At 40.9% G+C, this 288358-nt stretch overlaps 1 protein-coding gene across 1 annotated transcript; it reads right to left on the bottom strand.

The window, feature by feature from the left end:
* Positions 1 to 90424: 90424 nt before the first annotated feature.
* On the bottom strand, positions 90425 to 239749 carry LOC124719991 (DEAD-box helicase Dbp80-like). Its single transcript, XM_047245218.1, has 10 exons — positions 239455 to 239749; positions 221627 to 221883; positions 191643 to 191735; positions 173963 to 174065; positions 153596 to 153710; positions 135493 to 135670; positions 117525 to 117762; positions 111763 to 111925; positions 99495 to 99686; positions 90425 to 90846 (listed from the first exon to the last, which is right to left on the bottom strand). Exons 1-10 carry the CDS (start codon positions 239509 to 239511, stop codon positions 90785 to 90787), a joined length of 1458 nt encoding a protein of 485 aa, XP_047101174.1. The 5' UTR covers positions 239512 to 239749; the 3' UTR covers positions 90425 to 90784.
* Positions 239750 to 288358: the final 48609 nt, after the last annotated feature.

Raw genomic sequence — 288358 nt, 5'->3', positions numbered from 1 at the left:
CTGTCTTCACTTAATTTTTTAATTATTACTGGAAATAAGTGTTACAGTTGAGCACGAAGGTCTCCATTGTGCACTGTCATGAAACTCAGCTAATCTGTACGCTGTGAGAGTGTTGTGGGCAGTAAATAAAAGTATATCTCGATTTTCCATTGTCTACAATGAGTTTTAAATGTGCGCTGGTGCATTGAATGTGGCTTACTTATAATTTTGTGAGTTTTGAGGTGTAAAAGCATAGTGAAACCTCAAATATATGGATGAAAAGTCATAGTAATTGGACAGCTGGAGAAAATATAGACCTCGCCAGTACCTCAACTGGTTTTGAGTGCTTGGTAAAACGAATAGTTGTCAACCGGTCACTATTTATGAAATCGAAAATTGCGTTGTAGGAAAGGAGAATGACGATTTGCTGACCCCAAACGAAAATGTTACTTACTGATTACTTCATGAAGATAAATGACAGTACTAATGAAAAATTCTGTGTAAAGCATGTTATTTACAATATTGCAAAAAGAGCGATCAAATGTATCAGAACAGCATCCACTGGGCACAATGGTATCACACACCAAATCACTAGCCATTACTGCCCATTATGCATTTTCAACCACTCCTTAACCACATGTGTTTCACTTGAGGCTTCATAACAGAGACTAGTAAAGGCACCACCTAAAAAGTACATTGCCACAGCGCCCTCTCATTACTGACCAATTTCAATCCTTCTAACATTGTTCAAGACCTCACACTACGTAGTCTGCAACCAGCTAACCCTCTACATAATTACAAACAACCGTCTAGTGGAATACCAATCAGGTTTCCATAAATATCACAGATTGTCACCCCACTTAGATATCAAGCTTGCCAAAGATAGACAAGAGGCGACTCTCAAGCGCTTATTAGACTTCAGTAAAGCCTTTCTCGATGTTGTCATCGATATTTTACTTGGCAAACTCAGTGTCTAATTTTCTGGCCCAGTGCAGTGCAGTGATTACTCACGCACCCAAAATCTTGTGTCCAGCACTATAATGCGACAATGGTGTTAGGCAATAACATGTATTCCCCCCATCCCCTCCCTTCCCTCCCGCCCTCCCCCGACTGTTCAGCGTTAGGTCCTGTACTCTTTTCATTGTATGTCAATGATGTATCATCACTTTTGTCATGCTGTAAATACCACATGTATGGTGGTGACCTCCAATTATATCTAAGTGCAAAACTAGTAAATTAGAAAAAAGCTGTGGAGAATTTAAATATCGACATGTGTGCACTTTCAAAATGGACACTGAATGAATATAAGGTTAAACTTCAACCCATACGAAAACCAAGAGGTCCTGACTGTCTCCTGGGCTCATTACACGAAATATCGGAAACCTTCAAAGTTTTTAATCCTAAATTTCACAAATGTCAACTGCTCTGTCTCAGCAAAAATTCTAGGAGCAATAAAACACAAAGATATGAGCACCCAAATGCAGTGTGCAGGAGAGCATCACTGTGTATCCATGTCCTCATCTCCCCTTACACCCCAAAAAGGAGCTCGTATAAACACTTATACTTCCCATAGATTGATGCAATGTTTTGCTGCAAGGTCATTCAAAGAAGAGCTCAAGACTCTTGTTACTGGCTATGAACGCCTGTGAATAGATGTACATTGGGACACAAGCGCAGTTTTACAAATAGGGACTTTTATACACAAATAATATAAAAAATCAAAAGCCCCAATTTTTTAATTAAAACAATAGGCAAATATGCACACAGAAAACGGCATTTTCATATTAAAAAACCTCATAAACGCAATTTACGCGCTCATGCCATCATATGAGAGAAAATTCACAGGTATAAATTTAATAAGGTAGTTCAAAATATACTTTCAAATACACTTGAAGTAAAGTAATGCACAGTCAGATTCTGAATAAAAATTTTAGATCATGGAACTCGTAATCATTATTTTTTGGCTTCTTCGTTCCTTTATACTTCAGTTTAATAATACCATCATCAAGAACTGGAAGTTCCAACCAGTAATAAATTTTCAGTATCGATCAGGCAAAATGATTTTAAACCCTTTATTAAGCTTCACACCAATTTTCTCCCCATATCGAGTTTTTAAATATACTGTAACATACTGTAATACAGTTCATTTACTTCTATCTCTCTTATCTTTTTAAACAAATTGCAATAACTTACGTCATTAAACTTCTTCAGTAGAATATTCATTTTTATAAATTAAAAATTTAGTAAGTTTATAAGTTTTTAATCTTACAAACATGACTAATGTAACGGAGGAATTGTAATTTGACATTTTTGTTGAGAGAAAAAATCATTCAGGAGAGAGACAAGTTTAATGTAATATTTGTAGAAAAATATTTTAAATCGCCTTTAATTATAGAACATTTGAGAAGTCAGGACCATGCTAACAGTATTGATACACTCCTGGAAATGGAAAAAAGAACACATTGACACCGGTGTGTCAGACCCACCATACTTGCTCCGGACACTGCGAGAGGGCTGTACAAGCAATGATCACACGCACGACACAGCGGACACACCAGGAACCGCGGTGTTGGCCGTCGAATGGCGCTAGCTGCGCAGCATTTGTGCACCGCCGCCGTCAGTGTCAGCCAGTTTGCCGTGGCATACGGAGCTCCATTGCAGTCTTTAACACTGGTAGCATGCCGCAACAGCGTGGACGTGAACCGTATGTGCAGTTGACGGACTTTGAGTGAGGGCGTATAGTGGGCATGCGGGAGGCCGGGTGGACGTACCGCCGAATTGCTCAACATGTGGGGCGTGAGGTCTCCACAGTACATCGACGTTGTAGCCAGTGGTCGGCGGAAGGTGCACGTGCCCGTCGACCTGGGACCAGACCGCAGCGACGCACGGATGCACGCCAAGACCGTAGGATCCTACGCAGTGCCGTAGGGGACCGCACCGCCACTTCCCAGCAAATTAGGGACACTGTTGCTCCTGGGGTATCGGCGAGGACCATTCGCAACCGTCTCCATGAAGCTGGGCTACGGTCCCGCACACCGTTAGGTCGTCTTCCGCTCACGCCCCAACATCGTGCAGCCCGCCTCCAGTGGTGTCGCGGCAGGCGTGAATGGTGGGACGAATGGAGACGTGTCGTCTTCAGCGATGAGAGTCGCTTCTGCCTTGGTGCCAATGATGGTCGTATGCGTGTTTGGCGCCATGCAGGTGAGCGCCACAATCAGGACTGCATACGACCGAGGCACACAGGGCCAACACCCGGCATCATGGTGTGGGGAGCGATCTCCTACACTGGCCATACACCACTGGTGATCGTCGAGGGGACACTGAATAGTGCACGGTACATCCAAACCGTCATCGAACCCATCGTTCTAACATTCCTAGACTGGCAAGGGAACTTGCTGTTCCAACAGGACAATGCACGTCCGCATGTATCCCGTGCCACCCAACGTGCTCTACAAGGTGTAAGTCAACTACCCTGGCCAGCAAGATCTCCAGATCTGTCCCCCATTGAGCATGTTTGGGACTGGATGAAGCGTCGTCTCACGCGGTCTGCACGTCCAGCACGAACGCTGGTCCAACTGAGGCGCCAGGTGGAAATGGCATGGCAAGCCGTTCCACAGGACTACATCCAGCATCTCTACGATCGTCTCCATGGGAGAATAGCAGCCTGCATTGCTGCGAAAGGTGGATATACACTGTACTAATGCCGACATTGTGCATGCTCTGTTGCCTGTGTCTATGTGCCTGTGGTTCTGTCAGTGTGATCATGTGATGTATCTGACCCCAGGAATGTGTCAATAAAGTTTCCCCTTCTTGGGACAATGAATTCACGGTGTTCTTATTTCAATTTCCAGGAGTGTATAATGACAGTAGAGCAGCTGACTGAGTGAGAAGTAGTGGTTTCAAGACCTGCAGATCCGTGAATGACTTCAAGAGTGGTTTGCTGACCCACCCCCTCCCATAGTGCATGCACATGCACATGTCCTTCATTCTCGATTGGCCCATCTGCATCCAGAGTGACAAACCTTTGTTTTGCCTGGATGAATAAATAAATAAAACAAACAAAAAATAAACAGTAGATCCCCATACTCTCATCTACTGAACAAAATACAACTTACCAGAACATCGGATTATCTGGACTCAAGAAATCCTAGCAAGTGGAAGATACAGCTCAACATGTTCTTAACACGACAAAAACTTTGGATGTAAAAATACCGCCCGGTTTACCCTAAGTCGTGTGAGGCAGTTTCCCAGTGATGGAATTGTATACAGAGAAGTTAGTACATCCGGTAATTGTGGGGAAATTGTTGGACACTTGCACAGTGTCGAAACATAATACAAGGACTAACTCTTCACTCTCAACTGCAAGTCTAACATACAGTGCACAATCTAGCGGGCACATTCATTATCATTAGAGCATACAACTGGTAATCAATCTCAGTAAACAATAACGACCGTAAAATACCTACCAGTAACCACTCAAGACGATCTGAATTGTAATGGTGACATAAGATAACTGTTGGAAAATCAGATGCAAGAATGACAGTCATTAGTAGAATCGTAAGTGAACGTGAGTCATCAGTGAAAGAATTGATTTACGAAACAACCAGATGATCGATTCTCGATTAATGTTCATATGTGTGGAATCCCTACCAAGTAACATTAAGAGAGTTGTCAAATGGGAAACAACATTCTTCGAAATCTTTCAGTTACCTCATGGGAAACTAATGCTTGTATTTTAAGATCCACTGTCATAGCCTTGTTGAATACTGCTGTTCAGCCTGGATCAGTAGTCCGCACACTGTTTAGATAGATGTACAATGCAGTCAGGCAATACAAAAAATTACAGGATGTACGGGACATCTCAATCCTTTTGGGTCAAAGTGAAAAAGATGATAATGGGTCAACAACCGATTATATTGAGATAAGAAACTAATTAATGGTCGGCAATGCATATTTATTGTGCTATAGACGTACACAATGTACATCTCATAACAACAATGTAACTCACAGTAATTGTTTGAACCGACAATGACCAGTCTCAATGAACATATAGCAATGGTGCAAAGATCCCAGATGTCTGTCGTACAATGGAAAAGGCAGAGGGTGATAAACAGCACACACCTGTTACAACCAAACAGATATACTGTACCCAACTTAGTTTATAGCATGTGTGTCATGTGATGACCACATGCATCACATTGACCCATTAACCTGTGCTGCGTGCATAACCACTACCCCAGGTGTCAGTTGTCCATTGCCTCGGACAGTTTGTGATGCATTGAGTGTTACTGTGTACAGTGTATAACAACACATAGTCCAAGCTGGAACTTTACTTGTCATGAGAGTTGGCAGGCATGCATTCAATGTATGGTGCAGCAGGATGTAGTGCCCTGCAAAACACCTGTGATGCTCACATTCTGATGAAGAGGCAGAAGTCTCGTACGAAGAATTAGAGGTTCGTAAGTGTAAGTAAATCCAACCACAGAGTTGATCTCTGCACAGAACACGCAAGCCCACACAAGATGTGATCTATCACCAGCCAGTAGGCGTGTCGCCATGTTAGAGCATTCATATGGGATATGCCCCAATGTGACGCATGCAGCAGCTGAGCCATCCTGTCTGGAGTGCTGAGACGAGTTTCTGGAAAAGCAGATAAATACCCAAGGAGGTCACAACCGCTTGCGCTGTCAAAAAAAAATTCCGGTAGCATTTGCAGCAAGGTATTGTTCAGTGTAAAACAGAAAGCTTCATGTAGATCAAACTCAGGGGTGACTCCCACTAACAACCACAATTGTGCATCAGTATTGGCTCACTGAGTGGTGAAACAGTAACGAAAAGTAAGAAAAACGTACGCCGTACTGAATCTGCTACTGAAGAAGTGCACTCGGGCAACCCCATCTGGACTGCACAGATAATTTCCTGTATAAGTGAGTCGACATCTGTCTTAGCTGTGCAGACCACTTACTGAACTGCAGTGGCTGCACGGGCCAACCGCCATGCCACACAGGCCTGTGCAAGCCACCTGCCATACTGCACAGGTTAAGCAGGCTACAGATATTTGTATCAGAATAGGACTGCTAAAATTGTTACATCTGTAGTGGTTCAGCTGCCATTCATTTTTTGTTTATTGAAACTCTAGCGAGTATCCAGTTTTACTGACGATTTCAACATGTTGCTGGTCTACTATAACATCTGTTCAAACAGAACCACCTCAATGCATTATTTTTGGGCTGCAGATCGACAAGAGAGAGAATGTGGTTCAGGATTCCACGATGTTTGAGAACTGCAACGTAACTACAACAAAAGTATTCCTGAATTCAGTATATTATGCATACCATAAAGTATAACTTGACTGGAGCAATGACAATGTCAGTCTGCTGTACGATATGTATTCAGAGCTTCACTCTTCTTATGGTGAGAGCAACAAATCTGGATGTAGACTGAGCCAACAGAAGTGTAAAGTATTAGCACCAGTTCTCATCATTGATTTCTCAGGCAAAACAAAGGTATCAAGACGTCCTATAGACTGTGTGGGTCACCAGCCACAACGCAACAGCACATGGGACCTGAACCACAGAATGTCGCACATATAAATCTTTCAGGCAGACTCACTTATTATGGAAATGAGCCACCATGATGAGCTAGCTGCACAGATCGCCTGCCATGCTACACTGGTGTCGCCAGAAGAACTAGGTACAAGCAGTTTTTCCATGAATAGAAATACAACAGCAGATAGCAACAGCCTGTAGCACACACAAAAGTTTCAGACAGGCCTCACGTGTTACAGATATATATCATCATACCACACACACTACATGATGGACTGCCACGTCTGCTGGTTACACGGGCTGCTGGTTACATCGTGCTAGTTGCACAGGATGCCCGCTATGCCACACTGGCTGCACAGGATGCACACCATGACACGCTGACTCTCCTGGCAGCCAGCCACACCGTGTACGCTGAATGTCGTGCCACACTGGCCCAGCAGGCCCTCTGCCGTGCAGTGGACGAATGCCGTGCCGTGCCATGCCGTGCAGGCTGCACAGGCCACCCGAAGCACCACAGTGGTAGCACGGGCTGACCACTGCACCATGCTTGATATATGGGCCACTCACCACGCACGCTGCACGCATGATCCGCCACCCTGTGCTGGCTGTGTGGGCCTCTCGCCACACCGCAGTGGCTGTAGGAGCCTCCCACTGCGCTGCAATGGCTGTGCGGGCCTACTGCTGTGTGGTGCTGACTGTGCAGGCAAGTCGCCACACCGCACTGGCGTGTGGATGCCCAGCACGCTGCGCTGTACTTTCTACAGGGCTATTACAAATGATTGGAGCGATTTCATAAATTCACTGTAGCTCCATTCATTGACATATGGTCACGACACACTACAGATACGTAGAAAAACTCATAAAGTTTTGTTCGGCTGAAGCCGCAATTTAGGTTTCTGCCGCCAGAGCGTTCGAGAGCGCAGTGAGACAAAATGGCGACAGGAGCCGAGAAAGCGTATGTCGTGCTTGAAATGCACTCACATCAGTCAGCCATAACAGTGCAACGACACTTCAGGACGAAGTTCAACAAAGATCCACCAACTGCTAACTCCATTCGGCGATGGTATGCGCAGTTTAAAGCTTCTGGGTGCCTCTGTAAGGGGAAATCAACGGGTCGGCCTGCAGTGAGCGAAGAAACGGTTGAATGCATGCGGCAAGTTTCACGCGTAGCCCGCGGAAAATTGGATCATGCCACAACTGGAGACCGACAGCGCCGACTTCATCTTTCAACAGGATGGTGCTCCACCGCACTTCCATCATGATGTTCGGCATTTCTTAAATAGGAGATTGGAAAACCGATGGATCGGTTGTGGTGGAATCATGATCAGCAATTCATGTCATGGCCTCCACGCTCTCCCGACTTAACCCCATGCGATTTCTTTCTGTGGGGTTAAGTGAAAGATTCAGTGTTTAAACCTCCTCTACCAAGAAACGTGCCAGAACTGTGAGCTTGCATCAACGTTGCTTTCGAACTCATTGATGGGGACATGCTGCGCCGAGTGTGGGAGGAACTTGATTATCGGCTTGATGTCTGCCGAATCACTAAAGGGGCACATATCGAAAATTTGTTATCCAGTCCCAAACATGCTCAATGGGGGACAGATCCGGAGATCTTGCTGGCCAGGGTAGTTGACTTACACCTTCTAGAGCACGTTGGGTGGCACGGGATACATGCAGACGTGCATTGTCCTGTTGGAACAGCAAGTTCCCTTGCCGGTCTAGGAATGGTAGAACGATGGGTTCGATGACAGTTTGGATGTACCGTGCACTATTCAGTGTCCCCTCGACGACCACCAGTGGTGTACGGCCAGTGTAGGAGATCGCTCCCCACACCATGATGCCGGGTTTTGGCCCTGTGTGCCTCGGTCGTATGCAGTCCTGATTGTGGCGCTCACCTGCACGGCGCCAAACACGCATACGACCATAATTGGCACCAAGGCAGAAGCGACTCTCATCGCTGAAGACGACACGTCTCCATTCGTCGCTCCATTCACGCCTGTCGCGACACCACTGGAGGCGGGCTGCACGATGTTGGGGCGTGAGCGGAAGACGGCCTAACGGTGTGCGGGACCGTAGCCCAGCTTCATGGAGACGGTTGCGAATGGTCCTCGCCGATACCCCAGGAGCAACAGTGTCCCTAATTTGCTGGGAAGTGGCGGCACGGTCTCCTACGGCACTGCGTAGGATCCTACGGTCTTGGCGTGCATCCGTGCGTCGCTGCGGTCCGGTCCCAGGTCGACGGGCACGTGCACCTTCCGCCGACCACTGGCGACAACATCGATGTACTGTGGAGACCTCACGCCCCACGTGTTGAGCAATTCGGCGGTACGTCCACCCGGCCTCCCGCATGCCCACTATACGCCCTCGCTCAAAGTCCGTCAACTGCACATACGGTTCACGTCCACGCTGTCGCGGCATGCTACCAGTGTTAAAGACTGCGATGGAGCTCCGTATGCCACGGCAAACTGGCTGACACTGACGGCGGCGGTGCACAAATGCTGCGCAGCTAGCGCCATTCGACGGTCGACACCGCGGTTCCTGGTGTGTCCGCTGTGCCGTGCGTGTGATCATTGCTTGTACAGCCCTCTCGCAGTGTCCGGAGCAAGTATGGTGGGTCTGACACACCGGTGTCAATGTGTTCTTTTTTCCATTTCCAGGAGTGTATCTCAAATAATAAAGTTATTGTAGAGCTGTGAAATCGCTTCAATCATTTGTAATAACCCTGTATATGAGTATACTGGCGCAAAGTGCTTGTTATGTGGTCGAACCACAACACCACATTTCAGGACACGCCGCCCACTGCACTGAGGTGGTTGCGTGAGCTCACAGATTGCATGCCCACTCGCAAAGGTTGCAGATGCTGAGAAGACTGCCCAACTGGTGGACCGTGTAGCCTGCGTGGTGCACTGGGCAGCCTGTGCTGCCAGCGTGGCACTGAGGTGGCTGTGGGAGCCGCCTGTTGTACCTTGCTGGCAGCACAGGCCTATGGGCTCCATGGTCTGCCCACCTAGGCACTGGCCACCCACCACACCAGCTGTTTGTATCACCCAACATACAACCTGCATAGGCCATGTTCCCCACTATGTCAGCTGCACAGGCCATAGCCACAACAGCTATGCCTCTCGCACACCGCACCTCAGTGGCTGCAACACTTGCTCTGTGAGTCCCCCACAGTGATGTGGTTGCTATGCAGTCGGCCTACAATGTTGAACTGATGTGTCACTCTGCGCGTTCTCTTGAGTAAATTTATTTTTCTTTCTTTTCTTATATATAAGCTATATGTAAACTGAATGAGCCATAAACGAAAGACACCGCCAAAAGTAAATTAATGAGTTGTTTTGTGGCAAGGGTAATGTTTCGATACATCATTAAATATATGTATGAAACAAAGTACGAAAAACGCTCTTCAATTTATTAATTCATGTATCTTCACCCTTTTGTTTTGGGAAGTGGCAGCATATGGATGTATGCTTGGATCTGTCGTACCAGCATTCCTAAAAACGTGTATTTTAACCACTCATTAAAAGGATTATAAAAGTTATTAGAAAAGGAATATTTATTTGCACAGTTGTAAGTTCAACTCCTATCTGTTCATCATTTTACTCACCACCGAGATCCTGCATCAAAAGGTTCAGTGCGGAGAACAATAATTAACGCCATATCTGGAGAAGTATTCCTGCATTGACATTGTCACACTCAAGACTAAACACAATGAAATTAAGGGGAAGTTAATGACTCAGACATGATAGGCATATATTGAACTTGATTTGCTTAAAATAAAAATATTGTGCTTTGTGTGTTTAAGAAATTATAGCCAGATAGACAATTTCAATTGTTGCAGTGATTATTTGGTTCTGCACACTACTGGAAGCAGTAGTACGTAATGCAAATTACGTTTATTGACCTTGAATGTAATGATATTCGATTTCTGTTGATATTGGTATCATTTGAAGTTCATCCAAGACAGTGTACAGATTCTTAAAGTACCTTCAAAATTTTCTCAACATTTCTATCCAATCAATTTTTCCAATTATTCAGGCAATTATTAATCCATTTCAATATCCACATTACTATTCAATGGCGACTGTGACAGGACAGCGCCAAGCGAAATATGGACACACCTTTCAATAGTTGAGATAAAAACTTTTGAGATAAATGATTCATATTATTGTTATAAAGTACTAATGAAACTTTCATTGTATTTGTTGCATGTCCACAAGATTGGGAATGATAAAACCATTGAAGGAGCAAATTAAAGTTAAATTCAGCTTACAAAAGAGACAAACGAGGAATGCTGATTTCAGCAGTAAAGGTAGGAAACTCCTACACTGTGTGCTTATATGGCCGCACTTGGCACTCTTTCTCTGGAAGTAGAAAATCTCTTTTCCTTCCAACTGATATCTTTTATGGAAAGTGCATTTCTACAGAAAAGATGAAAATTTGTACAAAGTCATTTAAATTCTATAAGACTGTATCAGATAATAACAAGGTTCATTAGTGAAAACGCAGCTAACTCTGCTTTAATTGAAATGTAAGGATACAGACAAAATTTAATTTTTCAAAAATTTTAGTCATAGTTTTGTTAAAAACTATTCGCAGTGGAGTCAAAGTAAATGGCCATTGTTGAAAATTCATTACAAAATGCAATATGCCAAGATGTCGGAAATCCTAGTTTGGCAACAGTTGAAGGTAATGCACCAACTTGTAAATTGGCCGATGGTTACGAAAACAATCAGGTTAGCATCCCATTATCAATAAATGATGACACTGGTAATATAACTAGTCGTGATATCAGTTGTTACGCTCGATGAGACAATTTCTCTGTTCTCACAGTGAAACATTTATTCAAATAGTGAAACTTAAGGGCACGATAGCGAAAATTCCTTTGATTACTTGCTCACAGCACTGCAAACCGAAGTACAGAAAACAATTAAAAAAAACAACGTAAATACTAATGAGACACAACTCATGCAACAAACTGAACAACAGTTTACAAAACAGCAGGAATTTCAGGAAAGTGTAACACAACAATGCAGCAGTTCACAAAACAGCTGGTAAATATAGGACAACAGTTTACACAGCAGAATCAGGCATTTATCAAGTTCAACATTAGTCAACATTAGTCAACAGTTCTGTAAGGTGATCAAAATTATATGTACTGAATTATCTGACGAACTATCTGGGAAGTTGACAGAGCTAGGTAAACAACTAAAACAAGAAATAATTACCGACATATCCCGCAATATAAATATGTTAATGAAAGAGTATCATCCATAGATGATAAACAGGAACAACTTGCATGTGAGTTACAAAACCTTAGTGAAACATATTCTCAAATTCAGGCGACACAACCCCAAGTGGATGCGTTGGTAAAAAATGTGACAGACGCAGTCAGTGAGCTGCAAGATACGTGCAAAAACTTACCTACAGAAGTACAAAAGTTAAGTCTATGAGTGGACTAGTTAAGTTTAGAGTCAAAATTTGCCAAAAAAAGCAGAGATAAGATATGTACAGACGTAAAGGAAATAACTGAGAAAGCTGAAGCCAGGATGCCGGATAAGGGCACCACCCTTGTTGAAAAAATGGTGTCAAAGTGCAAAATTTATGTAGATACAGTAAAAAGAAGCACAAAAAGAGAAAGAAAGTCAACTTCTAGCTAAAATAAATACAGGTTTAAAGGAGGCAGAGGAAAGGCTATGAGGCAGTATTGCTAAAACTACTGACATTCCAAAACAACATTGGCAGAAAACAAACCCATGCTTTTAGAGAAGTTGGATACTTTCACTGCTTATCCACAATACGTGACTAGCCCTTCGAAGGAAAATAGCGAAGGTTGCAGAATGCAACAACACTTGCTGGCAGCTGTACTGTTAATCAGGTGCAGTTGCCATGTGATACCCCACAAGCGAACATAAACATGGCTGTCATGACAGTGCGGCATGTTTGTCAACATTACTTGCAGATGAAGGATTGCTTAGGCATCCACAATTTCAGGTATTTATTTCTGAAGGGGGAAAACTGCACATCCTGTGGTCTTCATCAGAGGATTTCGAAATATTTTACCTTGCACCTGGACTGAAGCCCAGAAAATTAGATCTGTAGTTGGATACACACAGGGTGACGTTCTGCTATGGGCTACAGACATGGGAGAACGTTGCCACTACTATGAACAGTTTGAGAGAGCCTTTCTGTATAAATATTGGTCTGAGGCCATACAAGAGAGTCTCAGACGTGGAGTATTCAACTCAGATCCATTCAATAGCAAACATGGAAGCTTAAGGGGCTATTTTGAAAAATATTTGAATAAAACCAGGTACTGGACGAACCCTGTATCTGAATTAGACATGCAGGAAATTTTAAAGAGCCATCTATCTTCCCACATTACGGAAAACGCATTACCATTCCGGAATACGACACCAAATACTTTCTGTCTGTACTGGAGTCAATAGATTTGATATACGAAGAGAGACCAGTGCAACCCAAGCCTGTTAATACACAGACAGTTCCACAGGGATTTACGGACCAACAAGTGAACAACGGATTCGTAGTACAACATGAATGGCAACCTTACCCCACACAGACCAATGGTAACAGTAACGGTAACAGTAGTCATAACGGCAATGGCAAAAGCTGTAAATTCAAGGGTAGATATAAAAGAAATGGACAAAAATTTAACAAAAACAACTACAACTGGCAAGTAGCATATAGCCAGCCTGTACAATATTTACAGACACAAGCTACCAGCAATAATCAGCCGGTCGCTTGGCAAACACAAAACAATAACAGACAGCCGAATAATCCACAGACAGTGGTATTGGGCCAGCAAAGTAATGCACATCTGCCAAATAACATGCAAAGGCAAAGAGAATTTGAGTCACGAGCCTCCCAGTATACTAACTGTAGTATGCAAACAGCTACAGTCTATATAATAGAAGTTATGGCTAACCCAGAGACTGATGCCACCCTGATGCCAGGAAACTTGAACCAGGCACAGTACGCCCCCATTCTGTGGCCTGGGAGAAGAGTGGCGCACAAGCTTGATCGACACTTGTTTCATCAGATATGATCAAGGTGGTGATGTGAAAGATGATCTGTATCAAAGTAAATGGGATACACAGGAAAAAAGGTACAAGCTACTATTAAAGCCAAAATATTTGACCTTGATGTATCAATTATGCTTGATACTGGTGCTATGACTAATGGTGCTTCGAATTTCAAGTATTGCCGTTTCGACTGAACATAAGTGCAGGTTTATTTATCGCTGCTCTGAACAAAGTACTAGGACCCATACTTTTGAGTAAGGTAACAGTATACGTGGATGACCTTTTAGTCACCACACCCACTTGGGCAGAACACTTAAGATTAATTGAACAATACTGAACCCCTTTTATGAACGTGGAGTAACAGCAAATCTCAAGAAATCTAATTTTGGACAAGAAAAGGTAAAATTTTTAGAACACATAATCTCTTCAGAAGGCATCCTGCCATATCTTAAAAAAATTGATGCCATTAGGAACTGTCCTGTTCCACAAAACAAAAGGCAATTAAAGTCATGCTTAGACTTAGTCTCATTTTTCAGGAAATTTATCGCTAAGAAATTTATGAACAGTGATGCTTTACTCAATCTTCTTCAGAAAAACGGGCTTTGGTTATGGGACAAGCAATGTCAAACCATTTTTCAGAATATCAAGCAACCCTTATTAAATGCTAATATTTTGCATCAACCAGACATGAAGAAGGATTTTTGCTTATGCGATGATGTATCTTCTCAAGGTTTGGGTGCATGCCTCTGTCAAATGGTAGAAGAAGAGGAAAAACTCATCGATAAAGTAATTAGCTTCGTCAGCCACACCTTAACCGAAGCTGAATGTTCATATTCAGTTGTGGAGCTACAGGGGTTGGCTTTAATTTGGTACTTTAAAAAGTTTGAATTCCCTTTGTGGTAAACACACAAAAGTGTGTTGTTTTGTTAACTTGTAAACTGGTACACCAACAGATAGCCAGGTGGTGTATGTATATTCAAGAATCCGATTTTGAACTAATGTACATAAAAGGAAATCAGAACATAATAGATGATGCTCTTTCTCCATTACAACAAGGCTTAGGGGAATTAAACAATCTTTTAGAGCAGGAAGGTGAAATAATAGCTATGTTATGGAAGACAAAGCGCTCCGACCTATGTCCACATGTGTAAAAACATGGAGCAATTACATCAGGAAGACACATGCTGGAGTAAGGTAAGAGTGAAACTTATGCAAAATGTCGATGAAAAGTTAAAAACGTTTTTCACTGTTCACAGATATGTTCTGTTCCATAGGAACCATCCTGAACAAGAACAATGGCATGTATGTTTGCCAGACAAATATGTGGATGATTTTATCTTGTACACACACAATACTTGGTGCCATTATGACACTGTGAAGTGTACTGACAAAATAGGTAAATATTGTTATTTCCCCAACTATAGATGAAGAGTAATACAGGTGGTAAGAAAGTGTATTGTCTGCCAGAAAAAAAAAACATTGTAACATCTTCAAACATATTTTCCTACATCCCATTGTGGCTAAAGAAACCTCTAGAAAAGGTGCCTTTGGCTGTGACTGTACCCTATCCCAGAGCTAAGGATGGCATAACGTATACAGTAGGTGTGTATGATATTTTCACCAAATATGTAAAATTGTATGTTGTACAGAACATTATAGACAGTTCAATTATAAGACAAATCAAAGAGGATTGTTTTAGTACCCAATTTCATCACGAAGCATATCCCATAGAAAGGATGTTTAAGGAATTTAGCAGGTTTGTAAGAACCTATGTACCTCATGAACATACCGAGTGGACCAAGTATGTCACTCCCCTCTTACAAGTTGTTAACAACCTTCCCCATACATCAACTGGATCTATACCAAATGAGCTTATGTTCGATTGCAAACAAGTAGACGAGTGGGAGAAAACTTTGCCAAGATACTGATACAGGAATTATCTCTGGATGATAAAATACAAGAAACAGTAATCAACATTTAAACCTGGGCTAAACACAGGAAGGGAATTTATGACAGAAAGCTGAAACTTACAACACAGTTCTTATAGGACAAAAGGTGTTATTTAGAACACATTCCAAATTCACAAAAATTGGAAAAATGGACCATAAGGGCAACTACTATACACCAGACCACACATAATTACTAAAATACCCTACTCGGGAGCATACGTATTGGTACACACAAACACAGGTGAAGACATGCGCCTTTATGCACACAAAGACTTGATACCATTAATATATTGAAATAAGGGTTGTATACCCTCTAAGTTGTATATATGTATAATAATATTAGATTCAGGTTGCTTCAAAGTCACATTCCAGAATTTATGTTGTTAGTTGGTAAGAAAAAATTTTTATTGTATTTTTTCATAATGTCAAATGTGTAAACGCTAAGATGAGTGGTAGTAACAAGGCAGAATTTTATTTTTATGTGTCTAGAGACCATGATACTCTAAATACAACACTTCGCCTTGCACGTAGCCCAGTTATAAACAAATAAATGAACTTGTGGTATGCATGGTAGCATGCAATGCAGTACACAACCCGCTGTGACACAATTGGTATCAGAGCAATACAGCGCATGTGCATTGAGGAGCAAGCTGGTCAACAAACCACAAGTGTGTGCGCGCCAGACAGGCACAGCTGAAAGTATTGGAGTGCCCAAAACAAACATATCTGATGAGCTACAGCCCGCATTAGCATTTGTAAAGCCTATCAAATAAACAGAGCCATAGAAAATTAAGGGAGAGTCTATACGACAACCACGACTATATACACAATACATACACACACACAAAGATAAGCTAAGGGATATATACACAGAAAAGGGACGCTAAAGTACGATATTTTTTGAAGCTACGCTACTACACACATTATATATATATATATATATATATATATATATATATATATATATATACAAATTTACAAATTTAAGTATTGGAAGTGCAAACACTAATCATACTTGATAGTCGAGAAAAGTCTTGCTGAAGGTAAACAAGTCAGTACAGTATAAGTGGCAAACTGAATAAGAGGTAGCACCAGGCCTCTAATACACTTTAGCTTTCACATTTATAAGGCAAGTAGAATGCACGCATGACATGAGATAAATTTTGTGATAAACGACTCCACACTGAAGTGAATGAATACATGGTTGAATATGTGAAAAAAGTATTAGTAGCCATCGAGCCACTATACACTTCTCTAAGAAGATATAGTTTTAAGTTGGTATTAAGTTTTTTCTTCCAGGAAAGGAAGCATCGACACACTCTAAACTGAAGAAATATAAATGCTTGTAGAGTGTTAGATACCATATAAACATAAGAAAGGGTCACAGTACAAGTAAATATAGTTGTAAGTTTATGAAATGTATGAATGTGATAGTGTGAAAGTATGTGAAGAAGAAAACAGTTGCAGTACATCCCATATCACGATGCTGAACTAAGGTTGACTACTACCAAATAATCAAGAGGTCGCAACCTAACTACTGTGAGCATCGACTATCCATAAAAGTGTCAAACACCTGAATTATGCTGAAATTTTTCTGCACGTTTGTTACTTATGTAAATATTTTTTACGCTCATTATGCTTAACATATCGTATTGATGAAACAACTTTGTTGGGTTGTTTTGGGGGAGGAGACCAGACAGCAAGGTCATCAGTCTCATCGGATTAGGGAAGGACGGGGAAGGAAGTATTCTGTGCCTTTCAAAGGAACCATCCCAGAATTTGCCTGGAGCGACTTAGGGAAATCACTGAAAACCTAAATCAGGATGGCCAGATGCGGGATTGAACAATTGTCCTCCTGAATGCGAGTACAGTGTGCTAGCCACTGTGCAAATAACTCTGTAAACCACAGCCTATGAAATGGTTATCTTTTACACAATGAACATAACAAGTAAACAGTGAGCTCCACTTTCAAACACTAAATAAATATCTGATACTATTTTTATCGTCTGATTCGAGTTGTTCTTAGAAATAACAAACAATTTTGTTCTTGGGATCACAGTTAAAAACAAGACGTAACTGACGACATAAATGCCTTTCAGTGGAATTTCCAGAATCTTGTAGAGTGTATATCCATCCTGTAGAATGCTAGAGAGGCGAGGCCATGCATAGTTATGTGAGCGGCGAGTAGTATCTATTGTAGCGACTATTGTTTACTTCTTCAATTGTTTTTGAATTGATAAATATGCTCTGAGAAGAAGTCATTGTAAACTGAAATGAAATGTATGTCAATATAAATGAAAATAGAATCTATTATTGTATGAGTTTTATGTGAAGCATGTATAATCAAACGACAGTTAAATGTGTACTCAGATAACTGGACTCGAATAATGTAACGAAAATGAAATTTGACAAAATGTACTAAAACCAAATGACAAGTAATGACCCAATACATAAAAAGTGGAGAGAATATGTTACAGGCTGTAAGGTATATGAGTGATGATATCAGCAAATGAATAGGTTAAGTGTATTTTGTAATTGTATTTTATTATGTTATGTGTACAGTATGTGGAAAGGACACTGCAGAAACTTTATGTAATGCAGTTGTATGGAAGGAGCCCAAAAACAAAGCGCAAAATATATCAAACCTGGCTGCAAAGTGTTAAGTGTAGATGTGTTAAAACATTACATGGGTGTGCATGCGGTAAACTAAAAATGGCAATACATTGTGTAACATGAATTTTATGTGCTCAACAAAGTCGCCAAATGAGCAAGGAACTTACCTTGTCGACGGATGTCAAATGTACAGCTGGTCTCCTCACTGAATTGTGAGAGCGACGAGGTGAAATAAATTCCTCGGGCCACTGACATGGAAAACAGTTGTCACTGCATTGAAGATTTCACAAAGGCACAAAGAATCACGTTGCTGAACACAAGCTTCACGAATTTGTGCAGTGAAAGCCACTGTAAATGCACAACATGAAAACTCTGGCCTCATACTGAACATGCGAGTGCAAACTGTGACAATAACGGACATTGTATTGTGCGCGCATACTTCAGAAGTTAAACACTGTGTAGATGCTGGCTGACAATAATCGTACTATGTAGTTACAGCATGAACTTTGTTAGGAACAAAAACTTATATATGTATCTCTTAAAAGAAGCTGACATGCCCGTATAAATTTATGACCATTCAGGATAACTCCAATGGCCAAAAATAAAGGCTATGCCCATACCAGCCAATATTATTAAACCTCAAAAAGGAATATAACCTCAGCCACTGTGCACCTCTGTATGACATCAGGGCACAGTGGGGGGCAATTGTATTACATTATATTATTTTTCTTTCTTTTCTTTTCTAATATGCAAGCTATGTAAACTGAATGAGCTAGGAACCAAAGACACGGCCAAAAGAAAATTAACAAGTTGTTTTGTGGCAGGGATAACGTTTTGATACATCGTTAAATTTCTGTATGAAACAAACTAAGAAATACTCTCTTCAATTTATTAACTATGTATCTTCACCCTTTTTTGTTTCCAGATGTGGTAGCATATAGACGTATGCTTAGATTCGTTGTACCACCATTGCTAAAAATGTGTATTTTAACTGTTCAGTAAAAGTATTATAAAAAATTATTAGAACAGGGATCTCTATTTTCACAGTTATAAGTCCACCTTCTATCTGTTCCTCATTACACTTGCCACTGAGATCCTGCATCAAGAGGTTCGGTGCAGACAACAATAATTAACGCTATTCCTGAATTGACATTTTCACACTCAAGACTAAACACAATGGAATTAAGGCGAAGGTAATGACTCAGACTTGATAGGCACCTACTGAACTTGGTTTACTTCAATTAAAAATATTGCGCTTTGTGTGTTTAAGAACTTATAGCCAGATAGAGAATTTCAATTGTTGCAGTGATTATTTGGTTCTGTACACTACTGGAAGCAGCAGTACATAATGCAAATTATGTTTATTGACCTTGAATGTAATGATATTCAAAGTCTGGTATCAGTTGAAGTTCACCCAAGATTGTGCACAGATGCATAAATTACCTACAAAATTTTCTCAACCATTCTTTCCAATCAATTTTTCCAATCATTCAAACAATTATTAATCTATTTCCACATCCACATTTATAGTCAGTGTGTAGCACGAGTGGCATACATATCTATGTGAGGCCAGGTCTACGTAAACCTGTCGCATGTTGAGCTGCCAGTCCCAGTCGTGCTACTGTGATCAGTCTCTTCCCATATTGTGACTCAGCGAGTTATCCATGGAGCTCTGTGGGCAGCCCTCATGGCCTCCATTTGAGTGGCAACGCGGCATCTGAATGTACCATACATTAAAGTTTCCCATAGGCCTCATCTAATAACGATATGTGGCACCATGCTGTAGACACGATGTGAGTTGGAAAGGCAGAGAGAGAGAGAGAGAGAGAGAGAGAGAGAGAGAGAGAGAGATAATCGATACCATGTATACTGTCGATTCTTGCATAGGTTAAAATTATCTGAGCTGTTTCACTAAAAGTACTCATATGATTTTGTATATGATGTATTATATTTCAGACTAAAATGTATAAAAAACAAATTAATGTGTTACAATAAATATGTGCTATTAGTTAAAATTACTCTTCTTCTAAGAATAATTGAAATTACAAAATTTCTGGCATACTTAAAATTCATGTTATTAATTGCGCTATCAAATGCTAATTATTAAATTTGTTTCTAGATTTATTTATGAAATAATAATATAATTTGGTAAAGATTCTTCTCCTGTCGAGAAAGTTTGTAAACGCTTTTGCTTTGTAAACTTTTTGGAAATTGTGAGTACTGCAGAGTGATGGGCTAAACTGCAATTTTACGATATCAGTGATTTCGGTGAATGCTACTTTTCAGTATCTGTTATTCTTAACTGTGATTTGTCGCAGTTAAGAGTCGCAGTTAAGGAACATAGGTCGTGTATCCCCCCGCCACTGCTATTTCTGCGATTTCTGCTACTTCTGCAATTTCTGCTACTTCTGTGATTTCTGCGACTTCTTCGATTTCTTCTACTTCTGCGATTTCTGTGACTTCTGCTACTTCTGCGATTTCTGTGACTCCTGCGATTTCTGCAACTTACCACCGTATGAAAAAGTTACATCTGTCCACACAGAAAATTGCATCTCAACAAACCTGTCATTGGTAAATATGTTTTACGTTTTTTCTTCCGTTGGCTTTAATTTTGTATTAAAGAAACAACTGTGAAAATATTAATAGTGTAATTAATATGTAAGTAGCCGTACAGTACCGTAATAGTTCCTGTTTAGAAAATGAATTCTAACATATTGTTATGTTCACAGGTACCTTAACTACATTTCAATCACTCAGTAAAGTGATAACTCAAAATATCATTGTCAACAGATCTGAAGAAATTGTCACTGCGTCTTTAGACCGTTTTCGTCAGATGAGAGGTTAGTTTCTAAGCGTTTCGATGGACTTAATTACTTCAGTGAGATCGTTCTTGCAAATGTGATATTCATTATAGCAAATATTAGCAATCTACTCTGTCAATTATATTGCTAGTAATTAATGACAGCAAAAATTGTTTAATAATCCTTGTGTTTTTGCAGACGCAGTTCTGACTCTGATTACTGGTTGCTGTACGTATCTATCCACATCAAGGCTGTTGAGAGAGACTCGTGAAGATTCAAGACAGCTCTTAGAGGATTTGCAGTTTAAAAGTGAAATAATTGTGAAATAAGTGTGTGAGTGATTAAACTGTGTTTTATTGAAGTTGTGCGATTTTAAAGGAATAATAAATGTTAAATACAGTGAGTGAATAATAAAAATCTCATTTTCCACATGTTAAGCCGTCCAATACCCGTAATTTTCCGCCACTTACTTATTGGTAAACACTTGTTGGAGAGTGACATGCTGCCCCCCCCCCTTTCTCCACAATATTGGTGTGGCACTGACCTGTAACATATCCCGAAGTCTACAATATGCATTTTGAGGCTGTTGATATAAAAGTGGGAAGTACAGATCTTCCAGTTAAATCAGGAATAGCTTAAGTGCATTACTTGAAAGTAACACAGGAAAAGCTTACTTATGTAGGTGGTAGTAGCGTCGGCAAAAAGTTCTTGTGTGTGAAATTGCCATGTAGAACACCAGGTGTAAAACTTTTCTCCCGAGTCTTAAACTGTGTTGGAACAAAAGTGAGGCATTCATATGACTCAATAATACTGTTTTCATTTCACTACACTTATACAGATGTCTGAGTTCTGCTGTGTTAACATTGCAAAGTCCTGTAGGCATGTGGAGTATTAACCATAACAGTCATATTGGAAGCAGAATCAAACACATTTGTTTCGTTACTTGATATTTTCAGGAGAAAAAGGCAATGTTGCTTCTTATTAATGTAATACATTCACAGTCACAGCAGTATTTGACCAACCATAACTGATGCTGAATGTGCATGTCGTCATATAATATGAAGGGCTTATTTCAATAGTGGTACAATTCCATTACCTCCACTTTTCTGTCTATAATGCTTCTGAAATTAATGATCCAAACAAACATAAATAAAAGTTCATCTCTAGCAAGAAGCCATATGCTTGAATATTTATGGTATCTCAACTGCAGATTTTTCAGCGCTCATTTAACTTTACAACTCTGTATCTCAAAATGAACAAAAATGGACTTGTGCCACTATTGAAATAAGCCGTTCATTTGCACAAACAGCACATCGATCTCGTGAGGCACAAGGCTCTCATAACGAAGTACGTACGTTAGTCAACAGATGGCACTAGAAAAAGTATGTTAACTGCGCTTTTTAGTTGCTACTTGCGACTCTTAGTTGCGATTTGTCACAGAAATCGCAGTTTGACTCGGTAGCGAATAGCGTAGTATGAACTTTGCTCAACAGATGGCAGTGCTAACTGCGCTTTTTAGTTGCTACTTGCGACTCTTAGTTGCGACTTGTCACGGAAATCGCAGTTGGACTCGATCACAGCCGCCTGTATTAGAGGCCAGAGGACTGAAATGTGGCAACGTTACGTTAAGGCCTACCGCATGGCTGTGGCTATAAGGTAGCGAACGGAAGCAGTTGTTTACGTACTTCCGCGGTGTCTGTTTTATCTGACATTTCAGTGTAATTATGCTATACTGGACTTCTGTCATTTCAGAAGTTGTTGAATATTCTTTCAGTGGTGTAGGGATGCAGTATCTTCTGATGGGAAAACTACAAATTGATAATTTGGAATCACAGTTTAGTAGGTATCGTCAATTATCGGGTGGAAACTACAATGTTTCTGTAATGCAGGTATTTGAATCTGAAAAGAAGTTGCGTATAATGAGTGTTTTCGGAATAAAGTCTGCAAAATATGGCCCAGTAAAATTTTCTCCAGAAATAATGAACGACATAAGCACCTCAGATGTAATGTCTATGGATGTTGACGTGAATCCGTTTGTAAGTGTTTTGAACAACATAGGCAATGAATATGTTGATGTACACCAATCTGTGCTTCTGTATGTTTGTGGTTATGCAGCACAATTGCTCAGTTGTACAACATGCACTGATTTTGTTTTAGGCACACACACCACAGATAAATATCCGAAGTGGATTGAATGTGCCATCAGATATTGTTGTGGAAATTGGCACTTTTGTATATACAATTATGCAGCTTTTAATATCTGAAGAGTATAAAACAAAATTCCTCACTTGTCAAAATTAAAAGCAGTTACTACTCAATCTGGTTGACCAAGGAGTTGAATCACATGTTTCTCTGCAAATATTTGTAACAGATTCATGTCTCTGTGGCAGGCCACTTACGGATATCTACAAAAAGCTGGTTTCCATTATGTGTAACATTTTGTTAAATAATTATACCAAACTCCAAAATGATCATTTAATATGTTCCAAGAAGGAGGGAGTTAATAGAAAATTAAAAGCATTACATAACTTTTGACACAAAATTATGAAACTTCTTTCTTACCCACAACCTCAGTCCTTAAATGCTCTGATTAGTACTCGCAAGGAGGAGGTGGCCACTATGAAATAAACTTTAATGCACTGATAAATTTCAGTCATGCTTCTTATGCAAATCCTACAGCAAGGTCACCAGTTCATTCTCAGAAAGATGTGTGAAAGTATTTAAATAGATTGTGTATGACCTGTGATTTAAAAAAAAATCTAACATACTAATGAACAATACACAAAAAACGTTCGTTAAAAATTATTATTATTATGCCACCGTCATATACAAAGGTGTGAAAGATATGTTGCAGCTGTCAGAAACTTTTATATTAGTTTGTCATTTGTATAGGAAGGGACATGATAATACATTTCAAATAACAAACTGAAATAATTGCAAGTCTGCAAATAATGTTAGTAGGCATCTCACAAAATTGTTTGCTGAACTTGTATCTCCAAATCACGGGTAAGAAACGTCATAATATACTGCTATGAAGCACATGTGAGTTATTGAAAACTTTATCATTGCAAGGAAACGAGAATAAAATGCGTAATTCCGACATAAAGTCGGCGTAATACGTGATTGCGTATTTATATCTGACACGTCGCCTGCATTTGACGAAATCTAAACTTCAGTCTCGGACTAGCTGGTCACGCTAGCCGGCCTACTGACGTCACAGGCTATGACGTTGTCAGCTTGACGACTCCGGCCTCTAATACAGGCGGCCGTGACTCGATTGTTTGTCGCAGAGATGAGCGTAGTACGAACTTTGGCCAACAGATGGCACAGCGCTTTTTAGTTGCTACTTGCGACTCTTAGTTGCGACTTGTCACAGAAATCGCAGTTGGACTCGATAGCGTGTCGCAGAGATGAGCGTAGTACGAACTTTGGCCAACAGATGGCACTGTTAACTGCGCTTTTTAGTTGCTACTTGTGACTTCTAGCCGCGACTTGTCACTGAAATCGCAGAAAGGAGTATGGAAATCGGCCAACAGATGGCTCACGGCGTTGAATGTGAAATGCTACTTGCGACTTCTAACTGTGACTGAAATCGCAGTTAGATTTTGTAAAGTTGTTATTGTGATATCTGTGACTTCTCAATCACTGTGATTTCTAACAGATACGCGATTTCCTGCCCACCACTACTGCAGAATGTAAGTAATAGTGGGCATGCCTCTGATGGAAATAGACTTTTTGTAAGTTTGTCAGCAACAATGTAATTATGGGTTTTTTGAATGTGTAAATAATAAAGTCGATGTGATTTAGAAGAATGGGATTAAAGCCAGTGAGGCTAATTAATAATTATTTTCGACAGAGAGTAATGAGTTCGAGAATATAACTTTATTTTTGCATGTAGTTGAAAGCAGGAACAATACCAAATCCAAGATATATAAAAAGAGATGGCACAGCACTAGAACAAAACCAAAGAATAAACACATCGTAAATAACATTCTTCACAGATCAAACGCCAAAGTCCACTGTGCGATTTCGTTGTGTCGCCAGGCGGTTCCTACACAGCCCCCCTTTTGTAGATGGGATCTCTGGGCACATAAGGATACTTGTATTTTATAATTCAGCCCGCCCTAGAGCACTTCTCTGAGAACAGTGGGTCTTCCGGTCTGGTTTCCTGCTTATAGCTTGGCGTGTTGCTCTCTGCGGGTAACACCTCTTCGTCATATTGTGTAGGTGGCGGTTCTTCACTAGTGTCTTGATTTTCTTCGTCTGCTGGTGGCCACATGCGCGCCGGTTTAACTTTCTCAGTGGAAACTGTTTGTCACTTCCCGTCATGATTTATCTGCGGCGTATGTTCATCTCCCGCGACTACTTTATACGGCCCAGTATATGGCGTCTGAGGAGGTGTTCGTGTGCAGCGCCCATCCTCAGCCACACAAAAGGGTAGTCGCTAAGTAGCTTGTGAATGAATGGCATGTTGGCGCCACGTCGAGTACCAGGTGTCGGTCGTGGCTGTGCCATGTGGTCGCGGGCTTGTTGTAAGACGTAAGGCATGTCGCTCGCTGTCGTTTCCGGTGGTTCAACGAAAAATTCTGCCGGCAGCCTGAAGTTCTCTCCGTAAACCAGTTCATCTGTGGATGCACCTAGGTCTGATTTGCAGGCCGCTCGGAGACCTAGCAGCACCACTGGCAATGCTGAAGTCCAGCTGTCCTTATGTCACATCAATGCTGTCTTTAATGTCCTGTGCCACCGCTCAAACATGCCATTGCCCGCTGGGTGATAAGCGATGATGTGGTGACGGCGGAATCCATAAAGCTTGGCTAATTGTTGGAATAAAGTAGGATTCAAATTGTCTTCTTTGATCGGTTGTCACGTATAGTGGACATCCAAAATGGGATATCCAAGAAGCCAAAAATACTCGAGCTACCAACTCTGCTGAAAGGTCTGATAGTGGAGAAGCTTCTGCCCATCTTGTATACTGGTCCACCAATGTCAACAAATACTTGCAACCTTCCGAAGGTGGTAGAGGGCCCACAATGTCCAAATGAACGTGGGAAAACCTCTTTGTTACTGGGGGAAAATCTTCAACTGCTTTCTGTACATGCCATCCAATCTTGTTCCTTTGGCACAGCATGCATGTTGTTAGCCAACCGCGGCAATCCTTCCTTATACTCGGCCAGACAAAATGTTTCGTGAGTAGTTCGATAGCTGCTCTGCTACCTGGATGACTGAGTCCATCTATGCTGTCGTAAACCTCTTTCCATAGTTGTCTTGGGATGAAAGGTCTGGATTTGTTCGTAGCTATGTCGCACCATATCTTCACATTCGCGCCCACCGGCTGGATTAATTGTAATTGAAGTCCGGTTGTTACGTCATGTAAGAACTGTTGGAGTTGTGTGTCATTAACTCGTGCTGCGACTAATTTATCTTAGTCTGTGGTTTGTGAAATAACCGAGACCCATGACAGGGAATCAGCGACTATGTTTTCGGCTCCCTTGAAACGCTTGATATTTGTAGTAAATTGACTGATATATTCTAAGTGGCGAAATTGATGTGGAGAAATGTTATCCTGCGACTTACTGAATGCAGAGGTTATTGGTTTATGGTCGATGTATACAGTAAATGCTCTTGTCTCTACATACGGGAGAAAATACCAGATAGCTTCATATATCGCTGATTGTTCTCTGTCATGTGTACTCTTTTTCCTTTGTGGGTTTGTAGGTTTTCGTGAGAAAAAAGCCAAAGGCTACCATTTGTCGTTCACTTTCTGGTGCAGTCTGGCTCCCAACGCGTCTTGGCTGGCATCGACTACTATTGGCAGAGGTGCTTTTGGTACCGGATGAGTAATGAGTACTGCTTTTCGTAAGTCGGCCTTTATGTGTTGAAATGCTCTCTCCATGTCCACGTTCCGTGCGATTTGCATTTTTACGTGCGAAAGCGTCTGTCAAGGGCGCTTGTACTAGTGCAGCTCGCGGCAAATGCTGTCTATAGAAATTTACCGCACCTAAAAATGTTCTGAGTTGATGGTAAGTCTCGGGGCGGTTCATGTTGTCGATTACTGCTACCTTGTCCTCTCGCAGGCGTATGCCCTCCGCCGAAACTTCATATACTAGAAACGTCACTTGCCGTGTTCGCAGTTCGCGTTTTGATTTGTTGAATATTTTTCTGTACTGGTTTATGCGGGCGAACACTGCGGACAGTTGCTTCTCGTGTGCTTCTGCCGTCGCTGATGAGAGTAATATGTCATCAAAGTACGTGAAGCATCCTTTCAACCCGCACAACACTTCATCAATAAATCATTGCCATGTTTGAGCTGCATTCTATAACCCGAAAGGCATTCATACATATTCGAAGAAATGGAAAGGCGTAGAATGAAATTTTCACTCTACAGCGGAGTGTGCGCTGATGTGAAACGTCCTGGCAGATTGAAACTGTGTGCCGGACCGAGACTCGAACTCGGGACCTTTGCCTTTCGCGGGCAAGTGCTCTACCGACTGAGCTACCCAAGCACGACTCACGCCCCGTCCTCACATCTTTAATTCCGCCAGTACCTCGTCTCCTACCTTCCAAATTTTACAGAAGCTCTCCTGCGAACCTTGCAGAACTGCCAGGAAGTTTCATATCAGCGCACACTCCGCTGTAGAGTGAAAATTTCATTCTAGAAACAACCCCCAGGCTGTGGCTAAGCCATGTCTCCGCTATATCCTTTCTTTCGGGAGTGCTAGTTCTGCAAGGTTCGCAGGAGAGCTTCTGTAAAGTTTGGAAGGTAGGATACGAGGTACTGGCGGAGTTAAACCTGTGAGGACGGGGCGTGAGTCGTGCTTGGGTAGCTCAGCCGGCACGGTAGCTCAGCGTGTTCGGTCAGAGAGCCGGTTGGCCTCTGTAATAAAAAACTGAGTGGAAGGATCAACCACCGAACTTGAACAGGATGTCTTGCGACGTCCGCAACGACTAAACACAACGATCGATAACGAAAAAAAGTAAAAAAAAAAAAAAAAAGTCGGTAGAGCACTTCCCGCGAAAGTCAAGGTCCCGAGTTCGAGTCTCGATCCAGCACACAGTTTTAATCTGCCAGGAAGTTTCAAATGGAAAGGTGTTGTAACTGCTGTTTTTGGTATGTCTTCTTCTGCGACTGGTATCTGGTGATAAGGTTTTTTACAATCAATAATGCTAAAGATCGTTGCCCCAGCTAATTGATTTGTGAAATCGCGAATATTAGGCACTGGGTAACGATCTGGTATAGTACGTGCATTTAACTTCCCTCCGCCACACACCGTCAGGTGGCTTGCGGAGTATGGATATAGATGTAGATGTAGATGTAATCGCTGCATGGTCTCCACGACCCATATTTTTTCTTTACCAAATGTATGGGTGACGCCCACGGGCTGTCGGATCTATGTATGACACTTTATGCTAGTAATGCCTCGAATTCTGCTTTTGCTGCCACGAACCGATCGGGTGCTAACCTGTGTAGTCGTTGATGTATTGGCTCACCAGGCGTGGTGTAAATGCGGTGAACAGTTTTGTGAGTTACTGCAGATTTTTCTGCGACGGTGTTATCATTTCTGGCTTGTGACACCGCATCACAGTTATGTTTGCCAGCGTGGTAAGTGTCACGTTCCGTGACGCCATCTACTGCCTCTCGATTTCGTTTAATCCGTGCATTAGCAAGATCTATGGTAATGTGCATGTCACAAAGAAAGACTGCACCCAATATCGCCTCTAACACCTCTGCCAGAATGAAGGTCCAATGACAGCTTTGTGAGAAACCTAAAGTGACTTCGATTTTAAGTCTGCCATGAGCAACAATGGGCGACTTACAGGGTGTTTCAAAAATGACCGATATATTTGAAACGGCAATAAAAACTAAACGAGCAGCGATAGAAATACACCGTTTGTTGCAATATGCTTGGGACAACAGTACATTTTCAGGCAGACAAACTTTCGAAATTACAGTAGTTACAATTTTCAACAACAGATGGCGCTGCGGTCTGGGAAACTCTATAGTACGATATTTTCCACATATCCACCATGCGTAGCAATAATATTGCGTAGTATCTGAATGAAATTACCCGAAACCTTTGACAACGTGTCTGGCGGAATGGCTTCACATGCAGATGAGATGTACTGCTTCAGCTGTTCAATTGTTTCTGGATTCTGGCGGTACACCTGGTCTTTCAAGGGTCCCCACAGAAAGAAGTCACAGGGGTTCATGTCTGGCGAATAGGGAGGCCAATCCACGCCGCCTCCTGTATGTTTCGGATAGCCCAAAGCAATCACACGATCATCGAAATATTCATTCAGGAAATTAAAGACGTCGGCCGTGCTTTGTGGCCGGGCACCATCTTGCATAAACCACGAGGTGTTCGCAGTGTCGTCTAAGGCAGTTTGTATCGCCACAAATTTACGAAGAATGTCCAGATAGCGTGATGCAGTAATCGTTTCGGATCTGAAAAATGGGCCAATGATTCCTTTGGAAGAAATGGCGGCCCAGACCAGTACTTTTTGAGGATGCAGGGACGATGTGGGACTGCAACATGGGGCTTTTCGGTTCCCCATATGTGCCAGTTCTGTTTATTGACGAAGCCGTCCAGGTAAAAATAAGCTTCGTCAGTAAACCAAATGCTGCCCACATGCATATCGCCGTCATCAATCCTGTGCACTATATCGTTAGCGAATGTCTCTTGTGCAGCAATGGTAGCGGCGCTGAGGGGTTGCCGTGTTTGAATTTTGTACGGATAGAGGTGTAAACTCTGGCGCACGAGACGATACGTGGACGTTGGCGTCATTTGGACCGCAGCTGCAACACGGCGAACGGAAACCCGAGGCCGCTGTCGGATCGCCTGCTGCACTAGCTGCGCGTTGCCCTCTGTGGTTGCTGTACGCGGTCGCCCTACCTTTCCAGCACGTTCATCTGTCACGTTCCCAGTCCGTTGAAATTTTTCAAACAGATCCTTTATTGTATCGCTTTTCGGTCCTTTGGTTACATTAAACCTCCGTTGAAAACTTCGTCTTGTTGCAACAACACTGTGTTCTAGGCGGTGGAATTCCAACACCAGACAAATCCTCTGTTCTAAGGAATAAACCATGTTGTCTACAGCACACTTGCACGTTGTGAACAGCACATGCTTACAGCAGAAAGACGACGCACAGAATGGCGCACCCACAGACTGCGTTGTCTTCTATATCTTTCACATCACTTGCAGCGCTATCTGTTGTTGAAAATTGTAACTACTTCCTTGATAGTCAGTAAAGGGGAGCACACTCACGTCGGATCCCGATTCTATTAGGTAGCAACAGTTCGACTTGACATCTCTGACATAAAGCCTTTTGGAGGTGGTAAGAAAATCACTGACGTTGCTCACCCGTCCGTAGTCTGCGTCGACCTCGCATCGTTGCTGCGGGCGCTCTCCTGTGCTAGCGCGGCCGGCTGCGCCTTCGGCTGGGTTCGCACGTGGCTGCCAACACGTTACTGCTCTTTCCGCGAAGCGTTAATGGTACCAGCATACCCATCCTTGTTGAATTTCGCCGTTGGCCTTGCAGTTTTCATTCTGTAACAACTGTGAGATCTGTTGCTGCAATAACATCACCTGTCGTGTTAGTTCTTGCGTTGGTTGTTGACGTCCGCATGCCTGTTGCTGCTATCACTTCCGACGCAAGTGCCTCCAAAATTCCGACGGTGTCCTGTCGCCTACAGCTTCTTCTTTAAGCGTTGATTCGACGGTTTACGCATTCTGGTCAGTAATACATTTTTCAACGCCGTGTACGTTCGTTGTGCTGGATGTCGGAGTATTACACCTTCTACTGCGGTTGGTTGCTGCTCTAGCATCCAGCGCATTCACAGTTATCGCAAACTTCATCTGCCCATCACGAATCTTGCTTTGGGCAAACGTGAGCTCAATCACTGCAAGCGATAGCTGCAGTTTGTCCGGCAGGAACTACGGTGTTCGATTTTTTACGTGCTGCATGTCTTCAGTTGGTCTGTTGGTTTGTACGGCCACATGCGTGTTTGACGTTGGAGTAATAGTCATCTCGAATGCTATCTTCAGTGCTTTAAGTTGCTCATGTATCTGTTCTTAAAGGTTCATGAGCTGCAGCTCTTCATTCCTCTGTGAACTTTCTGAAGTCGCTAAATTCTCTTGTTTGTACATCGTAATTTTCCTTATCTTCAGTGTTTGGGGTCACCACTAAAGCCACTGAGGCTAATTAATAATAATTTTCGACAGACAGTAGTGCGTTGGAGACTATAACTTTATTTATGCATGTAGTTGAACACAGGAACAATACCAAAGCCAAGGTATATAAAAAGAGATGCCATAGCGCTAGGACAAAACCAAAGAATAAACATATCGTAAATAACATTCTTCACAGAATAAATGCTGAAGTCCACTGCGCAATTTAGTTGTGTCACCAGGGGGTTCCTACAGCATAAAATAAATATTCATAGCAACAAGCAACTCTTCATCAGTTATTTCATCTTCAAGAACCCACAACGTTAAATCAAAATTTTCAGCAGCAAGAATGCACTCCTACACACAAAAGGTTTTGAGCCAGCATCGACCACAACAACGAGATAATCAAGAGAAGAAAAACAACTACTTATTTTTTAATCTTACTCCTATCGAAGTTTTCAAAATTTGTGCAAAATGAGAATTTTAATGGTGACATGTAGGAGGATAAGATTACAAGTCAGTTGTGATCTGTTGACTGATAACGAAGTTTTGTCTGTTGCAGAAGAAGAAAGAACAATAATTCGTGTCAGTTATAGTTATAAAACTCCAATCATCTTAAGAAAGAAGACTATAGAGCAGCCCAACAAAGTCGTATCAACAGCGACGAGAATTTCATATGATGTCAACAATGACGGATCGGATTAATTGAAAGAGAACTTGAAAACTATGATGAAGGACATCAGAAAAGATAAGTGCAAACTATTTGTGAAGTTAATGTTTTTGGTGGACTCGTGTGATTGCCAGGAAAATGAATAGAGACGAGGGTAGTGATGTAGATGTGAAAGCTGTAAGATCCAGCCAAGACATTTTTAAGCCAAGTGAAAGTGTAGAAAGCAAAGAAACAGTTAAAACTGAAGTTGATTCTGGCAAAACTGAGTGCAGTTACTGATCAGTTAACAGAAATACGAACTGAAAACAATGATAAAATGGACAGGGTACAATACCAAAAGGACCAACTTAGTAATCAGGTTTTGGAACTAAACAATGGTTTGTCAGAGGGATTAAAAAGTGTGAATTACAATATCGATGTCTTAGAAAACAAATTTATTGTTTACGAAAATGAGTTAGTTGCACAATTTTCGCAACAGGAGAAGAATGTTAATTACGTCAGAGCTCAGCAGCAGCTTGTAGCGGAAAATATGGATCAGAACTTCAGTAGTTTAGGTCAAAAAATTTTAAATGTTGAAAGCAGTATGCTAACTAATGGAAACGTTTTAGATAAAAAATCTCAGTAGTTCAGGAAAATTGCGTTCACAACAATCTATATTCAAATAATGGTATTGCGTGGTCCAATAGTCCCATAAAAAGTTTTCCATCAGACAATTTACACCCAGTGGATTTTCTACACCACCGTAGAGATAGTTTTGTGTCACGCACGTGTGAAGACCAAAAGATTAAATTTGTGAAAAGATGTCTTGCAGATTAAGCTCTGTATTGGGTAAATCTGAATTTAAGTCAGTGGGAAACATGCCAAAGTTTCGAAAAAAGTTTTTTAAAGAAATTTTGGTCAGAAGCTGAACAAGGGAGGATTAAAAGTGAATTTCTGAATGATCCAAATTATAGGAATAGGGATGGTACACTGAAAGAGTTCTGTAAGACTCAACTTAAGAAATTAGCACACCTTGACAGCCCATTTAACGAAATGACATTAATTGATGCACTAAAAAGGAGGTTACCAGAAAGGTTGCAGTGAAATTTAGTACAAAGACCTGACAGGGCAGTAGAAAGAAGCGTGTACCATAGATACTATCGAAGACAGTGCTGCCAAAGCAAAGTTACTAAACACAGCCTTCCGAAATACCTTCACAAAATAAGACAAGGTAAATATTTCAGAATTCGAATCGAGAACAGCTGCCAACATGAGTAACCAAAAAGTAAATAACCTCGGAGTAGTGAAGCAACTTAAATGACTTAAAAGCAAGTCTTCTGGTCCAGACTGTACACCAATTAGGCTCCATTCGGAGTATGCTGATGCATTAGCTCCATACTTAACAACCATATACAACCGTTCGCTAGACGAAAGATCCGTACCCAAAGGCTGAAAAGTTACACAGGTCACACCAATATTCAAGAAAGGTAGTAGGAGTAATCCACTAAATTACAGGCCCATATCGTTAACGTCGATATACTGCAGGATTTTGGAACATATATTGTATTCGACCATTATGAATTACCTCGAAGAAAACACAGTCAACATGGGTTTAGAAAACAACGTCACTGTGAAACACAACTAGCTCTTTATACACATGAAGTGTTGAGTGCTATTGACAAGGGATTTCAGATCGATTCCGTATTTCTGGAAGGCTTTTGACATGGTACCGCACAATCGGCTCGTAGTAAAATTGCGTGCTTATAGAATACCGTCTCAGTTATTTGATTGGATTTGTGATTTCCTGTCAGAGAGGTCACAGTTCGTAGTAACAGACGGAAAGTCATCGGGTAAAACAAAAGTGATTTCTGGCGTTCCCCAAGGTAGTATTATAGTCCCTTTTCTGTTCCTTATCTTTATAAACGATTTGGGGGATAATCTGAGCACCCGTCTTCGGTTGTTTGCGGATGACACTGTCGTTTATCGACTAATAGTCATCAGAAGATCAAAACAAACTACAAAACGATGTAGAATAGATTCCTCAATGATGCAAAAAGTGGCAGTTGACCCTAAATAACGAAAAGTGTGAGAAATGGAACTCGTTAAACTCCGGTACACAATAAGTAGTCTAATCTAAAAGGCGTAAGTTCAACTAAATAAGTAGGTATTACAATTACGAACAAATTAACCCTTAACCGGAATCGATATTTTGACAAACATAACTGGAATCGCGGGTCAAAAAATTCAACATAATCCCCATAAAAGATATAATTCATATGTAAATATGTAATGATTGTATTAAAATAAGTTTTGTTTCAAACATAAATCAACTTTTATTCAGCAAAAATTTTTCATAGTATTATTTTTTAATCTTTAAGTCCTACGTCTCATATTTTACAAGAATTTCTAGTACCTTACTTTGGAATGCTACATGATTACAAAAAAGGCTTAGATTAAAAAACCTAGATATAGCATGGGGTTTCTCATAACTTCCCCCTAACATAAATAGGGATTCTTTATGCTATCATTCAGAAACAAAAATAATGAGAACGAAACTTGGAAGTGTCCAAATGTTATCTACATCAGTACCTGAACTAACAATGGCACTTGGTACACAACACTTTTTTTTCTGCATGTCGTTTACAAATGAATTTAAGACATCTGTCACATTTTTGTGTTTGCTGTCAGCTTTAGGACCACATAAATAACATCTTTGTCTTTTTCATGAGCTACTTTGATTGCAAGGTGAATTTTCTAGTCGTAGGTCGTTTTGTGGTTCATCAGCTGCCCCTAGAAAATTATCAATTCTACTCTTCAAATCTACTGAAAATGAAGAATAATCCATCTTCCTTTCTGTGATAAATGGCCTTATCAAATTCAGTCCAATTTATTTTACGTAATGATTACGTTTCATACGTTTTCCACTATTTGATGCCTTCCATAATACGAATCCATTTGTACACGCAATATTCAATATTGCTGAAAAAATGACACATGGCCATCGTTGAGTTCTGCTAGAGACTGAATAATTGGCGCATTTCTGATCTAATGTATCAACACCACCTTTTGTTCTGTTGTAAAATTCAATTATCTCAGGTTTTCCACTGCTTTCATTGACTGAATTGTCATGGTGCATTGATGAGATTACCACTACGTTTCGATTTTTTTTGGGACATAAGATACCAATGTTTTATCCTTCACAAAATCAAATAATGTAGATCCTACCACCCGTCGTTTATTGGCTAAAAATTCTGGTGGTATTTCCCTTTTATTTTTGCGCATCGTTCCAACATAGGTCAAACCATTTTCAATCAGTTTGTCAACCAACTAAACAGAAGAGAACCAGTTATCAGCAGTTATATTTCTGTTTGTTCCAAAGAAAGGTTCTGCAAGCTGCAGTACATTCTGTGTTGGAACTGAGAGTTGGTTTGTTTTATTAGTGATAGCTTTGCCCGTATAGATAAAAGCATTGTATAAATAGTGTGTTTTAGCGTTGCAAAGGCACATAATCTTGATGCCATATTTTGCAAGCTTCGATTTCATATAAACCCTGAAAAAACATTTCCCTTTAAAAGGGCAAAGCATTTCATCAAGTGTGGCTCTGAGCACTATGGGACTTAACTGCTGTGGTCATCAGTCCCCCAGAACTTAGAACTACTTAAACCTAACTAACCTAAGAACATCATACACATCCATGCCCGAGGCAGGATTCGAACCTGCGACCGTAGCAGTCGCGCGGTTCCGGACTGAGCGCCTAGAACCGCTAGACCACCGCGGCCGGCATTTCATCAAGTGTCAAATATTCTGAGCAGCTATAGTTTTGCTGACAGTTCTGAATGAAATTTCCAAATATTTCTGAGACGAGACCAGCGCGATCATTAGTTCTTTCTTCCCTAGAATTCACATCATCAAATCTCAAAGCAGATAACAGGAACATAAATCACTTTACCGACATCGTTATTCTGAATATATCTCGGCCAGTTCTATCAGTTGCCCATAAACTTTCTATATCTTCATGGCCAGATTTGAATACACCTGATAATAGCAACAACCCAAAGAATGCTTTCATTTCCATAATACTCACATGGTTAGTGTAAGTAGCATTAGTTTTATAGCTTTCTGAATATTCTGTTATTTTCTGATCAGTGTGAGTGCAAATAATTGCGAAAATTTCATCTGATATGAGCAACTGCCGTGATTCAACTGGTGACATGTTCCGTTTTTCACGAGCTGTACCGATGAGACCAGGCAGGTAAGTGAAGATGTTGTGGCTTCTGACTCTGAACCTAGCGGTGGATGAGTATACCACTTGAATCGATTTTTGCCACGAAAATATGCACTACTTGACAGCCAGCTATCTCTCTCTACTGAATCATCAGATGATGAATTACCTGAATCAGAAGAAATTTCTTGTTGTGTATTTTCATCGTCACTTATGTTCTCTTCATCACAAGGTTGAAAATCACTTAAAGATTCTGGAGTCTGAATAATTTTCGTCTAATTATAGTTCACAGATTTATTTTTCAGTGAGGCCCCGCTGCATTGTGGCAATAAAGTGCCTGAAACACCACAAAATAAATCGGTATACACTGACTTCAAAAATCCCGTATCTGGAATCGCGGGTCAAATTGGACCCAGCGATGGCACTTACCTCCACTTCTAGTAAATTTCAAGCAGCGAGCTCCCGGGCCCTGGTGCACCTCACAATGTACTAGACTTGGCTACTGTTTCTATGTTTCGATACAGTGTATCGATACGTGGAACTGTTTCAGTGTTTTGGAACGGCTGTGGTTCACTGTTTCGAAACAGTGCTGTTTCATTCCACCCCTCTCATGGATATCCGGACCAGATTCGATCTCGAGCCAGACACAGAAACTGTATCGTTGTTTCAAAATAAGGCTGTTTCAGTCCACCTGTGCTTGGAACGGACTGATTGTATCGAAACAGTGATGTTTCATTGCCGGCCGTGGTGGTCTAGCGGTTCTAGGCGCTCAGTCCGGAACCGCGGGACTGCTACGGTCGCAGGTTCGAATCCTGCCTCAGGCATGGATGTGTGTGATGTCCTTAGGTTAGTTAGGTTTAACTAGTTCTAAGTTCTAGGGGACTGATGACCACAGATGCTAAGTCCCATAGTGCTTAGAGCCATTTGATGTTTCATTCCGCTCTGTGTCGTACGAGATTCGGGCTCGGCACAGGTACTGAAACACAACATACCACTTCGTGAAACACTTTCAAGAGCGTCGAAATCGTTTTGACAAGCAATAGCATGAAGCTTAAGATATCCGAAAATAAAGCTTCGTTTCTAGATGACTGTCCTATTCCGAAATGGCGTAACATCTGGTTTATAAACATTAACCAAAGAATAAAACGACGCATACTATTCACATTCAAAATAATAAATATGTGAAAATCATTCAGTTAAATTACACTTTTTTTATAACATACGTTTCTCTGTTCAAGTACAGTAATCATATTAAGAAACGCAAGTAAGCCTGGAACATTTTGAATAAAAAAAAGGCGTAGAGTGACAGTTATTATACATATACATAAATTTAATGTAGGTATAATTGCAAGCAATCTGTTTGACATATCACTGATAGTGTAATGGTGAACGGGAAGGGCTGGGAAGCATGGTGAATTTATAGTTACGGTTCGAAACACCTTGAAAGACAAAACTTTTTCTGTTATATTTTGTTATTTATTAGAATTATTTGGCATTATTTGTGAGTCTATAGTCACTGTGCCTATTATCCACAATGATTCCCTTTGTGTGCATGGGAATTAGCAGGATGGGTATATTCCCATACTAGCAGAATGTGGGAATCCCAGTACCATATCCGTTGTTTCTGCAGTTCGCTCCCACCTCCAGTTCCGTTCGTGGTGGTTCTTCTGTCTTCAGCTATGGCTGTCCTCAGCCAATTGAAAAGTATGAAAGTCACACGACACGCAAGCAGCGCATTTGCTGCATGAAATACGAAACTGCCAAGACGCCTAAGTGATAGTTTCATACTTTCTGCGATATGATTAGCGCTCTCGCACCTCATTTGTGTTTATATGGACATACCTATACAGTAGATATTCAAGATGATAAAATGTCTAGGTTTATTAGATTACAAAGCACAAACTGTTTCACTGTTTCGAAACAGCGTATCGAAACATTACATTGTACTGTTTCATTTGTTTCGAAACAGTTACGTGTTTCAGTTTGCCCATCTCTACAATGTACTGAGATGACACTGGCACGCGAAACAGGAACTCCGCGCGTTTCCATTGTTAGGCAGTTTTATTGTTGTCGGTGGGTCCAAAATGACCCATGATTCCGATTAAGGCTTAAAGTGGAAGGAACACATAGAAAACGTTGTGGGGAAGGCTAATCAAAGACTGCGTTTTATTGGTAGGACACTTAAAACATGTAACAGACCTACTAAGGAGACTTCCTAGCCGGCCGGTGTGGCCGAGCGGTTCTAGGCGCTTCAGTCTGGAACCGCGTGACCGCTACGGTCGCAGGTTTGAATCCTGCCTCAGGTATGGATATATGTGATGTCCTTAGGTTAGTTAGGTTTAAGTAGTTCTAGGGGACTGATGACCTCAGATGTTAAGTCCCATAGTGCTCAGTGCCATTTGAGACTTCCTACACTACACTTGTCCGTCCTCTTTTAGAATACTGCTGCGCGGTGTGGGATCCTTACCAGATAGGTCTGACGGAGTACATCGAGAAAGTTCAAAGAAAGGCAGCACGTTTTGTATTATCGCGAAATATGGGAGAGAGTGTCACAGAAATGGTACAGGATTTGGGCTGGACATCTTTAAAAGAAAGGCGTTTTTCGTTGCGACAGAATCTTCTCACGAAATTGCAATCACCAACTTTCTCCTCCGAATGCGAAAATATTTTGTTGACACCGATGTACATAGGGAGGAACGATCACCACGATAAAATAAGGGAAATCAGAGCTCGTACGGAAAGATATAGGTGTTCATTCTTTCCGCGTGCTATACGAGATTGGAATAATATAGAATTGTGAAGGTGGTTCGATGAACCCTCCTCCAAGCACTTAAATGTGATTTGCAGAGTATCCATGTACATGTAGATGTAGATAGAGATCACAATGGTAAAAACTACAAAAATAGAGATGGTGGTAACTTTAATCATGGTCAACATGGTAATAGAGACAGAATTTTTGAACCGTATCAGAACAGGAATAATGGGGGTAACCATGGGCAATATAACAGGAGAAACAATCATACAGGCAACTATTTGGGAAACGATGGTCTGCCTCAATGAAGTTCCACAGTTTTGGGGTGAGGAGACACAAGTAGTACAGGACCCTCAATTTACACATACATTTAGACAATAATAATAGTATTAATCATGTAGCGCACGTATCTGAAGTTAATCAGAAGGAACATCAGATTTATCGTTTATGTTTTGATCAATAGTTTTGAAATACTTTGTTTGATTACGATGATGTAGATACTAATTACAAACCAGAATTTGAGAGTAATGAGAATTTTGATATAGTAGGTACTAATGATTTCTTCTCATGGTCAAAAAACTATGTTATTGATATATGTGAAACAGTTAATAATTGCATTGGATCTGAATTAGGTGGTGTTTATGATGTAGATGTGAATGACAGCTGTGAAATGGCTAAGGTTGGTGAGTCTGAGACTGGTAGCTTACTGCAAATTAATGTAGGTGTAGCACGTGACTTTGATAGTGATGAGAATTGTGTTGTTAATGATGTTATTGATGTAGTTTTGGAAGAATATGATGATGATGGTGAAGATGATGACAAATTTCAGGTTTTTGCAGAATTTAAGAATAATGATGCTTCAGAGTTGTTTGTGAATACAGGTAAGGTAAGTGATGTTTGTGATGATGTAAGTGAAAGTCTTGGAGTACCAGTCCAGTCAAAGCAGTTTTTCGTTAATGTAATGCAGAGTAATGATCCAAATAGTAAAGGTGAGTTATCTGTAAGGCTAGAGAATAAAGGTGAAAACTTTTTGAAATTTGTTTGGGACCATATTGATGCTCTTGTAGATAAATGTGCATTCTGGAATAAGTTAGCTGTGGTTAGTCAAAATTTGTATCCAAATCATTGGAATAAAGTGAAAGAAGATCCAAGTAGGAAATGTAATTTTGACAGTAATATACTTTGTGTTTCTTCTGTAATAAGTGATGTTAATTGTGCTATAGAACCCATTCAGTGTGTTCAATCTTTACCTGACAACATGTGTAACCAAAGTAATACTATGATACCAGTAAAGTTGATAAAAGCCTCCAAAAACAGTATAGATGTAGCATTTGATGAAATTGAAAGTGATCTTTTACTTGATTCAGATTCTGGCTGTCCATACATCAAGATTATGATTGATCACTGGGAACGGAACTGTTTGACTGATACAAGTAGACCAAACTGTGGTATATCTGAACAATTTAGAGACAAAATCCAGTATAGTAAGAATTTTGAGAAAATACCCATTGTAGGTGTAAAGATAAGAGGAGCTACAGGTAAGCAAAGCAAATTGGTAAAATCTCAGGTACTTTTAATGTTTAGGATAGAAGGCATGACCTTTGAACACTGATGCTTAGTGATACCCAGTTTCAAAGAAAATATAATTCTCAGTATGGATTGATAGTGAAAGTTGAGGCTTGTTTTGGATGGAACGCTAAAGAATTACTTGTTTTGGAAACTAATTTCTGCATCTTTAACTGTGAGAAAAGTTGTAACTATTTGCAAAACTTTGTGATCCAAGGTAAGTACCAGGTGTTTGATGATGATATAGATTTTGATGAGACCGAGGATCAGGATTTTGAAAGTGCAGTGGATTCTAAAGTAAATGAAACTACAACTCTTAATGACATACTTAGAAATTTGTTATTGGATTTAGAAATGTGTTTATCCAAAAACCAGGGAGAGTGAAAGGCTATCAGTGCATGCTTTACCTTAAAGATCATCAAACATTCTTTCTCTAGCCATATAATATACCATTTTCATCAAGAAAAGAAGTAGATAATGAAATTGAGAAAATGAAACATGGGGTGTAATAGAGAGAAATTGGAGTGCTTACAATACTCCTTTAGTTGTGGAAAGGAAAAGAAATGGTGAAGTGATAATTGTTTTGGAGTCTAGGCATCTTAATAAATTTCTTATCAGAGAGAATTACCATCCTGAGAACATGGACAAACTGTTACACAAATTTGATTATGTAAAATACATGAGAAGTTTAGACTTGACCTCTGCATTTCACTAGATCCCACCTGAAATTAATTGTGGAAAGTATTCAGCATTTTTGTATGGAGGTAAGTGTTTTCAATATTGTGTGGTGCCATTTGGGCTAAATTCATGAGAGGTCTGGATTCTGCCATGAGAAGTGAAGTGAGTTAAGCTCAAAATTAGTTGTGCATGTTGATGTCATTTTGGCTGCTGAAAAGATTTGGGAACAACATGTGAATGTGTTAAGAGATGTGTTTTCAAAATTAGAATCAGGAGGCATGACTTTGAAAACAGGTAAGTGTAAATTTGGTGTGGAAGAAGTTAAATTTTTAGGACAGGTTATATCTGAAAATGGAATTGCACATGATAAATAGAATCTTGATGCTGTTGCTAATTTTTCCCCACCTCACAATAAAAAATGGCTTAAATCATGTTTTGGGTTAACTAGATTTTATAGAAAATTTTGTAGCAGCCGTGCTTTGAATGCACCATGCTTGTGTGAACTTTTGAAGAATACAATTTGGGATTGGAATAAGGAGTGTCAAGATGCTTTTGGTGAGATCAAATGACAGTTGTGTCCAAGTCAGATATTGTTCAGACCAGATTTGTTTCTTCCCTTTTGTATTATGACAGACAGTAGTGATGTTGAATTGGGTGCTCATTTATTTCAGGAGGGTTGATGGTGTTATTGAGCATAGTTCTCTTGCATTTCTATTAGAGTATTGCAGAAACATGAAAAGACATACACTGTTACAGGGAAAGAACTTTTGGCTGTACAATGGGCATTCAACAAATTTAAAAATTATTTACTAGGTCACAAAGTCATCATCTATACTGACCACAAAGTATTACGTTATCTTCAGGTGTGTAAACTGTACCATAATAGATTTACTCATTGGGCCTTGTTTCTACAGCAGTTTAATTATAAAATCATATACATTAAGGGCACGGACAATATAGTTGCTGATGCTTTGTCAAGGCTACCTTTAGCAAGTTTCATGTTTCATATGTTTATTTATTATCTGTTCAGCATGTTTACCACACAATTGGCTTCGTCAAATACATTTTACACATTTCATAAAAGTATAGTCGTTACTAATTTTTACATTATACACTATGCATACATATACATACATCTTTTTAGTAGTTAGTAATTTGTACATTTTACTCACATCATAATTTTACGTATACATAAATACATATAAAAACATAGACTTCTTACTAATCAGACAGTTTCGGGAATAATCATTATACAGTTTATGTTCAAGAATTAACTGTACAAATTTACACATTTAGTTAATGATAGTTTCATTATTTCATTTTTTATATGTTCCTTCCAAGTTACTTCCAAGATATTCTTCAACTGAGCAGTATGTTTTATTTTTAAGCCATGTGTCTAATACCTCCTTAAATTTAAAGAGGATGAGGGTTTTGACTGATTGTGGCAGTTTATTATACACTCCTGGAAATGGAAAAAAGAACAAATTGACACTGGTGTGTCATACCCATCATACTTGCTCCGGACACTGCGAGAGGGCAAAAAAGAACACATTGACACTGGTGTGTCATACCCACCATACTTGCTCCGGACACTGCGAGAGGGCTGTACAAGCAATGATCACACGCACGGCACAGCGGACACACCAGGAACCGCGGTGTTGGCCGTCAAATGGCGCTAGCTGCACAGCATTTGTGCACCGCCGCCGTCAGTGTCAGCCAGTTTGCCGTGGCATACGGAGCTCCATCGCAGTCTTTAACACTGGTAGCATGCCGCAACAGCATGGACGTGAACCGTATGTGCAGTTGACGGACTTTGAGCGAGGGCGTATAGTGGGCATGCGGGAGGCCGGGTGGACGTACCGCCGAATTGCTCAACACGTCGGGCGTGAGGTCTCCACAGTACATCGATGTTGTCACCAGTGGTCGGCGGAAGGTGCACGTGCCCGTCGACCTGGGACCGGACCGCAGCGACGCACGGATGCACGCCAAGACCGTAGGATCCTACGCAGTGCCGTAGGGGACCGCGCCGCCACTTCCCAGCAAATTAGGGACACTGTTGCTCCTGGGGTATCGGCGAGGACCATTCGCAACCGTCTCCATGAAGCTGGGCTACGGTCCCGCACACCGCTCACGCCCCAACATCGTGGAGCCCGCCTCCAGTGGTGTCGTGACAGGCGTGAATGGAGGGACGAATGGAGACGTGTCGTCTTCAGCGATGAGAGTCGCTTCTGCCTTGGTGCCAATGATGGTCGTATGCGTGTTTGGCGCCGTGCAGGTGAGCACCACAATCAGGACTGCATACGACCGAGGCACACAGGGCCAACACCCGGCATCATGGTGTGGGGAGCGATCTCCTACACTGGCCGTACACCACTGGTGATCGTCGAGGGGACACTGAATAGTGCACGGTACATCCAAACCGTCATCGAACCCCTCGTTCTACCATTCCTAGACCGGCAAGGGAACTTGCTGTTCCAACAGGACAATGCACGTCCGCATGTATCCCGTGCCACCCAACGTGCTCTAGAAGGTGTAAGTCAACTACCCTGGCCAGCAAGATCTCCAGATCTGTCCCCCATTGAGCATGTTTGGGACTGGATGAAGCGTCGTCTCACCCGATCTGCACGTCCAGCACGAACGCTGGTCCAACTGAGGCGCCAGGTGGAAATGGCATGGCAAGCCGTTCCACAGGACTACATCCAGCATCTCTACGATCGTCTCCATGGGAGAATAGCAGCCTGCATTGCTGCGAAAGGTGGATATACACTGTACTAGTGCCGACATTGTGCATGCTCTGTTGCCTGTGTCTATGTGTGTGATCATGTGATGTATCTGACCCCAGGAATGTGTCAATAAATTTTCCCCTTCCTGGGACAATGAATTCACGGTGTTCTTATTTCAATTTCCAGGAGTGTATAACTTTAGACTTACGTGTTTGTGACTGTTGTGTGTCATTGACAGTATATCAAGCATGCAGTTGTTTCGAGTGCTGTGCAAATGTAAATTCATTCTCTGTGTAAATTGTTGTATATTTTCTTTTATGTATGTCAAGCAGTTATACATATAGAGACTTGGGAGGGTCATTATGTTTAATATACAGAAGTGCTCCTTACGGGTTCCTCTTGGACCCAATCCTTGTATACACCTAATTGCTTTTTTTTTGCCATTTGAATACACAGTTTGTGCCTGGTGAATTACCCCATAACAGAATCCCATATTGAAGCTGTAAATGAAAGAATGCATAGTAGCAAAGCATCGATAAACTTTTACTGATAGAATATCTTAGTTTATACAGCAGGAATATCAAGCAAGCAAGTTTGCCTGTCAGATAGTTTATATGGTCATCCCATGAGAGCCTTTGGTCTATTTTTAGTCCCAATAGTTTGACACTTTGATTCTCTTCTTTCCATACCTCTATATTAAAATAAATTTCCTCAATTTTTGTGTTGTTTATACATAACTGGTTAGCAATACGCCACACCCTACATTTTTCAAATAGGTCATTATGTTTGTTTACCATCTCTTGCATACTCTCACCTTTCTTAATTTTCATTAGATATGACCTTTCATTGTTCATATACACTAACTGTTGCCTGTTACTTAGGTATGACTTAATCAAATTAAGTGGTTTGTCTGCAGTACCATAATATTACAATTTTTTTCCAATTATCTCATGTGATAGTGAATCAAATGCTTTGATTAGGTCTACAAGTGTAGCACAGGTGGTCAGTTTCCTTTCAAAAGCATTGTGGGTTTCAGTTACCAGGCTTCCATTAGTTCTAAATCCAAACTGGCTGTCATTAAGTAATTTATTGCTCTCAAAATACATGTAAATCTATGTGTGTGAGCAGCTCTATATGAGTTTGGCCAGTATAGGGACAATTGATATTGGTCTATAGGTATCTGGCATTTCTCTGTCACCCTTTTCGTATATGGGGAGTGTAACCGTAATTTTAAGGCAATCAGATAAAATGCCATCATCAAGGCTTTTATTTGCAAGGTAGAGTAAAGGAGTTCTAATTTCCTTAATTATAGTCTTTATGACAAAGTTACTGAATCCATAGTAGTCTTCTGTTCTAGAGTTGTTCAACTTGTTTACAGAGTTATTTATATCAGTAGCAATTATTCTACTCCATTTAAATCTTTTATTTGTTTTATTCTGTGATTGTGAAAGGAAAGCTTCTGCATCAGTTAAATCGTTACTTTTTGGTACATGGGTATTTACAGAATTTATGAAGTGTTCATTGGGAGTGTTGCAATTTATTGGGTTACTGATTTCTTCCTTTCCCATGTTTATCTCACTTTTAACTATGTTCCAGGCAGTTTTACATTTGTTTTTATAATTTAAAATATACAGGGTGATTCAAAAAGAATACCACAAATTTAAAAATGTGTATTTAATGAAAGAAACATAATATAACCTTCTGTTATACATCAGTACAAAGAGTATTTAAAAAGGTTTTTTTTTCACTCAAAAACAAGTTCAGAGATGTTCAATATGGCCCCCTCCAGACACTCGAGCAATATCAACCCGATACTCCAACTCGTTCCACACTCTCTGTAGCATATCAGGCGTAACAGTTTGGATAGCTGCTGTTATTTCTCGTTTCAAATCATCAATGGTGGCTGGGAGAGGTGGCCGAAACACCATATCCTTAACGTACCCCCATAAGAAAAAATCGCAGGGGGTAAGATCAGGGCTTCTTGGAGGCCAGTGATGAAGTGCTCTGTCACGGGCTGCCTGGCGGCCGATCCATCGCCTCGGGTAGTTGACGTTCAGGTTTTCGTAGGACTCTCCATACAGTTGATTGTGGAATTTGCAGCTCTCTGCTAGCTCTGCGAGTCGATTTTCCTGGGCTGCGAACAAATGCTTGCTGGATGCGTGCTACATTTTCATCACTCGTTCTCGGCCGTCCAGAACTTTTCCCTTTGCACAAACACCCATTCTCTGTAAACTGTTTATACCAACGTTTAATACACCACCTATCAGGAGGTTTAACACCATACTTCGTTCGAAATGCACGCTGAACAACTGTCATCGATTCACTTCTGCCGTACTCAATAACACAAAAAGCTTTCTGTTGAGCGGTCGCCATCTTAGCATCAACTGACGCTGACGCCTAGTCAACAGCGCCTCAAGCAAACAAATGTACAACTAAATGAAACTTTATAGCTCCCTTAATTCGCCGACAGATAGTGCTTAGCTCTGCCTTTTGTCGTTGCAGAGTTTTAAATTCCTAAAGTTGTGGTATTCTTTTTGAATCACCCTGTACTTCTCATTTGTTTTCATTTTTGCTGCTTTAATTTCAGATTTGTATATTTCTCTTAAGTTTATATATCTATTATTGTTTTCTTGACTGCCTTCAGTTTTGTCCTTCAGCATAAGGATTCTAATTTTCTTTATGAATCATCTAACAACTTTGGAGAAGGAGAAAAGGAGTTTAAAATTATGTACTTGAAAGGTGTGAAAGAGGAAAATGAGATCTTGAAAATTTGCAGTAGGTATCAAAATCATGATCAAAATTGGAAATTGGTTAAGAGCGTGTTGGGTATGGAAGAAGGAGAAAAGACAGAACAGTATTATAAGGTACACAAGAGTGTTTTATTCAGGAGACATAAGACTGACTCACAGGATTGGAAACTATGTTGGCCAGAACAGTCTATTGATACTTTAATTACTTATATACATGAGAGTGTGGTCATTGTGGAACAACCAGACACACACAAAAGAGTCAGGAAAATATCTATTTTTATAACATAGGAAGAAGAGTCAAGAATAAGATTGACAGATGTCAAAGAGTGAAGGTAAGTAACAAACCAAGTAGAGGCGAAATGCAAAACATACTGCTTAATAGTAATCTTGACCTCATGTCTATGGACGTTTATGATCCTTCACCTAAGTCTAAGAATAGATTTGTTATGTTTTTGTGGTGCTTGATGTATTTTGGAAGTTCATTAATAGTGGTTCTCAGCTTACATCATAAGCTTGGAAAGATTTTGTTGATCATGCCAAATTATGGCATATTCTAACCTCGGTGTATCATCCTTTGACTAACCCTGCATAAAGATATGAGAGAGATTGGAAGACCGTTTAGAACATATTGTAGTAAGAATCATACCAGTTGGATAGATTATGTCAATGACTTTGAGGATATTATGAATAGCTTACAAAATTGTTCAACAGGTGTTTCACCATTTGAAATCATGTTTCATTGCAGAATGTTGAAAATGTTGATTTTCCACCATGTAAAATTCTGTCTCCACAAGTGTGGAAAGAATATGTTATGGAGATGATGAAAAAACAGGGGGATAGGAGAAAGAAGAGACATGATGGTAAAGGTGTATGAGAGTGTGTGTAAATCTTTTTTATTGCATTTAACTCTGTTTATTAATGTTTCATACGTGAATACGTTTTAATCACACCTGACCTAAATCCCATATCATCGACTATGAAAAATATCCAAGGAGAACATATCTCGTGTGATGCGAAGGAGGTATTGAACAGCATAGTAAGTACACAAAATAATGTTTCAGGATGTGATGTGAATGCTAGACAGGTAATTACTTATCCGTTTTAGCGTGTGATGAGAACTCTAAGGAGGAAGCTGAAAGATGTCGTCAGATCCACTCCCCACACTCGTGTATGGCTGTACCATCAGTCATCTTGTGAGAGATGCTGGGTAATGTACTCGAGCACCAATCAACTGGAATGTGTGTTGTGTCTAATATTTGTGAATTGTTAGCCAAGACTGCTAAAGAAGGTGTTATTCAGCATAAATGCATGGTTTTTTTTTATTGGGGGACTGACTTTCCAATCATTATATAACTTTAAATCAGTATGTACTTTTTATTAATTTTAAATGACTCTTCTAGGTCTTTGTGTTCGTAGGTTCATGTGGAAGGCGTTTCCTAATACTGACAATATAATAAGATGTACACATGTCTACATGTATACAGGGTTATAAATACACAATCAACTAGGAGTAATGCAGGAGTAGGTTCAATAATGAACAAAAAATAGGAGTGTGGGTAAGCTACTACAAACAGTGTAGTGAAAGCATTACTGCGGCCAAGATGGAAATGAAGCCCACACCTAATGCAGTAGTACAAGTTTATATGCCAAATATCTCCGCAGATGACAAAGAGATTGATGAAATGTATGATGAAATAAAAGAAATTATTCAGATAGTGAAGGGAGACGAAAATGTAATAGTCATGACAGACAGGAATTCGATCATAGGCAAAGGAAGTGAAGAAAACATAGTAGGTGAATATCAAATGTGGGTAAGGAATGAAAGAGGAAGCTGCCTGGTAGAATTTTGCACAGATCATAACTTAATCATTGCTAACACATGGTTCAAGAATCTTGAGAGAAGGTTGTATGCATGGGAGAGGCCTGGAGATACCGGAGGTTTCAGACAGATTATATTATGGTAAGACAGAGATTTAGGAACCAGGTTTTAAATTGTAAGACATTTCCAAGGTCAGATCTGGACTCTGACCACAATCTGTTGGTTATGAACTGTAGTTAAAGCTGACGAAACAGCAGAAGGGTGGAAATTTAAGGATATGGGACCTGGATAAACTGACAGAACCAGAGGTTGTAGAGAGTTTCAGGAAGAGCATTAGGGTTCAATTGACAAGAATGGGGGAAAGAAATACAGTAGAAGAAGAATTGGTAGCTTTGAGAGATGAAATAGTGAAGGCAGCAGAGGATCAAGTAGATAAAAAGACGAGGGCTAGTAGAAATCATTGGGTAACAGAAGATATATTGAACTGAATTGATGAAAGGAGAAAATATAAAAATGCAGTAAATGAAGCGAGCAAAAAGAAATACAAAGGTCTCAAAAATGAGTTCGACAGGAAGTACAAAATGGCTAAGCAGGGATGACTGGAGGACAAATGTAAGGATGTAGAGAACCACTCATATCAATATCAAGAGCTATGATGGAAACCCAGTTTTAAGCAAAGAAGGGAAAACAGAAAGGTGGGAGGAGTATATAGAGGGTCTATACAAGAGCCGTGTACTCGAGGACAATAATATGAAAATGGAAGAGGAAGTAAATGAAGATGAAGTGGGAGATATGATACTGCGTGAAGAGTTTGACAGAGCACTGAAAGACCTAAGTCGAAACAAGGCCCCAGGAGTGGACAACATTCCATTAGAACTACTAATAGCCTTGGGAGAACCAGCTCTGACAACACTCTACCATCTGGTGAGGAAGATGTATGAGATAGTTGAAACACCCTCAGACTTCAAGAAGAATACAACAATTCCAATCCCAAAGAAAGCAGGTGTTCACAGATGTGAAAATTACTGAACTATCAGTTTAATAAGCCATGGCTGCAGCATACTAACAAGAATTATTTACAGATGAATGTAAAAACTGGTAGAAGCCGACCTTGGGAAGATCAGTTTGGATTCCTTAGAAATGTTGGAACACGTGAGCCAATACTGACCCTACGACTTGTCTTAGAGATAGATTAAGGAAAGGCAAACCTACATTTCTAGAATTTGTAGATTAGAGAAAGCTTTTGACAATGTTGACTGAAATACTCTCTTTTGAATTCTGAAAATGGCAGGCGTAATATACAGGGAATGAAAGGCTATTTACAATTTGTAGAGAAACCAAATGGCAGTTATTAGAGTCAAGGGGCACAAAAGGGAAGCAGTGGTTGGGAAGGGAGTGAGACAGGGTTGTAGCCTATTCCTGATGTTATTCAATCTGTATATTGAGCAAGCAGTAAAGGAAACAAAATATAATTTCAGAGTATGAATTAAAATTCATGGAGAAGAAGTGAAAACTCTGAGGTCCGCCGATGACATTGTGATTCTGTCAGAAACAGCAAAGGACCTGGAAGAGCAGTTGAGCACAATGGACAGTGTCTTGAAAGGAGAATATAAGATGAACATCAACAAAAGCAAAATGAGGATAATGGAATGTAGTCAAATTAAGTCGGGTGATGCTGAGGGAATTAGATTAGGAAATGAGACACTTAAAGTAGTAAAGGAGTTTTGCTATTTGGGGAGCAAAATAACTGATGATGGTCAAAGTAGAGAGGATATAAAATGTAAACTGGCGATGGCCAGGAAAGTGTTTCTGAAGAAGAGATATTTGCTAACATCGAGTATAGATTTAAGTGCCAGGAAGTCCTTTATGAAAGTATTTGTATGGAGTGTAGCCATGTATAGAAGTGAAACATTGACAATAAGTAGTTTAGACAAGTAGAGAATAGAAGCTTTCAAAATGTGGTGCTACAGAAGAATGCTGAAGATTAGATGGGTAGATCTTATAACTAATGAGGAGGTACTGAATAGAATTTGGGAGAAGAGGAGTTTGTGGTACACCTTGACCAGAAGAAGGGATCGGTTGGTAGGACATGTTCTGAGGCATCAAGGGATCACCAATTTAGTACTGGAGGGCAGCGTGGAGGGTAAAAATCATAGAGGAAGACCAAGAGATGAATACACTATGAAGATTCAGAAGGATGTAGGCTGTAGTAGGTATTGGGAGATGAAGAAGCTTGCACAGGATAGAACAGCATGGAGAGCTGCATCAAACCAGTCTCTGAACTGAAGAACACAACAACATCATACATTTCTGCTTTTATACTCTAATTTTCACAATTACTCTCTGCATGTGATTGAACTCACTGATATGATTATGAACTTTTTTCATTACCTGGTTTGTACCCAGTGTGTTTAGGATTCATGGGTCGATCCCGACATCGTAAACTCAGGCCCTAATATTTTTCCATTATTTTGTTCTTTCATGAGTCAACATATCCTTGGCTACTACCATTTATATGGCTGATTGATTCCTACTCATGATTGATTATATTCTTCTGGTAGGTGCCCATCGTTGTGAGTTTCATTGAGTCAGCTCACTCCTGGTACACTTAGGTTCTGAAATTTTTTCTTTTCTTTTGAAGATTTTGAAGGGTTGATTGAATAGATCTTAACTTAAAATTTTTAAATTCTAGTGATTTACATTGTTTCTGTAATTATTTCTAGAGTTTAGTGATATAATGTTGTAGTTTTCACTTTGTATATTTGTCTTGTGACAGTATGTTCTACGGATCTGAAAGCCGTATCCTGATATATGTATAGATCATGTGATTTTTATATTAGATATTTTTCTTATGTTCTCTATAATATGTTATGTATAAGATACTTCTCTACATCTATGTGCTATCCTAGGCATCATTTTGTACACTGTTTGGAAAAACCTTATAGTCTGTCACAAAATATTGTCAACATCCTTCTTCCAAATTTTGTAAGAGGGAAACCATAATGAATTATCATTCTCTAACATTACCTTTTTTTATATATAGAGATAACCGATACTATGTATACCATCGATTCTCACATAGGTTAAAATTATCTCAGCTGTTCCACTAGATTAGATTAGCCCTTTCGTTCCAATTGATCTGTAGTGAGGAGGTCCTCAAGAGTGTAGAACATGGCAGAAAAACAATAATACATGACAAATATTTACAATTCAAACAAATAAGCTAATGTACCATTCCACAGGTCCCAAGTGGAATGATCATCATTTTTTTAATGAGCACTATGTGAAAGGTTCATTTTACAAACACTAATGCACTGAATTTAAAATAAACAAGTTTTTTTTTATTTATGAGGTAATAAACATGTAATAGAACAACTATAATACTTATTTACAGTGAACGCATTATTGCACTGAAATGGTGCAGAAGTTAGATTGTACAGCACACACACACACACACATACACACACACACACACACACACACACACACACACACACACACACACTTATTTACAATGAAAACATTACTGCACTGAAATTGTGCAGAAGTTATATTTATAAGTACAATATAACTTGATACAAACATTGCAATAAATAGCAAATCGAGTGTAATCTTAGAGAGATCGGCTAATAAAATATTTGTGGACATTAATCACTTGTTGACAGCCAATTCTTTGTCACTAAACTTTGAAAAAACACACTACATGCAGTTCAGAACTTGTAAGGGATGTCCCATGAGTATATGCCTAACATAATTGGCAAACAAAACGAACTTGGCATCTGGTAATGTTACTGATGAAAGGTCATTGATATACACAAGAAAAAGTAAGAGCCCTAAAATGGAAATTTGTGGGACCCCACATGTAATTACTTCCCAGTTGGATGATGCCTGATAGCTTAATACATGCCTCTTTCCTAACACCACCCTCTGTTTCCTGCCAGAGATATAAGATTTGAACCATTTTGCAGCATTTCCTGTTACACCATAATATTCTAATTCACTTAAAAGGATATTGTGATTTACACTGTCAGATGCCTTTGACAGATCACAAAATATACCAGTTGCCTGCAATTTTTTCTCTAATGAATTAAGCACATTTTCACTGTAAGTGTAGATAGCCTTCTCAATATCAGAACCCTTTAGAAATTCGAACTGCAACTTTGACAGTATGTTATTTGAGATAAGATGGTTATAAAGCTGATTGTACATGACTTTTTCTAAAATTTTTGAGAATGCTGGCAAAACTGAAATTGAGCAGAAATTTGAAGCTATTTCTTTCTCTCCCTTCTTAAACAGTGGCTTAACTTCAGCATTTTTCAACCATTCAGGAAATATTCCACTGATAAACGATTGGTTACTCAGCTAGTTTAATATGTTAGTTAACTCAGAATCACATTCTTTAATTAACTTTGATGATATTTCATCATACCCACTAGACGTTTTTGATTTCATTGGTTTTGTGATGGACATTATTTCTGCTGGGGTAGTAAGGGTCAAATTCATATTATGAAAGTTACTTGAAATGTCTGATCTGAGGTATTCCATAGCAGCATCTACAGAACCTGACAACCCCATCTTTTCAGTAACAGCTATAAAATGTTTGTTAAAAAGTTCTGCAGCACTATACACATCTGTTACCAATCTATCATTTACTCTTAATGCTATTTGTCCCTCTTTGTGCCTAGTTCTACCGGTCACCTCCTTTACTATATCCCATATTGTCTTTATTTTGTTACCTGATATGACTATATTTTCCTTGTAATATATTTGTTTTGATATCTTTAATATTTTGCAGTATTTCTTGTAATGTGCTACAGCATCAACACCAGAACTGTTTCAGATTGACAGATACAGTTTTCTTTTTGTTTTACAAGATGCCCCTATTCCTTGACTAATCCATCGCTTCTTTGCAAACTTTACTCTAATCTTGGTTGGTTTTGGGAGAAAACAGTGTTCAAATAAGGTAAGCACTTATATTTTTCATTCATGCCATGAGCACTGTAAATATCAGTCCAGTGAAAGTCTCTGAGGAGTGTCCTAAAATAATCAATTTTTGGCTTATTGATTACCCTCTTGAGCTCAGATTTAACAGATTTTATATCCTGTTCAGTATTAACATTTAACAGAAGGAATTGCACGTCATGGTCTGAGAGGCCATTGACTATTGGATTTGTAATATAATTTTGTTTGTTGGACTTTTCTATATAGATATTACCAATGGCTGTTTGTGAGTGGCAACTTTACAGTGGGAATGAAGTTGAATGATAGCGTTACTAACCCAAATAAGTTCCTATTAGGAAAGTCTGTTTATGCTGACGTAATAAGCTAGAGTTATATTTTTTTGGTTTCATTCTCAAACTGAATGTTTGCTCAGTCCTAACCTCTCTTAAAATTTGGTTTCTTTCTGACCTCCCTACCCTAAAAAATGGTCTTTTCTGAACCCAATAACCACTGGTATTTTATCACTCATGACAGTGCTTCCCCCCTTTAACTTTCCTGCTATTTTCCCAGCCAGTTTACCCTTCCCTTTCCTGTTGAGATGAAGGCCATGCCTAGTATAATCCCACCTATTGAGAGAATCAACAGGAACCACACCAATGTGTGACCCTGCACCTGCACCAAATTAACTCTCTTGATAGAAGAGTTCAAATGAGGTCGGTCATGGCGACCAAGTACAGATACAAACTCAAAACTAGTATGCTTTGATGCTGATGCAATCTTTGCTAGATCACACTCTATACTGTACCCAGGATCTCTGTCAATACTATTACCTACCCCACCCACTATAAGCATGGTGTCTTCCATAGTGAAATCTTTGCAAAGTGATCCTAAATCCTATGTCACCTGCTCCAGATCAGCACTAGGTTTAAAAAAAATTGGTGACCTGGTATTCTGATCTGATCCTAGTTCATCCTCCAAAAGTTGGCCAACACCTCTTCCGTGGGAACTACCTAACAACTACACTTTCATCCTCTTTACTGATTTCCCTACATTCTTACTTTTCAATTTGCTGCTGAAAGTTTGTTGCGCCCAGTCTACACCTGCAACTGCTTGAGGCTCACCACCTTCTAACTGAAGCAACAGGTCAAATCTGTTTTCCACATTCACCACGAAGCTGTCACACAAAGTTCTGGGCCTGTTCCTCCTGTTGCCTGTTGCCACTTCCCATCTCTCTTTACCCTTCTCCCTCCTTAACCTATCAACATCTCCCCTGGCCTTGTCTAACTCAGACTGCAGGGCGGCAATTTTCCCCTCCTGTTCTAGTATCTTCCTATCTCTACTACATATCCTACAAAACCACTGATGACTCTCATTTACTTCCCCTATTACCACGACAGTACAGTCAACCACACGGAAAAAACTACAGCACCTGTCACACCAAAGCCCCGACCTAACAATTCTATGGCAAGTCAAGCGCTTTTCACTCATTATAAACGTAATAGTTTATTGAGAATAAGTCTGTTAAATTACAGATAAACACGAAAATATAGTTTCACAAATTTGGCTTATACGCAACTGTGTGTAAACAAAAAAACAGTGTAAAGTTTTTGAAACAACAACTTAAACTTTACACTACTTTCCAGAAATTTGAGTTAAATAATAAAAAGGTATGCTACAGTTAAATTTCTGGAGAGACCAAAGAACAACTAAACGAAATTCTATAAATTTGCTGCGGCAAAACATAAACGGAAAATACGACCGTACAATCTTTTCAGGGTTTCTGCTATAGTACGTAAATAAAAATGAAACCTTTAATGGTACATTTAAAAGGCACACTAATACACCTATTTACCACGCAATCAGTACTAAACTATATATTTTATAATCTAAAATGACTTATCTTTACGAGAACTCCAAAACTCGAGCTAGTCGCCTGGCTGCAGGGCTGCCATTCATATGATTCTGTCCCCGATGTATTATATTTTGGGCTAAAATGTATAAAAAATAAATTAATGTGGTACAATTGATATGTGCTAACAGTTAAAATTACTCTTCTTAAAAGAACTATTGAAATTTAAAAAAATTATGGCACACTTAAAATTCATATTATTAATTGCGCAACCAAACACTAATTATTAAATTTGTTTCTAGGTTTATTTATGCCTCCCCCCCTCCTCCGCCCCTGTCTGTCTCTCTCTCTCTCTCTCTTGAAAATTGGTGCTCAGCTGTAGCAAAGAGTGTCAAATTAAATTAAAATTTGTTGTAGTACAACACAATAAGTAGATAAAAAATGGCAACTACCTTTAGGTTGCTGGGGTTGTCTGCACAGGTCACCCACCATGCCTAGCAAGCTACATGGGTCACCCGCCATGCCACACAAACTGAGTGTGCCACCCACAATGTTGCATAAGCTGAGTGGTCTGCCAAAAAGACACAGGAACTGCATGGGCCACTATCCACACTATGTGAGCTGTGAAAGCTGACCAACAAGCAACACGAGTTGTGTGGGCTGCTCACTATGCCAAGCAAGCTGCGCAGGCTGCCCACCACAATTAAATTCAGCCTACACAGCAGTGCATGCTGTCCACACAGCTTACACAATTGGGCATGCTCCGCCTGCCACGCTCCTCGAGCTCCACGAGCTGCAGTGGCTGGCCTTCACACCACGTGAGCTCACAGCCCTCTTGCCGGATTTGAGATCAGTTGAATTGTATTACGGTGCCCATGTAGCCTTCAAAGTGGGTTGTGTCGTGCACAGCACCATGTGAGGTGTACAGGCTACCTATCGTGCCTTGACAGCTGCGCGTGCCACCTCTACCGATGTGCAAGCTGTACGGGCCGCCAACCGTGACACACAGATTGTGCAGTCCACCCGCCACACCGTGTAGGTTTCACAGGCCACCTGAGTGGCTGTGCAAGATGTGTGGGCCACTTGCCATGATTAAATTCAATTGAAAAGTACTATGCCACCTGTGCAGCCTGCACAATGGAGCATGGTTATGATTAATGGTGAATCTTATGCAGTGTTTCGTTGCACCAAAAGATGTGGAAGGAGAAGTAATATTTCATTCCACAGGTGAAGCTGTTTTGTGTTGTGTGGTCTTCAGTTTGAAGACTGGTTTGATCCAGCTCTCCATGCTACTCTACCCTGTGCAACCCTCTCCATCCCCGAATAACTACTGTTGCCTGCAACCTTATGAATATGCTTACTGTATTCATCTCTTGGTCTCCCTCTACGATTTTTACTCCCCACACTTCCCTCCAATACTAAATTGGTGATCCCTTGATGTCTCAGAATGTGTCCTATCAACTGATCCCTTCTTTTGGTCAAGTTGTGCCACAAATTTCTTGTCTCCCCAATTCAATTCAGTACCTCTTCATCAGTTATCTGATCAACCCATCTAGCCTTAAGATGTTTCTGTAGGACTACATTTCGAAACTTTTATTCTATTTTTGTCTAAACTGTTTATTGTCCATGTTTCACTTCCATACATGGCAACACTCCAGACAAATACCTTCAGAAAAGACTTCTTAACACTTGAATCTACATTCGATGCTAACAAATTTCTCTTCTTCAGAAAAGATTTTCTTGCCATTGCCACTCTGCATTTTATATGCTCTCTACTTTGGTCATAATCAGTTATTTTGCTACCTGTATACCTTAACTCAGCAATTATTTTAAGTGCCTCATTTCCTAATCTCATTCCCTCAGCATCCCCTCATTTAAGTTGACTACATTCCATTATCTTTATTTTGCTTTTATTGATGTTCATCTTATATCCTCCTTCGAAGACACTGTCCATTCTCCATTCTATTCAACCACTCTTCCAAGTCATTTGCTGTCTTGATAGAATTACAATCTCATTGGCTGATCTCAAAGCTTTTTTTTTCTTTTCCTTCAACTTTAAATCCAACCCTCTCTCTCTCTCTCTCTCTCTCTCTCTCTCTCCCTCCTTTTTTTACTGCTTGTTCATACTGATTGAATAACATTGGGGGTAGGTTACAACCATGTTCCACACCCTTCTCAACAATTGCTTCCCTTTCATGCCACTCAATTCTTACAACTGCCGTCTGGTTTCTATACAGGTTTTAAATAATGTTTCACTCCCTGTATTTGCAGTATCATATCTCCCATCTCCCTTCCATCTACATTGCCTTCCCTTTCTATGCTCTTGCCTCCAAGTTCATCTCCTTAATACAGATCCTCTATACACTCCTTCCACCTATCAGCTTTCCTTTCTTTACTTAGGACTGGTTTTCCATCTGGGCCCTTGATATTCATACAGATGCTTTTCTTTTCCTCAAAAGACCCTCTAATTTTCCTGTGGACAGTATCTATATTCCCCTTATTGAAATACACATCTAAATCCTTATATTTGTCCTCTAGCCAGTCCTGATTAGCCATTTTGCACTTCCTGTCAGTCTCATTGTTTAAATGTTTGTATTCTCTTTGGCCTGCTTCATATGCTGCAGTTTTGTATGTTTTCCTTTCATCAGTTACATTCAATATCACCTGTGTTATCCAAGGATTTCTATTTGGTTTTATCTGTTTACCTATTTGATCCTCTGCTGCCATCACTATTTCACCACCCACTCACCTTCTACTATATTCTTTTCCCCTGTTCTAGTCAACTGCTGCCTAATCCTCCTCCTGAAACTCAACAACTCCTGGTTCTTTCAACATATCCAGGTCCCATCTCTTTAATTTCCTACCTTTTTTCAATTTCTTCAGTTTTAATCTACAGCTCATAATCAATAAATCGTGGTCAGAGTTCACATCTGCCCCTGGAAATGTCTTACAATCTCATTCCTAAATTTCTGAAACCTTCCATTGTCTCCAGGTCTCTACCATGCATAAAACCTTCTTTTATCAAACAATGGAAATTCCAGGATGGAATGTAACAATATTATGAGAAGGAAAGTTGTTACTCACCGTATAGCAGAGATGCATACCCCATGTATTCACATGACCAGAAGTCTTGTTCCTCCTACCACTGAACTTCACTAATTCCCATTACGTCTAACTTCAACCTACCAATTTCACTTTTTAAATTTTCTAATCTACCTGCCCAATTAAGTGCTCTAACATTCCATTCTCTTATCCATAGAATGCTAGTTCTGTTTCTCCTGATGATGACATCCTCCTGAGTAGTCTTCACCCAGAGGTCCAAATTGAGGACTATTTTACCTCAGGAATATTTTACGCAAGAGAGTGCTATTATGATTTAGCCATACAGTAAAGCTGCACATCTTGGAGAAAAATTGTGACTGTAAACCCCCTTCACTTCAGCTGTTCACAGCACTGGCATAGCAAGGCTGTTTTGGTTGATGTTACGAGGTCAGATCGGTCAATCACCTGGTTTGGTGCCCCTACAATTACTGAAAAAGCTGCTGCCCCTCTTCAGGAACTACAGGTTTGCCTGGCCTCTCAGCAGATACCTCTCTGTTGTGGTTGCACCTACGGTACAGCTACCTGGATCGCTGAGATACACAAGCCATCCCACTGATGGCAAGGTCCATGGTTCATGTGGAGGGAGGGGGAATTTGTTTTACAAATGCAAAAAGTATTGTGAACACAATTAATTTGATGTTTACTGTTTCGATTCTCAGCAGCTGAAAGAAGTAGAACTGATTCCAAATTCCTGATCTTCATAAGTTTATTTTGTTCTGAATGCTTTGAATTTAAAAAGATGTCTGAAGGTCAGCTAAAACCACTGCAAGAAAGTCATACATTTCAACAGAAGTAGAAATGCCTACATCTTCAGCTTGCAGTTTTTTCATTACCTTGACAAATTGCAGAAGTCATGAAAGCTACCTCAATACTGCTTAACTTTCTAAGACCTTCAGCTTTGCATATAACTCTACCACTTTCGTTTTCTGAAATTGTTCTTAATGCACAAAACATGCCTTTCCAATTTCATTCAACTCTTATAAGCATCCTCACATGCACACCATTGTGTTGTAGACAGACTTCAGTGTCATACTCACAGAATCAAAAAATGTTTCCAAGGCCTGTAGAATCTGAAAAAGAAGTTGTATAAACCTTGAATTAACTTAAAAGACTGTACTGCAGCTGTGCATCATTGTGTAGATCGTAGGCCAAATATATTCAGTGTGTGACGCGAACATGGAATGAAGCAAATTGGTGAGTTTCAGTCATTGACTCTGGCTTGCACCAGACATGTTGGCTGTGTTATCATATGACTGGCCTCTATAGTTGTGAAATTTCAGTCCATGTAGTTCTAAAAAATTCAAAACTGCTCTAGAATTCTCCTCCTCAGTGTGACCTGCGTTTTTTATAAAACACATATGAAGTAAATCCTCCTCCAGGGTTAGGAAACCTTGCTATATGGTAATCCAAAAAGGAAACATACTCTGCAATTAATTCCAGACACATCACGAAATTTTAATTTTTCACAGAGCCAAACACCTATTCATCTCTATCAAATACTAGACCCCTAGAAGCTAGCTTTTTAACTACAGAAACTACTATACTTAGCACATTTCTTCAATATGTTAATGCTCAGTGAGCAACTATTTGTAAGTTTTATTCATCTCATTTCCTCTACTTTTGCATTTTGCTGCGGGTGGTAGAATTTTCGTGTTCAACTTCTCGGATTCTAGCATGGCTCTAATTACTGAAACCAGATGTTGCAAATTGAGATGCATCACCGAATTACTTTACAACATGTACAAAAAAATTATCCTCGGCTAGGACAATTCACAAGATTTCACAGTTGATAATTTCCCTGTTCACCAAATACCTCTTAGTAAATTTTTTGCTGAAAAACCGCTGAGTTCTGTTGAAGTATCACCACAAAGACATGGAAAAATCTGCATTTTTGTTTTCATTTATACCAGTTTCAACCAAATAATCCAGTGTCTAGTCACTGTTTTCCCAATAAAATGGTCATTGCTAGGAATAGGAAAATTCACTGCTTTAGAGCATGTAGATTCTTGAGATCCTTCCAGAACTCCGAAACTTGGAACTTCCACACATTGCTTGCCGTTTACAACTCTAATTTCCTGTGGACTTACAGAGCTACACAGTTCATTGTTACTGTTCTGAACCGCAACTTCTCCTGTGTGTTCAGAGCCACACGGTTTGTTTGCAGCTACATCCTTACTGCTCCCATGAACTGAACGAGAAAAGAAAAAAACTGCACTGCACTGTATTGGATTAACCTGTCTAATGTGGCAGAAGGTTAAGCTGTCAAAAAAAGCTGAATAGGCTGGGGTTTAACAAATTCTCTCTATCGACGCGAGCAGTACCCTTTTTTGAGTGAAAACCCCATATTATTAACATTTTCTGACTTCCATAATCACTTCAAGTTTTTCCCATTAACAACCCATTTTGAAGTCTCTGATTAAAGCACAAAAGATCGTACAAAATACCAAGTTAACAGTGCTTGCAGTTTGGCTATTTGATATGCAACTGAAGAAAAAATGAAAAAGGGGTTGCCAAGCGAGCTGCTCTCTTCTTGTATTTATTGTTGTTTGTGAGCACTTCTAAGTATCTTTTTTTAAGTATGATTCCCGTAATTTATTCAATATTATAACTGTGACTCTAGATGTGTTAGAAGCACACCAGGATGTCCAAAACATTTTGAAATGACACGCAGCATTGTAGCTGGCACCTGCTTGCTACATCTTTGGAAAAGTTTAGTACGTACAATAAATTAATATTTATTTTATTACAGAGGAGTATTATTGTGATATTAATTAAGTAGATCAGATAGTCTGAAGGCCATTAAAGGCCACTGTACTTCGATTATATCAAATACAACAAAAAACTTCAATATGACCAGTTAGTATTCGAATTACGTACCTTAATTTTAAGTTGAGAACCACGTGACAAGTTGTGTTGTTTATGACAGCAGCATAGCTGCGATGTTTTAAGAGGCTCGCAGGCTATATGATTACACCAAGAATTAAAAGGCTGTGTCAGAGAGCGGGCTGCCCTCACACTCAGAACGCGCTGTTGTACGCTGCGGTCAGAGCGTGTGCAGGATGCAACTATTCAGTTGCTAAATGTCGTTTGTTTCAAGCGAGTCAGCTGCTGTCCTGTAAACTTGAGCACCAGTTCTCACAACGAGAAATTGTTGCCTTTATTTGCACTTGCTTCAAGGAAATGAATAAAGTGGTAATATGAAACTAACAGCAAACAACAGGACGATGGAAAAATTCACCATCTTTGCAAGGAATTGTGGTCTCGTGAAGATCGTTTCTTCAGTTATTTTAGATTCACATGAAAAACTGGAAACGTTACACAAGCTCATTTAACATAAAAATTGAAATGAAGTAGAGAAAGCCCTTAGGTTCAGAGGAAAGACTTGTCAATTTGTTTGCTGCAAGCAGACGATTTATGGTGTTAATTGATTCTTCTGTCACTGCTTGGTAGAGCGTTATTTATGATCGTACATTATTTACGGTAGAAACAATTTATTTTATTACTTACTCTAATATATATTTTCAAAAATAGTAATAATCATAAAACATGTAACTATATAAATAAAACATAAACTGAAAAATATTGTCAACGCCGTGTACAAACAAATGTGAACTACAGGTGAATCGTCTATACTGAAACAAACTTTTGCCTTCTCACAAACTTCTCTAGCACTAGAAAAGTCATTGCAAATTTCCCCTGGTTTCTAAATTGAATGGTGACTTCATTTTATGATACAGCATCAGCACTATGCAGTGGCATCGCTGAACTGGGTGATGGTAGGACTGCAGAAGTTAGGTGTTTCACCGTTCAATACCGCAGATCTCTCCAAATATTATGCCAGATGCATTTTTTAATGAGGTTTTGTTCGATCTAGGAATGTGTTGAACGAGTATGCGTAAATCAGAAGTAAGTTGTCATATGGTCGAGCTTTCACTTCTCTCTCCCGTTACTGACCCTGCTGTGTTGATAATTTGTGACTGCAGCTACATTTCATTTATTTCTTTTCGTTTTGGCTTTTACACTGGACAAACTGAAATTACAGATTCAATTATGCTTCTTCCTCTGGATCCTCATCGTCAGGAAATGATTCCTCTGACTCTTCAGCATTTGATGACTATGGCATGGCAACAATGTGTCAGAAAAAAAAAAAATTGCAGACGACCTGCCTATGGCCAGTTCTGATACTGCTTGCCTGAACCCAGGACTCCCTTTATGAGTTTTAGGTATTTCCTGTATGAGTCTGTCAGATTCTCCCATTTTGCTCAAGCAGCTCAGCCTGTCAGTCAAGCCATACGTAAATTACTTTATTTCATATAATGCATTTATTATTAAAAAAATAGTACTTTTTGCCCCATGTATTTGGCCACTGGTGGTTCACACCACATCTTTCCTATTTAATTCCACATGGGAAGGACAACTCACTTCAGCTTAGCCAAATGTGTGTGTCAAGAAATGTACAACACTTTACAACCACTGTATTTATTTCAACCAGCAGAGGAAATCTGGAAGAAAATTGAGATGGGATTGATGTGATGGTGGCAATTTGCTAGCTGTACTGGCAGTATAGTTGTAAAGCAAGTGAGAATGAAGTGTCCTTGAAGTGGTGTCTCAAATTATTTTTGTTACAGAAATCTGTTTTCAGTTGTCCACTTGCAGTTGTTGATTGCGATTACAGCTCTGCAGTTATTCATGTGAGCAGCTATAAAAGACAGTGCATCAGGACAAGTTTTCAAAATTCTACATTTTTCCACAAATTCTTGTGAAGAAAATGTATTCTGCATCCAAAAGTGCCCGTCCTTCACGTGTTGTCTTCAAAGTAGCTGACAGGTGACCCCTTTTTCTGTATCACTGGCCTTGGAGATGCTTCAAAAAAAATTTTCAAAAAACAAATATGTAAGGGCCGTTAGGTGGTGGAAAATAACTTCGGCATACTTAGCGTTATACCGCAATCTTAAGTGCATTTGGTATAGATTAACTGATTAAATACGTTCATTAGCATTCCCTTCAAGCTTGCCATTAAATGTTTCTCTTTTATGTGTGTATTCTTCCAGTAATCGCAAAAAGTTCGTTTTGGTTACATTCGGCTGTTTAGGCCTAATTTTTTTAACTTGCATATTTAGCGTTATACCACAAATTTAAGTGCATTTGCTAATAGTTTACTTACATATTAGTTTTCAAAACATATTTAGTGTCCTTTTACATCTCTATTTAATATATTATCATTATCACTTAGTAAATCTCTCAACTAATTTCCAAACTACCATAGATACTAAGTGTGTGAGCTGCAGTAGGAAAGTTAGTTCAGGGGTTTTGTGCAGCTGTTGTGACAGGTGGTTTCATTGGGGAAATTGTAGTGGCATGGGAGTTCGGGAAGCAAACGAGACTCTTCCATGAAACTTCCTGGCAGATTAAAACTGTGTGCCCGACCGAGACTCGAACTCGGGACCTTTGCCTTTCGCGGGCAAGCATTCTACCATCTGAGCTAGCTTCGGTAGCTCAGATGGTAGAGTGCTTGCCCGCGAAAGGCAAAGGTCCCGAGTTCGAGTCTCGGTCGGGCACACAGTTTTAATCTGCCAGGAAGTTTCATATCAGCGCACACTCCGCTGCAGAGTGAAAATCTCATTCTGGAGACTCTTCCATTCTTTTGCAAGGTTTTCTCAAGAGATAGGATTATAGCTGAACAGGAGGAGAAAATTGGAGCCCTTCAGACTGATTTAGAGAGAGTGAGGGAGGAACTGAAGAGGTTAAGGGGGAGGAGGGTAAACAGCGATGGGAAGTGGTAGCTGGGAACAGAGGCCACAGAAAGAGAACAATTGGGGTTGGGTTGTTTGGGGAAGGAGACCAGACAGTGAGGTCATCGATCTCATCGGATTAGGGAAGGATGGGGAAGGAAGTCGGCCATGCCCTTTCAAAGGAACCATCCTGGCATTTGTCTGGAGCGGTTTAGGGAAATCACGGAAAACCTAAATTAGGGTGACCGGATGCGGGATTGAACCATCGTCCTCCCAAATGAAAGAGAACAGTGTCTGATAGTTTCACAATTGGCACAACCAATAGATTTGCCTTGCTACCACAGTTAAGTAAGGAAGAGGCTCCAGTAGAAGTAGATGTAATTAAGATGCAGCACAATGTCACTAGGAAACCAACTGTTTCAAAAAAAGTAGAAAGTAAGAGGAAAGTTCTGTTGCTAGGTAGCAGCCGTGGAAGAGGTGTGGGCCAGATTTTGCAGGAAAAATTAGGTGACAGTGAGGCAGGTGTTATGATTAATCAAGGAAAACCCCCAGTTGGGAAACGGGGCCAAAATTAGTTGGTTGCTGTCGAGTTGCAATTTACAATTTCTTTATTGATTACTTCAACCATTAAAAGTCATTGCTTTACCACTTGACCAGGAACAGATTCAAAAAAGCTAGCAGGCATAGTGCCTTTTCAAAACAATTTACTTTACAATTAACAGCCAAGCCATTTTACTTATAACAGGCTTTGATAAAACGTTTGACAATAAATCAAAATTTTCCAAGTAATGAAATTAAAAACTTTACTTTACCGTTAATAGCCAAGCCATTTTACATAAAACAGACTTTGATAAAGCATTTAATAACAAAATTAAAACTTTCCAAGTAATGAAACAAAACACCAATTTGCATACAAGTTTGCTTCCGAACATGTAGGGAGCCAACTTCTTTTAAACTTTGGCACAACAAGATATTAAATTACAAGGGCTCGCTAAGAGGGAGGCAGAACTAGCATTTTCAAAGGATGCCAAGTAGATTAAAACAATCAAAGTAATGATACAGTCATTCACCTTTTACAATAACTAACAATTTTAAAGCTACATAAATTTAAAGAACCACCAATGAAAGGCCAACTTAACCTTTTTAAACAGTGGCCAAAAACAATCAGAGTAAAATACAACCATTTAACATTTTACAACTAACAACTTTGATACCATGTCCTGCCACCAAAATGCCCTCGGATAGAAATAATTAACCGACTGGGTGTAAGGGCGGCCACAATAGTCTCCCGAAGGATGCTCAGGCTAGAAGCGGGCTAACAGACCCACGACGCCTCACATTCAGCAATCACATCGACGTCACACGAGGCGAGGGGAGGAGGAGGAATCAAATCAGGAACCATAATCCCTGCCCAAAAATACACTTCCTCCCAGGCAGTACTAATAAGAAGCCAAAAGATCACTGTCTATAATTACACCGATGACAGGGACAGGAAGTCCAAACGCAGGAGGCCACAAGGCAGAAAAGACGCTTGTTGCACAAACCAAAATTCTTCAATACACACTAAACCTTTCACCACCTTAACTTGCAATTAATCAGAGAAACAGAAGGTGAACTCCGATGCAAAGGTTCCTCACACCCGACTGTGTCCACGTCGCCAGCATACCCAACTGGGCACAGTCACGCAGCCACGCGCTCTGTCACCGGAGCCCTCATCTTCTCTGCACCCACGGCGGCGAAATACCACCCCTCAGGTTAGGCGAGTTACTACTCCATCATTCCCACCTCCGGACGGAAAATTTAAAAACGTCCGTTGCCGCTCCCACCAAGTAGTGACTCGGAACCACAGCCATGGCCCCCGGGTGCTCTCAGCAAGAGCCTACAGCCTCGTCCCGTCAACTCGTCTCGCACCGCCAGGATAGACCACGCGGCTTCTCGGAACAACAGCCAACTCTCCACCGCCACACCACGCCGCGGTCTCCTCGTACGACATTCTCTAATTCCCGATTTTAAAAACCGACCGACCGAGTTGTCACCACTAGGCAACCAACCGGCCATCCCCCCAAAGATCTTATTCCCTTACACAAGGCTAACAGGAAGCAACGACTCGAAGATCAATAAGACCAGACACGCGGCCAGAGGGGAATCTCAACTGAATCGTACGCAGCATAACGATAAATATGAAAGAATCAATTAACGATGGAATGGAAGGACTCAGAACAATCTTAACAGCGTGATATATGTTGAGAGCCAACACACGGCTCAGACAGGTACCAGGTCACAAACTTTTTCAAGCCAAGTGCATGTCTTAGACATGTGGTAGAGGATATAGGTTCCTTGTGCAAGGGTTTCTCACAGCAGGATGATGTGATGATAGTGGGTGGAGTGGGAAACAGTATTGATAGGGATCAGGGCTACAGTATTGAGTGTGATCTGGTGACAATAGCCTCTGCAACGACCCACACCAATGTTGGGCTGGTGCCTGCTTTCGTGCGGCATGATCAGCCCCAGTTGAACCACTCTGTCAGGAGGGTAAATATGGAGTTGGATCAGTTGTGTAGGGTGGCCACTCTGTCAGACATTGTACTGGTTCCTATCGAGGCTATTGATAGGGGGGATTTCACAAGGCATGGCCTACACCTCATTAGGGAAGGGAAGGATAAACTGGCAGGGTTTTTAGCGAAATCCATAAGGGGGGACACTAGTACTCTTGGATGTACCTCTTTTTTAGACTAATATCAGTGTCCAATGAGAAGTTCAGGCAAGCAGGTGCTAAAGAGGTTTGAAACTCACAAGATTCTCACAACAGTAAAGTAAATAATAATGTTACCATATTTAACCAAAATATTGGTGGATTAAAGAAAAAAGTAGATTCTCACAAAAGTAAAGTAAAAAATAATGTTACCATTTTTCACCAAAATATTCCAGGATTGAAGAATAGAGTAGATGAGATCCTGGTTTGTTTAGATGACATTGAATCTGATAATGTAATAGATATACTATGCCTGTCTGAGCATCACATTGTGTCTGATATTTTAAAGGTAAATATCAGTGGTTATAAACTAGCTGCACATATGAGTAGAGAGAATAAGGTGAGAGGAGGAGTTGTCATATGTCAAAAGTTATCACTGTGTAAAAAGCTTAGATACAAAAGTTTTTTCTAGAGCAACATATAGAAGCATATGCATTCACCTAAAACTGAAGGAGGGCTCTTTTATAATTGTAACAGTGTATAGGTCCGCTTCAGGAAACTTTCATTTATTCCTGGAAAACTTGGCTGCCTTGTTGTGCTATCTGTCCGATAGGGGAAAGCGAATTATTATTTGTGCAGACTTCAATGTTGATGCACTTAAAGAGTGTAATAGGAAGAATGACATCTGTCATTGATTTTCCTACTCAGGTAGTAAAGGACAGCAGCACACTGGTAGATAACACTTTTATAGACCAAGATAAGCTTAAAAACGTAAATTCTTGTCCTGTTGAGAATGGCCTTTCTGATCATGGTGTTCAGCTAGTTACAGTGACATAGATCCACTCAGTAATTCAAAACTACCCTCCAAAGTTGTGCATTCAATTACTGACTCAACAATTAGAAATTTCAGATAAAATCTTCAGCAGTTAGACTGGGATGAGGTGTACAAGGAACCTGATGCTAATTTAAAATATAACCTATTTTATGATACACTTGTAAGAGAATTTGAAAGCTGTTTCCCCAAGAAAGTAATTAAATCTGATTATAAGAAACCATGTAAAAAGCCTTGGCTTACTAAAGGAATAAAGATATCTTGTAATTACAAAAGGGAACTGTATCTAACAACAAGAAAGAGTAAGGACTCAGAAACAGCCAAATATTATAAAAACTACTGTGCGACATTAAGAAAGGTTATTAAAAAGTCCAGAAGCATGTGTATCATGTCTGAGATTAATACCTCTGGTAACAAAATCAAAACAATTTGGAATATTATTACAAGGGAGACAGGGCAACCAAGAGTATAGGGTGACGGCATAACCATCAAAGCGAAAGGAAACTTGACAAAACAACAAGCCAGAAGTCAAAAACATATTGAATAATCATTTTTTAAATGTTGTAGAGAAAATAGGATCTAAATGTTCATTAGAAGAAGCAAGGCAGTTAATGGAAGAGGCCTTACCCACACAATTTGATTCCACCCACCTCTCCTTCTTAAATTAGGAATATAAAAAACTCTCTCACGAATAAAAGCTCACATGGAATTGATGGCATTTCCAGCAGGATAATAAAAGCTTGTTCCCAAGAGATAAGTGGGATTCTTAGCCGCATTTGTAATAGCTCTCTGAAGCAGGGTATTTTCCCAGATAGACTGAAGTATGCCATTGTTAAACCACTACATAAAAACGGGGATACATCTGATGTCAACAACTACAGCCCAATCTCTCTTCTGACTGCCTTATCCAAAATTCGTGAAAAAGTAATGTATTGTACAGTAGCTTCACACCTTTGTAAAAATAAAGTTTTAATAAAATGTCAGTTTGGTTTCCAGAAAGGTTTTTCAACGCAAAATGCTATATATACTTTTACCAATGAAATATTAAATGCTCTGAGTAAATCTCTCAAAGGCTTTTGATTGTGTAAATCATGGAATACTTTTAGATAAGCGCAATTACTATGGTATGAATGGGACAGCGCTCAAATGGTTTAAATCATACCTAACTGTAAGAGTGCAAAAAGTTGAAATAAGCAGTTCCCATAATATGCAAAAAACTGGTGATTTCTCAAACTGGGGAACAATGAAGAATGGGGTGCCGCAAGGTTCGGTCTTGGGTCCTCTGCTGTTCTTAATATATATTAATGACTTGCCATTCTATATTCATGAAGATGCAAAGCTGGTACTTTTTGTCGATGATACGAGTATAGCTATCACACCCAAGAGACAAGAATTAACTGATGAAATTGTAAACGATGTTTTTCAGAAAATCATTAAGTGGTTCTCTGCAAATGGGCTCTCATTAAACTTTGACAAAACACAGTATATACATTCCACTTAGTAAATGAAATGACACCATCAATAAATATAGATTTCGATCAGAAATCGGTAGCTAAGGTAGAATATTCAAAATTTCTAGGCGTACGCGTTGTGAGGGGTTGAACTGGAAAAAACACACTGAAGATCTGCTGAAACGTTTGAGTTCAGCTACTTGTGCTATTAGGATCATTGCAAATTTTGGCGATATACATATCAGTAAATTAGCTTACCACGCCTATTTTCGTTCTCTGCTTTCGTATGGCATCATATTCTGGGGTAACTCATCATTAAGTAAAAGAATGTTCATTGCACAAAAGCGTGTAATCAGAATAATTGCTGGAGCTCATACAATATCATCCTGCAGACACTTATTTAAAGAGTTAGGGATCTTCACTGTAGCCTCCCAACGCATATATTCACTTATGAAATTTGTTATTAACAATCCGAACAAATTCAAAAGAAATAGCAGTGTACTTGGCTACAACACTAGGAGAAAGGATGATCTTCACTACTCAAGGTTAAATCTAACTTTGGCTCAGAAGAGGGTAATTATGCTGCCACAAACATCTTTGGTCACTTACCTAATAGCATAAAAAGTCTGACAGATAGCCGTATAGCATTTAAAAGGAAATTAAGAGAATTTCTGAATGGAAACTCCTTCTACTCATTAGATGAATTTTTGGATATAGTAAGTGGGTAATTTCCCCACCCCCACAAAAAAATGTAATGTAATTTTTGTGTAATGTAATACCTTATATAGACACCTTTTATTAACCTGACATGTTCCACATCATTATGAAGTGTCGTATTCAAGTACAAATCTGATCTAATCTAATCTAATCTCTAATCTTGCGAGCAATGAGTTTTTTTAAGGCCTATAGGCATACAATCGATATTGCAGCAGCTGTTGTCAGAGCAGCATATTTGTAGCTCAAATTGTACTACAGTGGCACCAACAGTCTGCACAAGCACATTATTATCAACTTAACTGTATTGGACACTACAATATTCACCTGGTACTACGTCATGCAACTGCGCACTTATTTATAAACAAAGAAAACACCTGTTCAGTGTACACTTTCATCAGTTGTCTTCCTTATTTTCACCTCTTTTCCATCACATTTATATAATCACAGTGTTGCATATCTTACAAACGTACACTGGTATAGCGTAGCATGCAACACAGAGACCACAGCTGGTGCCCACGCAGGTTGCACGCTCCCTATTTGATAGAGCCTTTATGCGCTCGTGTGTGGAAGACGTCATATAGGAGGACTGGTAATAAAATAATAGTTTAATGACAAGTAAAAATATTTGTCAATACTCTGCAAATAAATCATTGAACACTAATGCAATTAACATTCAAATTTTAGTTAAAAATTGTCCCGTGGCAAAATTTTGCCACCCTGTGCAGCTGCACATGTTACACCTGCCTAAATGTGGCCTTGACTATACACATCCAAGGTCTAAGGTGCTGTACAACTCATTGCCATCTTGTTAACTGACACCCTGTTGTAATGGCTTTATTGTTTCCAGAAAAATGCCAATAATATTAAATTTTGAAGAGATCTGGAGCCGTGGCGTGATCCGTTTGTCGTGGTTAGCTGAATTTAAATTTTATGATTATCGTGGTCGACTGCTCTCCTTAGTACTTCCATAGAGTATCGAGTACTGTCCAGTTTGTGTATTTTAAACGTATCTGGATGAATCAAAGCTATTGTTAGTGAGGTTCCACAATAATCAGGTTCCTCAGTACTTATATTATACGAATAATTCTTTCTCTAGTCAAGTTTTGCCATAAATTTATTTCAGCCAAAATTTGATTCAGTACAACAATCTCATTCACTCATCTAATTTTCAGCATTCTTTTAGAGCACCGTATTTCAAAAGTTGGCATTCTTGTCTCATCTGTATTATCACCGCCCAGGTTTCACTTCCATCTAAGGCTACAAACCTCAAGTATGAAATGCTCAGATCAAAATGGGTGTAAGACAGGTATGAACTATTTCACTGCTATCTATACATTGAAGGAACAATGATGGAAATAAAAGAAAGGTTCAGTGAGATTAAAAATCAAGGTTAAAGGATATCAATAACAACATCGCTATTCTCAGTGTTGTTATTGCTGACTGGCACTGCGCAAAACATAGGACACAAAATGCTCTCTGTTGTCGCAACACCATTTTTACCAGAACTGGAGTGGGTGCACACTGCTGCTACCTAGCGGAACCATGTAAAACTAGAGTTTTTTCTTTCCAACAGTACATTTTTCACGCACATATCTCAAATTACATAATAGTCAACAATTTTTAAAATCGGATGATTTTTTTGATACATCCTGCATAAGAATTAATTAGACTTTCATATCTATCATCATGTAGAGGTGACCCACTGTAATCAAAACTGTAGACCTAAAATTCTAATTCACTCTTATATTGTTTCACAAACAGAACTAATATATAAAACTGACACAAGATGTATTTCCAATTTCATTTGAAACTGTAATTTCAATTTAAAATTACTCTCATTATTTGTATCTGAATAATTATTCTGAAATACCTACGTTTCTAGAATTTGTAGGCTTAGAGAAAGCTTTAGACAATGTTCACTGGAATACTCTCTTTCAAATTCTGAAGGTGACAGGGATCCAACACAGGGAAGCGAAAGGCTATTTACAGTTTTAACAGAAACCAGATGGCAGGCACGAAAGGGAAGCAGTGGTTGAGAAGGGAGAGAGACAGGGTTGTAGCATATCCTCAATGTTATTAAATCTGTATATCGAGCAAGCAGTAAAGGAAACAAAAGCAAAATTTGGAGTACGAATTAAAATCCATGGAGAACAAAATAAAAACTTTAAGGTTTGCCGATACATTGTAATTCTGTCAGAGACGACAAAGGACGTGGAAGAGCAGTTGAACGGAACTGACAGTGTCTTCAAAGGAGGATTTAAGATGAACATAAACAAAAGCAAAACGAGGATAATGGAATGTTGTCGAATTAAATCAGGTGATGCTGAGGAAATTAGATTTGGAAATGAGTCACTTAAAGTACTGTAGTAAATGAGTTTTGCTATTTGGGGAGCAAAATAACTGATGATGGCCAAAGTAGAGAGGGTATAAAATGTAGATTCTCAATGACAAGGAAAGCGTTTCTGAAGAAGAGAAATTTGTTAACATCGAGTATATAAGTAAGTGTTAGGAAGCCTTTTCTGAAAATATGGTATGGAGTGTCGCCATTTATGGAAGTGAAACATGGACAATAAATAATTTAGACAAGAAGAGAACAGAACCTTTCAAAATGTGGTGCTACAGAAGAATGATGAAGATTCGATGGGTAGATCACGTAACTAATGATGAGGGGAGCATTGGGGAGAAGAGGAATTTGTGGCACAACTTGACTAGAAGAAGGGATCGGTTGATAGGACATGTTCTGAGGCATCAAGGGATTACCAATTTGGTATTGGAGGGAAACGTACAGGATAAAAACTAGTAGAGGGAGACCAAGGGATGGATATACTAAGCAGATTCAGAAGGGTGTGAATTGCAGTAGTTACTCGGAGACGAAGAACCTTGCACTGGATGGACTAGCATTGAGAGCTGCATCAAACCAGTCTCTGGACTGAAGATCACAACAACAACATTCTCAGTGTAAGTGGAGAAGAATTACAGGATGTACTGAATGGAATGAACAGTCTTTGGGTCCAGTACACAGATTAGAAGTAAAGTGAAGAAAGATGAAAGCAATGAGTAGCAGCAGAAATGTACTTAGCATCTACCTACTCAGAATTTATGACAACAGAGCAGATGGGGGAATGAATTTTGCTACTTGATTGAACTGAGGAAGAAGTTCATGAAATATATGTCTCGAGCACAGCACTGAATGGTAGTGACTTATGGTCTATGGGAAAACCAGAAGAGAAGAGAAGAGAAGTGAAAAGATGTGATGCTGAAGGAAGATGTGATGCTGCAGAAGGATGTTGAAAATAAGGTGGACTAGTAACATAATGAATGAGAAGCTCCCCACAGAATTGGCAAGCAGAGGAACTTGTGGAAGATATTGGAAAGAAGTGACAGGATGATAGGATGTGTGTTAAGACTAAAGAGAATAGCTTCTGTGGTACTACAGGGGGCTGTAGAGGACAGAAAGTGTAGGGGAAGACGGAAATAAGAATACACCCACCAAATAAGTGAGGACATGGGATGCAACTGCTATTCTCAGGTGACTCAGGAGGGGAAATCATTGCAGGCTTCACCAAGGCTACACCACACACTTCTATTGGGCTCCTCATTCTACAGGTTTGCACCACAGCCACTGTCTGCTGTGTCAATACAGTAGAAGCCAGTTAACCTGCCATCTGACAGTTTGACCACATTCAGTAACACGATGAGTACTCCTGACGTGTTCGACAGTATTAGGTTGCATCCGTCAGTTTAGTGCCAACTATTGCTTCGGTCACCTGTCGGACAGCTTCTGTCATGTGTCATTTGTCTGCAGCAACCAAAAAGTGGTGGTTTAAAGGGTAATCACGATTAGTGCTGCTCTATATCGAAATTATAGTAGACAGAAACTCTCCACACGCAAAGATAAGTAATGGCACAACTACTGCCATTTCGTCACTGCCATTGATACATATTTAAATAAAGTTCCCTTGGCTATTACCGGCAATTTACAATATTTACATTACAATTGTAGTTGATTATAAGCTTTCACAAATACTATACTATAACAGGGTGTATACGCTCCGGGACAACCGAGAAAAACCCAGGAATTTTTTCATCCGGGAGAAAACTGGGAAAAACACCTGAATTTTTTAGAATTCCTGGAATTTTTTGTTGTTTTAGTTTTCAGTTAAATTTTTGTAGTTTTGACTAATAAGAACCGATACTCTACTTTAGCCCACTACTGCAATACAATTCTGCAGCATGAGGAAAAAAAATAAAACCTAAGTTACAAAGGAAATGCGCCATTTCCAGCAACAAGACACAGTGCACACACAAGTGTCTGCAACAGAAAAATGTGTGAAAGACTTTAGGATGAAGACTATGCAATACTTCATAACAACAACGGTTCCATTGGGTTCCTTTGGGTAGTTACCAGCGGTCTTATGCGCATACGCAGTAGAGATGCATATAAGCAGTAACTTCTCCTGCTTAGTTTAATATCGGCTTGGTGCGTGCGTCTTTTACAAATACAGACATACGAATGTGCTATTTGAGCCGAATTATGCATTTTATTATCGTTTATGAAATTCCGATGCTCTTGGAGGATCCTCAGGTGTCCTGTTTCGCTTGTGACGTAATGTAAGGTCTCCTAAAGTTATATACGTATGAACATACGGACTACCTACGTCATTGTAGCTCCGGAGGCAAATTAACGCCGTTTTCTGGTGCTTTCTGACCACTGCTGAAACGAATTCTAATAGGTCGCAACAAAATATTGCGATTGATGGTTTGAAAAGCGTTACTTTCAAAGAACATTTCATTTTACGCAACATGAGTTATATGTTACGTGTGCGAACGTGCTTCGAATTTCTTAAGTCACAGAGCATTTGATTTTCATTTAAAGCTTAACACTTTGAGGGCCAGAATTTTGAGCCCAGAAGACCAGGCACTTAAGTCATAACTTAAAATTTTACTGGCACATTTATGTGATGTATCGAAGTGTAACACACGCAAAAAAGACAAATGTAATATGTGAAAGCTTAGCTTTTCTTATGGCTACATTATGTACATTAATTTGTACCATTAGCTTTTTGTGTCTGTGTGTTCGCTCTACTTAACAGGGACGTTGCTATAGGCTGATTACATCACGTGTCCTATGCTCTGAATCACCATGTTTACATGCGACATATTTTCTGAAGGACGAAAACCGAATTTCAAAAACTGTTTTTCTCTGTCTGAAGCGGATTGCCAGTCCAGTCAATTACAGCGTCTGGGAAACAGAAAGTCAACTACGGCATCTGGGAAACAGAAGATACAGTTTATGATTTAGTCAGCACAATCGCTATTTCTCTTCAATTAGACGAGGTATAAACAGCTTCAGTCTAATATTTCTACTTATCCTTTGCTGTACAAAAAGCCACTCTGTTAATATTAGCCGAAATGTTTTAAAACGTTCCAATACCGGCTGCGTTTACATGGAAGTGAAAATCGATTGCAGAATTGGGAAACTGGCAACCAGACGCGGGTTTCCAGAATCGATTTTGAAGTTTTTACATGACCACCCAGAAGTGGTATTGGAAGATTGGTTTACGAAATCTGGTTTTGGGTGTCCCATGTAAACGTGATGAATTTCTGCTACCATCAGCTGGCGAGATCACCTGCCATGCGATATGATTGGCTTAGTAAAGCCCATCGCGACCTCAATTGCAATGCTTCGGAAACTCAGGTTCTGTGTTTGTTGGAATTGGATTGTATAAGTTCGTAATACAAAATATGCAGTGTACATGTTGTTGCGAATCAAATATCTTTCGAAAACGCGTTTTCTTCTGGGGTTCATTTCCTAAAGTGGGCAGGAGGTTCTATTCCGATGTATAGAACCTTGACCATTCAGAGGATTGATAAGTTCTCCGATTCCGAGGAAAATATACTGTCCCTTAACACGGAAAAAGTGTGTTTTCACCATGGAGCAAGTGTATTTTTTAACTGGGAAATTGGGATTTTTTTTCCCTATGTCCATGAATACACCCTGTATTACATGTTATAGTTTCTGGAATAAAGCTTACAAATTCAGAATTGGAAGTATAGGGCTAGTTACCAATAGATATTACACAGCGAAAAATTTTGGATGGTGCAGAAGGTATTTTACCTGTATTTTTGGCGTTACAAAGTTAAACAGAACCTTCTTACACTTACAATGCAACAAAAGCTTGATTTCATTTATCAGTCTGAGAAAAATGGGAACAGAAGCAAGATTATGGAAGAACATGAAGTTGGTTCTTCAACAATTTATGACATGAAAAAAAGTGATTTCCCTAAATCGCCCCAGGCAAATGCCGGGATGGCTCCTTTGAAAGGGCAACGCCGACTTCCTTCCCTATCCGATGAGACCGATGACCTCGCTGTCTGGTCTCCTTCCCCAAACAACCCAACCCCATGAAAAAAATAAAGGTCAACTTCAAAAGTCTGTCTCACACACAGTTGCAGTGAAAGATACTGAGTCATGAACCACTTTGAAAAAGCCCAACCTAGACGAGGTGGATGAAATTTTCTACGCAAAAAGGTCTGAACAAAAACTTGCGATAGCCTACGATCATGGAAAAAGGTCAACTTTTCTCGATGATTTGGGATTATCAGAAACTGAATATGTATATTCTTACAGTTGGCTATACCAACTCAAAACTCAGCATGGAATTCAGAACCTTAACGTAGATGAGGAGGACAGATAAAAATGCAGCTGAAGAATACAACGAAACTTTTTGCAATTTGGCTAAACACCGTAACTTAGCTGCTAGTCAAATCTACAATGCCGGTGAAACAGGTCTACTTTGGTGCTGCTTGCCTAGTTCAACTTTGGCACGTAAAGACGGAAAAAAATCAGTAACTGTCTTGTGTTCAAATGCTTCCATGACCATGTGTTGACTGCTCACGTTATTAGCAATTTTGTAAAGCCAAGAGCTCTTAAAAGCATTTTACATTTTCCTGTTATTTTTGGGGCTCATTCCAAGGCATGGATGACTAGAATTGTTTAAGTACTGTTTTATTTCATAATTTTGTACCCTCTGCAAGAAAAAAAAATTACAAAAACTTGGTTGCCTGAACAGAGCAAAATTTTGCAGTTGCTAGATAACTGTACAGCCTACCTTCCAGCATCTAAATTGATCTTGGGGGATATATTTGCCACTTATCTTTCAGCTAAGTGATCAGGGAGTAATTCGAATTTTCCAGTGTTTTTACAAGACTTCTTTTCTTCAAGGGATTACAACTCAGATTGTGTACAGTGATGAATTTTGAAAAGAGTAACATTAAAGATTCTTTTTGGAACTGCATTGGTGAGGAATAAAGCTAAGGATACTGCTCTTCTGAAATCTTGGCAAAAACTCTGGCCAAAAGCCTACAAAGAAGAAACAGACTCCACCTTTTCAATCTGAAATGATGGTGTTGTTTAACCGTTAGATGTTACTCAAAATAAAGTAAGTAATTTGCGCAAGATGCAGTTTGACGCTAGTAGCGATAAAGGATAGAAAGTGATACAGAAAGTGATACTGCACAACAAGAACTTCAGTCACCAAATATAGAATCCAAGGGAGAAGAGGAGGCTGAGGCAATGAACACCTCAACCAACTTGGAATGAAGCAACTGCTGCTGCTGATATATTAATGAGATTTTCTGAAAGCAGAAAATCGTACAACACTGCAGAACTTATAAATTAGTGTACTATATACCGGTTTAACAAGTTTTTAAAAAAAGAATTGGACACACAAAACAAGAAGATATTAGGACTTATTGCAAGCGAATACAATATATAAATACTGTATGTAATGTATACACAGTATTGTATGTGCTACAGGTTAATATTGTACTGTCCTGAACTTAACACAGGGTGTATAAATGGAGAAGGAAAAAAGTTCCTGGAATTCCCAGTTACAAATGCATTTTTTCTCAAGTGAAAATACACTTTTCTCCCGGGTGAAAACACACTATACCCCTGGTAAAATGCATTCTTTCCGTTTTAAGTGACAATATACTTTCCCTGTGAGCTGTAAGACTTATCAGTCCATGGATAGTGAAAGTTTTCTACGCTAGTGTAGAACTTCCTGGCATTTTAGGAAATGAAACCCAGCAAAAAGCAATGTGCCTTGATAACGTCTTCGACGTGCGACAACATTTGCGCTGCATATTCTCATATTACGAAATAATAAACATGAATTCCACCAAATACAGCACTGAAATAGAGACTGCACTTTTTTTAGCCAACCACAACTCGTGTCACATGATCTTGCAAGCCAGTCACAGCAGATATTGAGAGCATACGATATGTGACGTAGTCGGCTAATAGCAACATCACTAGTAACTAGTGCAAAACACAAATAAGGAAAGTTAATGGTTTAAATTAATACACATACGGTATCGCTACAAGAAAAGCTAAGCTTTCACATATAATATTGACTGCCAAAAATTTGATATTTTTTATTTTTTAATGGTGTGGTCAGACAGGATAGTAAGAGCGCAACTTAAATTGCAACACCTGAATATTGCTGGCAAGCAAGACTATAAATTTCACTGCTGTGCACCAAACATTTCATGGGTTACCTGTCTGAATACAATCTTGTTTGTCCAGCACTTCGACTTTCCAATAGACATTGCTCACTCACTTGGCGCCTTTTTTTTTTTTGACAGACAATTATTCTTTTTGCCATCATTATTGCATAATTTGTAATGTATGGCAGAACTAAAATAAATATGAAAAACCAACCTTGAAACTTTGTCTTTTTCAACATTTGTTACTGTTTAAGATGCATTATATGATCGAAAGTATCCGGACACCCCCAAAAACATACGTTTTTCATATTAGTTGCATTGTGCTGCCACCTACTGCCCGGTACTCCATATCAGTGAGCTCAGTAGTTATTAGACACTGTGAGAGAGCAGAATGGGGCGCTCCGCGGAACTCACGGACTTGGAACGTGGTCAGGTGATTGGGTGTCACTTGTGTCATACATCTGTACGCGAGATTTCCACACTCCTAAACATCCCTAGGTCCACTGTTTCCGATGTGATAGTGAAGTGAAAACGTCAAGGGGCACGTACAGCACAAAAGCATACAGGCTGATCTCGTGTGTCAACTGACAGAGACCGCCAACAGTTGAAGAGGGTCGTAATGTGTAATAAGCAGACATCTATCCAGAGCATCACACAGGAATTCCAAACAGCACCAGGATCCACTGTAAGTACTATGAGAGTTAGGCAGGAGGCGAGAAAACTTACGATTTCATGGTCAAGTGGCCTCTCATAAGCCACACATCACACCAGTAAATGCCATACGACTCCTCGCTTGGTGTAAGGAGCATAAACATTGGATGGTTGAACAGTGGAAAAATGTTGTATGGAGTGACGAATCATGGTACACAATGTGGCGATCCAATGGCAGGGCGTGGGTATGGCGAATGCCCGGTGAACGTCATCTGCCAGCGTGTGTAGTGCCAACAGTAAAATTCAGAGGCGGTGGTGTAGTCATATTTTTCATGGAGGGGGCTTGCACCCATTGTTGTTTTGTGTGGCACTATCACAGCACAGGCCTACATTGATGTTTTACGCACTTTCTTGCTTCCAATGTTGAAGAGTAATTCGGAGATGATGATTGTACCTTTCAACATGATCGAGCACATGTTCATAATGCACAGCCTGTGGCGGAATGGTCACACGTCAATAATGTCCCTGTAATGGAACGGCCTGCACAGAGTTCTCACCCAAATACTACAGAGCACCTTTGGGATGTTTTGGAAAGCCGACTTCGTGCCAGGCCTCACCAACTGCCATCGATACCTCTCTTCAGTGCAGCACTCCGTGAAGAATGGGCTGCCATTCCCCAAGAAACCTCCCATCACCTGATTGAACATTCTTATTTATTTACTCATCAAGCTCTGTAGGACCAAATTGAGGAGCAAACCTCCAAGGCCACGGAACATGTCAGTACACGAAATTACAACATAAACGTAATAACAGATAAAAATAAATGTTCATGAACCTTAAAAAAGTCTGTCCATAAGTTTAAGTAAACGCTATCAGCAATACAATAAAGACCAGCTTAATTTTTCAAGGAACTCCTCGACAGAATAGGAGTGACCCATGAGGAAACTCTTCAGTTTCGATTTGAAAGCATGTGGATTACTGCTAAGATTTTTTAATTCGAGTGGGCTTATTGAAAATGGATGCAGCAGTGTGCTGCACACCTTTTTGCACAAGAATTAAGGAAGTCTGATCCAAATGCAGGTTTGATTTCTGCCGAGTATTGACCAAGTGAAAGCCGCTTATTCGTGGGAATAAACTAATGGTGGTAACAAGAAACGACAAAAGGAATATACGTATTGAGAGGCCAATGTCAGAATACCCAGACTCGTGAACAGAGGTCGACAAGAGGTTCGTGAACTCACCCCACTTATTGCCCGAACCACCCATTTCTGACCCAAAAATATGCTTTTAGAATGGGAAGAGTTACCCCAAAATATAATACCATACGACAATAGCGAATACAAATAAGCAAAGTAGACTAATTTTCGTGTCGAACCATCACTCACTTCTGATACCGTTCGAATAGTAAAAATGACGGTATTAAGTCTTTGAACAAGATCCTCAATGTGGGCTTTCCATGACAGCTTACTATCTATCCGAACACCTAGAAATTTGAACTGTTCAGTTTCACCAATCATATGCCCATTCTGTGAAATTAAAACGTCAGGTTTTGTTGAATTGTGCGTTAGAAACTGTAAAAACTGAGTCTTACTGTGATTTAGCATTGGTTTATTTTATACAAGCCATGAACTGAGGTCATGTATTGCTCTATTTGAAACCGAGCCTGCCTGTGAGAGTGGAAGTTGCCATAAAGGCTAAGGTAGGCTAACACCATATTGAATTCCAGCATTACTGATGGAGGGCGCCACAGACTTTTAATTCATTTTCAGCGAGGTGAACAGATACTTTCGATCACCTAGTGTATACCAGTGCAAATGAGATAGTAAAATTTTAATTAACGTCATAAATGCCTGGTCCACTGGGCCAGAAATTTTTCTAAATGTCTGCTCCTCAGTGTTAAAGTCTTGAAAGAGAATCTAATGTATTGTGATTTAAGAAATTCAATGGTCGTTCTGACATGTAACGTAATTCATCTTGTGTAAAAGGAAATTTACTTTGAAAGTAACTCTTCTCAAACTACCATTCACATTACTTTTTCACGACCTGTTATAACTGTAAACAGTTTCAATTTAACGCTCATAGAAATTAGGTCTACAAGAAACACACATCAAAAGTATTTTATTGGTACGAAGCATTGCATAGTCTTCGAACCATTTTGCTGTCGGTAAAAGCGTGTGTTTTGATGATGTAAATGGTGCATTTTCAAGTTTCATTTCAGTGTTATTCTCACACTCCTGTTTTATTGCTGCAGTATTATTCTGTATTAGTGGGCTACTTCTTTGCCGGAGTATCAGTTCTTAACCCTGAATATTACACAAAAATTTAAATGGAAACTAAAACAATGAAACATCAACTAAATCCACTAATTCCCAGATTTATCTCGGATTTCTATTGGATGAAAAAATTCCCGGCTTTCTCCCCGTTGTCCCCGAGTGTGTACCCCTTGTAAAATTACATTACACGGTGTATGCAATAAAGTTTCTTTTCATTTGCTCTTTAAAAGGTTGTTTTGCACTGTATTCTAATTTTTTATCACTATTACCGAAGCACTGAACATATGGTAATCCATCAAATACCTTCACCTGTTGTTTGTCCACCCCGGTAGCTGAGTGGTCAGCGTGACAGACTGTCAATCCTAAGGGCCCGGGTTCAATTCCCGGCTGGGTCGGAGATTTTCTCCGCTCAGGGACTGGGTGTTTCTAAAGTTTCATCCCCATCGACGCGCAGGTCGCCGAAGATGCGTCAAATCGAAAGACCTGCACCAGGCGAACGGTCTACCTGACGGGAGGCCCTAGCCACACGACATTTCCATTTTATACCTGTTGTTCACCTTGTGTGTCTTACTCCGTACAGTACTGTTTTTAGATGACATTCAGTAACATGGCATTTTAGTAGTGTGGCACTGTTAACATCTTGAAGGTACTGGGTTAGTGGTTTTCTACTGTACCTCTAGCTGTCACGCATGTAGCCACAATTATCTCCTGCCTCACAGGTGGTGCACACCTCTCACTGCCCAGCAGTAGTCAGTCTGGAGCATTTCCATGTGTATTCTAAGAACAAACACGTTATGGCAATACATAGGTTCCACAGGCTACAGAAAGGACAGCCATAATCTGATTCACTCGTTGCGGGGCACTCGTAGGGGCTGGGTGCAGTGCAGTGTTCTAGTACGGAAGGGTGTCCGGATCCACACCATCCGTAACAGCCTAAATATTCAGAAGAAAAAAAAAATTGTTAATTCAGGCATGTGAAGGGAACACCAGTTTAGTCTTCAGATGTCTTTGTACAGGGTTCTCATTCCTTTCCTGATCTGAAAATTAGGGCCTATGAACGTACGCATTCTACACAGAAAACAAAAGAGGCTGAAAATTTAAGATAAAATAAATTTTTACTAGTTCCACAGTTTTTTATTTAGCGAAACCGACTAAAAGGCATTATGAGTCACTTTGAAATATATATTTTATAAGTACATTTTATTTTATATACACACTGTACCACTATCAAAACACACATTTATTATAATTGTATATTGTAATTATTCTAATTTACTTTCACATCTTTCAGCACTGATTCAATTTTAGTGTTTAGTCCTGTCAATTCTTCTTTTCCTTGCCTGATCTTCTGAAACTGTTTGATTGGAAAATATATTTCGTATCTCCCATATTTTCAGTTTTATTCTACCAAATCATCAGCACATTTCTCTTTTTTGTTTTCAGTCCTATTTCATTTACCAATGTTTTTCTTTTGGAATCTAGAATTTCAGTTTGTCTCAAATTTTTCTGTTCTTCAAGATACATTGTATATTTTTCCCTGGCAATAGCAGCAGATAAACGAAGTTCCTTGCCGACTTCAAAATTAGCTAACCCCAGGATGTTTTACGTGATCAGTTATTATACTCTTTGTGCAATAAATGTTTCGCTTGCCATATTCTCCACTTATATTAATTTGTTTGATGAGAAACCTCTTTCTACATCTGCTTGAGCACGAGATAAAATCAATACTTTTTGATGACATTGTGCAGCTTTAAAAAATTTGAAGTCAAAAACTTACTTAAAAAAAAAATAAAATAAAATAAAAATCAAGCCTTTCCTCTGAAGGACTGAAACCTTAAGAGAGATGCCTGCTCACTTAGAAATTTCACTAATCGAATCAAAAAATTACAATAATTAGATCTTAAATTAAAGATACCTTTCTCTGGGACTTTTTCCTCAAAAAGTAAATTTTTTGCTATTAAGTTTCCTAAAAAGCCTAAACTAGTTTTATGAATTTCTGCATGTATAGATTTATCTTCCAAAACAAAATTTTATTGTTTGCAGAGAGCAATTTACCTGTGCAAAAGAACCTTATACCTAGCAACAAATTCATGGCAATTTATAGGATCTGAGAAGAAACTCCTCATATATCAAATTTAAAACAGTTTTTATGGTATCTGTTAATGTGAATGTTCGAGATATTTTGCTTACAGTGGAACATGCTGATCGTTTGCTAGTTTGTTTACATTACTGCATTAACGAAAACAGTGACAAATTAGGAAAAATATATTTCCATATGGTCTTTGTCAAAAAAAGCTGTGGAAAAGAAACTAGCATTTCCAGACAGAATACAAATTACTTCTTTAAATATTCCAGTTATTTTCTTTTCTTTTTTGGTAATAGGGTGTCTGACACGAGGAACAAGTGCCAAAATAATAATAGCTTACACTTACACGAACCAGAAACTATGCAGATTGGTATTTTACATGGAAACAATGAGAATGATTTGACTTACTTTCCATGCATTTTGTTTCTCATCATATATTGCAAGAATGTTTTCACTTACGAGCGAACGTCAGCAAGCTAGCACGAACCAATCAATACACGATATCACAAGCAGGATATCTCGATACCCTCGTTGTCTGCGGAAATACCTATAATGTTTATAGTCTCAAACAGAAGTGATATTTCGGGGTCTCTCCTCCTAATCTGGTATTATCTTAAGTCCATAATCGGCGAGCACCAACCAATTCTGGATTTGAGAGGTTGTTCTGTATTAATAAATACTATCACAAACTTATTCTGCAGTAAAACATTATTCACCAAAACAACATACACATGTGGAAAAATATGTTGTTTTAAGGATGATTCTCCCACCTTTCCAAGCACAAAATCTTTGTTGCACACAATGCAATTTGCTTTGAATTTATCATCAGATGGTATAATCCAATTTTTAAATTCATCTTTTTTTAACCAAAGACAATTAAAAACACATTTACACATTATGGACACTTGACAGTAACATTCAACAAACGACTCAGAGGAGGGGAGGAACTCCAGTTCCGCAAAATTCTGCCCTGACGTCACATGCATAGATGGAGATTGAAGACACTGTGGGCATGTACATCTATTCTGTCTTGACTGTAGTTAACATATAATCCGCAGCGCCTGCCCACAAAGAATAGGCACTTGTCTTTGTGACGTCTTTGATCTCCTATGCAACTGATGTCCGGACTGAGTCTCGTGTAGCTACCCAATGCTTCCGACTATCGACCCCGAGGACGATTAGAAACTCATTTGCCCATTATGGCATTTTTAAATTTTCACTCGAGGGCTGTAGCACTCAACAAAATCTGTGTTAAAGAACTAAAAAAGCACTAGCTCACAGGGTACCGATCAAAAGGACCAAATGGAAAGACATACACGATTCATTACAACATTTATTCTTGTCATCACACAGAAAATCTGTCGACTGTCAAACGAAAACACACGCCCTCCTTACTAGTCAAACTATGCCAGCAGTAGCAATACAAAGAAAACCACTGCAAATGGGCAAAAGAAATGCAATGTCACGCATTCCAGCAATTCACCGTTGACTTCGGCATGTCCTCAACAGCTCAAGTACGGAAAGAAGGCGGTTTGTTCTTCGTATAATGTCAGCATGTTTAGTTGACTTCCTTGTCGTCTGTATTCTAGCCCCCTTTGTAGCCATATGCCACATTCAGTGATCTAACAGTAGTGGATGTTTGAGATCGTTGAATTTCAACAGTCTTAACTTAATTTAGACTTTTTGCTACAAAAAAGCCCGATACTGCATCCGACACTCACCGTCTATATAAAGCGTGTGAACTCTTCTTACAACCGTGAGTACAATATATCGTAGGTACTGTACGGTACGACGTGCACGCATCCGTAAGCTGCTAGCACTGGTCCTTCCACAGCGACCGTCTGTGCATCCCATTTCCCCACACAGTATCCATCTGCCTTCTTTCCATAGCCAAATTGTATACGGGCAGTAACCTTTTGCTTTCCTTCCTCACTTTTGTCTCATACATAAACGATTATTTCCACAAGTATACTGAGAGAAAAAGTAATGAAACTTTCAAAAAAGGCTTTCACACAATTTTTTGCGCTTAAACTTTAAAATTTGGCATTTTTAGAGGTCCCTACAAAGCATTTTGAAGATTATGGCCTTTTTAAGGCACTTGAGAAACCTGTTGTAGTTTTGTGATTTATAAATTGAGACCAATGGTGTAATGTAATTGCCAGTGTCAAATAGTATAACTAAAGCAAAATCCGATAATACGGATATTCATATAAATAATCTCTCTCTCCATTCTTTGCATTATCTTAAGTTTTGTGCACACATTTTTCCAATTTCAACTACTTGTCAGAGAATTTTCCTTCATTTAGTGGCCAAGCAGTTCTAGGCGCTTCAGTCCGGAACTGTGCGACTGCTACAGTCGCAGGTTCGAATCCTGCCTCGGGCATGGATGTGTGTGATGTCCTTAGGTTAGTTAGGTTTAAGTAGTTCTACGTTCCAGGGACCGATGACCTCAGATGTTAAGTCCCATAGTGCTCACAACCGTTTGAAGTTTGATAAAAATGCAGGTGCAGGGGGCAGTCCATTTGTTCATATCAATTAAATATCAAATTTATATTAAAATTTAAACAATTTGGAAGGCAATATTAATTTCATATTCCAATCAACATTGAATAACCTAAATGGTACAGGTACTTAAGTCACATAGCAACATAATAATTTAAAATATTAGAAGGTATGAAAAGTGATGCAATAAATTTACTAATATTAATGGTTTGCTGTGAAAAGACACTAACTGTACAGAAAAATAGAAGTTAAATGGAAGAGTGGAAATTGAAAATGTTCCTAGTGCCATTTTTTCCCAAGAACACTTTTGCAGTGCTTTCTTGTTCTCAGTACTCCATTGCATATTCCTAAACTTGTTCCAAGTGTCACATTACAGAGAAAATGTTTCAAACATTTGTTACTACGGTCAAGCCCCTGTAAGACAATCCCTGACAGTTGCAGTGGCATCTTCAAGCAGCAGCTCAATAGATGACTACTGTTTTGTCTGCAGCCATTTGTGGTTCGCAGTCATAGCTGGCAACAGATCAGGAGTTCCGAAAGCTACAGCTATGAAATCATTCCATGTCATTCCAGTGCATAGAACTGACTACTCTGATTTTAAAGACACTACAGAAACACTGCTGTCAAAGCAGGCATGTAAGATCCCCAAATCCACTATGAATAAAGTGTCTCTTACTCATTCATCTCAAATAGCTATTAAAAATCCTTACTCTGAAATAGAGGAATAGAGAAATGTCATTGTACCCAAAAGAGACAATCATGGCAGACACATGCCGTGCTACTTCATGTGAAAGACCAGTTTGAAAAACAAAAAAACTTGTTCACAATGTTGCCATTTCTCCTTCAACAGCACAGAAACCTTTATAGCAAACTTTGCAACATCTGATCTCAAGAATGGAGTTGTGTAAGGAACAGAAGTCAATACTGAGGGAGTCTTTTTTCACGAATTGAATTTTGTTATTCATTTATAAAAAGTGTCCGAAATGAGAAATGGTTTTTGTTGACTACACCTCTACTACACTCATGCTCATAAATTAAGGATAATGCTGATACATGGTGAAACAATGCTCTGGGGGGCGGTTTGTGGGTTTACATCACTCTGGGGTATGAGCATGCGGTGCATCTGACCTGCAGTCGTCACACAGTGGCGCTGGCAGCTGTCCACATACGCAGAGGTGTGTTGGTGCATGTCAAGAGTAAGATGCAGCGAGTAAGTGTGCAGACGTTTTCAGATGTGCTAGTGCTGACTGTGTTGAAAATGGCTCAAAGAACACATATTGATGACTTTATGAGGGGTAGAATACTAGAGTGACTGAAGGCTCATCAAACAGCAGGTCGTAGCATTGGGCCCTCCGTGTGCCACAAAGTATTGATCTCAAGGTTATGGTAACGATTCCAGGAGACAGGAAACGTGTCCAGGCACTACAGAACGGGACGTCTACAGTGTACAACACCACAAGAAGACAGATATCTCACCATCAGTGCTCGCAGATGGCCATGGAGTACTGCAGGTAGCCTCGCTCGGGACCTTACTGCAGCCACTGGAACAGTTGTCTCCAGACACAGAATCTACAGATGACTGAACAGACATGATTTATTCAGAGACCTGAAAGGTGCATTCAACTGACCCCTGGTCACAGGAGAGCCCGTAAATCCTGGTGTCGAGAACACAGTACACGGTCAATGGAACAGTGTTCCCAGGTTATGTTCACAGACGAGTCCAGGTATAAAGTCTGAACAGTGGTTCTCGCCAGGTTTTCATCTGATGTGAACCGGGAACCAGATGCCAACCCCTTAAAGTCCTTGAAAAGGACCTGATGGAGGTTGTGGTTTGACGGTGTGGGTGAGATTATGACTGGTGCACGTACACCCCTGCTTGTCTTTGACAGAGAAACTGTAACAGGTCAGACTTTATCGGGACGTCATTTTGCACCAGTATGTCTGCCTTTTCGGGGGTGCAGTGGGTCCCACCTTCCTCCTGATGGATAACAACACACAGCCCCACTGAGCTGCCATCGTGGAGGACTACCTTGAAACAGAAGAAATAAGGCAAATGGAGTGGCCTGCCTGTTCTCCAGACCTAAACCCCATCAAGCACGTCTGGGATGCTCTTGGTCGACGTATCGCTGCAAGTCTTCAAACCGCTAAGACACTTCAGGATCTCCGACAGGCACCAGCTATACCCCAGTAGCTGCTTGACCACCTGATCCAGAGTATGCCAACCCATTGTGTGGCCTGTGTACGTGTGCATGGTGATCATATCCAATATTGATGTTGGGGTACATGTGCAGGAAACAGTGGCATTTTGTAGGACGTGTTTCAGGATGGTTTTCTCAACTTATCACCAATACCGTGGACTTACAGATCTGTGTCGTGTGTGTTCCGTATGTACCTATGCTATTAGTGCCAGTTTTGTGCAGTGCCACGTTGTGTGGCACCACATTCTGCAATTATCCTTAATTTATGAGCATGAGTGTAGTTAAAATAATACTGTGGTATTTTTGTACCTGCATTATCTCAAATAAAACTTAAGACTGTCACTTTCCTTGTAAGGCTATTAGAACATTTTAACAAATTACTATATTTATTTTCCAATCTGTGTCATTTCTTAGAGTACTGGAAAGTAATTCTGCCTTATGTGAGACACCTTTGTAGTTTTGTTTTCACCTAGACACATCTAAAACTTGTCTGGGTGAAAAGAAAACAACCAAGGTGTCTTGCGTAAGGCCAAATTCCTCCCCAATTTTCTTAGCATGCACAGACATATGAACTGCAAAATTCACAAGATGATTATTGTCTCATTATATTCTGCAGTGACGAGGTGGACAGCACAATTCTATGGCATCAGAATAGCTTCAGCTTTTTGGTTACAAATAAATTTTGCACAAGAAGAGAGAGAGATACTGTTTTTACCTTTTCCTGATGAATGTGAGCTTTGGCAGTTAGAATGTTTTGTATTTCCACTCTTCAAATGTCCCTACGATATGGTAAATAATGTAAAATTGGTATAAATTAGCAAAATATTGCCGCTGTCAATTACCGAGTCAGAGTCTGGTTTGCTTAGTAACTATTGATGTGATGACAGTAACAGTTATCTTGCCTGGAGAAAATAAAATAAAATTTGGAAAAAAAAGTGTGTTGGATTATTATGAAATAAAAACCCAGGTCTTGTTAAATCTGCGTGTAAGATAGAGTATAAGCTATTGATGTGATAAGTGCTTTTCATTATTTGTCTAACAATGTCCACTTTATCACTGATGTGATGATGCAATTTAAATTTTGGAAGGAATTGCAAATGGTGGAGTTAGATTTTACGTTAAGAAGCACTGTAGGAAAACAAGTCTCACATTGTGGCCGTACTACGTCCCAGGAGAACACATCACAAGTGAGTAATTGTACTCAGAAAGAGTAATGCTGCTCATTTACACACCAGTGCAGGAACTGAATACCATCACTGCCCACATTTTACTTAAGTGGTAGCATAATTCAAATTGCAATAATCAGTCTGTACGTACGTAATACCATATTTACTCGAATCCAAGCCGCACTTTTTTTCTGATTTTTGTAATCCAAAAATCCGCCTACAGCTTAGAATCGAGTGCAAAGTAAGCAGAAGTTCTGAAAAATGTTGGTAGGTGGCAGCACAACTAACTTCTGCCGTCGAATATATGTAGCGCTTCACAGGCATGCATGCTTTGGAGGCACAAAGATAAATACTGACGCCAAAACCTCTGCGTCAGTAAATAAATTAAAAGAAAAGGTAGAAAAACATTGTGCCATGTATTCTTTCTTGTTTGCTGCTATCTCATTTAAATCCTGTATGCCTAATAAACTACGAAACTAGAGTGAGACAACAGCAAACGTGGAAGATTATACATATCATGTCATGTTTATATTCATATTATTCTTATGCTGAATAGTGATACAGTCAGAAATGAAGCATGGCAACTGGCTAGATTTTTAAATCTAAGATGACTAATTTCTATGCAGAATGTAATGTACTAGAGAGGTGTCTGCAAAGATTTTCAAATGGAGAAAAATAATCAGTAAACTCTCGTTCAGAAGATCTTCTATCATATGCAGTCTATTATTTTTTGGTTGTTGATGATCATCAAAGAAAACAGCAGTGTAAGTAACAACAAATAGCAGTCTCTTGCCATTGTTTCGCTAATGAGACAATTCCTCTTTTTTTATTGTAAGTGCCGGTAGCGCGCACAAAAGCAAGCCACGCCGCAAGCGGCAACAGGTCGGAAACACTCATCATCGAAATGCGACAAACAATGCATAACACAGTACAATAATGCATTTTTAGCTTAGATGTGACGTAAACACCTGTAACAAAGAGAACGGCACTTATCAGATCAAAGCAAAATAAGCAATCGATTCGAACCAGATGAAGCACGTGAAAAAGGAATGTTACCCGTATAAATACGAACGGAGCGCCTGACACATAGCATTGGCAACTTGGTAAAGCTTAACTGTTAAGCTTACGACTCGAACCAAACTACTATTGCTGTATCTTCATCCATTCGACCTAAATTGTGTCTCATGTTACAATGGACCAACTTTGTTTCGATTTGGAGGTGCAGTCAAACTTTTCTCTCCCCTTGAATTCCCAGTCTCAAATTTCGGGTGCAGCTTAGATTCGAGTGTGGCTTATATTCGAGTAAATACGGTAGCTGAAAGACTATGGCACCACTTGTCACCTGGACTGTACCGCTTCTCAACTGAGGACACTCCTCTGACTAGACTACAGGGAGCATGCTCAATTCTGCAAAAAGGTATTACTGCAGCAAGGAAAACCACTTGAATAACTGTAAACAAAACTTATGCAAATAGCTTTATTTACATACATCATATCTTTACTACTCATTACAAGCTGAATGGTGAGAGCTGTGAAGCAACAATCCATAGAACGAATTGTTCACACGAGTCCAGAATAAAGAAGAAGGCATTACGGTGGGTGGAGCAGGAGAACATAGGAAGGTAGAGGGGACAGAGGAGCATATAAACATCACTGATACGTAAATGTCACTGACACAAAACACACTGTTCTGCTTCAATTCACTGTATTCCAAAATTTAAAAAAAAGTAACTTTTGCACGTTCAAATCACCCAGAACTGGCCACGTAATGCCACACCAGGCTCGTAAAGAGTCAGTCATTGTACAGCACACGTGGTGACTGCTCATTGGCCTAGCTTCTCAATCTCGTCGACATCCTCTGCGTCGAGCAGCGCTATCTTCTTGCCTGAAAGTGAGAATGAGACAGATGAGTGTGAAGTAAACAGTTGGTAAAATTCACCAAACCACAAAATTCTGCTGACAGTAATATTACATTGCAATAGTAAGAATGTTTAAATAGCAGCTTCCCCCCCCCCCCCCCCAACAAACAAACACACAAGATCAAATCTAAATGGTGAGTGGCGTAACGTTTCGTTTGGTGTCATCTTTCCATAACATTTGTGCTTTTCTTGTCACATCCAAACCAAATTTTTTTATCAGATCCCAATATAAAATTATAATGTCCCAAAAAGATACTTCAATATTATTCATATACAACTGATTGCATGTTATTAATTCCCCCCCCCCCCCCCCCCCACACATATGAACTACAAATTAATCACTTAAAAACTATTTTTCCTAAGCACACAGTTTGAAAGTTTGGCTTGTAGAAATCCCACTGTAAATTGTGGTATCTTTGGAAAGTGCATGTATCTCAAGCTGCAGCTTACATCTACGATGCCGGGAGTTAGTCATAGCTAGAAAAAATGTATCGTAATATAATCAAAGAGAGTTCACAAAATTTAATCTTGAAGACAAAAATACAAGCGAAAGCTTCTTTGGCATGTGCAAATTACCCATTGTTTTGAAATAGCATGCACTCAATCTTTAATTTTGTTACAGTTAGATAAGAATGAGTAGTTTGTATCATAAAAAATACATTAAAACTGCTGTTTACACAGGAATCACTTCATTAATAAATTAAATGGCCTTGCCTCTACCATCAACATGATAACATAGTACGAAGTTAATGTCCTTTCAATCAGCTTTTAGACACAGTGTAATTTTCTAGGACAATTGTGACATATGAATCCTATTAATAATTCAATTTTCAAATAGTATTTAAAAATCTGAATAAAACGATAACCCACTTTTTGAAATTTTGTATTTTCTTATGTTCTGAACATAGGCAGAGAAATGACTTAGTGGTATAAAAATATAAAACTTCTCGTAGCATACTCTAGGGAGGTATTACAGCAAATCAGATGCGACATTCAGGCCATACATATAGCAAAGCAGCAACTTGGTGATTGGGTGATTGGACAAATGAGTTTCAGGAAGTACGTGACACACTGAGCTCTAGGGAAGAGGAAGCAGAACATCAGATTGCAGATTAAGGTGGGATGCAGAAAGGTAGTGAATGATGGAAAGGTATCCACCAAAGTTCAGCAACAAGACCAGGAAACTAAAGCAAAAGCAAACAGAGATGCAAAGCAAATTGATACAGAACGGAATACTCCCTGACAATCAAATGCTGAATGAAGTACAAAGAGGTCTAAGGACAACGATGATATGCATATAGCATATGTGTCAATAAAATGAAGACTGGAAAAAACGTCTGCCTTCTGAAGAGGATCTGTCAAAGAAAATGACAAAGCATTTTCTACATTTGACCATGCAGATGTGAATATGATAGACAACAAAATGCGAGAGCTCAAATCACTCAATCATGGAGAAGATCATAGGACGCAATGGCATGCCTGTCACATTCTACACTTAATAAGGGATGGCAATGCCCATCTTCCAGCATCTGTTTACCAGTGGTCACTGGAATGACTGAAGTTGCCACAATGGAAAAAGGAACCAGGAAAGAAAGACTTGTGCACAGAACTGTATAGCTATTTAACTACAGAGGACTGGTGCGTGGCACACAAAAACATATAATAGAATGCAGTTAACACTAGCTTTTGAGTTCTTGCTCTTTTTCCATTAGAGCACACACACATTCACACCGAACAGACACCCAAACGTATACACTCACGGAAATGGCGAGTTAACGCGATTGTGTACGTTTGGGTGTCTGTTGGTGTGAATGTGTGTACTGTTACAAAAAAAGATAACGAGCTCAAAAGGTAAGGTTAACTGTCTTCTATTCAGTGTTTCTAAGAGTGCCACACACCACTCCTCTACAGGTAAGTCACAGACGTATTTTTTGCAAAATAACAAAACAGACAGCAAAACTCCTATTATAGGAAACAACATTGCTTATGGGGGGGGGGGGGGGGGTGAGAGAGAGCGAGAGAGAGAGAGAGAGAGAGAGAGAGAGAGAGAGAGAGAGAGAGAACGTTAAATCCATGGAACATCAGCACAGATACACGATTCAGTTGAGGTATTGCTCGTAGACACAACTGAGTGTGTTGTCATTAATCAGGTGGTGTCACCAGGGGCCCGGGCTGTGCCATTTGCAGGCAACACAGCTATGTGCAAGCAGCTGACCTGGTGCCATAAAAAATGCAGACAATCTGTGTCCAGTGCAGAGATCGGCAGTCGATAACTGCCACAGTTAATGCACTTACACACTTCAGAAATAGCCTACTTTTTCCAGTTGTTGTTGTTGTTGTTGTTGTTGTTGTTGTGGTCTTCAGTCCTGAGACTGGTTTGATGCAGCTCTCCATGCTACTCTATCCTGTGCAAGCTTTTTCATCTCCCAGTACCTACTGCAACCTACATCCTTCTGAATCTGCTTAGTGTATTCATCTCTTGGTCTCCCTCTACGATTTTTACCCTCCACGCTGCCCTCCAATACTAAATTGGTGATCCCTTGATGCCTCAGAACATGTCCTACCAACCGATCCCTTCTTCTGGTCAAGTTGTGCCGCAAACTTCTCTTCTCCCCAATCCTATTCCATACTTCCTCATTAGTTATGTGATCTACCCATCTAATCTTCAGCATTCTTCTGTAGCACCACATTTCGAAAGCTTCTATTCTCTTCTTGTCCAAACTATTTATCGTCCATGTTTCACTTCCATACATGGCTACACTCCACACAAATACTTTCAGAAACTACTTCCTGACACTTAAATCTATACTCGATGTTAACAAATTTCTCTTCTTCAGAAACGCTTTCCTTGCCATTGCCAGCCTACATTTTATATCCTCTCTACTTCGACCATCATCAGTTATTTTGCTCCCCAAATAGCAAAACTCCTTTACTACTTTAAGTGCCTCATTTCCTAATCTAATTCCCTCAGCATCACCCGACTTAATTAGACTACATTCCATTATCCTTGTTTTGCTTTTGTTGATGTTCATCTTATATCCTCCTTTCAAGACACTGTCCATTCCATTCAACTGCTCTTCCAAGTCCTTTGCTGTCTGTGACAGAATTACAATGTCATCGGCGAACCTCAAAGTTTTTATTTCTTCTCCATGAATTTTAATACCTACTCTGAATTTTTCTTTTGTTTCCTTTACTGCTTGCTCAATATACAGATTGAACAACACCGGGGAGAGGCTACAACCCTGTCTTACTCCCTTCCCAACCACTGCTTCCCTTTCATGTCCCTCGACTCTTATAACTGCCATCTGGTTTCTGTACAAATTGTAAATAGCCTTTCGCTCCCTGTATTTTACCCCTGCCACCTTTAGAATTTGAAAGAGAGTATTCCAGTCAACATTGTCAAAAGCTTTTTCTAAGTCTACAAATGCTAGAAATGTAGGTTTGCCTTTCCTTAATCTTTCTTCTAAGATAAGTCGTAAGGTCAGTATTGCCTCACGTGTTCCAGTGTTTCTACGGAATCCAAACTGATCTTCCCCGAGGTTGGCTTCTACTAGTTTTTCCATTCGTCTGTAAAGAATTCGTGTTAGTATTTTGCAGCTGTGACTTATTAAACTGATAGTTCGGTAATTTTCACATCTGTCAACACCTGCTTTCTTTGGGATTGGAATTATTATATTCTTCTTGAAGTCTGAGGGTATTTCGCCTGTCTCATACATCTTGCTCACCAGATGGTAGAGTTTTGCCAGGACTGGCTCTCCCAAGGCCGTCAGTAGTTCCAATGGAATGTTGTCTACTCCAGGGGCCTTGTTTCGACTCAGGTATTTCAGTGTTCTGTCAAACTCTTCACGCAGTATCCTATCTCCCATTTCATCTTCATCTACATCCTCTTCCATTTCCATAATATTGTCCTCAAGTACATCGCCCTTGTATAGACCCTCTATATACTCCTTCCACCGTTCTGCTTTCCCTTCTTTGGTTAGAACTGGGTTTCCATCTGAGCTCTTGATATTCATGCAAGTGATTCTCTTATCTCCAAAGGTCTCTTTAATTTTCCCGTAGGCAGTATCTATCTTACCCTTAGTGAGATCGGCCTCTACATCCTTACATTTGTCCTCTAGCCATCCCTGCTTAGCCATTTTGCACTTCCTGTCGATCTCATTTTTGAGACGTTTGTATTCCTTTTTGCCTGCTTCATTTACTGCATTTTTATATTTTCTCCTTTCATCAATTAAATTCAATATTTCTTCTGTTACCCAAGGATTTCTACTAGCCCTCGTCTTTTTACCTACTTTATCCTCTGCTGCCTTCGCTACTTCATCCCTCAAAGCTACCCATTCTTCTTCTACTGTATTTCTTTCCCCCATTCCTGTCAATTGTTCCCTTATGCTTTCCCTGAAACTCTGTACAACCTCTGGTTCTTTTCAGTTTATCCAGGTCCCATCTCCTTAAATTCCCACCTTTTTGTAGTTTCTTCAGTTTTAATCTACAGGTCATAACCAATAGATTGTGGTCAGAGTCCACATCTGCCCCTGGAAATGTCTTACAATTTAAAACCTGGTTCCTAAATCTCTGTCTTACCATTATATAATCTATCTGATACCTTTTAGTATCTCCAGGGTTCTTCCATGTATACAACCTTCTTTCATGATTCTTAAACCAAGTGTTAGATATGATTAAGTTGTGCTCTGTGCAAAATTCTACCAGACGGCTTCCTCTCTCATTTCTTAGCCCCAATCCATATTCACCTACTATGTTTCCTTCTCTCCCTTTTCCTACACTCGAATTCCAGTCACCCATGACTATTAAATTTTCATCTCCCTTCACAATCTGAATAATTTCTTTTATTTCATCATACATTTCTTCAATTTCTTCGTCATCTGCAGAGCCAGTTGGCATATAAACTTGTACTACTGTAGTAGGTGTGGGCTTCGTATCTATCTTGGCCACAATAATGCGTTCACTATGCTGTTTGTAGTAGCTTACCCGCACTCCTATTTTTTTTTTATTCATTATTAAACCTACTCCTGCATTACCCCTATTTGACTTTGTATTTATAACCCTGTATTCGCCTGACCAAAAGTCTTGTTCCTCCTGCCACCAAACTTCACTAATTCCCACTATATCTAACTTCAACCTATCCATTTCCCTTTTTAAATTTTCTAACCTACCTGCCCGATTAAGGGATCTGACATTCCACGCTCCGATCCGTAGAACGCCAGTTTTCTTTCTCCTGCTAACGACATCCTCTTGAGTAGTCCCCGCCCGGAGATCCGAATGGGGGACTATTTTACCTCTGGAATATTTTACCCAAGAGGACGCCATCATCATTTAATCATACAGTAAAGCTGCATGCCCTCGGGAAAACTTTTTCCAGAGGACAAAATAAATTTGAACTGGTGAGACAATGATTCACTGGATGAAGTTAAACTGAGAACTTTCACTAACTTAATCAAAAATACAATTTGTGTAGCGTTTTTGAGAGTAATTACAAAAGTGAAGATAGAAGAAAATTAATTTTGTACATCTACGTCCATACTCTGTGAAATTCATGGCATGGCAGAGTTACTATTAGTTATAAGTCCTCTTCCTGTTCCATTCACGTAAAGTGTGTGGAAAAAAAGGATTGCTTAAAATCCTCTGGGGGCGCTGAAATTAGTTTAATCTTGTCATAGGAATCCCTATGGGAGTGATATGTACAGTAGTTTTAGTATATTCCTAGATTTGTCACTTACAGGTGGTTCTTGAAACTTCAGAGGTAAGCTTTCTCTGCACCTACTTTGTGTCTGCCAGTTCAGTTTCTTCAGCATCTCCGGCTTAACAAACATGCGACCATTTGGGCTGCCCTCTTTTGTAAAAGTTCAGTATCCCTGTTAGCACTGTTTGGTATTTGAACAATATCCTGGATGGGTCACACCCTTTGTTGACTGGCTGCATTTTCTGAAACATTACTGATGTGCCAGCAATTGGGCAGCCACTATGCACAAGATTTCTCATGCGGAATCCCTAGCACTACAACTACTGTGGTAATAATGAAGTGGTCACATGGTGTGAATGCTTTCAGTCAGGTGAAACAAGTCTGAATAACAAAGAACAAAATGGCAGACTGCCTCTGTGAAGAACTGGGAATCTCAAGAGAAGAGGGGCCTTTGTGTGTGTGTGTGTGTGTGTGTGTGTGTGTGTGTGTGTGTGTGTGTGTGTTTGTTTCAATCAAAGCGATAGTTCATAATATCACTTTACTGTAATATAACTTACGTAAGGTGGCCACAGTTTTTTTTTTTTTAACCAGAGGTGCTCTGTCATAGGTTCATGAGTTGTGGGTTACAGTGTGAGATTTGCGACAAAATCGCATGATATCTAGCAACATTAAGTCAACAGAGGACCAGGAGTGTATGATCTGTGCCATTAAGGTGCAGTTAGAAAACATAAGGGAGGAGGTAGATAGGATGAGGAGGGACAAAGGGGCTGGGGAATGGTAACTGGCAGTTGGGGAGAAGGCTGCCAGGAGAAGGGTATATTTAGACAGTTTCATTTGGTGTATCCCCAACAGATATGACCAACTGTCACAGTTTAGAGGAGAGAGCTTTCTTGTAGCTGTAGATGTAGGAAACATGCAGCAGGCTACAACAGTTAAGAAACCAACATTAGCTGTAAATTGAAATAGAAAGAAGTAGTTTCTGCTGTTAGGTAGTTCTCGTGGCAGAGGCGTACGCCAACAGCTGCAGGATACATGGCCCGTATCTCAACAGATATGGGAAGTGGATGTTGGTGACAGTGTAGTGGAGGATGGTGGGGCTAACTCATGGGAAAATTCTGTATGATAGCTGTTGTATTACATTGAAATCAGCTAATCAGTATCCCTCCTTATGAAAAATCTCTCTAACAAAGGAAACACCTTCAAAAAGGTCAGATATCTAAGTAGTCAAGGACTTAACATATTTCACCGAAGTATAAAAGGGATTACAGATGAAGTTAGTGAACTGCTTGTTGGTATTGATGGACATTATTAGCATATTGGAGCACCACTTAAACAATGTGACCCTACTTCAGGGTACAGATTAGCTAGCCATTTTTCAAGAAGCTCTTTGCTGTATGGGGAATGGCCAGGTACATGAAAAATTGTATTCCATTTGAATCTAATGACATATCAACACACTGCACTGACTGCTGTGCATGAGTAGTTGAACTTAGTGGGTCTAAACTTTTAATTACAGTTATCTAGAGATCCCCGAACTGATTTCAGGACATTCCTTTTACAGGAAGTACAAATATTGGTTAATGAGGTGATTTTAATATAAGAGATTGTGCATGAAAAGAATGTTGGAAGATTTCTTAAATTCACACCATCTGTGCAAACTGTACTCTTTCCAATTCGAGTAGTGCAACTATACACAAAATTTTTGTTTGTTCTTCCTTACTACACCAGCATTTTATTATTATAAGGGTAAATGGCTTTTCAGAACATGATACACATATTTTAATACAAAATGAACTTTTGCACATTTGCATACATATAGTTGATGTGTGGTATTACTTGTTTAGTGCTGTCGTGTGTTCTTTGAATTTAATCTCAAATGATCTACTTGTCTGGCTTATGCAGACACAACACAGTCTAAATATTCAATTTTGTACTGTGAGTGTTTCTACTAGGGCCATACAGGTCGATCATTTGAGATTAGATTCAAAGAACACATGGCAGCAATGAAAAACAAAAATACCACATCAGCAATAGCCACCCACATGCATGAAACAAAACACAATGTCAACAACACAAGTATCAGCATCCTACATATCCAACCTGAAGGCAAAAATCTACACATCCTTGAAACATTTCAAATATACAGACAGCAAAGAAAACAACATGAATCCATCTTAAATGACAATATTTACACTAGTATTGTCTCTGTTCCCAATAACATACCTTATTACATTTTCAATGCGTGTGTGAACGACACCCCCCCCCCCCCCTCTCAAAAAACAAAATACACACACACACACACACACACACACAAAGCCACCATCCCCATCATATTTACCATAAATAGTTATACCACCATGAATTTCCCCAAATGAGCAATGCAATGGTCTCATTTACAAATATACCATTGTACCAACAACTTGTACCTGAAGGGTATGCTAATTCCTGTGTTATATATGGTCATAGCTCGTCATCTGCATAGGATTTGAGTATGTTTTATTTTACCTATTATTATTCTTCTGCAGTTACTGACTTGTACTGACTCATTCCCTGACCATGGAGATTTGCTCGTCAGTTTGGTCCTACAGAGCAAGACGTGTAAAAGACTACACACACACACACCTGGAGGATGTCATCTGAAAATTAGCAACATTATCAGCCTCACTCACACATCTGTTGACTGTACTTTTCATCAATTACAGGGGACGTTGTTACCTCTGCCCCTTCCCTTATTTTTATTTCAACATTGACAGAACAGATTTATGAGCTCAGAAGGTGGTGCAATCACACATCAAGTCAGAGGATAAAGCCTGAACACTGGAAACATCATTGCTCAGAAAGAAGCTGCGTCTCCCCATTAATAGCAGCGAGTCACTACCCTGCCACACGTGACAAACCAAACCCCGCATTCGTCCGTACCGAAGTGCTCCTCTATCTGCCGCAGCAGCCCCATCGCCTCCTGTCCGTCAACCAGGTTGATAGCGATGCCAGCCTTGCCGAAGCGACCTGTCCGGCCGATCCTGTGGAGGTACGTCTCGCAATCCGCCCGCCGGTTCACCAGCACTGGCAGATCGAAGTTCACCACAATCGTCACCTGCTCGACGTCGATACCTGCAGAAAGGATAGTGTAACTTGAAACTACACACCTGTACACATAACGGCTATGTTTTCAATACAGACACAATGAGAGAATGCTTCTCAAAATCATTTGAATAATCAGCATAGTTTTTTACTGGCATTTGGTATTCATCCTAACAGTCAGCACGTTATCACACAAATTGTACATCTGGTGACAAACAAATTATGCAAGAACATACAGAGAATATAGCAGTTATAATAAACTGTAAGACATATGTCCTGCTACCTACTACTACATACTGACCATCCAAAAAGATCCAGAACTTATTCTATTCCTGGAATAAAAGATATGTCAGAAACAATAATGGCTCCTTTAACTAACAAATGGAAACAACAGATTTGCATTTGACCCGTCAGTTGTTAGCAGGCAGTGGTAAATAGTAGCCATGCAGCTCAACATTGTCGTGTCACAAATTTCAATAAAGCAACAAACTGACCACCTCTGTCTCAACTGTTCAAGACATTCTCTAGAACATTTTGAAGATGACAAAAGTGTGTACCAAGTTAGTCCCACATACCTCAACTCCCAAACAAAAATGACAATGCATGGACACTTGCTGTGACTCCACTGAAAAGAAAAACCCAGAAAATTCTTTTCTGGGGGGAAAAAAAAAAATCACCAAGGGTGATGTCTTATGTTACTGACAAGAACCTATCACAAAATGAAAAAGTGCAGAGTGGACCTCTCACAGTTTTCAAAGATCAACAAAGGTGTAAATGTGATGCTCAAGTTGAATGACATCCTAAAGGAGGACTTTTCTGACAGTTTCCCATGGTTGTATGAATGTCCTTTGTGTTGCACTCAACTGTGGGGAGACTATATGTCTCCAGTCTTGAAACTTTATGGACAGATGGGGTATAGGGTAAGGTGGGATAAAACCGACTTAGTAATTTCTTGTGGCTATAAAACGCTTATCTAAGGTCGTATCTTAACTTTATATAGGTTAAATTATAGGTAATATAAAGGAACAACTGTTTGCAAAATATTTTTGTTATATGATCAATAGTTTTTGAGATTGTAAGAAACATCCATTTTTGCCATTTGCACAAATGGTGGGGTAGATCCAACCCCTATTTGATTGACTAATTTTGCACAGAAATAGTTTTAAATGAACGTTTTTCTTTTTCTTTTTTGGGGTGGGTTGGGGGGGAAATAATTATTAGTAATTTTGTCTTTTACATAAATGAACAAAATGTATTCAAAAAATAACAATGTTTAGAGTACTAAACGTACTGAAAGAAATGTGAATGTAAATTTTAATTGAAAAAAGATGATTTCATAGCACAGCAGTCCAACAGCAATGTCAATCTGGGAATGATAAAATCACGAGGAATCGTAAAGACATTCCCATTTGCATTGCAGCAACTGCTCAGCGAATATCATTTTGATTACGTTTTGTCGTTTTTCGTTTGTAATTTTGTACCATTTTCCTAAAAATAAACAAAAACTCACTTTGTTTCCATAAATTAATAATTCCATACACAAACAATAAAAAATATGTGGTCGGATTTACCCCACCATTTAGTAGTCGGCTTTACCCCACCATGCCATTTTTCCATTTAACACACACAGAAACAAATTACACGAAATTTCAGACAAAAACGATACATACACTGATGGGTCACTAAATGCACAACAAAATCACTTACCGTTTGTTTTGCAATCGTTTTATTTAATAACGGGGTGTATACGTGGACAAGGAAAATAAATTCCCGGATTTTTCCTGGTTAAAAATACACTTTCTCCCAGATGAAAATACACCTTTTCCGTGTATACTCTTCCTCGGCACTGTAAAAGTCATCAATCCTTTGAATGTTAATGGTTTTATATACCGACATATAATTTCCCGGTACTTTAGAAAACGAAACTCAGGGGAAAAACACGTTTCGAAAGAACTTTGATGTGCAGCAACATTTACGCTGTATATTTTCGTATTACGAAGGTATGGATTTGAATTCCACCAAATATCGCATGTCACTTCCCGAAGCATTGAAATTGAGATTGCGATGCGCTTTTGTAAGAGTCATAGCTCATTCACGTGATCTCGCCAGCTGATGACAGCAATAGGATACATGATATAGTCAGCCCACAGCAAGATCACTCTTAAGTAGCGCAAATGCACAAATAAGAAAAGCTAATGGCTTAAATTAATATACATAGCATTCTCATATAATATTGGTTTCGAAGATTAATAAGTTGGAAGAGAAGCTAAGCTTCCACACATAATGTTGATCTGTTTTGCGCGTGTTGCACTTTAAGAAACACACACAAATGTGCCAGTAAAATTTTTAATAACGATGCAAATGTCTCATCATCTGGGCTCGAAATACTTCTAAATGGTCGTCCTCAAAGAGTTGATTTTTAAATGAGAGTCAAACGCTTTGTGATTTAAGAAATTCATCGTACATTCTCGCACGTAGTCCATCTTGCGTAAAAGGAAATCCGCTTTGAATGTAACGCTTTTCAAACCACCATTCGCAATATTTTCCCGCGACCTGTTAAAAATAGGTTCGTTTCAGCAGTTGCAAGAAAGCGCCAGACAACAGGCGTCACTGCGCTCGCGCAGCTACGATGACTCAGGAAGCCCATATGTTCGTAAAAGAAACAAAATGGTTGTTTTGAGGAAGGAGACCAGACAGCGTGGTAATCGGTCTCATCGGATTAGGGAAGGATGGGGAAGGAAGTCGGCCGTGCCCTTTCAAAGGAACCATCCCGGCATTTGCCTGGAGTGATTTAGGGAAATCACGGAAAACCTAAATCAGGATGGCCGGACGCGAAGAAACAAGACATCAAAGGATACTTCAAGAGCGTCGGGATTTCGCGAACCATACTAAAGTGCACAATTCACCTTAAAATGCACATCCGTATGTAAATTTTCTTGGAGTACCAGTACTCATGTTTGGTTCTTTAATATAGCATAATACCATACGTGCACTTGAAATGCAGCGAACAGTTGAAACTAGCCAATAGTGTGAAATTAAACACTTGGTTTCAAATAAATTGACAGCCTCAGTAGAAAGGATTAATAAAAGCCAAGTCTCTTTAGCAAACTGGCAAAAATAACTTCATTGTTCTGTAAGGCGATTAATGCTTGACTGTCAAAGGAGGAAATAAAATCTTAAACTATTAACGTATTTTAGCCTTCCGTAATTATGCGAACGTATTTTAATTCATTTGATAGCTCCCGGCCACAAAAATCCATTTTGTTATCATTTAACGTGAGAACAATAAACGAAGAGGAAACAACAAAATCACTGAACGTAAACACAGGCCACGTGGAGACGACCCACCTCCCCACCACAACTCGGACTGCTCTGTGCATCAGCCCCGAATCTACGATATTTCCGAACCGGGGCATTATTAAGTAGTGGTGCCCAGCCACACTTCGTAACCAGAAGCGGGAGAAGGTACTACTCATACGCAACTCAACTGCGCATGCGCAAGAGCCCGCCTGCAACTGCTCAAACGTATCTAATTTAAACAGTTGTCACGTCACGCTCAACGGAGGCAATTTGTTGTTATAAAGCATTGCATAGTGTTCCTAAAGGCTCTGGCACACTTAACTGTTGGCAGACGCTTGTATGAACACTGTTTTGTTGTATACGGCGCATTTCCTTTGCAACTTAAATTTTATTTTCGTTTTTTTCTTCTCCCGTTCATGTTTTGTTGCTGCAGTATCATTCTGTAGTACCGGGATACAATAATATCCTTTGTTAGAGTATTGGTTCTTACCAGTCAAAATCACAAAAGTTTAACTGAAAATTAAAACAATGAAAAATTCCTGGAATTCTAAACAATTCCCACTTTTCTCCCGGATGGAAAAATTCCCGGGTTTTTCCCGGATCTCCCGGCTGTCTCGGGTCGTATACACCCCGAATAAGGAAAATGTAGTAATGCAATTTGCACAAAAATGAAATTGAATCAATCAAAAACACACTTCTTGTCTTTTGAGTGTCTAAATATCAAATGCGGCAAAGCTGCCAAGGTGACATTTTCGTTATTTCAAATGCTCTATATAGTAACGCTAATGCTAAATAGTTCCGCTTTGCCGTTTCTCACAAACAGAGGGCGGTCGGGTTTACCCACCCGGCCGGATTTACCCCAAGTTACCCAACTATCTGTCATAGGAATTGTGGAACAAGCTTACATCTGCTTGACAGTAAACAGCTTAACCTTAGTCTTACAAAGATTAATATTATGCAGTTCCACAGAAAAGAAAAAGCCTTACAGGTACTGTCAGTGGATATTACTGGTACACACTGGATGTGGCGCCACAAGTGAAGTTCTCCTGCATTCGGACGGATGATGAACTACAGTGGCACCCGCATGTGGGTAAGTTAACCGAGCAGCTCAGTTCATCCTACTAAACACTCAGAAGCCACTCTCACTGCGTCGGCCTGCAGACACGGCTGCCAGCGTAGTTTCCATACTTTCACTTCTTACTCTCCTACAAAATACAGGGGTTGGACAAAAATATGGAAACACCACGAGGAATGCATTCTTGAACAAAATTCAGATGCCAGCCTGCCTGCAGGTTGTGCTGTCGTATTTGATCACGAACAGCATCTGTACAACATCTTCAATACGTTGCATCGGTTGTAGTCAGCGAAGTATTGTATGTAGTTGAGAGAGCATTATGTCAGAACCAAGTGATTTGGGAAGCATACAAACTGTTGGCACTCGTACGGTGGGTGCTTCTGTAACCAAGGTAGCCGAAGTGTTTAGCATTTCAAGAGGCACCGTACTAAACATTTCTAACACATTCAGGGAAAGTGAAAAATCATCAACCACTAAGTAACAACATGAACGAAAGTGTATGTCGAGTGATTGTGAAAGATGTCATTCAAGAAGATTATTAAAAAAAATTTAAGAGGACAACAGCTGTAAAGGTCACAAAGGAATTGAATGCTGAACTCTGAAATCCTGTACACAACAAAGCAAGACAAAGGGAGCTGCACAAGCTGCGAATTACAGGGTGAGCTGGAATTGCAAAACCACACATCAATTATACAAATGCCCGGAACAGCGAAATGGGTACAACGCCATAAAACCTGGACTCTGTAGCAATGGAAGAAAAAAATGATTTTGTTCGGCTGAGCCTCGGTTGACACTGGTTCCAGCTTCTGGCCCAAGAGAGAAACACGGTAGGGATTTGGTGGTGATTTGAGCAGTTGTTTCACGACATTCCACGGGCCCCACAGTTTCTATTTTGTCTCGTGGCAGTAAAGAGAGTCGGTGGTGCACAGGTACTCTGACAGACGAGTGAGTAGCAGTGCGGCTCAGCTGAATAGAACGATGTGCACATACTGCCGGCAAGTTGCCAGATTCACTGTTAAGTAGGAATCTCAACAGTGTAGGAAAAAGACAGACGGCTACTTATGGTAAAGACAACACACCAAGTTGCAGACAGGCACAATTAAAAGACTTACACGTAAGCCCCCAGTCACAGCCTTCGTCGGAAAAAGAGAAACACACCGTTTACTCACGCAAGTGAGCCCACCTCGTGCACACGACTATCAAATCTGGCAGCTCGGGTCACAATGCATTCTGGCACGAGCTGACAGAGTTGGCAGTTACGTGCGTGAGGAGTGCTTGCTTGTGTGAGTGAATGGCATGTTTTAATTGTGCCCATCTGCAACTTAGCATCTCATCTTTACAGTAAACAGTAAGTTACAATCTATATTTTTCTTCATTACTGATATTCCTACACGGAGTTGCCACTGTTTGATTTCACTGTTAAGGAGTAAATACTAACACTATGGAAATGTAGCTTCACTATTCATCCTTCAAGCTTACTGTTTAACACTAGGCCACCAGCAGCCACAGAAGAGGCTTATACCTGATGCCTTGGCCTGTCCTGGTGGTGAAACATCCATATCTCTGCTTGCAGCAGTCAGTGTGTTAGGTGTGCAACCACTGTGGACATCCATGCTGCTTTACATACTCAGCAAATAAAATCATAAAACACACCACCCATTTGGGATTGTTAGGATAGCATGAGAAATGTGCAACTTTAGAGGACAGATGTGAAAGCATCTGCAACTGGTAACAGGCAGAGGAACAAAGTATTTTGAATTACAAGACAGTTTTGTTTTGTTTTGTTTTAGGGCGAAAAAAACAAATGGGGTCATACGCGCCCAAGTCAAGACTATAGAACACAAACACAGAGACGAGGGAAACGATTATGTCAGTCCCAATGGACAGAATAGGAGACAGCTTAAAAAGGCACGTGGAAAAAGGGCGACAAAAAAGAAGAAAGAAGAAAAAAAAGAGGCGGCCCAAAAAATAAAAATTAAATGGCCTTTGCCATATTGCTTTGGCAGATAAAAAGTAAAACACAGTTGACAGCCTGCACGTCATTCGCTAAAACAGCTGATAAATCTGACAGCAAACCCAAACTGGAACGTAAATTGCCAAAAAAAAGGACATTCCAGCAGGAAGTGGCGGACAGTTAGAATTTGGACGCAATGCATACAAAGTGGCCACTGAGCAAATGACAATGGCTAAAAAGGCAGTGCCCAATACGCATCTGAGTTAAAATAATCTCCTCCCGGCGGGAGGGTCGAGATGTGGTCACATCCAAGGTGTGGGGAGAGGCTTAATAAGCCGAAGTTTATTCTCGTGAAGAGAGGACCACTGGCGATGCCAAAGGGACACCACCCACTGACAGACGGCAACACAGAACTCATCAGAGGGAATACAGGTACTTGAGGGCTGAGGTACGAGGACTGCAGCCTTGGCAGCAGCATCTGCAGCCGCATTTCCTGGCAGACCGACATGAGCAGGGACCCACAGAAACATGACATTGGATCCACCAGGAGTGAGCAAGTGACAGTTTTCCTGGACCCACTGCACTAAGGGATGAGCAGTGTACAGCACACAGAGACTTTGGAGGGTGTCTAGAGTCTGGGCAGAGGACACAATTGGGAAGGCTGTGTCGCCGGATGTACTCTGTTGCCTGATACAAGGCGAAAAGCTCGGCTGTAAATACTGAGGAGTGTGCCAGAAGCCGATATCAAAAGACACAGGTGTCAATGACGAAGGCACACCCGATCCCACGGTCAGTCGAAGAGCCATCAGTGTATACAAAGGTACTATCACTAAGTTCCACGAAAAGGTCGTGAAACTGAAGGTGATAGACCGAGGCTGGAGTAGTGTCCTTAGGAAGCGAATGAAGGCCAAGGTTAATACGGGCCGCGTCACAAAGCCAAGGTGGTGGTTCACACCCACTGGGAAAGTTGCAGGTAGTGTGAATTCAGGCTGCCGTAGCAAGTGGCAAAAGCAGACTCCCGGAGGTAACAGAGAAGAGGGACAAGCCCCATACTGATGATCAAAGGAGTGCAGATGCATAAACAAAGCACACGTAGTTGAGCTTCGATCGGACAAGGGACCGGTACAAACTGAGGAGGGTGGTTCGATCGGCACCCCAGGAAGTACCATTGAGGACAAGTAAGACATTGAGGGACTGCGTACAGCAAGCTGCCAGGTAAGATACCTGGGAAGACCAAGAGTGTTTCCTATCAAGCACGGGCCCCATGGATTTCTTAGTGTCAACGAACGGAAGGGCAATGGGCCCAAAATGTAGAGATGGTGGGAGAAACAAAATTTGTGCCGCCAGAAATTCATGCAGACAGTTTTGTCAGTGGAAAAGCAAAAGCCATTGCCAATGCTCCAGAGAATCAAGACAGTGCTGAAGACGCCGCTCGGTGGGACAGGTCCATGGAGAACTGTAATAGATGGTAAAATCGACAAAAAGGGAGCTGGAGATGCCCAGCGGGAGACAGGCCATTATAGAGTTAGGGGCGATAGCAAAGAGGATGACGCTCAGGACGGAACCCTGAGGCACACCATTTTCCCGAATAAAGGTGTCCGACAAGAAAGAACTGACACGCACCTTGAAAACTCGGTCTCGTAAAAATGCCCGAAGAAAACAGGGCAGGCACCCATGGAAGCCCCACATTAAAGAGTACAGAGGATACCAGATCTCCAGCAGGTGTCGTAGGGCTTCTCCAAATTGAAAATACGGCCACAGTCTGGGGTTTCCGCAGAAAACCCTTCATCACATGGGTGGACAAAGTAAAGAGAAAGTCAACTGCAGAATCCAGCGCTCAAAATTCACACTGTGCATTCGTGAGTAAAAGGCGAGACTCAAGCCACCACACCAGCCGGGCGTGAATTGTATGTTCCATCACGTTGCTAACACAGATAGTAAGAGACATGGGATGGTAGCTAGAAGGAAGGTTTTTGTCCTTATCGGGCTTAGTATGGGTACGACAGTGGCTTGACGCCAGCATCCAGGAAATGTGCCCTCAGCTCAGATGCGGTTGTATGTGTTAAGCAGAAGGTGCTCGCCTGCAAGAGAGAGGTGCTGCAACATCTGAATGTAGATGGCATTCGGCCCCGGGGCTGAGGACCGGGACGAACCGAGAGCACGATCCAGCTCCCTCATAGTAAAGGTAGCATTGTAGCACTCACGATTCTGGGAAGAGAAGGGTATTGCCTGAGCCTCCTCCACTCGTTTCTGATGGACGAAGGCAGGGTGACAGTGGGAAGAGCTTGAAACTTCCCCAAAGTTGCGGCCCAAGGTGTTGGAGATAGCAATAGGATCCACGGTGACATCATCAGCTACTGTCAGGCCGGAAATTGGGGAATGGATCTCGGTTCCAGAGAGATGTCGGAGGTTGGCCCACATGACAGAGGAAGGTGTGGAACTGTTAAAAGAATTAGTGAATGAATTCCAGCTGGCTCTTTTGCTATCCCAAAGAACTCTACGACACTTTGCACGCATCTGTTTATATTGAATTCAGTTTTCTAGTGTAGGGTGGCAGTTAAAAACACAGAGAGCATGTCTCCGTGTGCGAATTGTGTTGCGGCATGCTTCGGTTCACCAAGGGACTGGGACACGATGGGGTACAGAGGAAGTGCGAGGGATGGAACGTTCTGCAGCAGTAAGGATAATGTTGGTGAGGTAGTCCACCTAGCCATCGCAACTGGGGAAATCTCTTTCTTTGACAGTCGCCAGGGAGGAGTAAAGCTGCCAGTCAACCTTAATAAGCTGCCATTGGGGCGTGCATGAAATGGAATAGGGATCAGGAAATGGAGAGTACACGGGAAAGGGTCAGTCGAGTAGGCGTCAGAAAGAATGGACCGCTCAAGATGATGGGCAAGCTGGGTAGTGCAAAAGGATAGGTCCAAATGGAAATAGGTGTGCGAGGAGTCAGAAAGGAAAGTGGGTGCTCCAGTGTTAAGGCAGAAGAGGTTAAGGACGTCAGCCAAGAGGGCACCTCTCCGACAGATCCTGGGAGAAACCCAAAGCGGATGATACGAATTAAAGTCACCGAGTAGCAAATACGGCGGAGGTAGCTGCGCAATAAGCTGAAGGAAGTCGGCCCTGGTGTCATCGGAGGACGGAGGTACATAAGTGGTACAGAGGGAGAAAGTCATGTGGGGAAAGGAAAGGCGAACAGTAACAGCTTGAAGACGGGTAGTCAGGGAGATGGTTTGACTATGAAGGCCATCCCATATGAGCAGCACGACACCCCCACGAGATGGAATGTTGAGCCCACAAGACTAGGGCTAGGGACCACGTGACGACACCGTCAAGCTGGATCTTCGAGTTGGTGAAAGAGTAGACCGTTTATCTTTAGTGAACTTTTTAGAGCCCTTCTAGTTAGAGGAAGACTAGGGTGCCGTCTGGCCGGAGGAACTGAGGATGTCTTGACGGGAGTACTACTCCTGACCTTTCCTTCCTGCTGGTTGTGGAGTGGGTGGCTTCGTCCCTTTAGGTGAAAGTGGCAGTTTCTTGCACAGCAGGATGGGGGACGGTTATGCTATCGTGACACTGGGTTATTTCACAACCTCAGAGCCAAATTTGAGGTCACACGCCTGCATTGCCACGTCCTTCGTGGAGCGAGGGGTAACAAGAACAGAACTGTATGTGCCAGAGAGGAGAACACAGGGTTTGCAACTCGCCAGTAACTTGTGAGCTACTGGGTAAGGCACTTTTTCCTTTACGCAAACCTCCTGAACAGCCCACTCATCTAGTGGGACGGCCGCCACTGCAGTTGATAGAGTGGGGAGGAGGAGGTGCACATTTGCCCTTGTGTGCATCCCTGCCACAGGTTACGCATTTGGCTGGGTGCCATGAAGATGTTCGAGTGTGGTTGAAACGGTGACAGTGGCAGCAGCGCATCGGATTCGGAATGTACGGCCAGAATGTGATTATTTCATAGCCTGCTTTGATCTCTGATGGCAGCATCACCCTATTAAAAGTGAGGAAAAGAGTGCGCGTGGGCACCGAGGATGAATCTACCTTTTTCATTAGACGATGGATGGCAATGACACCCTGGTCAGAGAGGTAAGATTGTATGTCAGCCTCGGGTAGACTGTCAAGCAGCCTGGTGTAAATTACCCCACGGGAAGAACTCAAAGATCTATGTGCCTCGAAACGAACAGGGTAGCCGTGGATAAGTGAGACGGCAGGCAGTTGTTGTGCTCGAGAATCAGAAGCCGACTCCAAAAGCAAAGTGCCATTCCTATACGAGAGCAGGATTTCACAGGGCCAGCAATGGCATCAACACCTTTCTGAATAAAACGGATTGAACGTGGCGAAGGACTGACCATCTTCAGTACGTGACACTACAAGGAACAGCAATGCAGCAGGAAGGGTCTTTGAATCGGGAGCCTCATTACGTTTACGTTTTGTCGATGGCAACGGAGAGGACGATTGACTCGTCGCGAGGAAATCGCGCACGATTGCCAGCATCTCTGATGGCGCGTTCCTTCCGACTGGGGGCCCTTTTCACAAGGGAGTGCACCCACCTTAGGTGATTGTTCACACCTCCTGAACACCTGATAGAGGGACCAATGGGCAATCTGGTAAGGTTACAGTTCAGGTAATCACCCCTCCCTGGACCTGGCCTGTACCACAGTTTACGCGTGAACCCTACCTGTTGACCCGGGGTTGGGAATTACGTGTTACCCACTCACCTTTTCGCTTCAAACGTGTGGGCCAGCCTTCAGAAGCGCACAGGGAGGAAGAAGAAAAAAAGAGGATCCTCAAACGCCGAAGTGGAGGAATGAGAGGAGAAGGGAAACAAAGTAAGGAAAAGAGAGCAAAAAACGAAGTTGAGTCTGTTCGCACGTCAGCAACAGAATGCAGAACATTCCCAATAATACCCTAGACATGTTCCCCAAGGGAGTGGAGAAAGAAGAGCAAGAGGATAGACATGCAGTATGGAAAGGAAAAAAATGCTGCAAAGGCTGAGGCTCCGTGGTAGCCAAGCACGAACCCACAAAAGAGTGCTGAGCCCCCCTGGGGGGATAAAAGACAGTGAGTTGTTGTTACATCATTTGTCAAGTATTATTACCACAGTCATACTGTTCGACTAATCTAGCACGTATAAATTCATCTGTAAGCTGATTTCTGCGCAGTGTGACAAGCATAACAGGACAAATTAATTTTGCTAGCATCGCCAATCAGCGATAGCTGGTGAGTTCTATTTTATACCTCAAAAGAGATGGATTTATTGTAACATTGGTATCATACCAACATTAATAATAAGCTATGATAATATGGGGTATCACACACAATTCTACACTGGATTGAGGATTTATTGCTAGAGAGGATGCAGCATATTATCTTGGACAGAGACTGATTGACAGATCTGGAAGTAACTTCACATGTGTCCCAGTAAGTTGTGTTCAAACCCTTGCTTCTCATGTTGTACATTTACAACTTCATAAACAATATAACTAGTAATCCAAGAATTCTTGTAGACTGTTCAGTTACCTATAATTAAGTACCATACGAAGATAGCTATACAAATATTGTGTTAGATTTTGGTAAGACTTCAAAGTGGTGCAAGGATTGGCAATTTGTTCTTCACAAAATGACGAAACATAGGATTCTACGACTACAACTGCCAGGTGTCCCTCGAAGGTGCTCCCACGTGCCCACGCCTTTGCAGACACAGACTTAGGCAATAAACAGGTCACTCGGCAGTATCCAAACCGATTAACTCGACACGAGATTAACGGCAGACTCACCCCTGGCGAGCACGTTGGTGGTGATCAGCACCTTCTCGATGCCTTCCCGAAAGCGGTCGAGAACCGCAATCCTCTGCTCCACTGTCAGCTCTCCCGTCAGCAGTGCCACTGCGTGGCCATCTCTGGACATCTTCTCAGACAGCCAAGACGCGATCTTCCTCGTCTGAAACATTTAAACGAATGGCTACTGTTGAAAATAGCAAGACAAACACCTTATAATGTCCAAATAGGATGTATCCAAACAACTAAACACGTTGCAGTACTGCAATTGGGGTGTAATAAACAGAGGAAGAAAATAAAATGAACGTTTAATGTGACACACTGAAACTGACACCTTTGCCGTATGGACTCACGGTGATGCTGACCTGTTAAAATTCCCGAAATCTCTAAATACCTCCTCCTATTCTGAATCCCACGCCAATTTTCCTCGACGTCGATCTCGTCCTCACCGAAGGCCAGCTACACACTTCCGTCCACATCACACCCGCTAACAAACGACAGTACTTACATTTTGACAGTTGCCATCCTTTCCGTGTCAAATGTTCTCTCCCGCGCAGCCTCGGCATTCGGCGCAAATGTATTTGTTCGGATGCAGACTCTCTACAGCAATACACTGCCACTCTCACTTCAGCCTTCACTGGACATAACTACCCAACAGCCTAGTCCAAAAGCAGATTTACCAGGCCATCACATCCCATCCTGGTACTGCTGATCCCTCCAAAAAACAACTTCGGAGCACACAACTTGTCACCCAGTATAATACTGGTCTCGAATGTATCAGTCAGCTACTTTGACAAGGCCACGATTTCCTAAAATCTTGCCCTGAAATGAGGCCCATTCTGGCAGATTTTGCCTACGACACCTAGAATCGGTTTTCGTCGCACTACCGCTCTCCACAATATTCTTGTCAGACGCTACGCTCCTTCTACACCCATCTCCCTACACTATGGCTCCTACCCTGTGACTGTCCCCAGTGCAACCTCCTGCCACCACCTATTCCAGCCCTGCAACTGGCAAAACATATACTACCAAAGAGGGAGCCACATGTGAAGTGACACGTATCATATACCAGCTGTTATGCATACACTGTTCAGCCTTTAACATTGGCATTACTATCACCCAGTCAGGTTGAATGGGCATAGGCAGAGGGTGTACACAGGCAACAAACAATATCCTGTTGCAGAGCACGCACTACAACACGACAGTCACGGCCTCTGTGCCAGTTTCACCACAAGCGCAATCTGGATTCTTCCCCCAACATGTCCTTTGTTCTTGTCACCCACCTGGCCTTAATATGCAGCAATTCCTTCTGTCTCAGCATTTATTCACAGTAACAACTTATTTCTTCACTCCATTTCTGTTTTCTACGTCCTTCATTTTCTGACTTTCCTATTTTTTGCCATCCCCCCCCCCCCCCCCCCCCTCCCTCCTACCACCTCTGTTATGTACAATGCACTTAGCTTTTCACTCTTACTACCTCAGTCCCCAAACATTCAGTCTTTCCTTCTCATCTTGTCCGGTAAATCTCCCGACTCATGGTTCTGGATGACTTTTCTAAACTGTACCCCTTTCCCTAAACCTCTCCAGTCCTTTTCCTTCACTGCTCTTCCATCCCCTTCGAATCTTCTGCCAGAAGAAGGAGCCACTGGATCTGGAAGCTTGTGAAAGTTCAATCCTTTTGTTTGTATGTTCCCTTGCTTCCACGTGGTAAGTAGATTTGTGTCTCCATTTATATTATACTATCAATAACTGATTATTTTTGTTGTTATAAAATTAAGTTTTCGTTCGTCTCGAGGTGCACGACTGCAATTCTGGTACACTCTGCAATCATTACGAACACAGTACCACACCACGCCACTAAAGGAGACAAAACAGAGTGGCACAACAGACTGATAAAGTCAGGTACTGTGGAGCAATTTGTTTTCATAAGCAGGAGACATACATGAAATGTATTCCCAACTGCGAATATGGACAACTATCAGCTGTATAATGGAATGACAACAATGAAAATGCAGACCACACCAGGAGTGGAACCAGAATTTCCCACTTACCGTGAGTAGTCACCTTATCATTAGACTATCCGAGCACAGGTGACTGATAGCATAGGGGAGTTATGTAGGAATTTTACGAAGGAGTATCAGGTAGTGATAGCGGGCGGAGCAGGGTACAGTCTTGATAGGGACCGTGAATATGATGTAGGTGGTGAACTGGTAAAGATAACTACTCAAACTGGTGGCACTAATGTGGATTTCATCCAACTTTTACAACATCATGATTCGTCTCATCTTAATGCGGCTGGAGAAGGCACTAATGGCAGAGGGCATGGGTCACATTTCAGTGGTGCCAGTTGAGTCTATCAGTAGATCAGGTTTCACTAGGCATGGCCTGCATCTCAATAGATATGGGAATGGGAGGCTGGCAAAGCTTATAGGTGACAATGTAGTGGGCAGTGGTGGGATCACTCGTGAAAAAATTCCTGTGGTAGTTGGTGAGAGTTGCACTTTTTTTAGATTGAAGTCAGCTGATATGTATACCTGCTTAAAGGAAGTCCCTCTAACTAAATGCTCACCTTCAGAGGATGTCATGTTTCCAAGTAGAGAAGGAATTAGCATATTTCATCAAAATATAAGAGGTATTGGAGATGAAGTTAGTGAACTGCTTATAGATGTTGACTCTGAAATTATTGATATATCGGAGCACCACTAAAATAATTTGACAATTCAGAGGCTCCCTTTACCAGGACACAGATGAGCTGGCTGTTTTTCAATGAGTTCCTTGTGGGGTAGGGAAGTGGCTACGTATGTAAAAAAACAGTACTCCATCTGAGTCCATAGACTTATCACGGCACTGCACGGAACAGATATTTGAATGTTGTGCAGGGCCGTTGAATTTAGTGAAACTACACTTCTAATTATTGTTGTTCATAGGTCCCCTAACGCCGAATTCACAGCATTTCTGCTCAAGCTAGAGAGGGTGCTTGATTCACTTTATAGGAAGTACAAAGTGAAATACCAGAAATTAGTTATATGTTGTGACTTCAATATAAAATATGTATATGATAGTGCAAGAAAAAGGATGCTGGTAGAAGTCCTAAATTCTTATGATCTGATGCAGACTGTGTTTTTTCCAAGTAGGGTGCAGGGCAACAGTAGCACAGCCACAGAAAATACTTTTATTCATTCTTCATTACTAGATGGACATTCTGTAAGTAAAAGGGTGAATAGCCTTTCAGACCATGATGCACAAATTTTAACACTAAAAGGCTTTTGTACTCAAACAAATGTCACATATAATTACAAATTATGTAGGAAAGTTAATCCAACGGCAATAGAGTGTTTTTTAAACCACATCAAGGAACAAGAGTGGCAGGATGTTTATAGTTCCGATAACATAGATGATGGATATAATGCTTTCCTTAACACATTTCTCATGCTCTTTGAGAGTTGCTTTCTATTAGAATGTTCTAAACGGAGTACTAGCAGTAATAGGCAGCCCAGGTGGCTGACTAGTGGAATAAGAATATCACGTAGAACAATGGGGGAAATATATCAAAATGTTAGAAGTAGTCACAATCAACCGACAGCAGGCCCATTACAAACAGCATTGTAACGTGCTTAAAAATGTTATTAGGAAGGCAAAGAGTATCTGGTATGCAAATAGAATAGCTAATTCACAGGAAAACATTAAAACCATATGGTCAGTTGTGAAGGAAGTGTCTGGTTAGCAGCACAACGTTGACAATATATAGTCAGTTCATAGTAAAAATGTATCTGTTACTGATAAATCGGATTTAACAATAATTTTCTGAGTAATGGTGGTGAATTAAATAAAAATTTAGTTTCTACAGGGAATCATACAACTTTCTTGGCAAATACCTTTCCGAGGTTGATGTCTGAAATACTCCTCTGCGATACAGACGAGGGGGAGATTGAGTCAATAATTAAATCACTGAAGACTAAGGACTCTCATAGTTATGATGGAGTGTCTAGCAGAATATTAAAGTTAGCCCTGTATTTAGCCATATTTGTAATTTTTCCTTTAAGAATGATCAGTTTCCTTAACGATTAAAGTACTCATTATAAAGCTGTTTTATAAAAGGGGAGAAAGGGATAATGTAGACAATTTTAGACCTATTTCTGTGCCATCAGTATTAGCTAAAGTTATTGAAAAGGCTGTCTATGTAAGGATAATTGATCATTTTATATCACACGATTTGCTATCAGATGTACAGTTCGGCTTTAGAAGTCATTTAACAGTTGAAAATTCTCTTTTCTCTGTGAAGTGGTGGTTGGGTTAAACAAAGGCTAGGCATATTTTTTGATGAAACTAAGGCATTCGATTGTGTTGATCACAAAATATTGCTCCAGAAGTTGGACCATTACAGAATACAGGGAGTAGCTCACAATTGGTTCAGCTGTTACTTTAGCAACAGACAGCAAAAGGTCATTATTCACAATATTGATAATGGCTGTGATGTGGGGTCTGAGTGGAGTACGGTACTGCTGCATCCATTTTCAACAAGCTACCGCTAGAATTCAAAAATATTAGCAGTAATCAACATGCTTTGTAATTGAAACTGAAGAGTTTCCTCAGGGGTCACTCCTATTCTGTTGAGGAGTTCCTTGAAAAATCGAGCCGATTCTTATGTTATACTGTTGAGTGCGTGTACTTAAACTTACGGCTTGACCTTTTTTTCAGGTTCATAAACATTTTATTTTTATGGGTTATTACTTTTATACTGTAATTTCATGTACTGACACGTTCCACGACCTCCGAGATTTGTTCCTAAATTTGGTCCTACGGAACTTCACGTGTAAATAAATAAATAAATTAAACAACTTACGGCAAGACTCAAACTTCCATATGTCGTCAATTGTGTGACTACAACCTGCACTCTTACTCCATTCATTGTGTGTATTCCTAGACAGGGAGACATTTTAATTGAAAGTTGGATAAATAGGATAACTGTGTAGTTCAGAAATATAATGCAATGTTCCTTCAGACATGCACGCAATAACCAGAAAATCCGACACAAATTTTCTTTGTCATTCCATCTTACAGCCGACAGTTGGCCATACTCTCAACTGCAAACACATTTAATGGAAATAATGGCTGTACTCACTCCAGTGCCCGTTTCGTGCATCATTTTCCTGAACAACACGTGCACTCATCCAATAAAGCCTTTCACGACTGGATGTTTCAGCTGCTGAGAATTTTTGTGGGTTGTATGGCTGTGGTCCATGGAACTCTTCAATCCCTCAGTCAGCACAAACAGGAGTACCTCCGAAGATGTCCAACGTAGCCTTGGACGAAACGTCAGGGATTGAAGAGTTCCAGGGACCACGGCCATACAACCCGGAAAAATTCTCAGTAGCTAACACAGGCACTACACTACCCAAGCAGGAGAAATGTTGTGATTTCTCAAGCGATTTGGATTTGTCTCACAGAGCTGTAAGAATCCTGCTGCTGCCGAAAATGAGTTACCGCACAACACTCTACTTTATCACAGGCTTCTACCATTTCATTTCGCCTCTTCTAGTGCCACGCTACAGTACTGTTGCAGTGCGAGGATTTCAATGTACAACAGGACTGCGGACAAACAAAAAATGTGTTATGCGATTCAAAATGACAATTATTACTTTATGACTATCCCCAATAAACTGAAGTCTCACAAAATTGGGCACATTTATCACTCGCCACAGTCGTTTATTTACAGAAGAATATGCAGTTGCAGACGAGACACCACCTGCTGCAGAGCTCACCTGACAGAAAATGATGGCCTGTCCGATAGTGACGACACCGTAGATGTTGCTGATGGCACGGTACTTCTCCTCGGCATTGCGGCAGTTGACGTAGTACTGCTTGATGTTGTCCAGGCTCTCCTCCTCGCGCTTCAGCCGGATGATCACCGGGTTACGCACAATCGCCTCTGCGAATGTCATCACGTCCTGCTCGTACGTCGCCGAGAAGAACATCATCTGGCACGACCGCTTCAGCATCCTGCACATAATTGTGTTGGCGGGGTCAGAAATGGGCACAGAATGAATGGCTCTAGCTCGAAAACAGAATAAGGTAAGAATTAAGGTAATTTTAGAACAGAGGGGGCATCTGTCATACGCCATTACAAAAACACCCTTCAGACGATGGGAGCATAATTTCTCTTGAATGAAAATCAAGCCTTCCAGCCTAAACATGAAACACTGTAATAATTATTCTGATAAAACTTAAGAGACATATAGACATTCATTTTTCTCTCCCTCTAAGAAATGGCTAGTAGTGGTACAATGTATCCTCCGCCACACACCATACACAGGCTGCTGAGTTTGTATATATGTATGTGAGTATGTAGATATAGAAACCAGCAGTCAGCAGTGGCTGATATTTGCAGCAATCATCATTCTGCAGATAAAATCCTGTGATCACGCAGATATGCAGGGGTACATCTGCAATAGTAGTAGCACAATAATCTGCCACTGCAGGGTTAGGCATAGGGCCTGTTCCGGCCTCACTATCTCATCTCAGCCTCAGTTTTCCCTTTGCTTCTCTTGCCCCACATTTTATAATCCATTGTCTTTATAGTGACGTATGAAGTACACATTCTCTCCTTTCTCTCTGTACCGCATTGCCTTTTGGGTGATTGGCTGCACCCCTGAATCTTCCTTTGTTACTTTGTTTCTAATTTTGTCTTCCCTAGTTCAGCCTGTGACAGATCCTAGAAATTTCATATCTGATGTTTGTAACTGCCGTAAATCTTTATTTCTCAGGGTCCAGCTTTATGCCCCGTATAATAAAGTACGAATTGCCATGACTGTACAAAATTTCAGTTGTTTGTCTTTCCTTTTCTTAGCAATAGGTATTCTCCCTATTGTGCCAAATATACAATGGTACGTATCAATTTTTTCTCTGTAAGCATATCTCCATCACATGGTATGTCGTATTCTAAATATTTCAAATGGGTTATCTGTTTCATCGATTTACTATTGAGATCTATTGTTTGTACTGGTTGAATACCTAAAAAGACCATAGATTTAGTTTTATTTATAAATACAGTCAGACTGTAGCTTGCACTTACCTCACTTAGTTTACGTAATGCCATTTGTAATTTATCTTTGCTATCTCGTATGGTAATTTGATCATACACAAATGACATCGCGCGATGGTGTTCTCTCTATTTTCCATACTCTGGACTGTCATCTAAGTAGATACTAAATAATTTTGGTGGCACGCTACACCCCCGTTTTACTCCTCGATTTGTTTGTATTTCAGGTTGCAATGGAGCAAATTATTACGAGTTGTTGTCCTGAGTTGAAAGCGTAGCTTGCCACAGAGTCGGGAGGAGAGCAGCTGTGTGGTTCTCACGCTGGCCACTGGGTCGAGCAAGCTGTGTACTTGATTAATGCTGGGTGCAATTTGTTACACATACTTTCTATGAATCTGAAAAACTACCATATAAATTTTTTTCCTAAAATACCCAATAATCATGCTGGCATTGGGAAACCGCGTTAGGGACTGCAATGTATTCACCTATAGTATCAATTGAAACTACAACGAAGAGGACAGTATCATATAATATAATTTTCTGGAATTTTCTTCGGTTTCGTTACCAGAGACTTATGATAAAATTAAAAATACACTGTAAAACTATTATTTCAGTGTGTTCTGGTTATGCGAGTGTTTTGGAGAGAAAGCGAATGAATGGAGCACATTCGTAAAGTGAGAATGTGATATTGTATTAAAATTATGTAAGTGTATGAGTGAGAAAGTTGTGCAATAGGGAAATTTGTGATGTACGTCACAGAGACCCCAATTTTGTAAAGGCAGCCAGAAGGGACACGGAGTATTAAATTTACAAGTAAATTATTTTGTGGACAGGAATTTTATTGTGTGTTTATTAAACTGTATTTAGTTTCAGAATTACTAGATTTCTAGCATAAATTACTTGTGGCAATCTGCTTGGAGGACATTAGAAATACCATGAGTATAGAAGTGCTCATGATGATCTGACTGGCTACTTAATATACGAGCCAATAGGAATTCAGCATTTCTCACGGTTTTCAGTAAGGCTTTGTGCCTCAGATCTATGACACGAGAGTTGTTATGTCGCTGATGAAGAGTGACTACAGTATTGATCATTTTTGAAAGTTTGAGTCTTGCGAGTCAGTCATTTAAGGAGATATTCACGTGTGAGCACTTCATGTCATCCAAAAATTCCATTTGATGTGCTCTGTGCAGGTAACGATAAATTATGGTGAACACTTTCTCACAAGAAGCCTACTCAACAAATATATATATCAACTCACAAGTAGTCGTGACTGACTGGTACGTTTAAAGTACCACATCATACTATATATCTTCTGGCTGCTTTTGAGTATGAACCTGTTGAGAGACAATGAGTAGCATTGCATTATTTATGTCGGGATATTAAATTGACTTTGTAGCCATTTTCCTTGTTTTAAAAACAATAAACCAAATAAAAGAAAATTTTAGACTTTTTTTTTCCAAACGACTCGTGCAAGGATTCTGAACGCTTGATAGTTTAACTAACTTTCAGCTACTACCGATAGACTGGAGTCATATGGCCTTTGTATGGTAAGTATTTAGTTGGTTTTTCATCAACGCTGCTTTTGTTGGCTAAACCAGCATATACCATCGCAGAGTGAAGGGTGAGACAACCTGAAGCCTATCCAGGTAGGTGGACAGATTGTTTGAAGGGTAATGACAAGCCAATGCACTACCACATTTGGTGTATTTAGCGGCCAGGAAAAGTAAAGTTCAGAGCTAAATGAACACTAATAGCAGCAGCATAAAACCTGTGTTAGAAGGACTCACATGTGTGCAGATATACTTCTGAACTGAAGAGATAGGAGGAGGATTTAAACCCAGTCCACATATTGTGAACATTATTAACGGAGGGACAGGACACAGCAGGCAGAGAGGTCAGCGAACTACAGGAATGCCAACAGCACATCGTGGAGCAGCAAGCAGTAGCAGACCAGCACAAGGAGCAGTTGGCTGCCGTGGGGTCCCAGAAACTGGACCAGTGTTGGCACCCTGTGGCAGACGGACTCACAGTAGCATCTCGGTGTACTGACAATGCGGAGAAAAAGCTAAGTAGTGTTTTTCTTCGTTTGATGTGTGAGTGTGGATAGATTTAGTTTTAATGTGTGTCAAATTGAAGACGGTTATCAAAATTCAGCATCCGATACTTATGGGTCAACTAATGAGCAAAACAAGGTGAAAGCTAATGTTAAGTTAGCACCAGGTTTTATGAAGGAAGTAATAAAAGGGACAGGATTTGAAGTTGATGAGAAAAATGTAAGTACTGCAAGTCAAGAAATAAGTAGGGAACAGACACCTGGTCTGAATGTTAAATTGGTACCATTTACTGTCACTGAAGTGAAAATAGAGCCAGCATTAGAGGCTGGTGAGCAGAAAGTTAGCATTGCAACAATGTTCCAAAACAATGGGGATATTGGCAGTATAATGAGGGGAATGAATACAAAAACAAATGAACTTCTGTCTGATGTGGATAGTAAAATAAGTGGGCTGGGTAATTAAACAAATAGTAAAATACGTGGATTAGTTTCTCAAATTAATCAGTAATTTATAGATCAGTAAGAACAGTCTGATAATAAATTGAAAAATTTTAAAGAGGAAATTCTGTAGGAAAGTGATCACAGAATTTTCTGTGATTCTGTAAAAAATGAGTTATCACAACTTAACGAAAGCGTGAGAGGACAAATATGCCATGCGTAACAAGAACATAAGAATTATATTGTCACAGTAAAAGGTGAGCTAACTACCCATATAAAGCAAGTTACTGAAGGTAATGAACATCTAGGTGAACAGTTAAGTGCTGACTTGAATAAAGTACATGCTCAAGTAGATCATGTTGATAAACAGTGTAACGAGGATCATAAATTCTGGCTATAAAATTGAGGAGGAAAGTGACAAAAAAGAACTGTTTGGAGGGCATGTGTGTGCATGAATAAATTATTTAGAAACTAACTGGTCACAATTTAGTACAGTAGTAACTGATAACCTAGCATGACATTAGACTAACAAATGTAGAACAGAAAATTACTGACAGTAGTGGTCATGTAATGATAAATGGTGTTGCAGAGTCCTCAAACTGCCTTTGTTAACCACAGATAGTTTCTGAGCTCTGATCCCAACAAGATTGTGCATCCCACAGCATTCTGGAGTGATTTTGAAGACGTGTTACCTAGGTCACGGAATGACAAAGAGAAGATAGGCTTTGTGTTATCTAATCTTATGGTAGACAAGGATGACAGCATGGAAAGTTTTAGACTTTCTTTGGGGAATACTGAGGGAAGAGAGAACAGATGGAAGTATGAAACAGCTTTTGGTCAGGTGAAAGTTTAACCCAAATAAATATACTATTATGAGGTTTGTCAGGAAGTGGTAACTATTTTGTATTACATGGCTACCAAGTTAGAAACGGAACAAATTATAATGGGATTAGAAAACGAATCACCTTTGTACTGGTGAAAGAAAGTAACTTCTGCACCCAGAGGCGACATTAACAAGCTCATTTTATACTTTAAAAAGGGTAAAGAATATTTGGAAAGAAGAGGAAAATAATAATAGAGATTATAGGACTCCAACTACGCAAAAGTGAAGTGCAAGTAAAAAGGTGCGCAAAGATCCAACATCAAAGAGGAATGTCCAGAGGACAAGGGGGGTTTTACTGGATGTAGAAATTATAGGTACATGAATGACAGTTATCAAAATCAGCAATCACTTGAGACAGCAGAACAGCATCCCAGACAGCCAAATTAATGGAATGCTATGGCTAATGGAAGAGTAGGTAATGAGGAAAACTAGCAGCAATCTGTAAGGAAGCTAGCATTTGCAGACTTCCAGAAACAGGTTAAATCCACTAGCAAAGCCCTTTGTAAGCCAGCAACCAATGAAACAACACATTAGTGGTACAGGTACTATAAACCTACCACAGGAAAGGGAGGAGATTCTGTCTGATAGTGATGGACCAGTTTCAAATGTCAAAGAAGGTGTCGGCAGAGTTCAAAATGGTTCAAATGGCTCTGAGCACTATGGGACTTAACATCTAAGGTCATCAGTCCCCTAGAACTTAGAACTACTTAAACCTAACTAAACTAAGGACATCACACAACACCCAGTCATCACGAGGCAGAGAAAATCCCTGACCCTGCCGGGAATCGAACCCGGGAACCCGGGCGCGGGAAGCGAGAATGCTACCGCACGACCACGAGCTGCGGACACCGGCAGAGTGGAAGAAAGCTCATTGAATAGTGATGCAGCAACAGAAGTAGATAAAGTTGGGGTTTTTTTTAAATTCTGACAACATAAAAGGAAGTGTTGCAGAATCTGAGAGGATTAGAGAAGGTGAATGTTTCAAGAAATGTTTTGATTTGTCACTAGTAGACAAATTAATTAAAGCTGCCACAATTAAAAAAGAAGTAGTCCTCTAAATGTGTGTGTTATTTCCGTAGAAGGAATAGGATTCAACAGACATGAGGTAGTGCGGGAATTACTGGAAGAACCAGATCCTGGAACTGTTGAAGAATCATCAGGTGGACTGATAACAGAGGTTACAGTTTTTGGTGAAAAAGTTCCTTTCTTAATTGATAGTGGTTCAGATGAACATGCAGTGTCAAAAAATTTTGTAGATGCTATTGCCAATTGGAAAGAAATAGTTATTATGCCCTCCTCAACAATAAAAATTGTAGTAGCACAGGTAAAAGTAAGAAAGCAGTAACTCATGAGGTCATGTTACCTGTAAAGATTCAGTGTGAGTAATTGTACCAGAATTTCCTGATAATTTTCAGGTTCAGTGTGGAAATGTTGCTTGGGGCACATTTTCTGCAAAAATACAAAGGGAAGATAGATTTTGGGAATAATGAAGCTGTCATTACTGTACATAGGAAGTGGCTGACTGCCATCTGCAGGAAGAAGCAGTCTCCAGCAGGTGAGCAATGTGGTGTACCTATACATTGCTGCAGGAAAAAGGAGGGTATTGTGGGATACGATGAGTATGGAGAAAGGGAGGAAATAGGTCCTGATGAAATAAGAAACATCAGGGTCCGAATGGAAGAAAAGGTAGTGGAGTTATCTAATTTGACAGAAAAGCAGAAAAATGAGATAAAACGGGTTTTAAGTAAACACAAGGATGCATTTTTGGACCGGCCATGACTAGTCAAAGATTACCAATGTTATCCAACAGTAAAAAATGATGCACACTTAAAAAAAAAAAAACACTGATTGTGGAGGCGCATAAAGAAGCAATAAGGGAAATGCTCCAGAAAATGCTTAAATGGAACATAACCAAAAGGGGCATTAGTGTATATAATAATCTATTAGTTGTGGTCCCCAAAAAAGACCTATTGGGCTTGTTTTGGATGCAAGAGCTTTGAAGAAAATAAAGTTATGAGACCAAAAATATAGATGAACTATTACAGAAAATTAACGGCATGAAATTTTTCACCTCTATGGATATAATGGCAGAAGTACAAATCCTTTCTATTTGAGGGACAATGTTACCAATGTAAAGTAGTTCCCTTTGGTTTGAATATCATTGTTTGTCCTTTCATCAGGGTGATGTCCCAAGTATTAGGTGATGAACTGTTGAAGTGAATAACTGTGTTTATGGATGATGTGTTAATTTCAACTAGCAGTTGGGTAGAACATTGCATGTTACTGGATCGAGTTTTGGAAACCACAGTAAGTGGTGGAATGAAGTTGAAATTAGACAACATTGAGAAAGAAATAAAATATTGTCAATGGAGAAGGGATAAAGCCAGATCCTGAAATAGTTGGCAGCACCTACAAATAGGAAAGTTTTAAAGATTAAAGGGAATATTCAGACTATTTGGTTTTATCAAAAATTCATGGCGTGACAATTATTCAACACAGCTTGTTTAAGAGATTTACTGAAAAAGAATGCCATGTAGGTGGACAAAGGAGTGTCAAAGACCTCTGAAGACCTTAATGCAGCTTTAATAAACAGTCAAATTTTGAATCATCCCAATTTCCCCAAGCCTTTCTGCCTAGCATCAGATGCATGTAAGTATGGTCTGGGGATGGAATTGTTTCAAACTGAAAATGAAGGAGAAGAGCAAGTCCACAAAACAATAGTGTTTGCTAGTAGATCTTTGTCACAGGCTGAGAAGAATCATGGTATATCCAAACTAGGAGTTCTCAACTTTATATTTGGGTTAAGGAAATTTCAACATTACTTATTAGGTCATAAAATAATCATATACAGTGACCACCTTTAGGCAAAATTTATGTAGAGCACCCAAGACTAACAAGGTGGGCATTGTATTTACAGAAGTCTGATATAGAAATTAAACGTATTAAGGGCTCTGAGAATGTGATAGCTGATGGATGCTTTGTTGTGTATTATAGAGGTAAACGAAGAGAAAATATAACCAACGCGAGATCATCTACATCTACATCTACATTTATACTCCGCAAGCCACCCAACGGTGTGTGGCGGAGGGCACTTTACGTGCCACTGTCATTACCTCCCTTTCCTGTTCCAGTTGCGTATGGTTCGCGGGAAGAACGACTGTCTGAAAGCCTCCGTGCGCGCTCTAATCTCTAATTTTACATTCGTGATCTCCTCGGGAGGTATAAGCAGGGGGAAGCAATATATTCGATACCTCATCCAGAAACGCACCCTCTCGAAACCTGGCGAGCAAGCTACACCGCGATGCAGAGCGCCTCTCTTGCAGAGTCTGCCACTTGAGTTTGCTAAACATCTCCGTAACACTATCACGGTTACCAAATAACCCTGTGACGAAACGCGCCGCTCTTCTTTGGATCTTCTGTATCTCTTCAGTCAACCCAATCTGGTACGGATCCCACACTGATGAGCAATACTCAAGTATAGGTCGAACGAGTGTTTTGTAAGCCGCCTCCTTTGTTGACGGACTACATTTTCTAAGCACTCTCCCAATGAATCTCAACCTGGTACCCACTTTACCAACAATTAATTTTATATGATTGTTCCACTTCAAATCGTTCCGCACGCATACTCCCAGATATTTTACAGAAGTAACTGCTACCAGTGTTTGTTCCGCTATCATATAATCATACAATAAAGGATCCTTCTTTCTATGTATTCGCAATATATTACATTTGTCTATGTTAAGGGTCAGTTGCCACTCCCTGCACCAAGTGCCTATCTGCTGCAGATCTTCCTGCATTTCGCTACAATTTTCTAATGCTGCAACTTCTCTGTATACTACAGCATCATCCGCGAAAAGCCGCATGGGACTTCCGACACTATCTACTAGGTCATTTATATATATTGTGAAAAGCGATGGTCCCATAACACTCCCCTGTGGCACGCCAGAGGTTACTTTAACGTCTATAGACGTCTCTCGATTGATAACAACATGCCGTGTTCTGTTTGCTAAAAACTCTTCAATCCAGCCACACAGCTGGTCTGATATTCCGTAGGCTTTTACTTTGTTTATCAGGCGACAATGCGGAACTGTATCGAACGCCTTCCGGAAGTCAAGGAAAATAGCATCTACCTGGGAGCCTGTACCTAATATTTTCTGGGTCTCATGAACAAATAAAGCGAGTTGGGTCTCACACGATTGCTGTTTCCGGAATCCATGTTGATTCCTACATAGTAGATTCTGGGTTTCCAAAAACGACATGATACTCGAGCAAAAAACATGTTCTAAAATTCTACAACAGATCGACGTCAGAGATATAGGTCTATAGTTTTGCGCATCTGCTCGACGACCCTTCTTGAAGACTGGGACTACCTGTGCTCTTTTCCAATCATTTGGAACCTTCCGTTCCTCTAGAGACTTGCGGTACACGGCTGTTAGAAGGGGGGCAAGTTCTTTCACGTACTCTGTGTAGAATCGAATTGGTATCCCGTCAGGTCCAGTGGACTTTCCTCTGTTGAGTGATTCCAGTTGCTTTTCTATTCCTTGGACACTTATTTCGATGTCAGCCATTTTTTCGTTTGTGCGAGGATTTAGAGAAGGAACTGCAGTGTGGTCTTCCTCTGTGAAACAGCTTTGGAAAAAGGTGTTTAGTATTTCAGCTTTATGCGTGTCATCCTCTGTTTCAATGCCATCATCAGCCCGGAGTGTCTGGATATGCTGTTTTGAGCCACTTACTGATTTAACGTAAGGCCAGAACTTCCTAGGATTTTCTGTCAAGTCGGTACATAGAATTTTACTTTCGAATTCACTGAACGCTTCACGCATAGCCCTCCTTACGCTAACTTTAACATCGTTTAGCTTCTGTTTGTCTGAGAGGTTTTGGCTGCATTTAAACTTAGTGTGAAGCTCTCTTTGCTTTCGCAGTAGTTTCCTAACTTTGCTGTTGTACCACGGTGGGTTTTTCCCATCCCTCACAGTTTTACTCGGCACGTACCTGTCTAAAACGCATTTTACGATTGCCTTGAACTTTTTCCATAAACACTCAACATTGTCAATGTCGGAACAGAAATTTTCGTTTTGATCTGTTAGGTAGTCTGAAATCTGCCTTCTATTACTCTTGCTAAACAGATAAACCTTCCTCCCTTTTTTTATATTCCTACTAACTTCCATATTCAGGGATGCTGCAACGGCCTTATGATCACTGATTCCCTGTTCTGTACATACAGAGTCGAAAAGTTCGGGTCTGATTGTTATCAGTAGGTCCAAGATGTTATCTCCACGAGTCGGTTCTCTGTTTAATTGCTCGAGGTAATTTTCAGATAGTGCACTCAGTATAATGTCACTCGATGCTCTGTCCCTACCACCCGTCCTAAACAACTGAGTGTCCCAGTCTATATCTGGTACATTGAAATCTCCACCTAAGACTATAACATGCTGAGAAAATTTATGTGAAATGTATTCCAAATTTTCTCTCAGTTGTTCTGCCACTAATGCTGCTGAGTCGGGAGGTCGGTAAAAGGAGCCAATTATTAACCTAGTTCGGTTGTTGAGTGTAACCTCCACCCATAATAATTCACAGGAACTATGCACTTCTATTTCACTACAGGATAAACTACTACTAACAGCGACGAACACTCCACCACCGGTTGCATGCAATCTATCCTTTCTAAACACCGTCTGTGTACCTTTGTAAAAATTTCGGCAGAATTTATCTCTGGCTTCAACCAGCTTTCTGTACCTATAACTATTTCGGCTTCGGTGCTTTCTATCAGCGCTTGAAGTTCCGGTACTTTACCAACGCAGCTTCGACAGAGGATGCCCACATTTTTAATATAACAATCCACACTGAAGAGGAGGGACAACTGAAGAGAACTTGTAAAGACATTAGGAGAGAATAAAACCAAGATGATACGCTGAAATTACTTAAAAGCACATTAGGCCATCAAAATTTTCCAAAATTAGCAGCATATTACAGATTGCATCAAGGTGTACTATTTACTCAAAGAAAGATATTAAGGACTGGCAACTTTGCTTTCCAGAGCAACATGTTGATTTATTAACAGACTATATGCATCAACAATATGGCCATTATGGGGACAGAAAATGCATTCAAAAATTGAGTGAGAAGTGTTTGGCCAACTGCCTGCTTCAGGAAGGGGGAGGGGGGGGGGTGGTAGGTGTTGTGAGTACATATTTTTACTAGTCGATGGGCTCACTAAGTATGTTACATTTTACCCGGATGAAAGACAAATCCCAGAGTAATGGTAATAAACTGGAAAAAGGACTATTTTGTGACCATTGGTGTACCAAAGGCAACAATGGCCCACAATTTGTATCTAAGGGTTTGAAAAGTATCTGAGAAATAGAAATATTGAACATATAAAAGATTTCTGTGTATTTCCCTCGAGGTAATATGTGTGAACGAACAATGAAAGAGCTTAATCAACTTTGCAGGATATACTGTCATAAGAAGCACTCAGCTTGGGCCAACTATCTTTGATATTTTGAAGACGTGATTAATCACTTACAAGCATGAAGCCATTGGATTTCCACCAGTCGAATTGCTGTGCGGGATTAGACCTAATAATTTATTATTCAAGCTGTTGGAATTCCCTAAACTAACAGAAGTGGCTATGGAGCACAAAAAGAAAATAGCAAAATAGAAAGAAGGCTTTGCATAGAAACAGAAGACATGATACTAGGGCCCCTCTCACAAGTTTTCAGATTGGAGACTTGGTACTGGTTACAATTATGGAAAAGTCAAAAAAACTATCTGCGGAAACCAAGAAATTCACAGACGAATGTCTGAGCTCCTTCATAATAGTGAACAAGCCTCAAGTGAAGGCCTATACGCTATAGTATTGTAAGACCCACAAACTGTTATGACTATGCAACAACATTGACCTAAGGAAGTATATACAGAAAGAGGATGGTGACAGTAGTAACTAACTGGCCTCAGGAGACACACATTCTCTGCTACATCAGGTGTTTGGCAAACACCAGGCATCCTGAGTTGTTGGCAATATTTCATTTTAGTTTTCATACTGTTACCTCTCTCCTTCATTCAGAAATTTTGCTATCGTCTGTTCTTTCTTAACTATCTTGTGGGTATATAGTGTACATAGTGTGTTGTAGGATGTAAGAGTTATTAACAAACCATTTTTGAATGCATTTCAGTACTAAAGACTGTATGAACATACTGAACAGTGGATGAGGAATGAGTGAGGAGAACACGTGAAAGTTTTGTAGAATAACATAATGTAAAATGTAAGTGTGATGAAATGTGACTACACCTGTTTATGTATAAGTTTCAGAACAGAGGCAGTACTGTTATGGCCAACAATGTACAAAGCCAAGAGATTTTGTACATAAATGAAGATGAACATCATGTATATATTATGACAACTGCAAACTGAGGAGTTACTGTAAATATTTTCAGTGATTTTTTTCATTCGGAGTGTATTTGTATATATTATTTAATATTTTCTAAAAAGTTCAGAAATGTATCTACTAGTATTTCAGAAAGTAGTAAAAAATTTAAGATCAGAAACAAAGAACTTACATAGAAAAGAGAAATGTTTTTTAGCAGTAACTTGCTTGAGTGAATTTGTGTCCGACGTGCCTAATAATGACTGGTGTCTGTAGTTTGAACTGGGTAAAGATAGGGACAATTAAGAGTAACATTTACTTTTTGATTAGCAGAGGTTAGTTTACTTTTTAGTGAAAATTATTTTTTTCTGAAGAAAAATTTACACTGAAAAATACTGTAGTGCAGTAATGTTACAACTAAATATGTACAATCATATCCAGAAAATTGTCTTTGTAAACATAACAATCATGATAAATGAACAGTGTACGTATTTGAAGCAAACAAGTTTAACATTCTTCTTTGTAGGAAGAAAAGTAATGATTGTTTGGCTTAGACTTAATATAATGAAAACTGGATATGAGACTCACTTCTATCTGACAGGCCTTCAACACATTTCACTGATGGCAGTCGCTTGTGTGTGCACAGTGTTTGTTGTTGTAAAAAGTGCATTTCAGTTGCAACTAAAATTTTATTTTGGTTTTGTGTCTCGTTTATCTTTTATTGCAGCAGTATTATTCTGCAGTAGCAGGATACAATAGTATTCTTTGTAAGACTATCAGTTCTTACCAGTCAAAATTTAAAAAATTAACTGAAAATTAAAACTATGAACAATTTCCCGAATTCTGAAAAATCCCTGGATTTTTCCAATTTTCTCCTGGATGAAAAAAATTCTCAGGTTTCTGCCGGATTTCCCGGTTGTCTCGGTGCGTATACACATCCGCCAGGCGGATTCGATCTGGGGTCAGCATGCCTACCCGAGTCCAGGAAGCAGCGGATTAGCGCTCTCAGCTAACCCGGTGAATGGAGACACACACACACACACACACACACACACACACACACACACACACACACACACACACACACACACACACTCTTCAGATACCTTTTGAATAGTAAAAATGGCAGCATTAAGTCTTTGAACAAGATCCTGAATGTGGGCTTTCCACAACGGGCAACAGGTTACTATCTATCTGAGCAACCAGAAATTTGAACTATTCAGTTTCACTTATAATATGCCAATTCTGTGGAATTAAAATGTCAGGTTTTGGTTAACTGTGTGTTAGAGACCATGAAAACTGAGTCTTAACTGTGATGTAGCATTAGTTTATTTTCTACAAGCCATGAACTTAAGCCACGAACTGCGATGTTTAAAACTGAGCCAATGTTGCACACCATCCTTTACTACCAAGCTAGTGTCATCAGCAAACACAAATATTTTAAAGTTACCCATAATACTAGAGTGTGTATCACTTATATAAATAAGCAACAGGAGTGGCCCCAACACTGATCCCTGAGGCACCCCCCCCCCCCCCCCACCCCTTCACCCAATTGACTGTACCCCACTCAAACCCTACATCACAGCCATTCTCAACATTTTGAATAATGACCTTTTGCCGTCTGTTGCTCAAGTAAGAGGTGAACCAATTGTGAGCTACTGGCTATATTCTGTAATGGTCGAACTTCTGGAGCAATATTTTGTGATAAACACAAACAAACACCTTAGGTAAATCAAAAATTATACTCAGCATTTGAAACCTTTTGTTTAACCCATCTACTACTACAGAGAGAAAAGAGAATATAGCATTTTCAGCTTTTAAATGACTTCTAAAGCCGACCTCTACATCTGATAGCAAATTGTGTGATATAAAATGATCAATTATCCTTCCATACACAGCCTTTTCAACAGCATTAGCAAACACTGATGGCATAGAAACAGGCCTAAAATTATCTACATTATCCCTTTCTCCCTTTTTATAAAGCAGCTTTATACTGAGTACTTTAATTGTTCAGGAAACTGACCATTCCTAAAGGAAAAATTACAAATATGGCTAAATACAGGGCTAACTTGTGCAGCACAGAAATATTCCGATAGGCACTCCAACATATACGTGAGAGTCCTTAATCTTCAGTGACGTATTTAATTCTAAAGATGGACAAACAAGCTATTAAGCACGTGGTAATAGTGTTTTGGCTCATCTGTGTATGTTGTGGACTTTTTATCTCCAGATATATAGACAATACTTTTGCTGTCCAACCTCATGGCACTGAGAATCTGAATGACATTTTAGAACACCTGAATTCAAACCATCTGAATATTTCTTTCACAATGGAGGCGAAAAAGGATGGTTGAATTCCCTTAACCTTCCCCTTCCTTGATGTGCTGGTCAGGACGAAGGTGGATGCTTTGTTGGTACATTCAGTTTATTAGAAGTCTTCTCACACTGACTTATCTACAGGCTCCCAGCTGCCACCATCTGGCCCAGCACGAAAGGGATACTGTACTTTGTAACGGGCCCAAATCATTTCAGATCCTGAGAGTTTGTCAGGCTGAGTTACCCATCTTGATGTCACCTTTCAGCCACCAAAGTCTATGTCTTTTCACTTTATGCAGGGATCATTTCAAACATGATAGCTTGAATTTTGCGGAAATTTGCGTTAAATGTGTTTTTTTGGCCACTGTCAAAGACCAGGGTCCTTTTAGGTTCACTAATGAATGATCTTGGCTTTCATCAGGTAGGTGTCTGCTTTATTCCTTGCAGTTGTGCCATGTCATATATAGGTTAGGTATCAGGACTGTGGAGGGTCAGTGTACTGAGTGTAAGTGGCACACACGCTTACAACAGCTGAGCAAATCCGCCAATGCAGAAAATTGTCTTGGCACGGGTCACCCTATGGAATATAGCAAAACAGAGATTCTGGCGTGCACTTCCAGCTAATGGGATGGTGTTATTAAGGAAAAAGCTGAAATTAAATTAGCAAATAACCTTACAAACAGAGATGGCAGTTTTTGTTTATATTCTGCATGGAATCCTGCTCTCCCTCTTGTCGCAAAATGGGGGGTGGTGTTACAGCTATCTCACCCGCCGATTATTAACTTCACTGGCAGTACTTCAGACACCATTTATCTTTGATTTATGACAGTGAGGTTTAAAATTACCTTGTACAGCGTATACTTGCTGCAGTTATGCCTTGAAAATGGCAGGGTGAGCTGCTGTTGAAATATCAGTGGTTGTTGACAACATCACCTGGATGCATTCCTGGAAGTTATTTGAGTAAGGCAACAGCTGTTTCCACAGGGCTCCACACATGTACATTCCCCATTTGACAAATACTCGAGCACCCTATCACACCTCGTACAGCCCACTAAATCACTCTATGTTACGCCTATAAAACATATCTGGAATTACCTGGAACTGTGGGTGAAACATGGCAACTAACATCGCCGCAGTTTGGTATCTACATGCAATCTGATCATTAATTAATAACTTCAGCAGGATATTGCAGGCCTGAAGAAACCCTGAGACATGTCTCCTCACCCATCTCAAGCCATTACCAATGCTGTTGGCGATGTTACATCGTATTATCATTACATTTCCTGCGGTGACTCACTATTTGTCCAGTGTGCTCCTGTAACTAACATACATCACACTTTGCAGACCAAGTGTGGAATGCCCTCTAGTTTGAAGGTCACATCAGAGGAATGAAACAGATACAATTAAACTGAAGGCTGTGAAACTGTCAGTAAGGAACAAACAATAACACAACTGCACAAAACAGTAAACTTTTATCACTGATGTGTCATTCACAAGGAGATGATCAGATTGTTACTGACGGATTTTAATGAGTCTTGGGTATTTTGTGGAGGGACGTGCCCCATATACCAACCTAGCAAATTTTACACAAAATTAGGGGATGGAGTTACTGCTACCTCACCCTAGAATATCGATGTCGAGGTTTTATGCACAGTTCCTATACCTGCACCATTAGCCAGATTTTCATAAAGTGAGCACAGCACAGGTGTTAAGGTTCACAGCTACCATGCTGGTGGTGAGGGTTCAAACTGTGCCTGTATATTGTCTTTCTGATTTCATCATTGAGAATATGATTAAATAGTATATGTGGTGTCAGTGAGGGACAGTAGACAACGAGGTGAGGTCATGTCCAGCACATGCCAAACACTGACAAAATATTTGGAATTTTAACTATGAACCATAAATGGAATACACATTTAAAGAAAGCATGCTGTAACAATTGATTTATTAATGAAATTATTATAGCAAAAATGTCTATTTTTGAATAATTTTGTATGATATATGCTATTAAATGATATTCTGTATGACTGGAGAGTGTATGTACACAGGCACAATTTGAACCCTTGCTGCCAGTGTGGTAGCTCTAAACTTTGGCCATTGTCTTACATTTATTTGAACATGACAGGTAAAGGAAATATTCATAAAATACAACATTGATTTTCTCAGAAACTAAGGGTCATCATCAAACGAAAATCCACTGGCCAGATATTTGGGGCAGGTCCCTCTATAACATACCTAAAACTCATCAAAATCAATTAGTAATGGGTCTGATGGTTTCCTTATCAGACAGAACTAAAGTTGAGATAACTACTTCATGCAACGGCGAAACTCAGAATGTGCCAAACAACTTAACTTTAACATACAGCAAATAAATGCTATAGAAAGCTGCTTCTATTTAATAGGTTTTGGGTTTTGTACCTTTACACTGAGATTCTCTGTTTATGTATTTGTTGCACAGGACTGATTTATAATGGGGTTTCAGCTTTGAAACTCATTGAGACTGAAGAAATAAGGCAATATTATTTTTTAACTACCCGACTTGGCAAATTTTATCACACAGTTCAGGATACAACATCGTTATTAGAGTGATATTTTCACTCTGCAGTGGAGTATGTGCTGATATGAAACTTCCTGGCAGATTACAACTGTGTGACGAACTGAGACTCGAACTCAGGACCTTTGCCTTTCGCGGACAAGTGCTCTACCATCTGAGCCACCCAAGAAGAACTCACGATCCGCCATCACAGCTTAAATTCTGCCAGTACCTCATCTCCTACATTCCAAACTCCACAGAAGCTCTTCTGCAAACCTTGCACAACTAGCACTCCTGGAACATTGTTATTGGTTTCTGTTGAAAGACTGTTTTGATGCACCTCTCAAGTTATTCTATCCTGTCAAAGCTGCTGCACTGTCAAAGAGGCTCCTTCTCTGAATAATAACAGCATTCTACAACCATTTGAACCTGCTTATTGTAGTCAACCGTGGTCTCCTCCTACAATTTTTATCTCCCCCATCCCCCTCACCCCCCCCCCCCACCCCCCACCCCCACTTCCCTTCGTTACCAAACTGAAAATTCCTTGACACCTCAGACTATGTCCTATTTACAGATCCCTTCTTTCAATCAAGTTCTCCCAAAAATTTATTTATTCCCCATTTGATTTCAGTATCCCATTAGTTTCTCGGTCTACCCATCTAATCTCCAGCATTGCTCTGTAGCACCACATTTCGAAAGCTTCTATTTTCTTCTTGCCCCGACGTTTTGGTGCCACATTTTACTTCTGCACAAATCTAGACCCACACAAATAAGTACAAAAGCTACACCCACAAAATATCTTCAATCTTTAAATTTAAAGACAATGGCAGATGATTTTTTTTTTTTTTTTTTTTCCCTGCTGTGCCAGTCTGCATTTTTCATCCTCTCTAGTTAAGCCCATGCCAGTTATTTTGCTGACCGTATGGCAAAAGCTCACTACCCAGCTGTTTTGCACTTCCTGAGCGCACAAGCTCACAGTACAGCCCGTGCCGATGCAGCACATACCATTTTGGCAGGCAGAAAATGCCACTGTCCTCTCTCCGCACTTCCTGCCGCACCACCAGACGTGCAGTCCCGACAGCTGCGGCACTCACTCACTTGTGTATCCGGAAGCTCTGGTCCTGGTGGCCCTGGGTGGCGATCATGATGTCCGCCTCGTCCAACACAAACACCGAAATGAGGCCCAGGTCGAAGAATTTGAACTTCACCCCCCAGTCCAGCACTTTGCCAGGTGTCCCGATGATTATGTGCTCCGTGATTTTGGTGCCCCTGGGAACTGAATAATGATGGCAGTTTGTAATTGCACTATAGTCAGGTCGCACTTACTGCAATAGTAAAGAGTTGCAGACAAGTCAGTATAAAATATTTACAAACTTAATGTTCTCCAGACACGTGAAGTAGAATTGAATTTTGAGTCACTGGAAATGAAGTTCAATAACAGCAACTAAGTGTAATAGCTAACTCAATTTGTAAAGGTCTGCACTAGTTATGCTGTAATGTTCACTGTTCAAGTGTTGCTGGATTCCAGTTTCAATAAATTTCACAGTTCACAGTGAAGGTTTCCATGAAGAAGGTTCAAAATAATTTCAGAAAGAAGGAGACAACCCACCAAACAGGAGAAGAATTTAGTAGTTGGCAGAGACAGAAAAAACTGGACGAGTGGAAGTAGGACTCGCACACCGAGGGTTCCCAATCAACTTAATTATGTATACAAAGATGAGGTGACTTACCGAACAAAAGCGCTGGCAGGTCGATAGACACACAAACAAACAAACACAAACATACACACAAAATTCAAGCTTTCGCAACAAACTGTTGCCTCATCAGGAAAGAGGGAAGGAGAGGGGAAGACGAAAGGAAGTGGGTTTTAAAGGAGAGGGTAAGGAGTCATTCCAATCCCGGGAGCGGAAAGACTTACCTTTGGGGGAAAAAAGGACAGGTATACACTCGCACACACGCACATATCCATCCACACATACAGACACAAGCAGACATATTAAATATGTCACAAAATTCAAGCTTTCGCAACAAACTGTTGCCTCATCAGGAAAGAGGGAAGGAGAGGGGAAGACGAAAGGAAGTGGGTTTTAAAGGAGAGGGTAAGGAGTCATTCCAATCCCGGGAGCGGAAAGACTTACCTTAGGGGGAAAAAAGGACAGGTATACACTCGCACACACGCACATATCCATCCACACATACAGACACAAGCAGACATATTGAAATATGTCTGCTTGTGTCTGTATGTGTGGATGGATATGTGCGTGTGTGCGAGTGTATACCTGTCCTTTTTTCCCCCTAAGGTAAGTCTTTCCGCTCCCGGGATTGGAATGACTCCTTACCCTCTCCTTTAAAACCCACTTCCTTTCGTCTTCCCCTCTCCTTCCCTCTTTCCTGATGAGGCAACAGTTTGTTGCGAAAGCTTGAATTTTGTGTGTATGTTTGTGTTTGTTTGTGTGTCTATCGACCTGCCAGCGCTTTTGTTCGGTAAGTCACCTCATCTTTGTTTTTATATATAATTTTTCCCACGTGGAATGTTTCCTTCCATTATATTAATTATGTATACAGATAGTTTATCCATCCCAGGAATCGAGAATTGCAACCATCATTTCCTGTTTATGGCATTGATAGAGACAATATGTCAGTCCCAGGAATTCCAACAGCTTATCAAAATCTCTACAATAGTTCATGAGACTAGCCCCGACATATAAAAAGGAGTGGGGGGGACTTCAGTTTATATCCTTAGAGAGAAAAGACCTTGTAAAATGTTTTCATTTACTTTCTAAAACATAACTACACCTTACATTTTACATTTCCATTCATAATATTTTTATTATGCTTTTGACAGATGATAAATGCATTAAGCTCTATTTTTTATGAAATATTATTACAATTTATCAATTTTCAGATTTTTCTTTTACTTTTACTGTGAAACCTTTTTCTCAACACATTTTACGATTCTAAGTCAACGGGATGCACCCTCTAGGTTGTGATGGGGCCTGCGAATACCAAAATATGTGGCATAAATCTCCATACAGTTTGACTGCATTAACTTTGAAGTTTAAATGTTTTACACGGCCAAGGGACCATAGATCTTAGTAAGTGACATAAATTTCAACTTGGTACGTCTTCTTGTTCCTAAGAAAAACTGTTCATAACAGACAGATTTTAATTTTGATATATTTACCTAAAGACATGTGGCACTTACACAAAAACCTCAAATTCTCATTTAGACTGGGCTTTTCTATTCAAGTTATTGTCTCAACTGTTAACTGAAAATCTCAGGTTCCGGACTTTGATTACATACTATTAATGCCCTCATTTTTCTGTACAAAATGACATATAGCACCAACTGATTAACTTACTAATTAAAAATGTAATATTAACAATATAAGGAAAAGATATATTGCTACTTAACATAAAGATGACACTTTAAGTTTCAGACAGGCACAATGAAAGCACACAGTCCAAGCTGCACGAGATGGCAGTCGCGAGCGTGAGGTATGCTTGCTTGTGTGTGTGTGTGTGTGTGTGTGTGTGTGTGTGTGTGTTGGTGTGGGCGGGCGGGCGGGGGGGGGGGGGGGGGGTCTAGCTCATTAAAGGAGTCACCTGAAAGCCAGCAAAGTTTTCATTCTTTTTTGCCTGCTTCACAACTCATGCTTCTGCTATTTAGCTAGTTGTCTCCTTTATTTCTAAATTACATAAAGACAATGTTCAGTAACTTTTGACTTTTACTGGCTCTTACGCAAAAACAAATTTAATCAGTTGACGCATTTCTGAACCCTAAGACAATATAGCAATTTTATCTCGTACTGAAATAACAATTTGCTGCCCCACGGTGAATTCAAGTCAGACAATTTAACAATTTTATCTCTTACTGAAATAATAATTTGCTGCTCCACGGTGGATTCTAAGTCGGAGACATACCAAAGGTACGGTTACAACAAAACACCTTCATTAGCAGAGAAGTGTTATTCACAGTCCAAAACTAGGATCTCTTGTTATTACTAACAACACACTAATGGGAAAAAAAATCTGAACACCAAAAGATAATTAATGTAGAGTACTGAAATTTCGGGAATAAACTGTCTAGGTAACATATTTAAGTGATCAACATTGCTACATCACAGGTTAATGCAAGCACCAGGTAAGCCATTGCAAATGTGAAATGCTGGTACATTAATACTGCTGTAACTGCTAAAACGTTGAATGCAAGCATGCAAAGGAGCATGCACTGTGTTGCATGGGTTCCAGGTGTCAATTTGTGAGATGAAGTTGCACACCTATTGCACTTGGTCAGTCAATACAGGGACAGTTAATACTAGTTCTGGATGACAGAGTTGTCATCCGAAGATGTTCCACATGTGCTAAACTGGAGACAGATCTAGTGATTAAGCAAGCCAATGCGACATGTCTACACATTGTACAGCATGTTGGGTTACGATAGTGGTAGGTGAACAAGCATTGTCCTGTTGGAAATTGCTGCCCAGAATGCTGTTCACGAATGGCAGCACGACAGGTCAAATCACTAAACAGACACACAAATTCGCAGTCAGGTGCATGGGATAACCACGAGAGTGCTTCTGTTGTCATACAAAATCGCACCCCTGACCATAACTACAGTGTGTCTAGCACACAGACAGACTGGCTGCAGGCTCTCAACTGACCTCCTCCTAACACACACATGGCCATCACTGGCACCAAACCAGAACCAGCTTTCCCCGCAAAAAACAACAAATGTTCAACCTGGCCTCCGACGAGCTCTTACTCGACACCACTGAATCTGAAAATGGCAGTGGTTTGGGGTCGGTGGAATGCACACTGTTGCGCATCTGGCTCGGAGTTGTCGTTGAAGTAACTGATTCGTAATATTTACAACGTCACAATGGTGCCAACTGCAGCTCAAATTGCTGCTGCAGATGCAGTGCAAATATGCCAGAGCCATACGCTGAACAATATGGTCTTCCCTCTTGGTAGTGCTGTGTGGCCACCCAGAATCTGGCCTTCTTGTGACCATACATTCTCATGACTACCGTTGCCAGCAACTATGTATAGTGGCTACATTCCTGCAAAGTCTTTCTGCAATATTGCACAAGTAACATCCATCTCCTCTTAGTCCTATTATACGAGCTCATTCAAACTGTGTATGTGTGAGTGGGTGGGGGGGGAGGGGGGGGGGCGTTGATAATAGCACCTCTGTTGCCTTATAGATATTCTTGGCGAACATCAACTCCCCATATCCAACCTCTAAGGTAACTAACGAGCACAGCTGTTGACAGCTTGTATTTACAGCAAACCTGACCTGCAGTAAATGAAGCAGGCAAAAAGGAATACAAACGTCTCAAAAATGAGATCGACAGGAAGTGCAAAATGGCTAAGCAGGGATGGCTAGAGGACAAATGTAAGGATGTAGAGGCTTATCTCACTAGGGGTAAGATAGATACTGCCTACAGGGAAATTAAAGAGACCTTTGGAGAGAAGAGAACCACTTGTATGAATATCAAGAGTTCAGATGGCAACCCAGTTATAAGCAAAGAAGGGAAGGCAGAAAGGTGGAAGGAGTATATAGAGGGTTTATACAAGGGTGATGTACTTGAGGAGAATTTTATGGAAATGGAAGAGGACGTAGATGAAGGTGAAATGGGAGATACGATACTGCGTGAAGAGTTTCACAGAGCACTGAAAGACCTGAGTCGAAACAAGACCCCGGGAGTAGACAACATTCCATTAGAACTACTGACGGCCTTGGGAGAGCCAGTCCTGACAGATCTCTACCATCTGGTGAGCAAAATGTATGAGGCAGGAGAAATACCCTCAGACTTCAAGAAGAATATAATAATTCCAATCCCAAAGAAAGCAGGTGTTTACAGATGTGAAAATTACCGAGTTGTAACACATGAGGCAATACTGACCCTGCGACTTATCTTAGAAGAAAGATTATGGAAAGGCAAACCTAGGTTTCTAGCATTTCTACACTTAGATAAAGCTTTTGACAATATTGGCTGGAATACTCTCTTTCAAATTCCGAAGGTGGCAGGGGTAAAATATAGGGAGCGAAAGGCTATTTACAATTTGTACAGAAACCAGATGGCAGTTATAAGAGTCGAGGGACATGAAAGGGAAGCAGTGGTTGGGAAGGGAGTAAGACAGGGTTGTAGCCTCTCCCCGATGTTGTTCAATCTGTATATTGAGCAAGCAGTGAAGGAAACAAAAGAAAAATTCGGAGTAGGTATTAAAATCCATGGAGAAGAAATAAAAACTTTGAGGTTCGCCGATAACATTGTAATTCTGTCAGAGACAGCAAAGGACCTGGAAGAGCAATTGAACGGAATGGAAAGTGTCTTGAAAGGAGGATATAAGATGAACATCAACAAAAGCAAAACTAGGATAATGGAATGTAGTCGAATTAAGTCGGGTGATGCTGAGGGAATTAGATTACGAAATGACACACTTAAAGTAGTAAAGGAGTTTTGCTATTTGGGGAGCAAAATAACTGATGATGGTCAAAGTAGAGAGGATATAAAATGTAGACTGGCAATGGCAAGAAAGGCGTTTCTGAAGAAGAGAAATTTTTTAACATTGAGTATTGATTTAAGTGTCAGGAAGCGTCTTCTGAAAGTATTTGTATGGAGTGTAGCCATGTATGTAAGTGAAACGAGGACGATAAATAGTTTAGACAAGAAGAGAACAAAAGCTTTCGAAATGTGGTGCTACAGAAGAATGCTGAAGATAAGGTGGGTAGATCACGTAACTAATGAGGAGGTATTGAATAGAATTGGGGAGAAGAGAAGTTTGTGGCACAACTTGACTAGAAGAAGGGATCGGTTGGTAGGACATGTTTTGAGGCATAAAGGGATCACCAATTTAGTATTGGAGGGCAGCGTGGAGGGTAAAAATCGCAGAGGGAGACCAAGAGATGAATACACTAAGCAGATTCAGAAGGATGTAGGTTGCAGTAAGTACTGGGAGATGAAGAAGCTTACACAGGATAGAGAAGCATGGAGAGCTGCATCAAACCAGTCTCTGGACTGAAGACAACAACAACAACTGACCTGCATCCTCACAGTGGCGCTAATAGCACAAGTCTTACGTGAATGGCACAAAATCTGAATAGACATCGTCTTTCAGATGTAGAAATACACCTACCAACTTTCATTTGTGTCACACAATTCCTTGGTGTTGTGACTTTCTCTTCCATCAGCGTACTTTAACGCAAATCCCACCTCTTGTTTCATGGTTCTATGTATGGTCCAAGTTTGAGGATATTTATGTAAATACTTCGAAAATTTCTTACAAAGGCTTATTACACACAGTTTGTGCAAACAATTTTAGTTACTACAGTAACATAGACCTTGTACCACCAAATAATTCCTATGTCGTTATAATACAAATACTGTCACGCTGTTTATTTAGTAGAATTTAAGCATTATTAATTACTATATTTTGTGTAAAAGCAAGGACTTTATGAAAACAATAACTTCCAAATTATTGCAGTTAAGGTAAATTCAAATGTTTCTACAATCACAAGACCTAGAACTTTAAATTGATGTACATCATTGTTTCTGTAAGAATTTATTAGTGAGGTCAAGTTTCTTCAACCCCATGGTTTTATGAAATTTTAAATATAATGTTGTTCTGATGAACCTAAATTCTCATCAAAACAAACTGCACTATAGCTATCAGGAAAAACATTAACTCTGTTTTCAAATGTTCCTTTACAAAGGAAAATCCAGGATAATTGGCCCAATTTAATCCTTTTACCACTGAAAAGATGAATGAAATAAATATTAGTAGAAGTGGTGTTGAGAAACAGCTGAAATCATTAAAATTGAACAAAGTTCCAGGGCCCGATGAAATCCTCCTAAGATTCTATACTGAATTTGCGGCCAAGTAAGCACCTCTTCAAACTGTAACCTATTGTAGATACCTCGAACATAAAACTGTGCCCATTCTTGGGAGGGGAAAAAAATAAAAAAGCACAGGTCACACCTGTCTACAAGAAGGGTAGCAGAAATGATCGACAAAACTACTGTCAAATATCCTTGACATCGATTTGTTGTAGAATCTTAGAACATATTGTTGCTCAAATATAACGAGGTATCTTTAACGGAATGACCTCCACAATGCCAACCAGCACGGATTCCGAAAACATCGATTGTATGAAACCCAACTCGCACTTCTCTCTCACACGACATACTGAAAGCTTTGTATCAAGGCAATCAGGTAGATACAGTATTTCTTGACTTAGTATGACACCTATGGTCATTGTTAAAAGTATGATCATATGGGGTATCAAGGAAAATTTGTGACGATTGAGGGCTTTCTGGCAGGGAGGACGCAGCATGTTATTCTGGATGGAGAGTCATCGCCAGATAAAGGAGTAACTTCAATTGTACCCCAGGAAAGTGTATTGGGACCTTTGCTGTTCATGTCGTATATTAGTTGAAGACAATATTAATAGCAATGTCAGCCTTTCTGCAGATGATGCACTTATCTATAATGAAGTACTATATACAGAAGCTGTACAAACATTCAGTCAGATTTTAATCAGATCGCAAAGTTTGGTAACTTGTTTTAAATGTTCAGAAATGAAAAACTGTGTACTTCACAAAATGAAAAAAGATAATGTCTTATGACTATAATATCAATAAGTCACTGTTGGTATCAGCCAACTCATACAAATACCTGGGTGTAACACTTTGTAAGGATATGAAATGGAATAATCACATAGACTCAGTCGTGGGTAAAGCTTAGCAATCACTCGTGTGACTGGTTCTAGAATAATGCTAAAGTGAGTGGGACCTGTAACAAATAGGACTAATGGGGGATACTGAATGTATACAAAGAAGGGCAGCACGAATGATCACAGGATTGTGTCGCAGGGATACTGAAGGAACTGAACAGTAAGAGATGACAATAAATGCGAACTATCCCGAGAAAGTCTTAAAGTTTCAAGAACCAGGTTTAAATGATGACTCTAGGAATATGCTACAACTCCCTAAGTATCACTCACATAGGGATCATGATGGTAAGACTAGAATAGTTACTGCACATGCGTGCGCGCACTCGCTCACACACACACACACACACACACACACACACACACACACACACACACACACTCATTCTTCCTGCACTCCATATGAAGAAACCCTAGTAACTGGTACAGTGGAATGTACCCTCTGTCATGACCTCCTAGTGGATTGCAGAGTATAGATGTAGATAAAAATTCTTTTGTAGCATTTTCTATTCACATGTTGAAATAACAGGTTATCATAAATGATCACTTTTATGTCACATATCGTACAAGACCTTATGCACTTGTACCTCTTTACTTCCAAAATATTGAACATGATGAAGTAGGTTACCTGTTCTCTCTATAATGCATTATTCTTGATTGTTAGCAATCAAGGTATCATCAAATTGGTATTTAGAGTTCCAACAAAACATTTATGTTACGCTGCATGAACTCCATGCCACTTTTGACTTACAACAGTGAAACAAAATAGGAAAGACTACTGTTCAATGCGTTACCACATTATGGAAAATATTTCACACCACCTGGGTCACTTCACTCGTCACATACCACAAAAAGGTTAATAGATAATATAAAACATAAAGCAGCAGTATAACCCTGTCTAGTAACCGTAATCCGACACGACCAGGACACGCAGGCCAACTGGCCGAGGACGTCGACAGTGAGTTGCCAAAACACACAGCAAGGCAACAGCTACGGATGGATACAGCACAATGTAAAGTCTGAAGAGTGAATCAAACTAAGCAAGATCAGGAACCAAAGAACGACGGGCACGACATGCAATACCAGAATGCAGTCTGAACATGCCTGATTTCTGAGCCCCTGCACTGCCGGCTTTGAACTTAGAATAATGATTCACTTTCCCAAAAATATCCAGCAATGCCAGAAGATTTTGGGACAAGGAAAGAAGTCAACAGCAGAAATGTTACGGTCAGTGAGCAGAATCCCATCTTCGGTGAGCGAGTGGCCAAGTTAGTCTGCTGTTCCTGGAAAAACTGGCATTTGTGCCAACATCACTTTAACTCTGCAGCACACAACATAGGAAAGAGGATACGGAGGTTACGCAGGAGGTTTTGGCGTGTAGTACTCGTGACATTTAAGTCATCATGGTAGTAGGTGCAAGCTGGGATGGACATTGTTAACTGTTCCAGGCATCTCCGGAAGATATGCTAGAGCAGACTAGCTTCCAAAAGGCAAACACTTGTATCTGTATAAGCGAAACAGCATATCGATGACAACAATGTATTACGATTTCTCATCTAGTGGAATCTTAAGTAACCCTCAGCAAAGCCTATTTTGGAAAATAGCTATGAGAGGAGGTTCTCTCGATGGGGGTATGGGGTAGGTTTCCACCAGAGCTTGGGCATTGATCGTCGACTTAAAATCTCCACAAAGCTGGAGAGCACTATTCGGCTTCTGGAGCACGACCCGGAGTGTAGTCCAAGCACTAATTTTAACTGGTTCTATGACCCCAGCATTGTGAAGGCAACCAAGTTCATGTTTAACAGCCATCTGTAAGGAAACGGAAGAGGATGTGCTCAACAGAAATGGGGCACTGCATCTAGACATAAGGAAATGTGTGTCTCAAAATTGATGGCACGCCCCAGGCCAGGCTCAGACAGACACACGAAAGAAGCACAAAGGACACCATGTTCCTGGAAGGGGGCTGTGTCTGAGATGACCTGAACTTCATCCACAATAGAGAACTTGAATAGAGAGAAAGCATCCAGGCCGAAAATGTTGCCATACTGGTGAATTGACTTCTGAGGGGAATAGAGCTGTCACTATATGCAACCACCTTGCGAGAGGGCGGGACCGATGCCAGGTAACCCAGATGAGTTTGTCACAAGACTGAACAGGGCAACAGTGACTTCCATGTCAACTTGGAAACGAATGGCCTGACAAGCAATCGTGAGATCAATCAACAACTTGGGGCCACAGTGATTGCCCTGGGAAACGATGGCCGCAAGTTCGTGCATCGACCCGTGACCCACGTTAGGAGTGGGGTTAGAGTTACCCGACGGTTGATGGCAGACAATTCAGAGATGTCCATCCTTGCCACAACAGGTGCAGTGCACCCAATAATCAGGGCAGTTTGCCTGTTGCATCATGAAACAGTCAGGACAAGAAGGCAGACCCTGCTGTTTGCACTGAGACAGGTGGACTGGCTACTCAGAGGTCACCGACACTTCCAAAAGTGATGAATCACAGCGACGCCATCAGGATAAAGGCTTGTGAGAATTCCACCCCCGGGGCCATGGTTGAGCCACAGCAATCTGGGGGCAGGCCATAAAAAGTTCATTTGCTTCCTGCGCGATCTCATTATAGTGCACGATTTTCATTATGTCATCCAACGAAGAAGGGTTGAAGTGCGAACCCCTGATCGGGAGCCAACTGGACCACTACGTCACGGATCATGGAATCAGCATATGAGGTTTTGCGAGATGGGTTGGCCCAGGTAAAATCATGTTGTCGACGACACAGACTTTGCATATCAGTCACCCACGGTCAATAAGACTAGCCTGTTTGCTTGTGGTACTGATGGAACTCTAGGTGCTGTGCAACCATGTGGAACCATTGTGACTAACAGATCGACAGCAATGAACACATAATGAGTGCAAACGGATTTGAGAGGGGAGCCAACTTCTTAAGTAAGAAAAATGTCTCCGGGGAAGTCCAAGAAAGGAAGAGCAACTGTTGGAGAGCGTCATCAAAAACCCAAAATGTGGCGAAATGCTGTTTCAGCTGTTGCAAATACGTGTCTCGATCCTCCTTGGTATCGTTAAATGGCGGAAATGTGGGTGGGCGGGACTCCGTCTGGGAGGTGAACCTTGTACCGGTAATCGGTATGACACCAGCTGAATTTCCTGATGCAAAAGATCCATTTGCTGCTGGAATTGCTAATGGAACTGTTATTGTAATTACTGCTGCAGGAGTAGCTTTTGCTGTTGCTCTTCCATGAGCTGTCCAAGTTTCGCGTCCATAATGCACTGGTGACATCCCATCCTTATCGCCAATTCTAGTAAGTAGATTCCAACACAACGAGGAAATGCAGGCCGACTAGCCAATGGCGTCAGTGGTGAGTTGCCAAGAAACACAGCTATGGACGGATATGACAGAATGGAAAATCCGATGACTGAACCATATCGACAGCCTAGACGTCACAAGATCAGGAACCAAAGAGCATCAGGTACAATGTACAATACAAGAGCACATTCAGAGCACAACTGACTTTTGAGCCCCTGGACTGCATGCTTCACAGAGACCCCATTAGCACCAATAGGCTGGATGGCAAGCAAAATCTAGCATTCCAATGGTTTTGGGACTTGCTACAATCAACCCCATGGTACCATACAAGCAGCTTATTTGCCAAAAATGTAAAGGCCTAGCCATATTATTTATACTGTACGCTCACATCTGCCAAACACAAGTAACATGTGAACATCAATACTAACCACTAATTAAAAAAAGTTTACATTTATGCCATAAATGAAATGTAGATTCAAATGTGTGTGTTCTTAATCGCAAAAATAGGAACACCTGATATTTGTCAATTACAGCGTCAGCTTCCACTAATGGGGATCAATGCTTTGAATAAAACATACATATGTTTTGGTGTAGAATCCAAATATGCAATAAAAATTGGGGTGGCGGGCAGGAGGAGTTCCCTTAAAATACAAAGTTGAATCCGACCATGCGGAACAACGAAAAACTCCCAGAGCTTACCGAAAAACTCCCAGAGCTTACCGAAAAACTCCCAGAGCTTACCGAAAAACTCCCAGAGCTTACCGAAAAACTCCCAGAACTTACCGAAAAACTCCCAGAACTTACCGAAAAACTCCCAGAACTTACCGAAAAACTCCCAGAACTTACCGAAAAACTCCCAGAACTTACCGAAAAACTCCCAGAACTTTCCGAAAAACTCCCAGAACTTTCCGAAAAACTCCCAGAACTTTCCGAAAAACTCCCAGAACTTTCCGAAAAACTCCCAGAACTTTCCGAAAAACTCCCAGAACTTTCCGAAAAACTCCCAGAACTTTCCGAAAAACTCCCAGAACTTTCCGAAAAACTCCCAGAACTTTCCGAAAAACTCCCAGAACTTTCCGAAAAACTCCCAGAACTTTCCGAAAAACTCCCAGAACTTTCCGAAAAACTCCCAGAACTTTCCGAAAAACTCCCAGAACTTTCCGAAAAACTCCCAGAACTTTCCGAAAAACTCCCAGAACTTTCCGAAAAACTCCCAGAACTTTCCGAAAAACTCCCAGAACTTTCCGAAAAACTCCCAGAACTTTCCGAAAAACTCCCAGAACTTTCCGAAAAACTCCCAGAACTTTCCGAAAAACTCCCAGAACTTTCCGAAAAACTCCCAGAACTTTCCGAAAAACTCCCAGAACTTTCCGAAAAACTCCCAGAACTTTCCGAAAAACTCCCAGAACTTTCCGAAAAACTCCCAGAACTTTCCGAAAAACTCCCAGAACTTCCCGAAAAACTCCCAGAACTTCCCGAAAAACTCCCAGAACTTCCCGAAAAACTCCCAGAACTTCCCGAAAAACTCCCAGAACTTCCCGAAAAACTCCCAGAACTTCCCGAAAAACTCCCAGAACTTCCCGAAAAACTCCCAGAACTTCCCGAAAAACTCCCAGAACTTCCCGAAAAACTCCCAGAACTTTCCGAAAAACTCCCAGAACTTCCCGAAAAACTCCCAGAACTTTCCGAAAAACTCCCAGAACTTTCCGAAAAACTCCCAGAACTTTCCGAAAAACTCCCAGAACTTTCCGAAAAACTCCCAGAACTTTCCGAAAAACTCCCAGAACTTTCCGAAAAACTCCCAGAACTTTCTGAAAAACTCCCAGAACTTTCCGAAAAACTCCCAGAACTTTCCGAAAAACTCCCAGAACTTTCCGAAAAACTCCCAGAACTTTCCGAAAAACTCCCAGAACTTTCCGAAAAACTCCCAGAACTTTCCGAAAAACTCCCAGAACTTTCCGAAAAACTCCCAGAACTTTCCGAAAAACTCCCAGAACTTCCCGAAAAACTCCCAGAACTTCCCGAAAAAACTCCCAGAACTTCCCGAAAAAACTCCCAGAACTTCCCGAAAAAACTTCCAGAACTTCCCGAAAAAACTCCCAGAACTTCCCGAAAAAACTCCCAGAACTTCCCGAAAAATCCCGGTCTATTCCCAGTTTTCTCGTGGATTAAAAAATTCCCAGGTTTTTCCTGGATTTCCCAGTGTGTATTCACCCTGAATCATGAGAGTCTAGATTGTAATACACGTTTATTCAAATTTGACCGGTTTTGATCGTTACATGACCATGCAGCAGTTCCTGCTCCATACACAGCCACTGCCCACCAAAGTGGCTAGGTCTGAAGATGACCATCTAGTGACTGAAACCAGTCACCTTTAAATAAATGTGCATTGGGTTCTAGACTGTTGTAATTATTTTCAAAAACTATAGCTGGAACACTGATACTGCCAACAATGTTTTTGACGAAAAAAAAAAGTAGAAGAAGAAGAAGAAGAAGAAGAATAAGAATAAGTCTGATCAGTTTAGGGAAAAAATTTGAAGGAACTAAGTCAAGTGTCTGGCCTTTGCAGATGACTGTGCAATATTCTCAGAAAGCCCAGAGAAAGGGACTGCCCAGATCAGCTTCCTGCAAAGGATTGCCAGCAGAACAGGGCTGAGGATCACTACAGACTTGTGATAAATGGCAAATATGGACCAAATTTCCTTGAAACACTCATAGATCAGATTATAATGGCAAAGAAATTCAAGTCCCTTGGTTACACCATACCAGAAAATGGACTACAAAAAGCTGTGATAGGTGATCAGATCTCAAAAATGGAGAGAGCATATGGACTGACAAACTTTTACAACAAAAAGGACATCTCCTATGACATCCAACTAAAACACTATAATACTGTGTATGCCTGTGAATTTCTCTCAAGCAAAAAGCTAAAGAAATTGGAGATGCTGGAAAGGAGAATCCTATCAAAGATCATGAATGCAATCTAGACTGAAGCCAGCTAGGAACTTTGGAGCAACAAAGAAGCCAAGCAGTGGAGAAGATTTCTCCAAAACCATGAGGACAAGGATGCCAGAATTTCTTGGATACTGTACAGAATGGGCAAACATATACTATTCAAACATTTGATTACTTCTGGAACAAGAAGTGCACCGCAATGTGGATTAAAGAAGCCCAGAAATACAGAGAGAGGTCCAAAGCCCCAGAAGCCCTCATGTAAGAATGGGACATGTTTTAAACAGAATACAAAGTCTGGATGGGTTTCATGGCAAAATAAGAATACAAAGACTGGAAGAATAAGGGCAGAACAATAAAGAAAGAGCACAGGAACTGTATGAAGGAGTATCGGAAACGAGAAACTCAGGACAAACAAGAAAAAAAAAGTTGTAGCAGATCTTAAGTGATCAATTTGCAGATAAAAACATTAATACAAGCCTGCAATTTTTTTTTTCAGATGATTTCTCAAAAACAGATTTCTAGAATAAGTTTGTAATTCTGATTCTGAAAGTTTCTGTCATTTTGTTTTACCACATCAGAATTTTTCATAAGAAGATCTCATTAGTTAAAGATTTAAGAAATTGAAGCACAAATATTGAAACAAAATTTCAATTATTGTCTATATTTTCATAGCGTTTGTTTTATCTTTTTTAGGTATATGAGGTCTGGTCCAAAAATTCCAGAACTTTGCCCACAAGATTTTTCTACACTTACCTTTTAATTACTGCGTATGCCCTCCTTCGAAATACTCTCCTCCACAATTGATACACCACTCCCAACACAGTTTTCACTCCCGGAAGTCTCAGTACACCTCTTGCTGGACTGCACAAAGTGTCGTCTGCAAATTTTCTTTCTCTCATCTATTGTTGCAAATCTTTGTCCTTACAATGGGATTTTCAACTTTGGAAAAAAAAGAACAGTCTGAAGGGGTAAGGTATGGAGAGTACAGAGGATGAGGCAGCATAGCGATTTTGTTTCTTGTGCAATATTAATGCACTAACAGGAATGAATGTGCAGGTGTGTTATCATGGACAACAGCCATAAATTGTATCGTCACATTTCAGACATTTTCCTTCCCCTATTTTGTTGCAGGTGTCACATGTCCCAATAGAACCACCAATTAACAGTTCATCCCTGTGGCACAAATTCATGATGAACTAATCCTTCAAAGTCAAAGAAAACCAACAACTTGGCTTTGATATTTCATCTGACCTGCCAAGCTCTTTTTAGTCTCTGAGAACCTTTCCCGACCCACTGCAAAGATTGAATCTTGTTCTCAACATCACAACAGTAGACCCACCTATCACCACCAGTAATGATTCTCTTAAGGAACATCTCATTTTCATTTGTGCTATATAAAAGCTCTTCACAGACTGTGAGGCAATGCTCTTCCTGGTCTTTACTCGTGAGCCGTGGGATGAACTAGGCGGCAACATGATGCATTCCAAGATGCTGTGTCAGGATATCACGACACAATTCAACTGAAATGTTACATTCCTCAGCAACCTATCAGTCAGTCCGTCTTCGATTGGCACACACAATTTTGTTGAGGTTCCTGATATGAGTGTCATCAGTAGACATCGAAGGGCATCCTGAATGAGTCATCTTTAAACCATGTGAACCATTCGTAACACTGAGTACAGAATAAGCACTCATCACTGTAGGCTTCCTGCATCATTTGGTGTGTGTCTGTATAGGTTTTCTCGAGTTTCACGTCAAATTTAATGGAGATGCATTGCTCCTCTAACTCTGCCATCTCAAAATTGACAAACTGTGCAAAACAATGCTGTACTCAGTACAGTAGTGAACAATAACTAACATGTGACAATGAAACTTTTGTCAGTTACACATTAAACACAGGCGTGAGCAGGAATGCCAAACAAATTCTCTTCAACACACCATTGGCACAAAAATTGCAAATGTTCCGGAATTTTTAGAACAGACCTTGTATACTGAAAATATGAAGAAAGATCTCTTAGTCGCATTACACGGATACTGCTACACCTTTCAAACTTTATCATTTTAGATTTCATGACAGGAACTTCATCTTCATTGCACTCTTCAACATCCAAGAAGTGTCGCCCATCATACTTTCTTCCATCTTCTCTGGTATCTCTTCTCCATCTCCATAATGTCCTGGTGAAAGCATTCTCTTCACTTTTCAGAAAAATATCAGAGACTTTGTGGGAAATAGTCAACATGTGGGTGTCTGTTGTGAACTTCCACACCTGTGCAAAAACTGGGTTTTTGAAATTTTCCCATGTTCTTATTCACCAGAAAGTTTTTAGTAACAGACTTGAAGGCAGTCCTTTTATCTTTTTCTGTATCATTTACTACATTTATTGATCTATAATCCATCAATTTGCAAATCTGAGATCAATAAAAATTTCAGCTTACAATTTTTCTTCACTGATAAAGGGAAATATCACAGAAGCTTTCTTAAAAACAGGATTGATATTGTTGTAGCTCTCTTACAAACCGTATCATTGAGACCAATTTGATTGTTAGTGGCAGGTGCAATATTTTTTTGTGGTCTACAAGCAATTTGTGCAAGACATTTTTAGTCATGGGCACAAAAGTCCCAAATTTGGCCAAACCTTTACACTGCCAACACTTTTGCTTTGCTCAGCTACCCATCTGACATAAAAATCATGTCATTTTCATGTAGACTGCTTGCTGTCCTAATAAGTTCCTACAACTAAATGTAAAATAAATGCTATTCCATTGTGAAAAAACTGTACATGATAGATAAAAACTAAAATAGGCAATTAAAGACAAACATTTCTTTTCAATCAGCTGATATCCTGCAGACTGGTCTAATAATAATAATAATTTTCTTCTTCTTCTTCTTCTTCTTCTTCTTCTTCTTATAATAATAATAATAATAATAATAATAATAATAACAATAGGGTCACTCCAGAAGAAATGCAAAACGTTTTTCAAAAATTCAACCTTTGTTCTACATATTTACTATTCCTACTTCTACTAAAAGTTATTTCAGACCGTTTCCTCTATCATGCTGTTGCAGCATTCTGTCAAGATAGCTTCTAAACTCTATATTTGTCTGAAGCTATGTGCTGTTATACAGTTCCTGTTTTCTCAGAGTGAGACAGCCACAAACAGTCCCATGAGACTGGAGATGGTATACTGGGATGACAATTCGATCACAGCACAGTAGTTGTCTGGCAAGAAGACATGCCAATATTCAGGACCTCCTGCACAGCAATGGACCGAGCACAGAACAGACTTCAGACATGGCTCTTTAAGATGAAAAAGTTATGCAAAAGGTCAGTTACAAGACTGTTGACAAATGGTCACAAAGACACACACAAGACAAGGTGCTGCACGCTTTTGGAACAGGTAAAGAATTCTGCATTTGACTTCCTCGCAATAAAGTATGACAGGAGATGAAAGCTGGTTGCACCACTACAAACTAGAGATGAAAAGCAATCAGTGGAATGGCATCGTAGAAGCTCGCCAAAGAAGAAATTGAAATGAGTGCCTTCAACAGGAAAGGTGGCAGTTACTGTGTTTATCGATTAGGAAGAACAGTTGCTCGGGCATGTCATGCCATCATAGCCCTATCAATTCTGATGCATATGTGGCAACCCTTAAAGTTAACACTCTAATGTGTTGCATCTGACAGTATCTGCAAAAACACTATGCATGATAATGCCCAGCCACATTTCGGTCATTACAAAGCTTGGATGGGCAACACAAACACTGCCCTACATCAGTGATCTGCCACCTCTTTACCAAACTGAAGGAATTCCTTCACAGGGCAAGATTTGAAGGTGGTGACTCAGACTGCTAAACAATGGCTGAAACAAGCCGGTTCTGACTTCTATGTGCACGTATAAGAGGCCTAAGCTCATTGGTGGCATAAGGCAGTTCAAAGGGTTGGAGATTATGGGGAAAAATAACATTTTGTCTTTCAAGACTGTATCAATATGCAGTAAAAATAACAAATGAATGTGAAATAAATGTGATGTTTAAAAAAACACCTGAATTTCTTTTCAACTTTTTCTAGTAGTAGTAGTAGTAGTAGTAGTAGTAGTGAGTGTGTCATTTAATTCAGTTTCAAAAAGTTTTTGCACAACTTTAAACACAGGTGTGAATACATCAATCACGTATTTATATACTGACCTTCCTCGCCGCGGACAGCATAGCGCAACTTTATCTCCGGACAGTACTGCGCCATCTTCACAGCCACCTCACCCGTCTGGATTGCCAGTTCATACGTCGGAGAGAGGCACAGCACCTGAAACACAAATCACGAGGCTGAGCAGGCGACTTTTATTCTTCCCCGTCACCCTCCTTTCCTTCTCATACGAGGACTCCAAAGTAGGGCACTGTACAACGGGGCAGCTGTACTGGTGGCTGCAGGGGCAATTATAGAAGACACTCCATCCACATCCTCTGCACACTTCCGGAGTTGCATTCTCACCGTACGCACCAGTCATTACGAGTCGAAAGCACACGACAACCGGAGCCGGGAAAACTGTGCCGGCCTACACTGCTCTCTGGCACATGCATACACAGTGCATTAACACACACTCACATGAAAAATGACAGGATAATTGGAATCAGTAGATGGTACACCGCAATAAAAGTTTTATAACCAGAAGCGACAATTCCTTCTTTTAAACACATTTTTAAGGTTGCTAAATCGTACATCAACGCAATTTTTATAAAATATTACAGTGAGATAGCAGCCACACCTCTATCCATCGGCCTTCGAATATTTACCACTTCAGTTTTTACTACATTAACATTACAGCATTCAACAACTTTGCATATTAGTTCCAACCTCTTCACCAGTAATACTAACAAGTCAGCACAGGCAGCAATATGCCCAGTTGTTGTTCTGCCTCATGCTGATGGAAGGAAAGAATAAAGATTAGTGTTTAACATCCTGTTGACAACAATGCCACTGAAGTGAACATCCACAAATTTGTTCTCAACAATTTGTGGGAAATCACAGAGTACCTAATCTGGATGGTCAGATGGGGATTTGAACCGTTATCCTCCTCAGTGCAAGTCCAGCATATTGACTATTGCACTCACTTCTCACAGTCATAGCCATGCATGTTTGGGAGGGTAGAGAAGGGGAAGAGGACAGACAGTGGAGTGGACAGAGGGAACAGCGTTTACAACACTGGGGAGGGGACTGAACAAGAAACCACTGCCACCATCTTCATATCCTTCTAGCAAGCCAGCTACTGTGCTTATGAACAGTTTGTCTCCATTTTGCTCTACCTAGATATTCTTCTTGTGTTTATATTAGATCTGTTTTTGGAAAAGGTCCACCTTGAGCAAAACCCAATTTGTATTCCCCAGGCAGGTTTCCCTGAAGTTTAACCATCATCAGCGATTTTTTAATATGCTTCTATAAAACAGGAAAAATGCTCTTTACTACTTTTACACATATAAATTTGAGGTTTTAAGAAAGTACTTACACATTTGATAACCAGATGAAATTTTGTATGTTTACCTTGTTAGCACATGCTGTGGACTTCCTGGATTGTATGTTATTTAATGCAGTTATTTTGTTTCACAGTTTGTCACCAGCAACCATATAGAACTTGATGTAGAATAGTTATTTACTCCAAAATTTTATGACTGGGGATGTTATGGTTGCATCTACCATTACTAATATTATGTGAAAGAGTGTGTGGGGGTGTGGTGTGCGTTTTTTTTTTCTCCCCCTCCTTCTTCTGTGCAGTTACAGACAACAAACTGTTATGAAACAAAACAACTGCATTAAATAACAAAAACCCAGGAAAACCACAACATGTGGCATACATACAAAACTGTCTTTTTTTCAAATACGTAAATAGTTTAAAACCTAACATTTGTGTGTGTACAAGTACTAAAGAGCATTTTTTCCTGTTTTATGGGAAGATAATAAGAAGTTTACTGATAGCCCTGAAACTTCAGTGAAACGTGTTTGGAAAATAAAAGGACAAATAAAAATTATGTTTTGTTCAAAGCAGGCCATCACCATAAGCAAATCCATTTGTAAGCATACACTGACAGGAGAGCTTCGACATCAGGATGGGTGGATGGATACAGTTTCTCAGTTCTCTCCTCTAAGCCACAAATGTTCCTTAATCTGATCCAGCCATCTTTTTCTGTATCACCCTATTGGTCTTTTCTCCTGTCCATTTTATACAGTTATTGTTTCAGCAGGCCGTTATCGTTCACCCCCTTTGCTGAGTAACTCCTACAAAACAGCATCCTGCAAACTTGAGACACACTTGCATCACACGGATGGCCGCACTTTAAGCATCATATGAAGCAACAGGCGCAGATGCCTGCAACCCAAAAAATGAACTGCACTCATCCCGCACGTCGCTAAATGTTCTCAACAACGATATCAACAACATGCCGATCTGTTGTCCCCCGAGTGTCTGGCAGCAAGCACGAGAGGCGCTGAGCCCGTTGTCAGTGGAGAATACTTCTATAATCACATTGCTGTCATCACAGACAATATTTTCCTGTCGCCAGCAGGGTGCAACAGTGTGCAACACGATCATGAGTTCGATCTTAACTACTACACTAGTTATTCCTTCTAGCTCTCTGGGCCAGGTGGCAGCTGTATCTGTAGTCCACCAGTCAGAAGCTCACTAAGGTACACTATGTAATCAAAAGTATTCGGGGATATATGGCTGAAAATGACTTACAAGTTCGTGGCGTCCTCCATCGGTAATGCTAGAATTCAATATGGTGTTGGCCCACCCTTAGCCTTGATGATAGCTTTCACTCTCACAGGCATACGTTCAACCAGGTGCTGGAAGGTTTCATGGGAATAGCAGCCCATTCTTCATGGAGTGCTGCACTTAGGAGAGGTAGGGCCTGGCACAAAGTTTGTATTCCAAAACATCCCAAAGGTGCTTTATAAGATACAGGTCAGGACTCTTTGCAGGCCAGTCCATTAAAGGGATGTTATTTTTGTGAAACTATTGCACCACAGGCCATGCATTATGAACAGGTGCTCGGTTGTGCTGAAAGATGCAATCGCCATCCCCAAATTGCTCAACAACAGTGGGAAGAAAGAAGATGCTTAAAACATCAATGTGAGCCTGTGCTGTGATAGTGCCATGCAAAACAACAAGGGGTGCGAACCCCTTCCACAAAATACATGACCACACCATAACACCAACACCTTTGAATTTTACTGTTGGCACTACACACACTGACAGATGACATTCACCGGGCATTCACCATACCCACACCCTGCTATCGGATCGCCACATTGTGTACTGTGATTCGTCATTCCACACAACGGTTTTCCAATGTTCAATCGTCCAATGTTTACACTCCTTACACCAAGCGAGGCATCGTTTGGCATTTCCCAGTGTGATTTGTGGCTTATGAGCAGGCGCTCGAGCGTGAAATCCAAGTTTTCTCCCTTCCCGCCTAGTCATAGTACTTGCAGTGGATCCTGATGCAGTTTGAAATTCCTGTGTGATGGTCTAGATACATGTCTGCCTATTACGCATTACGACCCTCTTCAACTGTCGGTGGTCTCTGTCAGTCAACAGGCAAGGTCATCCTGTGCACTTTTGTGCTGTACTTGTCCCTTCACACTTCCCTATCATATTAGAAGCAGTGGATCTAGGGATGTTCAGGAGTGCGGAAATCTCATGTACAGGTGTATGACAACTGACACCAAATCACCTGACCACGTTCGAGTCCGTGAGTTCCGTGGAGTGCCCCATTCTGCTCTCTTACGATGTGTAATGACTACTGAGGTCGCTGATATGGAGTACCTGGCAGTAGGTGGCAGCACAATGCACCGAATAAGAAAAACATATGTTTTTGGGTGTGTCCGGATACTTTTGATCACATAATGAATCATTGAGAGACAGTTGCTGTGCTGTGCTTATGAGCTTAAGAGCGATTTTATTTAAGACTTCGAGCTTATACTGATCGTATGATTAACTTCCGAACAGTTGCAAGTGGTGATCAGCACTTAACTTGCTCCAGTTGTTTATTAGTCAATCTAGAATTTAACCTTTTGTTACTCTAAGTCATTGTTTCTTTTCCTTGCAAATAACTTATTTCATGGAGGAACTTTTGTTCATGTTCTTTAATATCCAAATAAAGTCATTCTACACTGTTTACCTGAGCAGCATTCTCATTCCATCTCAACCAGCGCACAACACATCACTCTTCACACGCTCAAACCACTTGAGTTGTGCAGTGCTCTGGCTCTCTGCCACTGACAGAGCCACCTTTATTTCTCCTACGATGTCCTTATTCCTGATTTTCTCTCTTCTCGTGTTCTGCAAGGCTGATCGCAGAAACTATTTTGCACGTTCATAACTTGCACAAATCCACCTCGTTAATTACACGGCACTCCTAGCTGTAAGTCATAACCGATAGAAGAAGTTTTAAACACAGGAACGCCCTTATGCCTCACAAGGTTGTACACTTTATGAAAAAATTAGATCCTTTTCTTCCCCTGTTCCGTACATCTAGTTTGACAGTCCCATTCCTTGGTGCTGTTACAAAATAGGAATGTATTATGAGCAGATGTAAAATTTTCTCCAAGTCCTCTCCATCAAGCACCAAGACAATTCAAGCCAGGCCAATGACCCGTGTAACAATCAAAACAAAAAAACAGGCAAAATACTGACATTGCAGAAAGCAGAGCAAACCCCGAAGATATTGTCTCACCTCACACAAGCAAGAGTGTTCGAATTTTAAACACAGCAAAATGACATCAGCAACAGAAGACATCCTGTCATTCTCACAGCACAGTGTGATTTGGTGAGAGAGAGAGAGAGAGAGAGAGAGAGAGAGAGAGAGAGAGAGAGAGAGAGTTAATTTTATAAGAACACCATTAGATTGCTGCTGGCAGAAGGGCAACAAGTTGAAGCCCTGAAAGCTATTCTTTCAAAACAAAGAGATGGTGAAGACTGCTGATGAAACTGGAAAAGTATGCCCCATTTGGTCACTGCCAGCCACATACGATGTATTGCTTCTGACATGAAGTCGTAAATACTCAGGATTCTGAGCCTCGGCCTCCATCTTTAAGTTGCAGTATACCAGTTATGAAGCAAAATCTGTGATATGCTGTTAACATTAGCCAAGATATCTTCCCCCTTCGAAGCGGCTACCCCTCTGGTCTGACGCACCAGGTCGCTGGGAGCTGTCGACCTTGAGGCCACTGGTGAGAAGACTCGGAGACTTCTACCTCCAGCTTGCTGAGCCGAACTGATTGTATCTGGAACATTATCCACCTGTCACAATATTTGGGAGGTGTGATAACCGCTGCTGCACCTGACTAGTATCCTTAAGCAGTCACTGACATCCCTAGCCTTCTTCGGTGGAAAAACTATGCCGTTGCTCATCTCCACACCGTGCAGATCTGGTGAGAGATTACTCGAGCACACCTCTTCTCGTGTAAAAGCACGGTCTGCCGAGCAGCGAGGTTTATCGTACAGGCTAAGCCGATCACCAGTGTGACCTGCCACTTGCCCGACACCTCAGTTATTCCAGATTGACGGCTGCCAGTGACGGCTCAGACAGTGTCAGTGAGTCCCGAGGCTGTGCACCGCAGTCCCACTGGCCGAGTACCGACACGATTGTAAAATTTACTTAATAAACTATTATTCTGCTAATGTTGTATCATTAGTGCCCAGTGCACTTTCCAGATACACACAGTTCTTCAGAATGGGGCAATTAAACAATAATAAATTGCATTAAATGTTAAATTCAGAATAGTGCAGTTGTGCCATTATTTTCTATTACATGTATGGATGTGATTTTAAAGGAAATTGAGGAGATAGGAAATGGTGATCTCCACGATTCTGTCTTTGCTAATGACATAGTTATTTTGGGAGAAACAGAAGTAGCTGTACAGGGGGATTAGAAGAAAGGAACTCCTCCACCACACTCCATATCCCAACACCGTAATGGTCTCAATATACGCTACTGCAATATTGTACTTCCCAGGCAACTGAAAGCTCCCACACATTCAATTCTCTCTCCATATACTATCAGGTTGCCATCAGTAGGTGTTCTGCTCATAATCATTGCTACAGTTTTGCACAAAGACAGAATCATGGAGATCACCATTTCCTATCTCCTCAATTTCCTTTAAAATCACATCCATACATGTAATAGAAAATAATGGCACAACTGCACTACTCTGAATGCAACATTTAATGCAATTTATTATTGTTTAATTGTCCCATTATGAAGAACTGTGTGTATCTGGAAAGTCAGTATCTAAGGAGTCAATGACAATGCTTTTGATAAAATTCTCTCTGGTACCTTGCTTCAGATGATCATTTCCCTGCAAATTTTCAGAATGGCATAAGCATTTAATCCAGACTTTCATAGTAAAGTCAATGGCTTTCTCGAGTAAATTTTGCACATCTTTCATTTTAAATGTGACCTTTCCTTTCACTAGTATCCACACATTTTCTATCGGGTTGTACTGGCAGTGATTAGGGGGTGGCTTCACACCTTTGTGGCCCATTTCTGCTGCTAAGCTGCCAAGTTCAAATTCACTGTAAATATCTTGCTTTCTTATACCAGCTCCAAATTAAAATAGTTTTCTCTTTTACCCGCTGCGCCGTTTATTCCTTCTTAGTATTTGAATTATAGAACTTCCACCCACATCCTCTGACTCCCACTGTGTAACTGCTGTTAACAACACTAATAAATCACAAAGTAAATCCAAAAACCAGTGTTCAAATACATCAGTGGCAGTCTCTTGATGATAACAGAAGGCTGTAAATTTAAGCTCTGCACTTTCGATAAAGATATACTCTGACAATGAGTCAGTCTCCTCTACCAGTGCACTCTTTCAAATTCTGAATGCCAGGTGTGCTTCCTGGCACAGTTCTGAGTGAGCCAGGATTCAGCGAGATGAATAGAAGGACAATTTCCAAACAATGGAAAATCCAGGATGGAACTTAACAATGTTATGAAAGGGATAGCTGCTACTCACCACATAGCAGAGATGCTCACTCACAAACAGGCACAAGAGAAAGACTGTTAGAAAATGAGCTTTTGGTCAACAGTGCCTTCGTTGGAAATAAATAAATTCACACCGTGTGTGTGTGTGTGTGTGTGTGTGTGTGTGTGTGAGTGTGAGTGTGAGTGTGAGTGTGTGTGTGTCCACACGTGGCGCCCACTTGTCTATTTCCGACTAAGGTCGTGTTGCTCGAAAGTTCACTTTCAGAGAGTCTTTTGTTGTGCGTACCTGCACCTCAGCATCTCCAACAACAGTGAGTAGCAACTATCCTTTTCATAATATTAGGACAACAGTGTTCTTTTCTGAGAATGTGCATCTTTCTCAGCTGCTAGAACAACAGGGATTGCCATCACAATGCACCTTCCATTATTTTGTTTTCCGTACCTGAATGCTACGGATTCCAGAGTACTTCAATTCTACTGGCGACCCCATGTGAAAACAACCTATCCTGTAAAATTCTGCCACCTTTGCCTCATGGGATACTCACCAAAGGTGTCAAATTCCTATACAATACGACGAACACCACCTATCTGGAAATCATCCAAATCTAACAGTTCTTCTCTCATTAATATCTTCTAATTGGAGATGGAAACTTCCTTTCTTGTCTACAGGTTTCCATTCCCATGATTCTCTACAAAATAGCTGTACTGTTTGGAGTGAGACACCATAAACCTTCTATGCAGCAGTCTGCAATGCCAATAAGATTTTCTCCCTTCTGGCATCGTCTTTCAACATCATGAAGAAATTTGCACACCTCATATGAATACCTTTGTGTCTCTTACCAGTCATCTTAACTTGCCAACAATAACAGTAATACTGTGCAAAGAAAATCACAGATCTCTTGATAAACTAACACCTGCACATAGCAGATACATACAAATGACACTGTGGTAACAGTCTGCACTCAGTGCAGCGGACAACTTGAACTGGGTCAAAATAAATGTTGCATTTTGCTGTATTGTCAATACTGGGCATCATAGGAAACAAAACTGATTTCGTTCTGACAGATAGTCAAAAGAAAATAAAAATAACAATATTATGAAAAGGATAGTTGTTACTCGGCACATAGTGGAGACCGAGTTGCACATAGGCACAACAAAAAGACTGTCACAAAATGAGCTTTCGGCCAACAATGTCTTACCACTGCATACGGTACAGTTCCTTCTGACTCATGTTGGGTAACGCATTGTTTATCAACCAACGGGCTCTCTTCACAATTGGACACTTTTGAATGCATTTAAGCATACTTCTTATCAAAATGTGCAGATTAGCATGTAGGAATTGTCCCATTCATCCACAACAGTATCTACAATGTCCTGTAGTGTCTCTCATGGGACTGTATGGTTTCAAATCACTCTTTTTAGCTTGGCCCAGGCATTCTCAATGAAGTTGGAATATGGAGAATAAGGGTGACATTCCATCTGACTGATTCTAGGAAGGTGTTCTGTGTTCACAAGATTGTGATGATGGGGCATGCGCTATCGTCCATATACGTGAATCCCGCACCAATGTGTTCCCCAAAAGGAGCCACAATGCGTGCCATCCTACGATGCAATCCAATGGGGGGGGGGGGGGGGGGGGGCAGGGGCAGACACGAATGTTAGTACTGTCCGGGTCGAGACTGATACGGATTTCATCAGAAAAGACTGTCACGTACCAGCGCTGTCTGGTCCAACAAGAATGGTTTCGTGCCCATTGAAAGTAGCCCCTCTCCAAACCTGATTTAGTGGAGGAGCTTTGAGATTTTTTTTTGGCACTTTAATTCCTACTCATGATGGAGCCCATTTTGCACAGTTTTTTGTTGATACCTGCAGCCCTTTGGCTGTTCGGAACTGCCATCTTAAGATACGGAGCATTGTGCTGAGGCTGTTCTATGCGGATATCGGTCCTGCACACCTGTTGTTTTTCTTTAGCAGTCACTTCTGTGACAATTCTCAACAGCGGACACTTCTGTGATGATCCTCAACTGGTCCTGTCACCAGAAACTTGCTCCATATTCTCGAGACATTCACTATGATGTTTGCCTGTCTCATTCCCTGATCTAGATGAGTGACTGTATGGATCGTCTCATATGTTACTGTTGTCCGGACGATCCTGAACCAACCCAACTCTCATAATGACACACAGCAGAAATATTTCAATGTTCACAGATGACAGGGGTGTCATAGACTGCACATACTGCCGCCTAACTGTAGACACATGGATAGTTTCCGATAGAATTATGTTACAAAAAGACCAATGTATTGATATGGTACCATATTGCTGGATCACAACATTCCATATTAAAGTTTTGGCCATATGCAACATTTATTTTGATCACTGTATTTTAGTGGTTGTCACAAATTAAGGCAGGGCAGGCAGTTTTACTGCCCTCCAGTATAGGATGGGTGAGAGCAGCAATAATTACTATGTTTTTATTATTTTACACTGTATGCCAAGTAAGCAGAGATGGGAAACGACACTGGTTCATATGACAGGAACCACGTCTTCAGAGAGACATTCAGCCGACTGCCAGCAACCAGAAGAAGATACCACAGTTTTGTTCTCATTTCTTGAGACCATTATTAACCTAACCTTAACTTGTGCCAGTAGAACTAGCACTGTGTGTGTTCTGTACAAACTTAATTACGTATATAGATAGTTCACCTATATGTTTCGATGACGAGTTTTCACGTATCAAAATACGTGACAAATGGCCCTGTCTTGATTGCATTGACTCAGAAGCTCAAAACTTTTACTGCCAAGCAGACAGCAATCTTAGTATTTGGGGGGGGGGGGGGGGGGGGGGGGGATCAACTAAAACTATACTCGTTCCTTTTAAAAAAGGTATCTTAGGAGACAGATTGACAGACAGGCAACAATGCAATCCTATAAGGTTTCGATTTTTACATGTAAAATATGTTTATATTTAATGCTCAGACTTCACACTGTATCTCATAAAAACAGGCTGTCCAAAATATTATCAAACAGAAGCAAGCCAAAGTACCCTGTAAATGTTAAGTGTAGTAGTGCAGAGGGTAATAATAAACCATTTTCAGTGGAGAGAAAAAAAAAACAATAATTCAATCATCTGACTCAATGTCTTTATCTGCTAAGGTCTAAAAATTTCATTGTAAGCGATTTTACAGTATTTTTTTAAACTATAAAATATGAGGTGTGATCAAAAAGTAATGAGAATTTTTGTTTTTCTTAAGGAATCTTTATTCATCAATATCAACTTTGTCCCTTTCACAATAATACCCTCCCCCATCCCGGATATAATACACTTGTGCCAGCACTTTTTCCAATCCTGGAAGCACTTTGGAACTCATTTTCATTATGGTGTTCAATTCCTTCAGCGATTCTGTTTTTATCTCATCAACAGCATCAAAACAATGGACTTTCATTGTTCTCTTTGGGCTCGGGAATAGAAAGAAGTCACTGGGAGGCCACCTCTGGCTATACGGTGGATGAGGTAACATAACAGTTCTGGTTTTTTTTATGGTAAAAAAATCACAATCAAGTACTGAGGCATTCAGGAGCATTATTGTGATGCAATTTCCACAAGTGATTTTGGCACAATTCTTGTCATTTTCATCGGATTGCTTCACATAAATTGCACGTAACTTCCAGGCAGTATTCCTTATTGACCATATGATTGTAAGGCAAGAATTCATGATGCACTACCCCACTTTAATAAGAAAAAATACCGAGAAGAACCTTCACAAGTGATCGACCTTAACAAATTTTTTTGGGTCTTCGTTCTTCAGACAGCTTCCATTGGGGCAATTGAGCCTTTGTTTCCATGTCATACCCGTATACCTATGTGTCATCACCTGTGCTAACCATCAGGAAGTTCTGGATAGTTGTTGACATCATTCAGCAATTCCTGAGCAATATCTACATGACATTGTTTTTGGTTGAAATTCAACAATTTCTGAACAAACTTTGCCGCTACTCGATACATGCTCAGAACATCCAAAACAATTGCTTGGCACTAGCCAAAGGATATGCCGACACTATCAGGAACCTCAATGATAGTGATTCGGTGATTTTTCAGAACTATTTTCTTCACTACTTCCACATAGTCATCAATAATTGATGTGCTAGAGCATCCAGGGCAGTCATCATATCCAAAGTTTTCTCATCCCTCTTTGAAATGTTTATACCACTCAAACTTTTGTCTTACTCATAGTAGATTTGATGAAAGCCACAGTGAACATTTCAAATGTGCTGCTGCGCTTTATTCCATGTTTCAAGCAAAATTTAATGCAAATTCTTTGATTCACCTTTCTCAAAAGTAAAAATTCGCCGATCATTCAAAAACACATATCAGCTTTTCGATTGTCAACAATAAACTAAATATTCAAAACAGCTGAAAATGCAACTGTACATCAGGAACGTGTGTGCCAACAAATATTTTTAAAAAATAAATTGAAAATCTGATATATAAAGCCCACAAAATATTGTTTGCATAAGCTTCCAAAGGTACAGTTCAGTTCTTTCAGTAGCTCTGGCACACTCTCCCGCAGATCAAACAAATGTGTGAACATTCAGGCTGCCCTTCTCTGCATACATTCAATATCCGGTTAGTCCTATTTGGCACAGGACCCACATACTTTAGCAACATTCTAGAATTGTTCGTACGAGCGATTTGTACGCACCTACTTTGTAGGCTGATTGCACTAACCCAGTATTCTACTAATAAACCGAAGTCTACTACCTGCCTTACCCACTACTTGAGCCTATGAGATCATACCATTACATAATCCTACAAGTGTTACATCCAGGTATTTGTACAAGTCGGCCGATTCCAACAGTGACTCACTGATATTATAATCATACGATATCATGTTTTTTTTAATTTTGTGAAGTACACAGTTTTACACTTCTGAACATTTTAAGTGCGTTGCCAGCCTTCCAGCTGGTTGAAATCTTAAATCAAGATATGAATGAATATTTATGCAACTTCTTTCACCCAGTGCACCATAGATAATTCTATCACTTACTACAGGTCTGAGATTACTATTTATATCATCTGGAAGGTCATTAATATATAACATGAACTGCAAGGATCCCACCACACTGAAGTTACTTCTACATCTGACGACGAGTCTCCGTCCAAAGTAACATGTTGTATCTTCCCTACCAAAGTCCTCAATCCAGTCACAAATTTCACTTGATACCTCATATGACTCTACCTTCGATAATAAGTATACTTTTGTCCTGAGTCAAATGATTTTCAGAAATCGAGAAATACTGCATCTACCCGACTGCCTCGATCCAAAGCTTTCAGTATTTCAAGTGAGAAAAGTGCGAGTTTTGTTTCACATATCGATGCTTTTGGAATCCATGATGGTTGGCACTGAGGTGGCCAGAATATGTTCCAAGATCCTACAACAAACTGATTTCAAGGACACTGGATGGTACGAGGGCAGTTCAATAAGTAATGCAACACATTTTTTTTCTCGGCCAAGTTTGGTTGAAAAAACCGCAAATTTCTTGTGGAATATTTTCAAACATTCCCGCTTCATCTCGTATAGTTTCATTGACTTCCGACAGGTGGCAGTGCTGTACGGAGCTGTTAAAATGGCGTCTGTAACGGATGTGCGTTGCAAACAACGGGCAGTGATCGAGTTTCTTTTGGCGGAAAACCAGGGCATCTCAGATATTCATAGGCGCTTGCAGAATGTCTACGGTGATCTGGCAGTGGACAAAAGCACGGTGAGTCGTTGGGCAAAGCGTGTGTCATCATCGCCGCAAGGTCAAGCAAGACTGTCTGATCTCCCGCGTGTGGGCCGGCCGTGCACAGCTGTGACTCCTGCAATGGCGGAGCGTGCGAACACACTCGTTCGAGATGATCGACGGATCACCATCAAACAACTCAGTGCTCAACTTGACATCTCTGTTGGTAGTGCTGTCACAATTGTTCACCAGTTGGGATATTCAAAGGTTTGTTCCCGCTGGGTCCCTCGTTGTCTAACCCAACACCATAAAGAGCAAACGAGAACCATCTGTGCGGAATTGCTTGCTCGTCATGTGGCTGAGGGTGACAATTTCTTGTCAAAGATTGTTACAGGCGATGAAACATGGGTTCATCACTTCGAACCTGAAACAAAACGGCAATCAATGGAGTGGCGCCACACCCACTCCCCTACCAAGAAAAAGTTTAAAGCCATACCCTCAGCCGGTAAAGTCATGGTTACAGTCTTCTGGGACGCTGAAGGGGTTATTCTGTTCGATGTCCTTCCCCATGGTCAAACAATCAACTCTGAAGTGTATTGTGCTACTCTTCAGAAATTCAAGAAACGACTTCAGCGTGTTCGTAGGCACAAAAATCTGAACGAACTTCTCCTTCTTCACCACAACGCAAGACCTGACACAAGTCTTCGCACCCGAGAGGAGCTCACAAAACTTCAGTGGACTGTTCTTCCTCATGCACCCTACAGCCCCGATCTCGCACCGTCGGATTTCCACATGTTTGGCCCAATGAAGGACGCAATCCGTGGGAGGCACTACGCGGATGATGAAGAAGCTATTGATGCAGTACGACGTTGGCTCCGACATCGACCAGTGGAATGGTACTGTGCAGGCATACAGGCCCTCACTTCAAGGTGGCGTAAGGCCGTAGCATTGAATGGAGATTACGTTGAAAAATAGTGTTGTGTAGCTAAAAGATTGGGGAATAACCTGGTGTATTTCAATGCTGAATAAAACAACCCCTGTTTCAGAAAAAGAATGTGTTGCATTACTTATTGAACTGCCCTCGTAGTTTTGTGGATCACTTCTACTGCCCTTCTTGTAGAAAGGTATAAGCTGTGGTTTTTTCAAAGGGCTGGGGACAGTTTTTTGCTCGAAGGATATATGGTAAGATTATGGTTAGAAGAGGGTATAACACAGCCACAAATTCAGTAAAGAATGTGATAGGGATTTCATTGGGCCCTGGAGCTTTGTTCAATTTTAATGCTGTCTGCTGTTTCTCAACGCCACTGACACTAATACTTATTTCATTCATCTTTTCAATGGTACTATGATTAAACTGGGCAATTCTCCTGGGTTTTCCTTTGTCAAGGAACATTTGAAAACGGGGTTAAGCATTTCAGCTTTTGCTTTGTTACCCTAAATTTCAATTCCTGTCTCATTCATTAGGGACTGGATACTAACTTTGGTGCCACTAACATACAACCAGAATTTCTTTGTGTCTTGTGAAATATCATTTGACAGTATTCTGCTACGGTAATCATCGAAGACATCATCACACATTGCTCTCTTGGCAGTACATTTCTCTCAATCTTCTCAGTACTGACAGCTCTCTTCCATGCACCACTAACGTTATAGCTGCTGTCCCAGTTCAAGTATTATCGGTGATTTTAATTTCTACTAGACCCTTTAATAACAGAATCTCAGCTACTACTTTTTGTAACAAGGACCAACTGGGTTCTGGAATTGATCAGCTGACATAGATGTTCTAAAAGAACTGCTACAGCATTAAAGATGTATAGTTAACAAATTCCAAGAAACAAACATGTGAAATATTGAACAATTACATGATTAACTATCTATTGTACTTCTTCCACTCTGGAGCTGCATTTACACAACTATGTAGGGTCCTGGGAACAAGCCGCTTAAGAACCACTTTCCAACCACTCTGGTAGAAGGAGAAGGTGCTACGCCATGTTAAGTCTCTGTCTCAGGGTGCTTGGGATTTGTAAGATTCCTTGCAAAAACAACTACACCGTCCAGCCTATCTGTACTGTTGCTAGCATCTGTGCATAACACTGAAGGGGGGCGGCAGGGGGGGGGGCGGTAAGAGAAGCTGAATAATTAAAGTTTCTAGGCACACTCTCAGAAATACACACAAAATAACATTTGATCAAACTGAAACCTTGCCTCAAACTTCCATATGATCTGATGAAAGTATCTGGACATGTATTAGTGGAAATTAATATGGTGTGTGTCCACCCATCACCTTTTGCCAGCCCGAACCTGCCTTTTGACAGTTCGAACTCCACTAGAGATACTTTCAATACTGTGTCTGAATTTGTCTGGAGGAATGGCAGCTCCTCCTTCCTGAAGAGCCAAAACCAAAGAAGGTAACAATGTTGGATGCTGGGTTCTGGAGTGAAGTCGTGATTCTAATTCATCCCATAACTGTTTTATTGGATTCAGGTCATCACTTTGGAAAGGTCTGTCCATTTCAGGAATGTTATGGTCCACAAACTATTGCCTCACAGATGTTGCTTTATGGTAGACTGCAATGTCATGCCGATGCAATCTTACTCTCCAAACAGTTCCTTTCTGTACGCACTGCACATTGATGTATTTTTGTGTTCATATCCATCCACATTTTGTGTTTTCTTAAGCACAATAATGGGAACACACTAATTATGAAAATCATCTCTATACCATAACACTATCTCTTCCATACCTCACTGCTGGCACTATACACGATAGCACATTAACATCCTCCCAGCATGCAAATTCTCTAGGCATTCCCCAAACCCTTATATCAGATTGCAGGTGCAGGATACAGCACGATTCGTCATTCTGAATCATTTGTTTCCAGTCGTTCCTGTCCAATGGTGTCACTTTTTCCACCACCTACAGAATCACTTAGCAGTGACCAGAAATGTGTAGCTCATAAAGAGCTGCTCACTGTATTGGATTCTTTTTAAATCCCTACGCACAATCCTTGTGTTAAATGGGCTGCTGGTAGCACACTGGTACTAATGAGTCACTCCTTCCACTTACTGTGTGTAATTTACAACCACCCTTCACAATATTCCACAGTTCTTGTCAGAAAATGAGTTTTCTGTTCAGCTGTGGTTATTTCTTTACATTTCCACTTCACAATTACAGCAACAGTAAACTTGGGCACCTTTAGAAGGGTTCAAATGCCCCTAATGGATTTGTCACTCAGGTGACATCTAATTACTAGCTCACATTCGAAGTCACTGAGCTTTCCTGACTGACTCGTCTAGTTGTTACTGCTTTTCTACTGACAACACAATAATCTCATCTCGTTTTATACTGGCATGTCCACCTCTAGTGACATTTAGTGCTCAATCCTGCATCACATAGGGGAGGTCCAGATACTTTTGATCAAATAGTGTACATACTGGGTCGCTACAGTAGAAACTCGAATCTACGAGAACAACTTCAACCGATACAGTGTACCTCTCACCTGTCACAGTAACAGTTACAAAAACAGAATCACGCATTTCCTCTAAGAAAACAGGCCCGGTAACAGTAGATGTGGTAAATCCAACCCATACCGTGACTCTCTCGTCGTGCAGTGGAGTTTCCACGACAGTTATAGGATTTTTGGTAGCCCAAATTCTGCAGTTGTGGGCGTTGACAGACCCTCGGAGCATGAAATGAGCTTCGTTGGTCCACAACACGTTACTCAACCAATCCTCATCTTCCGCCATCTTTTGAAATGCCCACACCGCAAATGCCCTGCACTTCACTAAATCGCCAGGTAACAGTTATGATGCCGATGGATTTTGTACGGATAGCATCAGAGGGTACGCATAAGTGCCAACCAATCAGTAGAGTATGGAATGCCGGTGCGACGTGCGACTGCACGAGCACTGACGAACCCGCTACAGTCTCCATTTCTTCCTGAACTATCTCAGCAGCATTACGCCTTGTGCTCGGTCGTCCACTACGAGGCCTATCGTCTGAACAACCCATGGCTTCGAACTTCGAAAACATTCTCGCCACAGCTGCATTCGTCAACCGACCTTTACCCGTTCAAATCCCCTTCCTATGGCGATAGGAACGTAATGCTGATTTCTCTCTCATTACAGCTCCTTTTATACACGACTGTCATGTGCAGTCACTGACTTTTGCTGTCCAGCGCCATGTGTCGGACATTTTGTGAACTTCTCTCTATTTACATTATTCCATGGTTTATTAAGTTTTCAAATTTATACAGACTTTTTGATCACCCAGTATATGAAGTTAAACACAAAAAAAGGCATCGTGTGGACACACCTTTAGGATTAAAGGTGGAAGGGAAAGAAACCTGGAGAAGTAACGGCACACCAAAGACACACCAAAGGCACACCAGAGACCAAAGACAGAAGGATACAGGGAAATGATAGCATGTCTCCGGTAGGGCAGGCAGGAGAAGAGAATACTGAAGAGCTATGAAGGAGAGTGCAATCATCATCATCATCATCATCAGCCAATTCAATCATTAGATGATGTGGCCTCTTCGACTCGTGGATTCAGGTAGGCTTTCAGCAGTCTTCTCCAAGTGGGACGGTCTTGGGCAGTTCTCTGCCAGGTGTTACCAGCGATCTTCTTGATGTCTTTGTCCCATCTGTCTGGTGGTCTTCCTCTAGGCCTCCGGTGCTCTCTCGGACTCCACTCCAGTACTAACTTCGTCCATCTGTTGTCTTTTCTTCTTGCGACGTGGCCAGCCCACTGCCATTTCAAGGAACCTACTCTCTCTAAGATGTCATTAACCTTCGTCACAGACCGGATGTCATCTGCCCTTTTCCTGTCCTTTCTTGTATAGCCCAGCATTGATCTCTCCATGGCTCTCTGTGCTGTCCTAAGTTTCCCTTTTGTGAATGAGTTCAGTGTCCATGTCTCGCATCCGTACGTCATCACAGGAAGAATGCATTGATCAAATACTGCTTTCTTCAGATTTACTGGCATTTTTGATCTGAATACTTTTGAATTCTTCCCAAATGCTTGCCAGCCAAGCTTGATGCGTCGATAGATTTCTGGTCTTATGTCTCCCTTCATATTTATAATCTGGCCAAGGTAGACATATTCACTGACCTCTTCTAGTAGACTGTCCTTGACTTTCACATCTCCAGCTGGGACTCATTTGTTGGATATTACTTTTGTTTTGGAAAGGTTCATGTTCAAGCCAACCAGCTGACATTCCGATGCAAGATCTGTAACTAAGTTTTGGAGCTCTGCGAAGTCTTTGGCCAGTAAGGCAATAAGGAGAGTGCAATAGGCTTATGGTGATGATGGTCGGGGTGGAGGGGTAGTAGTTTTTATCTCATTGAACTCGGGAGTAATGGTCTCAGAAAGGTTAGGAACTAGTGATCTAGTGAACTGTTCTTCTTTCATCACGATCATGGGTAGCCCCTTTGTGGCTTACACTTTATCCTCCTCCCAAAACCTCTTCGTTTCTCTTCTTCTATTGCACTCTCCTTAGGGGCTACCCATGATCGTGATGAAAGAAGAACAGTTCACTAGATCACTAGTTCCTAACCTTTCTGAGACCATTACTCCCGAGTTCAATGAGATAAAAACTACTACCCCTCCACCCCGACCATCATCACCATAAGCCTAAATAAACTTTAGAATGGAAAACCAATTTCCTTCAACACTCCCATTTTTAAAATGATAAAAGATAAATGATATTTTGTTTTTGTAGCTTTTTCTTAAAAAAACCGTGAACTATTGATCAATGAGATAATTGGGATTGTTTATTTCTAACAACACTTATTTATATAATGACAAAGCAATTCTCAGTGAATTCTCAAGGCATTTAAAATTAACGAAATTTAAATTCGTGCACTACATTTCTTGTTGTAAATCACTTGATCGCAGGACTCCTTACATCCAAACTGGCAGAAATTTGAAGTCTTCAAGCAGCGAATGCATTGCATTTGACCACCACCACTACTAATAACAATTAGGACAATAATAATAATAATAGTATGTAGGCACTACTGCATTGTAGTAGCCATTACATACAATGAGGTGATAAAGTCAAGGACCTCCACCTAATATCATGCCCGACCTTCTTTAGCGTTAGTGCAGCAACTCGATATTGTACGGATCCAACAAGTCTGAAGTCCCCTGCAGAAATATTGAGCCATGTTGCCTCTAACTGTCCATAATTGCAGAAGTGTTGACTGTGCAGGATTTTGCACACGAACTGACCATTAAATTATATACCATAAATGTCCGATAGGATTCATGTCAGGCAATCTGGACGGCCAAAGCATTCACTTTAACTGTCCAGAATGTTCTTTAAACCAGTTGTGAATGATTGTGGTTCACTGAGACGGCACATTGTCATCCATAAAAATTCCATCATTGTTTGGGAATATTAAGTCCACGAATGACCGCAAATGGTCTCCCAGTAGCTGAACATAACCAGTGATCAGCTCAGTTGCACCAGAGGACCCAGCCCTTTCCATGTAAACCCAGCCCATACCATTACAGACCCACTAACAGCTTGCACAGTGCCTCTTGACAACTTGGGTCCACGGCTCCGTGGGGTCTACTCAACTGGAATCTGGGCTCATCTGAGCAGGCCACGGATTCTCAGTTGTCTACGGTCCAACTGTTACGGTCACGATCTGAGGAGAGGCACTGCAGGCGATGCCGCGCTGTTAGCAAAGGCACTCACGTCGGTCGTCTGCTGCCATAGCCCATTAACATCAAATTTCGCCACACGTTTGTCGTACGTTCCACATTGATTTCTGCAGTTATTTTACACACTGTTGCTTGTCTGTTTGTGGAAAATGGGAATCCCTGGAAGGCAGAAGGCATTCTTTTTGCAAAATAGTGCTGACTAAGTCTAGAGAACTGGCATTTGGGCCCGACTGCACAACATTCTACTGACAAGCGTACATCTCCTGTAGGGATTACGAAGACAAGATAGGGGAGAACAGGGTTCACATGTAGCATATACACACACTTGTTTTTCCCTCAGTTCATCTGCAAGTGGAACAGTAAAGGAAACTAATAGCAGATGCCCTCCACCAACCACTGTACAATGGCTTGCAGTGTATGTATATAGATTTATAATAGAGGGAAACATTCCACGTGGGAAAAATATATCTAAAAACAAAAATGATTTGACTTACCAAACAAAAGCGCTGGCACGTCGATAGACACACAAACAAACACAAACATACACACAAAATTCAAGCTTTCGCAACCAACGGTTGCTTCGTCAGGAAAGAGGGAAGGAGATGGAAAGACGAAAGGATGTGGGTTTTAAGGGAGAGGGTAAGGAGTCATTCCAATCCTGGGAGTGGAAAGACTTACCTTAGGGGGAAAATAGGGACAGGTATACACTCGCACACACACACCCATATCCAACCGCACATACACAGACACCCTTGTGTGTCTTTCCGCTCCCGGGATTGGAATAACTCCCTACCCTCTCCCTTAAAACCCACATCCTTTCGTCTTTCCCTCTCCTTCCCTCTTTCCTAATGAAGCAACCGTTGGTTGCGAAAGCTTGAATTTTGTGTGTACGTTTGTGTTTGTTTGTGTGTCTATTGACCTGCCAGCGCTTTCATTTCGTAAGTCACATCATCTTTGTTTTTAGATACATATAGATTTAGATTTATATACGTATTTTTGTTACTCACTGCCTCCACTGTATGATAAAAGTTTGTTCCTAGTATTGCACGATTTGTATTTCATTAATTTATGGGACAGTCCCCCTCAAACCAAGGGTAAGTATTGCTTACATCAAGAAGCACACCTACTGACACAGAGGCCACTACAGTTACAAAGGTGAGAGACACGTGCTGCCGACTTACCTGAGGGTAGTTCTTAGAAGGGTCCACCCTGCTCAGCATCGCCAAGACGAATGCCGCCGTCTTCCCCGTACCGGACTGCGACTGTGCGATCATGTTCTGGGGGCTGAAACATGTACAGAAGCAAACTTTCAAAATGTTCTCCGAATGCTGTGAGTGTAAATCCTCAGCTTTGTAGAGAACTTCACACACTTACTGTTTACTACTGCCATTATTTTCACTATGCAGACGTAAATGTAATACATAAATAACAGAGGCCAGCTTCAATTTATTATTTTAGTTGATTCTGTCAGGTTTTGGACCCAACTCCTCAGTTTGCCACTGCTGCTGAGAGCCACCCTCACCCCGAGAGCAGTGAGAGCGCAAACCGGTCAGCCTGTGTGTTACAGGATACTTCCTGAGAAAGAGGGTCACTCTGGAATTGGAGGACAAGAGAGTAACTGACCGACATCACGTGTACAGGACAGGCAGCAAAAACTACTTTCTGATGTAAACAACAAATAGGTGGGAAGTGTAGTGACTGAGTAAAGATACATTATGGAGTCCCTCAAGAATCTGTCCACGGTCCTTGCTACTTCTCATACACATTAAGGATCGGATTGGATTGTATGGGGGAGGAGACCGGACAGCGAGGTCATCGGTCTCGTCGGATTAGGGAAAGACAGGGAAGAAAGTCGGCCGTGCCCTTTCAAAGGAACCATCCCGGCGTTTGCCTGGAGCGATTTAGGGAAATCGTGGAAAACCCAAATCATTATGGCCGGAAACGGAATCGAACAGTCGTCCTCCCGAATTAGAGTCCGGTATACTAGCCACTGCGCCATCTCGCTCAGTCATACACATTAACAATCCACTTCTGTCCGCTGGCAGAGTGAGCAACTTGACCACGTTTGCAGAAGTTATGAGAATTCCGATTTGCAATCAAATGTTTTGTGCTCCTCGAGACAGACGTCAACTAATTTGTTGCACATATTTGGATCTGGTTCACGGTACATTCACTAACAGTAAACCTTAGCAAAACCCACTACATCCAGCTCCATTCTAACGACAAAAGGGCGTGAGACTTTGTTATTACGAACAGACGTCAGTAGATACAGAGGGATATTGCTCAAAACTCTTATGCAGCAGGCTTAGTTGGGAACCTCACATCCTCCCTGTCTTGAAAGGGCTTCACTCAGCATTTGCCATCAGAATAACTCACAATATTGCAGGGAGCAGTATCTCAAAATCTGCATATTTAGGTCATTTCCATGCAATAAGTAAGTGCTAGGATATCTGGTTAATGTTCTGTTTTAATCTTGTCTTAAGTATAATAAAGTCTGAAAAAGTATTGATTGTACTCTGTTCTTTGAATGATCAAACCTGCATTGGCTTATTAATATTGATCAAATTATGTATGGAAAGAAAAATTTACAAACTTACTCACAGGAAATTAACTTAGGATTTTACGAATAAAGAAATTGAATATCACACTTTGTAATGAAGCCCGATACCAAGAATTTTAATTGAAGCAAATTTATCTCATAACACCAATTCATCATCCCTACCCAACTGCTACAATACTTGCCAAAAAGGCATAAAGCAGGTGGCAGTGTTGCTGCCCTGAGGCAGAGCACACAGAAGAATACCTCATATTGTAGACTTTGTAAATGGGTGGATTAGTAGAAGGCTACACAAGGAAAACCACAATTGAATTTACCATGTATTTCACAAGTGAGATCTTTAGCAATGCAGTTGTAGCTGGCTAGTGCACGGTATCAATACAGTGATGTAATACCTGCATGACTGCCTATTAAAACATAGCAACCAAGTACAACTATTATTCAGGCCACAACAGTACATTCAAAAGACCACAACAGTGTATAGCTCGAGCCCCGACTGTCAACACATGAACCACCTATCGCTCAAAAACTGAACTTATTTCGTATGAGAACAATGTACAGATTTCTCGCTAGCTGCCCTTTCACAGGTGCTGCCTTCTACTGTCAGTTTCTTGAATTACTTTGAAAGGAAAGCACTGCACACGTAAGAGAAGTTGTTATGAATGTTTGAGTCAATGCACGTTTTCATATTCTTAAATCTTGTCTGTGTACTTGTTAGGTTTTGCAGTTTGCTGTTATTCCGATACAAATATGTCACATCTGTAGAATGACCAAGAAATTTACGAAGCTCAAGAGGAAGAATTCAATGATTCTGGATCGGCAGGAGGAATACCTCATTGGGATCAGGCTGGACAAAACTCATACCAAGGTATGCTGCAGTCTGTTACAATTTTTTTGTCGCTAATAGTGTTGGTACAGATACTGCTGCTATAATTCTATTTGTTTTATTGGTCTTAAATAATGTTTTTTACAGGCAAATCTATTGACAAAGCATCCAACAAGGGTTTCAAAGACTTGTTCCAAGAAGACAAGACAATTCACTCGCCAAACAAGTAGGGAAAAAACTAAATGGTATCACCCTGAATGCAACATACATCTCTGCATGCCAGAATGCTTCAGCTTTATCCACACAAAAGCCAATTGTGCATAAAATTGGAGAACTCACTTCAAACCTTTTTGGCAGGAAGGAGGGGGGGCAGGGAGGCAATAATTGTATTTTTTGACATCATCATAAAACTTTTAATCTATCAATGAACTACGATAAATATCAAAAACAATCACCGGAGCTTGTCTTTTTTTTTTTTTGGCTACATTATTGTTTACAACAGATCGAACACAAATATGCCAGTAATGATTTAAATGACAGCACAAATGCCTGGCTTTCTCAGGCCAAATTTTTCTATGTGGCTAGACCTCAAAGTATTGATGTTAGAATGTAGGCTTTCATAGCCAATGTTTACTTCAGTCAAAACGTCCATATCAAGAGGCCACGAATGATATACTTAACTTTTCCCTCACATTTTGCCTCTGACTGCGAGAGAGATCTCCAGAAGGTAAATAGGAAGTGCAGTAAAGTCTTGAGGGCGATGCTGAAATTTAGAGGGCCACATAGAGGCCTCCATCATCTGTCACATAATGACAATTGCGTGATTATCTCTGGCTGAAACCATCGTTTTCAATTAAAGCACTCTATCCTCATTCTATTGGCACAAAATTGACACCCACATCTGATCTGACTTGATGTCTTCTACTTTTCTGTTAAAATTATGATGTCAGTTAATTTCTATGTCCGCCTATATGCACACGTGATAATGCACTGTCTTTGCTAAAATGCCTGTCTCACTGCATTTTATTTTGTCGTTTCTATCTCAGACAACAGACTATTTGTCACGAAGTCCCAGAGCAGGTTCCTTTTGTGATCAACTAACCGGGTATTAACACTGTCCATGTTGCCAATGTATACCTGCCCAAAGCTACATCAAATTTTTTAAACCCCAGGTGTCATTAGTCAATGCCATCCATCTTTTGTCGTTCTTAAGAATTCTTTCATCTCCAAGGTGGTTCTGAAAATAATTTCAACTCCATAATGGCCAACACTTTCCTGTTCCAATCTTGTTAAAAAAATGGGAGAAAAACTTTCCCAGAAGATGGCTGCTGTTGCTTATTAGTCCTGGCTTCCACTCTTCGTGGACAGTGTGTTCAACAAAAAAAAAATGGTTCAAATGGTTCTGAGCACTATGGGACTTAACATCTGTGGTCATCAGTCCCCTAGAACTTAGAACTACTTAAACCTAACTAACCTAAGGACATCACACACACCCATGCCCGAGGCAGGATTCGAACCTGAGACCGTAGCAGTCGCGTGGTTCTGGACTGAAGCACCTAGAATCGCGAGACCACCGCGGCCGGCAGTGTGTTCAATCCATCTCGTTACTTGAGTGACAATTGCTCTGAAAAGCTAATCTTATAAGTAAACTGGCTCTTAAATTTTATTAGAGATGTCTGCCGAGGTTCTTTTTTGTCTTTACAACGGTTGGATTTCTTATGGAGGTTTCGACCAGAGCCTGTAGCTATACAGTGCACCTCGTAGCTTGAAGTCCCACGCACTCATTTGATCACGGATACATCAATGCTCTCCTTCTCCATCGTAAGTTGAATTTCTGTATTGATATTATTGAAATGTCCAAGAAAATACCCAAACACATCTTCACCCTGTGTCCACAGCACAAAGGAACCACCAGGGTTAGAAGTATGAAACCGGAATTTCCCTATATATTGTGTTAGCTGTCAGTGTATGACCCGTAAGATTGCATCTGCAGTGTCGTCTGCTTCCTGTAACAGCTGACGATGTATGTCAACACACAGTAACACAAGTTCCATAAACTGGTATCCGTTTCAAACCCGTAAACATGTCAAATTTCGTGCCCATGATCTACGTTTTGCAGACAGCATTGGTTTTCTGTTATCATTTGAAGAAAACTGCTGCAGAATCGCATCGAATGCTTGTTGAAGCTTTCAGCAAACATGTTCTACAGAAAACGCAGTGTTTCAAGTGGTTCAAGAAATTCAGAAGTGGTGATTTTGACGTGAGAAATGAGCGCAGAAAACCATAATAAAGTTTGAAGACAACGAATTGCACGTCTTATCGGATGAAGATGATACTCAAACTCAACATGAACCTGTGGAGCAATTCATTGTGATGCAGAAAGCTGTTTCTCTTCAGTCGAAAGCTGTGGGAAAGGTGCAGAAAGTGGGAAAATGGGTTCCACATCAACTGAATGAAAGACAGCAAGCAAATCAAAAAACCATTTGTGAAATGCTGCTCGCCAGATACAAATGAAAGTCGTTTCCCCATCGAAGAGTGACAGGTGATGAAAAATGGATATATTTACAGAACCCTAAGTGTCGATAATCATGGGTGAAACCAGGCAAACTATCAACTTCCACTGCAAGACCAAATCGTTTTGGAAAGAAGACACTGCTCTGTGTTCAGTAGAATCAGAAGGGTGTCATCTATTACGAGGTGCTAAAACCTGGTGAAACCATTAACACTGATCGCTACTAACAGCAAATGACCAATTTAAATCTAGCATTATGTGAAAAATGACCAGAATATGAAAAAAGGCAACAAAAAGCCATATTGCTCCAGGATAACGCCCCATTACACACAGCAAAACGAGTCAGGGGAATGACTGAGGCATTCAGTTGGGAAATACTAGGACGTGCGCCTTATTCTCTGGACTTGGCTCCTTCTGATTATCATCTATTTGCATCACTGGGACACACTCTCTGAACAATGCTTCAATTTTTATGACAATGTACAAAAATGGCTCGCTGACTGGTTCGCTTCAAAAGAAGAACATTTTTGGTGTGGCATTCATCACCTACCTGAGAGATGGGAGAATACATACATACATACATACATAGCAAAGGAAATTATTTTGAATAAAATATTGTTTATCAGTTTCAAACTAACAGATGTGTAATTATTGCAACCAAATTCCGGTTTCATACTTCCACACCTGGTATACACACAGCGGCGCCACTTAGCTAGTCTTTTATTGACTGTCTGTAGTGTCCACAAACAAACTGGCAACAGCTGGTAATGGTCTGCCTGTGGCCACATCATCAATTTGGTCATCATGCTCATTGCTGTAGTTTGTAATGGGAGTGCCTAAATAAAGCTATTATAGGAGTCAGAAAAAATATCTGCTATGTATGAAGTAGCTTCGTTCACAGTAATCATCAAACATATTTTTCAATAGAACTCTCAGTTTTAACAAGGTACAGCTGCACCAATAAGGTCAGATATCTGTCCATCTCATGTGGGAGACTCTACAGCACTCTCAATTGACCACATAGGAACCTATGGCTTGTGCACTTTTTGTAAGCCATACATGCTAGGCATGTAAGATTCTGCTCTGCAGAGTTCTCTCTTGTCCAAAGAGAAATACCACACTTATAGCAATTGAGTGGTAACTTAAGACTTTCATTGTAGGACATTTCTGAAGCTTGTTACAAATTGTCAGATCCAAATCATCATTAATCTTCTTGTGATCATCATCTTTCTTCTTCTTACTTTTTTTCAGTGGTAAGGACAATATTATCCACATCGGTAACCTTCAGCAATGAATTTTACGAGCAAATTAATGAGTTGTCTATGGGCAGCCCTCCTAGTCCAGCTGTTGCAAAATTGTTTATAGACTTTTCAAACACGCACTGCAGACAACCAATGAAGGACCAGCTAGTTAGTACTGCTGTGTGTGACAGTTTTGTAGTTTGAGCACATGGTAATACCTAGTGTTTACAAAATTCCATGCAGTTGCAGGCAAGTACACACAAGTACTACAAGTACTACAAGTGATAGTACCAACACTCGCTTAGCCAAACACATAAAGAATTGCCGCCTGGGGCATATTGACAAATAGGCTGTAGCAGAACATTTCTTCACAAACACCATAATACTTTCAGCATAAAGTAAGAAGGAAGGAGGAAGGAGACATTAAGTTAGATAAAATATAGATGTCAACTTTGTGCCACTAGAATGAAGAGTGATTACTTTTAATTGAGAAAGATGTCACCAACCAGAGCTAGACAAGCAATTGGCAACAAGTGACAAATGGTGTTGACCTCTATGCGGTTCTATAAATTCAGGCCCTGCCTCCACCCCTCCTCCCACAAAGTCCTCATTGCAGTTGCCATTTTACCTCCATAGATGTGTCCTGCAGTCAGAGATCAAACATTACGGAATAGTTTTACACAACCGTCAGGGCTTAGACTTAACTGAAATACCTTAATGTTTTCACAGTTTCTCTTTTTCACTGCACAGTGTTATGTTCAGCATTAAATTTGCTTCCTGAAACAACAACAACAACAACAACAACAATAACCTCGTATTGTTAATAGTTACAGCCATTCTTCCTTAGTTGCTCCTTCAGTGCTATTTCTTTAATATTAAGAATAAATTTTACTCCTCATTGCAACAGAATTTTTACTATCCTTTTTTACAAAGCATTTATCACCTAATCATATTAGGCATAATCCACAGGTATCCTATATAATTATGTGAAATGTTACTGAATAAAAACAATAGCAACAATTCAGTTGCAAAGGAAGGCAAAAATTATTCTCTTCCAGACGAACAGCAATAATGAGCTTCACGGACACAAAGTTCAAAATAAAATTTCAGCGACATTTCTCTTAACCCTTTCATGTCAAAACTGAAATTCAACAGGAAGGTGCACTCTCACCACTCTTCAAATCAGTATTTGGAAAAACAAAATATTAACAGGGCAGGAATTAGAATGTTGGAACCTGCTTCAAATTTTAAGCACTGAGAAAAATTGTGTCGACACTATTCTGTTCACTGGTTAGCTTCTCCAGAGGTTATAGCCATAGTGAGAGAGGGCTTTGAAACATTGACACTATAAAATATACTGAAAAGAAAAATAACACATTTGCTTCCATTTGGGTGGGGAGGAGGGGGGGGGGGGGAGGGGGGAGAAGAAGCAGAACCAATTTCAATATCCAGGATCAATTTAACCCAATTAAACACCAGATACACACCAATACAACTAATGAGTGGCTTCCAATATGTGGGTGAATGGGTTATAGTGGAAATGAGCTAGGTACAGAAGTCCCACAAGCAAGAGCCACATAAATGGAAACAATTTTCATAACACACAAAACATTTGGATCCAAACAGTGCTTTACCATGGATACGAGGCGTGTCCGGATAGTACCACTTCGTTCTACCATCACCACAGCACACGTCACAGTTCTGCACATTACCACTCATCTATGGATGTCACTCCATAATCAGAACAGTCTGAGTGGAGGCACTTGTGACCCCCACAAAAAACAAAAATTCAAAGCAACATTTTTCAGCACAAAAAAATCGTGATCACTGCCTTTTGGGACAGACAGGGCATCCTGCTTGTTGAATGAAACCACCAACGCAGTACAATATTGTGAAACATTGAGAAAACCTTGGCACACAATTCAAATAAATGGTGTGAAATGCTCCGTTTAGGCATTGTGTTGCTTCCTGACAACACACCTCCCGATTCTGCTGCTGACACTCAAATATTTACTCAACAATTCTGGAATTGGGAACAGTTTGATCACCCACTGTACAGACCCGATCTCACATTTTCTGACAAACTCGTAACTGAACTTTAAGCACGATTTTGGAGTAAGGTGCTTTGACAGCAATGACGACTCAAAAAGAACAGTGTTCCTCAGTGGCTGTCTTCACTGGCGTTAGCTTTCTCTGAAGAAGAGACAGATAAGTGGGTCTCCCATTACGATAAATGTCTGAGCAATGGTGTCAACTATGTAGAAAAATTGATTAAGAAATGCTCTTCCTTGTAAAAATAAATTTTGGTTTGAAAGAAATATTTTTCTGAATCTTTTTTCTCAAAATGGTACTTACTTTCCAGACGTGCCTCATACCAACAATGTTGACTGGAATACTCTCTTTCAAATTTTGAATGTGGCAGGGGTAAAATACAGGGAGCGAAAGGCTATTTACAATTTGTACAGAAACCAGATGGCAGTTATAAGAGTCGAGGGGTATGAAAGGGAAGCAGTAGTTGGGAAGGGAGTGAGACAGGGTTGTAGCCTATTCCTGATGTTATTGAATCTGTATATTGAGCAAGCAGTAAAGGAAACAAAAGAAAAATTCGGAGTAGGAATTAAAATCCATGGAGAAGAAATAAAAACTTTGAGGTTCACCGATGACATTGTAATTCTGTCAGAGACAGCAAAGGACCTGGAAGCTTAGCTGAATGGAATGTACAGTGTCTTGAAAGGAGGATATAAGATGAACATCAACAAAAGCAAAACGAGGATAATGGAATGTAGTCGATTTAAGTTGGGTGATGCTGAGAGAATTAGATTAGGAAATGAGGCACTTAAAGTAGTAAAGGAGTTTTGCTATTTGGGGAGCAAAATAACTGATGATGGTCGAAGTAGAGAGGATATAAAATGTAGACTGGCAATGGCAAGGAAAGCGTTTCTGAAGAAGAGAAATTTGTTAATATCGAGTATAGATTTAAGTGTCAGGAAAAGTCATTTCTGAAAAGTATTGGTATGGAGTGTAGCCATGTATGGAAGGGAAACGTGGATGATAAATAGTTTGGACAAAAAGAGAATAGAAGCTTTCGAAATGTGGTGCTACAGAAGAATGCTGAAGATTAGATGGGTTGACCACATAACTAATGGGGAGGTATTGAATAGAATTGGAGAGAAGAGAAATTTGTGGCACAACTTTACTAGAAGAAGGGATCAATTGGTAGGACATGTTCCGAGGCATCAAGGGATCACCAATTTGGTACTGGAGGGCAGCATGGAGGGTAAAAATCGTAGAGGGAGACCAAGAGATGAATACACTAAGCAGATTAAGAAGGATGTAGGTTGCAGTAGGTACTGGGAGATGAAGCTCGCACAGGATAGAGTAGCATGGAGAGTTGCATCAAACCAGCCTCTGGACTGAAGGCCACAATAACAACATTTAAAAACACTGACAAGGCATATACAGAGTTGCTGCAAAACATTACGATCACCTGTTTAATAGCATATTCAACTACTTTTGGATTGCAATACAACAGTGGTTTTGCCCAGTAAAGATCTGTAAAGTCGTCGGTAGGTTTCACAGAGGTATGTGGCACCACAGGTCAACACACAGGTCATGCATTTTCTGTAAATTATGGGCACAGCATCCAAAATGGGTTCCATCAGGTTAAAATCAGGCAAATTTGGTGGCCAAGGCATCAACATAAGTTCATTACTCTGCTTCTTAAACTACTTTATCACAACTCTGTGTCTTGTGACATGAAGAGTTGTCCTGCTGGAAGATACAACCACTGTTAGAGAAGACTCAGTGTGAGAGGATACAGGTTGTCCACTATGATGTTCACATAGTCTGGAGCAGTCACAGTGCCTTTGAGGGCTGCCAAGAGTACTATAGAAGACCAAGTGAATGTCACCCATAACTTAGTACTGGCCCGCAGCCCACAGCTGTGGCACAGCACCTTTTTCGAGCAGCCGTTCACTGGGATGATAATATCCCGACACGATCGTCAACCTGGTGTAACAAGAAATACAATTCGTCAGACTACAGTTTTCCATTGGTACCCACTCAAATTTCAATTATTCTATGTCCTTTTAATTCTAATTTATCATATTTAGTCAGAGTGTTGTGTGCTGCAGACCAAACGTTCATAATGACACTGACAGTGTGCTCTGAAATGCTTGTGACTGCTCCATTTTACTGCTCATCAGACCTGTCACAAATTGCTGCCTATCCTACTTTACAGAGCAGTCAAGCCACTGACACCTACATTCTGGGATGAGGTACGGAAATCCTACAACTTGTCACTTATTCACAGTTTCATTGTCCTTCCACCATTTTCCAAAGATGCTCGCAACAGTAGCTTGCAAACTGCTGGCCAGATTTGCAATTTCCATGATGCTCCACGGGCCATTAAAAAGTCACTTACGTCACCAGATTTCCCCTTTCTGAGGCCCATATCACCACTAGACTGATTCCCCATTTCTCTCTGTTCTACTTATATATGAGGGCAAATCAAATATAAATATGATTTTTGTTCTGGAGCATTTAAGATTGGTAGGACTGGGGCCATATTTCTAATATGCTTGGGAGGTGGCAGGCAGGGGTGTAGGTTGGCATTAGGAGTGGGGGCCACTGGCAATTTCACACTCACAACCAGTTTGTCAATAGTGTTCATGATGTTTGAGCACCAAGCGCACCATTCTGTTGTGCAGCACATAATTTTAAATTTTGCACTCGAGAATGAGTTTGAGTGATGGAAATTTTTCAGAGATTCTCTCCACAGTTTGTCGCGTTTGCCTGGCAAACACAGTCTGAGGAAGGAAAAAAAAAAAAAAAGTGAAATCAGGAACACGATCGCCGTCATCAGATCAACATTTTGGACTACAACATTCACGCTTTTTTAAGACATTCTGGAAGAAGATCAATTGGCGAGCATATTTGAAACTGCAGGACGTGTCAGGCAATTAGGAAGCTATCAAGCAATCATCGCAAATGACCTTCAGTTCTGTTAAGTGTGTGTCAAGATAGGTCTTTGTCTTCTAACTGCAGATCAGAAGCCGAGATGTTTGGAAGTCTGTCAGAAGCTTACAGTAAGATCTGCGACAAAGGGCTGAATTTTTGAGTGGAATTGTCAGCTGCAATGAAGTGTGGCTCCATCACTGCATTCCCAAGTTAAAAGAAGCTAGTCTACAGTGGCGGAGGAAAGGCGAGAACCCTAGTGAAAGCCAAGAACCGACTGTCAACTGCCAAGGTCCTTTCAACCATTTTCTTTGGCCAACAAGGCATTTTTCTCACAGATTTTTTTGCGCGAGCAACACACAATCGACACTGCTTACTACTGCGAGCTGTCAAACAAGGTGAGGGCTGCGAATTGCCGAGAACGACGAGACTGACCAAATTGAGAGGTCAACCTCCTCCATAACCGTGTTGGGTCCTGTATTGAAGCTCCAACAGTCCCAAAACTTGAAGAATTGCACTAGATTCAATTTTATCATTCTCCCTAGACTTCAGACATATCACCCTGTGATTTTCTTTTATTTGGCTAACTTAAAGGAACTCTAAGAGGGCAATGATTTGAAGGTGAAGAGAGTGGAGAGATCTGTACTCAATCTGTTCCTGAGGCAACCAGCTTAACTATGGCGCTGGTATAAGAAAAAAAAACTTCCTTCTCACTGGGAAAATTGTATTTCAAAAGGAGAAAACTAAGTAGAAAAATTAATTATATTTGTTTTGAATTAAAAACAGTCTTGGCTGCAATGTATACTTTTTATAAACAACATGTTTCAACTTTGTGGGGCATCTCTAGTTTATCTATAGGGATAGTAAAGTAAGCAAATATTAGGGTACAGTCCTAGCATGGATGATTCTAAATGTAAATATGTAATCGTTACTAACCTTAAAATTATCCTTCTACAGCTTTTTAAAAACCATGAAAAAATTGTGTCAGGACTTCCTGTTTTAAGAATTTTTTCATCCCTGGTTACTGGGATGACACCCATATTTGTTGGTTATTTTACAGTTTTATTTAGTTGTAGTTGGTGTTACTATTTTATACATTTGGAATAATTTTAAGCTTTCTTCATGTGTAACAACATTCTGATTAATTGTAACCACTTAATTTTATTATACTCATTCAATCAGTTTTAGGTGTTTTTAGTGAACATTAAATATGCTTTGAATGCTGTATAGGTGTGTCCTCTGCAGTCGCTGTATGCCTGCCTCATTCCATAGCGCATCAGTGTCAGCAGCTGACACTCCTGCCTTGGTGAAGTTGCAGCAGTACCTCTGTGTATTAGGTTTAAACGATTATACTTCTTTGCAAGTGTAGTCCTAACATTGCACCATTCTTGTCTACTGGTAAAACTTTATTAAGGTATGTTTTATTCATTTTGATTATTTATTTAACATTCTATCTCACAGTTACCCAATATTACATTAGTTGTTTTTCTCATCTGATTCCATGCATGCTTCAATCTAGCACAGAGCCGTTTTATGGTTTTTAAAATGTTGTGGAAAGAAAATTTTAAGTTTAGTACAAATTCCTTACTCACTTTCAGAACTGAGCATGCTAGGACCATTCCCTAATTTTTGCTAGTTTTGTTATCCCTATAGACCCAATTTGAAGATGCCTCACAAAGGCAAAATAAGTTGTTAATAAAAGAACAAATTGCAACCAACACCAATTTAATTCAAATATTCTGCATATTGTTGCTGTAGCAGATGACGTAATGGAATGGGAGATGTATTTGCCTTTTATTTTTTCAATAAATAATTATTTTAAGTAAAATCCCATTTGTGTGATTCGCCCTCACACTTCCATGCCAGCAATACCATCACGTGGCTTTAAATTGCAAGGCCAACAGTCAATGTTTTGGCTAATAGTACAAATTGTGGATACATGTTTAAACACAGAGTACAATTTGATAGCCACATACAAAGTGACAGCGGCAACTAATGAACAAGATGCATCTTCAACATAGTTGCCTCTAAACCCTAAACAAGAATATCTGTGCAAATGAACATCAAAAAAGAACTACAGTAAATGAGCATATAAGCAAAAGACACACCAAACTGGAAATCTTCAGAACAACTACATTGTGATTGATAAGGGAATAAGCTCAGTGGTAGGAGACACCCACGAGCCACTCGCAGATCTTTCTCGAGTGCCACATGCTCGTTGTACAGCCTATTTTGCATATACAAGCACAGAGCCTCATTGGGCATGCCTGCCTGCATATCGCCAACACTGTCTCCCCACCTACTGACCACAAAGTTATTCTATTAAGCGCAATTTGGGACTTTCTGACAGGAGAAATGGCCAATTGGTGCCAAGTGCTCAGATGTACACAATGCTATACAAAGTGAACTGATGAAAAATATTTGCCTTAATTAAAAAAAAAAATAAAAATAAACGAGATCAAGCTGTTATTACGGCAGTAGCAAGCTTACTGTAATCCTTAGATGGCCTACAAATAAAATAATTAAATAACACACATTGTAGTACTAAATTCTACATTTATTGAGTTAATATTTATTTTGTACAACATTACTGGCCAGGAGACCCCATTTGCACTAGTTTGGCTACCTAGTCAAGTCTTTTCACTTAACGCCACTTTGGCGATTTGCGAAGTAACATTGTTAAACTGTTCGCTTTGATCCTGTGCCCATTACACATGTTGTACAAATGGAGATGATATTTTAATTACTGACGACGCCTTTTGGCATAATTGTTTCATTATTCTCCAGTGCATGATGTAATTTTAGAAGTTTACTTCTGATGAAGGTATATTTATATGTACCGAAAGCTTGGTCAAGAATTTTAATAAAAAAATTCTATCCTGCAACTGTTTTTGGCTGCCATCCTTTATTGTGAAGAATTTTAACAGTTGCTGCTGCAGCCATGTTTAAAATCTTGAAAGACTTCACTCTGCCAGTGATTTGTGTCTGACCAGATGCCACTAATAATAATAATAATAATAATGTGGACACCCTACAGAAGTGGAGTAGCAATTATAGAGTTACTGTCTAGTTAACTGTCAGTTACTTCACTTATTCTTGTGAAGCTAATAATGAAATTACTGGTGTACTGCAGCAATTTTCATGAGCTATTTACACTGAAGAGCCAAACAAACTGGTACATCTGCCTAATATTGTGTGAGGCCCCCGCGGGCACACGACGTGGAATGGACTCGACTAATGTTGGAAGTAGTGCTGGAGGGGACTGACATCGTGATTCCTGCACGGCTGTCCATAAATCTATAAGAGTATGAGGGGATGGAGGTCTCATCTGAACAGCACATTGCAAGGCATCCCAGATATGCTTAATAATGTTCATGTCTAGGGAGTCTGGTGGCCAGAGGTGGTGTTTAAACTCAGAAGAGTGTTCCTGGAGCCACTCTGTAGCAATTCTGGACGTGTGGGGAATCGCACTATCCTGCTGGAATTGCCCAAGTCTCTCGAAATGCACACTGGGCACGAATGGATGCAGGTAATAAGACAGGGTGCTTATGTATGTGTCACCTGTCAGAGTCTTATCTAGACGTATCAGGGGTCCCGTATCATTCCAACTGCACACGCCCCACACCATTACAGATCCACCACCAGCTTGAACAGTCCCCTGCTGACATGCAGGGTCCATGGATTCATGAGGCTGTCTCCATACCTGTATACGTCCATCCCCTTGATACAATTTGAACTGAGACTCGTCCAACAAGGCAACATGTTTCCAGTCATCAACAATCCAATGTTGGTGTTCAGGGGCCAGGGCGAGGTGTAAAACTTGGGCCGTGCAGTCGTCAAGGGTACACAAGTAGGCCTGCGGCTCCTAAAGCCCATATCGATGAGGTTTTGTTGACTGGTTCACATGCTGACACTTGTCGATGGCCCAGCACTGAAATCTGCACCAATTTGTGGAAGGGTTGTACTTGAACGATTCTCTTCAGTCATCATTGGTCCCATTCTTGGTGGATTTTTCCTGGCCACAGCAATGTCAGAGATTTGATGTTTTCCACAATACCTAATATTCACGGTACACTTGTGAAATTGTCGTACTGGAAAATCCCCACTTCATCGCTACCTCAGAAATGATGCATCTCATCGCTCATGTGCTGATTATAACACCACATTCAAACTCACTTAACTCTTGATAACCTGCCATCATAACAGCAGTAATCGATTCCACAACAGCGCTAAACACTTGTTGTCTTGCATAGATGTTGCAGACGGCTGCACTGTATTCTGTCTGTTTACATATCCCTGTATTTGAATACACATGCATATACCCATTTCTTTGGCACTTCAGTGTAAGTATGTGTTTTGTAAATGTCTCAATTTTACTATCACAGGTGCACGGTACAAAGTATGTGTGTAGCATGTGGACTAAGCGAGGAAGATATTGTGCTTACATTCATTTCACCAGCTGTAATCTTCATCACATTGCGTCATGCATTATTGCTGATATTTGAAAAAAAAAAAAAAAAAATTAATGTTAATTTATGTAATCAATAATACGTCTTGGGAAATAGATAGATTGATGTTAGATAAAGTGGGAATTAGTGAAGATCGGTGGCAGGAAGAACAGACCTTCTGGTCAGGTGAATACAGGGTTATAAATACAAAGTTAAATAAGGGTAATGCACAAGTGTGTTTAATAATGAATAAACATAGGAATGCAGTTACGGTACTACGAAATGCACAGTAAACGCATTATTGTGACCAAGATAGACACGAAGCTCACACCCAACACAGTAGTACAAGTTTATATGCCGACTATCTCTGCAGATTATGAAGAGATTGTCGAAAGTGTGAGACAAAATAAATTATTCAGACAGTTAAGAATGACAAAAATTTAATTTTGATGGGTAGGAAAAGGAAGAGTCGGAAAAATAGGTGAATTGGACTGGGGGAGAGGAATAAAGAAGCAGTTGCCTGGTAGAATTTTGTGCTGAGCATAATTTAATTGTTAGAACTTGGTTGAAGACTCACGAAGGTTGAATATCTGTAAGAGATCTGGAGACACCAGAAAGCTTCAGACTGATTATATAATGGTAAGACAGGGATTTCAGAACCAAATTTTAAACAGCAGGACATTTCCAAGGGCAGATGCTGAATGACCACAATTGACTGGTTACGAAATGAAGAGTAAACCTGCAGAAATTGCAAAAAAGGTTAGAAATTAAAGAGATCGGAGCTGCATAAGTTGAACAAACCAGAGATTGTTAAGTTTCAGAGGGGCATTTGGTAACAATTGACAAGAATAGGAGAAAGGAATACAGTAGAAGAAGAAGAAGAATGGGTAGCTTTAAAAGATGAAATAGTGAAGGCAGCAGAGGATCAAATAGGTAAAAAGACAAGGGTCCAGGCCTAATACAAATCCCTCGAAAACACAGGAGATACTGAATATAATTGATGAAAGGATAAAATATAAAAATGCAGCAAATGAAGCAGGCAAAAGGAAATATAACATATAAATAATGATATTGGCAGGAAGTGTAAAATGGCTAGTATGGAATGGCTCGAGGACAAGTATTTAAAAGCATATTTCACTAGGGGACAGATATGTCAACAAGAGAGAAATGTATCCTCTGTGGCACTACTGAAGCTGACATTCATACAAACTATAAATGAGAAGAATAAACAAACACTAAAATTAGCTCTGCAAAGTTCTCACTACACTATAGATGCATAATCTGCAAGCTATTGAAACAAAAACAAATCACGCTACTGACAACAGATTTATCACCAGTTTTTTCCACAAGGAAGTCTCTCACATAAAAACCAACATATGAAATAAATATGCAAGCTCTTAGAAAATGTAGACACACACTAGTCAATCATATGAAAAGACATAATATTGACGTCTTCATAGGAGTTATTGAGAAAAGCACTAAACTAAACATTGTGCACTAACACAAAGCACTTCTGCTGCTGCTGCTTGCTGCTCCCTCCTGCTCGGCTGGACCTATAAATTAACACGAAGTTTCATACTGAGGTGATAATTCATAGCATATGTATGTAATGCACCATCAAACTATTCAGAAAAAATATAGCAAGCAAACACCCTCCACAAAAATCTGAAAGCTCAGCAAATTTCATGTGCACCAACTCTTCAGTAAATGCTACATGGCAATGACCGTCTTTACACAATAAAGTGTGAAAATAGCAAGAACGCAGAGCTACTCGAGGTTCTCCATACCTTGCAAATAATTTTTACATTTTACAAGTAATGTGTACAAAGATGCCAAAGAAACAAACACTAACATTTTCTGATATTAACAACTTTCATAACTGGGAAAATTCAGTTCCGGGTCAAGATTGTATTTGTACTCCAAGCTTCCCTCCTTGCATTGGACAGATGACCTAGTCATATGCTAACGTACTGAAAATAACTTTTCTTTACACTGGTCCCACCCATCCCCTAGCAAATCTCTCTGTTGCAGCAGAGTCAAAATCACGAAGGATCTGCAAGGGAAATAACTAACAACTGCTTTACTCGAATTTCACACAAATGCAATTTGTCCCTCACGGGGAGACTAATATCTAACTGCTATTTAAAATTATGCCCTTCTAGAGCAAATGTAGTCATTGATCTCCAGTTCCTCTACCCAGAAAACAGCAGTGTGGCATTTAATAAAAACCTAATGTAGAAAAGATAAAATGTTGCATATTTAGCTGCAATTCAACTCTGTAGAGAACAGAAGGGACCCTCTAAATTGAAAAAGAGACTTACGGTTCTGCAAGCAGGATCGGCAGGGCAGCCTCTTGTATTCTGGAAGGAGCATTGAAGCCCATTGCATACACACCCTTCAGAAGGTTTGGCTTGCTGCAACAAACGCAAAATTTAGCAATACCCATCACAGACAATGACAACAGAAGTCTACTTCATACAAACAACAATAAAATTACATGCAGAAATATGGGTTATGACATGTCTCAAATGCAAAGTTATGAAATGGCTGAAAAAGAAAATATGCTAAAGGATGATAAAGGGGGACACTTAACAAAACTGGCTAAATGACCTGTGCTAAAATACTGGGTGCATCATAAGTCAGTTAACCACTGGGCATTTCTGTCCATTGTCAAATGGTTCAAATGGCTCTGAGCACTATGGGACTTAACTTCTGAGGTTATCAGTCCCCTAGACTTGCAACTACTTAAAGCTAACTAACCTAAGGACATCACACACATCCATGCCCGAGGCAGGATTTAAACCTGTGACCGTAGCGGTTGTGCGGTTCCAGACTGGAGCGCCTAGAACCGCTCGGCCACTCCGGCCGGCTATCCATTGTCAAATTTTAGCTAATTAATATCACACATATTGAAAAATCTTGAAATCTGTGTGCAGTAAGATTTATTTAAAGAGGCTGGTTTGTTATTAACAAGTGACAATCTGACCCTTGACGGCCTTTGAGGGTTCAATACAAATGTAAAATCTGTACATTATAAACTGAAGATTATCTATAGAACAGTGTGTGTGTGTGCTTTACAGATGTGGTGGAAATTTGGATGAAGTTATGAAGATGTAAGATGGTAAGATGATCTCTCACTAAAAAGTGAATCTTGCTGCTTACAAGACTCTGCAGCAAGTGGCGAAGGATGGCATTTGCGTGCCCCTGAGTGACAACAGGTCGCCTTTTCACACAAATCACATTTTATGCTCCTTCCAGCACACAGCCATTAGCGTGTACAGCCCTGCAACAATGTCTCAAGGGTCCAGGCCAGAGGACGGAGACTAAAGGGTGTGGGTAATCTTTTCATGGCATTCCCTGCATGATGTCATCATTCTGGAATGCACAATGGATCGACACAAGAATGCCTGTACTCTTGGGGACTATGTCGTACATTCAGTTTGTTTTCCTCGGCACAGCAGACAATGTAACACGTCAACCAGCTTAGAGTGCACGCGCATGGTTCGAAGAGCACCAGGACGATTTTATTATACTCCCCTGGGCACCAAACTCACAGATATAAACCCCGTTGAGAATAAGTGGACCCACGTCAATCGGGCTGTTTGCGCCCTATATTCTCAAAGGAGAAACCTAGTGCAGCTGGTCACGGCAATGAAGTTGGCATAGCTCCACATCCCTGATGGTAACTTCCATAAACTCACTGACACACTTCCTGCACTGCAGAAGGCGGTTTTCAGGCTTTTGGCAGGTGGTCACATTAAGGTGATTGGACCGTGTCTTTTGCTAGCCCCTTCTAGCGTGGCATGTCACTTGACCGTTAAGCAATGAAATGCATTATAATAACTCATCATCACAATACTCTGTTATCAACAAAGTGGTTCTCCGATTCACTTGTGACCTGTTTACAGTAACGAGTGAAATAGCAAAAGGGCTTAGTACTATGGTGTGTGTACATGTAATAACACTTGACACAAAACCAAGCACACAGTTGATCATTTATATTAAAAAATTCTTTGAACACCAGCAAATTGATATCTGACTGTAAACAGTAGGACATGGACATGGTAATGTCAATAAAGGAAGCATCCATTTCAAATGAAAATGCAGAAGCCATCTGCTTCATAGTTCTCCAAAAGAATCTAGACTTCAGATATTTTAAGAATATTTTACCTGTGTATTTCCTAAATCTGCAGCCGCATACATGGTCTACACTGTGAACCACTGAAGTGTGTGGCAGAAGGTACTTAGCATGGCACCCCATTCATTCTAATCCATACTACTATATACAGACAAGCTGATGTTTAATGTTGTTACCAAAAATCTCGAAAAGTTCTTTGCCGATTAACTTCAAATTTTTACACAATACTCCAATAAATGTTTGGATGGACACAGGCTGCATATCTTTATGAAACAAAGGTTTTCTTTTAAAGCCGACTGCCACGCTATATTTTCTTTATTGCAGTCTGGTTTAACCATGAAAGAAGAGAATTTAAACCATTGCAAAAACTGTTTCTCTCATATTTCCTCTTTCTCCTTATAAATAATTTTAAACAATTATATACACAGATATGAGCTGTTTTGTTTTTCCTCATAGTCGTTTCTAACAGAAAACAAAGTTGTATTTACTGCTTACGGGTTTATGATTAGAATACCACTAGAATCTAAATTTTCTGAAACTTTGTAATGCTACCCTTCACAGACAAAGTAAACAAAAAAGCTGTCACTGAAGCTACTACCCTTACAGATCCAGGATCAGGATAGCTCTCTTATCCTGTATACCAATAACATTCATCGATTTACCCATTTACTTCAATCCTCAGTTGCCAATCAGGTTTCATCCGGAATAACAAAGCTTTACATCTGTTTAAGACTCTCCGTCCCAGATAACTCGTTATGTCCTCCCTGCCGTACCTCCTCAATCCAGTCTCAAATTATGTCCGATACTTCAAATGGTCGTATTTTGTTAATAAATGTTGGTATAGTTCCAGTTTTACAATAAATCAGTCTCTTTCAAGATGTAAAATAAAACTCATGCTAACACTGACTTGCGATATTTGCAAAGTAAATCTGTCCTGTTGATGTGATTGCATTGCACTGCACAGAAATCAAGCATTCTCATACATTTATTACATGCTGCACGGGTCAAACAGAACAACCGTGGAAATAAAAATTAAGTAATGACCCGGAAACCACTCACTTTTTTTGTTTTGGGTTTTGGGTATTTTCACATCTACCTTCTGCAGTGGTGCGTTTCTTACCACATCCTAATGCATTTTATATGTACCGAAATATTCGTTACTGTCTACCACTACTAGTCACTGCTTCTTCATCTTCATAAAAACTGCAGCCCTTTTCTTAACCTTTCTGCAAGCACCTGTGATTTCATGCACTGGAAATGTAAAGTAGCATATAAAATTTTGGAACAGCTGCAGCGATTGCACGCTTAATACGACATCTGCCGCACATACAGTAATGTTTACTGTCGTGTCAGGCCACACCACAGCGTCAGGTGCAAGCTCAGTTGTGCAGACTTGTTTGAAGCTTTGCATTGTCACGGAGAATGAGAAGTTCGATTGCATTTTTGTGGCGACAAATATGCCGAATTCGTTTCTTCAGCTTCCCGAGGGTCTTCTGTTTGGTGGCAAGCAATCCAGCGGGCAAACACCTTCGAATACTCCAACTGCCAGCGGCAGCCTCTTGGCAGCCAATGTGTTAAACATTAAGTTAACAGTGACAGCTGCATTTGCATAGTGTTAATATTTAGTACTCCACTGTAAAGTCGGAAATGTGATGGCAGTGTTCACGTGTCACACTCTTACTCCTCTGAGTCGCACTGCCACTCATTCCTCTGCCCTAGTACCTGTCTGCACTGCCAACTTCAGCTCAGCCAAGCGCTCTCGAGACAACTTGGGGGACATCGTATCTACGTCTACATCTATACTCCACAAGCCACCAGACGGTGTGTGGCGGAGGGTACTTTGAGTAGCTGCTCCTCACTTTACTGCCCCGAGACAAGTCTGCTCCACATCCCTGTCCGAACCTTCCACAACCCCACTGACACTCTTTCTCCACATTTCAGTTGTCCACAGAGCAAACGATGGATATTCAGGCTTCTGACGGGTGGTTACATTAAAGTGACTGAATAATCTATTAACATGCCAATTGTCTGCAGCCACAGGCAGTGTGTTGTTGTACAGTGGCAGTTGCAGTACTGTTTAATACTGACAGAACTTTCCTAAATACAATATTAATAGTCTAAGGAGATGAAAGAGAACCGGTATAGGAAATCGAGGAGAAATGTACTAAAGGCTATTAAAGTTAGTGGATGAGAAACAAAAACATTGAGGATCGCCAATGACCTTTTAATTCTATTGGAAGCAGCAAAGGACTTTGGAGAGTGGCTGAATGGAACAGATAGGATTGAAAAGAGATTATAAAATTAACATCAGCAAAGTACAGTCATGGTAATGGAATACAGTCAAATTAAATCATGCAATGTTGAGTAAATTACAGTAGTCATTCAATAAGTAATGCAACTTTTTTTTTCTGAGATCAGATTGGTTTTATACTGGATTCTAATACACCAAATTATTCCCCGCTCTTTAGGCAAGAAAACCCTCATTTTCAATATAATCTCCATTCAATACAATGGCCTTAAGTCACTTTACTGGAAAGAGTGTATGCCCACACGGTATCACTCTACTGGTCGACATCGGAGCCAGCATTTTGTTGCATCAATAACCTCTCCATCGTCCACGTACTGCTTTCCACGGAGTGCCATCCTTCATCGGTCCAAACAGGTGGAAGTCAGAAGATGGGAGATCCGGGCTGTAGGATGGATGAGGAAGAACAGTCTAATGAAGTTTTGTGAGCTCCTCTTAGTTGCGCAGGGTCGTGTGAGCCCTCGTTTTGTCTACGTAGGAGGAGAAGAACGTTTGCGTTATTGTGATGACAGGCACAGTGAAGTCATTTCTTCAATTTCCTGAGGATCTTCTGTTAGAGGTAGGTGCCCACTGGGTTACTCGCTGCCTGACTAACACAACTAGTGGATAAGTGTGTCAGCACTACCAACAGAGGCATTCAGTTGTGCAGCAAGATGTTCGATTGTGATCTGTTGATCATCTCAAAAGAGTGTCTCCATGTTCCAACATAGGAAGAGTCACAGCTGTGTGTCTTCTGCGAGATCTGACAGGTTTACACAACCTTGTTGAGATGATGACAGACACCTTGCCCAACAACTCACCGTGCTTTTGTTCACCACCAAGTGTCCGTAAGACATTAGTCAAGTGCCTACGAATATATGCAGTGTTCCGATTTTCCACCATAAGAAAGCCATTTTGAAGGCTACGCATAGTGCCGCCAGCTATCTGAGCTTCGTGAAACTATAGGGGCTGACACGGGAATATTGCACCATGTTCCATAGCAAATTCTGCATTTTTTCAACAGATATTGGCCAAGAAAAATAAATGTGTTGCATTACTTATTGAATGCCCCTGGTACATTAGGAAAAAAGATACACTGGAAGTAGACGGATTTAATGCAGATTGGCAAGAGCAACAAAAGCATTTCCGAAAAAGTGTAATTTCTCAACATCTAATGTCAATTTTTAAGTATTAGGAAGTCTTTTCTGAAGGTATCTGTCTGTAATATCACCTTACGCAGAAGTGAAATGTGTGGGATAAACAGTTCATACAATACGAGAACAGAAGCTTGTGAAATGTGCTGTTCCAGCCTATTAGACGGTCAGACTGAATAATACCGTAACTGAAAAGGTACTGAACTGAATACTGGAGAAAAAAGTGTTATGACAGAACTTGACTAATGAAGTGACCTGTTGGTAGGACACACCCTGATGCATTGAGGAAATTAAGAAATTGATAATGTGGTAATAGAAGGAGGCATGCAGGGAAGGGGTAAAAAATGTAGAGGGATATCAAAACAGTCAGGAGGTCCAAGTGGACATACCTTGCAGTAGTTATGCAGAGAAGCCGCACAAGCACAAACTGAGGAAAAATGAGTGACAAATTCTGTTACTTTTTCTAAATTAACTATCTTCACATTTGCCTGGTCCAATATAGGAAAATGTAAATCTGCACACCCGAACGGGATTTAAACCACCACCACCCAGTATGCGAGTCCAGCATCTCGCTGCTGCACCACCTCACTCTGTATTTGAAAAGGAAACTGAGCTGTGTCCAAAATGTTTGTAGCAACCCATAGCTTCAAGGAAAGTGGACATACATTATCTGTTCAGAAGTATCTGGACACCCCTATGTAACGTGGAATTCACCACCGTCAGTATGAAAGGAGGCAGTAGAGAAGCAATAACAGCTGAAATTGACACTCGGTAGAGCTCAGCGGCTTCGAAAGTGGACTAGTCACTGGACGTCACCCGAGCAAGAAATACACCAGGGAAATATCAACTATTCTAAAGCGCCCAAGTCAACTGTTTGTGTTGTGTCTGAGAAGTAGATATACAAAGGAAGAACCACATGCAACCAGTGCAGGAATCGCTAGAGTTCCAAAGTTCTATCAGCAGTCGACCTAACAGAATTACTGTGTTGTTGCTGTGGTCTTCAGTCCAGAGACTGGTTTGATGCAGCTCTCCATGCCACTCTATCCTGTGCAAGCTTCTTCATCTCCCAGTACCTACTGCAACCTACATCCTTCTGCATCTGCTTAGTTTATTCATCTCTTGGTCTCCCTCTATGATTTTTACACTCCACGCTGCCCTCCAATACTAAATAGGTGATCCCTTGATGCCTCAGAACATGTCCAACCAACCGGTCCCTTCTTGTCAAGTTGTGCCACAAATTTCTCTTCTCCCCAATTCTATTCAATACCTCCTCATTAATTATCTACCCATCTAATCTTCAGCATTCTTCCGTAGCACCACATTTCGAGAGCTTCTATTCTCTTCCTGTCCAAACTATTTACCGTCCACGTTTCACTTCCATACATGGCTACACTCCATACTAATACTTTCAGAAACGACTTCCTGACACTTAAATCTATACTCGATGTTAATAAATTCCTCTTCTTCAGAAACGCTTTCCTTGCCATTGCCAGTCTACATTTTATATCCTCTCTACTTCGACCATCATCAGTTATTTTGCTCCCCAATTAGCAAAACTCCTTTACTACTTTAAGTGTCTCATTTCCTAATCTAATTCCCTCAGCATCACCCAACTTAATTCAACTACATTCCATTAACCTCGTTTTGCTTTTGTTGATGTTCATCTTATATCCTCCTTTCAAGAGACTGTCCATTCCGTTCAACTGCTCTTCCAAGTCCTTTGCTGTTTCTGACAGAATTACAATGTCATCGGCGAACCTCGAAGTTATTTCTTCTCCGTGGATTTTAATACCTACTCCAAATTTTTCTTTTGTTTCCTTTACTGCTTGCTCAATATAGAGATTGAATAACATTGGGGAGAGGCTACAACCCTGTCTCACTCCCTTCCCAACCACTGCTTCCCTTTCATGCCCCTCGACTCTTGTAACTGCCATCTGGTTTCTGTGTGTAGGAGTTAAAAGTAATGGGGTGCAACTGTCATAAACCACACATTTCTGTACTGCTAAGTGACACTACTGAACAATTGATGATGAAAAGAACAATTGAGTGATAGATTGTGCTATACCCTGTGTCAATCTGATGTAAGGGTCTGAGTGTGACAAATGCCTGGGGAACATTACTGTACGATGTAAACTATTACTTAGCATAAGGTTTAGTGGGAAGTTATGAGATACAGAACCAAGTACCACTTGGAGGACACCAGACTCTGTTCACACAGTTGTGCTGCTGCCAAGAAGTGAGCAACCACAATGACAAAAGGCAAACATCAGTCGAGAGGTCAGCCGGAGACACTGTCACGGGACTGCACAGCTGAGCAATGCGGTTTTAGGGAGTGACCATTCACACCACACAATCCAAGCCAAACAGACGATGCAGCTGGATCCTGTGGATACCCTACAGATGGTACATCTGCACCTATTTCTGCACAGATACTCCGCAAACCACACTGAAGTGCCTGGCAGGGTTCATCAAACCATCCTCGCAATAATTCTGTATTATTACACTCTCGAATAGTGCCACAGAAAAAATAAAACCCACCTAATATTTCTGTGCAAGCTCTGATTTCCTTTATTTTATAATGATGATTGTTTCTCACTATGTAGGTCCGAGTCAACAAAATATTTTAGCATTTGGAGGAATTGAAATTCTGTGAGGCGATTCTCCCGTAACTAACGCCTTTGTCTAAATTATGTCCAGCCCAAATCCTGTATCATATCAGTGACACTATCTCCCCTATTTTGCGACGATACAAAACGTGCTGCTCTTCGTTCTCGGTGTACTGTGTTAATCCAATCTGGTAAGGATCCCAGACCGTGCAGCAGTACTCCAAAAGAGGACGGACAAGTGAAGTGTAGGCAGTCGCTTTAGTAGATCTGTTACATTTTTTAAGTGTTCTGGCAATAAAACACAAGTCTTTGGTTTGCCTTCCCCACATTTTTCTGTGCATGCTTTCCAATTTAAATTCCTCGTAATTGTAATTCCCAGGTATTTAGTAAAATTTATGGCCTTAAAATTGCGTAACCCAAGTTTTAACAGATTCCTCTTAACACTCGTGTGGATGACCCCCACACTTTTCGTTATTTACGGTCAACTGCCAATTTTTGCACCATTCAGATACCTTTTCTAAATAGTTTTGCAATTTGTTTTGATCTTCTTATTTTATTAGACAGTAAAAGACAGCATCATCTGCAAATAACCTAAGACTGCTTCTGAGATTGTCTCCTAAATCATTTACATAGATAAAAATCACGAATCCAGCCACATAACAGACGATGTTGCATAAGCATGCAATTTCACTACACGCCGCTTTTGTGGTACAGTATCAAAAGCCTTTTGGAAATCTAGAAATACATAATAAATTTGAAAGCCCTTGCAGAGTGTATACGCAGACAAAGGAAAAAATCCCGGATTTCCCAGCTAAAAATACGTTTTCTCCCAGGTGAAAACACGCGTTTTCCGTTTAAGTGACTATATTTTCCTTTATCAAACCTCTGAATGGTTATGGTTTTATACACGGGGGTAGACTTTCCCGGCACTTTAGAAAATGAAGCTCAGGGGAAAAAAAGACACCGTTTTGGAAATATCTTTGATGTGCAGCAACATGTACGCTGCGTATTTTCGTATTACGAAAGTATAGATTGGAATTCCACCAAGCACCCCGTGTTACTTTCCGAATCACTAAAATAGAGATGGCGATGCGCGGTTGTAAGCCAGTCATAGCTCATGTCACGTGATCTCGCCAGCCGATGGCAGAGGATATTCAGAGCATAGGATACGTGATGTAGTCAGCCAACAGCAACATCACTGTTGAGTAGCACGAACACACAAAAGGGAAAGTTAATAGTTTAAATTAATATACATAGTGTTGCTACAATAAAAGCAAAGCTTTCACACATAATATTGGTCTCTAAGGTTAAAAAGCTGCAAGAGAAGCTAAGCTTTCGCAAATAATGTTTATCTTTTCTCTGCGTGTTACACTTAAAGATATCACACAAATGTGCCAGTAAAATTTTTAGTAATGTCTGATCTTCGGGGTTCGAAATTCTTCTGCATGGCTTGTAGTCAAAGAGTTGATTATGAGAGTCAAACGCTCTGTGATTTAATAAATTCATGGTACATACTCGCGCACTGTTCATCTTGCGTGAAAGTATATTTACTTTGAAAGTAACGCTTTTCAAACCACCATTCGCAATATTTTACCGCGACCTGTTAGAGATAGGTTCGTTTCTACAGCTGCCAGAGAGCGCAGGTAACAGGCGACACCGCGCTTGCGCAGCTATCATGACGTAGGAAGCCCGTATGTACGTACTTGTAAAACATTAAAAGATCTTACATTATGTCAATAGAAACAAGACATCAGAGGATACTCCAAGAGCATCGGAATTTCGTGAACCATACTAAAATGTGCACATTTAAAGTGCATTCTTAAAGTGCACGTTCGTATGTCCAGATTTCCAATGCAGTAGACCTCGATCTGATATCAAGCTTTTCAGTGTGGTTTTCCGGACGTCAATTTTCTTGGAGCACCAGTACTGTATCATATCATGTTTGGTTCTTTATTATGGCAAAATTCCATATGTGCTAGAAGTTGAAAACGTGCACTTGAAATGCACTGAACAGTTGAAACTAGCCAGTACTGTGGAATTAAACATTTCGTTTCAAATACATTGACCGCCTCTGCGGAAAAAGTTCATAAAAGTCAAATTTCTTTAGCAAAACAGACAAAAATAACTTCATTGTTCCGCAAGGTGATTGATGCTTGACTATCAGAAAAGTGGAAATAAATTAAAATCTGAAACTAATGAAAATTTTGGCCTTCCGTAATTATGTGAATGCATTTTAATTCACTTGATAGCTCCCGGCCACAGATATCAGTTTTGTTTTCATTTGACGTGATAGTAAACGAGGGGGAAACAGCAAAATCAGTAATTGTAAACACGGGTCACGTGGAGACACCCACTATAACTCAGACTGCTCTGCGCATCAGCCTCGGATCTACGATATTTGCGAACCGGGTCAATACTAAAAGAATCGAATTTTCAAAAATATGTTCATCTTGTAGCGCATATCTTTCTGAAAAGTCTGAAACAAAACATATGTGTTCGAGGAGATGTTAAGACATATTATTTGGTCTTAAGTGAGCCAAAGTGCACGCATGTTCATAAAGCATTCATCTACCGCACGTCACTGTATTTCGCTCTGTGGAATTTAAACGTGTATATTTTGGAATGGATGCCATCAAACTATATTCAGGACACTGGAAATTGAAATGCCTGTGGTGCCTCTCCTGCTCCCACTCGGCCGGTTTGACAGCCAGCTCCTCTTTAAAACATATCTCGCAATTAATAGCGGATGGGATTATTTGTAATCAGGAGAACAATAACTCTTCAGAAAATTTGCACTCTTTATTGCCTATTAACTTCTGTGTGATACAAAATTAAATATAGGATACATAAAACCAATAAAGACATAAGCAAGGAAGTACACATTTGTTCAATCCTTAGCTCCTAGCATTTTTTCCTCTCTGATCTTGCTACAGCTTTACATGGAGTGCTTTCCTTTCTGCGAAAGAATCTATCACCTCATCAAAGTTCGTCAAACGGTTTGCTACATGGAAAATCGAAATGTCGTTGTCTAATACTGAAAAAAAGCTGTTAACATAAATAATACCCAAGACTGGTGTTGTTTCTCGATCTGATTATGTCTATTTTGTCACTGTCTGCTAGATAAAACAAAACAGGCCTTTCTAATAGTGCAGCACTTATGTAACACACACTAAATAAACGAGACAAATTTGGCACATATGGCCATTTTTATAACAAGACAGAATATAATTCACGAAGTACCAATACCAAATGCCTATTAGGCCTACTACAAGCAAAAAGCTTTTTGTTAGGAAATAGTTTCACATTTCATTCATACGCACCGGCTTCTCAAGCACGAGATCGAAAAGTAGTATTACGAAAATTTTATATAAATTTTGAATCGTTTTGTTCTTCCATAATTTGTGTGGTGTCCCCGTTTCTTCTCCTTCCTAGTTCTAACGAACAAGCTTGTCATCACTAACTCTGTAGCTATTCCTGCCATTGTCCAAATTTATTCGCCGATTAACTTAACTATCCCTGCCAGAATCACAGGTGATTATTTTCCGGTTAGGCCCTGCTACGTGTTCGTACAACACATTTCCCGCGTTACTTCCAAAATAGAACTTAAGCGGCTGCTAGCCGGGGACTGTACAACTGGTCCTTACTAGTATAGCGATCTGGCCAAAAATTTTCTGTCAAAATTTCACTTTCTTGGATAAAAATGGCTCTGAGCACTATGGGACTTAACATCTATGGTCATCAGTCCCCTAGAACTTAGAACTACTTAAACCTTACTAACCTAAGGACAGCACACAACACCCAGTCATCACGAGACAGAGAAAATCCCTGACCCCGCCGGGAATTGAACCCGGGAACCCGGGCGTGGGAAGCGAGAACGCTTTCTTGGATACACCGAGAATATGATACGTAATCTTTCTCATCCGTTACTCCTGTCAGTAGTTTATTTCCACTCTGGTAGTCTAAATCTATAGATTTCGCTAGTAATTATAACAACGCTATCATTCGCAAACCCTATCAACCACATAATCAGACAACGATTGGCATTCATCCGTTCGGCTTCACTCCGCTCAGCTCGTATAGCCCCGTCTCCTTTTGTCTGCGGGAAGTTCATTTCTAGATGCGACGAGGATTCTCCTGACAGAGACATCACGTATTCAAAAATCAACTTATCATTCAGAAATCAACTTAAAATGTGTTCAAAAATGTTCAAAAACCAACAGGGCAGCGTTTCAAAATCATATGAATAATCGACAGACAAACGTGCGCTGGATGCTAGGCGCTTTGTGAAACAAGTTCTTTTCCTCAAGAATATGAATTTGGTGCCCCCTTTTCCCGGTAGCACTTAGCTGCTTGCTGCGACTGCTTGCACAGCCAACAGGTGTAGCCACAAGCGGGAGAATCTACGAACTCCAACGGGGCCCGACTGCGCATGCGCACGAGCCCGCTCGTAACTCTAAAACGAATCGAATGTAAACAGTAGTGACTTCACGCTCATCGGAGCAATTTGTTGTTATGTAGAACTGCATAGTCTTCCTAAAGTTACTGACACATTTTGCTGTTGGCACACGCTTGCATAAGCACTGTGTGTCGTCGTTGTATATGGCGCATTTCCTTTCCAATTTGTTATTTTCGTTTTTTCCCTCGTTTATGTTTTATTGTTGAAGTATTATTTTGCAGTAGCGGGATACAGTAACATCCTTTATTAGAGTATCGGTCTTTACCAGTCAAAATTACAAAAGATTTAACTGAAAACTAAAACAATGATAAAATCCCGGAATTCAAAAAAATTCCCGAGTTTTGCCCTGTTTTCTACCGGATGAAAAAATTCCCGGGTTTTTCCCGGATCTCCCGGTTGTCCCGGGTAGTATATAACCTGCCTTGTCAAAACAGCTTGTTGTGTTTCACAAGAATGTTGTTTTCTGAAATTCGTGTTGACTGTGTGCCAATAGACCGTTTTCTTCCAGGTAATTCATTATGTTTGAACACAATATATGTTCCAAAACCTTGCACTGTGCAATTTTCAACTATTTGGCTATGAATATTTCTCCGAGCAAGTGGTTGTATATGGTTGTTAAGTATGGAGCTATTCCATCAGCATACTCTGAAAGGAACTAAGTTGGTATAAAGTGTACATCAAAAGACTTTTTTTTATTACACGAGTCAAGTTGCTAAACTACTTCACGGATATTTACTTCTACACTACTTGTGTTGGCAGCTGTTCTTGATTAGATATCTGCAATATTTATTTCGTCTTCTTTGCTGAAGGAATTTTGAAAGGCTGCATTTAGTAACTCTGCTTTCATGGTACTGTCGTCGATAGTATTTCAATAGCTATCACGCACAGAAGCATTGACTGTGTCTTGCCGCTAGCATACTTTACATATGACCACGATCTCCTTGGATTTTCTGCCAGGTTTACAAAGTTTCGTTCGGGAAACTGTTATAAGACTTTCTGTAAAAGATCGCCAATATTTGAGATTTTGCGTTCGTTTTAAATTTGGCACGCTTTTTTTTTGTTGGTCTGCAACAGTGTACATTACAGCAGCAGTGAAAGTCGCAAAGTAGGTGTGATTGGAATGATTTTCCCGGTTTGAGCTCTGCCTATCAGGTTTTGGTGATGGTAAAATGAGTGCATGTTTTCCACAGGCAGTTTACAAATTACTGCAGCACCAGTTTGAAATCTGGTATTTTTTATAACAACACAATGAAGCACCTGACCAGAAAGTGATAACCATTGCACCAGTTGAAAAATCAGCTATTTTCCCACGCTTCAGGCAGAATAGAAACAAATTCAGCTTTCACAGAGAGTAAGAACTTTGTAGACAGCCTCCCACAAAATGCTGGCCGGAAATGGAGATTTTACATGCCAATAGTTACATGGCTGATTACCTTGAGCCAGAGCCAAAACAATGTCTGAAAACTTTTGGACACAGTGTACTGTAACATATTAGAATGGATTGAAAAATGCAGCACCTATTCTTTGCAAAATCAACGTCTTTTTTTTTGTTTGTTTTTTTTTTTTTGCAAAATTATATGCAGAAATGACAAGGCACGTAGCATAGAAACAGAACCGAAAATAACTCTAATCACACATTGGGCAATGAACTTCAACACAGTCGAAAAATGCGACTTTTTTTCCCAATCATTATAGTACCAAGTACAGACACAGTATAGAGGCAACTTGACATAAGCGTAAATAAACTAGAATTTTTAGCACCCGAGGGGGAGCAGCAGCACAGGGAAGCAAGCCCTGTCTCCTTCAGGGCTGCAGCCTACACCTGTATCCTGCAAAAGTAGAACTGACACACTGTCACAGGGATTGCCAATCCATTCTTGGGTTGTTAGGATCCCAATCGAAATGCATGATGGACCAGAATTAGTCACGTCATTCTTTTCAAAATAAGAATAGAAAGTAATGAGCAACACACAACACAAAGCATTCAGGAAAGTCTAATGCACAATTGCTGGTTGATGTTGGCAGAGTATTGGTGACGAAGCAGTTCAGGTTCGACATCTAGCAGTATTCGACATAATCACCATTCAAAACATCCGACTAATTTGCCAACGTTTAAAGTGTCCACATTACACCAACATTTGAACTTAAGCTAGCAAACATAAGTATTTCTCTGTTATAAAATACTAGGTCCCGCAGCTGAGTACCATGTTGCATTGCACAGTATGTATCTTATAAACAGACCCCTCAACAACCCACAATTGGGATGGCACTAGAGAATCAATTCATTGATGTGTTATTGTGTTTGTGCACTTTTTTTATTTTGCAAACGGGTTCTACGGTACATTATCTTTCCACACCGGCTTTGCCAAATGTTATATAACACCAGTAACTGAAAATTAATTCAATTTTTGATATTGATATGCCAAAAATAAAGCTATTTCAAACTCTCTTTGATAAAATAGTTTCTCGGGATACAATTTGCTATGAAATAACACCTTTTAGGTAATTTTGGCATTTCGCATTTTGAGGCAGAATTCACGTCTCTCTTGCATTTATTGCAAAATCCGAATTTTTCCTGTCCCTACACATTAGTGTTGGGACATCTGTCCTTTCCATAAAAATTACAGAGAATGTAAAAGGAAGTTCCAAATTTTTACCAATGTGCAAGCAATGAAAATTAGAAGCCGGCACATGTGCAGGAACAAACAACTGAAAGTTACATGCTGCAAGAGAAAATGCAGTTCCCATAAACAAGGCATTTGGCACAATAGATTTTTAACAACTATTGTTCTGCAATCAAGATGCAGAGACAATTTCATCAGCAATACAATAGAGCACTTCCAAATGCTAAAGTTCACACGCGGCATCGGCAGTTCGAATTAACAGGATGTTTGTGCAAAAGAGAAAGCACTAGCCAGCCATGCATATCACAGCACAAAATGTTGAAAGAATTCCTCTTTCTGCTGAATGTAGTCCACAGAAATTGACATACAAAGCCAGCAGACAGCTACAAGTGCCAAAGACAATGATTTCACACATCCTCAAAATGAAGCCAAAAATGAAACAGTATATAATTCATATTCTAGCAACAAGGCAATTTTCCATGTAAGTGGCAAAGTTAACTAGCACAACACTCAAATGTGAGTACACTTGTAATTCAACATCAGCTTGACTCATCGAAAGATAATGTATCCTGTGCAATGACAGCACAAAAACTGTATGGCCCATTTTTTTCGGCACTGAGCTAAGTGGACATGGCTGAGCAATCTTTGATGCCACAGCTCAATACAGGTACTGTTAATTACACATTTCACCAAGATAGGACAACCTCCTTCCCCCCCTTTCGGACGTCTGCATGTTTTTAAATAGGCATTTTCCAAACTATTGGGTATGACAATGCTGTGTTCTGATCCTAGTCACTTAGCTCTCCAGATCTAAAACCCACGGATTTTTTTTTTTATGAGATCATGTGAAAGACCTTGGGAAAACAGTTTTTTTGCCGAAAAATTCCAGATCTCAAAATGCACAATTCTAATGTCCCCGCCTTTGGTGAATCCACATGCACTTCAAAATGTATTGTGTGAAATCAGCTGTTACTTAAATTCTGTGTGTGACCAAGGGAAGTTATACAGAATGCCAGAACACTTTTTTTTTTTTTTTTTTTTTTTTTTTACGAAAAACAATTTTCTTTAACGTACTCCTTGATTCTTAACAGTGTATCGCCATGCATTGCATTTGTAATCATTATATCCATTTTCAATTTCCCTGTTTTTATGATATATTTCTTTGTAATGTACTGTATTCACTGTACTGCAAACCTATGGTTTTTTCCCTTTTCCTTTGTTTCATGTGGGGCTGCTGAGTGTGTCACATTTCTCATTTGAGGCAGTCCTTTACCATGCTAGACAATGCATCTCTTAATGGGCAGTCACTCATTGCAAGAAGATGGCAATATCTTTGCCACAATATCTTATGCTCTTCATTGTAAAAATGAACGGAAAGAAATCATCACTCCTTGTTGAACTTTTCAATATGATGTACAAAAGTGTTGGCACATTTCATATTACAAAAGTTACAAATCATGCCTTACATTGTATTGTATTGCAATGTAAGTTATTGAAGCTGGTCAATTTTTTGAAGAAATTACTTTACAGAACTGAAAACTGAACTGCCAGAGTTTCAAAGAAACTATGATCCACAGAGTACTATTGGGACAAATTTATTCTACAGAGTGCAGACTGCAACATATATGAACCATTATTAATATTTTCCAATGACAAAGTATATTCATTCCAGGATATTTTCTTTATCAAACCACTTGAAATGAACCTGCAGTTCAGGAGGAAAAAAGCAAAAAACTGATAATAGGTACAAGTGCAATTTATTTTAGTGGTTAACACAAAGAAGGAAAAGCTGTCAAACCACAGGTTGTTTTGAACATTACAGTACTTAATTAGGGGCAGTACTACTATAGGTTGTATGCCTCTGCGTTCCTACAATCTCCGAGTTGATTTATGCAGCCAGTTATAGAGGGACATACAGTATGATGTCAGGCCAGTCAGCACCTTGGCATTTTATACATTGTAAAATCAATTCCACATGGGAAATAATGAGAGTCATAAAAATTGTAGGACTTACAGTGGAATATCAACTAAAATTACTGTTATTTTCTTAGTATTAGCTACAAAGTCTACAAGAGGTGTAGTCTGCCTTCAGAAAACAGTATTAAACCCTTACACAGAGTGTCACATATTTCTGCAGGAGGTATTATTGGTCACAAATGTACACAAACCAACAACTGTTGAGATATAGGACATTTTACTTCTGAGGAACAAAGTTTATTTATAGGTGAGGCAGGCTTCATAACAGATGGCGTAATTGTTTGTTTGTTTGGTTTTAGGGCGCAAAAAACAACTGAGGTCATACGCGCCCAAGTCAAAACTAAAGAACGAAAACAAAGAGAGAAGGGAAACGACTATATGTCATTCACAATGGAAAGAATAGGAGACATCTAAACAAGGCATGCAGAAAAAGGGCTTAAAAAACCATACAAAAATGGAGATCCAAAACTAAAAATTAAATGGCCTTCACCATATTGCTTCAGCAGATACAAAGTAAACCTCAGGCAACAGCCTGCGTGTCATTTGCTAAAACAACTGATAAATCAGATGGCAAACCCAAGATGGAACATAAATCAGTAAAAAGAAAAAGGCATGCCAGCACGTAGTGGCAAATCCAACAACTGACAGTTTCTGGTATCGTTTACACGCTCATCAAATCTCATGTTAAATTTTTCCAGATTTCCTGTGGCATATATTAAAAGTTATATACGTACAGGCTAGGGACTCATTATGCCATGCTGATACTACTGATAAACATCTGATCACTTTTTTATGTTATCTGAATATGCATTTAGCTCTTGTGAATTACTCCAAAGCAATATTCCATACTGCAGATAGCGACAGAAGAAAACAAATTATGATTGGAGGATCAACTATTTGTTCATACTGTTTCTTCATTTATACAATAAAAATGTTCATAAGCTGATTTGCTGTGCAGATAATTGATGTGTCCTTTCCAAGGGAGTTTCTGAACTATGACCGGCCGCAGTAATTTCACTGTTTCCTTTTCAGTTCCCTTGAGGTTAAAAATTATTTATGCTGTTTTTGTCTGCTTAAAGTACAGTGTATTGGCCTGACGTCAGTGACTAGGCATTTGGATCATTTTTCTTTTGTTATCTAGTACGCTTTGAAATGCTCTCCTTATTAGTGTTGTTATCATCAATGTAAAGTACATTCTTATTTGGTATATAATTCAAAAAGTCGTTAATGTAGGCGTTGAGCAGAAAATGTCCAAGAACATAGTTTTGGGGTATTCCTCTTTTTATTGCAAGTATTGCTGATCTCTTCTTATTTGCTTATACAAGCTATGTAGTGGCGGACAGTTAAAATTCGGGCGCAATGCGTACAAAGTGGTGGGGCAGCACCATTGAGCAAATTACAATGGCTAAAAAAACACAGTGCCCAATATGCAGCCGAGTTAAAATAATCTTCTCCCGGTGGGAGGGTCGAGAGTTGGTCATCAAAAGTGCCGGGAGAGGCTTGAGAATCCGAAGCTTATTCCCGTGAAAGGAGGACCACTTACGATGCCAAAGGGACACCACCGCGTGGCAGACGACAACGCAGAGATCATCGGAGGGAATAGAGGTCGTGGGCTGAGGTAAGAGGACTGTGATGGCATAATTAATTACCATAATATGCATGTGAGGGCAGATGAAAGTCCTCGAGTAATCGTGGAGGTGGAGCATCGGGATAACTTCGATATCGATGTATGAGCAGGAATTGTAGGTGACAGACTCTTAGGGCCATATATTTTGCCAAACAGATTAACAGATGTTGTATATCACCAATTTCTGCACAATTAATTACCAGCACTGTTAGACAACATCACCATTGCAGAAAGGCAATACCTAGTTTATGCACAAAGAAGCACCACACCATTTTCTATGGAACATGCTACTATGAGTCAAACGAAAACTAAACACTCAACACATTAGTATGGTGCAGTTAGACTCAAACCTCAACATCTAAAATAAAAGTTTCCTTCCAGCTCCAAACTGTTCTATACAGTCCACATATTGTTTGGTAAAAAGTTACATCATTTTAAGTGTCAGGCTTGGAGGGAGGGGAAGGGGGGGGGGGAGACGTTGGTAAATTAGTAGTTTTTCTTAAATATTTCAAAAACTATGTGGCTTGGTGCAAATAGTACCCTATAAAAATTAATCTACATTTTTTAATGTGAACAAAAATGGCCCTATGCATAATCTTGCTAAAGTGAATGGTTCCAGAGTTATGGAGGTTTTGAATAAATATGACATTATCACTAAGGAAACAAATTTCTTTTTATACATGATTGTGTTTTGTAAAAGCAAACTGTGATTTTAGAGGCCATGATACGTTAGTGATAGGTCCTTGTAGGAATGACAACTCCACCACCTTCTCAAGGGGCGCTCGTTTTGAAGGGAAAAGAGGCTTGCGAAAAGAGGATTCTGTTCCTCAAGCCCATAAATAAAAGTTTACAAGTCCTTGCAATTTCTTTTCTGCCTTGCCTCTCTTAGCTCCACGTGCTGCTCTGGTTAGACACTGCACACACCTGCAAATTCTTCCATTGCTTCACACACCCGAGAACAAGCTGGCATGGAGTTCATCTACATCTACATCCATACTCCGCAAGCCACCTGACGGTGTGTGGCGGAGGGTACCCTGAGTAACTCTATCGGTTCTCCCTTCTATTCCAGTCTCGTATTGTTCGTGGAAAGAAGGATTGTCGGTATGCTTCTGTGTGGGCTCTAATCTCTCTGATTTTATCCTCAAGGTCTCTTTGCGAGATATACGTAGGAGGGAGCAATATACTGCTTGACTCTTCGGTGAAGGTATGTTCTCGAATCTTTAACAGAAGCCCTTACCGAGCTAGTGGGCGTCTCTCCTGCAGAGTCTTCCACTGGAGTTTATCTATCATCTCCGTAACGCTTTTGCGATTACTAAATGATCCTGTAATGAAGCGTGCTGCTCTCCGTTGGATCTTCTCTATCTCTTCTATCAACCCTATCCGGTACGGATCCCACACTGCTGAGCAGTATTCAAGCACTGGGCGAACAAGCGTACTGTAACCTACTTCCTTTGTTTTCGGATTGCATTTCCTTAAGATTCTTCCAACGAATCTCAGTCTGGCATCTGCTTTACCGACGATCAACTTTATATGATAATTCCATTTTAAATCACTCCTAATGTGTACTCCCAGATAATTTATGGAATTAACCGCTTCCAGTTGCTGACCTATTTTGTAGTAAATGATAAAGGATCTATTTTTCTATGTATTCGCAGCACATTACACTTGTCCACATTGAGATTCAATTACCATTCCCTGCACCATGTGTCAATTCGCTGCATTTCCTTGGAGTCACAAGACAGATTTAAAATACCCTACAGAAATAACCTCAGAAAAAAAGTTGGCCTCTTGAAAGAAGTGTATAAGGCAGAGAAGAGTTGTGTAAACCAACCCTATAGGTGACCGCCAATAAAATATTTGTTCTACTATGTTCATTATTGTCTGTTATTACCCACTGTGTTACGTCTATTATTTTACAAGTATTGTGAGATTTTTTTCCGAGAAATCTATGAGTATATAGCATACAAATTACCAGCGACTGCCACAATTTTCTTCTTCTTCCGATTGTCCGTACTTTCTGAAGTGTCAAATGTACTACAATAAAAAATATCTATACAATGCCACACTGTACAATGTGCTTGCGGTGTGACAGTCACAATTCCTGGAATCCATTACCCACGGCCTCTGATCTCCCAGGGCGCATCTCTGTCCTGGATCCACGGACAAACCCCGAAAATCTACCACATTATGCCACGGGCAGATCGGTGATCCAATGAGCAGGGCCTGACATTAGCTTCAGATCAGCAGATCCGATCCATTAGAGACGCCCGCAGTTTTGGCCACTCGTGTGCCCACTTATTCACATGTCACAGACAGCATGTTGATGAAATGAGACTGTGGTGATCAATCCATGCAACATGTAACTTGCACAGATACTCTGAGAATCAATACTAATGAGGATAGGCAGCAACTCCCAGTAAAGATGATCGCTGAGCCACAGACAGGCACGTAGAAAAGACGATCACAATCTCACAACTAAATCTTTGGCCACAGCATTTGTCAGAAAATGAGAGCACACACACATTAACAAAATCACACAGACAAAACTCATGCACACATGACCACCGTCTCCAGCCGCTGCATCTACAATCTCTGATAATTAGATCCAAACTCACCACTCCTCATGCCTCCCTGCCTCTTATCGGCAGCTGCTAGCCAAGTGGCAAGAAATGGTGGCATCACTGACTGCAAGCGACAAGAAGTGGTTGGAAGGGGAGAAGCAGTAAGAATGAGGGAGCAGGGAAACGGCGCATCTTCTCAGCTGCACACAGCAAGCGACGATGCACGACATCTTAGTAAACAAACCATTTCATCTACTGTGACAAATACCAGATTCTTTGAGTGTGTTTCCCCCCCCCCCCCCCCCCTCCCTTTCTTCAAATTTCCCCATTTTCCCTAACATGTTTGAAATTCCCTGATTTCCACAACTTGTGGCAACCCCGCTCATCTTTATCCACACTAATGAGAGCTTTACTAGTTTTCAAAAATACAGTAATGAGTGCCTCTTCGAGTAAAAAGAGAGAACGACTGACCATGGAATACGCTTTCCCGTTCGTCATTTGTTGAACACTATTTTAGGCATAGACAGTACTATATAACTCCTCCATACCATTTCCTGCCAATGGCTGACAAAAAGGAAAACCTCCTAGTCGAATGAAGAGTGACTTCAATAGGTGTCATCAGGTGCTACTGCTACTACTATTTCATGAGCTTTAATGTACGAAGGCTGTTCAAAAGTCACCACTGTTATTCTTTGTCCATTGCTGGTCCCTTTTGTGGCACCTTGAAGAAGAACTTTATAAATTGTTGATGGATTTCAAGGAGCCAAGTTGATGCATGGAAGAGGGACTATAGCGGAAGTATGGAACATTCTCGTTGCATACAGCATTTCCATGCAGCAATTTCCAACCAGGTTTACATTCTTCTGGGCCCTCCAACCAGGTACCACTCAACCAAAACAAATTAAATGTTTGGCCATGTTCATGTGACAGTGGTTTTATTTTCAGGGAAGCCATTTGTGTAGCAACTATTTTGGAACAGCCAGATGTACTAGGGGCTCTGTAAGGTTGCAAATCAAACAGGTCTCGTTTTTCAACAGCAAGAGCAGTAACATTCTTTCAAAGACATTGTCCTCTACCTGAAAAGTGGCTTTAGGTGTTATGCAAGCAGTTCTACCCACGACACAAAATGTGTTATGTCAGGGGCGGGCAGGAATCCTGCACGTGTGCGGTGCACTTGCACGCGTGCAGTTAACAGGTGTTCTGCGTGCACACAGGGGCAAGCTGGCCACCCGCTTATCTCCCCTCCCCACCGTAACTTCTGTCCGCTCCTTCCTCTGCAATGCGCTTTGTTTTCTATCTTGCTTTATTGAATGAAGGAATAAGGTTAGTAGGAATGCTTGAAAGATATCGTGGTTTGAAAGAGTACCTATTACCTACGATACGTTTTATTTAATTATCGTAGGTGGAGTGGAACAAAATTTCTACATCGAGACAAACGCAAACAGTTACTTAAATTTTCGTCACTGATATCTGCTCTTAACCGAGACTTACTAATTCAGCAAATGGTTTTCCAGCTCTCGCTATATAAGCGCAATCTCGTAACTTGCACGTACTGCTGGGCTATTATTGTTGTCGTCCTGAAAAATTGAAAACAGTGCTCCATAAAATGTTAAATCAGTTAGATGAAAGACATGACGAAAGAAAGTTGCAGATCTCTCGGGACCACAGCAACTACGACAGATTCATTTAGTATCGTCAGATCGCTCTTCTTAAGCTCAGTCAATTTCCCCATCCGCTCAGAATCCGACAATAAATTGTACTCGACCTTGTGAAATTTGTTATAATGGCCTTCAATACTAAACTTCCACTGACCAGCAAGAATACTACCACATACTAAACATTTCAAATTTTCACGTTTTTGCACAAAGAAAAAATGATTCTCCCATTACTTTTTAAAAGATAGCAAATCTCCACTTCTCCATTTCCTTGTTTCACTCTGAATTTACGGTTCTTGAAATACAACGTTCACTAAGTAGTGGTCGCTTCGTATCAACGTCCACAGCTTAGCCTGGCACTACACTGCCGCAACCTGCCGGCTGTCGCCACTGTCCCAGTGGACGATTGCACGCGAGCAGCACAATGCAGCGCTGTGTGTTCATGAGCCGCGTGCAACGTTTGCCCGCCCCTGTGTTATGTCCATCCACATTGTGGACACTGAAGTCCGCATCACCGAAAACAACTTTGCTTCCACTGTTTGCCGATAGGTGGCGACAACAGTAAGTAGCAGTCGAAAGAAACCGATCGCAGATTTCAGGCACTTAGCTTTGACCTCGGTCAACATTAACCTCATTCAAACACTAGTCGATTTGTGTCTGCATCATAAAGTTGTTCTTGATTGAAAAAGTCCGTTTATGAGCCTAATTCTTGTCATTTGCAGGAGGTGTTACTGTTTTGTTTCAATATGAAGAAAACAGCAGCTGAGTCTCATTGAATGCTCTCAAGTACGTATGGTAAGAACACTATTAGTGAAAGAATGTGTCGTGAGTGGTTTCAACGCTTCAAGAACAGTGATTTTAACATCATAGTCTGGCATAGTTGTGGAAAAGAGAATGTTTTCGAAGATGCAGAACTGGAGGCATTGCTAAGTGAAGACTCTCGTCAGACTTAAGAAGAATTGGCACGTTTAGTGGGAGTGTCACAGCAAGCCATTTCAAAACGTCTCAAGGCTATGGGCACGATTCAGAAAGAAGGAACACGGGTCCCTTGTGAGCTGACACCAAGAAACATTTAACGGTGTGTGTGTGTGTGTTTGTGAACAGGTGCCTCAGAGGCAAAAACGGAAGGGATTTCTGCATCGCATTGTGACCGGGGACGAAACATGGCTTCATTAAAATAACCCTAAATGCAAAAAGTCATGGGGACATCCCGGCCATGCTTCCACATTGACGGCCAAAACGAATATTCATGTCTCCGAGACCATGCTCTGCATTTGGTGGGACCAGCTCGGCATCATGTACTATGAGATGTTAAAACCAAGTGAAACAATCACAGGTGCTCATTATCGAATGCCATTAATGCGTTTGAGCAGAGCACTAAAAGAGAAACTGCCACAATACAGCGAGAGACACAATAAAGTGATTTTGCAGCACGAGAACGCTCGACCCCACGTTGCAAAAGAGGTCAAAATGTACTTGGAAACGTTAAAATGGGAAGTCCATCCCCATCCACCGTATTCTCCAGACATTGCTCCCTCAGACTATCAGCTGTTTAGATCAATGGCGCATAACCTGGCTGGCCAACACTCACAAACTGGATTGATTCATGGATCGCTCCAGAAGATGAACAATTTTTTCGACATGGGATTCATACACTGCCCAAAAGTAGTGGCCAGTGATGGAAAATACTTTGAATGATACTACATGTGTGCCAAAATTGTTTCATTAAAGCTTTAAATGTTGGGGAAAAAACGGCGGAAGCAAAGTTGTACGCCTCATATCTGTTCTCCTTGGGAAGTGATTAATCTCTTATCTTTTAAAAATTCCTTGTAAGGTACACAAACACCCAAATTGCACAAAATATTGATCAAGCTCTTTGAACCAAATTTTCTGTGCAATGAAATACCCATTACAAGTTGGACAAGGAACAAAAGTGATCTTGGATGTGCAGCACTTATTATACTGTGACATATTGAAGTTTTTTCCTTTCAGTAATTTGTTTTGTCCTTTGAATTTTTTCCGGTGTTTGACTTTTAGAAGCTGGCTGTATGATTCCAGTTATCAAGACACTGAGCATTTCATGTACCAGTTCAGTGCCTCCTTTACAAATTTCTCCAATCGTTGGAAACAGAATAGTAGTAGCTTTTGGACTTGACCTCATGTTCAATAACAGCTGCTGCAGTTTTGATCACATTCAATTCCTCCAGAGCTTCATTATCAGAGTTCCGATTTCTATATCAGTTGTCTGATAAAATATTAGTAGCTGCTCCAGAAAAACGAACCACACTTCTTTTCCCCTGGTAAAACAGTAAAATTCAAATTATTACCATAGTGCTGGATAAGTTTTCTTTTCAAATGTATATCAGGATATGGCTCAACTTTGGGACTCAATTGAAGGAACATATTTTGTAATTCTTCGAAAGCCTACTGACATGCCTCATTTTCCTTCAAATAGTCACACAGATTTTCAAAAGCATCTTCTCTTTTGGCATCAGCACTTGATCCACCTTTGGTTGTTGCTGCTCTCTTTTCGGGCCATGATGATCCTGGCTTTTGAAATGTCTGGTAACAATGCCAGTGATATCTCCCATCAGAACTGACAAGATCTACGACCAGAGAGAGCCTCACACTTACCTCATCTCCCAACTTTTTGTGCCTGTTATTTGCTTCCATTTGGATGTTTTCAATCACTTCAAGTTCCTAGACTAAACTTGTACTTTTCTTTAGCTGGATTCCTATACATACTACATCTACATACATACTCTGCAATCCATCATACGGTGCGCGGCGAAGGGTACCTCATACCACAACTAGCATCTTCTCTCCCTGTTCCACTCCCAAACAGAACGAGGGAGAAATGACTGCCTATGTGTCTCTGTACGAGCCCTAATCGCTCTTATCTTTGTGGTCTTTCCGCAAAATATAAGTTGGCAGCAGTAAAATTGTACTGGAGTCAGCCTCAAATGCTGGTTCTCTAAATTTCCTCAGTAGCGATTCACAAAAAGAACGCCTCCTTTCCGCTAGAGACTCCCACCTGAGTTCCTGAAGCATTTCCGTAACACTCGGGTGATGATCAAACCTACCAGTAAGAAATCTAGCAGCCCACCTCTGAATTGCTTCTATGTCTTCCCTCAATCCAACCTGATAGGGATCCCAAACGCTCAAGCAGTAATCAAAAAGAGGTCTGTGTGTTTCATAAGCCGTCTCCTTTACAGATGAACCACATCTTCCCAAAATTCAACCAATGAACCGAAGACGACTATCCGCCTTCCCCACAACTGCCATTACATGCTTGTCCCACTTCATATCGCTCTGCAATGTTACGCCCCAATATTTAATCGACGTGACTGTGTCAAGCGCTACACTACTAATGGAGTATTCAAACATAACGGGATTCTTTTTCCTATTCATCTGCATTAATTTACATTTATCTATATTTAGAGTTAGCTGCATGTTCGAGAATCCTGCAACAAACCGATGTTAAGGATATTGGTCTGTAATTTTGAGGATCTGTCCTTCTACCCTTCTTACATTTGCAACCACAAAGAAAACATATGGTTTTAAAATCAAATTATTCACATGGAATCTTTTCTGGAGGTTCCTTTTCTTTTCGAGGTGACTTTGGACATAACCTATACGTTTGTCGACACTCACCATGTACTTGAAGCGAGTCATTCTGCAGGAACTTTTCTAACAGCATCTTTACAAATTTCACTGCACTTAATTATTTTGTTCACCGCTCTTCTAGTCAGAGTAATTAGTTTACCACCTACATCCAGCCTGCTGCTGCGACTGACGGCGTAGCGGGGGTCCGGGCCCGTCAGCAGCCAGAGACACCACACGAGCAACGGTCGGCCAGCCGCAGCGACTGTCGCTGCGTCAGCGGTTATACTGTGGAAGGGACCGAACCCCATTATTAAGCTTGCATGCGTAGCGCGATTGTCTTGGTGTTAGACGATTTGGAAGCTTCACACGGGACACGTTATCTTTGTGCGAATTCATTTTTAGTGCAGAAATGAGTAGCTCAGACTAAGAAGAACTCCTCCTCGTACTAGCGATACGAAATGGCACCAAGATGAGGTGGTGTTGGGTGCACGGCATTAATAGCAAGAGAGAAGCTTAGGAGAATACCATCGTCTGCATATTGAACTAGAGTCTGACGAAGGTAGGTTCTTCAAATATTTTTGTATGTCGCGAGGAACTGCATTGCCTGATAAAAACGTAGCACCGAGAAATGCACAACGAACTGGAGAAAGTCAACTGATACAAGGCATAGACTAGCCATTTGTTTGGGGTAAGTTTTACCATTTGTGGCCTCTTTGTGCTTCATACAGAACTCATAAATTATTCCGTTTCAATTTTGCTGTATCATATGAAAGGTTTGGCAGAAAAAAGTGCTATCCCACAATTTAGTTACAAGTGGAGTGATAAATTTATCTGCAATGTTTACAAATACAGCAAACGATAGTAACATCTAGTTCTGTATGTCCTGCTAGAGAGAACTTCCTACTAAATAAATTGTTTTGTTTCATTGTATTCATAAAATTGTCATTGAATTTAAACAAACATATCTTTGTTCATTAACTTATCTATTCGTTCTATTGGTATAATTTATTTTAATCTTTTCCAGGTACTTGGCTACAGCGACAGTCACCAGACCATAGCTTTTTCTTTTCAGTTAGGACATTCAACAGTCTCAGAAATTGTGAAAGAAAATATTGGACTGTTCTACAGCCCAACTATTTACCTAATCCTACAACAGAGATGTGGAAGAAATCTGAAAAAGGATTTCTAGAACTTTGGGGGTTTCCGAACTGCCTTGGAAGCACAGACAGAAAGCATATCAGATTAAAATGCCGGAAGGATAGTGGATCCCAGTTGTTCTGTTATAAACAATTCTTTTTGCTAGTTCTCCTGGCGATCATTGGTCCATACGAACATCACAGTGACAACACTATTTTCGAGAATTCAGCTTGCTACCAAGAGCATATCAAGGACAAAAGTATTCTACCTCCAAATCAGGATTGCATGTATCATACACAAAGTTGTACTCTCTCACCTCCTCTTTAAGTCTTTCTGTGTCCATGATGCACGCACTATGAGCTGCAAGACAAAAACTGCCTGCTGCTTTCAGTGTGACAGCACAGCAGTTGAATGCACCAACAGAGGCAAGCAGCTGCTCCGGCCTGCGGCGAATCCGTGACAACCCGGCAGCGGCCGGTGCGTCAAAGCCGCACGCCGGAGCGTCAAAGCCACACTCTGTGTGACCTTTGCCATACAATAACAAGCGATTCAACAGTGCGGCCTGCTGGCTGCGGTTCAAGGCCACAGGCCAGACGGCCAGGACGCATTCTGTATGGCCAGGCCTTAAAACTGTTTAGTTATTTCTGCATAATTTCATTTTTCCAAAAAAAATCTAAAAAACGCAAAAAAGTTCTACTTTTACGCTTTCCATAACGCTGGAACCGTTCACTTTAACAAGATTATGCACAGGGTCATTTTTGTCCACAATTTAATGTAGATTATTATTGTATATGGCACTTTTGGTACTAAACCGTATAGTTCTCAAAATATTTAAGAAAAACAGATTAAAAAACACTTGCCCCCTCCCCCAGACCTGACGCTTAAGATGATGTAACTTTCTACCAAACAATATGTAGACTGTATAGAACAATTTGGAGTTGGGGGGAAACTTTTACTTTGGATGTTGAGGTTAGGCCACTTTAGGACTAATTGCACTGCACTACATTGGGGCCACTAAATGGCTCCATTCAAAAGTACTCACCACACACATTAAGACATTTATCCCACTGGGAGATGAGACAAATTCCTGTTTCGTAGAAAGTGGTCGATCGCTGATGTACCCACAACCACATCTACTCTTGCACTTCCTAGTCCAACGCACATATTTCTTCAGGTCGCCAAACATGTGAAAATCACACAGTGAAAGATCCACACCGTACAGAGTATGTTGCAGTGTTTCCCAACCAAACTGTTGATGCAAAACCTTTATCCAATTGGCAGTGTGGGAGTACGTGTTATCGTGCAACAGAGTGATTCCATCTGACAGCATTCAATCAGCCTGTGGGCAAACTGCAAACCCAACAATGGAAAAATCGTGCATGTCCCCCACCAAAGAAATTCAAAGCTGTTCACACAAGTTCCAGTAAGGTCACGATAACCTCTTTCTCATACCATATGAGCCCTACGCTCAGAGTTTGTCAAGGGTGAAACCACAGTCAACGCACAGTGCTACAAACACACTGTGCAGAAACTGTGATGTGCCATAAAGTCAAAATGTCTGGAATGACGTCTGACAGAATCATCCTGTTGCACAATAACACCTGCCTCCACACTGCCAATCGGACCACGGCTGGGAAGCACTGCAATGTCCTCCATACAGTCCGGATCATTCACAGTGTGATTTTTCACATCTTTGGCTACCTGAAGAAAGACATGTGGGTGTGATGAAGGAAAGCAAAACTGGGTGCACACGTGTGGACCGTCAGCAGGCGGCCACATTCTATAAAACAGGAATTGATCGTCTCGTCTCCCAGCTGAATAAAAGTCTTAAAGTGTTTGGTGATTACTTTTGTATGAAAACATTCCACGGTCCCATTGTGGCAGGTGTTCCGTTTTCATTTGACTGTCCCTTATACTTCACTACAATGTTTTGTGGGCAATGGACAGGTCGAGGAGTTCAGTAACGTGGCCTCCCCATTCACTGGACCTGAATCCAGCGGATTTCTGGCTATGCAGACATTAATAGGCACCGGTGTATCCCAACCCATCAACAGCACGCAAACATTTAAGGAGCATGCGACCAATGCAAATTGAGCTAGCTGTATCTGAAAGTGTGTGACATTGCAAAGAAGGGTTGAAGAAAGTGTCAAAGATTGGTAATCATTTACAGCAGTGCCTACAGTGTCTACTTCTACGTAACAGGCAGATGGAACGTTAGGACATACTGGTCCGTATCTCGACAGGTATTGTTGGTATCTGGACGCATCATTATCCAAAGTTCTAGTTTTGACCAATACTATATCTTATTGGAATATGTGACACATATTTTAAACACCCTGTACATATAAGGAGAGAAGGATTCTGACATCAACAGGTAAGAACACAAAAGGCTTACTATCTTCTGACATTTCTCCTTCAACAGTGTTTAATACAGTGTAAATGACAATACTGATAAGAAAAGTAGAACAATCCCTACTTACAGGTGAAGGGCTTCAAAAGATTTGATGGAGAAGAGAGGCGACGACGGATCCTTTCTCTGAATCTCAATGTCATTCTTATTTTCAACGAGCCCCCTCCGTATGATCTTCTGCAGCAAGGAGCGCTCGGCAGGTGTTATCTGCTCGTCTCCCTCGTCGTTAGGAGCGTCAGGTGCTGGCGATTTAGAATCGCCGCTCCTCTCTGTGGCAGGAGACACATTATTGGCAGGCGGCTCTTTCTTGATTTCCACACTCTTCAACTGAAACAAAACCAAGCAGACCAGTTGTAATTCCAGCAGATCATTAACGAACACAAGAAGCGACACCAGATTGTCAAGTTTGAAATAAGTTCCATAGGAAATTATGACACTGTACACAGTAATTATTACTCAAATACAACATTTACTTAGTAAATTCTTTAGAATTAAATTTTATTTGCTCTTCTTGTACACAATTGTATTGTGTCATCCCGCAAACTATAAATGCGAGTCCTTTAAATCAGAAGGGGCATTTTATGCACATTCCACCTTGGACTTCATAGTTTATGTGAATCCAAAGTCTAAAACCCTAAGTTAATGGAATAAAAAATAATTTAACAGCCAACTATTGGATCTAATTAATAACAGAACCTGGACATGTAGGAGTCAAATTTACCACAGATTATACTATAGTTTGGGTTACTGAGGCAGGTTGAAGGCTGGTGAAAGGTGAGTGTTTGTGAAGTAACTGTAATGATCCACAAAGAAGACATTCTAATACTTCACTGGATAGGACCAAGTTTGGGTCTCAAGAGGAATTAAAACCAGATGGCATTAATAGCATCTATAAAGAGGTACACCTCCCCCCTTCTCCCCCCCCCCCCCCCCCCCCACATGAAACATGGACCTTGTCGTTGGTGGGGAGGCTTGCGTGCCTCAGCGATACAGATAGCCGTACCATAGGTGCAACCACAACGGAGGGGTATCTGTTGAGAGGCCAGACAAACGTGTGGTTCCTGAAGAGGGGCAGCAGCCTTTTCAGCAGGGGCAACAGTCTGGATGATTGACTGACCTGGCCTTGTAACACTAACCAAATCGGCCTTGCTGTGCTGGTACTGCGAACGGCTGAAAGCAAGGCGAAACTACGGGCGTAATTTTTTCCCGAGGGCATGCAGCTTTACTGTATGGTTAAATGATGATGGCGTCCTCTTGGGTAAAGTATTCCGGAGGTAAAATAGTCCCCCATTCGGATCTCCGGGCGGGGACTACTCAAGAGGTCGTTGTTATCAGGAGAAAGAAAACTGGCGTTCTACGGAGCGGAGCGTGGAATGTCAGATCCCTTAATCGAGCAGGTAGGTTAGAAAATTTAAAAACGGAAATGGATATGTTAAAGATAGATATAGTAGGAATTAGTGAAGTTCGCTGGCAGGAGGAACAAGACTTTTGGTCAGGCGAATACAGGGTTATAAATACAAAATCAAATAGGGGTAATGCAGGAGTAGGTTTAATAATGAATAAAAAAATAGGAGTGCGGGTAAGCTACTACAAACAACATAGTGAACGCATTATTGCGGCCAAGATAGACACGAAGCCCACGCCTACTACAGTAGTACAAGTTTATATGCCAACTAGCTCTGCAGATGATGAAGGAATTGATGAAACGTATGATGAGATAAAAGAAATTATTCAGGTAGTGAAGGGGGACAAAAATATAATAGTCATGGGTGACTGGAATTCGAGAGTAGGAAAAGGGAGAGAAGGAAACATAGCAGGTGAATATGGATTGGGGGTAAGAAATGAAAGAGGAAGCCGCCTGGTAGAATTTTTCACAGAGCATAACTTAATCATAGCTAACACTTGGTTAAAGAATCACAAGAAAAGGTTGTATACATGGAAGAATCCTGGAGATACTAGAAGGTATCAGATAGATTATATAATGATAAGACAGATATTTAGGAACCAGGTTTTAAATTGTAAGACATTTTCAGGGGAAGATGAGGACTCTGGCCACAATCTATTAGTTATGAACTGTAGATTAAAACTAAAGAGACTGAACAAAGGTGGGAATTTAAGGAGATGGGACCTGGATAAACTGACTAAACCAGAGGGTGTACAGAGTTTCAGGGAGAGCATACGGGAACAATTGACAGGAATGGGGGAAGAAAATACAGTAGAAAAGAATGGGTAGCTCTGAGGGATGAGTAGTGAAGGCAGCAGAGGATCAAGTAGGTAACAAGACGAGGGCTAGTAGAAATCCTTGGGTAACAGAAGAAATATTGAATTTCATTGATGAAAGGAGAAAATATAAAAATGCAGTAAATGAAGCAGGCAAAAAGCAATACAAACTTCTCAAAAATGAGATCGACAGGAAGTGCAAAATGGCTACGCAGGCCTGGCTAGAGGCCAATGCAAGGATGTAGAGGCTTCTCTCACTAGGGGTAAGATAGATACAGCCTACAGGAAAATTAAAGAGACCTTCAGAGAAAAGAGAACCACTTGTATGAATATCAAAAGCTCAGATGGAAACCCAGTTCTAAGCAAAGAATGGAAAGCAGAGAGGTGGAAGGAGTATATAGAGGGTCTATACAAGGGCGATGTACTTGAGGACAATATTATGGAAATGGAAGAGGATGTAGATGAAGACGAAATGGGAGATACGATACTGCGTGAAGAGTTTGACAGAGCACTGAAAGACCTAAGTCGAAACAAGGCCCCGGGAGTAGACAACATTCCATTAGAACTACTGATGGCCTTGGGAGAGCCAGTCCTGACAAAACTCTACCATCTGGTGAGCAAGATGTATGAAACAGGCGAAATACCCTCAGACCTCAAGAAGAATATAATAATTCCAATCCCAAAGAAAGCAGGTGTTGACAAATGTGAAAATTAGCGAACTATCAGTTTAATAAGTCACGGCTGCAAAATACTAACGCGGATTCTTTACAGACGAATGGAAAAACTAGTAGAAGCCGACCTTGGGGAGGACCAGTTTGGATTCCGTAGAAATGTTGGGACACGTGAGGCAATACTGACCCTACGACTTATCTTAGAAGCTAGATTAAGGAAAGGCAAACCTACGTTTCTAGCATTTGTAGACTTAGAGAAAGCTTTTGACAATGTTGACTGGAATACTCTCTTTCAAATTCTAAAGGTGGGTGGGGTAAAATACAGGGAGCGAAAGGCTATTTGCAATTTGTACAGAAACCAGATGGCAGTTATAAGAGTCGAGAGGCATGAAAGGGAAGCAGTGGTTGGGAAGGGAGTGAGACAGGGTTGTAGTCTCTCCCCGATGTTATTCAATCTGTATATTGAGCAAGCAGTGAAGGAAACAAAAGAAAGATTCGGAGTAGGTATTAAAATCCATGGAGAAGAAATAAAATCTTTAGGTTCGCCGATGACATTGTAATTCTGCCAGAGACAGCAAAGGACTTGGAAGAGCAGTTGAATGGAATGGATAGTGTCTTGAAAGGAGGGTATAAGATGAACATCAACAAAAGCAAAACGAGGATAATGGAATGTAGTCTAATTAAGTCGGGTGATGCTGAGGGAATCAGATTAGGACATGAGACACTTAAAGTAGTAAAGGAGTTTTGCTATTTGGGGAGCAAAATAACTGATGATGGTCGAAGTAGAGAGGATATAAAATGTAGACTGGCAATGGCAAGGAAAGCGTTTCTGAAGAAGAGAAATTTGTTAACATCGAGGATAGATTTAAGCATCAGCAAGTCGTTTCTGAAATTATTTGTATGGGATGTAGCCACGTATGGAAGTGAAACATGGACAATAAATAGTTTGGACAGGAAGAGAATAGAAGCTTTCGAAATGTGGTGCTACAGAAGAATGCTGAAGATTAGATGGGTAGATCACATAACTAATGAGGAAGTACTGAATAGGATTGGGGAGAAGAGACATTTGTGGCACAACTTGACTAGAAGAAGGGGTCGGTTGGTAGGACATGTGTTGAGGCATCAAGGGATCACCAATTTAGTATTGGAGGGCAGCGTGGAGGGTAAAAATCGCAGAGGGAGACCAAGAGAGGAATACACTAAGCAGATTCAGAAGGATGTAGGTTGCAGTAGGTACTGGGAGATGAAGAAGCTTGCACAGGATACAGTAGCATGGAGAGCTGCATCAAACCAGTCTCAGGTCTGAAGACCACAACAACAACAACAACAACAACAAAGAAGTACAGATAAGTTATCTGAATATGTTAATCATCTCATGTTGTGCCCTTTAATAAAAAGACTGGTTAGCTGTAGCTCTCCACGCTAATGTATCCTTTGCAAGCCTCAAGCCTCTTAATCTCTGCATAACTACTACAACCTGCTCCCATTTGAACATGCTTACTGTTTTCAAGCATTGGTCACCCTCTACAATTTTTACCTCCCATACATCCATCCATTACCAAATCAAAACAATTTCTCAATCCCTCGCGTGAATGGAGCCCTCGATTCAGTCAGATTCTCCCGTAAATTTCATTTTACTCAGGTTCAGTACTTTCCTCTTTCTTATTCAACTACCCATCAAAGCCGGGTTTTTTTAAGACCACGTGCAGTACGCGTCAATCTTAGTTTCACGAGTTTTTATCCCATCTGTCACAATAAAATTAGCTACGGGAGCTGCCTTTAGCTCTTTGTTTCGTGTGTTCTCATAATGTGACAGTGTGCTTTATGATTCGTGATGGCGTACTTTATGATTTGTGATGGTGCATGCAACAAGGCTGGCAAGTCATAGAGCCTTACATCATTTTTATTCTCTGTACTATCTTAGTGCCCACTGCTTCACTCACATAGACTGAACGGTCTGCACAGATTTTGTTTAGTTTTCCTTTAATCGAATTTTTATGGTTTTTCACAGATTGCAATACCTTGTAAACTTTTCATGTTGATTAAGACCGAAGCACTATTTTTTTCAGATGTGCTTCTGACCGAAAGGCAATTCTGGTAGCTGGAGTCTGAGGTTTTTGTTAATCTTACCTTTTCTGTTCTTGTGGTGATACTGCCATAGAAACTTTCATCGCTAAATACATACTTCTTTATTTCTAATCGAGAAGTGAATATCAATTTTCACGAATTTAGCTTTAAAAATGTTTTAATATAACTAAATATTTTTTTAAATATAATAGAGGGAAACATTCCACGTGGGAAAAATATATCTAAAAACAAAGATTCTGTAACTTACCAAAAGAAAGCGTTGGTACATTGATAGAGACAATAACAAACACACACAAATTTCAAGCTTTCGCAACCCACGGTTGGTTCATCAGGAAAGAGGGAAGGAGACACACACACACACACACCACACACACACACACACACACACACACACACACCTGGGATTGGAATGACTCCTTACCCTCTCCCTTGAAACCCACATCCTTTCGTCTTTTCCTATCCTTCCCTATTTCCTGATGAAGCAACCGTGGGTTGTGAAAGCTTGAAATTTGTGTGTGTGTTTGTTATTGTCTCTATCAACGTACCAACACTTTCGTTTGGTAAGTTACAGAATCTTTATTTTACAAATGTTTTTTTAAATTTTTTAAGACCCATTTCACCCCCTTAGGGGTTGAATTTCAAAAAACACTGTACTGTGTATTTTTTATTTTTAACCAAGAAGTCAAAAACTATTCAGTTATCAACCTGCCCACACGCTCAGGATGTGGAATGATTTTAAAAAAGACCAGCAAATACCGCCCAGAGTTATTTAATATACGAGCAACAAAAAAATACCGAACTACATTCTAAGCTCTTTCAATTTCAGCACTAAACACACTGTCTCCCTAGATTACGTAAAACTGTCCAACTGTTGGCTGACTACATGAGCAAGCCCTTTAATGCCAAACCACAATCTAATTCCACTACACAAGACTGCAGAAATCCCTCATTGCATCTGAGAATATAGCTTCAGATGGCAAGAACACCAAAGAAATCCCAATACCGTAACAACAAGAGAAAGTGACTACAATGAAATGTTTTTACAAGCTGCTCACTTTTTTTAAAAAAAGTTGCACTAGTAATCAAATAGCAGGAGCAGTCAAAAGTTGTAACTATCGCCTTACAAATATAAAGTTATGTAATTAATAACTCTGCATCAGTTTCCAGTAGACCCATTCCAGAAAACAATTCTAAATTGGTGGTGCTTCAGGTAAAAGTTACATAGTGGTATCCGCATGCATTTTTTTGCAGTTTATGTACGATATAAGTACAAAGGGCGTTCAAAAAGTTTTACACAGTCTCTGTAGGAGGAGAATGACATTGTCTGTGAACATACTTGGAACATTTAGCTACAAGTTGGCATATAAAAGTATTTTCTTTTATTTACAGGCGAGCCATAATGGACCGCAAAGCAGATGTCAGGTTGCGACAATGGTCAGTGATGGAGTTCCCCTTCAAGCCCGGCATCATTACCCAGGATGAAACATGGTTGTTTCTGGGTTCCCCTAGGAAGAAGAAACCAAGACTTTCACAAACAGCAGGCCGAAAGATGAAAGCCTCCTCCTCCTCCTCCTTCTGGGATCAGTGTGATGTAATTTTCATTGACTTTTGGAACCTGGCTCCACAATTAACCGGGACCGTTACTGTTTGTCACTGGACAAGCTGCGACGTGCCATCAAGAACCACAGACCACAGCTTCAGGGTCAGCTGATCAGACTACACCATGACAATGCCAAACCCCACTCAGCCCTTATGACACAGGAGGAAATCAGGAAAATGGCTTGGAAAGCTTTTCCTCATCCTGCCTACAGTCCGGACTTGGCTCCATCTGATTTTTAGCTCTCTGGTAATCTGGAGGCCCACCTGCACAGTAAACATTTGATAGTGAGAAAGATCTTATTTCCTGTGTCAAGCGATGGCATAAAAGTCAATCCCCAGAATTTTACCAAAGTGCATTCACATCATTGAAAGAACATTTGGCCAGATGCATCACAGCTGATGGAGGCCAAATTGAGTAGGCTCAATATATAGCAGAATGTTCCAAGTACATTCGCAAAAAATTTCATTCTCCTCCTGCAAAAAATAATCAAATTATAAATGACTGTGCACAACTTTTTGAACATCCTTTGTACATAATATGCTCCAAAGCTTTACAGGGGACTTCTATATTATCTAATACACTGAGGTGACAAAAATCATATGATAGAAATATGTACATATTTAGGTGGTGGTAGTATCGAGTATGCAAGGTATAAAAGGGCAGTGCATTGGCAGAGCCATCATTTGTACTGAGGTGATTCACATGGAAATGCACAATAGCAATTAACAGAATTTGAACATGGAATGGTAGTTGAGCTAGATGCATGGGACAGTCCATTTGGAAATTGTTACGGGATTCAATACTCCAAGATCCACTGTCTCAAAAGTGTGCTCAGAACACCAAATTTCAGGGATTACCTCTCACTACGGACAATGCAATGGCTGAGTGCCTTCACTTAATGACCGAGAGCAGTGGCATTTGCGCCGAGTTGTCAATGTTAATAGACAAGTAACACTGTGTGAAACAACTGTAGAAATCACTGTGGGTTGTACGATGAACGTACCCGTTACGATAGTGGAGCAAAGTTGGTATTAATGGGCTACAGCAGCAGACGTCCAAATCGAGTGCCTTTGCTAACAGCACATCACCTGCAGTGCCTCTCCTAAGCTCGTGACCATATCAGTTAAACCCTAGATGACTGGAAAACTGTGGCCTGCTCGGATGAGTCCCATTTTCAGTTGGTAAGAACTGATGGTAGGGTCTGAATGTGGCACAGACCCTATGAAGCCACGAACCCAAGTTGTCAACAAGGCACTGTGGAATTTGGTGGTGGCTCCATAATGGTATGGGCTGTGTTTATACAGAATGGACTGGAAATGGTTTAAGTTCGGCTACTTAGTGCCAATACATTGTGTCTCCAGACCACAATTGTTCACAACTGGTTTGAAGAACATTCTGGACAATTTGAATGAATGATTTGGCCACCCAGATTGCCTGAAACGAATACCACGGAACACTTATGGGACATAATCAAGACATCAGTTTGTGCACAAAATGCTGCACTGACAACATTTCATAATTATGTATGGCTGTAAAGGCAGCATGGATCAAAATTTCTGCAGGGGACTTCCAACTTGTGCAGTCCATGCTACATCATGCTGCTGCATTACTCCAGAGAACAAGATCTCCAACACAATATTAGGAAGCATCTCATAACTTGTCACCTCAGTGCAATATGCAGACTGTCAATAGCAGAAAAAGCATTTCTGATAAAGAGAAATTTGGCAACACTGAATATAGATTCAAATGTTGGGAAGTCTTCTCTGAAAGTATTTGTATGGAGCACAGCCTCGAATGGAGGCAAAATTTGGGTAATAAATAGTACAGACAAAGAGACTCAAACTACTTGAAACATAGAGCTATAGATGAATACTGAAGATGAGAGGGGTGAATCGAGTAATTAATGAGGAGGTATTGATTCGAAATGGGAAGAAAAGAGCTTTATGGTACAGCTTGACTAAACGAAGGGAACAGTTGATAGGACACATTTTTAGGCATCAAGGAATTATCATTTTAGTATAGGATGGAAGTGTGGGGAGTAAAAGTCGTAGAGGGACAGCAAGAGATGAACACAGGTAGCAGGTTCCAACGGATGTAGGTTTCAGTAGTTATGTAGACATGAAGAAGCTTGCACAGGAAGTGTAGCTTTGAGAGCTGCATCAAATCAACCTTCAGACTGAAGACTGATGGAAAGAAACACCCTGATGGAATGATAAAACAAAGGATATAGTATAGAAGAAGAATAGAGTTTTAAGGGTATGGTTCCAGAAGAGAACAGTAGAGACAAGAGAAGAGTATCAGGCAAGAAAGAAAGAAGCAAAAAGAGTGGTGGCAGAGGAAAGAAGAAAGTGGATAGAATAGTGGACCGGAATGATGGAGGAGGACAGTGAAAGTTCAAAAGAGCTGTTATATGGGATGATTAAAAGCAAGAGGAAGAACGGTATGGCAGGTTATGTGGACAAGATGTAGAGAATAAGGAGGAACTCAAGAATATGTGGAAGGAGTATTTTGAAGAACTCCTGAACTTGAATGGAGACCTGGATGAGGAGGAACAAGCCGAGGAAAAAATAGATGAGGAACAGCAAATAGAAAAAGACCTTACATGGAGAGAAGTGGCATTGAATAAGATGAATGGAGGGAAGTCACCAGGTCTGGATGAGCTAAGTGTACAGATGGTGAGAACAGCAGGAGAGGTGAGGATACAATGGCTATATCGAGTAATGAAAATTGTGTGGAGACAAAAGATGACCACAGAAGACTGGAAGAAGGGAATAATTGTTCTGATCTTTAAGAAGGGAAATAGGAAAGAGTGCAAGAACTATCAGGGGATAAGATTGACGAGTCATTGTGCAAAGATTTTTGAGAAAATTTTGGAAGCACGAATTAGGGCAAAATTAGAAGGAAGAATGAGAGAAGAGCAACATGGCTTCAGAACAAGAAGGTCCACGGTGGATCTAATTTTTGCTGTAAGACAACTGTTGGAGCAGCACTATTAATATGGAAAAGATCGACTAATGACCTTCCTGGACATTGAAAAAGCATATGATAGTGTACATAGAAAGTGTGGGAAGCCCCGGTTAACAGAGGAGTAGCAAAACAGATCATTTGGAGGCTAATGGAAATGTACCATGGAAGTGTGAGCTGTGTGAAAATGGGAGGAGAGAGATCAGCTTGGATTGGACAGAAGAATGGCTTGAGACAGGGAAGTGCACTTTCACCATTACTCTTCATTGTAGTATTGATGATATAATGAGTACAGTAGCACAAATAATTGGTGAAAGGAAGATAAAGTGGTGGTGTTTGCAGCTGATCTGATGATTTGGGGGAATAAGGAGGAGGAAGTACAACAGCAGTTGGACGTATGGGAGCAAACAATGCAAGAATATGGGATGAAATTTAGTATAAGTAAGAGTGAGATGATTATCACAACAAGAAATAAGGAGAGAGGAACAACTGGAATAACAACAATTGGTGGGACGACTGAGGAGAGCGGAGAGTTTCAAGTACCTAGGAAGCCTGATAAAAAAAGACAGAGAAATAAACGAGCAGGGGAGAAACGCAGAAGCATTTCGAAAGAGTTTCAGAAGCCTGATATGGAGCAAGGAGATACCCCAAATCAGTAAAGAGGTTATATACCGGTCAAACTATGTCCCATTCCTGACATATGCCTCAGAAACATGGGTTATGAAAGGAAGAGAGAAATTCAAAGTACAAGCTAATGAGATGAAATTCTTGAGAAACAGTATTGGAGTGACAAAATGGACAGGTTAAGAAATGAGAGGAACAGAGAGTTAATGAATGTGGAACCATTATAGGACGAGACAGACAAATCAAGGCTGAGATGGTATGGACACGTTAAGAGAATGGAAGAGAAGAGCATACCCAGGAGGATACATGATATGAAACTGGAAGGAATGAGACCAAGAGGAAGACAGACAGACAGAGAGAGAGAGAGAGAGAGAGAGAGAGAGAGAGAGAGAGAGAGATGGCTGAAAGCTGAAAGGAGTGGAGGTTTGCGTCCAGAAGAAAGGAGAAGACTGGACCAAGGTGAAGACGGAGAGATGGTGGCACGACAGAAGACGATGGAGAGCCCTATGTTGCATACAGACCCGGCCAGAGGCTGGAAACTGTCCAAGATGATATGACTGATGATGATCAAAAACCTACACCGACAGAAATAACTAGAACAAACCCCAAGATACCCACCAAACCCTTAGTTACTATTACCGCCAACTAAAAACACAACCCATGAGTTCATAAAAAAATTATACTGATAATTTAAATACACAAGTAACAATTACACAAACCATCAAAAAATTCCAACCCCATTGAGCCAACACACATATCTAGGGTGGTACATGCACTCACGTTCACACTATAAACCTAAAACAATTAAGGTCCAAATGATTAATGGAAAATCTCATATAAAGATGTGAAACGAATACTAACAAAGAGATAGAGGGGCTGGCCAGTACTTACCTCAGCTCAGTACAGCCGATAGATACACAAAAAACAGAACCAAAAATTTACGTTCCTAGCTTTCGGAACAAATGTTCCTTCATCAGGGAGGAGAGAGGGGAAAGAAAGGGAAGAAGGGAAAGTGGATTCAGTTACTCACAACCCAGGTTATGAAGCAACAAGGAAAGGGAAACAGGGAAGGTAGCAAGGATGCATACAGGAGTAAAGAGGTATATAGTATACAGATAAACACAACTATGTAGGATGAAAGATGCGTGAATGGCTAAAGAGGAAAGGGAAAGAGGAGAAGACTGAAGAGTAAATGGGAGTGAGGTGGTTTAACGTAGGTTCAGCCCAGGGGGATGGCGGGATGAAAGGATGTGTTGGAGTGCAAGTTCCCATCCCCGCAGTTCAGAGGTACTGGTGTTGGGTGGGAGAAGCCAAATGGCACATACGGTGTAGCAGGTTCCTAGGTCCCTAGAATTATGCTGGAGGGCATGCTCCGCTACTGGGTATTGGACATCTCCTCGGCGGACAGTTCGTCTGTGTCCGTTCATGCGCTGAGCCAGTTTAGTTGTCGTCATTCCGATGTAAAAGGCTGTGCAGTGCAGGCATGTCAGCTGATAAATGACATGTAGTTTCACACGTGGCCCTGCCTTGAATTGTTTATGTTTTACCAGTAGCGGGGCTGGAGTAGGTGGTTGTGGGGGGGGGGGGGGGGGGGGGGTGCATGGGGCAGGTTTTGCAGCAGAGTCGGTTACAGGGGTAGGAACCGCTGGGTGGAGAAGGTAGTCTGGGAATATTGTAGGGTTTAACAAGGATGTTAAGGAGGTTAGGGGGGGGCAACGAAAGGCAACTCTGGGTGGTGTGGGGAGAATTTTGTCAAGGGATGATCTCTTTTCAGGGGTTGACTTGAGAAAGTCATATCCCTGGCAGAGTAATTTGTTGATGTATTCGAGGCCAGGGTAATATTGGGTGACAAAGGGGATGCTTCTGTATGGTCTGGGGGTAGGAACATTGTTGTTGGACGGGGAGGAATGTATTGCTCGGGAGATCTGTTTATGGACAAGTTCTGCAGGATAGTTGCGGGAGAGGAAAGCACTGGTCAGGTTATTGGTGTAATTGTTGAGGGATTCGTCACTGGAGCAGATATGTTTGCCACGAATACCTAGGCTGTAGGGAAGGGAGCGTTTGATGTGGAATGGATGGCAGCTATCAAAGTGAAGGTACTGTTGTTTCTTTGTGGGTTTGATATGGACAGAGGTCACCCAATATTATCCTGGCCTCGAATACATCAACAAATTACTCCGCCAGGGATATGACTTTCTCAAGTCAACCCCTGAAATGAGATCATCCCTTGACAAAATTCTCCCCACACCACCCAGAGTTGCCTTTCGTCGCCCCCCTAACCTCTTAACATCGTTGTTAAACCCTACAATGTTCCCAGACTACCTTCTCTACCCAGCGGTTCCTACCCCTGTAACCGACTCTGCTGCAAGACCTGCCCCATGCATCCCCCCACAACCACCTACTCCAGCCCCGCTACTGGTAAAATGTAAACAATTCAAGGCAGGGCCACGTGTGAAACTACATGTCATTTATCAGCTGACATGCCTGCACTGCACAGCCTTTTACATCGGAATGATGACAACTAAACTGGCTGAGCGCATGAACAGACACAGACGAACTGTCCGCCTAGGAAATGTCCAATACCCAGTAGTGGAGCATGCCCTCCAGCATAATTCTAGGGACCTAGGAACCTGCTACACCGTATGTGCCATTTGGCTTCTCCCACCCAACACCAGTCCCTCTGAACTGCAGAGATGGGAACTTGCACTCCAAGACATCCTTTCATCCCGCCATCCCCCTGGGCTGAACCTACGTTAAACAACCTCACTCCCATTTACTCTTCAGTCTTATTATCTTTCCCTTTCCTGTTTAGCCATTCACGCATCTCTTCATCCTACATAGTTGTGTTTATCTGTATACTATATACCTCTTTCCTTCTGTATGCATCCTCTTTGGTTTGAAGCTGGCACAGTACTTACAGTAGGATATCTTTGGCTTCCCTCTGACAACCATGCCTCCATCCTTGCTACCCTCCCTGTTTCCCTTTCCATGTTGCTTCATAACCTGGGTTGTGAGTAACTGAATCCACTTTCCCTTCTTCCCTTTCTTTCCCCTCTCTCCTCCCTGATGAAGGAACATTTGTTCCGAAAGCTAGGAACGTAAATTTTTGGTTCTGTTTTTTGTGTATCTATCGGCTGTACTGAGCTGAGGTAAGTACTGGCCAGCCCCTCTATGTCTTAACAATTAAGGTCCCCCAAACACGGGGACCACATCTAAATAGATCGCCAAAAACTATCATGTCAATGTCACAAAATCATTCATGCTCAGATACAGCAACTTTAGTTAATATGCAAACTGTGCCAGAAACACGGCATTTCACCTACTCAGCAGTCAACCCGCACAACTGCAAATACTTGAAAATTGTCGTCATATCAATGGTCATTGCAGCACAGTGACCTGCTGGTGAACTTTGTAGGCATACCCATAACTAAGAAGCAAAAAGCAGATGTAATCTTCAACTGTGGACACCACATTGAACTAATAATTCCAAAGCCAAAAGTAAAGCTGTAGCCAACAACCACAGACATTAAAATAACTCACTCACAAATCATAAAACTGACATATCATCAAACACACAATTCCTAGCAAATGGCGCTCCAGTCCTATGACCCAATAACATCACTAAAAAACAATTTCAAAACATCAATGCTCAACACAAAGTGCCACCATAGACTACAAAATACCCTCTTCAAACATCATCCACATCAAATATGCCATGCAACCATGACGTCATATAACAATATTGTTGTCACAAGTCAAAGCCAATGGCTAAAACCACACATTTTGAATCACTCATTTTCTTCTGCAGAATCAGTATCTGCGTTATGCTCCATCAGAAAAATTTACCACACAGATTCAAAGTAACAATAATATGCAATATTTTGTGTATCACTGTTAGTAGCATTTTGATAGGACTTCAAAGTGTGTTGGCAGATTAAACTCCCGCCTAAATTTAATACAAGGCATTTGACGAAATCGACTTCTTCATAATAGGAATTATGATCAGTGTTGTATTTTCTTATTTTAATTATTAAAAGCATCTTATTCGAACTGAGAATAATTTGAGAAATGTTTAAGTTAGGTGATTTGCTATGAAGAAATGAAAAGTGGTGTACTGTTCTGTTGGTTTCCCTATGTGGAAACTTCGAGGCAAGTCATTTTGTCCCTGTGTATAAGGTTAAGGTTAGTGTGATACTGCCGCCGCCCCCCCCCCCCCCCCCCCCCCAAAGTCAATATCTAGGTTGTGTTTATGGTCTGGACTGTAGTGCAGGCTTTGGTCAAGGTAAGATTGGGAGATGTCAGTTTGGCTGTAACGCTGTCAGATACCTAAAGCTAGCTGTCTGGCTACATCATTTTCAATATCTAGTAACTGGGCAAGATATTACTCAGTGAACAAAAGATATACCTTAAAAAACACACACACAGCAATCAGATTCTATGCTCTAATTAAAATTACTTTATGATTTATGCTTCAGCGAGTCGAGCGATGGTGGCTAGCTGCCAACCAATCATAGGTCTTTCTGGAGCACCATAGGCTTGCTGTGTTGCCTGTTTTGTAGGTACTTGTAGCGCCTTGTGAAGCGTGTTAGCTGCATGCCGGTAACACTGCCACCTGTCACTGCAATCTGTTGATCACAAGGTAACTTTAATCAGAGTATGAATATACCATTAAAGAAAACAAACTATTTTTCTTTGAAATGGCTGTGTGTATGGCTAGTCACAGAGTGTGAGCAACACTGCATGGACCGTAACAGATTTAGTTCACCTCAGACATGAAGCATCATTACAGTACACAAACATCTGTTGGCGTACACTGTAAAATTCGAGCAACAGCACATGCACACAGAGCATTGTCAGAAGACTCAAAAAGTGATAGGTCAAAAGAGCTAGAGAGGATTAAATCTCTAACATTTGCTATCTGATGCTTAACAACTCAGCTGCCACAAACCCTTCATTGCAATTTCTACATCTACATCTACATTTATATTCCGCAAGCCACCCAACGGTGTGTGGCGGAGGGCACTTTACGTGCCACTGTCATTACCCCCCTTTCCTGTTCCAGTCGCGTATGGTTCGCGGGAAGAACGACTGTCTGAAAGCCTCCGTGCGCGCTCTAATCTCTCTAATTTTACATTCGTGATCTCCTCGGGAGGTATAAGTAGGGGGAAGCAATATATTCGATACCTCATCCAGAAACGCACCCTCTCGAAACCTGGCGAGCAAGCTACACCGCGATGCAGAGCGCCTCTCTTGCAGAGTCTGCCACTTGAGTTTATTAAACATCTCCGTAACGCTATCACGGTTACCAAATAACCCTGTGACGAAACGCGCCGCTCTTCTTTGGATCTTCTCTATCTCCTCCGTCAGACTGATCTGGTACGGATCCCACACTGATGAGCAATACTCAAGTATAGGTCGAACGAGTGTTTTGTAAGCCACCTCCTTTGTTGATGGACTACATTTTCTAAGCACTCTCCCAATGAATCTCAACCTGGTACCCGCGTTACCAACAATTAATTTTATATGATCATTCCACTTCAAATCGTTCCGCACGCATACTCCCAGATATTTTACAGAAGTAACTGCTACCAGTGTTTGTTCCGCTATCATATAATCATACAATAAAGGATCCTTCTTTCTATGTATTCGCAATACATTACATTTGTCTATGTTAAGGGTCAGTTGCCACTCCCTGCACCAAGTGCCTATCCACTGCAGATCTTCCTGCATTTCGCTACAATTTTCTAATGCTGCAACTTCTCTGTATACTACAGCATCATCCGCGAAAAGCCGCATGGAACTTCCAACACTATCTACTAGGTCATTTATATATATTGTGAAAAGCAATGGTCCCATAACACTCCCCTGTGGCACGCCAGAGGTTACTGTAACGTCTATAGACGTCTCTCCATTGATAACAACATGCTGTGTTCTGTTTGCTAAAAACTCTTCAATCCAGCCACACAGCTGGTCTGATATTCCGCAGGCTCTTACTTTGTTTATCAGGCGACAGTGCGGAACTGTATTGAACGCCTTCCGGAAGTCAAGAAAAATAGCATCTACCTGGGAGCCTGTATCTAATATTTTCTGGGTCTCATGAACAAATAAAGCGAGTTGGGTCTCACACGATCGCTGTTTCCGGAATCCATGTTGATTCCTACATAGTAGATTCTGGGTTTCCAAAAACGACATGATACTCGAGCAAAAAACATGTTCTAAAATTCTACAACAGATCGACGTCAGAGATATAGGTCTATAGTTTTGCGCATCTGCTCGACGACCCTTCTTGAAGACTGGGACTATCAGTGCTCTTTCCCAATCATTTGGAACCCTCCGTTCCTCTAGAGACTTGCGGTACACGGCTGTTAGAAGGGGGGCAAGCTCTTTCGCGTACTCTGTGTAGAATCGAATTGGTATCCCGTCAGGTCCAGTGGACTTTCCTCTATTGAGTGATTCCAGTTGCTTTTCTATTCCTTGGACACTTATTTCAATGTCAGCCATTTTTTCGTTTGTGCGAGGATTTAGAGAAGGAACTGCAGTGCAGTCTTCCTCTGTGAAACAGCTTTGGAAAAAGGTGTTTAGTATTTCAGCTTTACGCGTGTCATCCTCTGTTTCACGTACTTTACTTAGAATTTAACTTAACTACTTTTTAAAAAAAAATCTATAACTACTTATGAACAGTGTTTCCAAATGTCCGTTATCTTAACACTGCTTTTATGGAATAATCTACCAAAAAAAGTAAATTTAATACTTTCACTCAACTTGACCACAAAAGGTAAATATGGAAAAGTATAACTAGCAGTCTTTACCAGGTAGCAATTAATCCTGATTACACAGTGAAAAATCACACATCAGCAGCTCATAATACACGTAGCTTCCATCACAGACTCCTACACTGTGCACTCAAGAGAAAAAAATATTTTCCCAGGAAGTACTGCATGTCCTATCTTCAGTCTTTGCATATGAGATGTGAAGTTTTACTTTTCACTACAGTTTCCATCATTTAACCTAAGTCTGAAATTCCATATGATACGATATGTATATAGTACTGACTGACAGCATTCCCAACGGTAGAAAGTAACCGTGATTTGCGCCACAATAGAAAATGTGAAATGACGAAATGTATTACCCTTCCCCCTTCCATTTGAAAATCTGAAGAATTTTCTGTTCATTGAAACCCAACTTGTGTGTGATTCAGTTACTGTACACAACAGCATCACTACAAAGTATGAATTTTACTCTTCTTAATACTTCATAAAGCAATTTCTGACAGGCACGTGGTTATTCGGTCGGTCTCTGTGGACTATATGCACTGAGCTTACCCTCGCTGACAATCTATTTAAATTACTTGATGGGCTACTGTTGTATACGTGATGTTTACTACAAAGTATCAAGAGGTCGTGTGGCCACCACGTAACACTACTCTATATAATTCAACAACATGAGAGGAAAAATGAAGACTAAACTTCAGCGAACAAATAGTGAACTTATTTCGGTGTTCCTTTGACATTAGCCATACCAATACTTGCAGTAACACACAAATTTACGAATGGTTTGTAGGTTATGTTGTTCACATAGCGTCCACCTGTTAAAAGCAAAAAAACTGCGATGGTCTTGTTATTGAATTGTAACAGTTGGCTGCGAAGAACGAAGTGCCATGATCTGAGCGGATTCTTCCAATTACTATGTAAATACAGAAACAACACACGTGAAACCTTGTGACATTCTTACCTTCTCCGCCAACTTTAATTCTTCCTCTGTTGCTTCCTCCCAGCTTACTTTACTCATAGTTAACTCCTGTGTGAATAATGCAATTACTTTTTTATATTTTTTCGACTGATTTATCACCTTCGCGCTTCATGCACCACAGTTGCACATGAATGTCTATCATACATCTCTGCTTTTTCCATCTGCCATTTTTATGTCGAAGTATGTAACGCCAAAAGCTTTGTATCCAGAGAACTGGATGCAGTTGCTCACAATTAGTTCAATATTTAATAATTGTTCTGATAGCCAGAAAACAAACTATGTTCATGAAGCATGTCCTGAAAAACCAAGTCAGTGTTTACACTATTTTTCACAAATCAGTTCGCATTAATTATCCCCTTAACCGTCCATAACAACAATATCTCTGATTTCCTACCAGAGTGGCAGGTAGAAAAAAAACAAACACAAAGGTGAAAGTCGTAAACAGTAAACACCTAATGCACTTGTCACCTAAGCTGTAGTGTAGATGTTACTGATTTGACCAATGTATTTAATCAACGAAAGAGTTTGTAGCTGTTAAATATAATTGTGAATACAGTCTTCTGTTTCTCATTTAAATTTATTTTTCAATATTTAACAGTATAACTATTCTAGGCTTCCTGTCTGCTTTTATTCCCCTCGCGAAAATCAGTATTTTAGTCATCGTGAATATCATGCATTCAACCGATCTGGTCCAAAGCCCAAATTTCACAATTTGGATGTACGTAGACAAATAATTAAAGTCTATATACATTATATCTCCTTACCCATATTACTGACTTCTTTCCAAAAGTAAACTGTGCACACTTTCAGAAGAATTGTATTATGTGTTTGAAACTTTAACAGTCTCCTCCTTTTCTATCTTATTCGACAGCAGTTTGTGCAAAAATCTCCCAATACGTGCTAAATCGTATTTCATTCTTTTGTGTGCCACATCAGTGTTTAATATACACAAATCTTCCTGTTTCTTAACGTGTCTCGATTATCATTATTATTAACATCGTTAACAATTACTGTGTATTTCATTAGAAGTATACTGTACTGCTGGCTTTGTGTCTTTCTTGCATTTCCACCTTTTCTCAATAAGATGGAGTATTTTCTGTGTTATACACGACACATTTGTCTCTACTTTCACTATACCTATGTAAGTCTACCCTGCTGTAATTATTTACTTTGTTATCACATTCTGTCCATCTTCTAGTGAATTAGTCTTCATGATTTTCCTTAGTTCATTGCTCATTCTCTTGCTGAATTTCCACTTTACGTTTTCAATATTGTGCATCACTTTGTTAGGTGCTCCTTGTCTTTATTCTTCTGTCTTAAAACCCACAGTCCAGCAAGCTGCAAGTACAGTGCCAGTAAGTTATTGTTGGAATCTATAATTTCCCTTTAGTATGCGTTACAGTCCAGTATTTGCAATCATTATGCAAACAATTTAAAATATTTCGTTAGAGTCTCAGTCTTTACCAAGTATGCCTCATCGGCTACATATTTTCACTTATTTAATCTCTGCTTGGAATCCTGCTCTCTCCATTGTCACAAAACAGAAGGGCACAGTCAATGTTAACTACATCAACTGTCCAGCCAAAATATTGGCGATCACTGTAAATATTACCTGGCTCAATTCCTGTAAGTTGTTTGAAAATTGTATACACCAGGAGAAACTCAGGTCTCACATTGCTAGGTTTCACATTCTCAGGAGAGGAAGAACATGCAGCTACAGAATCTAGTCCTTTGTTAACAAAAAACATGTCTAGCTTTGACATTTGACCCGACACTTCCTTTTCCATCAACTCTTTTGTTCAACTAATTTTCTGTATCTGTACATTCCTTACCATTCATATTAATGTTTGCCTTATATTAGAACTTCACCACTTTAATAAAACGGGGGCAAATGTGCACAAACATTAATAAAAGTACCAAGCTGATACCACCCTACATTTTTCTCACCCTCAAAAATTTGTCACCCCTAGTATTTGCTATCCTGGGCCCAGGCCCATCCATAAATATGAGGTTGCATACATAGGTTGAGCAGTAAATTAGTATAAATAATCCATACAGTAATAACACATGTATTTATCTTCATATATTACATGTTGCAATAGAGGTCCTGTAGCTTACAATTCACTGAGTGAATACAAACACTTACATAATTGGGAATCATTTTATCTCCTTATGGAACAGTTTTGTTTCAGAAGTTCTCAAACTATGTGCTGGTTCGTTGAACCACATTTTACCATTCATATAAGGACTATTGACAGTTATTTTTAATTTTGTCCTCCACCTGAAGTAACTGCCCTTAATTCTAGCGTCGTAATTATATGTGTCGCTACACTTGTTTACACTGTTTTTACTACACACAAAAATTATAATAAGTTTATACAAATATAAAGAATACATTTTTAAATATTTATGCTGCACAAAGGTTTCATGATGCATTAATCTAACTGCTATTTTCAGTAATAACAATATTCTATTCAGGTGCAGGTCTACTGCACAGCCCCACAGTTCAATATCGTAACTAAGAAATAGATAAATTTTTCCACTGAATACAACTTTTAAGCTTTGACTTGGAACTATTTTTGCCAGTTGGCTTATCAGGTATAAGGGGTGACAGAAGCGTCCAATCCCACGCGTCGGCTTCCACCTGTGACGTAAGGGTGTTGTCGTGTGTGACGTCATGACGGTGCGGAGTTTGGTTTGTGAGTATGCCGTGTTTGTAGATGTCGTCATGTTGTGGTTTGTTGTGCTCTCTGGTGGTATGTTCAGGGTTTTCGTTTGTGTGGTGAAATGAGCTCAGTTTGCTTTTGCACATTATCCAGAATTGTTCGAGTGTCGGCTGTGTTTGTAGTGGAATTCGTTTCAGTTAGTTAATGATTTTGTGTCAAGGTTAATTTAGTGTTGTTCCCTGTACATCGTGTGGTAATTTTAGTAAACTTAATCGGATAAAATTAAGTGCGCAGGTCAATGGAAGTGTTCGATCCAAACATGTGGCTGTGTATGCTGATATTGGTATCGGGAGATGTTTTTGAGCTATATAGGCCAAGGGAAGTGTTCAATCCTAATTTTGGGATCGGGAGCAGCTGTTGAGCTATATAGGTCAAGGGAAGTGTCCGATTCCAGATGATATTGTGTTTTAGTGGTATTTGGGGAGCTTTGTGATGTCGGTTTTTTCGTTGTTTTGTATGGTTTTGTATGGGGGTGAGTGTCTAAATTTGTGTGTGTTTAGTTTGGCCCCACCTAAAAACACCCCATTTCTCGCGCTTGTCCCGTTAGTGTCATTAGGCTTTTTGTGGAAAGTGGTTGTGTTTGTTTTTCGATGTATTTTCGTCCTCGTAATGTGTACGTACAGACTTTATATGCGCCATATTGTAATCATGGTTTATGGTCGTATCCGCCATATTTGTGACCTCATGGGTCAAAGCAGACGGGCGGGATCAGACGCTTCCGTATTTCCGGTATAAGCGACAGCTGTTTTCCCTCACATTCAATTAATGTGATTCAGACAAGGAAAATTCTTCTGTCCAGGTGAATATCAAGAAATTTAATGTTACCTGTTTCAGCTGATGTAATGCAACATACCTGTATGTTGTGTACGTTGAGGTGACAAAAGTCATTGGATAGTGATATGCACATATGCAGATGGCAGGAGTATCACATAGACACGGTATGAAAGGCAGCACACTGTGCACTGTGGAGCTGTAATTTGTAGTCAGATGATTCATGTGAAAAGGTTTTCAATGAGGTTATGGCTGCACAACAGGAATTAGCAGACTTGTAATGCAGAATGGTAGTTGGAGCTAGACGCATGGGACATTTCAATTTTGAAACCAATATTCAGACATCTACACTCAAAATTGTGCCAAGAATACCATCTTTCGGGCATTACCTCCCGCCACGGACAACATAGCGGCCGACAGCCTTCAATTGACACCCGAGAGCAGTGGCATTTGTGTGGAGTTGTCAATGCTAACAGACAAGCAACACTGTTTGAAATAACAACAGAAATCAATGTGAGATTTATGACGGCCATATCAGTTAGGACAGTGTGACATTAATGGGCTATGGAAGCAGACACGAGTGCCTTTGGTAACAGTGTGACATCACCTTCAGTGCCTCTCCTGGGCTCGTGACCATATAGGTTGGACGCTAGATGACTGGAAAACTGTGGCCTGATCAGGTGAGTCCGATTTCAATTGGTAAAAGCTGATGGTAGGGTTTGAGTGTGGTGCAGATCCCATGAAGCCATGAGCCCAAGTTGTCAACAAGGCTCTGCAGCTGGTGGTGGCTCTAATGCTGTGGGCTGTGTTTACATGAAATTCACTGGATCCTCTGGTCCAACTGAACCAATCATTGAGTGGAAATGGTTATGTTTGGCAACTTGGAGAACATCTGCAGCTATTCACGGATTACATGTTCCCAAACTCCGAATCCATGTCACTGGGCCACAACTGCTCTCAGTCGGCTTCAACAGTTTTGAAATTACAGACGACTACAGAGGCAGCATTTATCAATATTTCTGCAGGGGACTTCCAACAACTTCTTGCGTCCATGTCACATCACGTTTTGCACAATGCCATGTGAAAGGAGGTCCAGCATGATACGAGGGTAATCCCAAAAGTAAGGTATCCTATTTTTTTTATAAGTACAGAATTCTGTTCGTGTGGCAGTTGGTCACACTGTTATGAAGAGTGCTTCACGAGCTGTGTGTAAACGTGCGCACGCCACGCGGAGGTGCTCAGTCTTGGCTTGGCAGCCATTGAGAATGGAGCTCCCATTGGATGTTACCGCCAAGTGTGAATTGTGCACAGTTATTCGGATTTTGAACACAAAGGGAACTGCGCCGATTGAAATCCATCGCCAATTGACGGAAGTGTATAGTGAGTCGTGCATGGATGTCCAAAATGTTCGTAAGTGGTGTAGAGAGTTTGCAGCTGGTCGGACCGAAATTCACGATGAACAAAGGAGCGGGAGACCGTCAGTTTCTGAGGAGAAAGTGTTGAAGGTTGAGCAAAGCATATGTGAAGATCGGCGGATCACCCTGGATGATCTATGCACATTCGTTCCTGAGGTTTCCCGAAGCACCGCTCACAGAATGTTAATGGAAACATTGAACTGCCGGAAGGTGTGTGCAAGATGAGTGCCACGCATACTGACTGAGGACCACATGCAGCAACAAGTTGATGCTTTCCACGGAGTTCTTCACCACCTTGCAGCCAAACAGGAAAACTTTCTGGACTCAATTGTCATGGGTGACGAAACCTGGGCAAAGCACTTTACACCTGAAACCAAGCAACAATCACGCCAGCAGCGGCATCCTTCGCCAAAGCCGCGGAGCTGGCGGCGAGCTGGTATGACGTGGGCATACAAAAACTGCCACTGCGTCTACAAAAATGCATCAACAGAAATGGTGATTATGTCAAAAAATAGCTAAATGTTCAAGCTGTAAACTGATGTAAACCATTGTAGAAATAAACAGGTCTATGTACTTATAAAAAAAATAGGAGACCTTACTTTTGGGATTACCCTCGTATTAGGAGGTATCCCACGACTTTTATCACCTCAGTGTATTTCAATTTCATGAGAGCTGACTGTTTTAAATTATTGTAGCTGGGATTTATTGATATCGGTGTTTAGGCCTTGGTGTAGAAAATACATGGTTACTTCCATTACATCCTTAGTTGCAACTGACTGTAATGCCTCAGAGCCTTTCTCATAAAACAGAAGGAAGGCATCATCAGCATAGCTTACTAGATGGGAGTTGAAAGGTCATGTTGTGTCACTGGCGTAAAGAAAGATACATTATTGACACAAATAAAGATTGAGCCCTGTGACACCACTATGGATTACTATATCCCTAGAAGACTGCAAATCCATGACCTTATTATCTATTTGGGATGAAAGTTTAGTGCATCACTTGTGATTTGTTAGGTATGTGGACAATAACTGCATAGAATATTCATTGGCATTGCATAGCTTCAGTTTCTTAATGGGCAGCCAACAGCTGACTGAGTCGAAGGCTTTGGAAAGATCTAGAATATGCGTGTCGTCCTTCTTTCATCCAGGAGGGTGCACACTTTATAGAGAAATTCAGTAACTGTAGGTTTTGTACAGCAATCTTTCCTAAAGCCATGCTGTGTTTTTGCTAAAAATTACCTTTTTGTAAAATAAGTAGAGATCTGACACAAGATCTATTCCTTTTATCCACATCATACTCTCCAGAGATACTGTTTTCCCCTTATTTTCCCTAATATAGCATTCAGTCATCTAAAAGTAGTAAAATTTCACCACCTTTCGTATATTTTACCAGTTTCTCAATTTTCTCATATTGTTGTTGTAGTCTTCAGTCTAAAAACTGGTTTGATGTGGCTCCCAGTACTAGTGTATCCTGCTAAGTGTGTTTAAGCCTTAGTGTCCCTCTAACATTTTTATCATCCACACTTCTTTCCATTACAGAATTGACAATTCTTTGATGTCCCATGATGTAACCTATTAACCGATTCCACCTCTCAGTCAAGTTATGCCAAAAATTTTTTATTTCCCAAATTCATTTCAGTAACTCCTCAACTGTTACTTGATCTATCTACTTAGTTTTCAGCATTCTTCTGTAGCACCATATTTCAAATGCTTCTTTTCTCTTACTGACTGGACTGATTATTGACCACATTTCAATTCTGTATGAGGCTAGACTTCATATAAATACCTTAAAAATACCCCCTAACACTTAAATTGATGTTAGATGTTAACAAACTCCTTATTTTCATAAATGATTTTCTTGCTATTGCCTGTCTGCATTTTAATCCTTTCTACTTCGGCCCCCATCAGTTCCTTTAAGGTGTAAATAACAAAACTCATCTACAACTTTAGTTTCTCATTTTACACTCTTGGAAATGGAAAACAGAACACATTGACACCGGTGTGTCAGACCCACCATACTTGCTCCGGACACTGCGAGAGAGCTGTACAAGCAATGATCACACGCACGGCACAGCGGACACACCAGGAACCGCGGTGTTGGCCGTCGAATGGCGCTAGCTGCGCAGCATTTGTGCACCGCCGCCGTCAGTGTCAGCCAGTTTGCCGTGGCATACGGAGCTCCATCGCAGTCTTTAACACTGGTAGCATGCCGCGACAGTGTGGACGTGAACCGTATGTGCAGTTGACGGACTTTGAGTGAGGGCGTATAGTGGGCATGCGGGAGGCCGGGTGGACGTACCGCCGAATTGCTCAACACGTGGGGCGTGAGGTCTCCACAGTACATCGATATTGTCGCCAGTGGTCGGCGGAAGGTGCACGTGCCCATCGACCTGGGACCGGACCGCAGCGACGCACGGATGCACGCCAAGACCGTAGGATCCTACGCAGTGCCGTAGGGGACCACACCGCCACTTCCCAGCAAATTAGGGACACTGTTGCTCCTGGGGTATCGGTGAGGACCATTCGCAACCGTCTCCATGAAGCTGGGCTACGGTCCCGCACACCGTTAGGCCGTCTTCCGCTCACGCCCCAACATCGTGCAGCCCGCCTCCAGTGGTGTCGCGACAGGCGTGAATGGAGGGACGAATGGAGACGTGTCATCTTCAGCGATGAGAGTCGCCTCTGCCTTGGTGCCAATGATGGTCGTATGCGTGTTTGGCGCCGTGCAGGTGAGCGCCACAATCAGGACTGCATACGACCGAGGCACACAGGGCCAACACCCGGCATCATGGTGTGGGGAGCGATCTCCTACACTGGCCGTACACCACTGGTGATCGTCGAGGGGACACTGAATAGTGCACGGTACATCCAAACCGTCATCGAACCCATCGTTCCACCATTCCTAGACCGGCAAGGGAACTTGCTGTTCCAACAGGACAATGCACGTCCGCGTGTATCCCGTGCCACCCAACGTGCTCTAGAAGGTGTAAGTCAACTACCCTGGCCAGCAAGATCTCCGGATCTGTCCCCCATTGAGCATGTTTGGGACTGGATGAAGCGTCGTCTCACGTGTTCTGCACGTCCAGCACGAACGCTGGTCCAACTGAGGCGCCAGGTGGAAATGGCATGGCAAGCCGTTCCACAGGACTACATCCAGCATCTCTACGATTGTCTCCATGGGAGAATAGCAGCCTGCATTGCTGCGAAAGGTGGATATACACTGTACTAGTGCCGACATTGTGCATGCTCTGTTGCCTGTGTCTATGTGCCTGTGGTTCTGTCAGTGTGATCATGTGATGTATCTGACCCCAGGAATGTGTCAATAAAGTTTCCCCTTCCTGGGACAATGAATTCACGGTGTTCTTATTTCAATTTCCAGGAGTGTATATTATCCTGCTTTAATTCACTTGCCTTGTTTTACTTTTGTTGATGGCCATGTTATAAACTCTTTCCAAGACGCTTTCCATTCTGATCAGCTAACAATTCTTCCAAACCCATTGCCATCTCTGACAGAATTACAATGTTACCAGAAAACTTAAAATTTTTACCTCTTCTCCATGAACTTTAATTCTCTTTCTAAATTTCTCCTTGGTTTCCTTTACTGTTTGCTTAGTGTGCACCGCCGATAGGCTCCAACTCTGCCTCAATCCAATCTTAACCACTGCACTCTTTGATTTAACTTTGAATCTTTACAATTGCATTCAGCTTTCTGTAAAAGTTGGAAATAACCTTTCCCTCCCTGTATTTTATCCCTGCTGCCTTCGGAATTTAAAATAGTATAGTCCTGTCAACACCTTGTCAAAACATTCCTTAAATTTACAAATGGTGTAAACATAGTTTTGCCTATCTCCTAAGACAGAGGTTCCCAGACAGTAATGCGTACCACTGGTGGTAGCAAGGACAGGTGCACATACAAGTAAATAAAACATGGGCTGATACAAGTCAAATTATTCTTTTACATTATTTTATTTTTAAAGCAAAATGCTAGAAAAATTACTGCTAAGTAGCATCTGCATAATGTTAAAAAACGTATTTACTGCAGAATGTTTGTTTCAGAGTGTGTGCAGGACACAGGAAGCTCATATTGTACCACCTCTACCATCATTAGTCATCGCTGCCTTAGCCAGAAATGATTCATCTCGATTTCATCAGGTCTTGTCAGTGATTATTCGAAAGTTATCCAACCACTTTACAATTGCTGCCTCTTATTTAGTGTACCAATGTGTGGCGCTGCAGTAGTTGAAGTGATTTGATTTTTTATTTGATCCTGTTGATTACATATTGTACAAATAGTGTACTACTAATATAGGACAAGTCATGTGAAATAATACACTATTACATCAACATTTGATGTATCACATATATACTATTTTACTTATTTTCTAAGAACAATTGCTTTCTTATAATATTAAAACATTTAGTTTACTGTTATAAGTTTAAGTGAATGGTTCAAATAATAAAAACGAAAGTACACATTTTATCCTAATCACTTATGTAAATAAATATACATCTTTCAAATTAAAATATGAAATTTATCCTGAGGGGACATATTTTTATTCTCATGGCATATATAAATTTACATTTTATCACCAGAAACTGAGTTAAAATACAAAATATTGTCTTCGTGTCGTAAATATCACTTTTTTTTTCTTTTAAGACTGTTTTTAACCAAGTGGTTTCCTCTGCTGTTACAATAAAGGATGCCTTATAGCTCTAAGAATTCATTCATTTTATAAAAAGTTTCTTCTATATGTGAACAGTTTATTGCTGCTGTTGTCACTTTGTTGGGTGATACATTAAATGGCATACTGATACAAAGAAGGATTGGACCTGGTCCAGAAGTATGCGTACTACAGCAAGCTGATTCTTGCCTTGAGGGGCAGTCAAATGACAACCGAACACCCGTCACAATGGGACCGTGGAATCGTTCCATTCAAAACTAATCACCGCATGCATTAAGACATTTATCCCCCTGGGAGACAAAACGATCTCTTCCAATTTCATAGGACACGATTGACCGCTGACGGATTCACAACCGCACCCGCTCTTCCACCTCCTCATTTGACATGCACACATCTTTCTTCACTTTGCCTAAGATGTGAGAATCACCCAGTGACAGATTCGAATCATGCTGTACAGAGAGTGGTGCAGCGGTTCCCAACCAAATCACTGAATCACAGCCTTCATCTGATTGGCAATGTGGGGGCGGGTGTTATCATGCAACAGGATGATTCTGTCCAACAGCATTGCTGGGAATTTAGAATTCATGCTACGTCACAGTTTCTGAAAAGTGTCTTCATAGCACTGCACATTGATTGTGGTTCCATGTTAGAGGAATTCAATGAGCAGATGGCACCTGCAGCAAAGAATAAGGTCATCGTGACCTTGCCCCAACATATACCATCGAATTTCTTTGTCAGGGGAGATGTGGGATTTTTCCATTACCAACTTTTCCATTTGCCCTCCAGCTCGAAAACGTGGCACTACATTTCGTCTCCTGTAATGATTCGGAACATAAATGCATGCTCTTCTTCATGGTACCACAGCAGATGACTCAGTCTTGAGCAACTCTGTCCATCTTTTGTCCCTTACTCACTTGGCGCGGCACCTACTGTACGCAAATGTTGTGGTATTGCAAGTGGACTTTGATGATGGCATGCACAGAGACATGGCTAATGCCGACGTGAAAACAGATTCCCTGCTCCGTGATTCGTCAGGCTCCTCGGATAACGCCATAAATCCACCCCATCACATCAGATATAATGGCTCGACGGGCCTGTCCTGAATGCAGATTACCTCGCAATCGTGTGCCACTCATGCACACACGTCAGGAATATGCAACGTTCACTGTACAAAGTGGACGTGCTACAATGACTTTCACGTACTCCAGCACCGTCAGCTACCAGAAAACAAACCACACCTTTCTGCCTACAAACAGCTGGACAAACACACTAAACCACTCCATCAACAATGAAATTCATAAACCAACAACTGTGTGGATCTGTGATGTGGCACTATGCCATTCCCTACCACAGTGGTGACAGTATCAAAATGCAACAACATGGGGAGGGGGAGTGGGGCTGTCCTGTGGAATGTGTGTTATGGCAGGTGTTTGGTTTTCATTTGATTGTCACTTATGCTATAAACTGTGATATGAAGTTTAAGGTGACTATGTGAGTTATTAGTGACTGTGTTTTAAGTTAACCAAGAAGCTATTTTTAAGCCAGGAAGCTCCTTCTATGTCCAAGAATGTAGTTAAAAAATCTAAACAACACCTAACTGCAAATATGACGAAAGCTACTTACAACTTGGCTTTACAGTATACAGAAACTAGAGATAACCCATTTCCCCAATGCATTGTATGCTTAGAAATGCTTTCAAATCAAAAGCAGGCAGCGGTCTTTATTAAAAAATCATCTAAGTTATAAGCACTCTGAGTTAGTTGGTAAAATTATTGACTTGTATGAAGGGAAATCTAAAGTTTGTAAAAAGGAATCCAAATGTGTGGCAAATTTTATTAAGACATACGAACTCAATAAAAGCCTCAAACCTGGCTAGTTTTGAATTGTAAAGGATGGAAAATCAAACAATGGAAAAATCCAGGATGGAATGTAACAATGCCAGAGAAGGAAAGTTGCTACTCACCATATACTGGAGATGCTGAGTTGCGATAGGCACAACAAAAAGATTCACACAGTTATAGCTTACGGCCATTAAGGCCTTTGTCAGCAGTACACACACGTACATAAACACTCACGCAAACACAACTTACACACACGTCTGCAGTCTCAGAGAACTGAAACCAGAGTGCAAGCAGCAGCACCAGTGTATGATGGGAGTGGTTGGGGTAAGGAGGAGGCTGGGAAAGGGGGGGGGGGGGGGGAAGGATAGTATGGTGGGAGTGGCGGACAGTGACAGTTTTTTAGACGGAGGGCGGCAGGAGAGAAAGTGCGGAGGGGGGAGAGGGTAAGTAGCAGAAAGGAGAGAAATAAAAATAAATTAAAAGACTGGGTATGGCGGTGAAATGACAGCTGTGTAGTGCTGGAATGGGAACAAGGAGGGGGCTTAATGGGTGAGGACAGTGACTAATGAAGGTTGAGGCCAGGACGGTTATGGGAACATAGGACGTATTGCAGGGAAAGTTCCCACCTGCGCAATTCAGAAAGGCTGGTGTTGGTGGGAAGGATCCATATGGCACAGGCTGTGAAGCAGTCATTGAGATGAGGGATATCATGTTTGGCAGTGTGTTCAGCAACAGGGTGGTCCACTTGTTTTTTGGCCACAGTTTGTCGGTGGCCGTTCATGCGGACAGACAGCTTGTTGGTCGTCATGCCTACATAGAATGCAGCACAGAGGTTGCAGCTTAGCTTGTAGACCACACGACTGGTTTCACAGGTAGCTCTTGCTTTGTTGGGATAGGTGATGTTAGTGACCGGCCTGGAGTAGGTGGTGGTAGGAGGATGTATGGGACAGGTCTTGCATCTAGGTCTATTACAGGGGTATGAGTCATGAGGTAAGGGATTGGGAGTTGGGGTTGTGTAATAATGGACCGAGTATATTGTGTAGGTTCGGTGGACGGCAGAATACGACAGTAGGAGGGGTGGACATTCTTCATTTCAGGGCACAACACGGTAATCGAAACCCTGGCGGAGAATGTAATTCAGTTGCTCCAGTCCCGGATGGTACTGAGTTACGAGGAGAATGCTCCTCTATAGCTGGACTGTGGGACTTTGGGAGGTGGTGGGAGACTGGCCTTACTGCTATTGAACACCATCTTTCCAGATGCCCTCTGCATTCCAAACCAACAACCTCCTTCCTAGTCTCCATGACCAACTATATCCTCACCCACAATTACTTCTCCTTTGAATGCATTACCTACAAACAAATATGCGGTAGGACTATGGGTGCCCACATGGCACCATCCTATGCTAACCTATTCATGGGCCATCTGGAGGAATCCTTCCTAACAACCCAGAATCCTAAACCCCTCATCTAGTTCAGATTCACTGATGACATCTTTGCTATCTGGATTGAAGGTGAGGAGACCTTATTCACATTCCTCCAGAACCTCAACAATTTCTCCCCCATTTGCTTCACCTGGTCCTAATCAACCAACAAGCCACCTTCTTAGATATTTGCCTCCACCTCAGAGATGGCTACACCAGTACCTCTGTCCATATCCAACCTACTAACCACCACCAATACCTCCACGTCGACAGCTGCCACGCATTCCATACCAAGAAGTCCCTTCCATACAGCCTAGCCACTCGTGGTCGTCGCATCTGCAGTGATGAGCAGTCCCTCTCAAAATATACCGAGGGTCTCACTGAAGCCTTCACTGACCGTAATTATCCTTCCATCCTTGTACAAAAACAAATCTCCCGTGCCTAATCTTTCCAATCTCTCACCACCTCCCAAAGTCCCACCTTCCGGCCATAGAGGAGCATTCCTCTCGTAACTCATGCGAGACTGGAGCAACTGAATTACATTCTCCGCTAGGGTTTCAATTACTTCACGTCGTGCCCTGAAATGAGAAATGTCCTACCCACTATCCTTCCCACCCCTCCTATCGTGGCATTCCTCCATCCACCAAACCTACACAATATACTCGTCCATCCTTACACAACCCCTGCTCCCAGTACCTTACCTCATGGCTCATGCCCCTGTAAAAGACATAGATGCAAGACCTGTCCCATACATCCTCCTACCACCACCTACTCCAGTCCGGTCACTAACATCACCTATCCCATCAAAGGCAGGGCTACCTGTGAAACCAGTTATGTGGTCTACAAGCTAAGCTGCAACCACTGTGCTGCATTCTATGTAGGCATGACGACCAACAAGCTGTCTGTCCACATGAACGGCCTCTGACAAACTGTGGCCAAAAAACAAGTGGACCACCCTGTTGCTGAACACGCTGCCAAACATGATATCCCTCATCTCAGTGACTGCTTCACAGCCTGTGCCATACGGATCCTTCCCACCAACACCAGCTTTTCTGAATTGCGCAGGTGGGAACTTTCCCTGCTATACATGCTACGTTCCTGTAACCCTCCTGGCCTCAACGTTCGTTAGTTACTGTCCTCACCCATTAAGCCCCGTCCCTGTTCCCATTCCAGCACTACACAGCCGTCATTCCACTGTCACACCCAATCTTTTAATTTCTTTTTATTTCTCTCCTTTCCACTACTAACCCCCTGCCCCCTCCACGCCTTCTCTCCTGCCCTCCGTCTGGACTGCAACACTTCACTGTCCACCACTCCCACCATACTATCCCTCCCCCTCTCTGCCCCAGCCTCCTCCTTACCCCCATCCAGTCGCCGCTCCCATAATGCACTGGTGCTGCTGCTTGCAGTGTGGTTTCAGTTCTTTGAGACTGCAGACGTGTGTTCAAGTTGTGTTTGTGTGATGTGTGTGTGCGTGTGTGTTTGTGTGTCTACTGCTGACAAAGGCCTTAATGGCTGAAAGTTATAATTGTGTGAATATTTTTGTTGTGCCTATTGCGACTCAGCATCTCCTCAATAAAGGACAGAAAATGTCACACAACTGGTGAGTGTCTCTTGCTGCCGATGATCAGTTTGAGGATAAAGCAGCCAAAGAAATACAAAAAGTTCCATTATCCATCAATTTTGTAAAAAGGAAGTATTCAAGATGCAACTTTCATTATCGAAGAAACACTGTCATTGCAATTGCAGCAGGGCAATTATTTTGCTCTTCAAATAGACAAGGGTACAGATGCTGCTAATGGTGTAGTTAAACATTTTTCTGTGTTCTGAGTATCACTGAGATATAAGAGAAGTTTTTATTTTGCAAACCACTTGGCTCAAATGCTACAGCAGAAAACATGTTCACTATAACTGACCTTTACTTGACACCGAGAGGCACTGTCTCCTAAGGATATGCCCAAAACTCTTCATATTGTATTCACAGATACTGTAACAGTTATTAACTTCATCAAGGTAAGTGCTCTAAACTCACAGCCATTAGCACTATTGTGTTAAGTAAGATGGGGAGGTAAATTTAATAAGTGCACTTCTTCATACTAATGTAAGATGGCTCTCTCATGGCAAGATTTCAGACTGAATATTTGAATTGAGGTCTGAGGTTTTTATGTTTATCAATGACAACAGAATTTTTTTGTTGATTGTCAGCATTGTGTTCTACCCACTTGTCTAATATAGGGTGCCTAGGAAAGCTGCTTTCTTGGATCGCAAGACAACAATCAAGCAAATTGTATTAATGACGTTTATTACAGTAAGATAAATTGCTTATTCACAAATGTGCGTTGCAAGCAAATGGCGACACGCAAATAATCAATGTCCTTCGGTATATATAATTCCTATACAAGCAAAACAATACAGTTCATAAGTCACTGCTACAGCGTTCGAAGGACGGCTCTTCCTCAACTCCGGCTGCGGCTAGGCGGTGCGGCGCTAATATTCTCTTCGTGTAGAGGCTGCTCCTGTCTCGGTGTCATCCTGTAGGGGGCATCCATCAGCGTACTATTGGCTGACATTACCCCACAACCCTCTCTGCCGTTCCTTTCTTACCCGACTGCCGGCGCTTGACATTATGCCAGAACAGTCAGTGGATTTCAAGATTGGCCTGATATCTTTGACAGATATTACATTTTTAATATGGGGCTACAAGGAGGAGGCACAACAGCTTTTTAGCAGATAGTAAAATATTGTCTTTCACATAAAGTTACTCTTTATAGTTTGCATATACTGAACAATAACTTTTTCGCATTCCCAACTGTTGCAACAATGGGAACTGTTGTCACTTCGCGTGCAGGGGGCCAAGCACAGATCGTGGGAGAGTGGTCCAGAGAAATGCTGAGAGTTGCTAGAAACACTGCAATATTTGTAATGACACTTATTTGCTGTGATGGACGGGCATACGGAGTAACGAAGCTGCTCAGTGTGTCGTACGGTGACTTGTCTCAGCGCATGCTGTGAATAAGCGCTTGTGTGTCTCCTTAGCAAGTAGTGATGTCAGAGCTGTAAGTCAGTGTGGCACTGCCGGTGTGTTTTTGTGCAGGCAGCAGTGTGTAGTTGATATATGTTATCTGCTCCTGACAATCTGCGGTGCAGTGTGGCCCTACACCTCAGCAGTCTCGTAGGCAGCCTGTCGCACACTTAGATGAGGATAGCATTTCACTCAGTACCACACCTATACTTATAGTCAAAATACAGGGTGAGCACAAAGTGTTGCCCTGATTTTAAAAATTTATAACAGAATAATCGTTTGACATAATAATTTACATTTGATACCATTACATAGGTTAGTGTTACTAGGTTTTTCTTTTTAAGACCACTTACATTAGTAAACCTCAACGTGTGCTCCCTTCGTAGCCTGGAGACTGTCAAGGCGATATTCCAGTTCCCACCAGGTGTTTCGCAATATGTGTTCTGTCACAGTACCCACAGCAGCTTGTATCCTAGCCTTCAGTCATCGACATCAGCGACTGGTGTGATGAAGACACTGTTCTTGATATATCTCCAGAAAAAAAAGTCAAGGGGCGTTTCTGGATCAGTGGATTGGAAGGAAGGGTCCAACACCCTGGCCACCCCGCTCTCCATACATTACGCCCCTTTACTTTTTTTTTCTGTGACTAATCAAGGGCAGAGTCTTCATCACACCAGTTGCTGACGTTGATGACCTGAAGGCTAGGATACAAACTGCTGTGGGTACTGTGACAGAACACATGTTACGAAACACCTGTCAGGAACTGGAATACTGGCTTGACATTCTCCGAGCTACCGAGGGAGCACACGTTGAGGTTTACTAATGTAAGTAGTCCTAGAAAAAACTAGTAACACTAACCTATGTAATGGCATCAAATGTAAATTATTATGTCAAACGGTTATTCTGTTATAAATTATTATAATAGGGACAAGACTTGCTGCTCACCCCGCACAATTATATGGGGTCTTCAGTGAAATTTGTGACTTGATTGACGACTTTTTTGGTAGGGACGATGCAGCATGTTATCTTTGTTGGAGAGTCATTGTCAGACGTAAAAGTAACTTTGGGTGTGTCCCAGGCAAGTGTGCTGGGACCCTTGCTCTTAATGTTGTAATCAATGGCTTTGTAGACAATATTAACAACAACCTAAGATTTTTTTGCAGATGATGTAGTTATCCATGATGAAGTAATGTCTGAAAGAAGCTGCATAAGATTTCAAAGTGTTACAGAGATTGGCAAGTTGCATAAAATATTCAGAAATGTAAAATTGCACACTTCACAATATGAAATAACATATTATTCCATGACTATAATATCAGTGAGCCACTGTTGGAATCAGCTAACTCATACGAATACCTAGGTGTAACACTTTGTAGGAATATGAAATGGAATGACCACATGGGCTCAGTTGTGGGTAAAGCAGGTTGTAGTCTTTGGTATATTGGTAGAATACTAGGGAGATCACTTACAAATCACTTGTGCGAGCCATCCTCAAATATTGCTGAAGTGTATGGGATCTGTACTAAACAGGACTAACAAGGGATACTGAATGTATACAGAAAAGGGCAGCACGAATGGTCAGAGGTTTGGCTGATCCAAGAGGAATGTCACAGAGATACTGAAGGAACTGAACTGGAAGACTCTTGAAGACAGATGTAAACTATCCCGAGAAAGTCTATTAAAAAGTTTCAAAAACCAGCTTTAAATGATGACTCTAGGAACGTACTGCAACTCCCCATGTATCGTTCATATTCAGATGTGAGGATAAGACTAGAATAATTACTACATGCACAGGGCATTCAAACAGTCATTCTTCCCACATCCCATATGCAAATGGAATGGGAAGAAACTATAATATCTTGTACAGTGGGATGTGCCCTTTGCCATGCACCTCATGGTGGTTTGCAGAGTAGGGGCCTATAGATGTGGATGTAGATGCAATGTGGTCCAAGATGTGATTTGTTGTGAAGATTAGGCCCTGGTCACCCACCACAGGTCGACTGACACTGCAGCAGATGTTCACAAGTCAGCCAGGGCCCTGCACAAATGCACCACACCTTAGATGGGGTGATGACAGCTGGCAGGTCATCCGCAAATGGGAGGGCTGGCAGCACACCAATCCACACCTCATCCATGATGCCCCAGAATGTGGTAACAGCAGACCACAGGTGTTGTTTGCATCAGGTTGGCTGCATCTCAGCATCGAAATCGACAAGCCGGTAGCAGGCAGACTGTCACCAATTGGATTGTTACGGTTTACTGGAACTCAACGACCATCATTCTCTGTGTCTCTGGCGACACGGACAGAATGGTGGCATAACTGAATGTGTCTTTGAGCTTCGAGAGCCCCGTTATTTAAAGAGCTGAATCCACACCTGTGACACGGTATGTAACATTACAAGTAGCTAGTTCGACCAGCACAGTACGGACTGAATCTGAAACATCAGCTATTGGCCAGTGTGAATGTTTGTTGGGGCTGCCAGCTGTCAGACGGACTGTGACAGGCAAGCTGAGTGCAAGTATAGGTGGCTAGTGAGCTATGAGGTCCAGCAGTCATTCAGGTTTTTCTTGGCAGAAAGAGGGGTGTGTCCCAGCAGCACGTTCGCAGGACGAGCTAGACGGAGGGGCCTGTGACTTGGAATTTCGTCAATAATATAATTTTAATAAAAATATGTAAAATTCATTATTAAGCATTTTGGAGACAACCCAACAACAGTTTTGAAACCACAGTAATAGGATGAGCTCACTGACAATAAATCCATGCCTGAAGCCTTAATAATTATAAAGTTATTAACATTATAATCATTATTTTTTATTATACATTGTAACAAATGAACCATCATGAAAGTCACACATGTGATACCAGATGAAAGAGGATAATGCCTGCAAAATAAGGAACAAATTACTTATCTAATAAAATAAATATAAAACATGTTATAAACAACTTACTTTCTTTACGTAAATAGTGCCATAACTATGGAATCGTGCACAGAGACAGAGATGATCTTAACAGCATGAGTTTCCTTCTTTAATATTCCAGTAACTTTTGATGTGTATTTAATTTTATTTGCAATTTATAAAATGGGTCAAATTAGTGCTTTGACTCGAGTGCTAGATGTCACATTTATTTAAAATTGTTGACATAACATATGAGTGAGTTTACTAAGAGGTTGCAAAATGATTGCAAAGATTTCTATATGTTTTATGATAAGTAGTTATATGAAATCATTGTTAAAATCACGAATGGTGGTCAGGATGAAAGTATCTGCACTGAATAAATAAGTGTTCGGGGCAGAGCTTGTGGTGTTTTGTCTGTTGCCTTGGATCTGAAGTTTTGGTGAGGTATTTTTTGTCTCGGTTGCATCTGGAGTCGGTAAAGTTATGGGCGGTGTATATGCCGCAAATATTATTTTCGCGTAGTGGGACTTTTTCGTTATTATTTAGCTCATGCTTCTGGGTGTAAATGCTATGTTTGCACAAAGCAATTCCAAATTTTGCACTGCTGATAGGTACTGAACAGTTGAATTTTCTCATTTTGGGAAGACAGAAGGAATGATCTGTTTAGCTTGCTAAAATCATTTAAAAGCCATGTTATAGCAAGAACAAACATGATGTATGGAACATAGTACTGTATAGAGCAACATAAAAGATACAAATTGACGGGACAACAGTAATACAGCGTAAGCAATAGACTGAGCACTCCTTTGTGATCACTTAAATAAACTCACCAGAGCACGCCATGGGGTCAAGCCAGGTGATCTCTACAAGTGGGCCTATCAACTGCCTGGACGTGTACTCTCTCAAATTGGTGATGGTACATCACTTCTCCTTGGGGTGGGAAAACCTTATACATACTTATATAAAAACCAGAAAAATGGATGGTACAGTAAAAAAAGCACTGGTACCCCGAAAAAAAAAAAAAAATCATTGATCTCACAAGGCACTGAGATTACCAGTCACAGAAAACTCCAATGATAGCACTGACATCCATTTCATTGGTCAATGATGGTGTCTGCTATAGCATGTGGTGGGCAGGCACCAGGGGCGAGTAAGGGGCGCAAGTGATAAAGGAGTGGGTTGGTGTGCCATACCCCCCCCCCCCCCCCCACTTGTGAGAGGTCACAGGGCAGGACTGGGGACAGCGTCACCATAGTGAAGTCCTCATCAGGGTCTGCAGTCGATGCCAGACACATTAGCAGAGGTGTCAGATATGACCACCTCACAGGACCCAGCAACGGAGGTGGCAGAGGCTGCAGTGTCTGGTGCAGCAGGGGCTGCACCAGTGACAGTGGTTGAGGAGTGGAGTCAGAGGCAGGAACCCCACAGCCGTCTCTCTCTCTCTCTCTCTCTCTCTCTCTCTCTCTCTCTCTCTCTCTCCCTCCCTCTCCCTCCCCCTCCTTCTCTCCTCTCTCACCATCTCTCTGCTATATGGTTAGTAACAATATATCCTTTTCATAATACATAGTAGTTGCTCGGCATGACACAAAACACGTGTGTGCATAGTCAGCAATGAGCAAGATAGTAAAAATTATAAATTATTCCTCCCTCATCCTGTTCCTCTCCCCCGTCACAGTTGTCGCCTCAACACCTACCTCACCCCCGTCCACTCCCCTGCCATAACACACATCTCAGGGTTCATTAAGAAGTGAACAAGCTATAGTGGTATGCCCAAATTTCCAAAAATATCAAATGGTATGCCATGACAAAAAGTCTGGGAAGCCCTGTTCTATGATAAGGATAAGACTGTTCAGTGATTTTACTGTAATTAACATAAACATTTTGTGGAAAAAATATGATATTAAATGAAAATCAGTCGTGCACTACTATGACTAGACACTTATGGAGAATTGACAACTACAGAATAATAGCAATAACAAGAAAACTATCAATATCTATTTTATATACCAAAAAAGACAACTTCTTCATTGCTCCTCTTTATCCAGATGTGTCTCTAATTTTCCTATGGTTGGCACGTGTATTTCCCCTAGTTATGCATGATTCTAAAACCTTGCATTTGTCCTCTAGCCACTCCTACTTAGCCATTTTGCATTTTATGTCACTCTCCTTTTACCTGTTTCATTTGCTGTGTTTTTATATTTTCACCTTTCATCGATTAAATTTAATATCCTGTGTTATCCAAGGATTTCTATTAAGCCTTGTCCTTTTACCTATATTATCTTCTGCTGTATTCACTATTTCATCTTTCAGAGCTACCTAGATCAATCATCCAGACTATTGACACTGAAACCACTGAAAAGGCTACTGCCCCTCTTCAGGAAACACGTTTATCTGGACTCATCGATTTGTGATATTGATGTGTTGGTTTTTGATTTTCCTTGTTCTAATGCTCCCTCTGACACTATTGACATTTGGTTATTTCTATTTTTTCTCCCATCTCTTTAATTTTCTCATTTTTTGCAGTTTGTTGTTCAGTTTTAATCTGCAGATCATAACCAGTAAATTATGGTCAAAATCCATATCTGTCCCTGGAATCATCCTACAGTTTATAATTTGATTTCAAAATCTTACTCTTGGCATTATATTATCAACCTGAAACTTCCCAGTCCCCAGGTGTCTTCCCTGTATAAAGATTTCTTTCTTGACTCTTAAACCAAGTGTTCGCAATGACTAAATAATGTTCCGTGCAAAATTAACCAGGTAGTTTCTTCTGTTATTCACTTCCCCCATTTGATATTCTCCTATTGTGTCTCCTCCTCTTCCGTTTCCCATTACTGAATTCCAGTCACCTATCACAATTAAATTTTAATACTCTTTCACTATCTGAGTAATTTCCTTTATCTAATCTTAAATTCTTTCAATCTCTTCATCATCTGCAGAGACAGTTGGCATATAAACTTGTGCTACTGTGGTAGATGTTGTCCTTGTGTCTATCTTGGCTACAATAATGTGTTCATTATGCTGATCAAAGCAGCTTACTTGCATTCCTGTTTTCTTATTCATTATTAAAACTACTCTTTTATTACCCCTATTTGATTTTTTGTTGACAACTTATACCTACTTACCCAATTAATGGTCTCTAACACACAGGACTCTGCTCAGTAGAATGCCAGCCCCCCCCCCCTCCTCCCCCATTGTCAGTATCCTCCTGAATTGACCATCTGGATATCCAAACAGGGGACTATTTTACCTCCGGAATATTTTACTCGAAAGGATGTCATCAGTTTTTACAACACAGTAGAACTGCATGCACTCAGGAAAAAGTAAAGGCTATAGCTTTTCCCTGGTTTCAACCATTCGCCGTATCAGCACAGTAAGGCCATACAAGCTAATGTTACAAGGCCAGATCAGTCAGTCATCCAGACACTCCTACTACTGAAGAGGTGCTGCCCCTCTTCGTGAACCACATGTTTGTCTGGCATCGCCACAGATTCCCCTCCACTGTGACTGCACCTATGATACATCTGTCTGTATTGTCAAGCCACACAAGCCTTCCCACTTCAGCAAGGTCTATGGTTCGTGCAGAGATTTTCTCATACAGACCCTTTATAGTTTGTGATGTGGACAAGTAAACTTGTATAGTGGTGCTTGGTGTTGGTTTTCATTTTATCCCTAATGGAATTCTTGTTCAATGTGATTAAACTAATTAAGAAGTTCAGTTCAGTTAAGCATTCTTTATGCCTAGAAGCAACTCCAGTTGTGTAGACCTATAGATGAAGGTGTTTGCTTATTTTGCAATTTCCACTCTCTTATAGAGTCATCTTCTGGGGCAGGGCACCTAGAGTATTTGGTTGGTGCATATGTTCATAGCAATTTTGTTTTACATTTTGATATCCCAATTGATGTGGGTTTATTAATCAACTGCCATTTTTTATTTGTAGTTCACTGTTGCTATCTGAGTTTAAATATTGCTGTTTTGTCATTTGGAGATAGTAAGTGTAGCTATGGATGCTATAAAATGGAACACCAAGTGGAGAAATCAGACCATCTGCAACATATTCTCTTGTCTGAGTTCGATAGAAGGGTGACAGAAGCCGAGGCCGCCAGAAACATTTACACTGTGTTATGTAGATAATGCCACTGGACAGGGCTCTGGAAGAAAATAATTTTCTCATTTTAAGGAGGATCATTTTGATGTAAGTGACTCTCCACATTCAGGATGACCTTTGAGGTTTGATGAAAATCGGTTAAACACATCAATTCACAATGATCCACATCAGTGTGTTCGAGAACTGGCAAATGTGACAAACTGTGTCCATTCCAGCATTCTGTGACATTTGGATCCGATAGGTAAGGTTCAAAAATCAGTCTGCTTGAAGCCAAAACCACAAAAATCGGTGGGTGGTCACATGTGAATCTCCGCTGGCTCGTCGTACATTGGCTCCTGAAAAACACTGAACATTCCTATCATGTATCATTACTGGTGACAAGAAATTGTGTCTTTATGCTAAAATAAGGAAAAGAAAAGAAAAAATAAGGAAAAGAAAAGAATGGTTGAGCCCAAACAAAGCAGCAACTTCCTGTACAAAGACTTCCATCCATCCACAAAACATAACGTTATGCATCTGGTGGAACATCAATGGTGTGGTGTATTATGAATTTCTTTCCTGAGGTGTAGCCATCACTGCTGACATTTATTGTCAACAACTGAGATGTTTTGCAGATGCAATCCATAACAATGACCAGAAAGACAGCTATTCCACAATAATGCCCTCCTGCATTCTCCTAGACTAACAAAAAACACCATACATGAGTTGGGTTGGCATGTCAGTCTGCACCCATCTCATTCACCTGATTTTGTGCTCTCAGATTTTCACATCTTCCACTTTACTCAACGAGTCATTCACCTCAAAACCACACGAGTTCTGCAGCTGCGAAGCTGAAAAGTTTCCTCACTGTTGACAGAGTGTTGTAAATAGCGAACAAGAATACATTATTGATGACTAGAGTTATTGTTATGTGTATTTGTTGTGTTTATTACACATACGGAAAAATGTAATGGAATTATGCACCAACCCAATAAACAGTGTTTATAGATATGTTGCAAGATGCAGAGATAGTAACCATATTCTGCCTGCGTATCTAGGGTTCAGAGTGCAGTTACGTCATCTACTCTGATGCAAAGTACTACAAGCCCCCATCTAAAATAAGGCAAGGAACTGGGAATCTCTTATCAGTTTGAAAGAAAATTAAGAACATCAGTATAAGTATTTTATTTGACCATGGTGCATTTTACAATGGTACAAGGTCTGTCATCTTAATACAAGGAAAAGATGTCATACATATAAACATACACTATGTGATCAAAAGTATCCGGACACCTGACTGAAAATGACTTCCAAGTTCGTGGCACCCTCCGTCGATAAAGCTGGAATTCAGTACGGTGTTGGCCCACCCATAGCCTTGATGACAGCTTCCACTCTCACAGGCATACATTCAATCAGGTGCTGGAAGATTTCTTGGGGAATGGCAACCCATTCTTCTTGGAGTGCTGCACTGAGGAGAGATATCAATGTCAGTCGGTGAGGCCTGGCAAAGAAGTCGGCGTTCCAAAACATCCCAAGGTATTCTATAAGATTCAGGTCAGGACTCTGTGTGGGTCACTCCATCACAGGGATGTTATTGTCGTGTAACCACTCTGCCACAGGCCGTGCATTATGAATAGGTGCTCGATCGTGCTGAAAGATGCAATCACCATCCCCGAACTATAGTGTTCTGCGGTTGGCAGGAAAGAACTAACCGCCAATTTGAACATACTTTATCACAATTAAATAAAATAACACCTTCTTAGCTTACACTAAGTTGTAAATGCAAAACCAACAAAACCCACAACACTGTGGTAGCAAACAGATACGGAAGACGAGACAATAAAGGAAAAATACATACCAAAAAGGAAAAATACAAACCAAAACTATTCTACAAAATAGAACTTGCTACAAAAAGACTAAGGCGAGTGAGTACATGGCTAGAGCCAAAGTACTGGCCAGAGCTGTTTCTAGCAGATGGTAAACACTGCCGGTCTGATTGTCTAGGCATGCTTATAAAGCCAGGTCGGCAGAGTGCTACAGCAGTCACATGAGTTCTGATTGGTGGAACACTTGTCACATGTTGGTCGGTGAAGTAGTTCCATGTTTATTTTGTTTCTGTCTGCTGGCAATGTTCCTCTCTGCACTGCTGAAAAGGGGTTACCAACCTGTCTTGCATGTCGGTTCTGCAGCCCTCTGACAATAAGGGGCTGCTACAACACGAAATGTTCCTCAACAGTGGGAAGCAAGAAGGTGCTTAAAGCATCAATGTAGGCCTGTGCTGGGATGGCGTCATGCAAAACAACAAGGGGTGCAAGCCCCCTCCATGAAAAACGCGACCACACTATAACACCACTGCCTCTGAATTTTACTTTTGGCACTACACACGTTGGCAGATGACGTTTACCGGGCATTTGCCATATCCACACCCTGCCACCGGATCGCCACATTGTGTACTATGATTTGTCAGTCCACACAACATTTTCCCACTGTTCAGTCATCCAATGGTTACGTTCCTTACACCAAGCAAGGTGTCATTTGGCATTTACCAGTGTGATGTGTGGCTTATGAGCAGTTGCTCCACCACGAAATCCAAGTTTTCTCACCTCCCGCCTAACTGTCATAGTACTTGCAGTGTATCCTGATGCAGTTTGGAATTCTCGTGTGACAGTCTGGATAGATGTCTGCCTATCACACATTACAATGCTCTTCAACTGTCAGCGGTCTCTGTCAGTCAACAGATGAGGTCAGCCTGTATGTTTTTGTGCTGTAAGTGTCCCTTCACATTTCCACTTCAAAATCACATTGGAAACGGTGGACCTAGGGATGTTTAGAAACGTGGAAACCCTGTGTAGAGACTTACGACACAAGTGACACCCAATCACCTGATCACTTTGAAGTCAGTGAGTTCTGCTCTCTCACAATGTCTAATGACTACTGAGGTTACTGATATGGAGTAACTGGTACCGCAATGCACCCAATATGAAAAACATATGTGATTTTTTTTTTTTTTTTTTGGGGGGGGGGGGGGCGGACCACGGGGGGGGGGGGGGGGGGTATCCGGATACTTTTGATCGCATAGTGTATGAATACATACGTGTTTAGTGAGAAGAGGATGGGACACGTAGGTGGCAGTAGCCTTGTTAAAGGAACCATCCTGTTATCTGCCCAAGGGGATTCAGGAAAACCACGGAATACCTAAATCGAGGTGGCTGGACACTGCAAGTAATTGCAACCCCTCAGTTTATATTGGCACCTCTGGACCACATTATTTCGGTTGCACTCTTCCTTGTCTTTCACTCTAGCTCATTATTCCCTGCATTCATTTCCTGTGCCATTCCTTCCTTGCTTCAGTATGTAAGGAATCCCTTCTATTCAGGTCACATTTTGTTTCCTGATTTTCCAGTTTTACATTTTCGTATCGCATCTGCAGGTACAGTGTAGCATTCTGTGAGTAAAGCAGCATTGTAGAATGCGCAGAGTCGGGAGTAAGATTTCCATCCCCACGCTGACTGAAGGAGCCGGTGGACAATATGACATTGCCAGGTGTCGGTGATGTGAGGCACTGTGGCAAGACGTGAGAATGTCTGTTACGTCAGCAGTGAGGTACGTAGGGGAAGCTCAGTTATTATAGTATGAAGGAAGTAATCTTGCTTAATAAATATTTGCTAATGAAAGTCACTTTTTCCAATAAAGATGTAAGGAAAAGCTTACAAGTCATAAGTACTTTCTTACAAAAATATTACAATGCCAGAAATTGATCATCTTAATAAATAAATAATAATGTTTAAGCTAATGAAAATGTACAGTTGTCCACAAAATATCATCAGTTTATGGCATTTAGTAAATACATCATAATGGTATATCTTTTGAATGTTATTCCAAATAATATAGCTTCCCACTTCATCACTTAGAATCACAGAAATTAGAATTGCACTTTACAGTGAATCTGGCGGCACTGATACTGCATCTGTGAGGGACATAAACTTCGGGAGATTCTTGGCGAAACAGGGACACAATGGTTCACTAAGGTAACATGAGGAGGGATTGTCTTAATCTCTGCAAAAACCAGATGGAAAGCATGGCCAGTCACACTGTATGCCTCATACCATTCATTCTCTATGGAATCACTGGCTAAACTGAAACATTTCTGGAGGTTTAGTACAAGTGGGGATTCTTGAAGTAAATGTTTTGCCAGTTTTTGGTTTTGGCTTTTCTTGGAAACAGGTGCTCTTGTAGTTTCTTTTTGAGCTAAAGGCATTTATGGATATCCTCCCGAGTTATATTCACTTGCAGGTCTTTTCCTACCTCAGTGAAGCATGGCTCCTTTGTTTTCTCATTGCTCAACATTGTAGCACTTGTATGGGCAATGTGGCTGTAGAAAGCAATCTAGTACCCATGAACAGCATCTGGGGTATTTCTCACAAGTGTATAGTGTTTGTGGTTGTGATGTCTCCTGACTTCACCATTTTCCTTCAGATATGCCTTCACCTTATTTCTAATTTCTCGATTAGGCCTCTTCCATTCATAGTGAGGCATTTTGTGCCGCACAGGGTCTCCAGTTGTAACAGAGCTAGGCGGGGTCATCTTGCTTGCTCTTATACCACTCCTGACATGATTTTTTTTCTATTTATTTAATCTCATTTTGTTAATAGCACACATACCACAGTTACATAATATAGCTACGTTCTTGTTCATGAATTATTTAACTGAATGTTACTACTAACTCAACTACTGATCAAATTATTACAGTTACTTCACATGGAAATAGATATTCATCTAAACGCCACAGTGGGGATTGTAACAGAAACTCTTCAATCCACACCAGTACCATGGATGTCAATACTCTAATGACAACAAGCAATAACACATGAATGGAAGATACTCAAAATACCCAAAGATTTACCAATTTACCATGCACCCAACTAAAACCTGGAGAACCCATCTGGGTAAACAGTGGCCAACTTGCCCCAGAAAACTACGATCTAAGAGAAGGATGGAGAAATCAGTAGACATCTTGCCACACTCATGAGAAGATTGGTATGATAAATCTGACCATCCAGCTCCCAGGAGCCAACTAACCATGAAAAATAGAGCTCCCGTAACCATTCCAAAACTGCTGTAAATGGGATATGATTGATGATGATCATGGAATTATGGAACATTAGAACAAACACTGGACCACATTCTGCATGACTTCCCTATACAAAAATGCAATGACACCTAGAAAGACTTTGCAGACAAAACACCTGCAGCAATCAAGTGGCTGGAGTCTTTAGATTCCACTTTGATGGGAAATGGCTCAACTTCTTATCTTGTATCAATTAATGCATGTTCTCGTAAATTGTAATTGTGTAAGTCACATACTAAATAAATAAATAAATAAAATTGGAAGTATTTTTTCTAAGAAAATACCCATAACTTATGATCCATAACATACACATGGAGGTGAAATTTTCTCTGGACAAATAGCTGTTTGTTTCTAAATTGATAGAGATCATTTAAAAGGCCCCCCCCTTCTCTTTTCAACAAATGTTTAACTTTTTCCAATAATTTCCTGCTTGAAAAGTTATTTACATTCAAAAATTGTGTATTCCAGAAACTTTGAATCCCAAATATTGATTACCTCCAGAATCCAGTACTACAGTTTTGTAGCCCACATTTTTCTGATTTCATAAATACCAACTTTCATTAAAATTATTTATTATTAGTTTGCTAATTATTCAATTTGCAAAGTTTCAGCTTCTACAAACATTTTAGCAGGTTTCGCAAAGCCCCACAAGTAGAAATATTTTTCCTAAAATACTATATATAATTTTGCCTTTTTTTGGGTTATGCTGTTTATACTCAAACAGTCCTGCTCTTTAGCTTATTATAATTTTGTGTACACTAATTTTTTTATCTTTTATGTTAATATGTATCAAAATAATAAGCAGTCAGTTGCATAAAAGAAAGTTAATATGAGGGTCACTCCAAAAGAAATGCACACTATTTTTGTAAAAATGCAGTTTTCATTCTGCGTGTGTGAAAGTTTTACAGTGTGTAGATACATCCTTCCTGCTTGTTTTCAAGCTTAGTTCAACCTGTTCCCGTGAGTGGCGCTGTTACAGCACATCTTCAAGATGGCTGCTACACTTGACGTTCGTCGGAAGTAACGTGCTGACACAGAATTCCTGTGCTGTGAAAACGAGACAGTGGGAAACATCCACAAGAGATTGAAAAAGGTTACAGAGATGCTGCTGTCGATCACAGTACAGTTAGTCGGTGGGCAAGCAGGTTACGTGATGAAAGCGGGCACGGCAATATTGGGGATTGTCCTCGCAGCGGCAGGCCTCGTACTGCACACACTCCAGACAATGTGGAGAGAGTTAACGAATTGGTGACTGCTGACAGACGCATCACAGTGAACGAATTGTCACGCTACGTTGGGATAGGGGGGAGGAAGTGTTTGCAGAATACTGAAAGTGTTGGCGTTAAAAACGGTTTGTGCCAGGTGGGTTCCCAGGATGTTGACAGTGGCTCACAAAGAAACAAGAAAACGGTATGCAGAGACCTTTTGGAACAGTATGAGAATGGTGGAGATGAATTTCTTGGAAGAATTGTGCCAGGTGATGAAACATGGCTCCATCATTTTTCACCAGAGGCGAAGAGGCAATCAATGGAATGGCATCATGCAAATTCACCCAAAAAAAAAAATTCAAAACCACACCTTCTGCTGGAAAAGTTATGGCTATGGTGGTTTTCGATTCTGAAGGACTCTTGCTTGTGGACATCAAGCCAAATGGAACCACCATAAATTCTGATGCATATGTGATGACACTGAAGAAACTTCAAGCTCGACTGAGTTGTGTTCAACCACATTGGCAAAAGCAGGATGTTTTGCTGTTGCATGACAATGTGTGGCCAAATGTCAGTCAAAAAACCGTGGAAGCGATCATAAAACTCGGATGGACAACACTGGCATGGCTCCATGTGTCTATCATCTCTTTAGGAAACTGAAAGACTCTCTTCGTGGAACAAGGTTTGAAAATGATGACTCCCTTGTGGATGTCGCCAAACAGTGGCTCCAACAGGTTGGTCCAGAATTTTACCATGCAGGTATACAGGCGCTGGTTCCAAGATGGTGTAAGGCGGTTGAGAGGTATGGAAATTATGTGGAGAAATGAAAATATTGTTCGTAAGGGATGTATCTACACACTGTAAAACTTTCAAACATGTACAATAAAAGATGGATTTAAAAAAAATAGTGTGCATTTCTTTTGGAGTTTCAGGCACTTGGTGCCCTTCTTCAGAAGGTTATAACTATCACATTATTTGCGAGTGTCAACAATAAGATGCATGCATCACATTGCTGTTGTCATGAGGTTCATAATGGTTATGTTAATATTAAAAATATAATAATTTTATTTTTAATCATGTGTACATCTATGAAAATAGCTACACAGGGCAATGATTAACTCAGTTTTAGGTTAGTCGTCAAAATGTATAGTTACTCTGTGAGAGTCAGTCAATGGTAAAGTAATGTAAACTTCCTTGTAAATCAGTCAGAGCCAACATCTACACATAGCTACGCACCAGTTAGTTTGTGTCCAACTATTAAAATGTTAACTTGCTTTGTCACTTAGCCATAAAAAATGTAGAGTTTATGTTCAGTAGAAGTGAATCTACATGCCACCGTATAAGTGAGTAATATAGTGTCTGCAGATGCAATCATTCACATGGTTCATATCTACAAGGGTCGTTCAGTAAGTGATGAAACACATCTTTTTCTGAAGGTAGTTTAGTTTTATTCGGGATTCCAATACGCCATATTATTCCCCATTCTTTTGCCTCCAAAACCATATTTTTCAACATAATCTCCATTCAGTGTGTGGTATACCACCTTATTGGGAGGGCTCGTATGCCCTCATATTATCACCGTACTGGTTAAGGGAAGGTTTAATATCTTTGCCCCGAAAAAAGCATGTTGTTCTAGAATTTTTTTCTTGGGATGTGTTATAGATATCAATGTCAAATTTGGTCAAAATGTTTACTAATATTTCCTCTACAAACTGGAATTTTTTCAACCGGAAATGTCAAAGAGCAAAGGCGGAAGTGCCGTCGGAACGAAACAAAATTTTGATGTAGACCTCCACGTGCGGCATGTCACAGGTCATCCGGCTCGTCTGAAATCAAAATTGAATTGACATTGGCGAAGTATATAAGATTCTTTACGAGTTGTACCTCGCTTAATTTATTTGGACCATAGGAAACAAAATGGCGGCCATTTGAAACAAAATAGGTTTTTTTTTAATCGATTTTTCAACTTCATGAGCCAAGAAAAAATATTTATTGTTGGAAACAAAGAATCATGCCAATCAATTCCGTAGATCTGAAGTTACCATACCATGCGATAAAAGAAAGGTCATTTCGAGAAAAACGCGTTTAAGTTTTGACTACATATAAATGCAATATTATGCAACTTACATTCAATCTGCTATTCCAGGTCCATAAACTAGTCCTTCCTCTTCCTCACAGAGGGCGTTCAGCTCGATCTGGGCCATCCTGCACTGCTCCAGAGTCGCTCGTACAGCCAGTGACAAGCGGTTGACAGCCGCTCAAATCCGGTGGTCGTCCGAATGCTTGTCGAACTGCGTCGAATAGAGTCCCAGGGCGACGTCCATCGTTGTCATGTTCTTCAGAATTTCTGAATACCCTTCATTGAAGCTGCTCACTTCCAGGAAAGTCACAATCTCCACAGTCTTCACACCAGAATGCAAGTGCTTGGGGGGCTAACTTCCAAACACCCACGTTCAAACTTTCATTTGAATATTTGTGTTTCCTCCCAAGCATCAGTACAATAACACGTCCTCCGAAAGGGCCTCGTAGATCAGATGAATCACTTTTTGGACTTCTTTGAAGAGCGGCTGGTCGTGTTGGTATTCCTCCAGATATCCGGTAGCCTCTGCAATGCACCACTTGCACCAATTAGTTTCCCCAGCCAGACAATTTTGGAGTTGTGGGTGGTTATCCGTCGAACACTTGTGGAAATACATTGCCCAAATTGCCTTCTTCATCTGTTCCACTGAATTGGAATGCCATCAGATTGCCAAGCCATAGTATGTTGTAAGCTCCTTGATCACTTGATACTTGGGCAAGCACATAGAATAATTTTTTGTGGCTACAAAGTCGAAATTCCCAAAAAAAAACTGGTGCGTGAAAAAGGCCAATTTCAGGCAGGTGCATTTTTTTGCTCAACCATGAATTACAAACATTTCTGTTCTGTATTCAGAAAGATCTGGTTGGTTTTGGGGGAAGAGACCAAACAGCGAGGTCATCGGTCTCATCGGATTTGGGAAGGACAGGGAAGGAAGTCAGCCATGCCCTTTCAGAGGAACCATCCCAGTATTTGCCTGGAGCGATTTAGGGAAATCACAGAAAACCTAAATCAGGATGGCTGGACGTGGGATTGAACCGTCCTCCTCCTGAATGCGAGTCTTCAGAAAGATCGTTTCAGGGATGGGTTCTAAACACTTTCGTGGATCCAAAAATGCAATTTTAAAAAATCTATTTTTTGAAACAAAAGATAGTAAACCTCCCCTTAACGTCAAAGGCAGTATCTTCCTGCTTCAATAACCAATCAGCCATCTACTGCTTCCTGGCAGAGTGCGTACTTCATTGGGCCTAACAGACAGAAGTTGGAAGGTGCAAGATCCGGGTCATAGTGCAGATGACGAAGAACAGCCCAATAAAGTTTTGTGAACTCCTTTCAGGTGCACAGACTCGTGTGAGGTCTCGTGTTGTCATGGAGAAGGAGAAGTTTGTTTACATTTTCATGGGAACAGACATGCATGTTCCAATACCACAGCCGTCACAGCTGTGTGCGGCAGCCGTCATGTGGGAGATCGGACACGTTTGTGCAACCTCGTTGCAGTGATGCAGATGCCTTGCCCAATGACTCCTGTGCTTTTGTTCACTGCCAGGTCTCCAAAGACATTCTGCAGTTGTCTATGAATATCTGTGATGCTATCGTTTTAACAAAGGAAACTCAATGACAGCTTTCTGCTTGGAATGCACCTCCAATACAGACACCACTTTGAAGGTTACGTATAGAGCTGCCACCTATTGGAACTTCATGAAATTATAGGGGCTCCAGTGGGAATATTCAACTACGTCCCACAATTAATTCCGCCCTTTTTCGACCAAAACTGGCCGAGGAAATAAATGTGTTGCATTATTTATTGAATGCCCCTTGTACATAACGAAATGTGTAAACAAGGGCACAGTCATCCTGTCACATTTACATCTACATCTACATCTATACTCTTCAAACCACTGTGATGTGCATGGAAGAGGGTACATCCCACTGTACCAGCCCATTCACATATGAAGTGTGGAAAGAACGACTGTTTGAATGACTCTGTGTGTGCAGTAATTATTCTAATCGTATCCTCATGATTCTTATGTGAGCAATGCATAGCGAGTTAAAGAAATCCCTAATGTAATAATTTAAAGCGGGCTCTTGAAAGTCTGTCAATAGATTTTCTCTTGGTAGTTTACATCTATCTCCAAGATTCTTCCAGTTCAGTTCCTTCAGTTTCTCTATGAGGCTGTCCTGTGAATTAAACAAACCTGTGACCATTCATGCTGCCCTTCTCTGTATATGTTCAGTATTCCCTGTTTGTTAGTCCTATCTGGTATGGGTCCCACACACTTGAGCAATATTCTAGAACCAGTCTCACGAGTGATTTGCAAGTAATCTCCTTCATCGAATTATTGCACTTCCCCAGTATTCTAACAATAAGCTAAAGTCACCACCTGCTTTACCCACAACTGAACCTATATGATCATTCCATTTCATATTCCTACAAAGTGTTACACCCAGGTGTTTGTATGAGTTGGCTGACTCCAACAGTGACTCATAGATAGTATAGTCATAGGATACTAAGTTGTTTTTGTTTTGTGAGGTGCATAATTTTACATTTCTGAACATTTACAGCAAGTTGCCAATCACTGCACCACATTAAAATGTTATCAAGAGCTGACTAAATATTTATACATCTTCTTTCAGTTAATACTTCATTATAGATAACTGCATCATCTGCAAAAAGATGATGGAGGATGGAGAGGGTTGTATGGGCGCACGACGGCAAGGTCTTCAGTGCCCGCACAGTAACAGATTGAGACGGGTGTCAAGAAAAGACTCAGAACAGTAAGATAAAACAGAACGTAAAACACAGGTAACAAGTGTGGAAAAATATGTGCCTACCCACACCGAAGTGTAGGACAAAGCATGCCGCCAGCAGTAAAACATGGAAAACCCAGGAAGAAACTGGTAGAGGGAGCTAAAACAATATAGCAGATGGAAGTGGCTGGCTGACTGCAAGGGAAAAAAAGGAGGAGCCAGCCACTCTGCAATACACTAAAACCTCCAGCCTAAAAGTTTAGGCCAGAGTCCAGACACATCACAAAACTTTAAAACCCTAGACACACGTCTCGTCATTAGCTAAAACACAGGACAGATCCCTATCAACTTTTCCCTCTGCCCCTGCATCACGGTATAAAATGCAGTCTGTTAAAATGTGGCGGACAGAGATGTGCACACCACAAGCATCACAAAATGGGGGAGCCTCTTGCCATAGTAAAAAGCTATGTTTGAGAGGTAAGTGCCCAATTCGAAGATGTGTGAGGGTCACTTCATCCCACCTGAGCATCTGGCAGGAGAAGCATCAAGGCCAGGTTGTTGACTTCACCAACCGCAGGTTATTGGGCATAACCGCCAGCCAAGCACTTCCTGTGTAGTGCAGAAACGTCAGCCTGCATGGGAATAGGACACTGTGCCACACCCTGTCCTCTACAGGCCTCCTTGGCATCCCAATCGGCCCCTTCATTTCCCTGGATCTCTACACAACCTGGCACCCAGCAAAATGAAATCTGCTTACCCCACCGTTGGAGGGAGTATAGTTGGTCATATATCAGCTGGGCCAACAGGTTCTGTAAAACCATGATGTGCATCTAAAATGTTAAAAAACAGAGACTGGAATGTAAAATCTGGAAAACTATCATTATTCAAATGAGTCATGTCTAAAATGAGTCTGGATCTCCGGAGGAGCCGAGGTGGAAATTGCTCCAACCTCAACACATTAAGGGCACCCACACCCCTCTCTAAAATGCAATCCTTTGTGCTAATCCCATAGGGCATCACTGCTTTTTGCTGGTTACAAAAAAGCCATGCCAATGGAGACCAAGCAACAATATGGCAATATGGTATGTAGATGTGTAGAGAGGTGTGTAGACAGTGTTTTATATTCTTGGTGCATCATAAGTAACCGTTGCCTGACGTGAAGTGGTGGTTCACCAGCCTACACACAGAGGCTTGGTATGGGGCTTGTTCTGAATGCCCCAATGGCCAACCGAATCCCTTCATCGTGTGCCACATCCGACATCTTTACACAAGAGTGTCTCGTAGACCCGTACACAGTGTACTCATAATTGAGCTGAGATTGTACAAATGCCCTGAAAAGCAGAGCAGACTAATTCTGCCTGCTCCCCATGTACTGTGGCTAAGACATTTTAAAATACTTAGAGCCTTAAGTGACCATTTTTTCAGGTCCTTAAGATGTGGAAACCATGTGGGTTTATAGTCAAGTATAAGACCCAAGAAACCTCACAATGTCTTTAAAAGTAAGAACAGTGTCCCTCATCTGCAACTCAGGCAAGGTTAAAATGCAATGAAAATGGATAAAAAGAAAACACACAGGCTTCTCAGTTGAAAACTCAAAACCCTTGTACTGTGCCCATGCATACAAATGTTGAAGAGTTAGTTGTAACTGGGGCATTGTTGTTCCAAGGCTTGAAGAAGAGCTATACACAGAGATGTCATTCACAAACAAAGGACACTGGATAGAACTTTTCATTACTGATGTGATGCTATTAATAGCTATGGCAAGGACAGTCACACATAAGACACTATCCTGAGGGACACCATTCTCCTACTCGAAGCAATCAGCCATGACACCACTGACTTGGTATCAAAAATACTCCAGCGAGAGAAAGAACCAAATAAAAATGAAAAGATATCCACAAAAACCCCATTCGTGAAGCTGCTCAAGATAAGGTGCCTTCAAGTAGTATCGTAGGCCTTCTTGATATCAAAAAACACACCTAAAAGGTGAAGCCAGCACAGGAAAGCCTGTTGCATATCTGCCTCCAGGAGGGCCAGGTTATCGAAGGGGGAGCAATACCTCCTGAACCCACACTGAAAGCGATTAAGGAGTTGCCTGGATTCTAAGATCCAGACAAGGTGCCAGTTACCCATCCACTCCAGAGTCTTTCCAACACAGCTAGTGAGGGCAACACTACGGTAACTACTCTGGAATGTACAGTTTTCCCTAGATTTTAAAAGTAAAAGAGGAATTAAAATTGCTTCAAGCCACGGCTTGGGAAAGTGACCTGATGCCCAACTGACATTTTCTATATCTCTGTTTTGTCTTGTGAGATACCATAAAGGATTCTGTCATGACCAGGGGATGTGTCACAAGCCACATACAATGCAGAATCCGGCTCCCACGTGGAAAACAGGCAGTTGCAATTTTCATGAGTGGTGGACCAGAAGTCCAAACTGCTTCTCTCAGCATCCACTCTAAGGTGCTGGAAACCTGTATCCTAACTGGCAGTTGCAGTAACTGTGGCAAAATAGCCCTCTGTAGTCTGGGCAATGTCTCGTGGAATGGTTTGGAGAGTGCCATTCCCCACTACAGCAGCCATGGGGCACCTCCTTCCTCTCCCAGAAATTGTCCTGATGGACTCCCATACAACAGAGCTCTTTGTGGAACGATTAATGGTGTTCGGGAACTGTCGCCCCGACCTCTTCTCACCCTCTCAAATAATCCGGCAACACTTTGCCCTCACCACCCAAAAGGCAGCAAGATTCTCTGCAGTTGGCCGGCACTCAAACCTACGTGAACCGCACACCTAGTCCTGATTGCAGAGTAGCATTCATCTCTCCGCCAAGGGCAGGCTGCCTCTTCAGTTGTCCTGAGGAGTGCGGAACGGATGCTTCGGTGTTGTGGTGGATCATTTTGGTAATGTTGTTGTTGTTGTTGTTGTGGTCTTCAGTCCTAAGACTGGTTTGATGCAGCTCTCCATGCTAATCTATCCTGTGCAAGCTTCTTCATCTCCCAGTACCTACTGCAACCTACATCCTTCTGAATCTGCTTAGTGTATTCATCTCTTGGTCTCCCTCTACGATTTTTACCCTCCACGCTGCCCTCCAATGCTAAATTTGTGATCCCTTGATGCCTCAGGACATGTCCTACCAACCGATCCCTTCTTCTAGTCAAGTTGTGCCACAAACTTCTCTTCTCCCCAATCCTATGCAATACCTCCTCATTAGTTACGTTATCTACCCACCTAATCTTCACCGAGCGAGGTGGCGCAGTGGTAGCACACTGGACTCGCATTCGGGAGGACGACGGTTCAATCCCGCGTCCGGCCATCCTGATTTAGGTTTTCCGTGATTTCCCGAAATCGCTCCAGGCAAATGCTGGGATGGTTCCTTTGAAAGGGCACGGCCGACTTCCTTCCCCATCCTTCCCTAGTCCGATGAGACCGATGACCTCGCAGTTTGGTCTCTTCCCCCAAACAATCCAATCCAATCCACCTAATCTTCAACATTCTTCTGTAGCACCACATTTCGGAAGCTTCTATTCTCTTCTTGTCCAAACTATTTATTGTCCATGTTTCACTTCCATACATGGCTACACTCCATACAAATACTTTCAGAAACGACTTCCTGACACTTAAATCTGTACTCGATGTTAACAAATTTCTCTTCTTCAGAAACGATTTCCTTGCCATTGCCAGTCAACATTTTATATCCTCTCTACTTCGACCATCATCAGTTATTTTGCTCCCCAAATAGCAAAACTCCTTTACTACTTTAAGTGTCTCATTTCCTAATCTAATTCCCTCAGCATCACCAGACTTAATTCGACTACATTTCATTATCCTCGTTTTGCTTTTGTATATGTTCATCTTATATCCTCCTTTCATGACACTGTCCATTCTGTTCAACTACTCTTCCAAGTCCTTTGAGGTCTCTGACAGAATTACAATGTCATCAGCAAACCTCAAAGTTTTTATTTCTTCTCCCTGGATTTTAATACTTACTACAAATTTTTCTTTTGTTTCCTTTACTGCTTGCTCAATATACAGATTGAATAACACACCATGGAGAGGCTACAACCCTGTCTTACTCCCTTCCCAACCACTGCTTCCCTTTCATGCCCCTCGACTCTTATAACTGCCATGTGGTTTCTGTACAAATTGTAAATAGCCTTTCGCTCCCTGTATTTTACCCCTGCCATGTTCAGAATTTGAAAGAGAGTATTCCAGTCAACACTGTCAAAAGCTTTTTCTAAGTCTACAAATGCTAGAAACGTAGGTTTGCCTTTCCTTAATCTTTCTTCTAAGATAAGTCGTAAGGTCAGTATTTTGGTAATATGCTCCACATATGCCTCCACATTGGCACAATGGTCAAACTAGGCTAGGTGACCCCAAACTGGGGTGTACGGATTATTCGAAACATTGTTGGTACTGCTCCGCCTCCAACAATACATCCCATTATACTGTTGCATTGTTGCCGCCTCAGTCTGTGACGCATCAGTAACACGTTAGGAATGAAGTATTAATGTCTTCAAACTTGTTAATTATGTCTACAAGTTCTCGTTATCACTTGTACACTGCTAAAGAAAAAGTGAAAATTATTGAAGAAGCCGAGAATATTGGAAATCGTGCAGCAGGAAGAAAGTATGATGTGAATGAGAGTTGTATTCACGACTGGTGAAAAAATAAAATGCAGCTTCAAGAAACTAATAGTAATCGCCGGGCATTTCACGGCCAAAAAGCGAAGCATCCGGACCTCGAGAAAAGGCTCTGCAATTATGTAGATGAGAAGCGACAATACGAATGTGCGGTGACGAGTAAAATGTGCCAACTTAAAGCATTGTCTTTAGCCAAAGAAGGAGGCATTACCAGTTTCAAAGCTAGCTGGGGGTAGCTATCAAGATTTTTCAACTGAAATGGTTTAGGATTTTTGAGGAAAACTACTATCGCTCAGCGGCTTCCAGGCGATTACGAGGAAAAAATATTGAATTTTCATCGTTATGTGATAAATCTGCGCCATAAACAGTCCTAGATATTATCGCAAATTGGTAATGCGGATCAAACGCCAGTCTATTTTGAGATGCCGCGCGGACAACACAGTGAATAGGAAAGGAGAATCCAGCATCATGATACGAACTGGCAGCAGTGAGAAACTAAGATGTACAGTGATGTTGTGTGTGTAACTGGCGATGGACAAAAGATACCACCTTAAATGATATTTAAAAGGAAAACTATTCCGAAAATATCAGTAAAAGGCATACCGGTATTAGTGAGAGTGAATCCGAAAGGATGGATGGACAATGAACTGATAATTGTCTGGGTGATACACGTTTGGCAATGTCATCCTGGTGCGTTACTGAATTTAAGCAACCTGTCAGTCCTGGACAGCTTCCGCGGACATACAACTAAGGAACTGCGAGACAAATTACAAAAAGGGAAAACTGACTTGGTCATTATTCTTGGAGGCCTAACATCCATCCTACAACCACTAGATGTGTTATAAATCGGCCATTCAAAGCTGCACTTAAACAGCAATACACGCAATGGATGGCTGATGAAAACCATAAGTTCACACCTAGTGTAAAAATCAAACGGCCAGATCTGTCCCGGATTTGTGAATGGGTGAAAAGTGCGTGGGACTCCATTCCGCAAGCACTGGTGGAAAAATCCTTCAAAAAATGTGGAATCACAAATTCACTGGATGGAACAGAGGACGATGTTCTATGGGAAGATGGTGAAGACGACAATGATTCTCCCGCTAGTGATGATGATGATGAAAGTGATGAATAAAGTGGTAAGAAAGGAAACGTACCAGTATTGACTAAAATATTTTATTGCATGTACCATATTAACAAATTCTTAAACAAAATAATTCACATTTCTTTTTCTGCTATTGTAGGTACGTGTAGAGTCCCGGCTGGCGGTGATAATGTTCCCCGGCCGCCCGCCCGTCTAATGGGCAAGGCGGCCGACTGCACGCCGCTGAATCGGTTGCGTTTTAACAATGTATCAACCTGTACAGTGTGTTAACTGTAAGATGACAGAGTTGTGAGGGGAGTGCGGGGAGAGGAGGAAGCAAGCATTGGCTGGCGAGGGGTGAGGAGCCGTTGGAGGGAGGGGGGGGGGGGGGTGGGGGGACAAGGCACGCCTACCAGTTGCAGTGCTGGCACTACAAATTGCGCGTCATGCTTACACGAAAGCAGACGAAAGGCTTGGAAGTAAAACTCGCTTTAAATGTTGTTCGTAAACGAAACTGAAATCATCATGTACATTAAAATCTATAAATGAATGTATGTATGTTTGTCTACTATGCGCTCACAAACCATTCATCCGATAATTTTGCGAGCATCGCTACGTAATACTGGTTTCCTTCTAACCGTAGGCCTACCGGTAGGGGTTGTTGGTGACTCCCGAGATGGGCCAGCAACTGCCTCTTCACTCATTTTGATAATGTTTAGCACAACTGCACAATAAAAACACGCAGAACAGAACAGCGCAAAACAATAACGAAGCAGACGACAATGGCTACCTTGTAAAACACAGTCAGCTACGTAATATTGGCAGCAGTCGAAACTGCGTGCCTACCGAAGCTTCCCGACGTTTACCGACTTCTACCGATTCAGGACTAGGGAGAGATCTGCCATCTAAAAGTTTACACACTGTACAGCAGTGTTGCTTCAAACCAGTAGATATTATACATACTTTTGAACACATTATAACGTTGGAACAATTTTTTTGTAAATAAATAAATTAAAGCAAAAAATATATTTTTTTTCCCTCTTCCTCAAAATTGGGGTGCACGGATTATTTGAGGGTGCGGATTACTCGAGTATATACGGTAAAGAGAAGGGCAGCTCAAATGGTCACAAATCTGTTTGAGGCATGGGAAAGTGTCATAAACATGGTGCAGACACTCAACTGGCAGATTCTTGAAGATAGATGTAAACTAATCTGAGAATGTTTACTAGCAGAGTTCAAGAAATGGCCTTGAATGATGATTCTACAAATATATTACAACCCCATATGTATCACTCATACAGGGACTGTGAGGGCAAGATTAGAATAATTACAGCACACACAAAGGCATTCGAAGAGTCATTCTTCACACACTCCACACGTGAAAGGATTGGAATGAAACTTTAACAACTGGTACAATGGAACATACCCTCTGCCATGCACTTCATGGTGGTTTGCAGAGTACCGATGAAGATGTAGGCAGGTTGAGAAGTTCCACGGATCCTCAACCTCTCACACTGTATGTAGGCTGTCTGCTTCCAATTGAGCTGGCAGCACTTCGTGCAACATAATGCCAATTATAGCGTGGCAGAGCATATTTGAATGATCATTGCACAAACTGAAGGTTATCGTCAGGAGTGAATCACCTAGTGCCAAGTACCTGAAAACATCAATTTATCAGGAATAAAGTACCATACAGAAAAAACTATCTATCACAAAAAAATTTATGAATCTTAAACTCCAAGAACATGTTGCTAAATTTTACAGAACATGACAGACAAAAATATACAGGTGTTCATTCAATTAAAGTTTTAAAAACTTTTCCAAGTCTTGTATTTCCAATTCAGAGAGAATCATTAATCTACAGTGTAGTGTATGACAGTGTACCATATAGCAGATAAAATTGACATTAAATTACATGTCTATTCTTCCACATCAGTAAAATAATTATAAAAATTTGTGGTTGGTTGAACACACTGATACCAGACATCAGATTTGGCCTGTAACATAATGATACTGTGGCATGTGACAGACTTTTGTGCAAGAAAATAGAAAGAATAAAACACAGAAAATAATTATTTTTTTAGAATGTTGGTCACAGAGAACACTGCAAATGTGAATACGAAATCTTAGCTGAGGTAAGATACTGACATGCAGTGTAGCCTCATATCAAGGTTAGACTGAATGGTGAAAGTTTAGTTGCAAGCTGGTAAAGCCAGTGAATAAATACATTAAAATGTCATACAAATACAGTTGTTATAATCCTTATCGGCCAATATATTTAATCACAACATTCTTGAATAAGTGGTTTATCTCTACCATTTTGATAACATCACGGCACAGAGCAGGAAAGCGGTTAGCAGTTGATTAAATATTCCTGAAAGTTGCTTCAGATACAGATATGCAATACTTGATCATAAGTTTAAAGCTGATTAAGATATAGCCATGTGCTTAAAGCCATCCACTCATAACACATATTCAGGAACATCAGTATTGTACTGGCAAAAAACTGTTACACAGTGTGAAAGTATTCCCCTTTGCCCACAATTGTGAAGAATGTCTTAATACACTCCTGGAAATGGAAAAAAGAACACATTGACACCGGTGTGTCAGACCCACCATACTTGCTCCGGACACTGCGAGAGGGCTGTACAAGCAATGATCACACTCACGGCACAGCGGACACACCAGGAACCGCGGTGTTGGCCGTCGAATGGCGCTAGCTGCGCAGCATTTGTGCACCGCCGCCGTCAGTGTCAGTTGACGGACTTTTAGCGAGGGCGTATAGTGGGCATGCGGGAGGCCTGGTGGACGTACCGCCGAATTGCTCAACACGTGGGGCGTGAGGTCTCCACAGTACATCGATGTTGTCGCCAGTGGTCGGCGGAAGGTGCACGTCCCCGTCGACCTGGGACCGGACCGCAGCGATGCACGGATGCACGCCAAGGCCGTAGGATCCTACGCAGTGCCGTAGGGGACCGCACCGCCACTTCCCAGCAAATTAGGGACACTGTTGCTCCTGGGGTATCAGCGAGGACCATTCGCAACCGTCTCCATCAAGCTGGGCTACGGTCCCGCACATCGTTAGGCCGTCTTCCGCTCACGCCCCAACATCGTGCAGACCGCCTCCAGTGGTGTCGCGACAGGCGTGAATGGAGGGACGAATGGAGACGTGTCGTCTTCAGCAATGAGAGTCGCTTCTGCCTTGGTGCCAATGATGGTCGTATGCGTGTTTGGCGCCGTGCAGGTGAGTGCCACAATCAGGACTGCATACGACCGAGGCACACAGGGCCAACACCCGGCATCATGGTGTGGGGAGCGATCTCCTACACTGGCCGTACACCACTGGTGATCGTCGAGGGGACACTGAATAGTGCACGGTACATCCAAACCGTCATCGAACCCATCGTTCTACCATTCCTAGACCGGCAAGGGAACTTGCTGTTCCAACAGGACAATGCACGTCCGCATGTATCCCGTGCCACCCAACGTGCTCTAGAAGGTGTAAGTCAACTACCCTGGCCAGCAAGATCTCCGGATCTGTCCCCCATTGAGCATGTTTGGGACTGGATGAAGCGTCGTCTCACGCGGTCTGCACATCCAGCACGAACGCTGGTCCAACTGAGGTGCCAGGTGGAAATGGCATGGCAAGCCGTTCCACAGGACTACATCCAGCACCTCTACGATCGTCTCCATGGGAGAATAGCAGCCTGCATTGCACTGTACTAGTGCCGACATTGTGCATGCTCTGTTGCCTGTGTCTATGTGCCTGTGGTTCTGTCAGTGTGATCATGTGATGTATCTGACCCCACGAATGTGTCAATAAAGTTTCCCCTTCCAGGGACAATGAATTCACGGTGTTCTTATTTCAATTTCCAGGAGTGTATATACTGGAAAGCAATACTGATTTACAGTATTTTATTTGACTTTCTTATCAGTCAACACTGAAGGGATACATTGCAGAAAGAAAGAAAACATATCTTGTTGCATGCGTTTTACTTACAATTTTTCATATGGAAAAGTGCAAAGACAAACTGAGAGTAAAGCTAATGTGGCATGCAGGAGTTAAAATTAAGATTCATGATACAAATTTGCAGTGTCGTCAAGTATTCGTAGCAGTGAAAGAAATATTGACCACTGCAGAGATACTGTGCAGCTAAGTGGTATCACGAGGCACCAGTGATATGCTAGGAAGAAGCCGTGCCTCCCGTATTTCCGATGTGCCACCACCGTACCTTTGCCCTGAAATAGTGTCACCAGAGGTCAGGAGGGCAGTTCTGTTCGAGGTCGGATTCTGCTCACTCTCAGGATGTTCCTGTCGGAGTAAAGTCACTGTGCCGCCTGCTCGCCATGACACCACCCGTGTCAACCGTCACACACCAAAGAGACTTCCGTCTCCTGTGAACTGTACCTACGCACCAATACTATCAGAATCGTGTCAGCAAGTCTCTACAAAACTGTGTTTTCTAGTGACTAGTGAAACCACAGTACAGCCATTCTGAACTTGTATCAATTCACCACACTCAGTAATTGTAGCTTATTTAGTGTGTTCTGAACTGCATGTCCACATATGCAGTTTCACAGCTACAGCTGAGCCTGGCGAGCAAAGATAAGCTTTGTTGCAATTAATAAAGTATTACTGATTCCGAGTGTTCTAATTAACTGTATTATTACTAAGCACACGAGTGTCCAATAAGTCAGACACAGCCAAATTTACGACAGACAGCAGGTAGCAGAAGAATGGGCAAATACAGTTCAATCGCTTAAAAACTTCCAAACTCAACTTACGTTATGTACACCATTAGCTTCTGTCGTGGTGATATTGGATACGTAATAATCTTGCATTTCTTTACATATTTCTTGTTTCTAAGGAATGCAATTGGTAAAGAAATTTTACTAAGATATTCTAAAATATCAGGAGGAGCATGATTTCCACTCTCCCAGCTCCATGTTTGTGGAACCCTCCTTCTCAGTCACGATGTTTTAACACCTTGCCGAACCCTGCCCTGCATTCTTCTTCCTCTGCACTGTTGCCCAGCAATGTTTGTACTCTATGGCAATAAATTTCCAGGCCACAAGTGTTTACAAGAAAAGGATGACCCAGGATGAAATAATGACAATGTTATGAAAAGGGCAGATTGCTATTTGCCATGTAGAGCAGATGTTGAGTTACAGACAGGCACAACAAAGACACTGCAATCTTCGTTGATCCATTATGGACCGTGTGACAATGGCTGGCATGTATTTCTTGATGCAGTAATTTACCAACAGCCATACGTATTGTAGAAATTTATTTTATGAACTTCTTACGCGCTACCAGTTTCGGCATTACATTGATGCCGTCTTCGGGCCCCACACGTCATAGTCGTAAAATCGCTACGCACGGAAGGAGCCATATAACTGGATCCGTGAATGAAATCATTATGCAACAGCTCTTTGAGTCTGTATCACCTGCCCACCAAGAGCTGTTGCATAACGATTTGATTCACGGATCCAACTATATGGCTCCTTCCGTGTATAGCGATTTTACGACTATGACGTGTGGGGCCCGAAGATGCCATCAATGTAATGCCGAAACTGGTAGCACATAAAAAGTTCATAAAATAAATCTCTACAATAAATACAGCTGCTGGTAAATTATTGCATCAAGTAAAACACTGCAGTGCCTGACCTCAGTGGCGACAGACATTGGTCACGTGTGTGCGAGTTCTGCTTGTGAGAATGTGTGCGTAGTTTCTACATTAGAAAATTGTCTTTTAGGCAAAATCTCACAGGTATAACAGTCATTTTGACGTGTCTGTTCATGACAGAATCTGCTCTATACGGTATCAATCTATTCTTTTCACAATAATGTGGTGACAAAGGTCGACGTGACCGTGGTCACATGGTGAGAATTAATAATGGAATGCTGGTTGGAGCTAGACACCTGGAACATTTCATTTTGAAAATCATTAGGAAATTCAGTATTCCGAGATGTACAGTCTCAATAGTGTGTCAAGAACACCAAATTTCAAGTATTACCTCCACCACAGACAACGCTATGGCCGACGGCTTTCACTTGACGACTGAGAGCAGCAGTTTTTGCATAGAATAGTCACTGCCAACATACAAGCAACACTGCGTGGAATAAATATAGAAATCAATGTCGGACATATGAGGAACAAATCTATTAGGAGAGTGCAGCAAAATTTTGGCATTAATGGGCTATGACAGCAGGCAACCTATGTGAGGGCCTTTCAGCACAACATCACCTGCAGTGCCTCTCCTGGGCTCCTGACCATATCAGTTGGATCCCAGATGACTGGAAAATTGTGACCTGGTCAAGTGAGCCCCAATTTCAGTCGGTAAGAGCTGATGATAAGGTTAAAATGTGGTGCAGACTCCACGAAGCCACGGGCCCAAATTGTCAACACGGTACTGTGCAAGAGTGACATCTCTATAATGGTGTGCGTTGTATTCACATGGAATGGATTGGGTCCTCTGGTCCAACTGAAGCAATCATTGATTGGGGAGGTTGTAGTCATCTGCTTGGAGACCATCTGCAGCCATTTGTTGGCTTCATGTTCCGAATCAATGATATCGTGTCACAGGGCCACAACTGTAGGTGACTCGTTTGAAGAACATTCTGGACAATTGAAGTCAAAGGTTTGGCCATCCAGATCACGGGACAATAATCGCACTGAACATTTAAGGGCCATAACTGAAAGGTCAGTTTATGCACAACAAGCTGCACTGGCAGCAATTTTGCAATTACAGACAGCTGTAGAGACAGCATGGGTCAATGTTTCTGCAGGGAACTTCCAACGACTTGTCACATCCGTGCCGCATCAAATTGCTGCAGTATGGCAGGTGAAAGGAGGTCCAAGATAACAACAGGGGGTATCCCATGTCTTTTGTCACCTCAGGGCCTTATTTGTTGAAGGAAGTGTACAAATCACCAGTACATATTTAGTGTGTCCGTAGCACATAAAGGAGAAATGGCTACGGTCAAATATTGAGAAAGTGTGTTTTCCGACATGCCGTGGCCATATTCGTAATTCAAAACAAGCAGTTTTGATTGTACTTTCATTTACTGCAGTGAAAAGTAACAGTTATATGCTATATACAGTTCTTGTTACACAAACTGTATGAAGCAAAATGGAGGTGGATAAACAGTTCATGCAATCCATTTTAGTTGTTATAGCTCCAAAATAAGATTTGACAAGCTGTTTTTCTATAGTATCTTGAATACGGTAAGTTGGGGTTACTTTGGCCCTTTACTGGCAACTGTGGCCCACTCGCTGAAAAAAGTTTAAAATGCTTTACATCATTAGTGGGGAGAAAACAGTGCAGTACGCATTCACAACCTGTGAAGAATTATCTGGAAGATTGTGAATTCCATGCAGTACTACTGTGTTGGCAGCACTGGACTTAATGTTGATCATAAAAATGTTTTAGCAACTAAATAACTTCTGCCTGGAGGGTTCACATCAGTTAAGCTGAGAATATGGTGAGTGTAATTTTGTATTCTGTCAGTATTAGGTAATAAGATGAGAACCTGACATTTGTGTGAAACACAATTTAGACAATATATTTAACAGTTCTGTAAAATGGTGCACATTTCTGCAAAACATAGGGATTACTTTAGCCTGAGCGAACGTAACCAAAATGGAGATGAAATGGTGCTAGAATATGATGGTTATTCTGAAAGTTTTTCTGATGTACAAGATGATGTCCAACACCAAAAAACGTTTAAAGATAAATTAGCACTTAGGAAATATGTTACAGTTTTATACAACAATGAAGGAAATTCCACAACTGGTACTCTGTTGAGTGACAAGGCTCCTAATTGAACCATGTGAGAAAGACAAATTGCTACTGTAAATGGCCAGAACAAAAGGGTAAACTATTTTACTTTTCAGAGGATTTAATAAGAATTATTAGTCCAATACACCTACCAAAATGTGTTTATTTTAAAGTACCAAAGCCTTAGTAATTTGCATAATAAGGGCCATACCATACTCTACAGTATCCTTGACATATGTTATCTTTCCAAATATTTGCCAACTTGGTGAAATATACTAAACTTGTATATTTACTGTATCATTATCTGCATTAAGTTCAATATTTCCTGCTCTTGCCTTCAAAAGTTAGTTTTTTATTTGTTCCTCATACTCCTGGATGCCTACTCTAGAGATATCTACTGAGTGTACTTTATCCCAAGACTCCATTACCACTTTTTGTGAACACATGACTGAGTGGGTCGATTAGCCTTGACTGCAGGTGGCATTGGGTCACTTTTTGAAATGGTATCATAGCAAGAGATGTGATTTATTTTGATTAATATCTTTTTCATTGTGTTACAAGTCTCTGAGAATAAAAGATACGAGGGTCAGTCAAAAAGTAATGCCTCCTATTTTTTTTTCTACGTTTAATTGTCAGGAAATTTAAATGCAATTACATAGGTTGAAAACCACAACATTGAGGATCATTTTGTCATTTTTCAATGTAATCTCCGCCCATCTCTACAGTTTTGGTCCATCTTTGAACAAGGGCATGTATCCCAGCACGGTAAAAATCACAGCTCTGCTTCCTAAGCCATTGACGCACGGATGTTTTGACGGCCTCCTCACCTTCAAAATGAATCCCACGATGAGCTTCTTTTAGTGGCCCGAACAGATGGAAGTCTGATGGTGCCAGGTCAGGGCTGTATGGGGGATGAGGCAAAACTTCCCATCCAATTTTGACAATCTCGTCAGAGGTGTGACGACTGGTGTGTGGTCTTGCATTGTCATGCAAAAGAAGAACATCTGCCATTGATTTTGTTGGGCGAACTCGCTGAAGACGTGCTTTAAGTTTGTTGAGGGTTGTGACGTATTGAACAGAATTTATTGTGCATCCCTGCTCCAAAAAATCAACCAGAATCACACCCTCTGTATCCCAGAAAACTGTTGCCATAACGTTCCCTGCCGATCGCACAGTTTTGAATTTTTTCTTCCTCGGCGAGCTTGTGTGACGCCACTCCATTGACTGCCTCTTTGATTCGGGTTCAAAAAAATGCACCCATGTTTCGTCCCCGGTCACAATTTTTTTCAGAAACTCATCTCCCTCCAAACGGAAGCGCTGCAAGTGTTGGGAGGCTATTGTTTTCCTTGCCTCTT

This window comes from Schistocerca piceifrons, chromosome 11, assembly GCF_021461385.2.
Source record: "Schistocerca piceifrons isolate TAMUIC-IGC-003096 chromosome 11, iqSchPice1.1, whole genome shotgun sequence".
Lineage (NCBI taxonomy): Eukaryota > Metazoa > Arthropoda > Insecta > Orthoptera > Acrididae > Schistocerca > Schistocerca piceifrons.
This window is presented reverse-complemented; position numbering and strand designations above follow the sequence as displayed.

Excerpts from the sequence above, each read along its gene's own strand:
- LOC124719991 (XM_047245218.1), bottom strand. The coding sequence starts at position 239,511 with ATGAGTAAAGTAAGCTGGGAGGAAGCAACAGAGGAAGAATTAAAGTTG. Across the intron at positions 111,926-117,524 it reads AGGCCATCATTTTCTGTCAG|ACGAGGAAGATCGCGTCTTG; the intron begins GTGAGCTCTGCA and ends TAAATGTTTCAG. Across the intron at positions 90,847-99,494 it reads GCAGATAGAGGAGCACTTCG|GCAAGAAGATAGCGCTGCTC; the intron begins GTACGGACGAAT and ends TCTCACTTTCAG.